Source organism: Panthera pardus, unplaced genomic scaffold (assembly GCF_024362965.1).
Source record: "Panthera pardus isolate Hobbes unplaced genomic scaffold, ASM2436296v1 HiC_scaffold_10, whole genome shotgun sequence".
Classification (NCBI taxonomy): domain Eukaryota; kingdom Metazoa; phylum Chordata; class Mammalia; order Carnivora; family Felidae; genus Panthera; species Panthera pardus.
The window spans coordinates 71352432-71589261 of record NW_026526655.1 but is presented as its reverse complement, the minus strand read 5'-3'; the positions used below and the strand labels follow the sequence as shown (position 1 = coordinate 71589261).

Genomic DNA, 236830 nt, shown 5'->3' with positions numbered 1-236830 from the left:
CCAGTGCTGACTATCTTCTATTTCCTGGGTGGACCTACTCCACTGTGTGCAGAGCGTAGTGCTCTGCTCACAGTAAACCATAGACAGAAAGGCCTCTAGAAATACAAAATGGTATTTCGTAATATTATCGCAAAGAATACCACTAAAGTTGACGTTCATCTGAAGGCAATAAATGTGCTTCGAGTAGGTTAGAGAACCAAATGTCCAAGTATTCCCCTCCTTATGTGTAATTCACTGTAATACGCTGACAAGTTTTCTCTGAAAACTGCTGTCTACCATTAAACTGTGCCCTCTATTGCTTGTTTGGCTTGTACCCATTCTGTTGGTGAAAATGTATACTTTGGCTTTCCTGCCATGGGCATTCATCTCCTGCTACTCCCCCGCTCTGCTCAGCATTCTTGAGGATCAAGTGACATGGGCTGGGCTGTGTGTGGGGAGCAACATTGGAAAATTCCTTTGATGTTGTGCCTTGTGATACTCAATGGCTAAATCCAAGCTTTTGCTATTTGACCAAATGCCAACTGGACTAGTTCCTGAATGAATATCTATGATCTTACAGATAGCTGGGTGGAAAAATAAGAAGAAACCACTGGAAAAAAATATTTCAAGACTATTTTACAGGGCTAATTAAGGCAAAGCTTTGATTAATTGGAAAGTGAGTTGAGCAGAGCGTTAATTAATGAAGAGCTAAGGTGTAACATTAAAAAAATTCATTTAATATATCCTGAGTGTCATCTATGCATAAGGAATGCAAAGAGGGTCAAGAGGTCATATAATCCCTCTGTCTAAAGCACCTTCTGGCTTTCTTCAACCCATTACTGTTGAAAATTTTGTTCTTTTTCCTTCTGGTCCTTTTTAATGCTTATGTTTTTTGTTACAATGATGTGATCATACAGAATATATACTTTGAATCCATTTTTATTCACTTAACATTGTAAGAATTTAATCTAAGCATCATCTAAACTGTAATGGTGTGCTTAAACATTCCTTTATTTGGTTAAAATTTAAGTTGTTTCCACTTGTTTTCCATGATAGGAAATGCTATAAAAAAATCTTTACACAAAGAGAATGCCCCTCATTATTATTGTTAATTTTGTGTTTCTTATGACAAACTCTCATGTGGAATTATTGGATCAAAGAAGACAGTTTTAAGTACTCATTTAAATATTTCATTTAAATACTCAATGCAGAGGCACCTGGGTGGCTCAGTTGGCTAAGCCTTGGACGCTTGATTTCAGCTCAGGTCATGATCTCGCAGTTTGTGGGTTTGAGCCCTGCATCGGGCTCTGCACCGATGGTGTGGAGCCTGGTTGGGATTTTCTCTCTCTCCCTCTCTCTCTGCCGCCCGGCCCCCCACATTCTCTCTCACTCTCTCCTTTTCTCCCTTCCACTCAAAATAAATGAATAAACTTTAAAAATAAATAAATACTCAATGCAATATGCATTGCAGTTGCTTCCAACATATACTTGCACAACCATTGTTTGACTATAAATTTCTCCCTACTATCTCTATCATTATTGGGTTCTTGATTATTTACGTTTGCCTAAAACAGGCAAAATACTTTTGAATCAAAAAAACAAATTTAATGCGCATTATCTATGCAATTCACACAATAACCTTGCAAAGGTTTACAGATGAATAGCTACGGGGAAAGATTAAGTGACTCTCTCAAGACCGTACAACTATTATCTGAGCTGGCACTTGATCTTGTTCCTTGAGCCCAGGCCCGCGTGCTGCCCTCTTCCACAGCTGCCCCTAAAACCAGGAAGCTTTAGGCAAATGAGCCTCCAAGATAAGCCTGGAGAGGCTCCATGATTGGTATGTATCAAGATGGAAATGAGCAGGACTGTCCAAATGGCTTTGTTCCTTTAAAAACCAAACACTTCCTCAAACTGAGGGAATTTTTGGTTAATTTACACATGCTGTTTCACCTTCCCACATGCACATTAAAAAGATTTTTTTTTTAAAGGAATGTTATTTAATAGTGCCTGAGTGTTGGAGTGTTTTAACTAAACTCAGATATACATGAGTAACTTCAGTGGAAGTTGTTCATGCATATCTGAAGCAGAATGTGGACTTTTGACTTTAGCCTATTAAACACAAGGAAATGCATCGTTAAAATTCCACTCTTGGCTCTCCAGCCAAGATGAGAATTGCCCCGGCCACAAAACATGACAGACAGGTCTGCCACGAGGCCCAAAAATTTGTTGGCATTACAGAATAGGGTAGGCAAACTCCAGTAAATCAAGGCCTCACCTTCATTTCTCAAAAAGCCAAATGAATGAAAGTGTGTGTTTCATTCCTTACAGTGATAAGTTGGGTTTTGCTGGCATGTAAATGTGGAGTAAAGGGGCAGAGTGCAAATGTGGAGGAAATGACAGATGCCCCCCAGTCAGTAGGTGTTTGGATGCCTCAGGTACCCATTTGGAAGGTCATAATGGAGAAATGATTTGGAACCATGTGGCCTTCCTGTTCTTTGCAGGGGTGAAGAGAAGGCAAACCCAGTTTGCAGGTCACAGTCCTGTACGATAGCAATGTCTGTCAGTCCTGGCTCCGCTGAGTGTGGCTTGGGCAGAGCAGTTTGTGCATCTTTCCAGCTGGAGGTTCTTGAGATTTAGAAGGTCCCCTGTAAACTGAGCAGGAGGTTAAATAACGGGGTTTAACAAAACTCAGAGACAGGCTCATCTTACCTAGATTACAAATCCTGTTCATCTCTAATCAGACTACTATTTAATGGACATTAAGAACAAAACAACAAATCACCAATATTTGTTTCACAAAGATATGACCCTGACCGTGGATAGCAGAAAGGATGCCTTGTTAACATCACCCAACAACTCCATTTAGATAATTGCAAAGAGGTCTGGATTTTCCAAGCGTTCGGACAATTTCCTTTAGAAGCTTCTATAGGGAGCTGAAAGTGCTTTGGTGCATCCTTCTGTCTGAGAAGGTGATTTGGATTCACTGTGCTTTAAGGGGAGAAGATGGAAGCAGCAGGATGGATTTGTAGAGATGTGGACAAGTGAACGTCTCTCCAGGTCACTCGTCTTGTAACCAGATTATAGTTTTAACCAGTGAGGAATCCTGAAAAACAATAACAGAAAACAGCTTGGAAGCAGCTTTGATTTCAAAATTTCTCAGTGATGTCTCCACTCCACCAACGTATTTTCATAGCCTTTTGCCTGAAAGGCCAGGCAATAAATATGCATAACATTCAGAGCTCTGCCTGGAGCTGGGTTCTTGTTTTGCTGGAAGGCATAGAGAGAAGACATGCTGAGCAGATTACCAGGGGCATTTTCCCCTTTCTAGTGAAATGGCTATTCTCTCTGATGCTACTAGAGTGTTTTCTGTCACCTCCAAACACTACACACTGTGACAACACTGATCTATCTCCAAGGCCCGTACCGTCTGTGACACTCTGTGTAAGATGCAGGCAGAGTTGGACAAGACGCTGAACCCCTCCCGCCCAGCCCTGGCCAGGAGGTGGAGCTGGGGAGGGGCTGGCCCTCAGTTTGCCTGTTGTTTTTGGAAGCTCTCATTTAGGTTTTTACTACTGGGTGGTCCCCTGGGCCTCCCACTACATTCCGACTATTTCCAAAACTTTCTGAGAGGTGGTGGTTCAACCGAATGAGCATACTGTCCTCACTCACGTGGAAAGCTGTAGGCGCTGGCTTCCTTCTGTCACACATTCTTTCATGTTTTCCCTCTTTATTTTCTTTAAAGTCAGTTTGAACAAAACAGAATTGTGACTCTGAAGTTCTAAGATTCTGGGTACAGTGGTATATACGCTGTTGTTGTTGCTGTTGTTGTGTTGTTGCTTTTCCAGCCCCTTATGTTTCAATGCTCAGTGATCTCCACGCTTTTTGGATGGCTCGCCAGAATAAGTAAAAGATTTTAAGGAGATACTCCCAATACTTGTTATTTGTTCATATATACATGTACTATTGAACTAATATATTCTGTTCATTAAAATCATACAAAGACAAACATTTAAAAAAAAAAGGCGGTGGGGGGCGGCGCCTGGGTGGCTCAGTCGGTTGGGCATCTGGCTTAAACTCAGGTCATGATCTCACACTTCGTGAGTTTGAGCCCCGCATGGGGCTCTGTGCTGACAGCTGAGAGCCTGGAGCCTGCTTCGGATTCTGTGTCTCCCTTTCTCTCTGCCCCTCCCCTACTCATGCTCTGTCTCTCTGTGTCTCAAAAATAAATAAAAACATTTATTTATTTTTAAAAAAAATTTTTTTTAACGTTTATTTATTTTTGAGACAGAGAGAGACAGAGCATGAACAGGGGAGGAGCAGAGAGAGAGGGAGACACAGAATCCGAAACAGGCTCCAGGCTCTGAGCTGTCAGCACAGAGCCCGACGCAGGGCTCGAACTCACGGACCGTGAGATCGTGACCTGAGCCGAAGTCAGACGCTTAACCGACCAAGCCACCCAGGCGCCCCAATAAAAACATTTAAAAAAAATTAAAAAAATAAAAGCACACAAAGACAACATTTTAAAAGGTAAAACAATATTAAGTTCTTTTATTTTCTCCCTGGCACACACACACAAGAAACTTTTTACTTTTACTATGCTATTAATGTCATATGCTCATTTTATATTTACATGTGCCTGAACTGAGTATGCTTCGCTTGAAAAGCTTGCTTTACCACTTTGTGATAGGATTCAGAAGTTTAATTCTGAGGGCAGTTTATGTTAATATTTGGTCTTAGTGATTATTGTGGCTAAAAACAATTCTACAAAGATAATGGGAGAAGTGCACTGTTGTCTGTAATTACTCTATCCTGACTCATGTTTCAGCCACATCTACCAGCTAATGCAAAGGCTCTGTTGAAAGTTCACTAATAAGTTTCCATCTTCCTTGGCATCAGTCATTTGCTCTTGTAATCCAATCAAAAGTGCTTCCCATTGGCCAAACCCCAGAGCAAGTCAGAAGGCAAGGGAGACTAGTTAATGCACATTTTCATAGATGGATACATGATAGATAGATAGATAGATAGATATACTCAAAGCTCTCTGAAATTATTCATTTGAAAGATTTTTAAATAATTTAGAAAAATCCCACTTCCCAGTTTTAAAAATGTGTACATATCAGATTTTTTTTTTTAACAGAGAAAGCATTGTTTTCAGAAGCAAACATATACAATGATGGAAGCTATTCTAAATGTCCATTTGCAAAGTGTTCTCTCCAAGGCATGAATTTTTCAAGGCAGTCACTTTCTCACTCACCAGTACAATGTCAACATTACCTTGGTTGCACAGATTTGGTGTCTTTATTTTTTGCAAGGCTCACTGCTGGGTTGCATATTCCAACAGCTTCTTGTCACCATAGGACATTTCAGAAAATGCTGTTTGTTTTTCTTTTTTTTTTTTAACGTTTATTTTTGAGACAGAGACAGAGCATGAACGGGAGAGGGTCAGAGAGAGAGGGAGACAGAGAATCTGAAACAGGCTCCAGGCTCTGAGCTGTCAGCACAGAGCCCGACGCCGGGCTCAAACTCACGGACTGCGAGATGGTGACCTGAGCCGAAGTCAGACGCTTAACCGACTGAGCCACCCAGGCTCCCCTGTTTGTTTTTCTTTAAGTACAGTGGCAGAGGGTTCATCTCACCAAGTGACCCTGTTAACAGTTGTGGTTTGTTTCCACCAGGTAGGATTAGATTTTAGGAACAATTTGGGTGAATGGTGAGGGCAACAAGTGGATGGGTTGAAGTTCTTGCTAGGAACTCCTGGTGTGCGAATCGGGTATTCGAAGTGAGTTTAGTGAAGGTGAGTAGCAAAGTGAAGCAGCCATGATGCAACAGCAGGACCAAGGAGCCTTTACTTCCTTCCCCGAAGCCTGGGGTCTGGGGACAGAACAATAACCCATGCCCAGGGAGAAAATTGTTTCTAGGAATGGAGCATGGTCTGTATCTGTGATTTTGGTAGAGGGACTGTATGAGTTTGTTCAGAATGCCCTAACAAAGTACTGTGACTAGGTGTCTTAAACAACATAAATTAATTTTCTTGCAATTCTAGAGGCTAAAAGTCCAAGGTCAAGGGGCTGGTAAGGTTGGTTTCTTCTGAAGCCACTCTTCTTGGCTTGTAAATGACTCTCTTCCCCTGGGGTCTTTGCATAGCCCTCCTTTTATGCATGTGTCCATGTTCAAATTTCCTCTTCTTATGATGACACCAGTCATATTGGATTAGGGCCTACCCAATGACCTCATTTTAACTTAATCACCTCTTTAAAAGCCCTGCCTCCAAATACAGTCAGTCACATGCTGATGTACTGGGGACATATAATTCAACATATGAATTATGGGATGGGGACACAATTCAATCCATGATAGGGACATGCCAATCCGTGGCCCACAGGGAGGAAGCCTGGGCAATAAGCCTCATTGGATCTTCCCTCCAGCCCACCAGTTCTCTGCATGTACTTTGCACTGGCCAAATTCAGGTGGAAGCCAGAGGACAGGGAGCCTGCTTGATGCTATACCCAAAGGTCAGTGTCCTAGGACATGCAGAGTTAAAAAGAGTAAAAAACAGAATATCCAGCTCACAAAATCACAGTGCTGAGCTTAGAAAACAGAAATGCCATTGGCCTATAGGGTTATCGATAATTTAACATAGAAGGAAAGAAGTAATGGTCAGAGAAGCCAGGGTACTCAGCTTTGGGGATTGCACTGAGATGCTAGCTTCAGAGAACTGCTGTTACTAGGTAGCTTGGCTTTGTGGAAACAGTTTGAATGTCTTGCATAGCACTTGCCCTTGTGAGAATCAGAAAAAGACATCAGTTGTGGGCAAATTAGAGAAAAGTGGTTTCCGTGGACTGAGCAGTCCTTTCAATGCACAGCTTTTGGGATCCTCATTTGTCCTCCTCAGCCAAACACACCCTGCATGACTCTGTGCAGTGACCGTTGTCACAGGCTCAGTGTCATGGTCAACATGTCCTCAGTCCCCTTCTTCCAGACCCTTACCACGGACACCTGGAAGGATACATGTTGATTTGTGGCTGCTTCAAACTGGCAGCCGCTCTAGTTCCACGTGGAAAAAAATCATTAAACTATGGCAAAATTCACATCGATCACTGGCTGTTTTATGAAATCCATCAAGCCCTTTTTGCTGGCAGTTTCTGGCTGATCTGAACTGATCTTTTGGTGGTTCTCCCACCTAAAGGGAGTACTTAGTGTTCTTTTAGACAATTGTTCCTTGTGAGCACCTCTTGGTAACCCCATTTTAAGAGTTTGGGATGACAAACACGAGGTCTGAGTATAAGCACTGGAGTTTTATCTATCCATCAGACAGGCTGCAGCTCACGGTAAGAACAACTCTGGGGGGAGCACATTCACATAGTCACTGCAGATTTGTATGGTCGTTCTGACAATTTTCTGGCAGGTGGCAGCATAGAGTTCTAAAAATGGTACACACAGAGTTCTAAGAGAGGGTACTTCCTCTGTCCCCAGTTGCTATAAACTTGCTGTCTGGGTAAGTGACCGGTTGGGTGCCCTGTGTGCGAGGGACTCTGTTAGGCATGGGAGTGGGTCTGGGGAAAGGGAAGGACCCAAGAAAGACTAAGACACGGTCCCAACTGCTCCATAGAGTGAAGAGGAGGACAGAAGGGTATCCTGTCAAGAGCTTCAGCTTCAGAATAATGTCCAGATGTACCGCCTTCTCTGTCCCACCCTCTCAAGTTCTGACAGTACATGAGGAGTGGAAGGTCCAGAGGGAGAACTTCCACATCCCTCCCAGGTGGTGGCGATATTAGGCTATTGCCTGGGTTCTTTGGGCTCAAAGGGTTGAGCCTGTGACAGACCCCTGACAGCCATGGCCAGACTGGGAGTGGAGAACTACTGGAGCTGAAGGGTGAGAGCTGGTAGGACTGGGTGGATGTTGGTTGCGGGAGGCTGGGTGCGGGGCAGGCCAGGAGCAGCCTGGTTGGTCCCGCAGCAGCTGTGGGCATCTGTGGAAACCACCCGAACAAAACCCAGGCACCAGAGCACCCTAACAATAAACTGCAGCTTGCTTGGCAAAGCCCAAGCAAAGCCCTTCTTTTTAGGAGAAAGGAGGGGAACTCTTTTTCAGTGTTCTCAGTGGGAAGCCATTTATACTAGTCATGCACTTGCCCCAGCACTACCCCCTTCCCATGGAGACTGGGCCCCCTTGGCTGTGGTTACTCACCCCGACTGATCTTTGCCAACACTCAACCTCTTACCTCTGGGCTCTTACGACTGCTTCCCCGCCCCCACCCCCCCCCCCACTTAAATCTTAAGTAGAGGTATTCTTTGTGAGAAAGACAGTTATTTCACATAATCTTAGGGTCTGTGATTACCACTTTGAAAATACTTGGGCATTATCTTATAAAGCCAAAGCTAGGCATACCTCATGGTACAGCAGTCCCCTTCCTGATATACCCTGCAGAAATACGTGTGCACATGTATGAAGTGACACGTACAAGCCTTTTTGATCATTCTTGTCCACACTAGCCAAAAATTGGAGAGAGCTCCCATGTTTATCAGAAATGGAATGGACACATTTCGATATGTTTATACAATTTTTACCACCATACAGTGGTACAAATAAACGCATTACCGCTATGCGAAAACACACGATTAAATCTTACAGATATAATATTGAGTGAAAGAAGCAAGACACAACAAAATATTTACATTTTTTAAATGATTACTTATTTATGAGAGAGAGACAGAGAGCAAGCAGGGGAGGGGCAGAGATAGTGGAAACAGAGAATCCGAAGCAGGCTCCAGGCTGTCAGCACAGAACCCGATGTGGGGCTCGAACTCAAGAGGCATGAGATCATGAACTGAGCTGAAGCGGGATGCTCAGCCCACTGAGCCACATGGGCGCCCTGATGCAACAAAACATTTAGTGCACAATTCCATTTATATGAAGTTCAAATGTAGGCAAAACTTAACTGTGGGCTTTCGGGACACATATTTGGGTGGTAAAATCATAAAGAAAAGCAAGGAATGGTATCTTCTACTGTCCATGTAGTGTGACCTGCTGAGTGGAAGGAGGGGTTCATTGTGAAGACGCATCATTGGGGATGTCTAGGCAGGCGGCCATGTTCTACTTCTCAAGGGCCGAAGTCATAGGGAGCCCATTCTGCAATGAAAATTCGAGCTGTATATTTGTGTTTTATGCACTTTTCTAAGCTTATCGCACAATTAAAAAAAAAAAGTGAAAAAGAAAGTAACTCTTTATTGCCTAGTTATTCTCAGGAAGATTAAGTACCGGGTTGAATCTTGAGGGATAAATAAGAATTATCCACATGGAGAAGACTCAGACAAGAAGGGGCAAAGGTGCAAAGTATAGAACTTTTCTGAGATTTTGAAGTTCAAGTGGAGGTGTGGTTGGAGGTGGAAACGAGGTCTTGGGGTGCCAGGTGTTTAGACGTGGTGGGCTGGTAGAGGGATTTGAAGCAAGGGAATGGAATTTCAAGTAGAGGAGGGCTAGTAACAGGGACAAATGCAACAAAGAGGTCATTCAGATAAAGACTGAGGGGTGTCTGACTTGGGAAAGGAGGTCCCTGGCCTCCGGGTGGGAATTGTGCAGTGGGGCCTGGCAGTGGACAACAGACTGGAGTGGGAGGAGGGTGGGAGGGGAGGTGGGGGAGTGGAGACAGATGTGTTTGGCAGCCCTGACCAATGCTGCAGGGAAGGCCAACAGATGAGGAGGTTTAGATCGGGGAACTCACTATTTCTCCATGGCCATAAAAGGATGTAGCTCTTTCGTTCCCCAAGTCTTGAAGGCATTTATTTCGGACTTCAGAATTCACTCATGGGAAATGAGATGGTCGAACTGGTGAGGAAGCATCGCCCTGCTCTGTGAGGTTGGACTACATTCACTTAGGAGGCGCTGGAAAAATCCCTGGGAGTCTCAGGAGACTGTTGCGCCTGAGTTTCTGCAGGATGTTGGATTTGTGGCCTCAGAGATGGCAACTCAGAGATGGAAACGTCTCTGTTCCCTTAATTTAATGCACACCGGAGTTGGTGGCTGAGAGCTTGCAAGAGACCAGTCTGTCTGCCAGGCCCTCGAGGGACAGCTTCAGGCAAATGGTGTCAGTCAACAGTTTCTCTTCTTTTCTCTGCTGCACTCAAACCATCTTATATGCGTTTTCCTTCTTGTCTCCCTTTCTAAGCCTCTCTTTCCTGCTTCTGTTCCTTCTCTTCTTTCAGACATCCTCTCCTTCTATCTCCTTTCTGGATTTTCCACTTCCACACCATTCCTGCACTTCAAGTCTCTGCTTCGAACCTTTTACCACATTCCGTCTGACAATGAGAGATAAGCAGACTACATGGGGCCAATTTATGGCATCACAGAAGGCCCCCTTCTTTTGGGGGAGCACCTGCCCCGTTATGGCAGAGAGACTCCTGCCCCTTGACATACAGTTCCTGTCTCCTCCTGGGCAGAGTTGGAGGATGACCAACTTCCTCACCACCCCCAGAGTCCCACACAAAGCCTGAGCAGGGGAGCAAGGCTGAGGCATTGGCACAGCCAAGATGGTGATATCGGAGCTGGGAGGCTGGTTGTACACAGGGGAACTGACCAAATGAGTAAATATACCAAATAAATATATCGGGATCCAGGTTACTTGCTGTCAGAGAAGAGAATTACAAACATGGGAAGGGAAAATAAACCCGGAGGTGTTGGACTGGAACTGGAGGCATAAACGTGTGAACACGTTTTTCAAAATATATGGATAATGTAGAAAACACGGATGTGAATGTGGGCATGTGGACACCTCCCCCCACATATACATTCCCTAACCCCATTCACTGACAGGGCTTGGGAACAGTGACATATCAGTAACAGAGTGCCCCATGTCCTCAAATCTTACCTTCCAACGACCATTCTCAACTAAAAGGAACCAAGACTCTTTGGAGAAATGGCCGAAGCCAGAAGGAAAGCACAAGAGGAGCTTGGGACATCTACTGGTACTGGGGAGCAAGGAAACGCTTAAAAAATAATGGGAACATGTTTTAAAAAAACACAGAAGCTGACATGCACAGGGTCCCACTGACCAAATTAGGGACAATTTGAGCATTAAAACAAATAATGATTGTAACAGATTAGAACCCAGTGGATACAATAGGAAACCCTGAGCCCATCCTCATGTAAATAAGTAAATGAATAAATTCAGTTTGAGGAAGTCCAGGATATTTACATGGTTGCAAAGCTTCTCCCCACGAAATACTTATTAACGGCCAAGTGAGAAGGAATAACTTTACAGTGGAGATGCCAGGCAGAAACCACCTTAATTAAGTGATCAAAGGGAACATTGTTGGTAAAGAGAAAAATGGAAATCCTGCACCCCCCAAAGGGATTCGGTGGGGAGAACACAGCCTCACTTTGGTGATACTCCTGCCAAAGGTGCAGGACCACGTGGAAACTTCAACCAACCTGAGGACAATCTACAGAATAACCGGCACATAATCTTCAATTGTGTCAAAGTTGTGGAAGTCAAATAAAGACCGAGGAGCTATTTCAGACGGAAGGAGACTAAAAACACAGCAAGTAAATGCAACGTATGATTTTGAACCGGACCTTTTTACTATGAAGAACAATGGTGCTCTCACTGGCATTCCTTTCCTTATTTTGGTGGTTGTATTGTCACGTAGGAGAATGTCCTCGTTTGTAGAGGATAACAGAGCACTGGGCTGGTAATTTGCTCTCAGACAAACCAGGCTAAAAAAACTCCTTTGTAGTGTACTTGCCACTTTTGTTTCAAAATTAAAAAATAAAATGGCACAACCATGTTGGTGGAAAAAGAAAGATATGTTATAGGGTGAACACAAAAATCCCATTAGTTGAGGAAGAAAACATGAAAATTTTTGTGTTTATCAGGGGTCGTGCAGGGCTGTGCCTCAACATCCTTGGAGTCCCCTATGCTCTCTCCTCAGCTCTCAGGGGTCGTTTGACAGAAAAAGCGAGATGTATTATTGTTGTTGACAGTCGTTGGAGAGCTGAAGTATTAGGTAATGGCAAGTGTCATGATTCTCCTTCCCAAGTCACAGGCCTTGCCAGAGGACTTGAGCCCAGAGGCTTGAGCTGTAGCTGCTGCTTCACGGGAAGTGGAAGAGAACGGACCATGTGTTGGCTATCACTAGAAGTGCTCAGTTAGTGGTAGGACAACTTGTGGCTTACATCTCTTTTTCCATCTGAGGGGCTGAACTTGGACGGGAAAGGAGCATCTGGAATGTTTGTGCTGTTGCAAGACATTTTGTCCTTCAGGATCAGGGCAGAAGGAGGGATGAAGTATGTAAGAACATTTGAGAAGAGACTTAACTGAGAACATTTATTACAAGTTTACAGTCTTCCAGAGTCACTTTCATGGAGTGGGGCTTTGAAGTGCTGTCCTTGGCTTCCATTAAGGGGCCCTACCTGAAACAGCCTTGGGAAAGTGTCCTAGTATTGGCAGATACTTCCCAGTGTCTCCTGCAGAGGTCTCTATACAAAGGTAATAAATACTATCTTTTCCCAGAGGATTTGGTAGGCTTTGCTACCTTTGACAAGAGTAGATGTACTTTCTCCCTTTTCACCTTGGCTGCTAGGAAACTCAAAATTATTGCGGTTCAACTATAGGGACAGTGGAGGCCTTTTGGCTTGCAGAGTTACATTCTGTGCTCTCCTTCTCTCTTCACTGTTAATCTCCCAAGCCCTGATTTTTAAATGTGTTTTATTGTATTTCCTATAAGCTGCTTTAAACTATTGTAAATTAAAGGTTTGTAAACCAAATAAAGGGACAGAAGGATCACTGGAAGAGTAAAAGTTGAAGGAAACAGAAAATTTCCTCTGTAAGACAGAACTAAACATTAGGAAGAAAATTACACAGCAAGAATGCAAGAAGTTCCTTTGGTATTTCTTAAGAAAATAAGAGGTAAGAGGGCCAGGAACAATATTCACGGTCTCCAGCATGTGTCAAAGCACAGTGTTTGACAAGCGGGTACAATGGGATGCCTGCCTAGACTTCTGAGAAGAAAGTAATAAATATGAGTTCTCAAGATATTGTGGTGGGGTAGGGAGGCGGGTCAGAAAACCACGCAGGTGTTTGCAAATCCACAATCTGGCCCGTGCAGAACATCTGACAGAGGGCGAACAAAGTCAAAGTGATGCTATTTAAAAAGTATCCTACACCCTGCTTGATTAAAACAAACCAAACCAACACTTTCTTTTCCTACATTCCAGTATTTTCAGAGCAGGAGTGACAAAGAACATCAACTCTTTGGACATCTGCTCCAAGTCTCATTCTGGCACTAGCAGACCTATTGAAGACTTCATTTGTCTGCCTGACAATTTCATCTCTCAGAAGGCGCAGGGGCCGATGACGGAAACGGCTGCTTTGGCGTGAATTCCGATCAGTAAAAACGGAAACGGTTGGTAATGTGGAAATGACAAGAGTATCAGGAGAGAGTGTTTATGTCGTCTTGGCCCCTCCCGGAACTCCCAAAGCTCTTGATTTAGGTCATGCTTTTGTTACTTCTCCTTGCTAGATTGTCATTCATATGCTTGTGTCTCCTTGCAAGACTGTCCCTGGAGGACCGGGACCACATCATGTCATCTTTGTGCTTTCTGATGTCTGCTGCAGTATCTTTTTTTTTTTTAATATATGAAATTTATTGTCAAATTGGTTTCCATGCAACACCACCCTCCAAGAACTCCCTTGTGCTGTCCCTTTATAATCACATCTTCCTCTCCCTCTTTAATTCCTGGCAATCACTCTCATGTCTGTCAATACACTTTTGTCTTTTCAAGAGTGGAAATGACTGACTTACTCTGCAGCATCTCAGTTGGCAGGACTAAGAGTGATAGGTAGAAATTACAAAGATGCAATTTGACTTCGTTATAAGCTAGTTTGGGATCTGTTCCAAAAACATACGTGATGCCAGGTAAGGTGGGAAGTGCCCTGTCACTGGAGGTATTCAAGCAGAGAAATTGGATTTAGGGACACTAGATGGTGGAAGATATCTGCAGCCTCATTTATGATCCGAATCTTGTGTAAAAGAGCATTGGAATAACCTAGATCAAATCTCAGCCTCTCAGAATCACATTTAAAATGAAATGAATAATAGCATTAAAGTTTTTATTTAATCCAAAGCCACCTGTTTTCAATTCTGAGCAGCCCAGAGACCTGCCAGTGCTTTCTCGTGCCTCCAAGTCATGAGGTCTGGCAAGGCTTTTGGCTTTCTCCCCTGCCCCCAGCTTCCTTGAGCCTTAAAGTCACATTTGTTACTCCCCGGGTCTGAGCAACAATGCTCTTGGTGAGGAGAGGGCTCTGCCAGCAGCAGGCAACAGTGGTTATCTGTGTGTCTGTTCTTAAAATTACTCTCCGATTCAGAGCCCGGTTACTCCCAGCGGCCTGTGCCTGGAGCTTCAGAATACCCTACCCACCCCCCGCCCCGCAGTTGCCCTCTAAGGCGCTACACTGTGTCTGTGCATGCAGGTCTCCCAAAGGAGAGCTCACAGCTGAAGGTGAAGAACAACATAACCCTCCCTCTAGTGGCTCAAACTAAAACACTCTGGCCCTACAAAGGTCCAGAGCGAGACGCTCTGGAGCCACCTCGCAGGGCTGAAATTCCACTGCTTCTCAGAGTTTATCCTGAACAAAGGGATAGGCACAGAGCAGAGCCTCTCAGCTATGCCAAGAGCTGCCTGCTGGGACCCGTGGGCACCCATCTCCCAGACCCACTCCCCACTGCCATCTGGCACGGGCCCCGGGTGGGAGCCGTGTTCCGTGATGGAGGGGTGGTTGTCTCATCACGTTGCTATCTGAGGGAAGAAACTGCCCAGCTTTTCTTAACCCCTGAGCTCCGAGTTTCCTCCCTCCTCACCTATGTGATATCTTCTGAAGCTTTGTGTGTAGGGAAGGGACCTTTACTCAAGGTAGCTAGAGCTTTTCCTTTTTGGCTACTCGAGTGGAATGAAGACATGAGTCAGATCTGAACTTTGTTTGAGTCCCACTCAGGCTGGGAAGCACTCACTGCATTTCTACTGGTGAATTTTTAATCAGTGTTTGTGAAATGCAAGAGGTGGAATTCAGGCTCCTGTGAATTTACCTAGTGTCACTGGCCAACTTCACCCCAGCCAGTATAGAGAGGGATATATATGCATCCCAGGGAGCAACTGTCAGCTCGTCTGCCCTCCCTTCCAACCCAAAAGTTCCATCTCAGAGGATGGGCCCAGCCCACCTCAGACAAAGGTGAAATCCTGGCTCCCGAAGATGATCAGAGCAGCCACGACCTTTTAGCTGGGCACCACAGTTCCCCTATATATGAGGGATGGCTCTTTTGAAAGCACCATCACTCCGGTGATAGAAAGGGTGCTCTTGAAAAAGTGTTTACCAGTTTCCTTAAAAAAAAAAAATTGTTTTTAATGCTTATTTATTTTTGAGAGAGAGAGAGAGCGAGTGCGAGAGCACGCACGAGTGGGGGAGGGGCAGAGAGAGAGAGGGAGACACAGAATCTGAAGCAGAGCTCTGAGCCATCAGCACAGAGCCCAACACGGGGCTCCAACCCACAAACTGTGAGATCATGACCTGAGCTAAAGTTGGATGCTTAACCCACTGAGCTACCCAGGCACCCTCAGTTTCCTTTTAAAGGCAGCCACTGGATGTCTCAGGACTCCAGTGACATAAAGCCTTCCTAAAAGAACAAACAAAAATAAAGTTAACAAAACCTAAGATGCTTAGCAGCCCAAATAGCAGATCTTTCCTGCCTTTGGTCACTGGTCACATGAGAAAGCACTGCGACAGTGTGAGGCCACACTTCCTCCTGCCCTGACATCCTTCTCGCTCAAGCACTCATTATCATCAAAGGGCCATATTTCCTTTCCTGAAAGAGCCATTCTGTACCAGGGTTTCTCGGCCCTGGCAAGTTACGTGGTCTAAACTCCACTTATGTACTTCACACCCCACATGGCCCCACGGCAGGGAGGTGTACAGAGATGGGGGGTGTGGGTTCTTATTGCCTATTTCTCTCATCACCGAGCCATTGGGTAGCAGAAAAAGAATACTGTAGGACTACACTAGAACATTTAATCTGCCTTGGGTAAAGGACTCAATTTCCTGTTCCGAGTATTTCCCATAAAGCACCTTACTTAGTGTGGCAAAGAGAAGAGTTCTTCCTCCCCCATGAATGCTGAACAAGAGCTTCTTAGCCAAATGAGGTCACTGAAGGAGGCCCATGGTCATCAAGGCACGGATAAGATCACCCTGAAATCCTTACCCATGTGCTTGCTTAACACGACAGGGCAGTTTTTATTCTGTTCTGGGCAATGACAAATAGCACCACAGTCAAAGGGTAGCGGTAGGAAAGAGGGAGATGGGTCTGGCTTTCTGGTCTTTTAAACAGACCAAAGGTGGACTTTGGCTGAGAAGGACTGTGGTCAGCTGATGGCTCATGTCTCCAGCTCCTATCAAAAAAGGAGGAGGTGGCAAGGTTTTCCCACTTCTTTCCAAGGACATGTATTTTGAGTACATACCGAATCTGAAGTAATTTTCAACTCACTTTCAGACCAACTTACTGCGCTGAAGAAAGAGATCAGAAGTGAAATGCATGAAATTCTAATCGACAATGAACCAATTAAAAAAAAAAAATTGACAGGAAAAATAAAATTTCAGATGTTTTTTATTCAAAGGTTTTCAAAAGAAATAAAACAGAAAAAGCTAACAATCTGATCAAATGTACAGTTCAAAAATGTCTTTTGGCGTTTAACAACAAGTCCTAGGAAAGAAAACTACAGAGTTATCTTGAACCGGACAAATAAGTTACCACTGGCAAGTTTGTGGCACTAGTAAAACAAAAATAAAAAATTAACTCTCTTGATCATATAGATATCTCTATGAAAATCTTTTTTTTTTCAATCTGTACAAAAGGTCTTTCTTCATAAATTAATTTTTTTTATAATTTAATGGCTGTCTACTATGTGATGTTTAACTGATTTTTTTTTTTATTTTTATTTTTTTATGTACAGAGGTTATGTTTCCCAAATCTTACCCAGACGAGTATGGCACTTAGTTCAGACATATCTAGCAGCAGATTTCCCCTCCCCTCTAACCGAGCTATCAAATTTCTGTCTTAACTAATGCAAAAATATCAAGTAGTGAGAGACCCAGGTTTATAAATGTATTAGGTACAAGGAGGGCGCTGCGTTCAGTCTGGACTTTCACAAAGCAGTAATATTCCAGGGAGCATAGAACCAATTAATACCACAACTTTAAAAAAGGAAACAAAAACAAAAACAAAACACATTTCTCTTAGGACTATGTAATTTTCACTAGAATCTACACTTCTCAGAGCAGCAAGGACTTTTGAAACTATGAAATGTCACTGACATCTATAATCAAATACAAGCATAAAATTTAAGAACTAAAAAATACTCGAAAGAAATAACTGCTCAGCCCTAGCTCCTGAGCTAGGAGGATTTGGTCTGTGGAAACAGGGAGGGCCAGCAACCTGTCCCAGCACAAAAGAAAATAGACTCTGAGGTAGATAACTGATCACACACCGTTGACCAGACAAGTACACAGTTTTGGAAGACAACTTAATTTACCGTTGCTTTTCAAACGTATGCAATCGTCTCACTAAAAGAGCTTGAAGAACAGTGAATCACCTTAGATGTACTAAAGTAGAAATAACCGTGTATTTACGAATCAGGAATTTCATAGTTTCAAAATTGGTTTCTCTTTACACTGAATACTTGTAGTGATGATGTAAAGTGTGGCACTGCTTGGATCCAAATCTTCCTTCATGCTTTTTTTTTTTGTTTGGGTGTGTCCATACATCAGTTAAAATTATAAAACCTAAATGCAAAGGTACAAAAAAGGCACATTCTCCTAACCGCAAACTGGTCCGGCAAAAATAAAGAGCACAGAAGATATGACGCTGAGACAAGGTGGAGCAACTGGTTACTGGCTCTTCGGTCTTTGGTGAAGTTACCTTTAAAAGTGCCAAGTAATTTTTATTTCTCAAATTTATGTACTAGAGAGAGCGAGTAGCCAATCGTTTTGCTTCTATTCATATCTCAGCTTAGGTTTGAAGATAAAATCCTTACTTTTAGCTTTTGCCATTTAGTTGCAATAGCAACGTTTTTCGCTTTGCCAGATCTCAGGCAGAATTCTCATTCTAAAGCACTATCATTAGTATAAAGGAAGGACAAAACATTCGGTGACTCCCCGCCCCCGCCCCCCCACCCCCAGCCCCAACGCTACCTACACTAAATCTAGAACATCGAGTTAGTTTTTTTTTTTTCCTGAAAAAAGGCAAAAAAGACTTTACATTGCATCATACAGCAGATATCCTAAATCAGTCAAACTATCAGAGGAAACTGTTGGCATACAGCCTTACAAACAATTTACCCTATTAAAAGTTCCCCAGTCAGAAAATGTGTTTCACACAAAACATTTTTTCCCTTCTTGCATTTCACTACCTTACACATCATGTGAAAAATCATTAAAAACACCTACTACATATTTAAAAAAGCCAAAATTTCAGCAACTTTTATTGACTACCTTTTAAAAGCCCTATGCTGCTGTTTTACAAGGCATAATAGACCAGCTCATTTGGTCAAAGCGTTCTACATCATTAGTTTGAACTAACTTTTACTGAAACAGCTACAGCATCAAAGGAGTTAAGGCAAATTGGAATTCATAGAAAAGGAGAAGACACTTCACACTACGTTGAAAGTAAAACGGAAAAGCTAAGAAGAGAGACGCGGAGGGCAACACTGAATACAGGGACACTCACACGGCAAGCACAGAACGCCATGGGGGAGGTCGGACTACTTAAACTTCAGAGCCCATTTCATACAGCTGAAGAAAACGCAAATTCAACACAAAAATGGACAAAACCACAAAAATCTGGTCATGCACTTGGATAAGTCTTCATGGTCTTTGTGCATACCCAGAAAATTGAAGTTTTCTTTTTCTTTTCTTTTTTTCTTACTTTTTTTTCTTTTTTCCTTTTTTTTTTCTTTTTTGCATCATAACATTTGATAAAAATCTTTCGTTTTGTTTTTTTTTTTTGTTTTTTTGTTTTTTTTTGTTTTTTTTTTACTAAAATAAACCTGTTCGGGGGAACAGCTACTAGATGAATTTAAGGGTTTTATGCACCTTATAGAACTTATAGCAAAAATAGTTTTAGTTGATTTCATTATAAATAACGTTTTCAAGAACCTGTGCAAAACTGTCAATAATTTCCTAAAGCACAATTGATCAGAAAAATCCATGATTGTTCAGCCTTCACACCCTTCTTCATGTAAGAACACCCTTCTGTACATCTGGAAGAGAAAAATAAAAGATAAGTGCTTTTGTACATTTGGTATAATACGGCACCTCCTTCTTGTTTTAATGGTGTAGGTGTTTGAGGAAGGCAAGGTGGTGGACGCCTCTGGTGGTAGGCCAATAAATGCTGGAACCGAGGGTCGTTCCGATGCCTTGACTCCACCTGTCAAACCTGGGACCTGCACCAGTTCTGGTGCACTTGCACCAGAACAAACAGAGACCCAAGTGTCTTAAGTTCCACACAGCTATTTTATTACGATCTACATGACCAAGTAAAAAGTTTTGAGACTTGTGGTCCAGGTGAGAGCTGGGAATGCAATCCTCCCATCTAAAGATACTAACATTAAATTCACAGTCAAGATATTGCTAATCTTATAATGCCAGATGAAGCAAAATCTCGTATTTCCTTCAGTTTGTGAGGAGTAAAGCAATATAAATTTGGGTCCGTGTACCATAGGTCAAATTTGATACCTGGTGTTCTGACAGGTTACAGACTTTTATGGTGGGGAGGGGTAAGGAGGGTGAGAGAGTAACTATACACTTGACTTCAATACAAGGCACTATTCTTTTTGGACAGAACCTGGAAGTTGCACAAAATCACTGATTTAACATTTCAGTAACACTGGATTCCTTGGCCATGATTAAGGCAGTGTGACCAAATCTGAGCTATGCTAAGTATCACTATGATAAAAGAATCATAGACTTTTTCCTTGACGTGAGCCCTACAGTTACAAAGATGTTGCCTTCATACCTCACAGTTACTTATTAGGTTGAAAGGTGTATGGTGAATGGTCATTAGACGTCTCGACGGCCACCTGCTGCTGACCAGTTGCTTCCTACGAGAAAGCAGAGCAGGTGACACATGAGCAATGGCATCCAAGCTCTGCTACTCACATCTGAGCTCCACATCTTAAAAAGCAAGCACTCATTAAAAGTGGTTTTCTTCATATTACGTAGGGTTTTCAAGGTTAATTATTTTCCTAAGGAGTTAACATGTCTGACAGACCCAAAGAACCTCCCACCCCAACGTTTATGAGTTGTCTTTTCATATCAAGCTACAACTTACCAAACAAATATCCCTTGAGGCCAGATATGACTTGGAATTCAGTATTTTCAGATTTTAGAATCTGAAAAACGGTAGGCACATGCTGTATATCACAGAACATATCCAGTGGGGTCTAGGGCTGCACCTCATAACCAAACACATGAACAGGTCTACACTGAAGGATATAAATATGCCCAGTAAGTGCGCTAGGATTCTTGCTTTCCATAAATTCGGGTTCAGTCTTGCCACAGGTCAGGTTTTTGCTGAAGCGGTTACAAAGAGAATGTTTACTTTCAGATTTTATTGTGTTTCAGAATTGCAGATAAGGGACTGTGGGTTCTGTAACTGTGGCTGTCAATATGTACACAAATTTAAATCAATCAGAGGAGAACAAAACAAAGCAAGAATGCCCCAAATGATCCAAACACAGGCCTAGGGGTGTTTCTGCAACTGGAACTTGTAGGATCTGCCTAGTGGGTAGGGCTGATTGGGTTGACGAATTTCCTTGGAATTTTAAGGGTACTGTGCAGAAAAATGCTATGTTTTGTTCAATCGTAATTCAAGTGTCAGTCTTCTTCCATGATCATTATCATATCGGTATCTTCTAGAATAAAAACTAAGAGTTATTTAGCTATACTAACAGCCTCTGTTAAAAAAAAGGGATGGTTTGTTCCTCATCCCTATTATGATTCTAAAACATCTGAAATATCTTACTTGCAATTGACTACTTCTTGTAGTTATTATTATTGACAATCTTTGGTACTAGGATTGTAATCTTTAGCTTTATCTTTTTTTTTTTTTTAACGTTTTAAATTTATTTTTGAGAATCAGAGAGAGGCAGTGCACAAGCAGGGGAGGGGCAGACAGAGAAGGAGACACAGAATACAAAGCAGGCTCCAGACTCTGAGCTGTCAGCACAGAGCCTGATGTGGGGCTCGAACTCACGAACTGTAAGATCATGACCCGAGCCGAAGTCAGATGCTTAACCGACTGAGCCACCCAGGCACCCCTTCAGCTTTATCTTAATTTGCCTGTAAGTATCACTTTACAGGACACAAGATAGATTCCTGAAGGGTATGAAATGTGCTACAACCTTGGGAAAATATTTCTGGGAGTTTTGGGGTGTGTGTGGCCTGGATGTTGCTACACTAATCGGTATGCATAGAATTATCTTTCACAGTTGAAAATAATCCTAGCTATACACGCCCTCTAAACTCAATTCTTTATGCAAATGTTTGACTTCTGATGGATCTTTGAGTCCTATCTAATTTACCCGTTTCTTTTTTTTTTTTAACTGTTTTGAATGTTTATTTTTGAGATAGACAGAGAGTCAGTGGGCAGAGAGAGAGGGAGACACAGAATCTGAAGCAGACTCCAGGCTGAGCTGTCAGCACAGAGCCCGACGCAGGGCTTGAACCCACGAACCACGAGATAGTGACCTGAGCCGAAGTTGGACGCTCAACCGATTGAACCCCCCATGCGCCCCTAATTTACCTGTTTCTAAAGCTACTCATTGCCAGAATGGCCACTGGAGGGTCTGTACCAACCTCAACGGGAACCGCCGTTGTCTGCACATGTGTATACTGTGGCAAATAAGCTCCTTGCATAGCTGACGTCGCAGGCATGTACTGAAAAGGAGAATACGGTCAGGATGGGAAATGAGAAGCCATGCAAAATTCTGAGTGCTTGGGAAATTTTGAGATGGGATGTCAAGTATTTGAAACTCTCAAAGAAGAAATTTAAACAAGCCACCGCAAAGTTTAATTAGTAAGTATGTCGTATGGAAGGCAAAATGAATGTTTTCTACTTCCTGAATTTGCCAAACTAAAATTCCCACCTGTCTTTGGATTTCCTAACAAAGAAATACATACATGAAGATCACTAGGGCTTCTCATTCTCAATAATTCAATATCACTAATGTGCAATTTTAGAAGATCTCATCTCAAACGACTTCATTACTTTCCAGCAGCCCCCTGAACTAGTATCTATAGAGTTATTTCCATAGGTGGAGACCTAAGGAGTAAATGATGTGTTCACTGCAGAACAGGAAATGGACCCTTGGTTTCCTGATGCTGACAATCATCCTTTTCCAAAGGCCGCAAAGCTTTCTTGTTGATCTCAATGTGTACGAACCTGGCTGAGCCTTCACAAGAAGCTGCTGCTGGTTTTGAATGTAAGCAAGGAAAACATACCTCCCTTTGTTCTTTTCTGCCACCATCGATATGGTCTGAATTAAAAGCCTTTGTCCATCTTACCGTCTAAATGCTATGTTGATACATATCAACCCCGAAAGTTCATCTGGTACCAGCTCAACCTCAGTACCCAACTAAGTCCCCTGGGCTTCGGAGAAGTAAGTCAATACTAAGACTCTAATACAGTGCCTCCAAATTTCATAAAAGAAGAAGTGAGGAACAATCTCCTGCCTTTATCACCAAGTACCACCTTCATCTTTTGCTTCATGAGACCAGGTCTGCAGTATGAATGAATGACACCAGTGATTAGGGCTATATGTGGTCAAGTGTGGTTGCCAGATTCTGGTAAAGGAGAGCTACCCAAAGGACAGACATTTAGTTCATCAATTAATCATGTGGAAGGCAATGTTGGGGGGCGGTGAGAAGGGCTCGGACATAACCTTTGATGTCACAGAGCCTGTAATTGATAGATAAGACACAGGCTGCATTAATTTACCCCCCTCCCTTTGCTGAGACATAGGATATTAATTTGCCACCTACTGTTCCGGTGCTGCCTAGTGACAGATGACTCATCTGCTGGGCCAGAGGGCTGATCATAGATGCAGGCTGTAGTGACATGGTGTGCTCCATTGAGGGAGTTAACACGGCCCCCTAGGGAGTCGGGAGACAAGAACAGTGTAAGATAAACTCAAGGAAGGAATGAAGATTCTGTCATTCCTTTTGCAAAGGAAATGCCCTAGTCTGTTGAGATGTGAAGCAAAAATAACCTCTCACACTTGCAAACGGTTTCCTTAACAATTGCCTAAAAATCTTCTAGCTAATGCTTCCTAAAACTTTCTTAAGAGCATTCATTTCACTGAAATCACTGCATTGAACATCTTCCCCTTTCCTTTTGCTCAGCTGTAAAGCAGGCCAGTCCAGCAGGAGGAGCTGTAGTAGGAAATGCAAACTATTTTTGGCTGGATAAGGCTACAAAAATGCTTCCTTAATTTTTTAAAAACTAAATGACAGCTGATGTTCTATGCAGCCACAAAACAGCACACATATCATACGGTGTCTTTGTGTGAAAATGTTCTGGACAGTCACTTGACTCAACATCAGGCTGTTAGGATCAAGATCACATTCTTCATTCACTCTGTTTCTCAGAACTTTGAGCTACAATTTGGCACCAAGGGAGGGAAGCAGATCCAGATATGATTAATACTCCAATTTCAGGTTCTTTGCTTTCATTTGAAAAAATTCTGGGCATTAAACATAAAATTAAATACGATTAAATGGGGTGGGGTGGTGAACAAAAAAAGTATTGCCCATAACCCAGCCTCTCCCTAATACACAATAAACAATTTCATATCCTAGGTTTTTGCTTTGAATGTAACATTCTATTATAAATATTTACCTAACTTAGTGCATAGCCATCATTATCATCATTTTTAAATTTTTTTTTTTATGTTTATTTATTCTTGAGACAGAGAGAGACAGAGCATGAGCAGAGGAGAGTAGAGAGAGAGAGAGGGAGACACAGAACCCGAAGCAGGCTCCAGGCTCTGAGCTGTCAGCACAGAGCCTGACACGGGGCCTGAACTCACAAGCTGTGAGATCATGCCCTGAGCCGAAGTCGGACACCCAACCGACTGAGCCACCCAGGTGCCCCATCATCATTTTTAATGATTGCATAATGATACACTGATTGTCTAAACCAAAATGCAGTTAAATCCATTTCTGCATTTTCTCTAATTTATCCTATGTGATATTCTTATGGATTACATCATTCCTCTCACTTCTGCAATCACCCAATTACCTGAGAATGCAGTTATTCTGACACATCCTACCAACATTAATGTCACATTTTTGGTATCATTGCAACTGATCTACCCCTTCAATAAATACGCTGTTATTTATTGATAATTAGAGCACAAATAAGGCAGAGACTGGTATGTGGGCACTTTAATTCTGGTTGCAGGCAGTCTAAACTGGGTAGGGAAAGGCAGATAGGAACCTTCTGCACACACTACCACTGTCTCCTCTAAGATGTTAAACTAAGATATGTGTAGGCTTTGTCTCCAAAAGTTGCCCAAAAAAGATATAGATGTGTGTCAGAAACTGTTTGTTGTTACTGCATGTCATAGAAAATTTCTTTTTAAATTTTTGGTGTGCATCACCAAAAAGTATGTGGGAACATGGAAATGATTCAGAAGCCCAGAATATGCTGAAGGAATTTCCTGCCCCCTTTTCTCATTCATCGGTAGGAGCTACTGTCCAGGACTGTGCACACAGAGACAAATATGTGTGCGTGTTTATATAGACACACACACGTGTCATTGGAGAGCTCATCTCCTGTGTTATCAGCGAAACTTGTTTTCTCTACTTCTTCAAAGTCATCTCAGCAACTTCCGATTTAGAACATGTCCTTGGATTACTGTTTCATACACATGGTCTCATATTGCATGCTATCCTTCAGGAGCTGTCCTGAGAGAAATTCCTACCTCCTCTTATGGCCAACAATGGTTTGCTTTTCCTAAACAACGGATCTGTTATTATCTTACAAGTACCATGAATTGTTCTGCTTATCAGAATTCCCATTTTGCCTTAGTGACTAAAAGCAGAGGGCCAAATTTGTAGCCTTCTTATGACAAGCATATAGGCCACTGTGTTGGGTGCTGTTAGCTTTTTTTGGTGATTCTGTTCTCCGCTTTTATTTTTCAACTGTTATTTACTTATTTTTTTAATTTTTATTTATTTATTTTGGGGGACGAGGGAGAGGGAGAGAGAGAGAGAGAGAGGGAGGGAGGGAGGGAGAGACGATCCCAATTAGGCTCCATGAAACATCTGTCAGGGCAGAGCCCAATGCGGTGCTCGATCTCCCAAACTGTGAGATCATGACCTGAGGTGAAATCAGCAGTCGGACACTTAACCCAGTGAGCTACCCAGGTGTCCCCATTTTTCAACTTTTAAAAGGCATGTTTTAATTCAACAAACTGGATTTTATGTATCTTTGAAAAACACATAAATACACTTAGTGTAACTCAATTAAAAAATGTAATATGCACATAAATATAACAAATGCTCACGCCACTAAGAAATCACATTTATCAAAGAAAGTGTTACTGTTTCCGTATTTATAATTTCTACAGAGAGGCTAAAGTAACACTGATAAAAATCTCTAGCTTAATTTGTAACGCTTTATACCTGCATTAAACAGAATGCAATTAAAAAAAAAAAGTGAACTGTTTCATCCCAACTACTGTTAAAAACAGTAATTTTAAAACTTCAAAATTTTAAAATTCAATTGGGTGGTCCTCTATAGAACTGGTATAAAGAAGAAAATGGTACCCTGCTTCAAATATGATACATTTTAAGTTCTTACCATTGCAAATTTAATTTGATGTCAAGTACCAATTTGTTTTAAGTCAAGGGCGAGTGGACGCTTTATACTGAACTTGTACATTCGCATATGCCATGCTTAACATATCCCAAATCCCATACCATCTTTGGCAAAAGGTTTTAACCCAGAGAATGGGTTTCTAAATGTTGCAAACCACAAGGCCATGAAGGTGAAAAACTTACAGGGTGCTGTAGGATATATGGTTGAGGTTGCATCCAAGAAGGACTTTGCACCTGGAAAAGGGAGGATTTTGAAAGAAACATTGATTTTCATTGGAATGCTAGCGACTTCTCTAGAGATCTTTTAATCATGTTAAAATCTACAGGAGGAAAATAAGGAAGCAATACTATCAATGATTAAAAAGATCAAGGCAGTTAGAGTTCTTGGCAAACTGGTCACTCTGAATAGGATGAAATGATTATTTAAAACCAAGTTCCACGTGCCCATTCAAGAAGTATTAACTGAGTACCAGGCATCAAAGAGAAAAAGGCAAAGAACATATGGGCCCCACCCTTAAGCAATTTATTGTCTAAGCAAGGAGATAAACAAGTAAACAACTCAAATCGTGAAAGTGTTAAGACCTAGGCACTTTTGGAATGCAGATGAATGAGAATTAATTCCAGCACATCTCATTACAAACTAATCCTTAAAGTATGTGCTTATTTAAAAAGAATAACGGAATTCAATCCCTCTTTGATACCAGGACATTAGGTTTCAGGAATCTTGTCTGGTGGTCAACAATTTCTAGTTAGTGTGGAAAATAAAAATCTGAAAGTCAGATTTAGGAAATTAAACTCCAGTAACTACATCTTGACATGTACAGTCAAAAGGGCACCTGCACAGTAGACCCTCTGGGTTGAGGAATAAGCCATGAGAGTCAGGTTCCATGGCAGGAAAGAAAGCCTGTGCAGTCTGCCACTCCAGAGAAAAAAATATCAGTCCATTTCTTGATGCCCAGAGCGTTACTGAGGCTACACAACTGTTAAAAAATTAAGTTTCAGTCTCTAATTCTTAGCAACAAAACCCTCCTGTATCTTATCCCCTACTGTTAACTTCAAAGGTTCTATAGAGAGGATATGGGGGAAAGTCATGGGGGGAAGAATGTATTGTGATTTACCTTGATAGCAGAGCCCCGATACTTGTTTTCTCTGGTTTCCTTTGCCACCTAAGGCAGACCAAAGTTAAGTGCTTCTGCCTTGTTAACATTTCAGTTATCTGGACTGCAGTCTTTCCCCACTGGGGTACTACTGGTGGTTTCCTGCAGATGCCAATTTCTCAAATCCAATTGTATAAGCATATGGTGGTTTAGTGGAGAAAGGCCCACTCCAACACGAGTGCGAGGCCTTCACTGAATAAATTGTGGGGAGGAGAGCAGCTCCCTGTAGCCCCCAATTGGGGCAAGATGCTCTCATTTTTGTATGCTTTCAGTGGTCCTAATAATCTAACAGCTTACAGCATTATGGGGTTAGGGAGCTATAACACCTAATCCAATTTTCTTTCTGAAGCAGCAAACGAGCTCCTGTCAATTTCTTTTCCTCAATTTTCCCTAACTATAAAATGGGAATAATAATCTATGTTCTTTGAATTCTTCACCATTGGTTCTCCCCTCCTTTGGGTCATGGCTCCCTCTGAAAACCTGATGAAAGAAATAGAACTCTGTCTCCCGCCCACCGCCCGCCCCCCCCAACCCCGCCAACTAACTGCATACACACAAGCAACATTTTGCAAACGATTTAAGGGAATCTCAGACTACTTGAAGCTCATCTGCTGACCCCACTGTGTCCCTGAATTTATGGGGTTAAGAACCTCAGTTTTACAGGTTACAGCACTAAGTGGCAAATGGAATGCAATTCCACATGCATCTTAGGGAAACACAGAATGCCCAGGAGAAGAAATCAGGCCTTTGAAATGGAATGCTGTTTCCACAGTTAGGTCTCCTAATTTCTTTTTTCTATTCTATGAAACAATTCTGTGGCCGTAATGCTCACTGCTTACAGTAAAGAGGGAAAAAGGTGGTAGGGACATGCATTAGTAGCTGAAATAGTTATAGCAGCACAATTCAAATCAATATGCACAATCATTTACCCGAGAATAAGCTTACTTGTCCCTAGTTTTAATGATCTATATAAATGGCAGAGGTTTCCAAGTTCGGATTTTTAAACAGAACTACCTTTCATTAGGGAATTGTTAATTAGGGAAAACACATTACAGCAGATGTCACTGAGGCTTCTAGAGTAAGGGAAAATAGAAAAATTTTATGTCCAAAATAATGAAAGAGGCATGAAATCAGCAAATACCATGCCCAGCAGATTGAAGGACCAGCCCAAGTAACATTGAAAACCCAGACAGATAAAAGAAAAAATGAGTGAGAACTCAGGAAAAGGCAGAAAGAAGACCTAAAAGCTGAGGGAAGCTACGAATGCTCCATTAAAACTTCAGTTTCAGTGCACTTAACCACTTCTCTTTATTATTCGAAGCTACTTTTATGTTTTCAGACAGAACCACCTTAATGATATTGCTTATGTTGACCAATCCATTATTTTAAAAAGTATAATGAATATACTCTCATCAGCCCGCTAATCCTGTGTATGTATTAACGATGATGATGATAATCACGGCTAACATGTAGTGACTGCTCAGGATACACCAGGTACTGTACTGAGCTCTTTACATTATTTAGTCCTCATACCAAGCCTATGAGAAAGAAACTATTATTATCCCCATTTTAAAGATGAGGAAACTGAGGCTTACAGAAATAAAATAACACAGTTATTAGATATTGTAGTTCCCTAACCCCAGAAATCAGGGCTACAACATCTAATTCAATTGTTTAAAAAACAAACAAACAAACAAGAATACACAAAAGTTTAGTCACACAGGATCTCAACAGTCAACAAAAGAGAGAACTATATTCCCACGTGTCTGTATTGAACTGTTGTTATGTTTCTGTCTGGACCAAGGCGGTAACCCTGTTAGAGGTACTCTGCTATAGGAGGAGAAATGAACACCACCGGGTTCATGGCGAATAGGAGGTAACCCTGCAATAAAACCAAATCACAGAACAAGGTACTTCATGAGATCTCGGTGCTAAGTTGGGAATTTAAGATAAAGCCTCCTCAAAATAACCTGTTTAAACAGGGAGTCACCTCCTTTTTTTTTTTTTTTTTTTTTTTTTTGCTGCGAATCTCATTGCATTGCTCATTTAATGTTACCTGATGGAGACACATCTTTACTCATTAGCATGTTCACTTGCTCTTTTCTTAGTTCCTGCTGAGGAATAAACAAAGGCAACGGTGCACACCTATTCTGTATTTTACGTAACGTCAACGTTTTTTAAGTTTCAACTTCTGGGACACGTGGTGTCCAACAGCAAAGCCCGCTGTGGAGGAAGTATGTGGGTTCGTCCCAATTCTAAAATGCTATGATTTCAAGGACTGACAGCTGATAACCATTTTCTCTTGTTTTATATTCTCTTACATAAAAGTAAGTCTCTCTGTCAAATAAAAAGCAGCTTATTCTAAATTGGCTATCCAAGCTGCATAACATTGGACTTAAATTTCATTATAAGTGTTTAAAATTTTAAGACACATAAAAACGCAGCAGTGATTCACAGCCGGCAAGTTGTCATACTCTTGATGAATCCTAAAGGTACAAACCTGGTAGGCAGATACAGGAGATGCAATATAGGGTGTGAGAGAAGTTTGAGTGATCATTCGGTTTGTAGCAATACTGTATGGTGAAGGATAAAATCTAGAACAAACACAAAAGCCTTTATTAAGTAATCCTTTAAAAAGAATAATTCCCGGAACAAATGTCTGATATCTTCCACCTTCACATTTTCCCTCAAGCCATTATGCATTGATCTTAATGACATACCCGTTTTGTATAGCAGCTGTGGTTGGGTCATACGTAAGTGTCATTCCAGCCTATGGGAAAGAAAAAAAAAAAAAAAGAATCACTCACCGCAAGGGCAAGGTTTACAAATTCCATTTCTTAGGTCATGGCAACATAAAATAGAGATAGTTTACTAGCATTTGATAAAAGTGAGAGTTTCCTTTAGGCAAACATAAACTCAATATGAGCATTCAGCTCTACACCTGCACAGTCTCGTTTGGTAGTTATTAGTTGCACGCAGTTATTGAAACATGGCGTCTCTCCAGCACAGTGGCTATATCTCAAGTGCTCAAATAGCCACATGTGGCTCGTGGTTATCACTGGACAGTGAAGACTCTAAACATTTCTCTGAGTCTGAGTCTCTGAAGACTCTAACATTTCTACTGGATGGCACCTCCTTAGACATTCTTGAACTAGTAGGTTACTCAAAAAAAATTCATTGAAAATAAATATGGAGAAATGGACATCCAATATTTTTATTGTCTTTTTTTTTTTTTTTTTAAAGAACATTACTCAAAAGAATTAGGCAAAAAACTCAACGACAAATACACTGTTTTAATAATGTTACTTGGGATAATTTCTGAATAATTATAAATGTAAACCTTGAAGAGACCATGACGTTAAAAAAATACCAAACAGTTGTTCCATTTCTTCGGAGCAATTTAAAATTTTCTTTTACTTGATATGCAGCTAACTGGGAACCATTAACTGTACCCACCATCTCTCTGTCCATCTGGAGAGTCATCACTCTCTTAGCACCATTTTCACTGGGAAGAGTTTTAATGGGACATCATCTGCATCATAAAGCCTGAATGCTGGCACCTATTTCAGAAGTACAGCGGCCAAGTCAAGATGCTGCATGTGTACCCAGTCAAGTAGGCTCTCATGATTACACACCCACACTGAAGTCTCAAGAAGGGACTTACAAGTCTCACCTCTCCTTCTCTATGCCATGGTCTTCCATTAGGGATGTATTTGTTTGGGTTCTGCCTCTTCTTCTGTCCTCCATCCGCAAACTTACACAATAAAGGTTCTGTAGGAGCTGAATGAATGGGGACAAAAAACAGAAAACAAAATTGTATGTGTGTGCGTGACAAAATGTAATTCAACTTTTTTTCTTTAAATTTTTTTTGAATGTTTATTTATTTTTGAGAGAGTGAGAGAGACAGCATGAGCAGGGGAGGGGCAGAGAGAGAGAGGGAGACACAGAATCTGAAGCAGGCTCCAGGCTCTGAGCTGTCAGCACAGAGCCCGATGTGGGGCTTGAACCCACAAACCATGAGATCATGACCTGAGCCAAAGTCGACGCTTAACCGACTGAGCCACTCAGGCACCCCCATTTTTATCCCTTCAATAGAAGCTGTGGCAGGTGCCATAAGGGAATTGATAGAACACTTTAAGCCAAAGGTTTACGCAGACCCTTATATGATTATCCGCTGGTGAAAAAGATAGTAAAGAAAATATATTAGTTATTATTTTCAAACCACAGAGTGATGAACACATTTATTCTAAGGAACCAAAGCAATCTTTTCATTCACTTTTATACTTGTTTACGTGCAGACCCACTTGTTTTCAATTCTGTTGATGAATCTCCAAATGCAAATAACATTGTATCACCTCCCCCCACCCCCAAATTAAAAATGCTCCCTTAGCAACTCATCATTCATTCTTCAGAGAGGCCTTCAATTCCCCCAGGAGAAAACAAGTTCCCCTTTATACTACAGCTCATATTATATTTTTAAAAAAATTTTAAATTTTTATTTGTATTTTTATACCTAGCATTTATAACAACTTGGAAGTGTGGTGATTTGTTTGGGGTCTGTTTCCCCCTCTGGAATGTAAGCCCCCTGGGGAGCGGTGACACTTATTTCTTCATCACTGTATCCCCAGTGCCCAAGTATCTGTCATGTTGTAGGCATGCATGGCACCTTGGTTGAACCAATGGATGAATAAAAACAGGTCTCATATATTTATTTGTGAAGTACAGCCTTGAAGACAGCTGTTGTAAGAAACGCAAAAACACCTACCCAAGCTATTTAAAGTTTTTTTTCTGTTCCTTTAATCATCCCTCTTGGGGTTGCTTTACTGTATATCCACATCATAGAATGATCCAAAGAACAACTCAAGAAATGAACGTAGAAAAGCAAAAGATTCAGAAACTATCACACAGGGATAAGTATTCATTAGCTTAAAAGAAAAAAAAAGGTGGGGGGGAGGTGACGGCATAGTAGTCTACCCATGACTTTTCATTTTCTTTGCTTTTCCACAATGAAAATAGTAGTATATTCCTGAAAGTTGTGCATATATCGATATGTTTCTGGTTAATGTAATAAAGGCAATCATACCTTCCTGTCTGGTTCTCACATTCTGTCCTTTGTCTACTACAGAACTCTGATTACTACTTTCAAGTTCTGTTTCAAAGTTAAATAACCAGGAAGAGAAAAATATTACTTATGGAAAATTTACTCCTTTCTCCTTTGCCTCTTATTATCCTAATTCATCTCTTATTTTATATCACTGTTACCCACCCACTAATGACAGGGTGGAAGCAAGAGTGCCTCTCAACACTTCTCTGCCAAAAAAACAAAACACAACAAAAAACCCAACTGTAATTCCTTCTCAGTGAGGGATCTAGGCTGTCATCTGGTATGGCTTCCTCCTCTCCCCGGTGTGAACCAGTCCAGAGGGACAGGCTGGAATGTGGGCTCACTTCTGAAAGGCAGCTGTACTACGGGAACCAGAAGTTGAGAACAACACTGTGAGGTGTTTGGGGAGAATACCAGGGAATCTTGGCCCTACCACTGTTTACCTTCTGACTCCACCCCCAGGCCTCAGGCTTTCCTGAACAGGGAACTTCCATTTAAGACAAATGGGTGTGAAGGAAGACCCGACTGGGGCCAAATCCTAGACTGCAGATGAATTACTCTGTCTTTTCAAAAAAAATGTACTGACTTTTGGAAATTTCTATACCCACCAACAATCTCAGAAGGTAAAGTAAGTGGATACAAAGGAGCAAGAGGGCTTTCTCATAGGTGATGATGTTTTTAATTCTATAACCACGCGTTTGGCAACAGGTGGAAACAAGGGCCAGGAGAACACTGCTTTCGAGTAGAAGGAAGGGATAAAGGGCAAACCTGCCTGAAAGTTAGGATTTTCCTTCTGCCACACGTGGGGATGTCTCACCTTGAAGTCTAAGGGCAAACAGACAGCTCAGAAGCACAATCTCATTCTTCACAGATCTAAAAGTCCTTCTGGCATCGAATGTTTCCTCCAATGATGTTTTAGAATTTTTACTCCCCATAATCTTGTAGGGCAAGTGAGTAGAATAAACTCTGCAGTGCTAGCCCTTTGTGGGACTTCACTTTGAGGACACCCTTTTATCTAGAGGCATTATAAAGACCAGCTAGCTCCTAGACAGAGATTTAAGAGTTTTCCAAAAAAGATTTTAACCTGGCACACTGAATAATGCAAATGGACCATTTTCCTTCATGAGCATCATTTCTTCCAGAGAAAGAAGGCAACCAAGTTGGACACATTCTAGAAATTCACTCTGGGCTTCCTAAGTAGTCAGGTGTGAACAAAAGTATTTAGGCAGCAATCCCTGGGAGCACCAAAGCTCTACATTTGCTCAAAGGCCAAGTGTCCCTATCTGTGGTAAGATGCTGTCAATACATTTTCATTCTTCTAGACTATGCTCTGCCAAAAGAAAAAAAAAAAAAAAAAGCAATCTCATGCAACAATAAAGCCTGCTAAAAACATCTAATGATGCGGTAAAAGTCGATGAGGTAAACATCAGGTAAGCAATGACACGTTTGCAAATATATCATTCAAAATGAAACGGAATAGGATGTAGTTGAATCTTTCAACAATGAATTATGTTTACTATATGATGTGGTAATGTCATTAGGATATTTTTCTCCCTCCAAAAGCAAAAAGGTAAGTAGTTTAAACAGTTTGATACTGGCAAGTATCCCATATTGTTGGAAAGCAAATTTCTTATTTTAAAGAATTACAACCAGCAGAAATGACAGATTTTTTTTTTTTTTTTTTAAACATAGTTGTTGGCTCCCTGTTTTAGGGAAATGGGAGTGTCCCAGGATTCCATGTGAGGCAAAATAAAATTCTAACAGCTTCTTTCCTCTGTTAAAAATTCTCTTTGGTCTGTTTAGCAGTTGGAACTTATTGAGTGCCTACTATGTGTAAGGTATAGTGTTAAGAACAAGGAATACAATTGTGGCTAAAATAGGGTCTTATCTCACACAGCTCTGGCAATCTAATGGGAACGAGAGTGCACAGAGTCTTATGAAAACCCATTTAGCCATTAATATTGTTTTGAGAGATGTCCGTTTTTTAATAAAAATGCCACCCAGAAGCGAGATACTTCTGATACTGAAATGGCTGTTATTTCTTTTACAGTGGCTGCTTCATGTGCCTGGGTGACATTATGAAAAGCAGGTTATCCCTCTGCGTTCTTGAGATCTTATTTATTACATGAATTGTACCGTGTGCTCCAGGAAAGCAACTATGTGAAGATTTCTTTAAGATATTTATGTTAGCATGAAGCTGAGCAAGGGTTAGAAGATTTCAGTTAGATTTCTGAATTGAAAGCAAACAAATACACCCAGATCTGTGTCATGGCTCACTTATTTTTAAGTGTGTGGGAGACTGTTGCAAAATGAGAGACCCTTATTTGATTAGCATATCCTGTGTCTTACTTCAAGCCAGAACAGAAGTCTCTAGCATTTGTGTTTTGAAGCCTAATACACAGTTTCCAGGTTGAATACTGAGAGATGCCAGGGGATGTCAGATTGTTCTACACATCAGATCCTTCCGGTGGCCTGCTTGGCTGTTCTTTTCAGAAGGGAGATATTGAGGAGGACTGACGTGCAGAAAAGGAAGTGCCATGAATACTAGCAATATGACCATGATTAACAGGTAGATTTGGGCATATCACCTCAAAAATATTCATATGTAACAGTCACCCCATATCTTTTACATGGTCAATTTTCTAAATTAGCAATATTTTATCCTATTATGCAAAACAGTAATTGGTAAGAGTCCTAACAAATGATTTGTGACCTAAGATATATTCCTGTATTAAAGTGATATAAAAATTCTATCAAATTAGCCATACTCGATTGATTTTGCCAAATATGCAGAGAATTCTTAGCCGAATTTAATTAATCACCATATTTTGGGTTTGTAAAGGGTGTGCCTCAAAGGGTGTAAGAGAAGGTCAAATTCTCTTACTATCCAAGACAGAAAAGTTACTTATTTATCAGAACCAACAGGAACATGTAATTCCAAAAGCTTGACCATTGTAGTATATAACCTTCCAGAGATGATGCCACAAACGCAAACACTTACCTGATATTTTCTGGCACCTCTTCAGAGCCATCTAAAGTGACTGCATTGTAGGATTCTCCAATGCGCCCTCCACAGGGCCTTGTGAGCTGGGATGACCTTTTATGAATGCCTGATTTTGTGGCACGAACAATCTGGTCCCATCGTAAGGGACAATGAGCTCTATGGGCGATGCCCTTGCTGATTCACTGCCCATCTCTACCAAACAGTTTGCTTACCTATCTTCTGAAGCTCAAACTCTGTAACTATTTAGGCTAAAATGTCTTCCCTTGACATCCACACTAAAAATCACTTCTGGTATGCCTGCTTTGACTAAGCACTGTGGCTCATAATTTGACCTCCTAGAAGTCTTCCTCACCTACCCAATCCAGTGGCTCAGAGAATTAGAGTTGTCTGTCATTTGTAACAGAGTGGACCTTTTCCTCACTGTGTTCTAACAGCTGGAGAAACTGCTACTTCCAAACTCCCATTTTTCTAGTTAAGCAGTATTTATCCTAATCAACATTCTGTAAAACGTGAACTGCCCTCGATAGAAGCTTTTCCATCGGTTGTGGAAAACCAGCCCACTCAGCAACTGTAATTAGCTTTCTTTCTGATAACACTGCCTACTTTCAAAATTCCTCAACTAGCAACACGCAAGGAACTATCTGGGGCTCTTCCTTTAAAAATTTCGACGTAGGGATCTAATACATATTATCCATTTTTTGTGTGCACGTCATCACTTCCTGCCTAGCTTCCTCTTTGTTTCTAACCAAACCCTGCTGTCCTGTCTAAGCACCACACAGAGCGACAGCCTCTCTCCGTAGATGCATGTCCTCCTATGCCTATTTTGTTAGGTTCTCTCCCACATTCCTGACCCTTGTAGAGTGGTTCCATCTCCCACTCAGCTTTACCTATCAGTAAAATAATGATTTAACAACATTAAAGTCAGGTTAAATAAAAAATAAAAATGTAATCCTTCCACATCACTCCAAGTTAAATATTTTACTATTCTATATTTACTGCTTTTCTCAGTCTAAACTTTTCATATTTGCAACGGTAAGTCTTTTTCTCCTACCGTTTTCATTGTGGACCTTTCCCTTATTATGGAATCTTTTTTTTTTTTTTTTTTAAGTGGCTACATAAGGTTCATTTTGAAATGGGTTTATGTACAGTTTCTTTGTTGTTGTAACTAACACTATATGAACATCTGTGTGTGTATCTTATTTCTCTCTTTAACCGCATTAGTGCCGACTGCTAAAATGGTGGTCAGGCTGTATGGTAACACTGGCTCCAGACTAGTCTCCCTGGTTTGAATTTTGGCTTTGCCATTTGTCACTTAGTGACTCCAGGCAAGTTATTCAATGTCTGAGGTTTCATACTCTGTGGAATGGGGATAGTAATTGTAGTTATTTCAGAGGATTGTTACAATTAACATACAAAATGCTCAGAACAGCTCAATGCACAGTAGCTATTGTTATCATACTATGATGACAGGAGGAAGTCAAATGTTTGAATTACGACTCTTCCTCTCGCCTTTGAATTCTTAAAACAAGTTCTCAGGAGAGGGACTTCTGGTTTATTAATGTTAGAAACATTTTTAGAGACTGGCCTGTTTTCCGTGGACTTTGATTTTTGTGAGATTTTAACAAGCTGGCCAGGGGTTGCCGCCTTGGCTTCACATACAATGAAGAAATGTTCAAGTTGGAGTTAAGGATGAAGTTACTGGCAAATGCCTTTCAGAAAACTGTTTCACAGTAACACTTACACTTCCCACCCAAGGTCCTTATGCTTTAATAAAATTTTACTCTGCTATTTATTGTTCCTCCCTGGCAGAACCTGATAGCGAAAAGGTATATAAAACTGATCTGAGGGATCTGCTGTAGGCTGGGTATGATCGATGGAGCCCCATCACCGGCCTGGCATGGCACGCCAAGCATCTGAGGCTGAAACAGTGGCACATTTCCAGTTGAGATCCCTTGTTACTTTTTAAAAGCTAGACTTCCCCTCCACAGTAGAGAATGAGTTTGCGTTTGGAGCTGTAAGACAGCCCTCTCCCCACGGGCCACCCAGGAGTATTCCAGCAGTTTCACGGCAGTGATTGTTCTTCCTAAGAGCACAGCCCTTGGAACGGCCGTCTTGACAATACACATATTCAGACTCTGCTCTATGTACACACTGGGTAAGGGAGACAGGAACACATCGCAATCCCAGGGGTGTGATCACATTGTCCTAAAGCTACTACCAGGAGCATCACACATGTCTTCAAGGGTTTCTTTTGTCCAGAGCTGTCAACATTTTCTGTTTTTACAGAGTAACAATAGCTTAAGACAAACATTCAAGGAACAAAATAGGCAATAAAAACCCGTGACAGATTTCTAGCCTTTTCGTTAGAGTCGTAATTTTTCCTCTAAACATTACCTTTCTGCCTCCTGGCATAGGACAATGCCCAAATAATATCACCTATAGACAGAGACTTATGAAATGTGGGTAAGAGCAATGCCTAAATAATATCACCTATAGACAGAGACTTATGAAATGTGGGTAAGAGCAAGCCCTGCTGGGCATATACCCAGTCTGAAAAGTCAGAATAACACAGAAACAGATGTAAAACAAGCTGAGGTCTTTGGACAGAGCTGGCCAGCAGTTATGTACTTCACTGGAGCCCTTCCATGACAGACGAAGCTTCGGGCTGTGGCAGAACGATGCCAACACAATACCGAGAATATAATGACTCACATATCCAGGGCTAGACACATTTTTCTCTTTTAAAATTCTTCGCCCTTAGCGCACAGGAACGTATTCAGACTCCGATAACATCATGGAGAGGTCCAGAAAGAAAGATGAGTAATCACACTGCATCCTGCAGCACTGAACATATATGTGGACTTTGTCCGTGTGTGTGTGTGTGTGTGTGTGTGTGTGTGTGTGTGTGTGTGTGTGTGTGTGTGTGTGTGTATGCGTAGGCAAAAACAGAAGGCACGGAGCAAGCACTCTAGGATAGTTTCAGCTAACATGCCAACGTGCATTCATTAGTCTTCTCAGAGACTGTACTCTCTTCCAGGCAGGTACAGGAAGAGCATTTTTTAGACAAAACCCTGAATCATGACCATGAGTGACAGTGTTGTTGCCTGGGGCATGTCTCCTAATCTGAACATCTGGTCTAACTAACGAAAACTCCCCATCCCTTGTTTCTAACATTCACTGTGTGGGAAACCACCACCATATGATTTCCCCGTAACAGAATTTTTATCAAGTAAGTATTAAGTTATTTCAAACCTCTGTGAAATTCACCTGGATTGTCTGACAAAGCAGTCATTGGTTCTTTAACCCCGGTTCGGAACCTTCCACGCAAATCTGATGTACTGCAAACCAGCTAGCACTCAAAACCAAGATAGAAATCAAGACAAATCCAAATAAAAGGACAATGCTTCAACATTTTCAGGGGAAAACAAGAGACTGGATGGGGAAGGATAGAGGGGATGGCCTTATCAGTAATTTTTTTCCAACACAAACTATTATGTGTATTTAAGAAAGTTTGCTGGAAGATAAAGCCTCTTTGGAAATATGGTAACATCAGGGCCACCTGGGTGGCTCAGTCAGTTAAGCAACTGACTCTAGGTTTTCAGTCAGGTCACCATCTCATGGTTCTCTGAGTTTGAGCCCCGCATCAGGCTCTGCACTGACAGTGTGGAGTCTGCTTGGGATTCTCTCTCTCTCAAAATAAATAAATAAACTTAAAAAACAAAATATATGGTAACATCAGGCACCAAAGCACAAGATTTTTAAGAAGCAATTTCAGAAAATAGGTTGCATTGAAAATCCTGATGTGGATTTTCACAGAGCTATGAACACGTACTACATTATGCACATGCCCCCAGGACAGGGTGGAATATGTCTGGCGCGGGGAATTCAGCCACATCACTCTGGTATGAAAAGAGCTGGCAGAAGAGTGGGTGGCACGTGATAAGTGACAATTTATGTGCAGATCTGACCTCCTGCTTAGCCACCTAGAGACTTTCTTAAGACCACTACAGTTAAGATGAGTTCACTGTTCAGTTTGTTAATTTTCATAGTGTCTTTTGGGGAATGCATCTAACGTGGGTTTCTTTTCTGTACTTGCTTGGCTCCAATGTCACAGGCAAATTGCCAGTTGTGCAAGAATCTGAGTACTCTGACAGAAACCATCCTGGGTAATTCTGCTTATGCCGGCTCAACAACTTGCATCACTGATTAAACCATCCTCTGACTGTATTTATGAGACGTTATGTCTGCCTAGCAATGAGCCTACATTATTTAGACATTAAAGTGGAGGCTCATTCAATTTACCCTTGCCTGACAATATTTTTGTTTTTCATCTGGCTCTACTGAAAATAATATATGCATTCCTTGGAGAAACCCATGGTATGCAGTAGCCATTTAGGCAATTTGAGAGAGCAGTATCTAATAAACAGACTGGTAGTCAAAGAAAATTTTCGTATTATGTGTACGAAAAAAGGGGAAAAATCCAGAGAAGTTCAAAACTGCTTCAAATTCTGCTGTGGCTCTCAAATCCACTTGGGACTTGTTTTGGGGAAAAGTTGAGTTGACTGGAACTATCCTTCCAAGGCCCACATTATACATTTCAAACTCCTGCCTAAAGGCAGTTCAAACTCGTTTACATGCAAAGAAGTATTCAGAGAAACCCTCAAAATAGCCATGATTACTGTGATGAGCGAGCCCTACGTGAAAAAATGCTCTTGGAAACCACTTGGTAACCTCTGCTGTTATAGGGCGATGCACAGGCTTTCTGTGCCTAGCACAAAATTAAAAATAAAACAGCCCCTGCTGCCAAAGAACTTGCAGTCTAGTTGGGAACTAATACATAGAAAAAAATCAGGAAACGTTAGAAAATGGCACAAAATCAAGTTCTGATTCAGAACAGAGAGAGTGACTTGACTGCACCCCCCCAGCAATGATTCTCTGGAAGCAGAAGGAATCTGTTTCTTACCCCCCAGGTGACACCTGGCACAACTTAGAAGAAACTATTCTCTACTAGTTGCAAAGGTACAGAGACTCCTACAATCATTTACATGTGGTTTGGAAATCAAGGTCTTTTTTTCCTTGAATAGGTATGACCAATAGTCTTTAAACCCACTTCAAAGAAAACAGTTTAAATCATACAACCATGAAGTCCAATCTCGATCTGTGACACCCTGAGATCTACTTCATTCAGGAAACTGGTAGATCTTATCTCATCTCAGACTCACACAATAGCAAAACAATTGTGTGCAGGGGTATTCTTCCTTCTCGAACTTTCTTTGTTGTACGTAAAAATGAACTGAGAAAGTAAAGTGGTCACTGGTGGGTGGATGAGCAGCCCTTCAGAGGGACTAAGAGCATGGGGTCCTGACACTGATGACATGGGGAAGTGAGGAAAACACCAGGAGTCGGCTGTGCACACGTGGTAACCTCAGAAGGCCCTGCGGGGTAGGCTTTACAGAAAGCTCCCACATATTAAATTTCTCTCTTGTCTTTACTTGGTTGGAGGGTAAAAACATCGCTTTTTATTTTCTTTCAACTCAAGTGCTGTTGATGGAAAACAAAACGAACTTAAAAAACAAAAAGGAAGCTCCTTCACAAGGTTGAGTTCCCTGGAATAGTGTATTCCAGGTCTTTTTATTGCACGCTCCAAACTTGTGCCCTCAGGCACTTCAAGTCCACAGGCAACCCTGCAAACTGTGTGCTGTTGGGTTTTAGCATGCCAAGATGAAGTGCGGTCTGTGGTATCACATGTACTTACAAATAGGTTCTTCCACGAAGTGAGACTTAACTAGATACAGAGAATTAAAGTAAATCTCTAATCACCACTACCAGCCACCCAGTGAAGCATGGAATACTGGGGCTACAGCAGAATAAATACTCAACACCAGTTACACATGCACAGCCTAGTGTATGGGGTAAAATGGAAACGTCTTCCAGTTGGTGGTCGGCCGTTAGCACACGAGCGTGTGAACATGTAGTATTGTCTTGGTGAACAGTACAGTGAAATTGATACAAAACCAACAAACATATGGCTGATGTACTGTGCCGGGATGAAAACAGGAAGATGAGAAAAGTTTCTGCCTTCAAGGAGCTTCTGGTTTAGTCAACTGACACATTTAAACATATTAAGGGGACACAGAGGACAACCCAACTGAACAGGGGAGGCTCTCACATGAGGAGGCAAGATTTGAACACAGGCCTGAAGGGTGAGGGTTGGAGAGCCAGGTTAAAGGGAACTGGAGGGAACTAACTTGGAGACCATATGAGAGAAAGCAGAGAGGAAGAGGGCAGCATGGCATGTTTGGAATACATCTGTAGTTTGGCCCGGGAGGACGGTACATGGTAAGGCAGAGAACAGAGAGAGGGCTCAAGAAGTAGGCAAGAGCCCTTTCACCTCTGGCCTTCAGTGACATTCTAAGAGCCTGGAAGGGAGAAGGGGGCTTTTTGCCATAAAATGACACAGAGGCCTTTATTTCATCAAACTCGGTGGCCGCAGGCAGGGAGGGTATCTGGGAAAGGAAAGGCTAGCTATCAGGCAGGCAATTAGAAGCCTGCTGTAATGGCCTTGGTGACAGAGAAGGGGTTAAACTAGGTTGAGGTGGGAGGGATGGAGGGGAGAGGGTAGGTTCTAGAAGTTATCAAGAGAAAAAAAAGTAAGGACTTGAATGGCTTTGTACGTGAGAGATGACGGATGGTGCGGAAGGCAGAGCCCAAGGTGACTCGACCCTGAGTTTCTGGCTTGAGTGCCTGGCTGGGTACCAGTTCCACTCACTGAGAAATGGCTAAATGAAGAAGAGCAGGATTAGACGGGAAAGGGGGCTCGTTCCTCTTTGGAGACAGTGAACGTGTGGTGACTGAGACCAGGCAGCCTGAAGCTCAGGGGAAAAGCCAGGGTGGGAGATGAGTGCTTCTGAATGTACATACCAGCTGAAACCTTGAGAATGCATGACGTCTATTAGAACTGTGGAATTTGGGGAAATAGCAACAATTAGGGTTTAGATAGAAGAAACAAGCCCACAAAAAAGAGAAGGAAGTAACACAAGATGGGAGGAAAACAGAGAGATGGGTGAAAGAGACGTCAAAGGAGGACACGTCAAAGGATGAGTAATGGACCAGCAGCATCAAGTATAGCAGACAGACAGCATCACAAAGATAGAGAAGCCTCCAAATTGGATAGTCAGGAGCTAAGTGTTAAGGGCTGAATTGTGTTCTCATGGCTCCCGCCCCCCAAAAAGGCTGGCATCCTAACCCTTGGTAACTCATAATGACAGAACTCTTATTTACAAATAGAGTCTTTATGGTTAAAAAGAGTGGGTCCTGATTGAATGACTGGTATCCTTGTAAAAAAGGGGAAACTTGGACATGGAGACAGACATGCACAGGGGGAAGAAGGCATGAAGAAACACAGGGAGAAGATGCTCATCTACCAGCCAAGGATGGAGGGAGACCCCTCCCTCCCTGCCAACACCTTGACCTTGCACTTTCAGCATCCAGAACTGAGACAACACATTCCTCCTGTCTAAGCCACCCAGCTTGTGGTACTTTGTCACAGCAGCCAGCAGACTAATATGGACAGTTTACCACGCAAGACACAAGGAGAAGAAGTCAGGTTGGGGAGGGCTGAGGTATGAATGTAAGGCAGAAATGGGGACTACACTCTTAAAAGGTTTATGTGAGAAAAAAGCTAGAGAGGAACACAGTGCTTAGCTTAATTTAGTTTCAAGATCAAAGACACGTGAATGATCTCAAACACAAATGGATAAATGGATAGATTTTTCCGGGAAACTATTTCAAATTTAAAACGTATTGGCATAGTTCATAGTTTTGTTCTCTGTATTCTGTGATTTAAAAAAAGGCCTGTTGTAGTAATGGTCACAATTTTTGTTCCTAGTATTATTTGTGCATTTTCTCAACTTCTCTACCAATTAGTCATGCCAGAGATGTTACAAATTGAAAATAAAGGTTTTTGTGTTTTTTTGGAAAAAAAAATAAAGGCAAAAGACTTTGAAATTATAAGAGAGGGAGGGGATAACTGGCAGAGCAAGGTCCTGATGGGACGCGATCAAGGCCACAGCTTGGGACCCCCTGTTTTTTGAGACTTCAGGGAAGGAAGGAGTTAAGAATGGGGATGGAGGTGGTCCTTGTTGGGAAGAGGCAGGAAGTTGATGATGTTTCCACCTGTGATCTCAATTTTACTCATCAAGTAAGAAGCAAAGTCATCTGCTCAGAGTTGACAGGGGGTTAAGGAAGAACCGAGCAGGCGGGTGGAGACTGCAGCCAGGGAAGGATGAGAAAACTGAATGAGGACCAATGATGCTGGGGGTCTGGTCATGCTGAAGACAACATTTACCCGCCTGGATTTAGTAGAGGCAGAGGAGGCGGCCTATTGTAGAATTAATCCAGGTTTAGCATTCTGCAAAGCAGGTGTGACCAAGGTACGGGTACAAGAGAAGTCACAATACTGTTAAAGAAATGGTTTTAGCACTCAAGAACGGAGATGAGGTTTGGCAGGGATGGAAAAGTGGTAAAGAAAGATCCCTCTGTATTTTGGATCAGGTTTAGTGGGAGCTAGAATGAGAGCGATCTTGGAGTGAAAAGCTCGTGAGGTGTGGTATTCTTGGTCATGACAACACAAGGCAGAGAGCTGGGAGGAGGTGGTTAGAATGGACTGGACAGAAGGGCTGTAGGGACTGAGGTCCGGGCTCCATAAGGGGTGCACGGTGACACATGCTGAAACCTTCCACAAGAAAGGCAGGAAGATGGAAAGTACCTCGGCCCTCAACGGACAGGACTGCAGGACACAAGATTTACTGAGGATGATAGTGGTAAGATGGGGAGTTACAGGATGGCCTGTCTACCAGAGAAGGAGGGGCTTCTACAAGTCAGACCCTCTGTCCTACTGGGATGGCTTCCATTCATACTGAAACACCCAATGTCTGGAAGAGACACATTTTTAAGTCTTATTTGTAGGATCAAAGAAATAAGTTTTAAGAGCTAAGTGAGAGTATGTGGTTCTTGATACATCATGTGCTAAAATTATAGAGACATTACATAAAAAACTACTGATAAAATTTTAGATAAACAACATACCAGAAACTCCAGGTGGTGTCTTAATGAATTTTCCATTAAAATGACCAATAACGGCTTCGCACTTTTCTGTTGATTCCATCCTATTCATCCATAAAAATAAAACACACGTTTAGAGATCTCTTAGTTGTCATTTGGTTTTGTGCATGTGAGCACTCTTACAGGTTTACTAGATACAAATGAAACCTAGCAAAAATGTGAAGAAGAAAAAGTGGGTTTATTCTTTTATCTAATTGTTATATGTGTACTTCTGTCATAAAATAGAAACTGGTCTCCACAGAGTACTTTCTGAATCATAAAAGAAATACATTATACCCAGAGAGTTTAATATCAAGCACATCAAATGTGTCAGTTTTTTTACTTGTTGGAAAACTGGCAATCGATACACAATAGTCTTTCTTGGTCATGATATTGAATTAAAACAGAAATGCCAGCTCAAAATACGATTGTATTTATTATTGCTGCCAGAATATTAGTCATTTGATGACCTTTCCTTTTATATAGTCACAAAAGGACAGACTCAAAAGTCATGATAAGAATGAGTGAAAATCACAGGACACTCCTTGTATGGTTTTACGTTAGCTTTAGGTTTAAAATTAAGTCAGCAAAGTCAGTTATGTACCTTCTTTGTCACCCTGGCTTCAGAGAATGAGCAGAGGATGGAGCCTAACTTCACAATTTATTCTACATCTGCAGGTGGCTAAAAACGTTTGAGAAACATTTCAGGGAAATTACATTATTATTATTATTATTTTTTTTTTAAATGGAAGAAACACTGAATAATCTGTTCAAAATGCACTACACTCCTGATTACCCAGAGAGTTACATCTTGGTTTTAATGGGTAGTAACAGTTTTAAAAAGCAATAGAATTTAATTGGGTTCCATCTTTGGATACAAAACTGAAACGGCTTGATCTGCTTTCCGAACACCCACAGAGGTAAGGGTTTTTAGATGGTGCTGAGCTTTTCACTGTTTCCCTTGGACCTTTGAAGCAATGAAGGGTACACTGGAAATGCAAGTTTTGGTGAGTTTCCACCTGTAGAAATTTTAGTTTTGTTTTACAATTATCTGGCTGAACAGAAAGAGCTGTTAGCTAAAAACCAGAAGAACCGAGTCCCAGACCAGTGCTTGGAAGTCTGGTGAAAATGCAAACATTTCTTCTTTGACTCCATTTTCTTACATGGAAAATAGTAAACAATGCTGTTTGTGTTGATTTCACAGGTCTACGGGAGACATGATGGTCACCAAATAGGATACTGCATATGAAAGTAAAATGCCAGCAGTTTTTCTTCTAAAATAAAAGTCAACACATTGAAAGATATAGATGTTATGTGTTCCTGCACAGTATGAATAGGTTCCTAAATAATGTAAAATCAGTTTTCGTGCATGGGCTTTCAAATTAGAACTATGTCAAAAATCAAAGCTCCTTCTGTTTAAGATTTTTCTGTTGGAAACCAAATTAACCAATACACTGAAGTATCCTTTCTGGGGAGGAAGGTATGAAAATAAGCTGTAAGGGGCCCCTGGGTGGCTCAGTCGGTTAAGCGTCCGACTCAGGATTTCAGCTCAGGTCACGATCTCAGGTTTGTGAGATTGAGCCCTGCTTCAGACTTCTGCGCTGATAGCGTGGGAGCCTGCTTGGGATTCTCTCTCTCCCCCTCTCTCCTCTGCCTTCCCTATTCTGCTCCTACTCTCTCTTTCAAAATAAATAAATAAACTTTAAAAAAAGCTAGAAGTGAAAGCACTTTTAGATATATCTGTAACATATTTCTTAAAAAAAAAAAAAAAAACTAATCTGAAGCAAAACTGTAAAATGTTACAACTGCTGTAGCAATTTGTGGTTAGACAGGTGTCCAATCATTGTCTTACTTTCTGAATGTTTGAAATAATCTAATCCATTGACTTTATGATGAATCAAATTTCCATCTAATAAGAAAAAGCCATACCAATTTATTTATGAAATCTAGGAGCCTATGATTGTTACTTTTAAGAAGTTATAGGCATCCTGGTCTAATTAATCAAAACATTAAGGACACATATTTTCAAAACTATTGCTCATGTGGTATTTCCTTGCCCTGAGTCACCGAATATTTAGTGTCCTCCAGTTCAAGAATCCTAATGAACTCCCAAAAGATCTGGAAAAACTACTAACCAAAACTTACACATTTACATTCATAGTAGAGCTGGCTCCCATAACCCTGCCTCTTCTCTTTTGGCTCGACTTTTATTTTGCAGGAAACTTAGCAGAGCTATTGTCACTGGCATGATAAAGACACAGCAGCGTGCTTACCTAGCAAAGCCAACACCACGACTCGTACCACTGGAATCACGTAGTATCCTTGTAGAAATAACTTGTCCAAATGGCTTGAGCATAGTTTCAAGTTCTTGCTCATCCATGGACAGTGGCAAATTAGAAATATATAGGTTAGTAGGATCTTGTTCCTGTTGCTAAAACAGAACAGAGAATTGTCCGTTAATGTCGAACTGAAGTTGAAGTATTTACGTTAACACACTTACTTTTCTTGAGCCACTCTCTCTGCTCAGGTCCTTTTAGAGTGCTACCTAGAGAGAGCATGGGAGCTACAGAACACCCAGGTCACCTTGGACACTTGAAAACAGTGTCTGAAGCTTGGACAATCTGTGCAGGTCGGACATGATTCCACTGCGTCGTTCTTAGCGGATTTGGGGGTGGAATTGCTGGCATGCACTGCGGAGCTGGAGAGGAAGCCCTCATTGAACCACACTCTCAGCTGTTTGCAGCGCTCCCAAAAATAACCAACCTCTCCTCCACTACTATTTTTAGGAGCCCATTTCAGGCACACTATTGCACACAAGGGTAATACTGTGAATAATTCAATCCAGAAACAGATAACGGATTCTGAACCAAGGCATCTAAAGTCCACTGGGGCTTTATCTCAATCCCCTTCCTCTGCTCCATGGCAGGGTCCTTACTACTTACTTTTGAGTTGTGATCACCAACGGGGAAAGGAGAGCCCGTAAATTCACAAAGACAAGTAAACTCAAAGACATATAAAATGATAAACTCTAGGCAGAGCAAACTTTAGAATCTGCATAAAGGTGAACTCAAGAGTAAATGGGGGAAGGGAGGGTGCAGAATCTCAGGCACCCTCCCAGGCCCACAGAATCAGAAGCTGCATTTTAACAGGATTTCCAGGTAATTCATATGCATATGATGTTTAAGGAGCAATAATCAGATCATTTCCCACTCACCTTTCCTTTGCTCAGACAGAATCAGCTGAAACCAAAGATAGGCAACTGAATTTTCTGAGAACCAGTAACTACTAGGTATATTTACTAAGAGCCCAGTGTTAAATCATCAGAGAAAAAGCTTATATGACAACTGGAATATTTTCTGACCACGTTAGAATCACTTCTAATCACTTCTGCAGGATCACTTCTGCAACTGTAAGATTGGAATTTTAATTTAATTTTAAATCAGGCTTTCCTTTGATCTTACTAACCAAGTGTATCTTTACACACTGAACTATGCAGGCTTATGATTTTTCTTTAATGAGCACTTTTAGTAGTCATTCATTGATATTTTAGCATTAGGCAACAGAATGGCAAACTCATATTTTAGGTGTCCAAAATGCACAGTGCTTTGAAGCATACACATATTTGAATTGTACAAAAGTCTCTACTTTTAAATTTATCCTATCATTAATTAAACCTGAAATGAAACCCGTCCTTTTATGTCATCTGGAGTAAAAGTGAACTTTGACCTTTTGTGATATACTTACCTGGTAAGATTTAAAATAACAACCTGGCATCCTAGGACCTGGCAAATGCTCTGGTATTCCCAAGCATTCAAGTTATCAAATCTGGAGAAACTATGAGCAAAAAGTATTGTCCCTATGACCTCCTGGTTCTGACAGCGGGCAGCAACATGGAACCAGGCCAGCCCCAAACGTGTGCAGCAGAGGCTCCAGGCCTGGGAGTCCCTGGGGTGTGTCAGTGTGGGTGGATCCAAAAAAAAAGTGAAATTTTTCAAATGCTCACTAGCAAGCCAAATACTTAACCTCATTAACCCTTCACAGACTGAACAAAATGCTAACTATCTTTGCTTTTAGCTGAAATTAGGATCAGCTCAATGTGGAACGACTGATTATTTTATGCTGAACAAAACTTATCTTTATATCTTTAAGGTATAAAAATTGGAAAGTGATTTAATAAATGCAAAACACTAACAGATAAAGTGTTTGGAAATATAAAGAAAAGCAAAACAGTCTTAGGTATGAAAGTTTTCAAATGCTTCTGCAGTAGGGTGAGACGGAAAATGTTCTCTCCTTATTTTCATTTCACTCACTACATTTGCCCCATTAATTGCACAGCTCCTGGGTTAGTCATCTCACGTGGGCGCTACCCTCCCAAGTCCCTGAAGATTTCCTGTGGTGCAGAAGGCTCTATTTGTTCCTATGGAAGTCTGGTCCTTAACTGGCCACTACAGATGGAGTCCTTTCTCTGAGGGTGGGTCCTGATGAGCCCCGTAGCCTCCTACAGCCAAATGATGTGTACAGCATATTTCATGCATCCCAGACTCGCATAAAATAGCCTTGACTCCAGTCCCGTCTTCCAGCTGCTTATAGTTAAGTAGGAGAGATAGAAACACAAGTAATAAGTGCTATGACAGAGATGGGTACAAATCACAATGGGAGGACGGATGGGGGGGAACGTGTCTTGGGAAGACAGTGAAGACTTTCCGGAGGGCATGACACTGAGTTGAGACTTGGGAAACAAACAAGTCGTTGAGGCTGAAATCAGATTGTGAAAGGCTTTCTAAAGAATTTGATTCTACTTGGTCAGTCACTGCTGTTGAAACTTTCCCATTTCAGTGCTGCAAACAGCAAGAAGGACTATGTATCCTGAGGAGTCAGCAGGCAGAGGCCAAAGTAACCTTGCCAGAGTGCAAAATTTTTTTGAAGCCTTGTGTTGTATCTTAGAAAAAAAAAAAAAAAAAAAGTCATGTAAATGTTGCAATCTATTCCCTAACTATTTAGGTTTGTTTTAGTATAGAAACAGTATTTCTGACCTCATACTTTCAAGTACTACTGATACTCTGGGGAGATAAGCCATGTTTATCCTGTGATTTCATGTACTGGGGTGGGGGAGGGGAAGCAGGAGGAAGGAGGGACTGCCGTCCATGAACTGCAGTTAGAAAGCCACAGTCTGACAAACGGGGAGGTTCCAGAAGCATGGAAAGAAGGAAATGATATGATCAAACCTATCTTATGAGAAAAATCTCTGAATCATGCTTAGTCAGATTCAGAATAAAGCTGGGAACCCCCTAATTAAAAAGAATGAAAACCCTCCCTGGGCAAAGATAGGGCCTAAAAAATGTTACGTAAGAAACATATACCACAAATATTGTGGAGACTTCTCTATAAGTTACAATTATAACAATTAAATGACTAACATTTAAGAATGTTCAGAGGATATTTGTCACATGTGAAGTATTTTTAAAAGGGTTAACAATGTAGGTACAAAATACTTCCTAAATCCATGTTTTAAAATACGATTAAAATATGTGTAAAATACTACATTCTTTAAAGTCTTGATTCAACCTGAAAATTTACCAGTGAAGAAAAAAATAAGCACTAAAATCAGAATCCAGAAAGAAACTGAGCTCTTAACCCATTCATTGGTAAATAGTGAGCTAAAAGTAGCCTAAACACAAGTGAATATTTCCTATGATTTTAATACATTTGTTTTCAACAGCAACAACTCAATTAGTTTTTTTCATTTGGGATGATCTTTAAAGCTAATGCTATTTATTTTTCTTTTCAAATGGTCAACTTATCTTGCAAACATTAGCTACAAAGTTGCAGTAATAAAAAAAAAAAAAAAAAAGAAAGAAAGAAAAGAGAAGAAACTCCAGGCTGGCAGGACTGGCCACAAAAATATCTAATCCCCAAAGTGTCCATGGATCCTAATTACCACACGTTCATAGTGAATGGAATATATAATACTTGTAGTGAGTGGGGAGTGGTTCTTGAATGAGGGTAATTTAGTTTCTTTAAAATCAGTGACAACCATAACTCTGTTTTATTGCATACAATGTTATGTCCCAAAAAACAATTATTCTGTAAATTATGGGTGGCCAAACATAAAGTGGGGCCAACAGGCCTCTTTATATCCATCCTTAGGCATGGAAAAGGTTCAATGGCTTCTCTAACAAGTAGAAAACTAGCTCCCACATTGGCCATGAGAGGGATAAATGGCCACTAATGTTCACTTGAGTAGAAAAGCAGGGCTCAGAGGTCCCGTGTGGTGTAAAGCACTCAGTCATCATCTGAAAGAAATTAACAAAAACCTCCCTGTGCATGTGGAATGGTTCCTAACATGCAAGAAAGGGACTTGGCAGGAAGACCAGACATCTGTTTTCCCTTGTACTGAATAGGTTCACCAACCAGCCGAGAGCTGCTTACAGGCATGTGAATGCAAACTGCCTGAAGCATGGCGGACTCTGTGTGGAAGGGGGATTAAATTCCTGCTCCTTTGCCTATTTACTGGGGGAAAAAAAATGTGCTCGCTCACCACCAGGCAAAGAACATATGATGGCCTGCTGACTCCCAGCAGGCCTTAAGAGGTAGTGCTGAAAGGCCTGGAGAAGTCATTCTATTAACAGATATTACCAATGTTGATTTGGTTGTTAAGTCTTTTTAGCTTGGTATCTGAAATGTTCTCTTCTCTTTACTGATTCTGAGTCTTCTATTCTAAAAACAAACACATCTGAAACAAAGCTAAGATTAACAGAAATGGGAATGGCCTTGAGCCTTTGGCAAAAGCTTTTGATAAGTTTCATCAGGGTACTCTATAGACAGAGCTCAATAAATCTAATTTTTAAATGTCCCATTCTTGTCACTATCTGCTCAAGCTAGGAAGAAAGTTTTTCTCTCACTTAGTTGGCTTCTCTGGTCATCAACAAAATAAACATTTAGTATCTACCCTATGCCAGGTACCAAGAAAGGTACTGAAAGTTAAAACATGAATAAGAAACCATTTCTGCTGCTGAATGCTCTCCACTCTCAATTCTGCACTTCAGTTCTGAGTATCTGGGGAGTCCTTTTTTCAACCCAGGTACCCAAAGTGTCAAACAATGTTATATGCTTCCTCACCCTGAACCCCACCCCCCACCCCCTGACTTCCCTGGAATGCACTTTAATTTTTTCTAATTACATAAGAAATCAAGACTTTAATATGTAACAACATGAATTTTCAAAACCTTATGTAGTATCCTGATTAATTCACTAGCAAAAAGTGGATGGCAATGGGTCCCTTATGACTCAACATGGGAGCCAGACCTTAACTTCTTTTAAAAAACTGTCTCCACAAAAGGTGCATGCCAGGTGCTCCTTTATCCAGACAGCATAAAGGGATGAAGTCAATTCCAGATCTTCAAATCCATGGTGCCATGCTACAGAACAATGGACCCTCTAGCATTTAAAATATCTTTTGTAACTTTAATGATATGATAAAAAATAAATCAGGTCCAGGAAACTCAATCTTTCCACAGAGACCTAAAGAAATTCAGAAATTCATGAAGTGCAGGATGTTGGCACACTGCCAGCATCTCTGAACCTACGTACTGTTCCTTCCCGACAGATGATGTAGAGCGGGATCACTCTTCCCAGCCAATTTACACTACCCAAGTCTCCTAAGGAGGCCTTTGAACAGTGCTCATTATCAATCCACAGGAAAGTGGCGTTCAGGTGCACTGTTGACATGTGCCAATCTAGACCCAGTCCAGTTTTGACTAAATGCAGCGTAAAGAGTCCTTCAAAACAGTGGTTATTTCATAGACCACGCTGCTTAATATCACTGGCACTGAAAAGATGCCTAGGTAAGTGCTCTTAGGGTTGCTTTAAAGAAGGCCTTTGCATTTGTAACAGGTTGTTCAATAGCCCTCTTTCTAACTTGGTTTCAGCAGAAGCCACAAAACAACGGTTGGCACTCTGACATTCTGGAGTGAGAAACCAGACCACCTAAAGAGAGCTGCTGAGAACTGGTTTGGGGTGCTTAGCTGACCACCCACCTCCGTCTGGCTACGAGAGATTGGAGAGGCTGAGGATGAACACGTATGTGGAGAGAAATGCTGATGTGTTCTGAGTCTCACCATGTGGGCTGCTTCCCTATCACTGTGAGTCAAGCAAGAGGGGCTTGAACAGACCACTCAGGAGGCTTGATCTGTGTGCCGTGGAGCTTGGTGGATACAATGGATCAATGTCCGACTTAAACCTGAGGAATCTAAAAGGCAAAAGGCTGGTTGAAAGGGCATATAAGTGTGGTTAGTAAGTTACCTACTCTCCCACAGACAGTTGCCAAACGCAGATCAGATGAGGGCCACGCAGGGTAGAACTGGCCCAGCATTGTGTTAAATCCTTCCAAGAAGGCAGCCTTGAAGGGCAAGGAGGTCTCAGCAGAAAGGAGCTGAAGTTAGACTCTTAGATTATCAAGAGCTGAGGCATATATTTACCAGTTTCAAGGAACCATGGGAGAAAGATCAATTAGGGGTGGTGGTGGTGGTGTAAGAGATCTCTGAAAACCTCCCAAAGCATTCCATGAAGGAAAACATTAGCTCTCTGTCTGGCCAGAGAAATTAATACCAGATTAGACCACTGTCAGGTCAAGAAACTTTCCCATCCTGTACCACTGTTCCAAGGTGGTGGGGCGGGGGCATAGGGGGCAAGAAATCACAGTTAGTTAGCTGATGGAAGCACAGGAAAAACAAGCTTGGGAAACAGGAGAGAAACTAATCATGCTCCTATCCTGCTGTAGGCTTACAAATTAGGGCAGACCTGAGCTGGAAAAAGGGAGAAGCTTCAATGGGATACTCAAAGTTTCATGAAAAAAAAAAAAAAAAAAAAAGTCCAAACAAGCCAACAAAACCCACCAGGACCGGACATTTAAATTACAGGCATCACACATACAACATCAGTAATGTGTTCTTAAAAATCAGATGTTCAGCATCAAAATGTTAATTAGGATCCCATTCCACATTATTTCAAATAATAAAAAATCATAATGTATTACACATTAATCACCATCCTCAATTTCCTAAAATGTCATTACTTATTTTCCTATTTTTCTACAATTTCCTAAAATGTGAATTAAATACAAATGTGGGTATGTATATACCCACGTAACAGATGGTTGTATTGGGATATAAACCTTTAAAACATTGCTTCCTGATCACCAAGTAATCAATACAGTTGTTAGCAGACAATTGCAGTTTAAGCTGTGATTTCTTTTAGCACCAGTGACAGCCGAGACACCTATCTCTTTTGCTCACTCTCAGCAGTTTTCAAAACCTCTCCATGTGATTCTGACATTTTACAAACTGTACTTAGAACGTAACTTGAGACTCCCTATACAACATCTTGTTTAAAATATCGTATTATTTGGTGTAAGTACATTTAGAAATGGCTGAAAATGTGTCGAAAGGTAATTCTATTCCGTGATGTTTGAATATAAAAAATCAAGAGGCATTCTACCGAAAAAAAATTGATCAGAAAGACCTGGAATGAAAGAAGCAATGGAAGGGACATTTTAAGATAATGAGAGTGGCGGGAAAAGTCATGGGACCTGCCTTGGATATTATCCATGAGAGGATGAAGCAGGAACTTTATAGAACAGAGGAAATGGACAGAGTAGAGGGAAAAATAGAGTTGTTTTTTTGACTGTGTCTTGAAAGTCCTGCTTATAAAATGTACGGTTATCCATTGTTTACAGAGGCAGATTAAACATTCTGTAAATCATTATACAACACAGGTACTGCACAATCATAATGAAATATATTTAAAATCCTCATAATCATGATCTTTCAATAATGCCACAGGGAATTAATTACTCTATAGTATAGACAATCTGAAAATCATGATACTTTATAGATTTGTTTGTTTTTTTTTTTTTAATGTTTTTTTTGTTTTTGAGAGGGGGAAAGCACAAGCTGGGGAGGGGTAGAGAGGGGGAGACACAGAATCTGAATCAGGCTCCAGGCTCTGAGCTGTCAGCACAGAGCCCGAAGCAGGGCTCGAACTCACGGATCACGAGTTCCTGACCTGAGCCCAAGTCAGATACTTAATCAATCCAGCTACCCAGGTGCCCCTCAGTTTATTTTAACTTCTTACTCTGGAGTTTGAGAAAATTTGAAATATGTCCAACTTATGTCCAAATATTGGGGCGCTTGGGTGGCTCAGTCAGTTAAGTGTCCGACTCTTGATTTTGCGGTTCGTGAGTTTGAGCCCTGTGTCAGGCTCTGTGCTGACAGTGTGGAGCTTGCTTGGGATTCCCTCTCTCCCTCTCTCTCTCAAAATAAAGATAAACAAACATAAAAAAATATATCCAACTCCATTCAAAGCTTTAAAAATATTAAAAGTCAAGGGCTACTTTAGATAAAGGCGATTCCTTTCAGTAATTCCTGACATCTTTCATGATGTTGAATCTTTGAGTCAAGGTAAATGTCTATCTTGGTAGGGGCACCTGTGTCCTTCAGGAGCCTCAAGGTCTTAGCAGGTAACTTATCTCTTTCCTAGAACCCTTTAACTTCTATAAATCTTTCCTTCTGGAAATGGGAATGTCCCTGAGGGAATGATCACATGCTATTAGCCAGAAGTAGCAGAGGACAGCACAAAATTACTTTCCTTTGTACTTCAAGAAGCCAGAGAATATAAAATTATCGATCTTTTGAAAAGGATATACAAAATATCAAATTGGTGAGTTTCAGGCTTGAAAATATTTCCCACAGCAATTCAAGGACCACAAATGGAAAAAAAAAAATGCATATAATTATATGAATTTCTGAATAAGTGCCCCCTACAGGTACTCAGTATGACATAACCTGAGTTTACATTTGGGCAATAAAAAGACTGGGGCATAAACCTCACTTTAACAATATTCTTCATCTAGAATGCTAAAAGTTCATCAGAAACAACCCTTGAGTAAAGCCACTGTAGAACTACTAAAGAGGAGATTTCTAACCTATAAATAACCAGTGTCTAAAAATGTAGGACTTGTGTACAGATTCGAAATAGCATTTGTGGCTTCCACCTCACTTAAAGTACTACTGAGGATGTGGGGGCACAGGACAGGTGTTCAGAAGTGACCCAGGCTGTCTGGGATGGAGAGAGGATGTTCGCAGTGACAGGCAAAGCACCAATGCCAGGCTTCGGAACCAAAGCCAGGGACCAGAGCAGCGACGACTGGCTCTCGACTCACCTTTGCCATTTGAGCTTGAACCCCACTAGCCTTCAGGGCAGACACAGCTTTTTGAGCTGCTGCAGGACTGTCGAAGTCGACAAAACCATAACCTGAAATGCAAAACACACTTCGTTATTAAGCCATTATTTTGTGATAATGTAAAGAGCAAAAAAAAAATGACTCTAGTTGGTTTCCGATGTGGGCAGCAGAAACGAAACCCTGACGTCCTGACAGATGTCTGGCACTGACAGCTGCAAATGCAGCGTCCTTCTCAGGCTGTCTTTCCCTGTCGTCTCTCATGAGCTAGACCAATGTCCCTTCAAAGTAAAAAACAAAACAAAACAGTTTTCCCTTTTCTCAGGTGTCCTACACTTACTGGAAAAAAAAAAGACATCTAAGTTAACCAACCAAAGTTAAGAAAAGAAAGGGGAGGGAATCAACTTCAGAGAAATAGCGTTTCTAACGATTTGGCAAGAAGGATAGAACAATACTTTGGAACTTAAGACATGACAGGAACAAAAATGCTTATTCCATAGACTAAACTATATTTTTCAAAGAAATTAAGAATACCCATTAAATACCCCAAATATAAAATAATCTAAATTTTAGTACTTGATTAAAAATATGATTACTTGTTTACTTGATTTATACCTCGTGATCCCCCTTCACTTAAAGAAGGGGGTAAAAAAATGCCTCCAGATATCCAAAAGAGCTGTTTCAGCAGTTCATGCTCTAAAACCTAAAACTAAACCTCCCCAAAGAGGCTCTGATTTAAAGCTTATTTACCCATAGCTTTAGAAACATTTTTAACAAGCTGGTCAGCTACTCCTTGGCCACAATGTATCAAAAGCAGAAAAAGGGAAGGGGGTGTCAGGCTAAGGGTAGGGCTGCTACAAAAGAAGCATATGGATGGTACTTACCAGTGAAAACTGGCAACAAGCGATAAAAGAGGAAAACTACACAAAGAACAGGACTTACTCAGTGTAGAGCAATAGCTCCATGCATTTCGCACAATCCAGTGAATATCACTGTACTAAAATAGGCAATCTTTGATTTTTCCCTGTGATCATTCTTAAGTTATTGGCAAAAAGCTAAATTGTATTTAACACACTGCTTAAAAGATCAGGGAAACCAGGCAAAAATACCAACAGAGATTTTATTGGAACTCAAACCTATTACAAAATAAATTTTAAATGAGTAAGAGTATTTTGAAAAACAAAAACACTGTTAGGACGCTGCACAGAGGAAGGGCCAGTCCTATCATTGACGTGTAGATACTGTAAAGATAGTTTAGACCGTGAAGTCCTAGTGCCAAAACAGACCAACATACAGATCAACAAGGCCAAATGCAAAGCTTGGAAAAGGTTCAAAGGTCAGTGTGCACTCTTAGTACCAAAAATACTTTCTGGTAACAAAACAAGTTGTAATGAAACAGAGTAAGCCATCAATTATAGAAATAGATGTTTCAGTAGAGATTAGATTAGTTAAAGCTGAAATAAGAAGCAGCTTCCTTCTATTACTTGGAATTGGACTGAAATAAAGCCTAGTTTGATTTAGACAGTGGAGAAATAGCCAGGTTGGAAAGAAAAAGAAGAGTTAGCTCAGGTAAAAGCAGAGAATGCTACTCAACTACCACATCAGAAATTAGGTTAAACATTCCGAGTGTTATGTAGAAACCTGTAGTTAATGCTAATACATATCCCTCCGTGGGCACACACAGGCATACACTCTCTCACTCTTGTACGTATTTTATTACCAAACACAACTTGAGCAGGCCATAAATGAATACCCAACTACAATGAAATGATGTAACTCCTACTCATGGATATTTAAGCGTGTCCTCCGCACAATTCTGCTGTTGCCAATAAATCACAAGAGACAGAGGATCTCAATTTTGATGTAACTGTGGTTGAATTTATTACCAGTCAAGTACTATTAGTATTATTTTATCTGTTATTTTCTTATTAGGAAAAAAAATCCATAATGGTTGCATGCTAGTTGTTTACATCCTTTTCTAACCACAGAGCTGTTTCATAAATATTTGCTTTAAAACAAATGTAACGGACAGGCATGCAACCATGTGCCCTTTTCCATTTTCTCTATTGTATCACTTTCTAGTAAAATATGAGAGTATGCAAATTTGAACTACAGGTTCTATGGGTTTCATTATAAATATATGTATAAAGATGTTTCTGAAGGTGGGATTCACTAAGTAACACAACACCCTCACACTGGGTCCCCAGGAGGGTTCTCAGCTCTCAGGACCAGGCATGTCCTGCTTCCTGGATTTTCCTTCACACTGTAGTGACTGATCCATGAGAATAGCTATGTTTTCTGTTTTTGCTTTGGCTATTAGGAAACATAGGCAGGCCATTTCTTTTTTTTTTTTTTTTTTTAATTTTTTTTTTTCAACGTTTTTTATTTATTTTTGGGACAGAGAGAGACAGAGCATGAACGGGGGAGGGGCAGAGAGAGAGGGAGACACAGAATCAGAAACAGGCTCCAGGCTCTGAGCCATCAGCCCAGAGCCTGACGCGGGGCTCGAACTCACAGACCGCGAGATCGTGACCTGGCTGAAGTCGGACGCTTAACCGACTGCGCCACCCAGGCGCCCCAGGCAGGCCATTTCTGTAGGAATCTGAGGTTTCCTGCTCTTACCCTTAGTTTCTCACTGGTCACCCATTTTTATTTTGCGTGCATGTGTTCTAGTCCTGTATGTAATTCTGTAAGCATTAATAATTAATCAGTGTCATCATCAATACTTTGTAAGTTGTTTCTTTTTCTTTTTTCTTTTGGTCCTGAATTGCCATATATACCAGTGTTGGCAAGTTTTTAAATACCTTTAGTTGGCTAAAAACGGACAAAAACTGAAATGCAGGAGAGCAACTGATTCGTGAATTTTCGCATTTAATAACTAAGGTACATGTTATTCAGAGCAATGTTTCTCTCTTCAGTGTAATTTTCTTTCTTGGATAGTGTCTATAAAATCTGCTTTGTGACCAAAAAAAATGTTCTGTGACCTCTAAGGTCTCTTAATTTCTAGGTGTAAAATTCTCTGATATAGTCAACCTCAAAAAATTGGTATATAACACAGGAACTTTCCATTTATGTGAATATAATCTCTTATGCATTACCTATTTATCCATCTATCCATCCATTCACCTACCTACCTTCTCAAGTTATCAGTGGCTAACATGTTATTTGTCTTTATCATGAGGTATGTTGTGTTATTTCTTCTCATCTGTCCTAAAATTACTTTTTTTTTCAGGAGCTCTCTCATTCTCACTTCCAGGATTTTATAAACCCATTTTGCTTCCTTGGTCCCCTCACTCCCTATCCACCCCTCACATATGCTGACATCTATCTATTCCTGAGAGTCTGTGTGAAACAAAGAGCCCTAAAAGATTCCTGTCATTGCCCTCGCACAAAGCAGTATCTCCTTTGATTCACTTCAAGAGAAGGTCTCTAAGAGATGTGGCGTATAGAAAATCAGTTCCGAATTATTCCTTCTCTTATTCTAAAAGCACCACAACTCTCTCCACTTACCTTTGAACACTTTCCAACTGTTAAGGCTTTGTATTATGAAAATAGTTTACATTTAGCAGGAGTATTTTTTATTTATACCTTTTCTATACCATGTTGAGCATTTTATGGATTTTGGGTTCTAGGGAATAAGTTCTCATTGGAGAAGAGTGCATAATACGTAGGAATTTTCAGTGCAGGGGCGTAGTGAGGAATTCACCCTTACTTAACTGGGGCAGCTTTGCTAATTTTAAACACACTGATCTGCCATGGAAGATTCTTTTTGGGGGGGTGGGGATGGGAGGAAAGATAGGGTAAAGCCATAAAAGCACTGGTCTACTGCGATTTCTCTCAGTTTGAAACAAATGTTTGAGATTAGCTTCCTGTTTTATGCCTGCAAAAACCCATTTTGCTTTATACAACTAAAAGATTTTTTTTTCTGTGTCCTGCGTTCCCAAATCATTTATAAATATGTGAAGTGACGCTAACCTTGGCAACTAAATGTAAACAGTTCAGTCTACAATTTGACTCCCTCTAGTTTAATTCATTTAAAATATTTATTGAGTACCTCTCTACATAAAGCAATGCTTTATTCCCTGTCCCCAGGCAAAACTGTCTTAATGTGCTATGTTGCTTCAACAGGACCTTAGATATTGGCCACAATGGCTTCTTTAAATTTAGGAGCTTTGAAGAAGAGTCAAATACAATGAACCACTTCACGTCTAGATTAAAGGAAATGGCTGGCTTCTAAGGCAAGGCCTTACCATAGGGTTCATTTACATTCTTTGCCTTTCTCAGACGGTGCTAAACCACAGCCATCACCACTACTTGAAAAACTAGGGTCTAATTAATGAGGAGATTTGCCTTCTCTGCCTATTCCTGTCAACCTTATTTCAATTCATGGGGTCAGTAGTTCGACTCAAAGTCAGCTGACTCCATTCTTCCCCTTTCCTAGAAATCACATGCCCATTGTTAAGATGCTGGATCATTAAAAGTCAGAACCGGGGAGCATCAGCACTGCCTACTGTAGACGCCTCCTCTTCCAGCTCATGGAGCTGGATGAGCTCATCCTAATTACATGGAAAACTGAAGGTCAGTGCATCAAATTAATGCAGCAGCATATTTCAAAGGGGGATATGACCTCCCCTCCCTATTACAATTTGGTCAGTGAAAATGGTTCTCTCCTCCCCGCTGCCAATATTGTCAACAGGCATTCAGCACAGAACAATTGGGAGTATTGAAACATGTAATTAAGTACTGCTTAAAACTACTCTATTCTAATTAATAGAGCCAATTTGCACAATATGTAATCTTTTCAGTTCTTTAGTGCAGTCCAATGGTCTTCAGTAAGCAGCTCTAATCTCCTTGGGCTAAGGAAAGAAAAGCTATTTTCTAACTTTACTTCCCTTTTAAAAGTAGCGGCTAAATGCCAACCACTATCCTGCACATTAGCTCCACTGGTGTCCGATCTGCGATTCTGGCAAAGTGCTAACTGCTTAGGGTTTCCAGCCAAAACTCGACCAGGGACAAATGTAAAGGCATATGCTGACATTGTGCAAGACGGGAACTGGGTGACACATAAGACTTGCTTTTTAATAGAATGGAGGTAGTTTTGAAACCAAAGATCAGGTTTAAAATTCCATCATTTTCCTAAAGCTAGGATTTAGTAGATTATCATCCAAGGGAAGATACCTTTGCATTTGTTCGTTGTCTTATCCAAAATTGCCTTCGTGGAGACTATTTTCCCATATCTAAAAGATAAACAGGAAAAAAAAAAAAAAGGAGAAGTTAAAATCAAGGAACACTTGTTAACATCTAAGTCCAGAGAACACACATACTTTTCAAACATCTGCAAACTTTAAGATACAAAATGTTCTATACTTAGAGGACAGAAAATGAGACTTCTAAACTCTAAACTAAAAAGGGGAATGGCTAGGTCTGCTATTTGAATCTCTGGATTACAGTTGGATGTTGAACTTTGAGGAATCAGAGGTACTTACCTGACAACCTTGGGACAAAAAAAAAAAAAAAAGAAAGAAAAGAAAAAGGAACATGAGCTCTGTAAAAAGTTTCTTCTAGTAACACTATGTGAAAACAAAGCCAAATGTAAGGCTACAAAATTACTGAAGTACTATGATCCACAAAGACTTTATAAACTGACATGAGGGGAAAGCTGCCTGCATTATATCTATTCATTTTGGTTTTGCAGACAGCACTGCATGGCTCCACATCGTCACATGCACGCACGTCCTTGTTTAACATGCCTGATGGTGTATTTAGTGCAGGTCTTTTTTTACCTAAGACTTTGATAGCTATTTATATCTATATAAACAAATATATAAAAATATATAACTAACACATTCATTAATATCTCTTTTAACTGAGCAGTAACAGCTATATAGTATACACGCTAATGTGTGTGTACATGCATGTGTGTATAAGAAATGAACACTAATGAGGGTTTGTATAAATGTGTTCAAATTCCTTAATGTACAGTAGACACTGGGGGAAGAAGGGAAAAAGTCCAGAATGCACTGCTACTGAAGATGAAATGGCAGCATGGCTTAAATATATGTACTGATCCTATATCCTTTATAGTGACTAGACCATAATGTAAGGTGCTGCCATCTATGTCTGTCTTCAAAACCCTAAGGGGGAAAAAAAAAAACAACAAAAAACAAAAAAAAAAAACGCTTTGAAAAATAATTCTTAACAATGATTGGGACTCAGATATGCACATAACTTACTTCATGATCTGAAACCTGTGTCCTCATTTATACATGGTCAATTTTCAGATTTTACTTTCCTATGTTTTACTTTTAAAATTTCACGTTTTCTCATGATCTTGAGGACTAAAAAGTCTTAAAAGCTTAGGAAATGAAGCATCTGTGCAGCACTTTAAACCATTCTGAATACTGTAGGTTTCTAGTTTATGCACTGAACAAGCTGAAATGTTTTTATCAAGAAGAAACAAATGGCTTGAGCCACCTCTTTCCCTCAGTTAATTTTCACTCTGTGTAATCATGTAATCAAATGATTACTAACTAGGCATGAAAGTAAAGATAATTTAAGGTTCAAATGACAATTACATCCAAGAGGCATAATGCTGCACAAACACCTTCAATTCCCTGTAGAGACTCTGAGTATTTATAACAACATTAACACAGGTCACTATGCTTACCAGGAAAAAAAAAAAAAAAAAAAAGTAATAATTAAAAAGAATCTGTTAATCAGAAAAAATAGGTGATTTTAGCAACCATTTCTCTACGTAGGTTATTTACATGCTTGATATTTACCAGTGCTCTCTCCTTTTGCTCAAGTTTTGGATGAAAAGATTTTTAGACTGCATTCCTGTCTCATACCATTCCAAAAGTACGGAAGAAGAAAGTTAGTACAGCTCCAATTTGGGATAAGGGGATTGAGAGTCACAGAGATTAAGAGACTTTGCTTGAGGTCACAGAGTTCAGGGTCTTTTGTAAACCACACAGAAGAAAGGAAATTTAGGGAAGGTCAGGGGCTGGCCTTCTACCCTTCTGGTCCTGCCCTCCACACTAATGATGGGAAGGAAAGAGGAGTGGGAAGTAGGAAAAAAGAAAAGGCTCCCGGTAGCCCTGGAACTCAATCCATGCCACACTCTCTTTGGGTTTCTGTTCTCTCTGGTCTCTTTGCTACTTTGAGGTCACTCCTCACTTCCATATCTATGAAACCCACACCTCTTCTGCTCTGAATTGACTCCCCAGATCTTGTTCTACTTCTCTGGGCACTCTTTCCATTCTTCTTTGCCCATTCAGCCTCTTCTCCCTCCTTAACCAAGTACTCTCATCTCAACCCTTCCTTTGCCTAGGAAATCCATCCAGTGCTATGGGGTTGTTTAACGCATCTTCTCTGATGGTGCCTGTCTCCTTTTGGAGTTGTTTGTTGTTGTTGGGGGTCCCCCCCCCCCCAACTTTAGTTTTTGTCTCCTCCGCTTTCAACTTAAATATCTTAGTACGTTATTAATTAAGATACTTTAATATCTCATTCAATGTCACCTAATGCCCGATATTTTCTAAATCCCATCCCCAAAGAACCACAAACACATCTTCCCTGTCTTTTTCATTCAATAGCACTATCTCACTCCCAATCTCCCCTCAAGCTCGAGATTTTACAGACACCATCAACTCAGGCATTCCTGAGTCCAGGCAGTCAGTAACTCTTCTGAGTTGTCTCTGATGTGTTTCTAATATTCATCCTTTCCCTTCACTGTGTCTAGACCCAAGCAAAAAACACATAATAGCTCTTGCCTTGCCTCCAGCATCTGGTGCTTCCAACCCTGTCTGCTTTTATTTACCTTAAACATCACTTTAAACATGTCTCTCCCATCCCACCATTATCCCATTCTACCCATGCTTCAACTTGAAGAACCTGTTCAAACATTTTCTCTTCCATGAACCCATCCCTAATCTCCTCATCCAAATCCGTTGTGATTTTGTAAGAAACCAGAAAAGGGATTACATGTACTCAATTCCTACTTATGTTCTAGGCACTGTGCCAGGGACTTTGTATGCATGATCTTATTTAATTAACTTTGCAACAATCTTAGGAGGTAGGTGCTATTATTCCCATTTTTGCAAATGGGAAAACGAAAGCTCCTATAAATTTTAAGCCTAAGATCTCACCTAAAACCCCAAAGCTTAAATGAATTGTGTTTCATTTTTCACTGCAACTTACTCATGAAATAATTTTGAGAAACAAGTTTCCTTTATACACTGAGGGTATGAAAGGAGAGGAACCAAGCAGAAGCCCTCTTTGTATTTTATTTTACCTGCAAAGACCTCTTCTTATCAAGTGGGAGTAGACTTACTTTTCAAGCCAAAGCAGAGCTTCTGTTTGTGTTAAACACAAGAAATAAACATGTGGTTCATGGCTGAAAGAGGGATGGGGGGGGGGGGAGGCGGTGTGGGAGAAGAGATATTTCTAAAATGTATCAGTTTTGCTTTCTACTGCGGTTTTTACCATGATTTGTGGGTTAAGCCTGAAAGACTGTGACTCTCAGGCAGAAAACAGTTTCCACTCAGTCTGTGCTGCTAGTATTCCATGTCGTCTCCCCGCACTGCAGTGGATCAGTGGACTGCCCGTATGGAGTTACCTGAGGGGTGCAGCAGGGTTTACGTCTCATAAGCTGTCTTCTTTTGGGGGCTATCCACTCACCTACACTTCCCACAGTGTCAGAGGTACCTCATTAAAATCACCAGGCTGGAAGATGTCACACTTGCCATCACTAAGGCCCTGGTTAAGGTAGCTTCTCAGTGGGTGATGAAGTCAGCATGTTGTGGGGAGGGAGTACGGGACAAGTAGTTCTGATGACAGGTGAAAGGATCTAGAACATGGGGATGAACCGTCTATCAAATGGCACCTCAAGAAACAGGGAAAAGTACAGCAGGGCTTCAGAGCAGTCACCATTTCCCACTACTGGTTCTATCTGCGGTAAGATTTACTAACGTGGGGCCAGGGATGGGGGTGCTATAGATGATTAACATTTCGTCTCATTCTATTGTTGATCATCAGGGCCTAGGTGTAAAAATTCATAAAGCAACTATTCACCTACCCTTGTTCCAACATGCATTTTGTTTTAAAAAAATCATGAATTGGGGCGCCTGGGTGGCTCAGTTGTTTGTGTGCGACTGGTGATTTTGGCTCGGGTCATGATCTCACGGTTTGTGAGTTTGAGCCCCACTTTAGCCTCTGCGCTGACGGCACGGAGCCTGCTTGGGATTCGTTCTTTCCCTCTTTCTGCCCCTTCCCCCCGCAAGCCTGCATGCACTTGCTCCCTCCCAGTAAATAAACTTAAAAAAAAAAAAAAAACCTCATTAATTAACAGGGACATGTTGGGAAAAACAGGCCTCTTGACTGGCAGAATTCATATTCTAACAACACCAAGGAGAAGAGAGCAAAGCATAGACTTTTATGGGGAAAATGTGAATATGAAGATTCTTTGGGTTTTCACCCGATTCAAAGTAACAAGGCTCAGACCACAGCTCTGGTACCCAAAATATAATATTCTTTGCTAAGAGTAGATAATCCACTCCAGAGGAAGCAAAAGGATAAAGAGTAATTAGGAGATGTGACTACAGAATCATTAGAATTTCAAAGGGAGAGGATAACAAGTAAAGACTCACATTTAAACCTATTGGCCCAAGTGAACTTGGCTGATAAAACCTGCTGATAATCTACCAACATTTCTTGTGCTTCTATCACAGCTTTAGACATTTCTCCCCCATTTCCTTTCAAATTTCTTTCATCTCAGTAAGTTTCAGTCTGTACTTAGTACATAAAACTTCATTTTCTCCTCGGCCCCCATCAGTCACTCCTAAGCTCTAACTTTTTATTAATTTACCTTAATTACAAAAGAAATGCATACTTGTAATTAGAAGACACAGAAAAGTAGGTTGAAATGTTTGTATCACCGGAAGTCCTGGGTAGGAATGTTAAAGCACATTAGTGCCTATCTTTAGACTTTGTCCAACGTGCGTGCACATATGGAAGACACACGTGTGCAACCTGTGTACACACACACACACACACACACACACACACACACACACACACGTGTGTGCACAAACTCCTGTACTAGGGAACTCATGGCTTTTATCACATTCCAAGTTACAAGCCCAGGCTCTGGAAAGTGGAGTCCAACCCACCCACCACCAACAGATGGCGACAGTGGTTGATAAGTTATTTTAACATTGGTCATTCCAGTTGTAAATTTATTTAAGATACCACAGGGTTATGTGCAGTGTCTGTGTTTTGAAATATTTTAGGATCATTATTAAACCTGAAAAGGCAATGAGTATGTGGAAAACAGTAAGAAAAAGTATACACTTATAATGTGAACAAAAAATATATTTTAAGTTTGACGAAGGTGGGATATTGCTCATGTATAGAAGATGATTGGTTTTTGTTTATTTTTTAAATTTTTAAAAGTTTTAAGATAGAGACAGAAAGAGAGAGCATGCGAGTGAGCAGGGAGAGGGGCAAAGGGAGAGAGAGGATACCAAGCAGGCTCCGCACTACCAGTGCAGAGCCTGACATGGGGCTCGATCTCTTGACCTCAGGATCATAACTTGAGCTGAAATCAAGAGTCGGATGCTGACCCAACTGAGCCACCCAGGCTCCCCATGGTTTTTGTTTGTTTTAATAGCTGAACTGCCAGTGAAGGACAGATTGAGTATGCATCCTGTGAGATTCTGTGCCTGTGCAAAGGACAATAATCAGCAAGAAGGAGGGACAGGGAACTGAAATGACGTATGAGTATACGGCTATCAGTTCAACATCAATACTGGACAATATGATCTAATGAGTTAATTCAGGAGACTAAAAAAAGCAACAGCTTACATTTATCCAGCTTTTATTTTAGGCCGGGCACTACTCTAAGTGTTTTAAGTCATTTTAATCGTAACAACCACCTTTGGAGTAGGTGAGGGCTTTTTCCCACTCTGTAGATGTGAAACTAGAGAGCAGAGCACGGGGCCTAGTAAAGGCAGCACAGCCAAGAAGTGGCAAAGATGGAAGACAGGAAGTTTGCTCCGGACAGCCATGCTGACAGATGCAGAAACTGGTTACCAACCACGGGCTGTTCCATAGGTTCAAAGCAATTCCCGTCTTGAGTCTGCATGGCTCTAAATGAGTGAGAGGATGAGGGCAGACTCTAACTGCAAAGGTTTCCAGGACAGATGCTGATAACATTCAGAAGGGAGTTACTGCACTTTCTGAGATAAAATAACACTGTTCTGCTTGGAATAAAATGCCCAATAGAGCATATGTATTAGTGGAAAGGAGGGATGACTGGCTTTAAAGCTTAAAAGGAATAATTCATGTATTTACTGGGTAATAATGGATTTGGGACTATAAGCCATAACTCTTGTCATTTTGGACTTTTGGGGGAGAAGAAAAACAATGCACATGCAAACACACCCACACAGAGATCATACTGCATATGCTGTTTTCTACCTTGCTCTTTTCGCTGCTTTACTTTTTCAGTGGCCTCCCAGGAAAAGAGAATTTCCTAAAATTTGTTTTAGCTCTTCTAACAATGGGTTGAAAAGAGGAAGGAAAAAAAGTATTAGATAACACTCATTTTGCTAATAGAAAAGTTTGTTGGAGAATGAAATAAAAAAGTAGGAGTTTTTCAGTGAGGATTCAGAATAACATGGATAACAAAGCCATGGATATATGTTTTATATATATATATATACACACACACACACACACATATATATGTATATGTATATATATATATGTATATGTATATATATGTATATGTATATGTATGTAACATGGATAACATATATATATATATATATATATATATTTTCATGGATATGTTATCCATGTTATTCTGAATCCTCACTACCTTGAATAACTCAACTGGTTATGTTTTCTTTATTTACTTGGTATAGGAAGTGGTAAGCATTTGAAGATGTGACATTTTACATTTTAAAATTAGGCAACCAATATCAAGCAAATTTTATAAGACTTTACCTTTTTAGCACTGAAGATTTTATTTTAAAGTTTATTTATTTATTTTTGAGAGAGAGTGCAAGCGGTGGGGAGTGGGGGGAGCAAACAGAGAGAGAGGGAGAATCCCAAGCAGGCTCTGCACTGTCAGTGAGGAGCCCAAAGCAAGGCTTGAACTCACAAACTGTGAGATCATGACCTGAACTGAAATCAAGAGTCAGATGCTCAACCGACTGAGCCACCCACATGCCCCAGCACTGAAGATTTTAAATGTTTCTGCAAGACTCTTCTAAGATCTAAAAATACAAAAGGTATAGAAAGTTATTCTACTTTTCATTTCAGTTGTTTTGCCTTAACGGTCCCTGTTACTTGGGTGTAACAAAGGCTGGGTGTGCCTTTGTGGATAAATGATTTCTGGCACATGGGACAGAACAGAAATCTCCCCATCTTATGCAGCTGAAATTGGAGCCAGAGTTTGAAGGAGGTAAAATGCTTGGCAAGGGGAAGCTGCTACAGCCCTAAAGGTCAGGAACAAACCTGGTGCTGAAGGTGAACGGAACACAGGAAAGACAAGAACAGTCAAGAAAGGGATCAGACCAAGAAACCAACCCACACAGCATGTCTTTGGCATGCCCTTCACCATATAAGGCCTATGAAAAATATACACAATGCCATTCTTGTCATCAAAGGGGGGACACTCTGTTGGGGGAATGTTAGGGAATCTTTAATATTAAAAAAGAACTAAGAGAACTTGAGGTGTTGTCTGATGAATGCTAAATCAAGGAGGCATAAAACATAGGATAAAGGTCAAGTTCATGAAGAAAGACTTTGGGGAAAGCAGAAATTCAATAAACAGAAGAACCTGTCTAATGCAACCCGTGTTGGAGGAGTAAGGGACACTAACTGTGCAAAGGTCCTAGAGGGCCTGGAGTTCCAGGAAAAGGAGTCAAGGAACAGGACAAGGCTGGAGGTGTTGCAACTGCACAGTGATATGACGAAAGCAAGAGTTTAGTAAGATTAATGAAAATCTTATGGCTAGGATCAGCAGACAGATGCCACATTTTATTATTTTTGTTTTTGTTCTTGGTACTCAAGCAATAACACTCACGTTCAAGAAATTAAAATGGAGGGATCAGAGCAGCTAGGAGATGACTGGAAAGGTTCCAAAGGACAGAAAAGTTTTAAGACAGAGGACTTCTGTGAACTAGCCTTAAATGCTTAACTTGACAGCTGAGAAAAATAATCCATGGTGTCTGTGCTATGGAAAGCCGGTGGCTTGTTTCTATGAATGCAGAGAAGAGGGATAAAAGGAGCCACTGCAGCTCACTTTTCCACACTGTCCTGGAAAGGACAAGGGGTTCCAGACCCTGTCCCAGACCTAGAGCTTGAGGAGACATGATCTGGCAGGAGCTCTGACCGTCCTTGGGCAGTCTCTGCCTCCGCTACACTGGTTCTGTCATGGCACAGGCTCTGGTGGAGAATAAATTACAGAAGCTCTGGAACAAAGCATCACATTTTTCAAGAGAAAATATATACACCTGCGGATCTGATTTTTCGTAACACTAACATGTTAAGATAAACATGCCCTTCAGGAATACAAATAAAATTGGCAATTTGTACCCAGTTTTTGAGGTTTGTAACCTCTTCTGACTAAATTTAGAGCCATGCCTGCTCATCTGCCTTTTCAACATTCCTGGGTGGCACAGCTAATCTATTATAATTGCTACACAAAAGTAACCAGTTCAGTCTGTTTATTGCATATATGGCTTGAACTAAATAATTCATAGAGAATGGACATTAGAACTACCTAATTAGAAATGGCTAAGATGCATTTTTGCCATATTCTATGAAAAAATTACACTTCTAAATAAAAAGCATACTATAAAACATTTGATTTATTACACGGATTTGCTATTATAGTTTAATATCAGATCTGTTATGATCTGCAATCAAGGTAAAGTAGCTTTAGACTATTTTATGGTCTTTTAAGAGCACACAGCATGCAAAGTGTCATTTACATTATCTTATGACAGAATTTTTGCCACAAGTCACTGTACTACAGCACTTAGGGATGCAGTCACAGACCTACATTAGCTCTCCCAATACTAATATGTCAGAGGAAAATAATACTCCCTGAAAACGGAAACCAGGGGCGCCTGGGTGGCTCAGTCGGTTAAGCGGCCGACTTCCGCTCGGGTCATGATCTCACGGTTCGTGAGTTCGAGCCCCACATCGGGCTCTGTGCTGACAGCTCAGAGCCTAGAGCCTGTTTCAGATTCCGTGTCTCCCTCTCTCTCTCTCTGACCCTCCCCCATTCATGCTCTGTCTCTCTCTGTCTCAAAAGTAAATAAACGTAAAAAAAAAACAAAAAATTAAAAAAAAAAAACACCCGGAAACCAGAATTTTACATGTAAAATAGAGATTATCTATCAGTCTCAAACACTGATTAGCGTCTAACTTTTAAAACAAAGACAGCTTGGTTGTAGAAAGTGGTCTTTTATTTCTGAACTGAATTTATGCACTGACAATGACAGAGCATTTTAAAAACTCTCTTCCTCTCCCATCAAAACCCGGAATGTATTTTCTTTGCTTTGACAATGTCACCTTCATGTTGACTTCACGTTACTGTATCGTAACGAAGACAGTATTATACTAGAAAGTAGACAGATTTGCAGCCAGAGAGGTCTATGCTCAAGGGATCCTTTGGTCAATGACCAGCTCGGGGACTCTGGTGGAGCAGTTGTCTGGCCTCAGTAATCCTACCCATAAAGCAGAATGGTAACATCTAACCTCACAGGACCACTGCTAAGGGGCTGGCACAGTGCTTGACACCGAATACATACTCAATAACTAATAAATGCTATCCTCTTCTCCCAACACACTCCAAATAATGGCACTTCTAATTCTTACCACTTGATAGCACTAAGCTAGACTACCTCCTTACCTTAATTTCGACATGATTCTGGGTTGCAAATGTTGAGAAAATGTAGACCTACCACTTTTATCGTGACTTTTCAGTACGGTCATTTGCATAATGTAGCCACTCAATATATACTGGCTGAATATGTGAAACATAAACATGTAATATGAATTTTTTTCCCCTGAAAGTGTTTGGTGTGGGGAACTGAAGGAGGTTGGCAGTAGTAGGGAGAAGGGAAATATTACATTTTGCCTTGGAAAATGAACACTGCCTTGTATTTTATTCCAATTTAGCTTATAAGAACACCAAGGAGGGAAGCGAGGTAATTTAACAGTTTAACACGAAGTAAAAATTAGTACCAAGAAGAGAACTGTAAAATGTTAGCAGGGGGAAAGACCCAAAAAACTAACAGAATTTTTGTTCCTAGATTGTTTTTCATGTATCTCTAAATTTGTTGCTCTTATAAAGAGAAATCAAAACTAGAAATCTTTCGGACACACACACACACACACACACACACACAGGGTACCAAAGAACTATGTCAGAATCTGCAGAAACTGAATGCATTAAACTCCAACACTGAAAAACATATTAATGTTTTCATTAATTCAAACTGCTTCATTCAAAACAAGAAAAGCGTGACAGAGACTAAAAGTAAACAATGCTCTCTGAAGCAAAACAGAGAGTTATCTGAAACTATTAAAACAGAGTGTGCAAATTACCTAGAAATTTCTTTTGATTCTGATACAAGCAAAAGAGGCAAGAGCCAAATTGGACATTTCCTAGACCAAACACTAGTGTTGGCTTTGATCCAAAACACAGCACCAGTGTATTGATTTTCAAATGCAGTAGGTCCATCCTTTTCTAAAGTAAGATGTCTTGACTGCCCCAGGACCTTGAAAAGCCAGTCTGGAGAACAGACTGAAAAGGGAAATGATATCTCTTCTACTCATTTTTAGCTCTAAGAAATCTGGGGACACAGTATAAATGCATTACTGGTATATACACTTGGACAGTATAAGCAAGAGAATGCTAATGTAATCTGCCAGCACAGTTGATGTTCCTAAACTCAGATATTTCATTCAAGGGGCACTTGTGACCATGGTCACGGCTCTGAGTGGATCTGATGGAAAAGGAATGTTGGTTTCTCCCACGTGGGTTTCCTACTGGTTTGCCTCTGAGCAAACCGTCCTTAGACACTGTAGCTGAAGATAAGCAGTCATTCCAGAGCCAGAGCAGTGTGGTTCTGAAAGTTTACAGTCTTAACATTTAAGAAAATCAGAGGGGAATAATCTGTATGTAAAAGAATGGAACTAAGGAGAACCAAATGCTGTAAATTACTTCAGAATCAGTTTCACGAAATTACCATATCCCAAATGAAAGGGCTATACCTCACTCTCAAGATGGCTGGAATTCACTGCATTTTCCAGAAGATGTTCTCATTCTCCTTTGCGAGTAAGGGGGCTGTGAATGAAGGCTAGGACTGTTTACATGACTTTGTAATAATTTTCCCATCTTGGTTGTTTTGAGAAATCTTGCACAATAAGAGAGGTACTAATGGAAAGTGAAAATGCCATTCAGATTCTCTAAAATAACAAAAAACTAGATTCAAGAAATGAAGGCTAAAACTGATCTGAAGCAAAATTCCAGAGTGGATTGGTAAACAGAAGGTTAGAGAGACTTGTGAAAAGAACAAATATGAGTGAAGTCCTGAAGAGCAAACCATACACATTCAAGTTTTGTTCTTTCTGGGTTTTTTTTTTTGGGGGGGGGGGGGAGGGGTGCTAAGGAAGAAAGAGCTGCTTGGGAATGCCACACAGCGTATTTTTATTTGAGCTAAATAAAAATCATTATTTGCTCATGGAACTAGATGAGGACACCTGGGAAGAGAAGTTTGGTTTGGATGAGTGGGTACGTAAAGGGTTAAACAGGTGTCTGGGCTGAACTCTGTTGGTCAGTGATCGCAGCATGGAGGGAAGGCTCTAGTGCTGTGCCACACGGCTCTGTTCCTGGCAGCACTTTCTCAACACGTAAGCAACTACATAAATCAGGTAACTAATAGCATGCTAATTACATATATACATGTTCCAAAGCTGGCAGGGGAGGATGGTGGATGTAAGCTGTCAAAATTAATACTTTGAAACTGTTTCAACAGGCTAGAATAAATCCTTGGCCAAAGCCAACACTATAATATTTAACAGAGAAAAGTAAGTCATTTGTATATGACTTATTCTGGGGGCGGGGGTGGGGGGAATCAACTGTATAAATTTAGGTAATGCTTCAACATATTCATGTGAAAATACATGATTTTTTGATTAGGAACAAACAGGTTCAAGTTCTCTGAATAAAACAGACTTAGGTTGCACTAGAAAAATACATGATCCTGATCATAATGATAAATTATGCTTTTGGGTCTCTTTGCTCACCAATCCCCAAAACCCACCATTATGGGTTAAATTGTGTGCCCCATAAGATGTCTTAGGCTCCAGTACCTATGAATGTGATCTTACTTGGAAATAGGGCCTCTGCAGATATAATCAAGTTAAGAGGAGATCATTATTAGGGCAGGCCCTCACCCAATGTGACAGGTGTCCTTATAAGAGGGAAATTTGGATACAGAGACACAGAGATGCTGTATGATGACAGGTGGGGAACTGAGCTACAAGCCAGGAATACTAAGGATTGGTGGCAAGCCACTGGAAGCTAGGAAGAGGCAAGGAGGGGTTCTCCCCTATAGGATTCGGAGGCAACACAGCTCTGCTGACACCTTAATTTTGGACTTCTGGCCTCTAGAACTGTGAAACAATAGTTTTGTTCTTATAAAGCCACCCAGTTAGTGGTACTTTGTAAGAGCAGCCCAAGCAAACTCCTAAAACTCAAGCTTGCCTATCGCTATACACGTTGCTGTGCCTGCCCTGCTCGGTCTTAATTTCCTGACCTTTAAGCCATTACTTCGCTTGGGGAACTTTAGTGTCATTCTGCAAGACTCAGTTTCATGGTGTTCTCGGGCAGCAAGGCTTTCTGACCGCCCCTCCCCGCACCCCCCCTCCCCCGCTCCCCATGAAGTGGAGTGCTGTGTCTGCACTACGTCCACGGCAGCGTGTCCTCAGTGCATCTTGTGCGGCAGTCAGCAAGCTGCCTCACGGCCGGCGTGTCCGTGTCCGCGTCCTCGTTAGATGGGTACCTTTGAACTGCTTTCCTTTGTGTATCAGGCTCCAGAATAGTCAGCAGTCAAAATTCAGAAGAAAGGAGTGGAGGAATAAATAAATGAGGAACAACAGCCTGCTTTCTACATCGAACGTATTTGTTCTAAACCTCTCCTCTTCCCCAGTCTGGGCGCTTTTCGGAAGAGAATGAGCACAATAGACAAGTCCAGAAATCACAGCCTCTGAGGCAGGCACAGCTGAGGGCCTTACAGATGCTTGCCTGGAAAGGGAGACTATATATATATATATATATATATATATATATATATATATATATATATATACATATATATATATAAAGGCCTTTCTAAACACGACGTAGAGAGTTGCCACCACTAGCAGTGGTGAAGCAGAGAAGGATCTCACAAAAACTGACCTAGGAAGAGAGGATCACCGGCACTCAACAGAAAAATAAGTGCAGTGAATTCTTCCAAAAGTTAAATTTATTCTAAGATTAGTTTTAAAATGGCCTTTCTTTTTAGGAAGTGGTGGTGAAGAGTGGTGGTTATTTCAGTTTGTGTCCTTTTTGACAAAATATAATCTTAACTCTGTACCGGCTCTCTAACCTTAATTACTTTTGTTTAGTATACTGGCCCTTAAAATCCAAAACCTGGGGCACCTGGGTAGCTCAGTCAGTTAAGCATCCGATTCTTGATTTTTGGCTCAGGTCATAAGCTCAAGATCCGTAGACTGAGCCCTGCATTGGGCTCTGTGCTGACAGCGTAGAGCTTACTTGGAATTCTCTCTCTCCCTGTCTCTCTGCCCCTCCTCCCCTGCTCTCTCTCTGTCTCCATATAAAAACATAAACATTTTTTTTTTAAATTCAAAAACCTGGGGAACCACTAAAACATGCTGGGTTGGTGAGCAGGAGGTTGGTATCTCTGCTTTGAAAAAGGGACCCATCTGGAGGACTAAGAAAATTAATGTCAATAAGAATAATGGTTATGTGGACAGAATCACTGGGTAAAAGAATAATGGCAAAAACATCTTTTAAAAAACCCACAGTTCACAGCATTCCACTCATTTTAATTTTAAGTTATAAACTGGGACAAAAACAGCCCAATAAAACTCTGTAAAATTATACAGGAATTTACCATGCCCCCAATAAAGATATATCTGAGGGAAAAAAATGAGACAATGGGGAGAAGGCCTATGGTTAGCTTCCCTCTCTCCAGTTTTCTCCAGAATTCAGCTGAAGTGGGTACTATTACCAGCAATGATGCCTCCTTATACTTCCTGAATTATCCTGCTGAATTAGCAGAGCACAACCCTCACTCCCGACTTCCTGCTTTGTTCAGGGCTTACTTAACCTTGAATGCTTCAACTGTCAAGGTAAAACAGGTTCCGAATGTAAATGTTGTATTATGTCCTTTATCTTTAGAAAGGCCCTGTAGAATCTGCTAGGAGAGGATCTTCGTAAGAGAGCCCAAATCCTAGTGATACTAGAAAGTTACTGAAGACAGGGAATCAAAGGAAGTCACCAGAAAGTCTCACTACATAACACAGTCTTACATATATAAACACGTACATATATGCACGCACGCACACAGTTCTTTTCAGGTGAATGTAAAGTTCACTTACCCCAGATGCCATCCCAGGCCCTAGTGGGTGGAGATAGGGGTGGGGGGAGGAGAGGTGGCCTTTCTTTGAGCTTGAGTTGAAAGCAAAACGTAGGGATACGACATGATTATCTCCTGTGCTTACTGGAAAAATACACATAACATTCAATCTATAGGATGATCCTAATAATGACAATTCCCACTCTCTTCTAAGAAACATGGGACTGTTTTAGAATGCAGATAAAATAAAATACAAAGTGTTAAGTAAAAGTGAAGTACCCTTTCTCAGTACTTAACTATTCAGAGCTCAGCTTAACAAAGTATTTGTTTTTCTTTTACCTGGGTCGGTCCCCACTAGGCCGGTATCTGTCCCAAACTGTATCTGACGAAGGTGATAACTGTCCCCTTAACACCCGGGCCTACACTGGGCACACAATTAATTGCTCCATGACCTTGAACGCTTCTACTACAACACTCTCCCAAAGAAATCAGGGAATGTCTTTAAGCTGCAGCTTGCTTTCTAGATCTGTCTCTAAGCCCTGACACTTCAAAGGGTTTCCAAACCATACACTTCATTTTCAGAAGCAATGCGACAGGAATGAAGGGCAAGTGAAGAAGAGGATGGGGGGGGGGGGGGGGGGAAGGAAATAAGCACCTTTCGGTCCAGTAAATGAAAAATTACATTTCCTTCTGGTGGCTGAGCGTACAACACAAAGAGATACCCAATTATAGAAATCAGAGAAAAGTTGCAATGGAAATTCAGAAGATAATAGCCAACCAGCATTTTTTAAAACCAACAAACACTTCAGAGACATGTGAAACCATGAAACTCCTGCACATGAACCTTGAATGGTGCGCCTTAAGGAAAACAGAGACAGAGTGCATTGGTTTTAAATAGATGAAAACTTGAGGGGTCGGGACCTGCTCTAGTCCCATGTGTAATGAGCTGCCCACGTTTGTGTTCGGCAAGGATGATAATTTTTAACACTCAGTTCTATAAATATTTTCATCCTTTTCAATGAGAACAACTACTTTGAATTACTACTCAGAGAGGATTTATCTGCAGTACCTGAAGATTTCCATTTCTCTGACATCATTTTACCTAAGGAGATTTTGCAGAGAAGGAGAATAAGATGTTACTCAAATAACAAGTTACTCTTGAGTAAGCAAATGAGCTAATAAATGGGGAATCGGTACGAATCGGTACGTCTACCAAGTGTGCAACGGACAAGTGGGCAGTTAAGAACCAGGAGAGAAGCGATAGCAAGTGTTTGATTTCTATGATAAACTTTGTAAAGAACTGTCACATTCGATATGTTGTAAGGACTTTCACACACATATCTTGCCCAAGCCTCATGACAACCTGGCAAAGGAGATTAGTCCTGAATGGGACACAGGAAAGGAACGAAGACCGAGGAAGAAAGGGGGTCATCTTTGCACTGCACTGCAGCAGAGATGAACTGGAAAAGGAAGTCAGGTTATTTGGTAGGTGCTCAGTAAAAAGGAGTCTGAATCAGGTTCTTCCTGGAACTCATCGAATAGCCACTTCCAGTGACAATGTGCTTTAAGGAAACTTGGCTAAATGGGAAGAGCTTGTCACTACAGCCAAGACTGGACCAGTGCCATGAAGATGGTGTTGGGCCAAGGAAATAACGCAACACAACCCTCTTCTTTAGGAAAATGAAACCAAAACATTTAAGGCCAAAATCCATCTCTTTAAAAGTCACCATTTTAGGCTACGTTGAAAGCACAAGTTTTAAGTTTACTTTTATTAGTAGAGACTGGAGATAATTTGGGGGAGACAAAAAAAATTCTAATGTATACCTAAGACTTTATCCTGAAATGGGGGGGGATAAAGTAAAAAAAAAAAAAAAATAATAAAAAAATAAAAGGTCAAAGCTCTTTAGCTAATCACATAACAAAAAGCAAAATGATGAAGATTAAAATCTATCATAACCCACGGTGCAGAAGATAGAAAGAAAAAGGCATTTGGAATCTAAAGAGTATGTTTTAGACACAGGTGTTTATTCTCAACAAAGAGAAATGACACGGGACCTAGCTGTCACCTGAAAAAGGGATGAAAGAGTGCGCAGGACATTATTTTGGGGGAAAATATTTTTTAAATCGTGTTTTTTAAATTATCAAACCAATCCCTAAGTGGAAACATGCAAAGGTATAAGGATCTGCAGTACCACTGGGCTCTGGTCAGAATGTGGAGGAGTAGGGAGACTAAAGGTGTCACAAATACCCAGGAGTGTCCAGTCCCTCAACTGGTGGAGCCTCTTACTGTTACATCCGCACAGCAAACCTGACACATGACAGGTGCAGGACAGCAGCCTCCTAGGGAACTGTTCACACTGTTGTGTGGGAAAAACGTTAATGTGCTCGAGACAACAGTGACAATCAAGGTCTTGACATAAACCAGCTCCTACCCTTGCTAAAAGAAGAGAAGGAAAGCAACGGGGTGTTCAGCGTTTCTTGTCATTTGCTCTCCTCAACTGCAGAAGGCTCAGAAGGGATTTTCATAAACTCTGAGCTAATTGGCCTTGCAATCCTGATGTAACCGTATCCCATGTAGTTGTGCCAATTAAAAACTTCCCACTCGAGGAGGACTCTTCTCCCCAGGATCTTCATTATGTACTTCTAAAACTACACGTAATGTTAACTGTTCTTGGCTTCTTTTCATTCCTAGGGCACATGTATGGATCAGTTCCCACAAGATTCATCCCACAGGTATTCCATGCATTTTTAAATTATTTATGTCTTAGTGGCTTCATTGCTGGCAAAGAGAACCAGACATTCATTAAAACTATAATTTGAGATGGTCACTGAGTCTGATGTACTTCTGCACAGACTACAAATTAATTCAAGCCTCCATCCCAACTGGGTTTGGATAAGCTGTCCGTCATTCTTTCCTCTTATTTGACACTGGGCAGCTCATGTCAGAGTATAAAATTTGGTTGTTTTTCCTTTTCTAATAGAGATAAAACACACTCTCTCTCAAATCAGCAACGATGATAACAACAACAAAGTAAAGACCCCCAGGTTGCAGACAAAATGGCCAGAAAGGCACACACCTCTGGCTAAAAGCAAACTGGCCATGCTCACAGGGCAGTGGACACTCTGGAGCCAAAGCTTAAAACCATTTCTCTTATGGAAAAGATTGAGAGTAGGTACAAAGATTCTGTGGCAAAGATTACATAGAAATATTATAAGTAATCTAAATATTAATTAAACTGCAGAACAGCCTGGGATGGAAAAGCTATGTAGTCAATGATATTGTATATCCTTGTTACAATACCCTTGTTACTTTGCCCCAAGCAAAGAGGGAACAAGATACGGTATTTCCTGAGCTATAGACTGTCAAGAAATCATATACAAACATCCCTCCCTTGTTTTCTCTTGAAATACCTCAACCAACTCTATCCAATAGGAACAGAATTCAAACCACAAATGTGACCCACATATGTAACTTTAAATTTTGTAGTCACCACACTAAAAAGAGAAATATGAAATTATTTTCAACGTTTTACTTAACCAAACATATCGAAGATATTATTTCAACACGTAATCCGTGTCAAACATCAGAATGAGATGTCTAACATTTTTCCGAAGTCTGAAATCCAGGGTGCGTTTGACACCTCAGGCACGTCTCCATTTGGACTGGCCACATTTCGAGCACTCTGGAGACTCCGGTGGCTGGTGGATATCCTGCTGTTTGCACAGATCTGGATGTTTATGTATTGCTGTCTCTTCTGCAGTTCAGCATTTCCCTCGCCATGGGAAATAGTAGCCTGACACCATTTAAATCACGGCTACAGCAACTGGCAGCTACTACTTTAGATTTCTTATGGTAGCTGCCTACAGTGGGCACAAATTAGGGCAATAATCTAACTTTTGTACTTTCAAGTGATTTTTCTAAACTTGGCTGTAAGGGAAATACCAATCATTCACTTTGGGGGGGGGGAGGGCTAATCTTTGCAAATGTCTGAACAACAAGATATACTTGAAACATCCTGAAAGATTTTTCTTTTGACTTACTTGGTAAGATCTTACGTTTACTCTCACAGTATAAATTATGTCTCATGGCACATTCATGGCAGAACATTCTATAATTCTTCCTTTACCATCCCCAACTCTTGGGGCTTTGGATGAGCTTAAATCATATACTTTAAATGAAATGAATGACACATATGAAACAGGACTGCACATCAGAATGCCATCTCAAACATTTGCTTGGGAAGCCTCATTTCAAGAATAAAAATCTGGGGGCACCCACATGTCTAATCACTGTCTAAAAACAAGGAACTGACTAAATCTGAAGCCAATTGGCCTGCATATCTGAGATCTGCACTTGTCTCAAGTATCATATTTTAACTTTATTCTACACCACATGATGTTAGGGAAAAACCAGGGCAGATACTAGCCTCTAGAGCACCTTTCATGCAATTCAAAAAAAAAAAAAAAAAAAAAAAAGATATTCTCTATTGGAGGAGGAAATCACTTACGCACAGGACTTTGTGACTTGAGTGTGAGACAGAGTTTAGCCCCACATACCCCCAGGCCAGGCATGTTTTGTACAGGTGGCAATGTCCCCAATTGCACATAAAGTCCTGGGAACAATGCATACAATAGCAAATCTGGGTAGCAAGCTCTGGACACAGCAATGAACTCAATATGTAGGCTGCATATTTCCTATAGGTGCATAAATACTAAGAATGCCATCCTTATTGAATACTGTAAAATGGGGATAACCCCTCCTGATGGACAGGTGAAGCAGGAGACAAGGAGCAGAAATCCAGATTTTCAAAAGGTAAAAATGCTGTTAAAGATATACACTGGAAATTAAAGTTTCTGAAGTTAAGTGAGTTCTTAGTATGAATAAACACACGATGAACTTCATAAAAAGGTTTTCTACAAATGTTCATAAGGTACATAATAAATGATTCTGAAAAAGTCCATCTAATGGTATAAATGGGAAAACCGGAACTTGTTGATCACACACTTTTTCATTCTTCTTTTGCTACAATAATTTGATTATAACAGAATATTTAATTTTGCCTGTGTGCTATAAAAAACATTACTGTACATTCTACTGTCCATCTCAATAGGGTTTAAATGAAAATCTACAATCACTTCAAGCCAAATTCACTGTCTCCTAACCAAACCCAATAGTCCTCCTACATTGGAAAAGCAGGCAGAGCATCCTGCTGTCTATCAGTCCACCTATCTAGTGATCTATCTTTTTTCTCTCATATGTATTATAATCTTGTTAAAGACAGGAAGCATGTCTTATTCATTTATATGTCCTGTATCTACCACAATGCCTGTCGCATAACAGGTGCTCAATAAATGGTGGTTGAACTAATGTAAAAAACATTAAACTGTGAAAAGGTAAGGTAGTGGCCATAAGGCACAGACTACAGGATGAACACAGAGAAATAGCCAATAACCACTCACCAGTTAGAAGAGAACAGGAGAGGGAAAGGAAAGAAAGGAGCTGCACTTGTTCCATCATGACCTATCTGTGTGAAGCACTGGTGGAAGAACTTTACACATATCACTCACTGAGTCCACCCCTGCCCCCCGCCCCTTTATGACTGAGAACACGGAGGCCAGAAAGGAAAAGCAACCTGTCCAGGGTCATCCACCTATTACACACGGAGCCAGGACTGAACTTGGCTTGTCTGTGCCGAATTGCATCCCTTTCCCTGTGCTCTCGGCTCCAGGGGAGGAGCCATTAGAGAAAAAGCCAAGACCCAGCTGTACAGACTCTGGAGAAAAGTTCTGTGCTCCACTGTCTAAGTAGCTATCTTTCTTCTCTCTCCTTTGCCTGTCACACATCTCATTCTGTTCTACGAAAACAAGTTTATTTTCATTATGAGCAACGTTACAATCTGAGCATAAACTCTAAATTAATGATCAAGTTACTCTAATAATATTCAACATAAAATTCCAGGAAAACAAATTATTTCGAGCCTTTGAAGTTTATGGTAACAATGGTTTTGTTACCTGTTGTTTTCCCTGTTTTTGATGTAGCTGGAAACAAAGCTATGCTGATGCTCTAAAATTATTTGTGACAATCGAAAATGGAACAACATTCGTAAATTCATTTTTGCCACAGTGCTGGGAACTGAAACACAAGGATTTATTTATTATTATACACCGTGAACTAGCTTAAAACAAGGTTTTCAGTAAAGTGTCCAAAATAGTAAAATAAGTATATGTATATGCTCAAGTGTATGTACACATCTTTACACATGTGTATACATGTATATATACATATATATATTAAATAGCCTTGTGACTAAAGTAAAATGTAATAAGGTATAACATTTGTAAAAGACTAGTTTTCAGTTTATGGGTTTTCTTATTACACAGAAATATATACATATACATATATATATATATATATATATACACACACACACACACACATACACACACATACATGTATATATATTTTCTTACACAGAAATATATTTTACTTATTCTTAAAACTTCTTTTAAAACTTTTATTAATTTTTGAGAGACAGAGTGTGAGTGGGGGAAGGGTAGAGACAGAGGGAGACAGAATCTGAAGCAGGCTCCAGGCTCTGAGCTGTCAGCACAAAGCCCGATGTGGGGCTAGAACCCATGGACTGCAAGATCGTGACCTGAACCAAAGTCAGACGCTCAACCAACTGAGCCACTCAGCTGCTCCGACATAAATATATTTTAAAGGCACAAATTCTGTCCTTGAATTGGTCCTGTATGGACAATGATTAATGCTCATCAAATGCTCATAATATTCGAAGCACTATGTAAATCCTTGTCCCTGCCCTTTAGAGGCCTGTACTGTTTGGGTTCCCATCTCTCAATCATATTCCTTCCCCTTCTCCCCTCCTTCCCCAGGTAAATTTGGTGCTCTGTTGTGTAGACCTTAATGAATCAGTTTAGGTTAACTAAATACATGTATTTTAACTTTTTTTTTTCAAGGTTTTTTAACGTTTATTTATTTTTGAGACAGAGAAAGCATGAGTGGGAGAGGGGCAGAGATGGGGAGACAGAATCCAAAGCAGGCTCCAGGCTCCAAGCTGTCAGCACAGAGCCCAACGTGGGGCTGGAACTCAAGAGCCGTGAGATCATGACTTGAGCCGAAGTCGGACACTCAACCAACTGAGCCACCCAGGTGCCCCCTAAATATACTGATTAAATACTAATCAGTAAACTATGAGGAGAGGTTCTTTAGCAATGAGATTACTTTGGATTCTTAGTTTCTTCCAACTTTTGTATGTTTTTCATTTTTTTAATAAGCAGATCTTATTTTTGAGAGAAAATATTAAACCATACCGTTTTTAAAAAACCTCTGCTATAATTTATTAATGGATCAATATTAAAGAACATTAGCCAAAATATTAAAATAGTTGTGAGATTATCATCTGAAGACATATTTAATTCTGCTGAATTCTGCTGGAATTCATATTGAATTGCACTGAAGGATTCAAAAAGGGACATCTTTGGGTTATGTCCTTATGGTGAATGTGAGACTGTGGAACACAGTGGAAGTAAGAATGTCTGAAAACATACTCCCAAGAGGCCTGACACTGGCTTTTGGGTCACCAAGGAGTAATCTAGTAACAGCAGAAACACAGCTGACCTCCAGGTACTTAGGGGAAAAGGAAGAAAGAAAGGGAATCTCAAAGGAAACAATGAAAAATTATAGGAGGCTGGAGAGTGTGAAAAATCAACAACTCCTGGAAAACATGTGAAGCAGATGCAAACGCAATAATGAAGAAATGTAGATAACCAGAATTTTCTGAATTACAAATTACAAAAGACGGGCAAAACTGTTGGCCACCATCCAGAAAAAAAAAAAACAAAAACCCAAAACCTTAAGGTCAGAGCTGCAAAAACCAGGAGTATGTGTCCATCCCTTGATAAACAGGTAAAAAAAACCTTCCAATTTAATCCTTTAGAAAACTGGGATAACTCACAGGTGTTGTCAGTGAATATACAGAATATATAGATGTTTTTAAAAAACTGCTATCCTAAAACACATGGAAGTCTGAGAGGGAAGATCAATGTCTTCAAGCTGACTTAAGCACCCAACTATTACAGAGGATGACCCTTAATCCAATGATTAAGAACATAAGGACATTTTCATAGCTTACTCTCATTTTTTCTATTTCTCTGTGAAATGTTCATTTTTTAAAAAGATTATAAACCTGGCAGATGCTCTTATAAAGTGGGAAACATTGATTTTCTTAGACTTAAAAAAAGTACACATTTGAGTAGACAAGTAAAAATTGTTAACAAAATCAGGGTCATGTCGAACATACAAGTATTCAATCTTTTTCACGTAATACACTGTGAGAATTTTTTGCATGTCATTAAGTATTTTTCAGAAAAAAGATGTGTAATGATTCTAACATGTTTTAATGGGCACACTATGAATTCATTATTTCTGAACATTTAATTTGTTCCCAATTTTTTAATACTATAAATAGTACTGTGATAAACATCCTTTTACTGATTTCTTCAGCCCCGTGATTACCTTCCTTCCACTCGGCACTGAGCCCTGAGAACTAGCACTGACACTGAAGCTCATAGCCTGGTACCACTGTCAAGAATAGAAAGTCTCCCTTCTGACAGCCGACAAGGGGCAGGGGAATCTCATGGTCACCATGAGGTGGGGAGGGTTAAGAGTCCAGAGAGAAATCAGAACTGGAAAAACAAACCATAAATCTACTTACATTGCCACAAAAACAGACACATTAATTAGATAACATCTGAGAATATTCTCCCTGTTCTTGGGGAGACCTAGAGATGGATATCCCTAAATGAAGAGGGGATAAGACAGCTGAGCTAGAGTACCAACTGTTTTCTGTTTTGTTTTTATTTTTAAAACATTTTTTTAATGTTGATTTATTTTTGAGGGAGACAGAGAGAGAGACAGCCAGCATGAGTGGGGAGGGGCAGAGAGAGGGAAACACAGAATCTGAAGCAGGCTCCAGGCTTCGAGCTGTCACAGCACAGAGACCAACGCAGGGTTTGAACCATGAACCATGAGATCTTGACCTGAGCGGGAAGTCCGATGCTTAACGGACTGAGCCTCCAAGGCGTCCCTGTTTTCTGTTTTAAACTGAACCAGCAGAGTACATTAAAATGACCAAATAATTTTATCTCAGACCTCAATTTCCCTTCCATTCCAAATTTCACAATAAATACTTGAGTGGATAAATGAAATGTGAGCAAGATCTAAAGCTGGAATTTCACCTCCAATGTATGTCTTTTCAAACATTTACAACTAAACTGAAATATATAATGTGGTCCACTAGTAAGATTGAGAAAACGCAATAAAAAATTTACTCTCCAAAAGAAAAGTTCAGTAAACCTGGCAAGAACTTCCTTAAATCCTTGTTCAATCTAGCAATGATACATGAGTTTCATTTCGCAGCCTTATGTTTGATCTCAAAACCTAGTAGAACTGCCTGTGAAATCTAGTGACAGTAACATGTTATTCAAAGGGCTAATTAAAGATGCCCTGGTTCTGAGCAGCTGCCTTATTACTGTCATTTACAGAAATTTGTCTTAAATATCTGACCCCTTCTCCTTGAAGAAAATGACGTCTACTCATGGTTGGCATAGTATCATGCCTTGCTTTTCTTTGGGAGGCAAATTCTCTTCTGAGAGATTGAAAGGTACAAACTTCCAGTTTTAAGATAAAATATATTTGAAAGTTGCTAAGAAAGTAGATCCTAAAAATTCTCATCATAAGAAAAAAATGAACTACGGGTGGTGATATTAATTAGACTTCTGGTGGTGATCATTTCACAATATATACATATATCAAATCTTTATGTTGTACACCTAAAACTAATAGTCAATTATATCTCAATAAAAAATCACCTGAGACATAGGTTTCTATATACGTTTAAACATCTAAATAGACACCACTAGTGCCCCTTGCAGCTACTAAAAGATGCAAAATGTGTAAGTAAGATTCGAAATGTGTAAATGCAAAGTAAGAAAACCCAACCTGGCATTATTTTACACTCATTTCACTCATTATACTCATTTCTTAATAGTGCCAGATGCCTATTTATTTAAATGGTCACACAGAAATAGAAGGTTTTTTAGAGGTCAGACACTCCTTCCACTCTGAAGCATCCACACCATTTGTTCATATTAGAGTCCTTAAGAGGCATGTATCAAGTTAGCAGTAAAGAAGGGAATTTTTTTTAGGAAAAATTTTACAGTGTCATCAATCTACTACAACCCAAACAAGGGATCGTCAAGTGATATACGAAAAAATGATTATCTCCTAAGAACTGGAGTAAGGGACCTAAGAAGCCATCATGGCATGGAACACACCTCACAGAAACTGACTGATGAAACCAAATTATGATCAGGAAGTAGGTTACTACTTGGGTCAAAAATGCTCACTGCAGTCAAATGCTGTATCCTAGGAAGGACAGTGCACAGTTCTCACAGGGTAAGGAATTCCCCTTTCTGTGGAACCTCAGGCAAGACAGAACCTTATTTCCAGTGAATACTCAAAGTAAAATCAAAAGTGTCCTTTACTCCTACCTTCAAAAGTTGGCTGTTTAGCATTTCAGAAATTCTCTTTGAATCTCGTAAATTTAAGAAAAACAAAAACATCAAAATCCACATTAAAATGACAAACCCACTTTTGTTAGCATTGCAGCATTGACCCCATTGTCTTACTATAGCCAAATCATAGCAGGGGTTCTGTTCTAGGTTTGCATATGGAAATGGAACAAGTTTATTTGGGTCCCCTGTTTCATTACTAAACCTATCGGATTACTGGTTCTAATTAAGGACTGTGTTACTGGCTATCACAGTTATTAATGTGTATTATTACCATTATAGGACATTCTGACTTCTGCTATGAGTCACCTGGAGTAAAATAACCAACCAGAGAAAACAGGAGTAAGGATGACACAAGATGCCTTCTTGTGAAGCATTTGTGATGGTAAAATACTATTTTATAATTTTTGCTTGGACAGTAGGAGAATAATGACAACTGGAACCTAAAAATAATTCATCCTGAAGATGAGACCACAGTGTATCTATTCTAATTTTCATGTGTGTTATTAATTCAATAAATTCTTTACATAGTATTTTTTTTTTCAAAGTTCAAGAACATAAGCTTCTAGAAACTGGATTTACTGACTGAAATTAGACTGATGTTAAAAACAATATTGTAGGACTTGCCAACGTATGTTTTATTTCCTACCGTATCTTTTGTTGGCCAAAACAAACAGCCTGGAATTAAGAAAACAGGTACCATTTGAATGGACATTTTTGTTTTTTTAACCTGAATGTTATATTTTCAAAAGGTCAACATGAGGGGCGCCTGGGTGGCTCAGTCCATTGAGCAATTGAGCGTCAGACTTGATTTGAGCCCAAGTCATGATCTCAGGGTTGGTTCCTGAGATGGAGCCCCACCCAGAGTCAGGTTCTACAATGACAGGGCAGAACCTGATTGGGATCCTCTCTCTCCCTCTCCCTTTCCCCTCCCCCAAAATAAATAAACTTAAGAAAAAAAAGTCAACATGAAATCAATAAAATTGACCTATTTCTGGTATCTTAATAACTAATTACTGACATGGTCCTCACAAAAGCTAGTAAAATAGGTAAAAAAAGGTAATTGGTAAGCATTAATACAGGTGGGGCAGCATGTATTACTAAAAAGGCAACAGTTCATTCTCTACAAATTTTAACCTACAAACATTTACCTTTCTGAAATAAGTTCAAAGCCTTACTCAAAGACAGAAGACGGGCAGGTGCATTTTTATATTCCTTCCACATCTAATGATGCTTGCCTGCCTTGAGAAGCATTTTAATGTAGGACTCTAACAATATATGGAAACATTAATGTGTTCTATGAAGATGCAAACATAAGCTATTCAAAAGGAAGAGGTCAGAATTTAATGTTCAAGAGGCATTTATAAGGGGATGGCAAAAACTTCACAACTATGACATTTCATGGTTATGTACTGAGTGTTTACCATATGCTAGCACTCAGTCTAAATGCTGGACTAGATGTTGGACTAGAGAGGACAGAGAGGAAAACCCAGTGTTTAATACAGGTAGGTGTTAGGTACAGGGGCTACAGGGTGTCCGTCTGTTCCACTTAGCATCATCTTAGTAGCCCATCTATTTAGCACAGTGCCTGACATACGAGTAGATATTCAAATAAAAGTTTATTAAACTGAACCTGGTATACAATGATTCCCCCAACTGGATAGGCGATGCATCATTAATTCTTAACTTAAAACATGATGACGATAGTTATAGTAATAGAAACTTCCTTCTGTGAGTGTCTATGGATTAGTTAGTTTATATGACAGCTAGGCTATGTCTCTGTCTCTCCTAAAAATAATCTTGGAATGTTTGGTACTACCCCTATTTTACAAAAAAAGGAGACGAAGCTTCAGAGAAATTTACCCAAGATTATACAGTAATTTTAGTAGAATGACATAGAAAGTAGAGTCCTTCTTCTTCCCATTGAAAAACCCACATGTTAAGGTGAGTAACCTGTAGGACATTCAGGTCCTATAGACTAGTAGACAAAAACATCAGACAGTAAGTTGCTCAGGATAGCAGGAGAGTGCTATACCAGACATTGTCACACCAGAAATAATCAGTTTATAAACGGCAGCTGAAAATACAGGAGAAGGAAGGAAGACCGAGTTATCAACATTTCCACGCAGGAAGAATAGCCTGTATGGAGAGGCTAACAGAAAGGGGACAGGGGGAAGTTCTCAAGGGAGACCTGAAACTACCCATTCCTGAGAAAGCCTGTAATAAGGGTCAGAATGTCACAGTCTGTGTAACATAATTTCCATACTAAAGATGAAGAAACTGAAACTTAAATGTTTAGTGAATTCTTAGGATGATTCTGTAACCAACCTTTGTTAGTAACTGGTGGATGCAGGGCTTGAAAACAGGTCTTGTGCTTCTTAAACCAACTCCAAATCATATGCTTTGTTTCTCATTTATTCTTTGAGAAGACAGCCCAGGTAAACTGTATCCCTTTAAATCCTAATAAAAAAGTAGGGAAATGCCCAATGGATGGGCAGAATGGGAACGAATCAGGTTGCCAGAGCTTCCGACTGGTTAGAGTCTCTTTTAACTGTTAAATATTTTGACTGTCACTCGAAAAGGGGATGGTAAGTAGCAGGAATAATCTTTCCCTTATAATGCCGTGTGTAAAGGTTTCAGAAGGGTAGATATCAATCCCTTTAACCGTCCAGGCTATGTCAAGCATGGTGGCATAAATAGTATCCTAAGCAGAAAGTGATTGTTCAGAGTAAAGGACTGTGGTATTACCTTCACTTTAGACTTCACAGAACCTAGCACAGAAAATGCTCTTGATACATATTTGGCGAATTACTTGATAAACACATTTCCCCCCAATTTCGGAAGACTTCTTAGTCTACAAGGTCTCCTCAACCACGAAACATCTCCCATGCCTGCCCATTTAAAAACAACAACAATTCCATTCTTGACCTCTTTTGGCATGGGTCTTTACAATTCTTATCAGAGATGGGCTATAATATTAGTCACCATCAGAATGTACTTTTTAATTCAGATATGACAACCCACATGTGATGTTAAAAATACTTAACACCCAATAAGACATAGGCACCAACCAATCAAAATGTGCAGCAGCCAGTGGGCCCTCCCAGGGCTGAATGTGGGACCTGTGCCAGCCTGATCACTCCTTCAGAATAGCAGCCCACTTTCTTGTTTTCCTAAATGGAGATTTTGTTCCTTTTGTTCAATTTTTTTCATTAAAATTACATCAAGAATCATATCATATCCTTAAAATACAGACAAATCATAGAAAATATCCAACTCTCCTTCCTATCTACTTCTAAATTTAACCTAGATTGACCTGAATTGCCATGTTATAAACTAGCTTGAGCTTCCATTCTGTCCCTTACTTCTAATTAAAGATAAATAAATCAACACAGAAATGGGGTTAGAGTGAAAACAGACAGCAAGCAAGAGATGCTACATATGAACTCTCTCGATGATTAATGCTATGACTGAGTCTTTCATTTGTTTTGTTTGTTTTAATGTGTATGTATTTATGTTGAGAGACAGAGAGAGAGAGAGAGAGAGAGAGAGAGAGAGGCAGAGAGAGGGAGACAGAGAATCCCAAGCAAGCTCCTCACTGCCAGCTCAGAGCCCGATGCAAGGCTCGAACTCATGAACCATGAGATGATGGCCTGAGCCAAAACCAAGAGTCGGAAGCTTAACTGACTAAGACATCCAGGCGCCCCAAGTCTTTCATTTGTTTTAAGTCATTCTTAAAAGTTAAGACTTCAAAGGCAATACAATGCAATGGACGAACCAAAAACAGAGGTTAGTGGTCTTGTGTCCAATTACAAAACCTTCTAAACACTGCAGAATTCTGAACAAAATTTCTTAAAGCTTCCAAAAACACCATAGAGAACTTTTATTTTTCAATTGGGTTCCTCAATCTATTTAAACTAAATGTAATTATTATGCAAAAGTTCCTTTTTAAGAAAAGCTAACTATGCAAAAGAATGGCAACAAAAGAAAACTCATTGTTTGCTTTTCCAGAAGTACTATGAAAAAGAGATCCTCTCTTATTACCAGTGGGAAAAAAAAAATAAGTGCAAAACTATTGGTCAGAGAATGGGTCTTTGCAGTTTAACTTAAATCACGTAAGAAATGATTATCAGAGAAAGAATGAATGACTTCTAACTAAAAGCATAAATCACTTTTAGTGTTAACACAGAGGTGGAGCCATGGATGATTTCTTCCTTTCTAAGGGCCAGCGATTGCTCAAAATACTAAACAATATTCTAGCCTTGGTAGCTGTATTAATTCAAATGGTTTAGTTTCAGTGAAAAAACCCAGCATATTGCTCAAAAGGCATTTCAAACCACATAACTACCAAAGTAAATACAAACCTGCAAAAACATAACATTCTTGAACAATAATTTTTCTAACACCATGCTAGGCTTATTTAAACACAATTTTTACCTTATTTTTAACCCCATGTGTAACAATCATATAGTATCCAATATCTTGATGTAAGAGGACAGTCACAAGAATGGATTTCACTGATGCAAAAGACCAAGTAAGGCTGTAGAACTGGACAATTATTTGTTGTAGAATGGTGGACTAATCTGTTTCCTCACTGGAGGTCATCAAGTATTGGTATAAATAACCAACCCTGAATCAAAGGTTGGTCTGGCCACCACTTTCATCCATGGAATGTGCGATTCTGAGAGTTACATTTTTACTGATCTCTAACACCATATAATATTATCACAGGAATCATAACATTTCTAAACTAAAGAACTCTGCTGCATTTCACGAGTCATATCTGAAATCTAGCCTAACAGCACACCAACAGAGGGGCTCTGATATCCCTGATTTTCTGTTTGAATAGACTGTTTATACTTACAAAGTGCTTTCTCATGATCTCCATCTTAATTTAGAGTTCATGCTTGAGAAAGGAGGCTAAAATAAAGGGTAACAAATTAGACATTGTCCATTGCATGGAGAAGAGTCAAGGGCAATATTTCTGAACTTTGACCATTCTAAAATAGAACAATGGCCTGCATGGTCATTATCTCAAATTTTACTACCTGAAACAAGTATTTCTAATTGTGATCCAATTAAAGAATGTTAGTATCTACTGCACTTAAAACATCATATGAAAGGACATTATTAAATAAATCTACCCAAAACCAATATTGGATATGTTTTTTTTAATTTTAATTTTTAAATGTTTACTTATATATTGGGGGGTGGGGGAGGGGGGGAGAGGGAGAGAGGGAGGCAGCGGGAGAGAGAGAGAGAGACAATCCCAAGTAGGGTCTGTGCTGTCAGCACAGAGCCCGACGTGGGGCTTGATCTCACAAACCATGAGATCATGACCTGAGCTAAAATCAAGAGTTGGACACTTAACCAACTGAGCCGCCCAGGTGCCAAGTACTTTTTTTTTTTAAAGGGGTGTATGCATTTGACACTCTAAATAGTCCCTACAGACATTTTTGAAAGGTATCTCACTCAAAACATCCTCTTCACCAGAGGAATGAACAGATTTCTAGTTGATGTTTTTCATTATTTTACTTAGAAAAGTAAATACCACATTTATCCATCCATCTATACATCCAGACATAGAAGCAGCTGTGTGCATGTATGTGTGCATACATGTGCATAGGTACAAACTGACCTGCTGTAGAAAGGGCTCAAGGGAGCTTATAAACAGGCATACCCTACCAGATAGAATAAAGGTACAAATCAATGGCAAGGAAGACAGGAGGCAAGGGAAAATGAGGCAGGAAGGAAAGGGCTTACTAACAAAGGTCAATTGTTTCAAGTGCCACACTTCTCATGGGTGGTGGTTAAGTCCGAAGAGCTTGTCTAATGACTGTCACCAGGCAAACATAGTGAATGACCTGGAGAGGAAGTATCTGATTGACAAGAAATCTATCCTAAACAGCTCTTCAGCACAAGCATAGTTCACTGATAATTGGCCCTAATGATAACTCTGAAATTCAAGTGTTAAGTGTAACCTGAATCATGATAGAGAAATGTATTCCCTTATATCCTTTTGCTATAAGAATTGACAATTCATATAAAACACATAAAGTAAAAATCTATAGTCAGAAAATTGGATTAATTACTATAACCGATTTCTTGACTAAACTGAAGATAGCTCAGTTATTGATTATTATTTTTTTTTTTAAATTTTTTTTTCAACGTTTTTTATTTATTTTTGGGACAGAGAGAGACAGAGCATGAACGGGGGAGGGGCAGAGAGAGAGGGAGACACAGAATCGGAAACAGGCTCCAGGCTCCGAGCCATCAGCCCAGAGCCTGACGCGGGGCTCGAACTCACGGACCGCGAGATCGTGACCTGGCTGAAGTCGGACGCTTAACCCACTGCGCCACCCAGGCGCCCCGAGTTATTGATTATTTGGAGATACGAATCCCTGGTTTATTAACGCATTTTGTGCATAGATATTAAATATCAAAAAACAGAAGCAAGCAATGTTCTAGGTTCCCAGAAAGACAAAAAGTAACCCTTTAATTCTCCCTATCACAGGGCTGAAAGGAATCTGCCAAGGGTTTTAGACAGGTTTCATCTCACATCCCAACTCTGATGTTTGTATTGTGTAGGGAAGGGTTCTGAGGGCCAGCCAGGCCTCGCAGGAAAGGGCATTCTCATCAATTTATCGGCGATTCTGACAGGGAAGAGGAATTGAGGTGGCAAGTTGCCACTTACCTGTTTATTCCTTATCTCAGTTCAATTTGCTTGATGTTACCAATGAGGCTTAAAGCGGTTGGTTATTTATTTACCATTTCTTTTTAGATTTATTAATTTGTAGCCTGCCTTATTACCAAAACTATTTGTGTGTTACAGAAATACACATAATAATAGTAAGCAGATGAGAAAAACAGGGTAAGAGAGAAAAAAAATACATATCCTGGGGGAGAATAAAGTTTGTCCCTGAGGCAAATTCTAAAGCCTACATTTTCACTATGGCCTTTTTCAGCACTGAGTAATCCATATTCAGTGATGTATTAGAGAGGGAGAGGCAGAGGCAGAGGCAGAGGCAGAGGGAGAGAGAGAGAGTGAGTGTGTGTGTGTGTGAAATATGCACCTCAGAAATGGGACAGGTCCTGGGGCACCTGGGTGGCTCAGCATCCGACTTCAACTCAGGTCATGATCTTGTGGTTTGTGAGTTCAAGCCCTGCACCAGGCTCTGTGCTGGCAGCTTAGATGAGTCAGGAGGATTGGGGAGGAGCAATGCGGGTAGGAGAGGAAAAATCAACGCAGGGCTGGAAGGCAACGCAGATCTGGTGGGCTGCAGACATACCCAAGGGTCCACCACAGCTGGAGTGAAGAGGTGGTGAGGTCAGAAAAATAGGGGCCGGCGGGCGGGGGGGCAGTAGATAACACAGGGTCTCATAGCCATCGTAAGACTTGTGAATGACATGTAAAGTGAAAAAGCCACTTGGAGTCAATAAGCCAGGACAAGTAAGTTTACCTGTCTTTGGAGACAGGGCCAACCTGTACATTTTGTGCAGATGTGGGCAGCAGAGGAGTACACAGATTTTAGGCACACACCCAAAGATGTTTATCTTTATGGTTCATATTGGTCCATAACATGAAAAGACAGGCTCAGATTGTGACACATCCTGGCAACTGCGTCCGTGTGACAGCAGCACTCCTTGGATGGTGCGGCTGGGGAGATACATAGGTACAAGAGGGGAACGAGGGTTGCCTAATTTGCTGCTGTCTGAGATCATGTATGAAGTGCTACCTCCTCATTTCTCTTCAATGTGGTATTAAAATTCTTCCTCCTGGACATGTGTAAGTGTTGGACCCAAGGTGGAAACCTTGGTCTAGCTGTATCAGGGGTCAGAAAACCATTAATCTATAGAATAAGATCAGGGTATTCATGGATCCAATAAAAAAAATAAAACCAGTCCCAAAAAACTCATAACCAATATATCATTGCTGTCTGTGGAAGCTGAGTAAAGACTGGTGCTATTAGAACAGACAGCCAGAGAGGAAAGCAGAGGACAGAAGGAGAGGAAACTCACAGAAACTCTAGCATGATGACCTACTTCCAGAAGAATGTTCCTTCAAGATCAAATCTGGGAACTTGTCAGGAAGTCATAGTAGAGAATAAAACAGACGCACAGCCTACACGAGGTTTAGAATCTAGAACCAAATATTTTAAATTGTGACTTATAAAGCCACCAAAACACAAGTGAAGTAAACTCCTATGGCTAAAACACATCTTCAGGCAAGTTACTGAATGTTTCTGGTCTTCAAACATTAAAAAGAAGGACAACTGATTCAAGGCCAAAGTGAATTTCAAGTGAGAATGGGTAGAAGAAAAGCACATTAAAACAAAACAAAACAAAACCCTTCCTTTTTCAAAAGATGTCCATCAAGCTGAGTTGCTGAAAATCATGATTTTGCGTATTTGCCGATTTTAGTGTTTAATGACAGCTGAGGAACTACTGTCTTTATAGGGACGCAAAGAGAAGGGACTAGATTTTCCTTTACAATGGAAATGCCACTAGATATTTTAAAATATCATCAACCTCAAATGAGCCACTCTGACAAGAATGATTGCTGTACAAACTGACAACAGAAGACCGAGCGACATTCCACATACTGTTATTTTAAAAGGGGTAGTCAAAGAGACAGCATGAGAAGCATTTATTTCTGCCTCTTTCCAAAAGAAGTTTGAGACTGCTGGCAAAAATATAAGCAACACTACAAGACAGAAATGGATATGGAGAGCTCAAGGTGAAGGGGAAAAAAAAGCCAGGAGTAGAGTGTTACACAGGCGAGTCCCCTGCCAACTGCCAACAGGGGATGTAAATTTGGCTCAGGACTACTACTAGGAACAGTAGTCAAAATTAAGAAGGAAATACAATAATTATGAAACTGAATGCTCACTAGAATAAAAGCAAGCCCAGGACTTAGAAGAAGTTCCCTTTGTCCCAGCCTGAGGGCCAGAAGGAACTTCCTCCTGGGATCTTCTTAAGGGCTACTACCCCCTAGCAATGCTTGGTCAGAAGAGCACCTGGAGTTTGAGATTCCCCAGTGCCTGCGTGCAATTCTACAAGGGCAAATAGCTATGTGGTTCATGTACTGCTTACTCTCCCTGATGACTCTGTTGTATCTAGGGATAAAATTCACACTCCCTGGAACAGTGACTATCAAGTTAGGCTCTTGAAGAGATGCTTTAGGAGTTCCACCAATTTTCCATTTGAATCTTATTATCTTAGCGCTGAAAAAAACCAAACAGGAAATGCAAGCAGATGTGCGGCACAACAACTTTAAAACACAGATAACAGCCTTCACGTTAAGTCACTCCAAATGGAGATGCTGGGTCAATGTGTCTCCTGCCATCTCTTTGTGTACATTTGAGCTTCTTCAAAATGAATCACTGATTAGGAAAGCTGTAACTCTGCATTGGCATTCTGGAAACTCAAGTCTGCGCATGCCCATTCATATAAAATTATACAAGCAACCTACACACACATCACGCTCAAACAAATGACAGACCAAGAGCAGGTACAACTAGTTGGCATACACCCTCACCATGACCTAACAGCCAATTGTATAATAAAGCTGCCTACCATGTTGACTCAGGATGAAGTGACGTCACTACGACTGGTACTGACTCTAAGTTTTAGGTGCTCCTGGTTGGACTTTTCGGTCTATCATGACGCATTTGAATGGCTGTATTATTAGGGATTCAACATAGAAACAAAACATTTCTAGTTCTCTCTAGCTTCTGGATCAAATTAATTCAAGAGGGTACTGAGATAAAATGCACTGTTAAGAAACAGTCACCTGTGCAACTGCTTATGGGTATAAATAAGCATTTTCCTGAAAGCTATACAACTAAAATGGAACACAGAAATAAATGAAGTATGTTAGGTTAACAGAATGCTGTTCTGCAACTGTCAACCGGAAGTCTCAATCTCAAATTTCTGAGTTCATCAAAACTGCCTCATTGTTTTCCCTGGTCAATTTTATAAACGTTACAATTCTGTGTTTACAAAATATATACCTAAAAACCATTAGTTTGAAACATTTTTACTGTTAATGATTTCATTTGACTAAGGGGCTTTCCTACTAAAGGAAAATGTCTAAACTTCCCTTGCTGGAGCAGTTCTATTACAGATGTGGAGATAGTGACCCATCAGTCCCTGGAGACTGGGTGAGGCCTATCATTCCAGAGGGCAGACGAGCAGCCTCACCAATTGATGATATATTAATCTAATCTGACCTAATCCTAATAGAATTGAATACAAACATTACTCTTTTCTGTGTGTGCCATGACGAGGTTGGGAAGCTCGGTGATGCAAAAAAGAACTACAAATCCTTTAGGCAATCCTTCATAAATCTAATTTCTTCCAATAGCTTTTGACAAGAGCTGGCAGTGGAGAGGTTAAAGTTAACTTCTTTGGCAAGACAGTGAAGTACAGATATTTCCTACTCATGAGTAAGGACAGAGTTGAAGGTAGAGTTTACATTCGCTCATGAAAAGAGGCAATCAGGATGGGTGGGTGTTTCAGGAGCCAATGGGATTTATCCTAGGACTGCCACCACCTAATTTTGACTCAAAGAAAGTCACTTAATCTTCTCTGAGCCTCAGTTTTCTCAATTTTAACATGAAGAGACTAAAACAGAAGCTCTTAACTGGGACTGAATATCAGAAATTTCTAGGAGATGGCAGTAACATTAATACATGCCAGGGTATGTTCTGAGCAGTCCACATGCACTAACCCATTTAGTCCCCACACGAACCTGGTCTTAGTCTCCTGATTTTGTACGTGAGGAAACTGGGGCACACAGAGGTTGAGAAATTTGCCTAACGAAGTTGCAGAGCCAGGCGGAAGGCTCCAGAACCTGTGCTCTTCAGTATAATTGTATGTTACACTGCCTCTCTCTATTTCTCCGAATCTATTTCTCCGAATCTTCTGACTCAGAATCTCCTGAAGAGCCTGGGCATGCAATTTTTAATTCTGGTGAGCACTCCTTGTTAACAGCCTTGACTAGAGGAGATGTAAAGTTCTGTGATTCAGACTGGAGATTAAATAAATAAATAAATAAATAAATAAATAAATAAATAAATAAATAAATTTTTTAATTAAATAAACGCTCAAATTTTTTTGTCTCAATCTGACTCAAAATTAAATGGCCTTTAACAGCTAACTGCATTGTATCAAACAAAAAAAGATAATGAATAAAGGGATAGTAGGAAAAACTGAAGAAACAAAATGTTAGCTAGCCAGCTAAGCAGGAATGACTTACACAGGGCCATTTAAGTAGATGAACTATTGGAGCAAAAGCTATGCCTATAAAGGGGCCATAACAATAATATTTTCATAATTTATGGCTTAGATATGGGGGTGACGATGAAACATTTTGGAAAAACCCCTGGAAAGGATCTGTGCTCCTATCCAAATGGGCTGGCAGCATAATTTGTTTCCAGGATCACAAATGACTGCCTCTTCACTTCATCTTTAAAGAAAGTCCTTATGTTATCAGAGACTGGCCTTTTTGCAAAGTTGGAAGTCTGAAACTATGCATGTAAATGGGGATACTCAAATGGTTTCTCATAAAGGTTCTCTCACATTTGACACTTAATAGAGGCAGGAAGAAGCTATGGCACAAAGAGAAAATAAAGCAGACAAGTGATGCTGGTCTCATAGGCAATTTAGAGAAGCTTAAACCTGGGCTAGCCAGGTCAGTGAGTACAAAGACAGCCAGGAGAAAGAGCCCATGTCCATTGGCAGAGCCATGAACTTGGTCAGGTTTGTTTGTGTTATGAGTGTACTTCCTCACTAATTCTAGATGCCCCATTTAAGGAAACTCAGCCTCTTCTCCTCCTACTCAGTCCACATCTCTCTTAAAAAATCTCATCTTTAAAGTCTCCAACATGAAACCACATGATCCTATCAAGGGCATGGCAAAGCACGTTATCAAACAAAAAGCAACCTTTTAAAAAGTTTAAGCCCCTAATACTCAACTAGAAAAATTTAAGAAAACAGTTACATGTTGCAGGAATATATAGACCTTATTGTTGACCATGAGGGCTGTATCAATTGAAAGTTTCTATTATACTCGATTCCACTGATGAATAAACATGTTTAATCACTAGTATCTCTTCTGCACTGAAGATTCACTAGTTTGGAACTGATGCACTATTTATTTCCATTTAATAACCGCACCAAAAGCACACAAACTCATAAAGCAAATGGGCACTCAATCTGAAAAGCTTCCTGTGAGTGGATGAGAATTTCCAGGCAAGAATAAAAATAAGCTCTTTCTCCTGATCCCCTTATCTGCAATGGTACCAAACTCCCAGTTTCCTACACTCAAAATCTTACACTCAGCTTTGAATCATCTTCCTCCTTGGAGCCACTCCCAGTTTTACATTCCATCAAGGGCAAATCCTAAGGCAACATGTATCCCCTAGCTTCCCAGTGAGGTACAAGCCTTCCTCTGGCATTAAAATCCCCCACCGTACGGTCCTAGTGAAAAAAAGGCAGGCAGCCAGGCTAGTTCTGGCTTTAAACCTGAGTTTGAGCTGCTCATTCCCACCCTGATCAAGTGCCAAGCTTTTCCTGATGCCCCAAACCACATGCAGTCACTCCCTATTTTATAATTTCTGTAGCACTTTCTTCTCTCTCTCATGATACATCACATTCTGGCCCATATGATGTGTGAAGTTTATTTTCTATGTGAGACAAGAACCTCCTTGAGGGCCAGAAATATGCCTGGGGCACCATCTAGCAAAACCAAAAGCATGATGCTTAATAAATAATGGAATTTCCCACTCACTTCCAATTGTTTAATTTCTCCTCACAAGTGGCTTGGTCTTATGTTTGAAAGAGGTTTACACTTGTAGCAAAACTATAACACTATGTTGTGTCCATTATTATCTAAAACAATGTTGTTTGGATTTGTCAGACAGTGGTCCCTAAAAGAATGTTTCTTTCTGTACATGCGCTAACCCCAGGCATCAAGCAGATGACAAATTACATACCTCCTCTGTGCTGTGTGATCTTGGGGGAGCTGCACACTCTTCAGCTAACCAGGAGCTGAATTTTGTACAGCTAGCTACATTAAAACAGATTACTTGGTTAGATGTCAAGAAAAACGAATTTCTCCTCTAAAAACGAATTCCTCCACTATTCCTCCTCTGCCTTTACTTTGAACTTTGACCCTCTTGGCTATTCATGTGGACTTAAGGAAAGCTGATTTTTTTTTTTGAACAAAATCTTACTACAACTATCATAGCTGTGTATCTCTTTTAGGGTTCTGGAGAAGGGAGCCCTTTTTGTAGCCTCTGGTAAACAGAGGAACATGGATGCTAAGGAAGGGAGGACGGAGATGATGAACTGGCCTTTAGAGCATATCTGGGGAGGGAGGACATACAGCGGTTCAGAGGATGGGCTCTGGAGTGAGACTGTCTCAGCGCAAGCCATGGCTCCACCAAAATCCACTGTACTCCTGAGTCATAAGAGAAAGAACCCTCTTTCAACTTCATCTTTAAAACAAGAATACTACTACTGCTCAGAGAGTTGTTCTTACAATTAAATAATCAAACTACTTGGCACAGTTACTGGCACACAGTAAGCACGCATCTGATTAGCTGCTGGCATCATTCAGGTGTTTACACACTGTACAGGGTTTTTTTCATGGACATTTGTGGAATGAAGATGAGGAAAAGTGAAGAAAGAGGTTATAAATTTCTAAGATCCGTGGTAACCCAATAAAGAAATTCTAAGTCAAACTAAGCACAAATGCCAAATCAAGATTTTAGAGGCTTTTATTCCCAATGATACTATCGTCACCTTCATATAATGTTTAAACACTCCAGCCTACTGCTACAGAACTCTAAGGTTCCTATAAAGGAACATGGAATGAACATAAAGCAAATTCCATCTGCTCACAGAGAGAAGGAGTGGTTGTTCTTTTAAAAATTATTGTGGTTATGGCCATTATCTTCAGTGCTGGCTTCCCAATTAGATGCTGCTAAAACTAATATTAAAATAGGTGTGCCGACAGCTTGTGCAGTATTTGGGCAATGCAGGGGAGAACGGCTTTTAATCATGTGTAGGAATAACAAAAAGAAATCCTAAAGAAAAATGTCAATTGACAATAAGGAGGATTGGTTAAATCTTTAAAGATTCATGCTTACCAAGCCAATGTTACACTGGAGATAAATTTGAAAACAGACATCACTGAGATTTTCTGCCAAAATATCAAACATATGCATACAGTAGGTACTTGGCAATAATTAGCATCTGCAGTTTCATGTACTCATGACAATGAAACTGGAAGTCTCTTACCTATAGTTAGTTTTAATTTTGCTGCAGTGTGTATTTGAATCATGGAGGGGTTAGGCAGAGGGAAGTGAGTCATGTAGTCTATCACCCACAGTCCATATTTCAAGATTTTTGTTCTAATTGTGTAGCAGTAACTCTCAAGAAGGGATTAAATACTGTGTTAATTTCTGAAAATTTTCCACCACCCAATAAAAACCAACTGATAGTTCTAATGATAGAAGTGAAGGAAGAGCTAAGAGAGGTCTAAGAAAGACATGGATCTCTCCTAGAAAGTAGGTACCTGTGTGGAATTTTTTTTTATGCTGAAATTATTTTTGTGAAATTCTGGGATTTCCAAGTCTTCAGACTATGTCTTGGTATGTCAAAGATCTATTGTGCATGCCAGAATTCTTTCATACCATGAAAGGAAATCAAACAGTTAACATGCTGAACAAGAAAACCAAGAGATGAATGAAGACGGAGATGATTCAGTTAAATACACTGTTGGTCTGAAACTCTCAAATCTGTTTTGACTGCTGTTTTTAGAAAAAAAGATCACAAATATGAAATTTGGCTCAGTCTCCAATACATCGTGTTTTGCTCTTTGAGTACACAGAACCTTACGGGAATTTTGACCATAAAGAGAGACTTAGATTACAATTAGTAATGCAACATTTTGACTAAGTAATTTGGGATGCCTTTAAAAGGACGAGACAAAGTCTGAAAACTTCACATCTTAGATCACACTTTTCATCAAAATGCCCAAGTTCCTCAGCGTAAGTCCTCATTGAGTTATTCATTATGTGACATCCTACTACGCTAGCAATAATAGAAAAATGCCAAGTCCCTGAAACTATTGCTATTGGTATTTTATGTTTTAAGAATATTTTAGGGGCGCCTGGGTGGCTCAGTCGGTTAAGCGGCCGACTTTGGCTCAGGTCATGATCTCGCGGTCCGTGAGTTCGAGCCCCGCGTCAGGCTCTGTGCTGACAGCTCAGAGCCTGGAGCCTGTTTCAGATTCTGTGTCTCCCTCTCTCTGACCCTCCCCCGTTCAGGCTCTGTCTCTCTCTGTCTCAAAAATAAATAAACGTTAAAAAAAAAAAAAGTTAAAAAAAAAGAATCTTCTAGACCAAGAAAGAACTCTTGAGAGGATAAAAATTAGCTGTTTTATAGCACAAAAACATTTAAAACTTAAAAGAAATTCTGTTATTCATAATACAAATAAAATCTGTATATGGTCAAGAAGCTATACAATAGTAATAAAAACAAAAGTGGCATGCATTTTCTATGATTAACTTCAGAAAACTCGTCATAACTCAATTTCACTTTTTGGGAAGATTTTACTTAAAAAAGTGTGCCAGTGAATAAAGAAAGGTTTTTTTTTTGTCTGTTTTTAAAGAGACGCACCAAATGAGAGAACAAGTATTTTTCTACTGCTTTGTTTCTGTTGACTTTTCTTTTTCGTTCCTCATCTTTCAAAGGAATGAGAAATAAAAATTTGCTAGATAACAGTTTTCAGTACTCTTGTAAAATGCAATTAAAAAAAATACTAAAAATTCAGATGGCTTTGGAATACAATACAGCTCAACGAATACAATATAGTTCAACAGGTTCAAATCTCAATTGTCTGAGATAGACAATACCAAACAAGAAATGATCTGTTGGTCTTTCATTCTCAGTGTGTGTGAGTTACATAAAACACCACCACAATCACTAAGACACTACTTCAACTTGCTTGGAAGACAACACTTAAAGAGTAAATTATACATTAAAGAGAGATCATCTCCTTGTATCAGCTTCTAATTTAGCCCTACATCAAGAGCTTTGCGTTTGGGAGACTCACACGCCTGACTTTAGAATGATGCTTAATGTAGGCAATAAAACCTTTGGTCTGGGTCTTTCATGTCTGTATAGCTATCGGAATATTCCAGTATAGAATCCATATGTGGAGACAGAGGCAGAGAGAGGGATAGAGAGGAAGAGAGAGGGAGAGACAGAGAGAGAGAGAGAGAGAGAGAGAGAGAGTGCACCGCGTGAGCGTTTCTTCTCTTAAAAAATGCAGTAACTCGGTATGTTCAGGCTTCTTGGACTGAGTCATTTGGGAATACCTGAATGACCTTGGATCACCTGGCTCAACAGTCTCTCCTCAATGTGGAAGTGAGAACCAGCTCTCTTTTGGATGGAATGATTTTTCCTACTTCATCACAGGATCATTGTTTTGAATTTAGGGTCCTTCTCATTTCATGTCATTTCTGTAAATTTCAGAAGATTTCATATTTACCTGGGATTTCAGGGTATTAGATCTAGCAGGCCCGTTGTTACTTTCAGAGTACAGACCAAAGGTAACATTATTGGGTAAAAGTTGATTAATATTCATCACAGAATGAGTCGCTTTTAGTTTTTACCCTAAAAGTAACCTAATCATTTTGGATTAAAGGGATGATTACTCCATTTGTAGAGGAAAAACACCTTTAGCAGATAGATTTCTAAAAAAAAAAATTTAGAGTTACAGAGATAAAGATGTATAGGGAAATAATATAAAAGTTTCAAGTTGCCCATTTTCCTGATAGTTGCCCTAGTTTTTTTTTCCTGTGCTTTTTCTCTCACTTAATACAACTCAAGTTTTCCCTTTATTCAGAGCTAAAACCTTACAGTCATTTTTAATCATGCTCAAGTCCCGATATTCCTATCTCCTATGCAGTTCCAGTACCTTCTCCTCTTCTCATTTCCTACCACTGCCCTAAGTCAGGGCTGCATCATCTCTCACCTATAAGAGTCTCCTCCTCCAAGCCAACCTTCCTACTTCTGGTAGAATTATAATTCTGAGAGAGAGAAAAAACAAAACAACTCACTGGATTATGCTTCTCTTCTATTACATGCACTTTGTAATTGAAGAATAAACACCAAATTTTTTAGCCTATTATTCAAGGTCTAACAATATGCCCCCAACCTGTACTTCCAGCCCCATTTTCGTCTTTACCCACACTCTCCACTCTGGTCACCAGAAGCCTTGCCAACTAGTAATTGTTGAATGACAGCTACACATTGTGCTCTTTTTTAAAAATTTTTTTAATGTTTTATTTTTTATTTTTGAGAGAGAGACAGAGCATGAGCAGGGGAGGGTTAGAGAGAGAGGGAGACAGAATCCGAAGCAGGCTCCAGGCTCTGAGCTGTCAGCACAGAGCCTGACGCGCGGCTCGAACTCACAGACGGTGAGATCATGACCTGAGCCGAAGTCGGAAGCTCAACCGACTGAGCCACCCAGGCGCCCCAGTGCTCTCTTAAACACCCAAGTGCTGTCCCACCTCTTGGGCTCTTTCTGAGGCCTGGAGGACCTATTATTCCACGCTGCATGAAATTTTCCCTGTCCTTTAAAGTCGAGACGCCTTCTACCTGAAAGCAATCCCAATCCCCTGGCAGTAAGGTGAACAAAGCCTTCCTCTGACTTCTCACAGAACATCGCACTCATTACAACATTAACTTTGTTCTGTTTTCATTAGGGTTGGTTGTTTATGTCTACCTTTGTGGACCATCTTGCTTCTCTGTTTTGCCTTTGTAAAAGTTATATTTGAAAAAAAATACGGCAAACTTGCAGAAAACAGAAAACAAAGGGACGGGAAATAAAAAGTATTGGGTATTACAACCAGGGACATGGATGACATTAAAAAAAAACATTTCCTTTTAATTAGTAACAGGCTATAATATTGTAAGTTAGACTTAATTTCACATTTACACTGAAATCATGTTTTATTGCACTTTGACATGCATTAGATATCTATTGAAAGAAAGGACAAAAATAATGGCTGACCAAGATTGGTTTGGGAATGAAAGAAAGGATACATAAGAGGAGTGGAAATATCTTTTGGTTTTTTGTTCATTTGTTTGTTTTGTTTTTTTTAATAGTATATTTGCCTTTATTTGCAAGGCTGCTTTATCATTTTTTTAATGTTTGTTTATTTTTGAGACAAAGACAGAGCATGAGCAAGGGAGGGGCAGAGAGAGAAGGAGACACAGAATCTGAAGCAAACTCCAGGCACCGAGCTGTCAGCACAGAACCCAAAGTGGGGTTTGAACCCACGAACCATGGGACCATGACCTAAGCCGAAATCTGATGCTTACCTGACTGAGCCATCCAGGCACCCCAATACCTCCTCTTTTGTTTTAGTATCAATAGACTCTTTCTCCTTCAAAATAAGTTGTGGATACACTGAGTTTTCCAGACCTTTTCATGAGATGTCAATACCACAGTAACCTCTAAGCTACCTAACCACAGCCAACAGAGACTCACACATCTACTCCTGCTGCAAACCAGGAAGAACTATACCAAAGCTTACATACAAATACTGTTTCTAAATCTTAAAAAAAGATAGTTTGGACACAATGGAAAATTTTACATGCTATAGTCATTATTAAGACAAGAAATAAATCATGAAACCGAAACCAGTCTTTTTTAAGTGCCAAAAAAAAAAGAGCCTCAAGAAGGAGGCGGGCAGTTATGTTAACTATGTTAACATAACCCACTTCCCTGGCTTTTGCAGAATTCAGGATCAGAAAAGCTGTTTGTCGTTTTTTTTCCACCCTTAGTTTTAAATGTAGGATTACATATAATTTAAGTTTATTCTACTAGTTAGGGTTGTGAGGAATAAAGGCATGGGCATGAGGGAGACTAATATTTGCTCAATGACGACTGTGTTCTAGGCAGCAGACCAGCTCCATTCCTCAAATTACTTGATTTAATCCTAATCACAACTTCGTGATATAAGCCATATTTGACCCATTTTACTGGCTCCTAACTGAGAATTAGGTACTTGCCTACCACTGTGGTTGGGAACTCTAGGGTACCAAACACTTGCCATACTGACCTCCATGATTTTATAACACAGGTGAGAAATCTATGAAGATGACACACTGGGGTTACATGGCTGGCTCAGTTGGTAGAGCATGTGACTGTTGATCTCAGGGTCGTAAGTTCAAGTCCCATGTTGGGTAGAGAGTTTACTTACAAAAATAAATGAATAAAATCTTTAAAAAAAAAAAGATACACTGTCAGCATCATATCTATCATAGATACACTGCTGAACAGTGGAACAGGCTCTTGGAGAACAGAACAGTATAAAGATGGCTGACTGTGAGGAAGTGACACATAAAAGTTTAGTATGGTCCAAGCATGAAGGAGGCAGGATGGGCTTGACTTAGCCTTGAAGAATCAAAAAAGGGAAACGGGGAGGCCCCTGAGGTGAGGCAGCAGCAGGAGCAAATCATTCTCACTTGTCACAATGTGGGGGTGGGGGGGAGGGAAGAAAACATTTAATTCTTCTGGCAGTGAGAAGGAAGAAAGGTCATAGAATCTGCAGGACTTGGTGACTGAAAGGGTAATGGGAAATAGTCACCACTGCTCCAAAGCTTCAAGTTGAGAAGAGTAAATTTAGAAATGTGATAGCTTGGAGAGGAAGGAGATAGTGTTGAATCTGAGGTGATAATATGAGAGTGGAAAATGTGTAGAAAATAGTGGCCTTACAAGAAGATGAGGCTATAGAAGAATGAGCCAAAAAGTAAAATCAAAAGAGCAAAAAGTTGAGTAGAAGTGGACAAGGGTAGAAAAGAGCCAGGGAAAATAAGATAGATAGAAGATGCTGGTGTAGTTTCCTTTAAGAACGTGAAGGCAAAATGCAAAGGGTTAAGGTAGCAAGAAAGTGGAAGCGACAAGAGCCCTCAGCCCATCTGTCTCGAAAAATCACCTGAGAAGTCTGAATGAGAGAAATAAAATGGTAACAAAGTCAGGCAAAGTATTTGTTTGGCTGGATGTTAGAGAAGGGAGGGAATTAAGACCGTCTGAAGGTCACGGGGTAATAGATTAATCCCTTCTGTTACTCAGATCATTCCATTTCCTAAGCTTGCTTGTTAACTGTGCTGATGTACTTTCCGAGCAGATAACCTTTCAGAAACAGAAGCAAAGTTGCAGCAGCCTGCAATAGTCACGAGGCTCCAACAAGATTTCCTACACACCTGCCACAACTTAGAAGTTACCTGGTCTGCTTTTCTCATTTAATACTCCTGGAAAATGTATCTACTTTCAACCCCTATCACCTTACCACTATGGCCAGGCACATCTCCGCCTGGTTCTTGATGCAGGTCTCCATCCGTAACCAGTTCCCTCCAGTCTGAGCCCTGTCCCGTGACCATGTTGATCTATACTTTCCAGGGTCAGGAGTCTCTCTCTGACTGGGGTGAGGCTGCTTTCTTACTCTCGTTTCTTCTAACATAGGATGTATATATTCGACTCCAAACATAGCTTTTTAAAAATATTTTTTGCTTTTCTCTCCTGTTCTCACAGCCCTTATATCATTCTTGTCTTAGACTTGTGCATTGTTTGTATGGAACTAGGTCACTACTACAAACATTCTTAGATATCTTTTCCCGTCTTTCTGTTGGATAATACTCTAAAATAAGCCCCCCAAGTTACTTGTTTCAATTGTTGCCCCTCCTGCAGTTCATCCCTTAGGGTCAATTTATAAATATAGTGCTAAATTTTTAATTCTAAAACATTTTTTCATTTTTAGACTTATGAATTTACACCCATCTTTTCTGAGAAGTTTTGATACCTACTTTCTAAAAAATCTCTAATTATGTCCACTGGGTTTTTTAGGCTGTGGATGAGTCACTTTTCCCATAGGATGAGTCACTTCCATGTCACCAACTAGTATTCTTTATTGGAAACAATTAAATCCAGAACAGGAATGCCCTTTTTTCTCTCTCTCTATATTCTAAGACACAAAATCGTCAGCAAGTCAAACTGGTACTTTTCAGAGGCTCTGTGGTAAATGGAATGAAGCTCTCAGCAGATACTGGTGTATGTATGTCTTGCCTCTGTATAAAACATATCAGGAGCACTATCATCAGAGTTAAGTATCAAACCAGGGGTTTTGCCGATAACAGGAAGGAGTGACAGTGGCAAATGTTTATTGCTGTTATTGATAATAGCGAAGAGAGTGAACCACATTAAGATAATTCACACACATTAAAGAGACCAAGAACAAAAAAAAGGAGTGAATTGTCTAGGAAAAGTGAGAAAATGATCTTCTACTGCACTTGGAATATGATTTGACTCAATTAAAAAAAATTACTGGCCTAATTTTTCAAGTACATACTTACTATGCATAAAACATGGCATTCCTCTATTATTTTATGGTTATTTAACCTCTGTCCCCTTGATATTAAAACTCACCTTACATGATTCAGAACTAGCTGAGGAACTATTTGTCTTTTGAAGTCCTCTCTCCTCTTATACCTCAAGAACTGGAGGGCTAGCTTCATTCTTTTGTTTCCTCCAGTTATATTTTTAGCTCCTTAGACTTTATGGCGCTCTATTTACCTGTAATTATGCTGCAAAAGCATAAGAAGATGCCAGTAAAGACGAGCAGCAGACAAGATAGCAAAAGGCCTATTTGTGGTCTCGAACAGCTGCAATGGGGCAGGGCACGCCTGGCCAAGTTCCCTCTGACTCTGGCCAGGAATGACAAACCCCACGGGCTGGACTGGCCTTCGGAGGAGTCCCTAGCACAGGACATTATTTCATTATTTCACTGCCCCTAAAGCAAAGGGCTTCAGTCAAAGTCCAAGAAGGCTGATCAAAAGGGTGACCCAGGAAAGGCACAGGGAGGGTGCTGGGAGTGGTGGCCTTAGAGAAACCCTCCAGACCCTGAAGAACTACCACCCACCACCCCACCCTCCTCTCTAAAAACAAAACAAAGCAAAACCACCACCACCTCCTTATGGAAGGCCAGATGTTACTTTTAGTTCCAGTTTGGAAATACTGCTCAAGTTCTGAAACATTTTTTTTTTTCTTAAAATGATAAGTAATATATCTGTATTTTACCCAAGACAACAGAAATGAGATGCCATTAATCAGATGTTTAGAAATGGGAATGTTTTTCAGGGAACAGAAACCATTCTCAAGTGGACATTTTCTTCCGCAGTTATGTAAAACTCCTTTTTTGTAAGGGGACATTACTGTCTTTGGGTAAATAAAAGATGTTGTTTGTGTAGGCTTTTATAGCTCAAAGTGATTAGTCTTTACACAATGATCCCTGCACTCTGTATACTGCTTCTGGCTCCTTGATTTAAATTAGCGCTTTCTTACTTAGTGAGTTAACGTAATTTGCAGCAAAGCAACATATTTATATTCTGTTCATCGACCACATTAGCATATAATGCATATTTACTTCAGAACTTCATGCACACGAACACATTTCTTCACAAGACTCAGAAAGGGTGGCAGCGAGAAGAGAAATCGGAATTCTGGAAGCAAGAATTCCCAAAGAGATAAGGGTGAACAACCCAGACCACAAAGCTGCAGGTGCTAGTGAGAACACACTATTATTTCCTGGCCAAAATTAACTCTTACACACGCTTAAAATACAGTTAGATGGTAACTACCTTTCCGACAAACAGTAACAGCTGAAGTTTCTCTTGTTATGGGATAGACCGGCCTCCACAGATGCTTCCTCAAAAAATGAGCAGTCCTAAAAAGGATCCAGCCATACGTTTTGAAAAAAATTCTCATTTTACTTCTCATATGCCAATGAAGTCCAATTCTACTGCGAAGGTGTTCCAGTTTATTTTGTTACACAGGCATTTTGCTGATGTTAATGCTGTGTCCAAAGACTTAGAACTTGGAAACTGTCATTTTGCCGATAATGAGGATTTACACTTGTACTAAACCTCTCCTTTAACACAACCGATGTCACTTTAGAATACGATAAAGGATAAAAGAAATATCTATCAGCTAAAAACAACCAAGAGTAACCGGTACTTACGGCTGGCACAGCTTCACCAGGTCCTGGTCCGTGGTGTTGGGAGGCAGTCCCCGGATATAGAGGTTCGTTTTGCTTAGCTGGTCCCATCCTGAGTTGCTGCTACTGCTGCTGTTGTTATTACTGCTGGTGGTGCTGGGGCTGGGAGGGGCCATGGGGTGGGCTGGGACCAGAGACTGCTGAGAAACAAAGATGAGGAGTGTCAGAACACTAGCTGCAAGGTATTTAGCACCATTCAGAGGCTATAAGAGCTCTGCAACAGAATACACATACAGATCATCTTAAGCGACTTTAATATATATATTTTAATTTACACCTTAAAAAAGGTCTCTCCATTCTACAGAAAAAGCCCTCTCCTTCAACATGCAATGAATTGTAGAATTTTATTCAGTAGAATGTTCTCCATGTGTCCCTTGAATAGGACTAAATTTATGTAAGATTAACGTATTCACACATTTTAAGGAACACATCTACTGAGACTCTAAATTAACTTGCATGAAGTTGTATGATAATAATCATTTTACTGTACCGTAATTTTCTAGTAATTCAGAAATCACTAGACTTTTGAAAAGGTTTTCAAATTCTGAATAACATTTGATTGAAAGTTGCCGATAATTTTATTAAGACTCTTGGGGGAAAAAGATGACTCTTCGAGTGTAAGAAAGTTTGAGTTCAATCACAATGCTGAAATAAGGAAGCCTGCACCTCGTTCTAAGTCTGGCACACAGCTCCACTGAGACATTTGGATTAAGATTCACAGGCATGCTGCCTTTTGCTCTGTAAGATTCACAGGCATGCTGCCTTTCGCTCTGGCTAAGCCTGTGAAATTTAACCCCTGTGAGAACGGTGTGGTAGCTGGAAACCTTCCCAAGTCGTGCAGCAAGGAACAGAACTTGGGTAAAGCCTGAACCTAGGGCTCAGTGTGGTTTCACAGTCAGTAGGCACCTAGGAAGACTGTCTGAAACCACTTGCACCAGATAATTCTCTGTCAACCAATCGAAAGACACCACACTTCTCTGCCCCTGTGCCACACACATGACTTTTGAGGAAGTTAAATGGTTCAGTCTGAGACGGCAGTGAGCACACCCCGAAGTGTCCTCAAAGCAAATGCTCAGCAGTTTCAGACCCGGACAGGAATTTTGTCACCTCACATCTAAATGATAAATAGACTAACCTAAGGGCTTTACTTATACTGAGTAACAGTTTGAAAATATAAAATTAGTCCCTAGATATTAAAAATATTTTCAAATCTTACAGCTTGATTTTTACAACCACAAACAAAAATTTTAGGCACACCTCTAAGACACGATTAAATCCCACTTTGGAAAGTTCGAAAGCAGAAGACTCCTTGCGATAAATGTCACCTTGCTACCTTGTCGGCAATCTCACCTGTTCACTACAGGTATCTGGCTCTGCACCCAGTTTCTGCCATGACTGTCCTGACTCCACAGTATCCCATACACCGGGGTCTTCATTAATCTACACATGTAACCGTTTCTTCATTCCCATACTATGTATTTTTTTTTTTCTTCTCACTGCCCAGGGGCTTGCCAAGATTTTTATGAAGTCCAAACACCGCTTGATCTCAAGCGATTCTCTTTTAGAAGGACAATAGCAAGAAGGGTTAACAATAGTCAGTGTACAAATGAAGGCTGAACTTGAACTGGGAATATCCAAGCTGCTTAACCCAAGAAAAAACATACCCGGGATCATATCCTATCAAATGTATTTGAGTTATGCCCGTAAGAAGCAGTTGAACTCCCATCCTTTTCTCTCATCTCTGGTTTTTCTCTAGGGGATAAAGACTCTGCTTTCTAGAAGTAAAACAAAGAGTAAGCCTGTCCCTTGCTCTGCCTCAGGTGGCACCTCACATCTCCCAGGCGTGCCACACAAAGGCCTGTGTTCCTTCTCCAAAATCACTCGATACAACTTGTGCGAGCTGCTACTTGCAATTAGCCAGGCACCCCCTATTTCTCACTTCAGTCAAGTACAGAGGTGCGGGGAAGTGAGACACACATTTGCCTCCCTGTCCCGAGCCTTTGATTTGTACAAAGAACTTTTAGCTAGGCAAGGCTGAATTTTTTCTTCAATCGTCTTTGATCAATGTCGGAGAACCTGTCCTTGCCACAAAACACACGGTCACTCACAGTAGGACCCAGTATGTTCAGTGCAGCTGGTGGGGGATGAAACATGGTCACCTGGGATCAGCCTTGGACAAGTCTGCAAGAAGCCGTGGATCCGCTCCACCCCCACCCCTCTGGGGCATCACACCAACATGAAGCAAATGAACCATCAGATGGTTTAAGGACTGCATGCCAAGTCTGCATCGGCTCTAACCTCTTCTCTAGGGGGGAAAGTGGAGTGCCAGGTGTGGACCTGCAGAAGTAAAAGACACATTTGGGGGTATGATTTAGTGAGAGATTATTTGGACATGAAAGGAGTAGGTTTTTATTTACGTATTTATTTTTGGCAGAAGCAAAACCATAATTTACATCTTGGAATTTACATAGCTGATTTAATATGTCTTTGACGGGCCTCCCTATTTATTACAGTAATATTTTCTCACTCTGGGAAGTCGGTGTGGAGCCTATACAGCCTGTCCCTCCCTGCTTCCCCTCTAGTCTGTCCAGTGGTGGAAGAAAGTCTCTAACATTCTGATCCCAGGTGGGAGAAGGGGGTTTCTGAATGCGCCCTGAGGGGGAATGCCCTCTGGTGAATCTTATACAGAACAAGTTCAAATTCAAACGTTATCCTGATATCAATTATTTCTCAGAACTAGCTGAAGACAGACCAAGATACCCGGAAGAGGGAAGCATTCAATTGTTCTAGGTTGCCAATGTTCTATTTTCTGGTGTAGAAAATTTTAGATCAAAGATTAGGTTTATAAAACGCATAGAAATTAACAACTTAAATCCTAATGACAACTGGACACATGTATAAAGAAGAAAATTCAAACATAAAAAAGCTGGGTTTATTTGCAGAATAGGAAACTTGAGTCTCAACAGGGGTTGGAGGTCAGGGCTAGAATGTGAACCCAGGTCTAATGGACAACAAACAAAGCCAGAGCCCTCAAACAGTACTCTACATGGTACACCAGAACCGTCTGTATCCTAAATGTGCTATTTGTATTATTTCATTTTTCTGTGCCCATTCTTCCTGCAATGTAAAATATTAAATTCAAGTTTCTAATACCACTGGTGGCCATATATATATATATTTCTTTTTTTTGAGAAAGACAAAGGTGCCCTTAAGTTAATTTAATGAGTACACAGGTAGCTTGTGTGTGCGTGTGTTTAACAAAGTCAGCTTCTAAAAGGTTAGTTTTTAAAATTCTACTTTATATTTTCATTAACAAAAGAATTCTGCAAAAAAATTTTTGAAAGCTACAGCACATTACAGCTGAATACCAGAGTCAGCATTTTAGAACAGCTAGACTTAACCAGGGAAGACTTACATTCCGACTCCCAGATTAAAACGCAATTGAAATGTAAACACTGACAAGTCTTTAAGCACAACTTCAGAGCTCTGATCAATTGAAAACAGTGACACTGTAGCTATGTGCTCAATCACACAGAGTAAACTTAAAAAAATATATTAAAAAAAATGCTTACCAACAGATGGTATTTTACCAAACTCCGTTTTCATTACTGGTTGTCTTTTTATATTTTGCCTCTCAAAACCCCCACTCCCTGGAATTTGACAAGGACTCTGTCCCCATCCCCTGTCCCCTTGGATGTCGCTAATTTATACAAATTGGACCTAATTAAGGAACTGGGTGGGTGGCTGGCTGACCACAGGTAAGCGCTGACCCATCCCACAAGAGCCTTGCCGTCTAGCTCAGCCTCCTCTGGCCTAATTTCACTGCTTCACATCAGGTCAACAAGCTACCCATCAAGTTCTCTATCCAAGAGCAGGGAAAACAAACTAATTTAGTTTTCACAGCAACATTACCTGGGCTTAATTTGCATGCCAAAATTGAGAGAGAAACAAAGTTGGTGAACAAGCGGAATGGCTGTGCATGCAGACCCTCACTGCACTCCCTGCAGGAGCGAGCATGGGCACCAGCGGGAAGAGTGCTTGTCAGCAATCAGGGAGGACTTCCTGAGTGGATGGCTCTGAGGCCGCCATCCCACCAGGAAGGCCCATTGGTCTCCCACCCTCACACAGGATGATCAACAACAGGCACATGGCAACTACACACACAGCAAATGAATCTATTTCCCTTCCCATCACATCACCCCCACTCCAACGCCACACTAAGTACACTCTTCTGTATATAAAAAAGTCTAAAGGGTGTTTACAAAAAAAAAGGCAAAACTCACCATGTGTGACCTAAAATATTTAATAATCATGCATTGTTGTAGATTTCTGCTCAGCAAAGATAATGAATAAAAATGAAAATCTGACATTATAATTCTATTGCCTCGTTTCCTCCCTAATACTAATAGGCTACAAGAATTGTGCTCCCACCAACCTCATAATTGCAGTCATCTTCCCTTCCCCCTTATTTTCTAACTTCCCTGGGGACTCCAGTACATTCTGAAGGGAAACCTAGAATCTACCTCTTAATTGCCTTCAAGGCTTCTTTAAGGCTATCATCCTTATAGCTTACAGAGGCTATGATCCAAAATCCATAAGCCCCATCTCCATCCTGCCACCCCCTGCGCACACAGGCTCACGAATGCACACAACACCACCACCATCACCACCCCAAACAACACATCAACTACAATCCAGAAGCAGCATAACCATTACAGTTGCTCCTGAGAGCCGACAGAAGTTATGGAACAGTCTCATTTTCCACCAGGAAACAGCACGTTATCAAACCTGACGTGAACTGAGTACCATGTAAAGACACTACATACCACACTAACTCCACACACTGGTTCTGCTCCTCTGCTCCATAAGCTTTCAAGGTATAAAAGAAACTTAACAATTTAAGGGAACTATCGAAGGGGGAGGAGGAGCATCCAAATGGGCCAGTTTCACCAGTTAGGGTATTTTCTCCGTTTCCTTTTAGACATCTGACTGGCTCAAAGAGGGCCAGGAATAGTGGCTGTCAGAGATAAAGTTCCTGGCACAGGGAGCTGGGAAAGTACACACAGCTGAGAAGTGGGAGGTGAATTAGTGAGAGATGAGAAACTGGCCAGGAAGCAGATGCTCTTCCGGGTAGGCCAGGATGTGAAAGATCACCTATATTAATGAACAGCGATAGGGCCCCTCCACACACGCAGGCTCTTACTTCTCCATAATGTGGGAGAGACAGCCAAAGGGCAAATATCAATTAGTCCCATTTGATGCCAGGATATCAGGGCTTGAAATCACATGGCTAATTAGTTAATGAAACTGGTTTTCCTAGAGCCAGTGTCCCTTCTTTGAAAACAAGCTTTGTAGCCTCTAAGACTATGAATCTGAGCAACAGATTTATTCACTAGTTCTTTCTTGGATTATGCTTAAAAAGGAGAGGGCCATGTTTTTGTGTTAGCTATTAAAAGAAAATCTAAAAATAAAAATCTCCAATATACTTCACAATTAGTATTCTCCAAGACACTAATCAAACTGATCCTTGCATGTAAAGCCCCGTTCTTTGCATAGAAATCTCCTTACCTAAGTCCATGAATAAAGCATCATTTCCTTAGGCTTCGGGTAAAAGAAACAAATTTAAAACTTGCATTGAATAAGATAAATATCTGTTGTATACAACATGACTGAATGAATGGACAGAGACCATGTTGCAGAAGTGAAAATAAACCAAGAGAAAAGTACTTATAAATAAAAACAACAACAACAACAACAGCATAGAAAGGCTTTTAGGGGTGGAGGTGGTGTTTGTGAAGGAGGTTAAGAAGAACGAACAGGCAGGTGTTGAAAATCCACGGTAGAAAACATACCCTAGATATGGTGTGTGAATTCTGAGGTCAAATTTTCTTTCAAGATCTCATTAAAAACAAAACAAAACAAAACAAAACAAAACAAAAACTAGCTTCCTTATCCAAATATCTCTTAAAGATCTGGTTTGTGCTCCAGCATGCAAATCAGCTCAGTGTTTGGTTCTCTCCAAGGTTCTGCCAAGAACACCACAGATGCCCAAGTTGCCTACTGAGAACTCTGGGCCAAGGAACACACCAGAGTTCTTGTGCTATTTGTTCCTTCCAGGGTTTGTAACAGTGTTTATAAAGGGGGAGAAAGCTAAAAACCAGCATGAAACCCCCGTAAATACAGTCAACAAATCTTTGACAAAAGAGCAAAGGCAGTATGATGGAGCAAAAGATAGTCTCTTCAACAAATGGTGCTGGAGCAATGGGATGTCTGCATGCAAATTAGGGATGCCTGGGTGGCTCAGTTCGCTAAGGCTAACTCTTGATTTTGGCTCAGCTCATGATCTCATGGTTCATGAGACGGAGCCCTGCATCCATCTCTGCACTGACAGAGTGCAGCCTTCTTGGGAGCCTGTCTGCACCTCCCTCGCTCTCTCTCCCTCAAAGTAAACAAACATTAAAAAAAACAAAAACAAAAACATGAATCTAGATACAGACCTTACACCCTTCCAAAATTTAAAATGCAAATCTGTAAAGCTCCTAGAAAATAACAGGAGAAACCCTAGATGACCTCAGGTATAGTGATAACTTTTTAGGTATTATATGAAGACAGACTCCATGAAATAAGTTAACTGATAGGGTAGATTTCATTAAAATTAAAAACATCCGTGCTGCAAAGAAAAATCAAAGAATGAGAAGACAAGCCACAGAATGAGAGAAAATATTTGCACAAGACAGATCTGATAAAGGACTGTTATCCAAAATATATAAAGAGCTCTTAAAATTCAACAATAAGAAAACAAACAACCTAGTACATGGGGTGAAGGTCTTAACAGAAACCTTACCAAGGAAGACATACGAATGGAAAATATGCATATGAAAAGATGCTCCACATCTTATGTTAACAGGGAACTGCAAATTAAAACAATATAAAGATACCAGCGTATAGCTATTAGAATGGCAAAAATCTGGAACACTGACAACACCAGATGCTGGGGAGCACATGGAGAGACAGGAATTCTTGCACAGGCTGGCAAGAATGCAAAATGGTATAGCCACTCTGCAGACAGTTTGACAGTTTCTTACAAGACTGAACACACTCTCATTATACCATCTGGCAATTGTGCTTCCTGGTATTTACCTAAAGGAGTTGAAAACTTATGCCCACATGAAAACCTGCACCAGACAAATATAGCAGCTTTATTCACAATTGTCAAAACGTGGAAGCAATAAAGATCCCCTTCAGTAAGTGGAAGGATGTACCTGTGGTACGTCCAGGCAATGGAACATTATTCAGTGCTAAAAAGACATGAGTTATCAATCCATGAAAGACATGCAGGAACCTTAAATGCATATTACTAAGGGAAAGAAGCCAATTTGAAAGGCCACATTTTATATGGTTCCCCCTATGTAACATTCTGGAAAAGGCAAAACAATGGAGACAAGAAAAAAGATCTGTGGTTGCCTGGGGTTGGTAGGACAGAGGGATATACAGGCACAGAGGATTTTTTTAGTTAATGAAACTCTTTTACATGATAGTAAATGGTAGAAACATATAATTATACATTTGTTCAAACCCATGGAATGTACAACACCAGCAGTGAACCCTAAGGTAAACTCTGAACGCTTTGAGTGACTCTGATGTGTTTATGCAGATTCACCCTTGGGGAAAAAAACAGTACCATTCTGGTGAATGATGCTGATAATGGAGGAGGCTATACATTTGTGGGGGCAGGAGTATACAGGGAATCTGGGTACTTCCCTTGCAATTTTGTGGAAACCTAAAACTGCTCTTAAAAAAAACAGTCTTTTAGACAGACTGGAGGCATTGGATGTAACTTATTCACCAGAAAACTGTAGGGACAAGAAAGTAAGTGAGGAGCTTAGGCAATCAGCTCAAAACTTCCCTACCAGAAAATACATTCATCAGGAAGGGAAAACTTTTTTTATAATATGTTTTTTTTTTTTAATTTTTATTATTGAGGTATAGTTGACATTCAACACTATATTAGTTTCAGGTATGCAACATAGTGATTTGACACTATACAATGCTCACCAGGATAAGTGTGGTTACCATATGTCACCACACAATGTTATTAAAAGATTGCTGGTTATATTCCCTATGGTGTATCTGTCATCACGATGTATTTACTTTATAATGGGAAGTATGTACCTCTTAAATCGCCTTCACCTGTTTCACCCATCCCCCACCTGCCTCTGATCTGGTAACTAACATTTTGTTCTTCACATTTATGAGTTTTCTTCTGTTTTTCGGTCTGTCTGTTCATACGTTTTGTTTTTTAGATTTCATATACAAGTGAAATCATGGTGTTTGTCTTTCTGACTTATTTCCCTCAGCATAATACCCTCTAAGTTCATCTATATTGTCACAAATGCCAAATTTTCATTCTTTTTTAAGGCTGAATAATATATTCTTGTGTGTGTGTGTGCACATGCGTATCACATTTTCTTCCATTCATCTACTGATGGCCACTCAGCTTGGTTCCATACCTTGGCTATTGTAAATAATGCTACAATAAACACAGGCGTGCACGATATACCTTTGCAAGTTAGCATTTTTGTTTTCCTCAGGTAAATATCCAGAAGAAAAATTACCGGATCAAATGGTACTTCTATTTTTAGTATTTTGAGAAACTTCCAAATGGCTTTCCATAGTGGCTGCACCAATTTACATTTCCACTAATACTGCATGAGGATTCCCTTTTCCCTACATCCTCACCAACGCTGGTTATTTCTTGTCTTTTTGAAACCAGCCATTCTCACTGATGCAAGACACTATTTTGTGGTTCCGATTTGTATTTTCTGATGATTAGTGATGTTGAGCAGCTTTTCTTGTGTCTAGGAAGGAAACACTTTAAACAGCGGGCTCCCAGCTGTATAACCTGCCTCACATGTAATGGTCTGGTATGGAACAATTTCTAAAAGACAAAAGCAAGAGTTCAACAAATGGAAGATTGAGGATGAAAGTGTCTAGGACAGAAAGGTTGAGGAGGGCTTCAAGAGGGGTAGATATGGTTGAGTGAGCTGAATACTGGTGGCAAATGGCAGTCTAGAAAGAAGGGGGTATGTGGGGAGAGGAGAAGAACCAACAAAAACAAAGACAGGGAAGATCACTGTTCGTGAAAGTGAAAAGACCAACCTTGGTTGGCTGAGAGGGCATGCTAGGACAAGCTGATGTTTGGGGAGGGGAAGGGACAGGAAGATGGTACTAGAAAGGCAGGAGAATAATCTAGTAATTGAGAGAGAATATGGACACGATATCACAGATTACTATTCAGAGTGTCCCAGGTAGAAAAGAAAATTTAAAGATGGTCAATGAAGAGGGTAACTCACGGGGAAAGTAAAATGAGGAAGTTCTTGCCCATCCTCTCTATGAAAAGGTATATAGTAAAGGGAAAAAAAAAAAATGAGTGGATGAAATAGTCTGAATATCTGGATTCGAATCATGCCTTGGCCAGTAACTAGAACATCATCTGGGAGCAACTCTGTTCCTCATCTGGGAAATGACAGGTGAGACTACAGGATTCCCATCTTCCCTTCCAGCCTGAGAATTTGAAGGCTGGGTAATGTTTCTCCAGCTAAGACATATCAAAACAGAACCCAGCCAGGCCCTTGGATACTCTGCTCCATCTGCCCAACAGCCAGAGAAATGGAGCAGGAAGCTAAACGGGCAGACCCCGGAAGGAAGACTTGTACTCTGCATCATGCAGCTGGAAGACACAGCAAGCACCCACCTGGCTGCCATTTTTCCTACCCTGCTCAGGCCAAGCACTGATTCCCTGTTTAGTCACACATGATTCTGAGAAAATATTATAAATATGTAAAGCTATACTAAAATTAAACCAAAGCTTAAAGGAACAGTTGTTTTTGTTTTTTTTTAATGCCATAATATTCAGAGTTCCCCAAACCAGGGTGTTCTTAAGGTGAAAATATTACAGCTGAAATCGCTTTAATAACACCTCTGTCAAGACTTTATGCTGGTTAATGGGCTGGCATCTTTTTGTCTCAACATGTCATTGGTACAAAAAGTTGCATTTCAATTCTGTTTAATCTCTTCTACAGAAAAGGGTCATGCAATAGCTCCAAGACCATCTTAAAAGAAAATTCAAAACAATAAACAAATTACACCCCAAGAAACCAGCTATTAGAACTCGGTAAACCTAAAATCCTGCCCAACTTCAGGTGTGGAATTAATTACCCTTCTAGATTCTGAATGCAGGTATGGAGAGTGGGTTTTTTTCCCTCCTTCTGAGCCCCAAATGAGGAATTTTCAGATCTGTACCAGTTTTCTTCCTCAACACAGAGCCTTGTGAAAAAGACAAGAACAAACTCTTCTTTTCCTTTTTACTCAAAATAACTTGAAAAACAGAAAACTTCCTAAGGGAAGTGCAGCATTGCCTTTATCATGACAGTTCAGAACACCTCTGCAATGTTCTGATTTCCTGCCTCACCCCAATGGAGTTAGGATTCCAGCATCGACAACTTCCTTCCAGCTGTTTTTAAAAATCTATGTACAGTACAGTTTGTATTTCTTGTAAGTAGAGACGTACTGCTGAGATTGCAAAGTTCTCAGGGTGGGAGACATTTTAAAATATTCCTTTTTCACATTAAACAATACTTATTGAAAGTATTGTAAAGTTGTTAACTGAACATTAACGTTAGAAAAATTATACAAGTCAGCTTACCCAAGGAAATCCCAATGAATTTATTCACTTTTTTTTTTTTTTAAGATGTGAATTGCCACGTGAATGAGCATGCAGCATCATGGGTTTCATAAACTCAGCCCTAGAGAAAAAAAGCATTATCTGTACTTTCAGGAAACTACACAAGTAGTATTTGAAATCTCATAACAATTTTAAAAATGAAATCTCACACTGTTGTCATCTATATATCGCCAAAGTAAAACATCATCACAGGAAAATTTAATACAACTTTTTTTGAGTTGTATTAACTCAAAAAATTAATGACTATTCATTTCTTTCTCATGATAAAATCCTGCAGCTTACATCTGATACACAGTAGGTAATTAGTGTAGAACAGCTCTTTATTATGTTTCTCTGTGTATCTCTATGTAAATGTCTGTGTATATATGTGACTGTGTGGGGGTAAACAGAAGGAAGGAGCCGGTTGTCTCTAAGATACATTGTCTCTGATGTATCTGAGATATACTGTCTTGCTGTCTCTGAGATACCTAGTCTCTAATACAAAGCACAGTGGCTTTAAAAAAAAAAGAAACTTTTTTTGTCTGAATTCCACCTCAAAAATGAAATTTTTGCCTGAGGCGAAACCATATAAAAATGAAAGAAAAATTTTGTGAAAGTTATCTTCCTTTACCATTGTCAATGCACCTTCATGTTCTCTTTTCTCGTCTATTTCCCTAAAAAACAAATGCTGGTAGTGACCTACTAAATTAATTTGAGACCCCACTAATATAGCCCCTAGCAGGTTAAAAACCAAGGCTGTGTTGCATTTCTGAAACCTTGATGTATTTTCGAACCACTGCTCAGTCATTTCGGGTGAGGTCAGGATTGTGCATTTCTACCAGGCTTCTAGGCAATGTCCGTGCACAAGGCAGGACTCAAGACCGTGCTCTTGGTGTGTGAGGATGGATTTTAGAAAGGTCTCCTTCTGGCTTTAAGAAGGAACAAGCTACATCTCTTCACTAAAAGAGATAAAAACTTTTGATTTCCAATTCAGTATCTGCTCAGGATCACAAAATGTTACAGTTGAGAGAAGACATCAGAGATAATGCAATCTAGTAATTCTCAATTGGAAGCATAACAGAATCTTGAGAAATGGTTGTGGGGGTTTACAGTATTTTAATTTTTATCAAAGGGAGCTGGGCTTTAATAACATTGAGGAACAATGATCTAATCTAACCCCTCAACCCAAAGAAGTCAAAGCATATATCTAAGGTCATACAGCTAATTCAAGGCAGAACTAGGTCTCCATTCCCACCACTACTGTCAAAAGGCACCAGCCCTTCTTTGTTCCAAGGATTGTACAAAAAATGATGGCACATGTCAAGTTTTCTTAATGAGTTTTAAAAAGGGAAATTGATATGGTAGTCTTATTAAGGCATCACAGAACAAGTATATATTTTGTATGGCCTCTTTTATCCCTCATATTTCATCTGTCAACTTCTAGATGACTTACTTGGATGCCCATGTCTGTGTTACGACATTTAGATTCCCGCTTAAAAAAAAAAGAAAAGAGAAGGAAAGGAAATTCACAGCATCTATTACATTTATAATCCAAAACTCCTAAAAAATTGTTATGAATGGCACCATTTCTATCTGTACATATTAAAACTTTGTGAATAGCATGCATCACCATTATCTGACCATCTATCTACAAGAAGATACAAAAATCAAACAGATTAATTACAGCAGCTTGTTGCCTTTCTGTCAGAGAAGTGTATTTAGGGTCAACTGGCAATTTAATAGGCTTAGATTAGAAACCTTTGAAGAATCATCAGAATTGTCCCCTCACTGTCTGATTTCCTTATATATTCACAGAATTCATATGCTTAAAACAAGTAACTTCAGCCTCTCAGTTTCCTTATAAAGAAAAAAGAGAGATCTGTACAACTTTTGTGTATTCCGACATTGGCTTCCATCCTGAAGTTTGCCATGATTATGTTCATATTAATTCTCTAAGGTGAGCTGATTTTCCTCAACAGTCCAAAAAGGTATGCAAACCTTGCTCCCAGCAGCTCATTGGTATACTCTGGAAAGCTGTTACTTACTGTCTTGATCTGACTAAGCATTTCCCCATTTTTGCAGGTACAAGCTTTCAGACATGTCCTATCTCTCTTTATCGATACTGCATATTCAGACTGAGTACCCACAGCTACTTAGAGCTTGAGACCGGCCCTTTTTTTTACGGAGCCAGCCCATGCACTACTGTCTAATCATTTCAGGAGTGATGCTATCAACCTTGAAGTACCAAGACACGTTGGAATCTAACCAACTCCTGGCAAGGTTCACCCCTCTCTTCATCTTTCCTCAAGGAGATAAACTGAAGAAGAAGTGCATTCTGCGGTAAGTAGAATCTGGGAAACGGTTTCAGTATTTACAAAAACCAGATGCAATTTTGTTTTTCTTTCAGTCTTAAATTGTTTCACAACACTCTTTGTTTAGAGTAGGGAGTTATTACTCAAGATGAAAAAGAGTGAGGCTATTAATCTTCCTGAACACCTTTTTTTCTGTTGCTAAAGTTAATCACAATGCACCAGCTCCATCACTGCTACCAAAATGAGCTAAATGTACATATTGCTAGTTATTACATTTCCAGAGGAAGTTTCTTTTCCAAGGAACTTGGGCAATCAAGTTACAGCTCTCTGGCATGGAGACCCAGAACTTCCACGTGTGTGGCGGGGTCAGATGTGGGGATCACATGCCCCACAGCAGCATAGCACGTAGACGTTACACTTGGGTTCTACAATCCCTTTTTCTTCTCATTATATTTGGTTTCATTATAATAGCATATAAAATATCTTTTACCTTTGAGGCACATAATCAAACATGCAATCTTTCACTCCAGTCACAATTCCAGATTAACCTAATTAGTGACAGGTATCCATATTGGGTCTCACAAGTCTCTGGCCTTCCAAATGCACAAAACAAGAAAACAACACCATCCATTCCCACCAACCACAAAGAAACATTTACGAAGAAAATCGTGTCTAAATGGAAACTGACTTAAGAGACTCACACTCAATGACCAGTGACAGGAGACCAGCTCTCCTCACCTCCCCACCTAATCCAAAGCAGCCAGCGAGCATTTCCAGCACAGGAAAGGGAAAAACAGGCCAGAGCCCAAACACCGCTGTGGCCCCCTGCCCAGACAGAGCAGAGAGGAACAAAGGCCCAGGTGTGGCCTGCAGCTACACCAGATCACTGAATTCAGTGAACACTCAGCAGTGGAATCAAAACTTCAGAGCACTCCTACATTATCAAATCACTTTCCTAAAAAAGAAATAAATGCCAGAGGGGAACACAATTTTTAATTTTCTCTTGCTCCACAGAGACGTCACAAGCCCTAAAATTCACGTTCTTTGGATGTTTTCTTTACATTTTGGATCCAGATCTAATCTCAGAATGGTACTCTCTTCCCAATTTAAAAATCAGAGCATAGAGCAAAAGAATGAACTAAGAAGAACGGTGGATTTTATTTTAAGGATCAGCATCAGGCAATGTACCTTCTCACATGGAAGAAAAATCAGGAACGAACAGGCAGCCTTCCTTGCCTGCACCGTGGCCAGGAAGCTGATGCAGCAGGCCCACACCTCAGGGCAGTGGAGGACTACAGCAGCTACCCTGTGCTCCTCTCTTGCAACCCAGCAGTTGGTTCTAGTACAGAAGAACTGCTCAAAGTAAAACGTCACCCTACTTTCAGAAGAACTTCCATCACCACGGAAACTGAGAAGATACAAATCTAAAGGAGAGTTTAGTCTGGCTGGATATGTTTTTTAAAAGGCAATTCTGTAAATTATAAATATCGGGGTCAGAATTTATCCATCAAACCTTGGACAGGTCACCTCACTCTGAGGTCCCTGGAAATACATGTGGGAATCCTGCCTGAATTACACACTAGCTACATCTCCATTCTTCCTTACTGCAAAACCCAATTCTTACCTTGCAGTGACAACTGATGTGCAAATCCCTGCTAGCGGGCTTTCCAGAAATAGATAGAAAGCCAAGACCAATGTTTTCCCCTTAACTGAAGGGGGTAGGTTGTAGCCATTTGCTTACTCATTTTAGTTGGAGCTATAATATTTTATCTTTTTCTTACTCTCAAAGTAATCTAGGTAATCTTTAAACATAGCTAGATAAGCAAAAACCAAAGGGGGGAAAACCATTTTAAGCCAAGACAACTTAACTGAAAACATTTTTTCCCCTAGAGAAATGTGTGTTATTCATAGTACTAATCATTAACATTGTTGACCATTTATCACGTTTCTGGTACCAAGCTAAGTGCTTTGTATATATTGTTTCATTTAACCAAAACAGGGTAGGCATGATTATCACCATTATACAGTTAAGAAAACAGAAGGTAAAGGACTTTCCCAAGGTCACTGAGGAGGTAGCAGTCTGGTAGTGAGATAAGGTCTGTCTGACTACATGTTTAGGAGCTAAGCAGAAGGGAAAATGGTAATAAGGGACGTATGCCATTAAGTTTCACTGTTTCGGTGGCCTGGTTGATACACAATTGCTCTAATTAAGGCTTTTGGTCATGGTTACTGCCACAGTTACTAAAAATCTTTCTAACACCCATCAGTAAAACAAAACCAAAAGGTTTGGCTCAAGAAAGTGGTTGCCAAACAGCGAAACTCAGTGACACGTCCTTCTTTACTCCAAAACCAACAGTACAACATTGCTGTGAAGGAATATTGCTGGAAAATACTCAGGCAACTTGCTTTCCTTTAGATCTTCTCAATATAGGATATGTAATCTCAACACATGTTTAACACTTTCTAATATGATATTTCTACGTTTGAATTAAAGAACAAATCTCCCCCATTAACCTGTAAGCCTTTTGAGTACACATGGTCACGCCCTGTCTGATAATCCCACTCTGCACCTCGGACCCAGGGCTTTGTGCATTTGATGAGGAAATAAATAATAGACTGGCATATGTCAGAAAGCATGTAACTGTGGCAGGGATTAAAACACTGTATGCTGAACAGCTCTCTGGTACAAGGAGGTAAGAGGAGTCATCAAGAGTAAGATGGGGGAGGAGCCTAAGTATTTTGGAAAGGAGTCTGACATCTAGGCAGAAATACATCAATCATATCATTTTTTTTTAACTGAAACAAGACCTCTACTTACACTGGAATTCTGTTCTATTTCCTCTCTAGACTGAAGCATCTCGGGAACAATGTCCCAACTCTATGACTTTTAAAATTCCTAGTTTAGACTTCAAGACACCAGGGACAGTAGACAAATTATGATTGATAGTGAGAATTATAATTCAGAGAAAAATAGGAGTCCTAATAATCTTAATCGTATTGCCTCTGGATACATGAGATCTGTGGGAATCTGTCTTTTCAAAACAGATTAATCAGAATTACTATAAACCTTCAAGAAGATGTAATCACTTTGGGATCCTACTGCCTTTGGTAATGGCCACATCTGGTCAGGCAGTTGTTATTCATTCTTGCCAGGATTCGCTTTATTAGACTCTCAATTGAAAAATGACACCTTCGCTCCAATCCTTTTAATTGATTTTTAACCTTAGAGAAGTGTAAGCGAGAGAGTTATTTAGAAGACTAACTTCTTAATGGAGTCATCTAAGTGGTCTGGTAAAATTCTTTCGGATGAATGATACCCCCGCCCCTTCCAGCAGGGCTCTAAAAAAAAAAAGAAAGAAAGAAAAAGAAAAACACTACTCCTTGAGATGCACTGCACCTCTTTATATAAAGTTAATTCAATATAAGTGTAGCCATGCTAATACAATTTAATGTAATTAGTTTCCATGAGGAAATTTAAAACTCAGTTTGTACACTAACTACAACATTATATACCTGCATTAAGCTATTCAAAAGTTAAAAGATAAAATAGAAGTGGAGAGAAAGTGGGAAATGGCTGTATTAGTTTCCTAGGGCTAGCGTGGCTTACAACAACAGATATTTACTCTCTCACAGTTATGGAAGCCAGAAGTCTGACATCAGGGTGTCAATGCTCTCTTGGAAAGCTCTAGGGGCAAATCCTTCTTTGCTCCTCTGGTTTCTGGCAGCTCCTACTGTTCTTTGCCTCTTGGTGGCATAATCCCAATGCAGCCTCTACGTCACATGGCCATCTCTTTGTGTCTCTCTGTGTCTTACCCTCTTTTTATAAAGAGACTGGCCACTGGATTTAAAGCCTACCTTAAATCCACTTTGATTTCATAGCAAGATACTTCAACTAATGACATCTGCAAAGATCTTATTTCCAAATGAAATCACATTCTGAAGCTCTTGTTAGATATGAATTTGGGGACACAGTATTCAATCTACTACAGCAGCTTTCTCTAAAGGTCGATTTTGACTCTCTTAACCTTACTTTTAAAAACTTGGGATACATAATCAATACACGTAAGAGTGCTGCACCTGGCTGGCTCAGTTGGGAGAGCATGCAACTCATGATCTCAGGGCCATGAGTCTGAGCCCCGTGTTGGGTATAGAGATTACTTAAATAAAACTTAAAAACAAACAAACAAACAACAACAAAAAACGTGTAGGGGTGCCTGGGTGTCTCAGTCGGTTAAGCGTCCGACTTTGCCTCAGGTCATGATCTCACAGTCTGTCAGTTCCAGCCCTGTGTCGGGCTCTGAGCTGTCAGCTCAGAGCCCAGAGCTTGCATCAGATTCTGCATCTCCCTCTCTCTCTGCCCCTCCCCGGCTCACACTCTGTCTCTCTCAAAAAATAAATAAGCATTAAAAAAAAAAAAGTGTAGAGGATTATTTTACATAAGCACCCACCAAGTTATATTACCAATAATTCTTTAACCATAATTAGATCCAGAAAGAAACTTATGGGTCATCTTGCCCAGCCTCATATCCAAACTAAGATGTTTTCCTATGGTGTAGAAATTGGGGGTGAAGGCAGGGCATCATTACAGACCAGCAGATGCCCCAATTTGACATTTCTAATTGCTACAACATATAAGTTGTCATAATTTAAATCTTTAATGATAGCTATTATCCCTCCAGTGATATTCCTTTAAGGCTACAGACAAATGACAATAACCAACAACTCTGGTCAAAACAACTTCTAAGGAGGCAATATAGCAATTAGAGTTGAAAGGATGGATTCGGAAATCAGACTGCCTCAGTTCAGATCCCACCACTGCCATTCACTATGACCCTGGGCAAATGATTTCACATCCACACATTTCATCTCTTCATCTGTTAAGTGAGGACGATAGCATCTATTCTAGCTTGCAGAATGGTTACAAAGATTGCACAAGTTCATCAGGGTAAAATGCCCAACCCACAAGGAGTGCTCAGTAACTGCCAGCTGCACTTGGGTTCATCTTTCTCAATATCCAGATGGCCGTGAGGGCTCAGCCCAGTGCAGGCACCCCTAGACTGAATCTTAAAACTGACTAATAAGTAGTTTTCTCAGTCCTTCTCCTGCTACTCTGAGGCTCTTTTGCCCATAAAAATGAGGAAAAAAATAGAGAAAACTAAAAACAAAAATGAGTTCAAAGTGGAAGTTGCTGCAAAAGGCAGGTAAAATGGGGGGTAGGGAAGTTGGGGAGGATTTCCCAGGAAAGGCTCTCTGGAAAAGCTGGCCTGATCAAATCTGATCAGTCCTCATATTCCCTGGACTTTTTTACTTAGGTTAGGTTTACCACTTGAAATTCTAACTAGGGACGCATTAAGTTACGGCCCCTCTTTGAAATACCAGAACTTCCAAGCTACAATGTGGGGAGAGAGTCATCACTTAGGACAGCTGAGAAAAGCATCGGCAAGACAATTTAAAGGCGGGCCTGTGTTCCGTTTGAGTCAACTTGAATAACTTCTGTTATTCTCAATCTTCGGAGAGAGAAGAGGAAGAGTACAAAAGGCCATCTGATTTACATTTTTCATTATGATTATTAGAAGTGAGAAAGCGATTTTTTTCCCTCTACTTAATGTACCACATGACAATGCTTTGCTCACAGAGATGCATAACTGGAGCTGTCACTACCAGTTCTGAAATTCCATTAGAACACTACGGGCTTTGAAGGTAACCTGGGGTTCTAACTACTATTAATAATACTTCAACAGGAAAACCTGAGAACTAAACTACCAAATCCAACACTTCTGTGAAAACCAAAAAAAAAAAAAACCAGTGTCCTAATTAAAAAAAAAACTCACCGTAGAGATGAACTTTTGGATTAGAACTTTTAATGTCTATGCAGTAGGATGATCTCATTTTTTTATCTAAATACGTAATTTTATTAAATGTAGGCAAAGCTATATTAATGGTCTAAGCAGCGAAGTCAGTTTGTTGGCTAATACTCATTTATGGCCAAACCAACCACACATGCCTTTTTACACACTTAGTTATACTCCATTTCCCTCAGTATTTTTCACTGAACTGTTAAGACTTCGATTATTTATTCCTTTTAACCCTCCTTTTGTTAAACTGTGCCTATTTTCCAGTGTGCTGGTATCTTCATGCTAATTGTTATTCTACACAGATCACCATGCCTCCTCCTGGACATCATCTGAAGAACCGAGAAGCATGTTTCCTACATGGCATACAAGTTGCTGTTTTCAACAAATTTTATCACAGGATATTCACTGTCTGGCTTTTCAAATCCTAAGACTGCCCTCATCTCTTGACTTTCCTGGTTGCTTTTCCTTTTCTAGCTACTCAATAAACCTATATACAGTTGTCAATACAGAAGTTCAAATTATCACAATCCTGTCACTCGCTACAGTAAGCAGGGCTGGGGAGGTGGTTAACAGTGGAGAAAAGGCTGAGGCAAGTAAAACTGCACTACAGTAACCATTCTTTTTATCACACTGATTCTCTTTGTATTCTTTCCCTTAGGAGGGAGGAGGAAGAATTGGGAAAATCTCAAATTTTAGCAGGAGCTTTTTATTAGTAAATGTTATTTCCTAATATTAACAGTAACTGCTAAGTTTTGTGGACTGTGGCTGAGCAAGCAGAGGAAGTGTATTTGAAAATACAAGGAGCAGGTGCCACTGTCTGATGGGACAGTCCTTCACCTGGCGATGATTATACATCCATCCAACTGGGGCAGGAGATGGGGGTGGCGGTGGGGGTCTCTGCAGTGGTGTCAGCCCCGTCTGTGATGTCAATGGCAGTCTTGCCCACTTGGGGTGTACAGCAGAGAGGGTAAGGAAAAGGGTCAAAGAAAGACAGAAAATGGAAACTGACTCTCATCACGCACTATATTTCAGGCTCTGAAATGTTCAAAATTTCTCCTCCCCCCCAACAAGGCAACACACAGACAGAAATGGTATCTACATCCCCCAAGCCCCCAACACACAAACACACCACAGGGAGTTACTTTAAAGAGGAGAGGAGAGGAGAGGAGAGGAGAGGAGAGGAGAGGAGAGGAGAGGAGAGGAGAGGAGAGGAGAGGAGAGGAAAGAAAGGAAGGAAAGGAAAGGAAAGGAAAGGAAAGGAAAGGAAAGGAAAGGAAAGGAAAGGAAAGGAAAAGGAAAGGAATCCATGGCAAAAATTTGACAGGAAAAAAAGAAAAAGCTTGTCTGTATCCTGAATTTCAAAGATTTTCATCTGGTCCTTACGGCTTCTGCTTGACCCTGGAATCCTAGTTGGCTCAACACAGTAACAGACGCCTGCGAAACCACTTCCAGTTTCTTATAGAAATTCAGAACGGCTCAAATGCATCAGCCCAGCTAAGTCCAGTACTCTGGCCAACCAAGTTTCCAAGGGACACGCGTGGTTAGTTTTTCTGACGTCAGTCTTAAGAGATGTATCCCAATTTTTCTTTGGACCCAATTTTGACTTGGTTACTCATAAATTTGTCATTCTCTACTTGGCACCCATTTACATTTCCTGCCTGCATCATCTGTGGACTTAAAAGATCACTGCTTTATAAGACAGCTCATTCTTCATCACTGAAAGATTCAAACAAGCAGAGCTTCTCTGAGGATTATTTTACCCCAGTGGTCCTTAGATTTCAGTGAGCTTCTAAATCACTTGGAGACCTTAAAATAGCCCCATAGTGTCTGAGGATGCCTGACGCAGTGGGACCCCAAAATGTACATTTTTAATGAGAACCCCAGGAGATTCTGATGCAGGTAGCCCTGGGACCACACTTTAGGAAATGCCTCTAAAAAGGGTAGAACCAAGATAGTGTGTCTTTGAAATTTAAGAGTCCTGGTGTTCCTCCTACTGGGGGGTGGGGGGAGAAGTCTATTCTATGGTCTCTACAGCTGATCTGAATCTTCCGGGCACTGGGTCTCTCCTACTCCCTTATGCCCCAGCACCCTGACTTTGTGACTATGCAGACTATGCCACTCCCAAAGTGGCCACCATCTTGTCCCCTGCTCTCCACAGTGTCTATCTTTCAACTCATCCAAATGACACTTGATCCTTTCACTAGCCAACAGGAAAAGGCGTCTCCTGGTTCTAAAACTGCACACTCTCTGGCCACACCCTCCAGATCCTCTTTTGCATCAGCTGATCTGAGCAATTTCCGGTTCCTTGATCTGACAGTTCTGACCAACCCTCCCTCAGATGTGAGAGGGTTTCCTGGCTCTTCACTAATTGACATGCAGAGTTCACTGTCCAGTTCTAGGTTAACAACTCTACGTACGTACTTCACTGGGTACAAACAAATACAAACCCTCACCTTGGATGATGCCCCTGGAAGAGGTCTTCCACAGTGCCCCTCCTACACAACAAGACCTTTCTGTTCCTATTCAGTCATGCAGTGAATTCCACACGTGTTCATTTTACAAACCGTCTCAATCCTTACTTTAGTTTTTGTGACTGTTTGTGGCCAAAAACCTCAGAAGGTGGTTGCTTTTGTAAACCCAACAACCTCATTTTGGGCAGAAATGTACATTCCCTGACACACAGCGCTGCAGTCACTGATAAATTCTTGCTGAAATAATGACTAATAAATAAGTATGCTCAACTTCACACACTGGATGTGTTTCTGAAAAATTCTACATGACCAAATCCAAGCTTTAAATGCAGCAAGGAAACAGGACTTTGAAAGAAAACTTGAGAAGAAAACCAGCAAATGTTGTGCCCCGAATATATATTTAAAATGCTACGCTACATAGACTGAATGTTACAAAGAAATAGAGGTTCCAGTGCTCAAAAATATGAAGTAAACTAGTTGGTAATGAGAAACACACTCAAACAGAAGAACAACTCATCAATTAAGCAAAATTCATATATAATTTACAAAAGGAAGAGAAATAACTGATTTACTGTTTTTGTAAAGAGAAAAAACTAATTTATATTGTTTTTTAAAAAAATTGCTGGCATTCAAGATGTGTCCTAGGTTTCAAAGGGAAAAGAAAAGAAAAGCAAAAAGAAAAAAAAAAAGAAAAGAAAGAAGAAAAGGGGCATCTGGGTGGCTCAGTCTGTTAAGCATCCGACTTGGGCTCGGGTCATGATCTCATGGTTCGGGAGTTTAAGCCCTGAGTCAGGGTCTCTGCTGTCAGTACAGAGCCCATTTGGGATTCTCTGTCTCCCTCTCTCTCTGCCCCTCCCTGGCTCTCGCGAATACTCTATCTCCCTCTCAAGCAATAAATAAACATTAAAAAAAAAAAAAAAAAAAAGAAAAGAAGGGAGAAAAGAGAAGGTTGAGAATAACCAAAGTGAGATACCTCTAATGGAGCCTATGAACATCTTTAAATTTTTGTATAAGACTCAAGAGGCTTTATTATCACTTCATATTTCCACAGAACTACAGCTCTATAATAGCTTTCAAAACAATACTTGCAAATGACAAGAACCTTGCTGTTATGAAGGACTTACCTCATAACTACAGTAACTCATTCCCATTCCAAGTCCCTAGAGGTAACCGGATGCCTTAATGGGTAGTGGTGCAAATCATCCTCTCCTCAATAGAAAGGGCATTACTGCTTCTCCACTCCGCCTACACACAAACCCCAACTGAGATGTAGCTGATAGAAAACCATCGCATCAGAATTCTGTCTTAATGTAATAGCAGGAACTGAAAAAAAAGGAGACTAAGCACAGTGATCATCTTCCTGGAAAAGGCAGACCTTAAATTTCAATTTAAAGAAGAGAGGAATGTGAACTTGAAGAGGAGAGAACAGAGTTCTCTGGCCATTTTGATAGCTTAACAGAAGCTTGGAGGAGAGGAAGGAAAAACAGACTGCAAGAAGCAAGGAAAAGACTTTTGGCTGGAATGCCAGGTACAGACTTGGGCAAAGCCAATCAGAGGAAGGAGCATGTTAGTTACTCAAGGTCCTTGAAGACTATGGTTCATAATGGACATTTCCATAGCTATTTTACATGGTTAATTCTGTAAAGAAATTTCTTTTATCCTGTAGGTTGAAAACAACAACAAAAAGTTTCCTTATATGTTGTGCACAACAGGGCCACCAGTATAATACTTCTTTTTGAAAGTTAATATGATCATGAGTCATGAAGCATTTTGGCTTTATCTTGGGCCCACTATGGTGCCCAATTGATGAGTTTTGACTAAGATGAATGAATGTCTGGTACCAGGTCGTTATGAGATGAATTGCCACCCCCCCAAAAGATAACACTGGAGTTCTAACCCACAGTATCTTAGAACATGATCTTATTTGGAGATAGGGTCTTTACAGAGATAATCAAGTTAGGATGAGGTTACTAAGATGGGCCCTAATCCAATGACTAGATCCTTACAAAAAGGGAAAATCTGGGCATAGGCAGGAGCATGTCATGTAAAGATTGGGGTTAGGAGAGAGGCCTGGAACAGATTCTTCCCTCGCACCTCCAGAGGGAGCATGGCTCTGCCAACACCTTGATCTTGGACTTCTCTTTCAGGCCTGTGAGAAATAAATTTCTCTTGTTTAAGAACTCAGTTTATAACATTTTGTTACAGCAGCCCTAGCAAACTAATTACACAAGTGCAACAGTAGTTTTGCTTGGACCAGGTTGTTCTGATAATAATTAGTAAAATACAAACTTAGCCAAAAATTATTTTTAAAGAAAAAAATTAACATGTTACTCCCTGGATGCTATTTCTATTTTACCATGGCTCTTGTCTACTCACTTCAGAATTACAGCCAAGCCTTAGCGATTCAAAATACAAAAAATGACTAAGGAAGTATTGATGACACAGATACATGAAGGATGCCTACCCAAACAGAATCAAATAAAATACTTAGTCAAGACTGAGCCTTTAATCTAAAACCTTCTGGTCAAAGCTATGAATCAGACCTACATTCACTTGGTTTCCTTCTTTGTCTAACCTGTTTTGATGGTGCAAATAAGTATCATTATTATCTGGTTTGAGTTTCATTTTCTTCCAATTCCTTCTGTGTACCTTTTGGTAAAAGAGCCAACAAAGGATTCTATAGATGAGGGGTCTGCAAACTACTGTCCACAGGCCAAATCCCATCTGCCACTTGCTGGAACACAGCCATGTCCATTTGTATATGCATTATCTATGGCTGCTTTTGAGCTACAAAGGCAGTGCTGAGTACCTGTAAGAGAGACCTTATGGACTGCAAAGACTAAAATATTTACTATCAGGCTCTTCACAGAAAAACATCTGCTGAGCCTAGCTACCCACAGTGCTATGAAATGTATGAGCAACTCCTATGTAAACCTTTCCTGACTGTTTACCTTGATTGTCAACAATCCCAATTCCACTAATATTTTCCATTCCTAATCCACACATTGAACTAGAGAACGATGAAAAGAAGATCCCCTTTGAACTTGAAATAGCATCTTTTTTGCTTGAATTTGTCTTAATGCTCTCTAGTTTTCCACATCCCTTTTAAAGAATTAAAACCAAATTTGGCAAGGAATTGATGCCAGGAAAGTGGAAGATATACTTTCTTTTCTTCTCTACTCTGCCTTAGTACCCCAGTAAGCAGCTCAATATGGTCAGATAAAGGGTAGAAGAAATCTAAGGTGACAATCAACACAATGACAAAATTGATCAGACAACTCAGAATCTTATTTCTACCATGGAATCAAATCAAACGTACCCAGAAATCAAGCAGTCTAAATTCAGGTCATCTGGAACATGACAGCTGTAGGTTAAACATGTTGTTACTATGAACTTCTTAAATACCTGCCCTTCATATGGCATTAATTCCCACCTTATATACTTATTTATATACCTGCCCCAGAGCCCCTATTGGACTGTAAAGTTGAGAATAGGACCGTTTATGTATTATTTTCAAGGCCTAACATAGCGGTTGGTCCATAATGGACTCTAAAAAATTAAATGAATGAATAATGATCCAAGCTGGATTTGTTTGAAAAGATCCCAAACTGCACTGTCAGGATATATGGGTTCTAGTCCTGGTTTTGTTATAAATAAGCGGTGTGATATTGAAACATTCTGACCTCTAAAATAAGGACTTGGAAAAGCTGGTATCTTAAGATTCTTTTAGCACTAATAGTCTATGTTTGTTTTTGTTTTTTTGTGGTACACATGATATAACAGACATTATTTCATATCACTTCATCCAAAACACTAGTATCATCACATCACTGGATTCATTGAGGGTTAATTTTCATGCTGTAGACACAGAAAGAATTGATGATGGTCTCCGACAGACACTTGCCCACAAGGCAACTGAGAACCTTAAAATACATAAAAAGAGAAATGTTCCACGTGAACTACTGTGACTGAAATATCTTAATTATAAAAAAGGGGAATAAATTGGTCGTTCACATTTTTCAAGAACACAGAGAAGCATGTCCTGGAGGGGCCTTCCGCACAGCGGGGTTGTAAAGTCTTCACTGTGGTTTCTTCTATACAGGAACTTAACCTAGAAACCACAGAGCAAATTCTGCATGCTGTAATAAGTCAGGCAGGAAGGGGCTAAAAATATGTAAATTTGTCTACCCACAGCCAATTATACCAAAAAAAAAAAAAAAAAAAAAAAAAAGAAAGAAAGAAAGAAACGATAAAACAAATTTAGAGGGCAAGGGAGGGCATTAATAATTAGAATGTGTGGGTTTTCTAGATCACTGATATTTTAAACTAGATTGATTTCCCAAGTCAGTAATCATGATTTCATAAATGCTTCAAGAAGCAATAAAATAGGTGGAAAAATGAACCCTAAGAGACAAGAAATTAAAAACAAAAGAGATGATAGCTGGTAGATTCCAGTTTATTTTGTCCGAATGTAATGTGAAGCATACCATCCCTAAAAGCCCACTTATTCAGAAAATGATTTTTAAAAACCTCATATGAAAACACAGTTACAAGGATGTGCCACACTTGGAACAGCCAAGACTTTTAAGGTAAGGTGGTGGAGAACTAAGAATCAGAAGACTGAGACTTTTCAAGCTGTGAGACATTGGACAAATCACTCACTGTCTCTGGATTTTAATTTTCTTGTGGGTCAGTTAAAGAGGTTGCACTAGATAGCATCTAAGATCCTTCCAACTCCAAATGCAAAAGGCTCCTTAAATAAATGTCTCCTAAACATTCCCACAGAATATAGGTAGTAACTATTCTAGGACAAGTAGTTCCAAGATCAAGTAATCCTAGGAAATGATGAAATGCACAAAGCTGGACAAATGTCTTTATTGCAGGACTTCTCAGAGACTTTTTTATGCTAATTTATACCGTTACTCTCCCAGACAATACCATATAGTATGTAGTGTTTCCCAAGTTTCTTTGAACACTGAATATTTTAGTTCTTGGAACACTTTCAACATTTAATAGAATCCGAGTATCTTAGTGAACACAATTTGGGGAAAGCAGCTTTAAACAATACACTTCATGAATTTAAAATCAGACGCTGAAAAGCAAAATGGTCACATAATAGTTTAGGGCATCCATTTCAGAAACCGTAATATCACTACAGTGTCGACATGTCACAAAGCACTTTATCTTACATTAACTCATTGACCCTTCACTCTAGAAGTCAGGGATGGAGAGAAGAATCATTTCCATTTTACCAATGAGCACTCAGTTTCACTTCTAGATCTTTCTCATCACAAAGTATTTTCTGCTAATGAACAGAATGATCCATCTTCCACCACTATTATCATTCCAGGCTTTCCTTGACCCATCTTCCAACGTGCTCTTGTGTAAACTGACTTGTTAGGTGACACTCTAAGGAAAGAGAGAAGCAGACAGAGCCCCTGTGCCAAGTACTGTGCTAAGAACTGTCACATACATGATTCACCTAATCATCTCAATAACATTAACTATTACATCTAGTTTTGCCTCTGAGGAAAGTAAGACCAAGAAAGTTTAAGCAATGTGTTCACAGGGAGCCTGGGTGGCTCAGTCAGTTGAGCATCCAACTTTGGCTCAGGTCATGATCTTGCGGTCTGTGAGTTCGAGCCCTGTGTCGGGCTCTGTACTGACAGCTCAGAGCCTGCAGCCTGCTTCAGATTCTGTGTCTCCTTCTCTTTCTCTGCCCCTCTCCTGCTCATGCTCTCTCTGTCTCTCAAAAATAAATAAAAATGTTAAAAAAAATTAAAAAGAATTAAAAGAAAAAGAAATGTGTTCTCTATAACTGTGAACTAATAAATGATAAAGATCCACACCCATATCCACTTTTTTTTCTGTAAAAGCAATACATGAGATCCTTCCCGCTGATGGAATGGAGAGAGAAGCCCTGGAAGCTGGGTAAGGATCCAGGTTATATATCCATTCTCTCAGGGATTTGGAGTGAACAACTGAAACTATCCAGGTTCTGTGAAATGAGGACAAGAGGAAATACCTCACAGAGGTGTTGTAGAATAGAGACGATGAAATGTAAAAGTACTCAGCCATAGGTCCAGTGCACAGAGAGGACCCAATAAATTTAGCCCCTTCCCTTCAGAACTCACATGCTTTGTGAGGAGAAATAATTAGATAGTTCAGATGCTAAGACACTAAATAGAACGAAAGGCAGAGAAAGACATATGGGTGTATCTGGAATGGTGTGTAAAGGCTCCTGGAGGAGAGGTCTTAACAAAGCGGTGATGGTGAGAAAGATAGCACTGACAGAGCCAGAAATCCACCTGACTTTCTACTCTGAAGTGAAAAAGAATCTAAGCTTGGACCCAAGAAGGAAGGAAGGAAGGAAGGAAGGAAGGAAGGAAGGAAGGAAGGAAGGAAGGAAGGAAGGAAAAGGAAAGGAAGGAGGGAAGCTGGCCGGCGAGTTGGTCCAACAAGTGATGGAGTTGGGATCCACACCCATTTCCACCTTTTTTTCTTCAAAAGCAACTCAGATATTCTGAAACAGTTTGACAGTGTATTTTAAAACTTAAGCTGGACTTGTGGTTCAGTTAAAAAAAAAATCAGTATTTTATTTTGGTTTGTGGTTCATGGTTCGTTGAAGTCTGTTTGAAATATGATTTGATTTACACAAATATTATAACAGTGAAGATAGGGAGGTATAAACTATACAAGAGCCACATCTGTATAATTATAACCACCTGAGCATTTACTGCCTGCCAGACACATTATCTCATTTAATCCTCCCAGCAGCCCTACAAGGTAACATCCTGAAACTGCTCCACCTTCAAGATCTTGACCCCAGAACGTCCTCTCAAATTTCTCCTTCCTTCACTCCAAAGGACTTGTCTTTTTATCTTATTACAACCTGCATGCCCTTCCCTGTTCCCAAAGCTTATTATGTCTTTTCATTTCACCTGTCTCTTTAACCTCCATAACAGTGCTCTCAATTTTTGTACAGATTCACCTTAGCAATGCCAAACCCTCTTTACCCAGATTCTTTTCCCCCATTTATTGCTGGAAAAGGGTCAAAATATCTTGCCAACTCAGACTATTGAACTCCCAAAGGCCCTCACTACAGCTCAGTCATCTTTTTACTTGATTTGAATACTCACCAAATTCCCAAAAGTAATTATTCCAAATCTTCTGTCATACTCTTTAAGCCTAGAATTACAATCCCTCCCCCACCATCTCTTTTTCAATCTTAACAGATGACCTAGCCTCTTTACTGAAATGTAAGCTTTTTAAAGGACTGAGTTTCACTGTTCTTCCTACTTCTCCTTGACATCCCTAGCATTCCCAACCTCCTCCTTCCAGTTATCATTGACCTGAAACTCACTCAGACCCCTTTCCTTTAAGACTAACCTTGCGTCAATCTTTCTTAAAGATCTATTTCCACCTATTCCCTCTGTTTTCTATTATCTTGCTCTACCCTACATCCATAGTCAAATACTAAGATAACCCTCCCTCAAGGCTGTCTGAAGGGACTTTTTCCTTTGGACACCTAATTTCTCTAAAGACACACCCTCCTCCCTTATTCACTCCTTAAACCCTCTGGAATGTGCTTTCTACAACCCTCACACCTGCCTTCCCTTCCCTGCCCCACCACACACAAACTACTCTATTGAAACTTCTGTTTCAAAGGCTTTCAAAGACCTCCCAATAGATTATTTCCAATAGCCTTTTACTCAGCCTCTGTCTTCCCTGACCTCCAAGAAACCTGTTAACAGAGCTGACCATCTTTTCTTGAAGCTTTGTTCTTCTTGGGCTTTTGTGACACTCTGGATTCCCCCAACATTTCCCGCTACAGAATCTTTGTTTCCCCAGGTCTATCCAGACTCCTCTGGACACACTGTTTCCCCGGAGTGCTTTCACCTATACGCAGTGCTCCACCTCTTAAGTTTCAGGAGGTTCTGAGTATTGTGTCCACAGCTCCAATTCTACCTGGGGAGGGTAATGTGTGACAGGGTGCTGGGCAAACCGAGCTCACTGGCTTTCCTCAGAAATTTTTAGTGTGGTAGGATGAACATCCTAACCCCTGAAGCACCCTGTCCGCCCATCTTCCGTACTTCTGTTGAAGTGAAGTGGGAGATCTTTTAACAAAATGAATGTACCTGCCACGCTATAGATGGTATTGATGACTACACAGCATAGATGACATGTACCATCAAGGAAAAGATTTGCTGTATAAATGCTGCACTCCAGAGAATGTGGGGGTCTAGTCAAACATGAAAATCCATGCGCCCATGTGACACAGCCTCTATACCGACTTTAGGGCAATCCCAGGAGGAGAGTAGTAAAAAAAAAAAAAAAAAAAAAAAGTTTACAACCATCTCCTTGCTGCAAAGTGTGTTCATACAGTGGTTCACACTGTGGGCGCTACTAGCCCTTGAGGCTGGACGATTCTTCCTTAATGAGACTGACTTGCACACGCAAGGGCCTTTTGCATCCCTGGTGTCTGAGCATTGGAATTTAGCACACCCTTCCCCCTACTTATTTTAACACATAAAAAAATGTAGAAAATCTCTGTATCAGAATGGTGGGGTTCTTCCTTACCACTGAGACCAGAGCAAGCAAGGCTGCAGTGACTTTTCATTTTCCTAATCATCTAAAACTAGAAACCTAGGATCTTTTACTAAGCAACCTCCCATCCAGTCAACAGCCATTGTCGTCAATTTTTGTGTGTGCAGAATCTTAAATCCATCCCATCTAATATATCCACACTGCCACTACTCCCTTTTACAACTTTATTTCAACCAGGGCCCCACCTGCTAAACTCAGGCTCTCCCATCCAGCCATTCTAGCAAACTAGACCCTATCCCCCTCTGCCCTCCAAACTTTACCCTGCAGTCTGGCCATCCTGAATTGCTCACTCTTCCCCTAATAAAGCCCATGCTTTCTATCTTCCATCTTTGTTATAATGTTCCTTCCACCTGAAATGTCACCGTCCGTGATGTAACCAACGATCCCATCTCCTGAGTTAGAAATTTGGCATCATCTTTAAGTTCTTCTTCTCCTTCCACATGTGGTCATAAAATCTTTTGGAGGACACAGATCCCTTTGGCAAGCTGATGAAAGCTGGGAACCTCTCCCCAGGTTTTACATTTTACATACAATTTTAGGGGCTTTATGTATTCAAATGTCTATAAAATTTGGTTGTTCCTCTTGTCTACAATTTAACTGCCTTCTTCTGGGTCCTCACTATCTCCCATCTATTTTAACAGCTAGCTGACTGGTTTCCCTGCACAGCCTCTCCCCTGATGCAGTGTATCCCCTGTATGCCACCAGCTTACTTCCTACAGAATGATGTCTGTTCCCAAAACCACTTAAGTTAGGTTACATACTCAATAATTATTTAACTCTATGTTTTGGAGTCTGTTAAACTTCCAGTTAAACTAAAGAACACATCCACTCCCTTGGAATTGGTCTGACGCATCTGACCTATAAAGCTGAGAACACACAGAGAGAAAGTAAAGACAATGTCATTTCTAGAATCTTTCACTAGGTAGGATTGGTTTGATCACGAATGGTCTTCCAAAATGGCCATTTGGGGCAGTTGTCTGAAGGGGGAGAGACAGCTTGTCTTCGAACACAGCTGAAGGAAATTCTACGTGATGAGAATGACATGAAGAAAACAACATGATGTAATAATCTGAGATAATACAAAACACAAAGCTACATATTTGCGTTCAGCCTGCGTACACAGCACCGAAACAATGAGACTTGAGCAGATGTTGTAAAGTGACCTACCAACTAGCACGGTAAGAACCAGACAAGGCAATACTGCTTTCCTTCTCTCTCTCAGCCCCCACCTCTTCCTTCCTCCCTCAGGCTCCCTCCTCCTCTCACTCTGGAGCCTCGCAGCCTCTACACGGTGCACATCTAAAACTCCCCTGATATACTGAAAATCCCCCTGGGTTACACAGTAACAACAGCTTCTAAAGTGCTGACATTATCTGAACAGTGTATTTCTTACTGAAACCTCATGTTCCATTATAAATTAAAGACGACTGTAAAGAAGCCACACCTCCCACTCCACTGCCCTTTCAAAAAGCTAAAACTAAAAAGGAAGTATGTGATGAAGATAGTCATGAGCATTCATAATAAAATAAATCCAAAGGATTCTGACATAACTAGTAGAACAGTCTCGTTTTTCACATTTTACATAGAAGTTAAATGTGGGGGAATCTGCCCCCAAAGCAGCTATGTTTAAGTGCAACTGTAAGTCAAATGAAAACAGAGACGATAATGGTCAATTCCTCAATATTTAGGATAGCTACTTTCTGGAAAAATAATCTAGGATAAGAAATTTCATATATATAGCTACATTTTCCCCTTACTGACTCATGTAGATAAACTGGTGTAGATAAATGTTTTTAAAACATCAGAACATACAAAGCGTATTTTAAGTGTGTTTAAAATAGGAAAATATTGGGGTGCCTGAGTGGCTCAGTCAGTTAAGCATCTAACCCTTGACTTCAGCTCAGGTCATGATCTCATGGTTTGTGGGTTTTGAGTCCCACATCGGGCTCTGCACTGATAGTGAAGAGCCTTCTTGGGATTCTCTATCTCCTCTCTGCCTCTCTCTTTCAAAATAAATAAACTTAAAAACAAAAAGAAAGGAGTCAGTTAAAAAAATAAAATAGTTGGGCCCCTGGCTGGCTCAGTCGGTTAAGCATCCGACTTTGGCTCAGGTCATGATCTTGCACCTCGTGAGTTCAAGTCCCGCGTCGGGGTCTGTGCTGACAGCTCAGAGCCTGGCGCCTGCTTCAGATTCTGTGTGTGTGTCTCTCTTTGCCCCTTCCCTGCTCTCTCTCTCCAAAATAAACATTTAAAAAATTACAAATAAAAAAAATAAAAATAAATGAAACAGGAAAATACTAAGTTCATAAATATAAAAAAACTATGCATCAGTAAAAGTGATTTCCAAAAAGATGCTATTAATAATTTTCAGTAAAAATAAGAATAGAAATTCATAAAACATAGGAAAGGACCACATCTCAAGGCTCAGGCACAGAAACAAATAATGCCTATATGCTACTTGCTGAAATTCTCAATGACATCAATTTCTTGGATGTTCACAAGTTTTAGACATTAAAAATAATACAATTTTCTAAGTTTTTTCATTTTTCATTTATTTTTTTCTTGACAACCAAAGAATTATATATTTATTGTGGGAAGCAAGGACTGGAAGGTTGAAAAAAATGTAAACAATCTCTCAAAATAAGTCACTAGTGATTCTGCCTACCAACAGGAAAATATCTGTTAATATTTTGGCAATTTCCCTCCAGTCCTTTTTTTAAAATTCATTTTTGAGACTGTAGCGTATGTACAATTAACAAATATGAATATAATCTTCTACTATAGTGTTTATACTACAGTGTTTTGAAATTCTATATGTTTAAATAAATAAGGTGGAATCAAAACATCATTCTATTTATTAGGGTACTACTCTGTATCACATCAAGTTTTTCTGTCCCTGATGCCATTTAATAAGCGTTAAATAACAATAGCTATATTGATGCTAAGTGAAATAAGTCAGCAAGAGAAAGACAAATATGATATGATTTCATTCATGTGGAATTTAAGATACAAAACAGATGAACATAAGGGAAAGGAAGCAAAAATAATATAAAAACAGAGAGGGAGACAAAACATAAGACTCTTAAATACAGAGAACTAAAGGTTGCGAGAGGGAAGTGGGGGATGGGCTAAATGGGTGATGGGCATTAAGGAAGACACTTGGGATGTGTTATATGTAAGTGATGAATAACTGAATTCTACTTCTGAAATTATTATTTCACTATATGTTAACTAACTTGGGTTTAAATGTAAAAAATAAGCAAGCTTAAAACAAAAACAATAGCTATATTGGTTCATTACCTGAATACAGAATTTAGTTTGCTCCATTTAATTTTTCACCTTGTCTTTACTCCAGAAAAAAGCTTGCTTTCTTGCTCATGGTAAGTCTATCCTATTTCAAAATTTACTAAGCTTTTAGGATGTGTTAAGCAAAGCATTCTCTACAGATGTGAGTTTAAAAACAAACACCCACCAAACACCTACAGACGTCCGAGGACAAAAAAAAAAAAAATGTTTATTTTTCTGAGTAATGCAGAGATGGCGTCTTTGAAAACCAAATATACAAACAAGACAAAGGAAAGAATTCAGGAAATCATCATGCATATACTAATAATCAAATCTGTTCTCAAATTAAAAGGTAGCAATTCTCACTGATAAAAGTGATCAATGCTTTTTTTTCCTTCTCCAAACATATATTTGCATAAATAAAGACATGAAGATTGAAGGCTTTCTTTCCCCAAAGAGAAGGCAAACTCTGCTACTAAGAGCACAATACAGAAATAGTTGTTTTAAAATATGGTGGAATGCACTTTTCTACTTTTGTGGTTCCTTCCTTCCTTCTTTCCTTCCTCTCTTTCTTTTTCTTTCCTTCCAGTGGTTAAAGAATCTCATCTTCAAGCTCCAGGTCCTTACCATTTTGGAGGCTGTCCCCACTTTCTAAACATAGTCCATTCTTAGAGGCTGTGTCAAGGTCTCCTAGATCACACAGAGCCTCTCAGGACCACCCGCTGTTGCTTGCTCTGTGGGGACATTAATAATAATAGCACCTCCCAGAAGGATTGACAGCAACAACCCTGTGGAATGGGCACTACTCTCTCCTTAACAGAAACAGAGACGTAGACAGGTTAAGGGGAAAGCATTCAAGTGGGAGAGCCAGCACATAAGCCAGGGTCTTTCAATTAGGCTGAGCAACAGTTAAAGAAGTTACAAGGGGAAATCTGCCTTATCATCAGGGTTCAAAGTATAGGCTACGGGGCAAAATTTTAGTGGAAAAAGTAGGAATAATAGGGCTTATCATTATGATTTTTTATATTTATACGATTTATATGATATTTTATGAATTTTAGTTGTAAGAAGTCCAGGAGACAGGGTTGCTGGACTGAGCGAATAAAAATACACAATACTACACAATATTTGGGACATACGTATACTAAGAAATTATTCATGGTTTACCTGAAATTCAAATTTAACTTGGCATCCTATATGTTATCTGACAACCCGAGAGTAAAGGCCTTTACGAAACAAACAAAAAAACACGAATAAATTACAGAGCTACACTTCCCAAAGCTGAAATCTGGGACGCTCTGTGTGCCACATGTCTTTGGGAGGCCAAGTAAAGGGAAGTGTAGTGGGGCTACAGCTGGGCTTCCCTCTCCTTCTCCTGGTGGCAGACACAGCCTTGATGGCAGAGACCTAGCTTTCACCAGCTAGGCCACTGAAATTCACTGCCTCCAAATTCCTGACCCTTCTCTACTTTCTATGGATGTTGTGAAGATTAAATATAGTTGAGGTTGGGAGGGAATATCATCTATATATCTTTAAATACTTATTTTTGGTGGAGTGCTTTGGAAACATATTCTCAGAAACGTGGGAAAGACAGACTCCCCCCCCCCCATCCCCCCATGCACACACACCACCAAGAAAGGGCTTGAAAAGTAATGCCAATAGATGGGAAGCCCAGTTGACATCAGTCTCTAAAGGGAAGAATGAACGAAAACAAGAGATGTGTTCAAAACCCGAAGTGAACTACAGAAAATGTAGTGAGCTGCCAGAAGGGATGCCCAGCAGAAAAAGTGGGTGATCACAGATGGAGAATTCTGTACTTTTCAAATGGCTATGGATACATGTTTAAAACACAGTTCCTTGATTCATAAATTCTACTGAATCACCAAGACGCTGAGATAGCTTAAAAAAAAAAAAGTGTAGGACCTTACTTACGCACGCCAATTTAATTTTCTGCTACCTTCCCCTAAACTGCCAATCTCTGTGGCCTGAGTATGTTTACCTTCTTCTCAAAGCAACAAACCGGGAGTAGCTGAGTGTTCATTTAAATATTTCTTTTTTTTTTTAAGTATTTCTATGCACAACTTTAATCTTCAAACTTAACAAAACCCAATCTACTACACATCGATTGCTGTGAACAGAAAGTGCTTGAAGAGGATTAATCAACAGCTTTGTATGTCATCCTCCAACAAGGCCAAACACTGAATCACTGTTGGATTCTTCACGTGCAGCTACACCCAGTTAATCTTCAAGAAAGCAGCAAACTATGTAAATCTACTTAAACTGGGGAGATAAGTACTTCACTCATCAAAAGTTAGCAACACTTAACAAGTACAGCTATTTGCTGGCAATATCATTTGTAAAGAAAAAGACACACACACAAATTCTTGTGTTCACCCTTCTACCTCAAAGGCCCCAATGCAAATCACTAGGGCATACAGCAAGAAAGGAATTGCTACCTGCCAGTTTGTAAAAGCCAAATTACAGGACATAACTGAGTCAACTACCCCGAGAAGGCAGTTCTAAAGTGGAAGTCACAAAACATGGAGAGAGAAGTGGCTAATAAAAGAATTCAAAGAAAAATCGAAATATTCATTTTCTCTATTTCAAGGCTGTAGCATAAAGCATTTTCTTTTTTTGAAACCAATAAAATAGGTTCACAGCTACAGAGGTCCTGATAAATGTTTTTTGTTTAGACTGTGGGGGCACTTTCATACAGACTGGATATGCTTAAGAAATACTGTGTATCTGAAAGTCATAGGCAACAATAACAGGATGTACACACTTCTCCACCAAGACTTGAATAAACCATCTTTGTTCACATACTGCCTACTGGGTTATCACTTCACTCAAAGCCTCTCACTTTGACCTGAGCCAAGCAGGTGTACTTCTAATGTGCTCCTAGGCCTGCGATGCAGGAAAATCCTGTTTATCCGAGATGATGACAGACATCAGTGCTTTTTGATGCCCTCGATATACTACATGGGGCAGGAGGGAGATGAGCACTGAACTAAAACTGCCTGACTCCTATACATGTGAAATACAAACTTTTTAAAGACATTGTACAGTCTCCACTGAAACAATACTTTGACACAAATGCTGCTTTCAAACATCACGAACCCATCATCCATATCATCCATTCACCTCATTCTTTGCTTCCAACCTCACAACCTCTACCCTTTCCCTTCAAAAAAAAAAAAAAAAAAGAGGCAGGAGGAATCCCTAAACTGAACTTTGGAGATGAGAAAGGAAATAGGCAGTGATGCAGATGAGCTCCGTGTGAGTTTCTATTGACATGTGCACATAAGCAGGCAGTTGCAGTGTGGTGGTTTTAAGAGATTGACTGCCAGGGTCTATCTAAATCCTGCCTTTGGGTTGTACAGACTGGACAAGTTACTTAAGCTATGCCTCAGTTTTCTTAACTGCAAAGGAGATATTATTACCCGCTTCATTGGACTGTCAAGATGACTAAAATTAGTTAATCCACCTAAAGCACTTAACACATTGACCAGCAGGCAGTGAGGTGCTCAGTGATGGTTAGCTACTACTAACATCTATGGAAAAAAATGATTTTCATATCATTTTCCAAAGGTGACTTTTAGGTATTCCTCATATTCAACTTTTTCTTTAGGCAAATTATTTGAAATCAGCTATATTTCTAGATTAAAATCAAACCACATTAGACACCTAAAGTTTACCTATTCTTTCATCAGAATGAACAAATTAATATGAACTGAAAGGTGCAAGCTTAACATCGCAAAATCTTACAAAAAGCATTAATTGCACTTCTCGTTTAGACGAAGCCAGGATGAGATCACAAAGTCACTCATGGTAACCAGGTCCCCACGCTGGAAGTGTGCTTTCCCAGTGAATGGCTAAATACTAACAAAAGAAACCTTTGACTCAAATACCACTGGTACCCGGGGTCTTGTGTCTGTATAATGCCTACACATTCATTTCTTTCTTTGCCTATAGAAAAAAGAAAGTCTGTTTGTTTTTCTGATTCAGTCAGCCCTTTTAGTCTCTGAATCTAAGGAGAGCCCAGTGAAAAGAAGAGCATCTTATCAGCGTGCTCCAGACCAGCAGGCTGTCCCCCTCTACACACAAAACCTCCAGCCCCTCACAGCAAAAGGGCCTCGCCCTCAGAGCCTTTTCCCCATTTCAGAGCTAACACCCCGCCGGGTTTTGACAATAAATAAATGAATACACAAGGCCTTTACATAATTAGCCATCTTTTCAGGTAGAGAGGGGTGGGGGGGGGAGGGTTCAGGAGAAGAATATTTATTGTGAATTGGCATCATGGGTGAAGCTGATGTAAGTGTGCTAGATCCCAGTACATTTATTTTAAATGAGGCCACACGAAATGACTTTAGAGATGCCTGGTTTTGAATCTAGACAATTTTAGCATTATACTTCAGACAAGTCAGAAATGCACTTTTTTTTCATGAAAAAAAAAAAAAAAAAAAAGAGAGAGCGCTTTTCTTAAACCAGGTAAAAGTTACATTGACTTGGGCAACCAGGGCATTCAGACAAGGGTGTGTTTACTGCCTTTTCAAGGGAAAGCTAACAAGTAAAAGAACCAAAGACTGGAAAACAATACTTTGTGACACCATAACTGTTTGATCAAATTAGCCCTACTTTGACATGTACTTATGCTAAGACATACCCCCCACCAAATGACTTTGAGAACAAAAAGGACTAAATATAATCAATAATCCTGTGAATGTCTTTAGGAAAGCCACCAGGCATCACCAGGCATCTGTCATGATCTTAACAGAGCCACGGTCTGGATGGAAGGATAGAGTTCACTTGTATCATTATTGGGATAATAACTTAATTGATTTGTCTCCGTAGCTAAGGATGTAGACAAGAGATTATGGAAGAAAAATATCTGCAATCGTGTTTTTGTTTTCTCAACAAGCCTCTTGCCACTGACCTCTAAATCAGTTTAACCTTTTCTAAACAGACCTGCACATTTTTTACATAATTTAAAGCTAGGTTTTGTTATTGCTGCTGCTGAAAGGCTCTGTGAGATTTATCACAACATGGCTTCAGTAACCTTCTTTTAAAAACAAAGATGAAAAACAAAACAAAAGGCCAAAACTATAAGCTCCCAGCTCCACTCCTATTTCCCGGCAGGGGATTTCGATCTGACCACTAAAGTGCCTTTGGAGTTCAATCTGTTAAAAAATGTATGAAACGGTATTAAAATAGGAAAAGGCATGTGTATGACTCAGGCTTATCCAAGTATCTCTGCAACTAGGATGTCACAGGATTTCCCTGTGCTTCTGAAAACTAAAAACCTTGAGAAAGTGACAGAAGTTCCTGTTTCGTCTTTTTTTTTTTTTTTTAAATATATATGGGGGGGGGACGCGCGCGCGCGCGCGCGCACACACACACACACACACACACACACACACACACACACACACACTGGTCTTCCGGGTTTGCTATGAATCAGGCAGGTTCTTTCAGGTTCCGAGTGAAGACTGTTGCAAACCAATGTTACCACTTATTATCGTACTCTTCTACACACAAAGGTTTCAGGGGGAAAAAAAAAAAAACCCAAACTTGTTGCAGAGCTGGGAGAAGCCCCTGGCCCCGCGCTCTCCGCTCCGGCTGCCTCACCGCCCCTTCCCCTTCCTCCTCGTCCCACCCGGCCCGGCGGAGACGAGGGCATCTCCCCTGCTAAGGTCACCGGCCCGAGCCATCCCCGCGGGCCGCCTCCTTCGGAAACAAGGTCACCGCCCAGTCCGGTCCCTCCGAGGAGGAGAGCGGTGTCCGGCCGAGCGCTGGCGCCCTTTGTAAAGCCGGGCGGCCGGCCTCGGCGCGGCATCCCGGCCGCCGCCTCACCTGCTTGCGATAGGGCGTCCTGCAGTTGCTGCTGCCCCCGGGGTTGCCGCTGCTGCTGGGGAAGATCATCGCGGCGGGCGCGGGCGGCGGGCGCGGGCGCGGGGCAGCCTCGCCGCGAGGGGGAGGGCGCAGGAGGGGCCGGCCGGGGCCGCGGCCGCTCTGGGAACTCCCTCTCGCCGCGCGGCGGCGGCCGGCGGGGGCTGCAGCTCGGGGCTGACTTCTCCTCCGCCCTCAACCTCCGGACTCGCCTAAAAGTGCGGCGCGACGGCGGCGGCGGCGAGCGAGACTCGGGCAGCTCCGGCGGCCGCCGCCCTGCGTGCCATGGACGGGAGTTCGCGCGCGGAGCTGGCGGCGCCGCGGACTCTCCCGGCGGCAGCGGAGGAGCAGCGCCGCCGCGTCCCCACCTACCGCGGCCTCAACCACCGCCCCGAGAGCGCGCCGGCCGGGGGCGGGGAGGCGGCCGCGCACCGCCTCGCGCCGCGCCCAGGCCCACCCGCGCCTCCCCGCCCGCCCTCTGGGCGCGGCGCCCGCAGCCCCGCCGGCCGATCGGCCCCCGCAAGCTCCCTCCCGCGCTTGGGGCCGGAGCCGGGGCCGCACGGCCAGGGGAGCCGCCGGCGCCCCCGCTCCGGTGCAATGGTTGGGTCTGGCTCCCCGCGTGCCGCACATTCCTTGGAGTAGCCACCCCCCTCCTCTTTTCTTTTTTTCCCCTCGGCTCTTTGCCTAAGCACCAGAGGCAGCTTTGCACCCCTGCTCGAAGCCCCTTTTAAGGGTATGGCTTCGGAGAGCACAATGACACCTGGGTAGGAACTGAACCAGTCCCGGGTCTCTCTTTCATCCTTCCAAACTACCACCCACCCCCGCCCCCGCCATCTCTCCAAAGGGTGCGGGCAGTCCCTCGTACTTCAACAAACCAGCCTTCCACCAAACCTCTGCAAATCCGCGCTTCCCCAATTCACAACGCTAAAATTTTAGCACGGGAAAACAGGTCTACACTCCCAACCCTCTTAACGCAAATACGCACGGTAAAGTTCTGCCAGAGTTTATAAGCTTACCTTCAAGATGACAATGTCAAATAGCAAAAATCACTTAAGGCCAATGGTTTGGTAAGCCTTCCTTTAAACTGGAATAGTGTAATCCTTCTATACGTTAATTACTAGATGCCACACAAACGTGCTCTGAGAGGGCACAGAAACTGTAAAAGAGGGACGGGGGTGGGGGGGAGTTTCCTTTGTTTCCCAGTTGAAATTATCTAACTCGTCTCAAGATGCCCCTTTTCTTGATCACTTTCACTTTGGTGTATCAAGCCTAGAACCTGTGCATTGCAGAAGGCTTCTACAGCAAGTCCTACAGGCAGAGCCCGCAGGCTCTGGACAGGCCACTGAAGTAGGCTTGCCATCTGTCACGATGGCCAGTTCAGCTGTATTACAGGGTAGTATCAGGGTGGTATTACAAAGTTCTTCCTGGCCGCTGATCTAACGCCTTGGAAGGGGCCATCTGCCATGAAAATGAAAAATCCTAACTCCTCTAAGAAGTAAAGGCACTCAACTTCTGGCTGCCATAAGGAAAACAAAGTGAGTCTACTAGCAAAGCTGTGGCTACTGAGCCCCACATTGTGTGTAGAGATACTACATTAAATAAATAAACTTAAAAAATTAAAAAAAACTGAGGCCAAAGGTTTTTTCAGCAGCAAAGAACTGAAAATATCTATCTTCAATAACCTGCTGGTGACTTAGCTACCTCTGTACTCCAAGATGCTCCCAATGCTCTCCAGCAGAAGTGATAACTCGCAAGTTTAACCCAATTTAAAACAACCATATACACAAAATACACATACACGTAGTCCCTAATTCTTTTCACTAAAAACAAAAAGCAGCAGCAGCAAAGGACCTTATTCTAGACACAGTACTAGGTACACCATAGACAAGTAAGAACTTGCTAGATAAAATTCACAGAAACATATCTGTCCTTTTAAAGTGCTTTAAAAAAACACAGCACAACTAACATTCAATTGCGTGTTAATATATATGCTAGAACTATTTCCTCCTACTCCATAGATTTATAATTGTCTCAGCCGCTGCTTTGCCGTCACCTGTAACTAGGACACTTTACTGCAAGTTATTAACCACAGGTATAAAATATAAGGTTTTAGGTAGAACTGTTCAGGTTATAGGTACCTTTTCCTGAGAACTTAATGCCCAGGACCCCAGCAGTTGAGGCAGGTCATCTATGGAAAAAATTCCATGTACAACCTCAGTTGTCATGATTGGTCTCTTAGGAAACCACAATCTAAACCACAAAGAACAGCATAGATTAATTTTTCTATGGCTCTGCTCTAAGGTATTTTTGATGTTGTGCTATTCTAGAATGCTAAGATTTGATTTGAAACCCTGCAGTAGTTTTACAGGGATAAGGCAAACTTTCAAGTGATAACAAACTTTAAATTAGAATACTAAAATATACTTAGAATATTTTATACTAAGTAATTAAAGAATACATTAGTATTCTTATTAAATATAAATAACATTAAAAGAACTCTATTTCTAAGAATAAAAAGGATATCTAAATATCAAAAATATATAGCATCTTATAATGATGAATGGCATACAAGGAGAGGCCATTTTTTAAAACGGTGTCTACCAGCCAGGGTTCAAAAGTTTCAGACTTAGGTAGGTACTCTTAACTAAGTAAGGCATTATAAAGAAAGGAGAAGATAGCCCCAAAGACTATAAAATGTAATGAAGTGATGCTTAAAGCCCAAATGATTCCAATGTAAAAGAAATAACAGATATATGAAACCATGTGTATATACATAATCAGTTATAGATATTTACAAGTGCTTAGTTGTAAATGATTACAGGGATAGATCCTAGTGAGATTCATCTGGAAAAGTTTATTGACCTTTGAAACAAATATGTTTTAAGACAGACAAATGAAGGAAACATTCCAGAGAAACTGCAAGTTATCATGGGAAGAACATTGGAATCTGTCCTGTAAATGCTCATTCTCCTGAAAGGGAAACTGAGACTTTGCTACAACACCCTCCACCTCCAGCTCAGCTGATGGGTAAAGTTATGAGAATCTGACCCAGGAGCAGCCAATCCACAGACAGGCCAGTGACCTATGACACGGCTTGGATTGAGAAAAAGGAGCAGAGCCAATCAGATTCTCACCCTTGGGAATTTGATTCAGAAAGCTCCAAGGGCTGAACTAGTGAGGAAAGGGGCAGAAACTGCAACAGCGCCAGGGGGTAGAATTGAGGCGACAAAAAGCCAAAGCCATATGTAAGCCAAGGTTATGAAGCAGCAGAAACTATGAGTAAACAGGAAGCTGACTGGCAGCAAGCAGAGTAAAGCAGATGCCAGGAGCGGGTGAGCACTTGGCTGTGAGATGATGAAGGGAGCAGCAGTCCCTGGAGCTGCTGTGGCTTCCAATAGCCAGCCCCTCCGTGTGTATACTTTAACCCCACCCCCCTTCTTCAGATGGCTTAAGTGAATCTGTATTTCACAATCCAAGGAAGAAAATTTAAACAGCCAGACAGATCTGGCTTCCCATTTCAGCTTCCCACTTCCGAGCCACATGGCTTGGGACACGTTAGTTAACCTCTCTGAGTCCCAGACTCCGAACAGATTGTCTTAAGTATATATACATTATACCAACAAAAGGGCCAAACTCAATAAATGCCTGTTGTTCTTATTGTTTTTCTAGGTTTTATAGTGGTGGTTTGTAGATTTAAGTGGGTGTACTGTATAAATAACTGATGCTTAGCAAGTCTGGCTGACCATCAAAGAGCCAGAGCAAGGGTATATAGCTGGAAAGGACAACAAGTAAAAAGAGCTTTCTTATGACTGTGTATACCACAGACTTCACTTTTAGAGGTTAAAAAAAAAGTGTGGCAAAGGTCTGTTTCAATAGCCGAGGTGCCCTGAAGTTTTTCTCCTACATTTGTTTTTGTCCCATTTCCTTTAAAGAAGTTATGTATTGGACCAGAACGATTTCTGTATGAATGGGGAGACTGTGAGCCAGCATCAGAGATCACACTCTGTAAGGCAGGAGGAGTCTGCAAATGAGGACAATAAGGATGGAGTCATCCATCAGCAGAGGCAGAAGCCTGCAATCTCATGGAAGACATAGGACCTGTGACTTCCAAGCATTTATATAACTAGAATTTGAGAATCTGAATTTAGGAGACATTTGTCCTAAGAAACAATCTGAAAATGTGACTTTCATTTATAAAGCTCTGACAACAACCCTATTAAGTGGGAAGGGTGATTAGGCTCCATTTACAGATGACAGGGGAAAAAGAGTAGGACTGACTGTCCTACCCATAGCTAGTAAGCAGCAAGCAAGTGTTAAAATCTAGATCTGGCTAGGGTTAAAAGACTTCATCCTGTGCTCCTTTAACTCTATAATGCTGTATCTCCACAAAGCCTTATAAGTAATGTTCCAGTTCCCAGGTGAGTACTTGTAACCCCTACAGCACCCGAATTGCTCTACACTAATAATGCAAGGCATTAAGTGGTAAGCATCAGCCAAGTGGTCTAGACAAGTATGTGCTATGGGAGTCCGCCAGAGAGAAAGATCAATACAGGATACATAACATGGGTGTGGGAAGCTCAGATGTATAAATGTTTTGTTTGAGGGACATTTAGAAAGAAGCACTATGCAGATGGTCTGAAAAACAGAACTTGAGATAGACAGCTTGTATGAGAGAAGATGCAGATTTGGGGCAATCGCTGCTGAAATCATTGCTAATCGATGAACTCCCTGAAGGGAGCAGATGACAAACGATCAAAAGGCTAGGGAACCCCCTCATTCCAACACGCACATTACTGACCCCCACAGCAGAGAGGAGCCTTTGAATGAAATTACTACAAAGAAAGTATAGTGAAGAAGCTAAGCTTTGCAAGAAATAAAAAAATGGGGACAGAGAAGATGTCCAATGAGGTAAGAAAGAACACCTCTATCAACAAAAGAATAGATTTATAATAGATTCTATCCCTATATCACTGCTTAAAGCACTTCAGGCACCTTTTTTTATTTGGATCACATTAAAAACAGAAAGGAATTGAGGGAAAATTCACCCAACATTATTTCAAATTACAATCTTTAATGAATAAAATATAACCACATGGTATTGGTTAGCATAAGCAGTTCACACTAAAAAATTATTTACATTTGAGAGTCTCTAGGTTTAAAAGCTCAAAAGCCTCTGGCTCCCAGCAGAAGAGAAAAAAAAAAAAAAAGAAAGAAAAAATATGAGGTCAGCAGATTCTTTAAATTTCTTTTCTTTCCTGGTACAAAATGGAGTTGATAAAGTACCCAATTTCTAAAGTAGCTGCAATATTTTCTATAATTTACTATTTTGCTTTTTAAAAACCTATGATTCTTATTCTAGATTTAAAGCCTCCCTAGACATACATAAAATCATATGTATATAAAAATGAAACCACTCTAATAAAATAAAACTATAGCTCTACAGCTATAATCCTAGAAGGTATACAGAACAACATAAACATAGCCTGATGAGTCTGACCACAAGCAATAACCTGACGATCCTTAAATCTGTTCTGGGGAACAAAACAGAGCAGTCCTTGCCCTACTACTGCTTCTCTGCATGGACTAATAAATAATACCTGTCATTTATTGAGTGACTACTATATTCCTGGCACTCTCTCAGCATGTCCTCTGCCCCATCTCTCTGTAACACACACGCAAACACACACACACACACACACACACACACACACACACACACACACAGAATCATGAAGAAAGAATGATTACCCCACTTTACTGAAGAAAAAAATGGAAGTACTGAAGCTTAGAGGTTTAAGTAACTTTCCCAAGGCCACAGATCAAATACGTAATGGAACTGAGGTTTGAACTCAGGTTTCTTTGACTCCAAAGTCCTCTGCCTCCAACAATACTAATGATGGTTATTAGCTAAGGATCAAGTGCAAACCCCATACGGGAAAACTTAAGAGCCCACACCTCAGCGTATATTGAGGCTTCTGCAATTACCATCTATGTGACCTTGTGCAAGTCACTTAAAAAAAGCTATGGAAAAGCATAAGAGACTCTTAAAAACTGAGAACAAACTGAGGGTTGAGGGGGGGTGGGAGGAGGAGGGTGGGTGATGGGTATTGAGGAGGGCAGCTTTTGGGATGAGCCCAACACCTTTTGGGTGTTGTATGGAAACCAACTGGACAATAAATTTCACATATTGAAAATAAATAAAAAAATAAATAAAAAAAATAAAAAAATAAAAAAGGCTATGGAGGGGCGCCTGGGTGGGCTCAGTCAGTTAAGTGTGTCTGACTCCTTATTTCGGCTCAGGTCCTGATATCTGGGTTTGTGACTTCAAGCCCCGAGACCCGTGTTGGGCTCTGTGCTGACAGTGCAGAGCCCACGAGGAATTCTCTCTCTCTTCTTCTCTCTCTGCCCTCCCCTGCACGTGCACGCTTTCTCTCTCTCTAAATGAATAAATAAACTTTAAAAAGAGGCTATGGAATAATGTTGAGTTTTCATTCAGTTAAATATGTAGGCAAGCTTTTCAGTATTAGAATATACAGTAAATGGTACAGACACATACTCTGACATAAACTAGCTCCTAAATCTCTTTTAACTGATGATTACTGGGGCACCTGGGTGGCTCAGTCGGTTAAGTGGCCGACTTCAGCTCAGGTCATGATCTCGTGGTCTGTGGGTTCGAGCCCCACATAGGGCTCTGTGCTGACAGCTCAGAGCCTGGAGCCTGCTTCAGATTCTGTGTCTCCCTCTCTCTCTGCCCCTCACCCCCAGTCTCTCTCTCAAAAACAAACATGAAAAAAATCAAACTGATGGTTACTAAGATGTAACTCCTCTCTTGAACCAGTTTTATTTTCTGGGATAGTTGGTAGGAAGGAGTTGGAAGAGATACAGGAAGAACTATCTTCCAGAAGCTAGGATGGTATTTAGGTGGAAGGCACTTCCGGAAACCTGCACTGGAACTGAAAACAAACTTTCCCTTGAAAAGTAGTGGGAGACAATATTAGTGATTAGTTTCATTGTGGGATTCATAGATGCTTCTAGGTCAGCTAAAATCCTCATCACCATTTAGGACCTTCCTCTCTATGGAGAAACATCCTGCAAATCTGAAGCAAATCGTACATTAAAAAACTTTTGGATATAATCTGTTCATAAATTAGTTACTGCCTTGCTCTTATAGAATAGTTTAAAAATTCAAAGCTTACTCATATTTCAGGAATAATGGTTCTCTGTGAGTTAGATTTCTTTCCAAAGTTTTTCTATAAAAATAGGTATATGTGTGGGGGTGGGGGGGGTGGCGCGCCTAGGTGGCTCAGTGGGTTAAGCATCTGACTTTGCCTCAGGTCATGATCTCAGGGTTTGTGAGCTGGGAGTCCTGCATTGGGCTGTCCCTCTCTCTCTGCCCCTCCCCCATGTGTGCACGTGCTCTCTCTCTCTCTCTCTCTCTCTCTTTCAAAAATAAACATTTAAAAGTTTCTTTAAAAAAACAGGTATATGGGTTCTTATTCTTTTCAAAAAAAATACAATCTGGGACCCCTGTCCCAGGGGGTTATACAAATTAAAGGTTATACAAATTAAAAATTTGTATAGGTTTGAAGGTTATACAAATTAAAAACTAAGGATTTTTGTTTTATTTTGTACTACATTGAATTTGCATCAAATTCTATAACAAAATAAAGGAGAGTCAACTATTTGGAAAACCAGGACAAAGAGCTCTGTTCATTTACTGTGGATTACTGTTTTCCTAAATTACCTGGATGGATGCCTCAATCCTCTATATTCTTGCACTGTGGAAATGTAGAATTGGGGCTATTATTCTCCATTCTATAGCAAGCCTATAAGAAAACAAGTGTTTGTTTTCAGAATACTTCAATTCAATGAACTGTCCATGAATTATAGTAAAACATACAAATTATGAAGGATATTAGGTGATCTCTGAAGTTACAGTTTTCCTAAAGAGATGTAAGTTAACATAGTCATTTATTGTATGCCAGCAAACTATGGCCAAGGCAAAGCGCTGAGGCGAGGAAGGGAGAGGCTTCTGTGCTGTGGAAACAGCAATCACATCCACCTCTTGCTACTTGAGAAGAGACAGAAAGGACTTAGGGTATCAACAGAATTTGTAGAAGTAGGGCCAAAAAAAAATCTCTAAATAATGAAAAACAAAGTTTGAACCTGGAATGACCATATCCTTTCCATAAGTAAAAATCAACTGTTGAAATGACAACTTGGAGTACAGAGTGAACAACTGTACATGGGACAAACAAAATCCTTATGTAAGCTCAGATTCACAAAAGGTTATCCTAAGACTTCCCCAAATGTCTGGGGGACATAACCAATGTTCATCCAAAACCTGGGATCCATAGCGCAAATGAGGTTTTCAAGCCTTTAAAACACAGAAGAAAAAAAACCCAATGAAACAATTTCCTTTCTCCTCTGTTGCTAAGATTACCATTAAACTATGTCTAAAGGATGAGAGGACAATTAATTATGTCCAAATGGAGATGCTGAAAAGCTTTTCATTCTCCACTGAATTATAAATGTAAAGGTTCAAATAAGAAAATAAAGAATTAGAAATGAATTTCTATTCAGTTGAATGTGTATGATGGCAAACTTTTCAACATTAGAGTATTTCGTTAAAAGTTCTGGAAGGGCTACATACAGAGCTTATAAAAATTCCCCACCCTAAGTGTCCTTAAGAATGACTAGTTCTGGGTTATCTAATACATGGGGCAAACTGATGACAAACCTGTCACAAATTGATACTCCCCAAGCGAAGAGAAGGCGAATGAGGAAATTCTGATGTTGTCAGGACAATATGACTGATCATGACATCAGCAATTCCTAATTCCAAGCTATAAAGAACACTCCCAGAATGCTGACAACATATTAAGTGGATCCTCCCAGAACCACCCTCCTTTCAGCTTCCCACCTAATACTTGATCTCATGGCAAATATGATAATGTTTCAACTAAAGGATTATTAATTTTTAAAATCATGTTAGATTCTTCTAAGCTGGAGGAAGCAGATAACTTCTGAAGACATTTTGCAAATTCGTTTTATATATATATATATATATATATATATATATATATACACACACATACACACACACACACATACACACACAATTTATATAATATTTTATATATGTACAAATATATTTAACACTTATAGAAAAAATGAATATATAAAAATGTTACAATTTACAAAATGCTTTATTGTATGTAACCATATTAAAATCTCAGGGAAGGAGGCAGGGCAGGCATTCTCTACTTTTTTTGAACAGGTGAGACAGCCTCAACTAGGTTAAACAACATGCCCTAGCTCATGAAGCCTGGAAATGTAGAATCTCAAGGTAGGAAAGGATTATTAAGGGTCAGTCCCTGTGCCTGGCATATAACAATCATTCAATAAATATTGCAATAATGGAAGGAATTCTACGGTCTCTTCTTGGACATCCTGACCAATAATAAACTCATTCCATCTACCCATATTTAGCCATATCTATTACAAAGTTCTATGTTTCATGGCCTCCAAATCTGAACCTATCCCAGGACAATGTCTTCTAAAGATGGTATAGTGTTTTTTCTCTGTGTTCCACACTTCCCTACCCATAAAAGTGAGGGCAGGGTCATCTTACTTTGAGCTTTAAAAGTCTTATAAGATGACTTAAAGAGTCTGTAAATTTCTGATGAGTTTCTTAACCCACTGTCCTGTATATAGTAGGTTTTGTTGGAGTCACGAATGGATGAGGCAAGTCAGCCTTCTTATACACACACATACACAAGTAGCACAAATAATGATTTTCAACCATTTTTCAAAACCATGATTATCTGAAGTTAGAAAGAGCTGAATGTGAAAAAGGGAGTGATCAAATCTTTAAAAAAATTTTTTTAATGTTTACTTATTTGGAGGGGGTGGGGCAGAGACGGAGACACAGAATCTGAAGCAGGCTCCAGGCTCTGAGCTGTCAGCACAGAGACCGACACAGCACTGCAACTCATGAACCATGAAATCATGACCTGAGCCGAAGTCAGATTCTTAACCAACTAGCTAGCTACCCAGGTGCCCCTGGAGTGATCAAATCTTAAAGAATAAGTTTTATATGGGCACCTGGGTGGTGCAGTCAGTTAAGCATCCAATTCTTGATTTCGGCTCAGGTCATGATCTTACGGTTCATGGGATTGAGCCCCGTGTTGGGCTCTATGCTGATTGTGCTATGCCTGCTTGGGATTCTCTTTCTCCTCTCTCTCTCCCCATCACCCACTCTCTCTCTTTCTCTCTAAATAAACATTTTAAAAAAAGAATAAGCTTTACAAATTATGATTAAACACGATGAATTTTCATCCTAATTTTTAGATCACTTGGGATTATAAAAGGGGTTGTAATAAATGGTGCATTTTGCATTTGTGTGTGACTTATTAAGGAAATAGAACTCCATAACCAAATGGTTTCTTTTGACCTAAACTGTTACTGTCAGAATAAATCTTCTTGCTTTACTTCTTGGGGAAGACAAAGGTCCTACTCATCTCTCTCAGATCAGTGTCCTCGAAATATTTGGATATAAACAGTATAGCGTGCAATCTAAGATGCAACTGATTGTAAGATGCTTGATAATTACATGTCAACATTTGAAAAAAAATGGACAACAGTAATTATAAGACATCATAAATTATAAGATGGATCCTGACTTCAGAGACGTTGAAATGTGAAAAAGGCGAGTCTTAGACTCTGTAGAGATGGCATACAGGTACATGAACACAATGCATGCGCATGTTCTTTTTATTCATAGCCTAGACTGGAGAAATCTATTTTTTCAAACACTCATTTTTAACCTTCATAAGAACACAGAGCTACTAAGAGGTTACAAGTTAATGACGAACAGACTCCGTTCTTCCAAGGCGATCTGACAGTATGTCTTACAAGCGGTGAGCACAGTCTCCCAGTGTCAGAATGAGAAACTTTACCCTTATCTCACAAAGGCATCCATTACAAAAGAACAAACTCAACTGTCTGCTCCTCTCCTCAGCCATCTCCCTACAATCATTTCAAATTACGCCCACAGTGTTTTATACCATGCATTTATGTAATAAGAAAGGGTAAATGGAGATGAACCTCAATCTGTAGATATTTACCAGATTTCTCCATTCCACACTTCTTGCTATTGGTGGTGCTTTAGAGTTGTCAGTTGCAAACAGGACTTCAGACCATTCATCCTGGACTGTTACGTCTTTATCAGGTTTTACTCACACAGATGTATACAGAGACATACACACACATTCCCAAGATTAGGCATCAGTACAGTTTTGGCACACGGCATCAATTCGAACCTATGTGTCTTACAAATGGATTTCCATCTTTTTGCAGGACCTGGAGTGCCAGTTCTCAGTCTTCTTCGGGTTTCAGATCGGAAAAGTAATTTTTATGTGAATCAGGTAAGTCAATAACCTATAGTCTGGACCAACCTACAGTCTCCATAAGCTTGGGAACCACCTATGAATTTCACTTATCTGTAACGTTTCCCTTGTAGTAAGAGAAAACTGTAATTGATTTCACAATGAAAATCATCTTATAGGAATTATTAACACATCAAACTGCTAGTATATCCTAAGCCCCTAATTCGGGGCCTAGAACATATCAGGCATTCAAATATTGGTTCAATGAGTGTATGAATGAATCAATGAATGAATGAATAATGTCTTCAAATGCAGGTAAGTCCTATTCGAACAGACACTATAATTTCATAAAAGTCCAACCACCTTATATTTTTGAGACATGTTAATTCAATGACAAATTATAAATTCTAATTTATCAGCCAAACTTCTTAAGTGTTAGAGAATATCATTCCAGAATCTGTAATTCATGATCTCTTGAGTGATTTGAAAATATATGCTATTTTAGGGCCTCTTTAAAGAAGTCTTAGAATTAACTTAAGCAATACTGAGAAGTATATCAGGTTACAAAATATTGCAACTCACTGAAGAAACTGATTTCCCCTGTTTCTACATCTCTCTGTCCCCTTTATTTAAAAACTCATAATTTAAGTTTTTGGTGATTACCAAATTTTTTAAAAAATTTTATTTTAATGTCTATTTTTTAGAGAGAGAGAGAGAGAGAGAGACAGAGAGAGACAAAGCACAAGTGGGGGAGGAGCAGAGAAAGAGGGAGACACAGAATCTGAAACAAGCTCCAGCTCTGAGCTGTCAGCACAGAGACTGACGTGGGGCTCGAACTGACAAACTATAAGATCATGACCTGAGCCAAAGTCGGACGCTTAACCGACTGAGCCACCCAGGCACCCCTGATTACCAGATTTTTTTTTAAAAGTAGGTGTACAGGCTCTTGTAATGGAATATCATGTGATTCTTTTCATTGTGTCACACGACAGTTTTAATAGTTCTATCAGTACCTAAGAATGGACAAATTGTTGATAATTGTTGAAGCTAATGTTTCTACTTTAAAGTAGGTTTGGGGGCGCCTGGGTGGCTCAGTCGGTTAAGCGGCCGACTTCGGCTCAGGTCATGATCTCGCAGTCCGTGAGTTTGAGCCCCACGTCGGGCTCTGTGCGGACAGCTCAGAGCCTGGAGCCTGTTTCATATTCTGTGTCTCCCTCTCTCTGACCCTCCCCCGTTCATGCTCTGTCTCTCTCTGTCTCAAAAATAAATAAACGTTAAAGTAGGTTTGAAAATTCCCATAACCAGAGTATTTTTGGGTGATATCAGTGTATTAAAAGCCTGTGAGGTTGATTTTCAGAGGATCCAGAAACCAAAGCAAATGGATTTTGGGAGCTCCAACACCCTACAAAGGACTTTTAAATAACTATTTTATCCACCCATTTTTACCCTTTCCTCCATGAATCTCTCCTAAAAAAGAAAAAACATTCAAAAGTTGAGATATGAGACTAAATCTAGATGGTACAAAGGTAATAGTGAATCTGTTAGAAAAATACTACAAATCCAAGTGATTAAACAGGTAAGATTCAGCCAGTTTCTACACTTGACAGTGAGAACCCATGATTTCTAAATTAGCAGCATTTCTTCGGTTCTTACTGACTCTTCTTTTTTTGTATCTTTTATTTATTAGTTTCCTCAAGCTAGAAATGCTGGGATGTCTTCTGTTTCTCCCCCTGACTGGTCCCTATTAATTCCAAATTGTTACATATATTACTTCCAAATATCTTCTTTATGACCCCTCTGGTCCTCTCTTTCTACTTCCTAAAATCTCCACATCCAATGCAAATTTCTGAACATCACTTATAAAGCACTCTACTTCCAACTCCTCTCCGCCTTTACCTCTCTTCCAATGACTGTTTGTGTTTTGGCTGCCCACGAACTCACTCTGTTCTGGTTCTGAGTTTTGCCAGGAAATAGCCTCTGTTTTTCCATCAGCCAAACCACATTCATCCCTCCCTGTTTACTCTGTTGAAATCACAGCTCATGGTTCCCCCTCTGAGTTTTTCCTACTCTCATTTATTTTCCAAGATCTCTCACTATATTTTCTAATGACCGTAGTAAAGCCTGAATTAGGTCAACTTAGTGTCTTTACATTATAAACTCCTCAGCTGATGAAACTATGGCCAAGATGTGCCATGTCCTCTCCACTATTTACTATACTGAAAGGCATTTTCGGAGAGCTCAGCAAGTCCTTACTGACCTGGCTTCACCATAAGTCAGCTGTTCTCAGCGTCTTTTCTAGTCCAGCACACCTGAAGAATGCTATATATACTCCCATCAGTCACTGTGTCTTACTCTGCACAATTCAGAGTCAGAAATGATGAGGACACACACTCCCATCCTTATCTGAACAGCGTTGTTATAAAGAATGAAACAGAGAGTGGTTACAGGAACCCAGAAAAGATAACCATTTAACTTCAGCACTCGTGTGCTCATGTGCGTGCATTCGCTTACTCTCTCTCTTTATTCCCCTCCCTCCCTCTCTGCCTCTCTACCTCCCCCGTTTTGTGTCTGTCTGTCTCTGTTTCTCTCTACATACACATGATATATAACAGATGTATCTATATACAAATATAACAATACATATAACAATTTATATAGATATATAAATATCAATATAATAGATACACCTATAACATACTATACATATAAAGTTTTGCTATGAAAAGAAAGAAGCCTTCCTATAAAGTGTATGAAAATTACAGCCTCTTGACCTAAGAAGGCTTAGAGATGACTGTTTTCTCAAGTGAGCTTATATTTATTAAAACCCAAAATGGTACCAAAATATGTTTTAGAATGATTAGAGCAGCTGGGAAGGACTTTCCCCTGATGACACAATTTTCCTTGAAACTCCAGTGGCTGATTCCTCTGACTTCCCACACGAAGAGGCACCTGCCTCTTCCTTGCTCCTCTTCAATGCAGAACAGCACAGTGCTCAAAATGCACTCCATCTCCATCTATCACCTATAGGTTGCCATTGCCACTTATAATATGGAGTAGTGGACAGGCATTCACTTTCAATAAAAATTACCACGTTCAAAAGATCATTCTACCACTTGCTAGTTTAGCAATCTTCATCTCAATCTAACTGTAAAAAGGGAGAAAGTAACAGTATCTCCTTTACAGTTTTGGGAAGAAGCAAGTAAGACACATCAGTTTGTTAAATTACAAAGACTAGTTATCATTTACTTACCTTCAGAGAATTTAGCACATAACTAAGGGCTTTTTGTAGGTGATACCACATCCTCTAAAACCCCAACCTCACAGATCCTTGAACTCCACTCCAGCCACACCTGCCTATCCACTTTGCCTCAAGGACTAATGTCATTGCATGGCATCAAGGTCTGAAATTACCATTCTTCCATCTATCCTGTACTCTTAATAGAAAAATAATAGTATTAGACAACACTGTTTGAGTGCACAATGTGCCAAACATTGTTATTAGTATTTTACAGGCATTGTTTCTTTACTGTCCATAACACCTGTATTTTTTAAATCCCAGATGTAGAAACTTCAGCTTCCTCTTCATTCTGTTTATGCTCCCATTCCTCTGCTTTATCATGTCACTCCTGTCACCAACAGCACCCCTTCCCCACACTTCACGTACTTCCAACCAATCTAGATCCCCAAATCAGGTATCCCAAGTTTGTTATTTCTAGTACCCAGTATCCAGTATCCACAGCCCTTTTAATCTTTCAGATGAACACTTTAACCATCAGATTTTTCTATTCCTTCTCCTGAGTTGCTAACAACTACAAATCATAACTACGCCTATAGGCTTCATTAATAATTCACTAGCATTCATTTTACTCATTTCCAAGGGGCTCCCTACCCCTTCTCACAGAGAATTAATCCCAAACCTTTTCATTCTTTCCCTCAAACTCTCAATCTCACTCTTCATTGCCAAATGATAAGGTAGAGATCATTTAACATTATTTGCGTAAACTTCCCTCGTTCCTTCTCCAGTGTGCGTGCGTGTGTGTGTGTGTGTGTGTGTGTGTGTCCTTGATTTCAAATGAATTTCCTTATTACCTGCTCTCCCCATCACCCTCACCTGTCTCTCCAACTCAATTTCTGTAATGGTTTGCCCTTTCTTTCTTTCTTTCTCTCTTTAATTTTTGGTGGGCTACTTAATGTTTATTTCACTATAAAAGTAATACATTAATATATTTTTCTTTTAGAAAGAAGAACAGTGCATGCAATAGCTTCTTTTCCCTGTAAAGTAACTTGCTTGTGCCTTCTTTACCTTAAAAAAAGAGAAATGCTTCCTTGGTTAAGCTGTTTTATTCCTTCTCTCCTTCATTGCCAGAGTTCTCTGAAGACTGTTCATCAGTGGATGTTTGTTTGTTTTCACTTCCCATTCTAGTTACGGACTACGGTAATTTGGCTCATGCCCCCCACTACTCACCCACCATCACCTCTTCATCCTCTTATCCAACATGATTTAGTTCTGTCACCCATCTTCAAGGAATTCCAAGATGTCACCCCTTTTGGTCATCCTCCTTGGTCCTATCTGTTACCTTGCTCTAGATTTTTTTCCATATACAAGTTTACTCACAACTAGCGCTCCAGTAATCACCCTGGACAAAGGAGTCCACATCTAGAAATCCAATCTTAGCTTTTCTCTAGGGATCCAGACCCATGGTTCAGACTTCCTTGAGCCTCTATTTCCCCTAGTCAGCATTCACTGCTTTAATCTGGTGTCACTACTGAAATCAATATGCTCCCTCCTATGGCCACTTGTGCTGTACTTTGATTATATCTGTGTGTTTCGCTGGAAAGCAAGCTTGTCAAGAGCTAGGGGTCTATCTTAATGCCTTGCACACAGCTGCAACTCTATAAACAAAACTTATTTTAAATGTATTGACTTATGAATCTAGGAAAAAGTACCGTTTTCATAAAATTAAAGAGAACATTTTCTTCATATGTATGTAGCACTTTTTATTATTTATTTTGTTTTTGTTTTGTTTTCACACAGAAAACTTTCAGAATCTGAAAAGCACCTTTACCCTAAGGAGGGAAAATACTGAAATGCATTTGAGAATGCTGATTGTTTCCAAAATGCAGTGGGGATGGAAGCCCCATTAACTGACAACTTTGGATATTCATGCTCTAGGAAAAGATAGCTGAGCAACTAAATTTTAAAATGCTTTAACCCAACATTTAGTTGAAAACCTTTAAATAAAAAGAAAAATTACACATTTGGGTCTAATTATATTTGCTGTCCACTTATAAACTATCATTTAAATGGCAGAAACTAGCAACGATTTCATTTACGGAAGGAACTTCAAAACCATTCTTTCCTATTTAAAAAGAAAAAAAAAGCAAGCAAAGGAGGGAAGAATTGAGAACTCCTTCCTGGTGTTTACTGTGGTACCCTGAGCAACCAAAAGTTAAAAGATGAGTAGCTATAGGTAGGCACGGGATTTTAAAAACTGTCATAAAAGGGATGGTTGTGTTAAGGCAATAGGGAATTGAAAATCTATCTATTCACAGACAATTAAGATTAAGATCTGAAGCTCCCAATTATCTCCATTTCAAACAGTTAGGCGTTTAGCTACCTAAATGGGGCAACACAGAAGTAAGGGAATTTAAAGTATCTTTTATAAATAAACAAACATTGAAAAAACACCGGCGGGGCGTGGGGGGGGTGCTGGGTGGCTCAGTTGGTTAAGCATCCAACTTTGGCCCAGGTCATGATCTCACCCACATTGGGCTCTATGCTGACAGCTCAGAGCCTGGAGCCTGCTTTGGATTGTGTCTCCCTCTCTCTACCCCTCCCCTACTTGAGCTCACGCTCTCTCTCTCTCTCTCTCTCTGTCTGTCTCTCTGTCTCAAAAATAAATAAATAAATATTTTAAAAATAAAGTATCTTTTAATGTGATAGTCTGGACTCTCAAGTTTAAACATATAAAATCCTTCAGTGCCTCTGTAAACAAGTAATTTTTTACTATTATTACAGTGAATATTTTTTGAGCCAAAGGTCTCTTAAAATTTTCAAAATATCTTAGGGCACCTGGGTGGCTCAGTCAGTTAAGCATCCAACTTCGGCTCAAGTCATAATCTCGCGGTTTGGTTCATGAGTTAGAGTCCTGTGTTGGGCTCTATGCTGACAGCCTGGAGCCTGGAGCCTGATTCGGATTCTATGTCTCCCTCTCACTGCCCCTCCCCTGTTCGTGTTCTATCTCTGTTTCTTAAAAATAAATAAACATTAAAAAAAATTTTTTTTTTCAAAAAATCTTTCCCCTTCCAGCTGCCTTTTAGTTATTTGGTATATTGTTAGCTCATTACGATGAGTTACTCTTTAAATCTAATGATGTTCTTCGTCTGTTCATTCAGAGAGAATATATACAGGGAGCCAACCATAGTCCAACTGCGGGGTGCTGGGCCTACGGAGGAAGGCCATGAAGTCGCTGGGGGCCGTGACTAAGCTGAAGTTGGCAGGATGCAGAAACAATGAGACAGAAGAATAGTGACTCACAGGGCAGGGGTTTTCAGCAACACTGAGACTCACAGGAGTGGAGGAATGAGATGCCGGCAAGAAGCAAAATAGCCAGACACAGAAACCAGCTGACAGAAATGGTGGAATTTGAAGAGGAAAACTTTAAACCTGCTGTTCTTGAATTTGTGCCTTGAACTGAGAGCGGTCATCCAGTTGGTCTCCATGAGGCCATAGCTACTATGGTTCCTGCCCTTCCTGAGGCCTAGGAAGGCAGATTTCCAGGGTTCACGTGAGGTCTGGTCTCAGAGCTGAGATTCTGATGCCCTTACGTATTCTCAGAACCATCACAACCCTATTACTTAACACAAACAATAGTGGGTCTCTATTACTTGCAATCAAAAGCATCTTAGTAAACGAACACAAACAACATAGTTGTATAAGAAATTGCTTCTTGGAAGTTACCACTTAGCAATATCAAGTCATTTCAAGATGGAAATAATATGATGTCAGGCAGTACCAGCTGCTTATTAAATTACTAAATTATTTCCACTTTCTTTCAAATCATTTATTACTAATGAAATTGCCCTAATTTTACCTGTATGATCAGCACGTATCACATTCATCTTTCTTATCATCCCAATTAAAGTGTTGCCTGGTGTCCAAAACAAAACAAAACAAAACAAAAAAACAAAACAAAACAAAACCAAAAAACCAAAAAAACCCCAGAAAATCTGAGTTATCTCAAATTCTGTAAAAGAATTTTACACCCCTCCAGCCCCCCCAAAACCCACATACAAATTAGACTAACCTTCATCAAACTTAAAATATGTCTTCAATGTTTATATATTTCAGTGTCTCAAGAGATAATGTTATTTGCTACAAATTCTTCTAAAAAGTGTATGTACTATGTATTGTTTAAGTAAGTCCGTCTTGGAGATTCTATTTTGGTTTTAAATCTATGTTTTAAATCAAAGGAGACATCTTTTTGCTATTAAAAGCCAACAGATTTTTGATAAGATGGTCTTAAGGGTTGTGTTATATTTTGGGAATGAGCACTTCCTTTCCAGATTTCTGCTGCCGCCTCATTCCCTGGTGACTTCTAAACAACCTAGGGTCACAGTGGCCTCTCTTTAATTAGTATCTCACTAGAGGGAGGGGAGCATGTCCAGAGGAAGAGAATGCACAAAAACATTATAAACAAAGGTCTTCAAGGCAACTTAGTGATTTTGTCAGGGAATGAAAACAGCCTAGTTCCTTCTCTGTTACCAAAGTAAAGTGGGAAATGGTTTTGATTCCTACAAATTGAGAAGTCTAGAATTTTTATATATGCTTATTTGTTAATTCTAGCTTAATGTGTTAGACTTTATCTCTACTTTGACGGTCTTGATTGAAACCTATACATTCGTGGTTTAGACAGCAAAAGAGTGATCTGTGACATAAACAACTGACTCAAGTAAAAACTTTCCATTTAAGGCATGATTCTATTTGGGTTTAGCAATATCCAAGTTATATCCACACAACATTATCTTTTTAAAAAAAATAGAAAAAATTAAAAAAATTAAAAAGTACATTATTTAAGAGAATAAAAGTCAGTAATATCTATCCAAAAGATACTTTTAAATGGATATTAAATATCTAAAGCTGTATCTCTCCTATTTATGTGTGATCAATTAATCTTATAAGTCAGGAACAAAGATTCTATTTAAATTAGGCTTCATGAAACAAATGAATGAATGAAACTGAATCAAAAATAAATTTGGCCTGAAACTCATGAAAAACACAATTTAAAAATTCTGAAAAGCCTAAATACGTACGTATGTACGTATATGTACGTATATCGACATCTCTATCTATCTATATATATGAGTGTGTGTAGACACATAGGTAAAGATTCCATATAACATAATCCTACAAGGAAATTATATTTTCAAAATACTAAAGGGTAAAGTTTTTGAAAATTAATATGGTTATGTGTATGAAGAGGCAATGCTTTTAAATTATTAAATTTCCAGTTAAAAACACGGACTCTGATTAATGGTTTCTATTGGGTACCGTTTACAAGAAATCACCTCAGCGGGGTGCCCGTGTCCAGTTTCATAATCACATAGTACACTCGCCCTACAGGATTATGTTCCAGGCAAGTTCGCATGTTAAGTTGAATTTCATTCTCTTCAGGAAGTGACTTTTACTCAAGATTGAATACAGCTGTTAGCACAGACCACTGTTCCAAAAACACTTCTATGAGAACTGGAAGAAAACACTACTTTAAGAATTGCAAATTCACTTTCATTATTCCAAATCTGTGCAACTAAATGGGAGGAGAATCTTTGGTCTCTGTTAGTTAAATTAGGTTTTCATAAATATTCAAAAGAAAACATGCAGGGTGGTTGGAAGATGGCTATAAGACTTACCATGTACTTTGTAGCCTATGTATTTTAATAACCAGACCACCACTTTGTTTATAACAGATTTAGTGCTTCATTTTTTGTTTCAAAAATCAATGTTATACTAACACTTAATTTTTTCTCAAGTTTCACTCTCTAATACGAGTTGGTTTTCTCTCTTTATATTCACAGAAATGAAGTCTGGCAAATAAAGTGGGGCCTCAACAGAGGAAACGCTGCCAGCTAAAAACACCGGATGTAATCGAGACCACAAGAGACACATACTGGGTTATAAATGTCGAACTAAAAAGAGGTATTGGAAAGAAACAAAGTCGAACTTTTTATTGGATAGTTTAATTGTTTTTATGAAATCTTACTAGTTCATAGTTTACTCCCAAACTAAACAAAATCTCTGGGAATTATGATAATCCTGGGTTCCACTTTCTGAAGTTTTAAAAGGAAAAAACAAATCTATGGATTCTTTTTTTCTTTTTTAAGATTTTATTTTTAAGTAATCTCTGCACCCAACGTGGGGCTGGAACCCCCAACCCTGAGGTCATATATATGATCTACCAGCTGAGCCGGCCAGGCACCCTGAAATCTCTGGATTCTTACCTCCCATCCCTGGCCTGGAAGAAGAGAGGGATGAGGGTCTCAGCCTGCCAGACAAGACAATGCAGTAAAGTAATCTGGATCAGCTTCAGCAAATAGTGGAGAAAACAGCATTTTGTAAGAATGTCTTTGCTGACAGCATTACAGAAAATGTCCTTTAAAAAGAAATTGGAATTAATCTGCCTGTGAATGGATAGATAACAGAGTAAGTTAATGAGCATCATTAACTCTCTCTGGTGAGGGGTGGGGATAGGAAAACTTCATGTACAAAGTCCATAGTAGCTGTTTTTCTATTCCCACCCTTTGACATGCTTCCTTTAGGTAGAGTGATGGTGATAGCTACGTTGAATATTGTTTCCCAACTGGCTATGAAAATCTAAATGTGAACTTTATTTAAGAGGGAACCATAAGGTTTTGACACCTCTATTTTTTTTTTTTTTTAATTTGGCTATCAGTGCTTTCCAAGCTCCATATTTTAATAGCTATCTATTGCTCTCTTTCTAAAAATGTTTGCAATTAAATACATATATCTGTTCAAAAAATATTCTTCAGACAAAAATTAAAAATTCAATTTACTTTCTAATCAGGGATCTGGATATTTTAGTTGTCAAACTATAATAATTTTTACTTCAGACTTTAGTTTTTATACTTCAAAAGTTAAGAGGAAATTTCCTTTCCATTTTTTTCATAAAATATGATTGAAGTTTCTTAGGAAGGTTAAAGTTTCTCATAAGAGATGAAAAAATCCTATCATAATTTACCCAGGAGAAAGCATACATCTCAGTAAGAATCAGTCATTCTTGAAACTGTGTTCTGTTATATATGTCAGCCATCTTATTATTTCAAGCAAGCTCTTTGGGAAAGAAATGAAATCTTTTGCCACTAGAGGGAGATCAAAATTCCCTTTGTATCAATAAACGTCTAGAATGAATTTAACTTCTGAAACAATAAAATGTAATTGTAGTGCATTTCTTCTTTATTAAACAATAAGACTAAATCAGGAATTACATTTTTAGGGGATATATTTTCCCCTTCAATTAGAATAATTACTGTGGATTTATTTGATGGTTATTATGCATGGCACATTTATATTAAAAAACGATGTTGAAACGTTAATCTCCAGGAGTGTACAGCCCAAGAGTTTGGTTCTAATTTCTTACCCATCGAGTACGGAATCTTTTCATCTATCAAGCTTCAGTCAATAATGGTTGTGACAGTGGCACAAAAACAGACACTCAGATCAACCGAACAGAATGGACCCACAAACGTATAGCCAACTAATCTTTGATAAAGCAGGAAAGACTATCCAATGGAATAAACACAGTCACTTCAAGTGGTGCTGGGAAAACTGGACAGCGACATGCAGAAAAATGAACCTGGACCACTTTCTTACACCACACACAAAAATCAACTCAAAATGGATGAAAGACCTAAATGTAACACAGGAAGCCATCAAAATCCTTGAGGAGAAAGCAGGCAAAACCTCTTTGACCTTGGCCACAGCAACTTCTTACTCAACACATCTCCAGAGGCAAGGGAAACGAAAGCAAAAATAAACTATTGGGACCTCATCAAAATAAAAAGCTTCTCAACAGCGAAGGAAACAATCAGCAAAACTAAAAGGCAACCAACAGAATAGAAGATATTTGCAAATGACATATCAGATAAAGGGTTAGTATCCAAAATCTATAAAGAACTGATCAAACTCAACACCCCAAAAATAATCCAGTGAAGAAATGGGCAAAAGACATGAATAGACACTTCTCCAAAGAAGACATCCAGATGCCCGACAGACACATGAAGAAATGCTCAACATCACTCATCATCAAGGGAAATACAAATCAAAACCACAATGAGATACCACCTCACACCTGTCAGGATGGCTAACATTAACAACTCAGGCAACAACAGATGTTGGCGAGGATGCAAAGAAAGATAATTTCTTTTGCACTGCTGGTGGGAATGCAAACTGGTGCAGCCACTCTGGAAAACAGTATGGAGGTTCATCAAAACATTAAAAATAGAACTACCCTACGTCCCAGCAATTGCACTACTAGGTATTTTTCCAAGGGATACAGGTATGCTGTTTCGAAGGGGCACATGTACCCCAATGTTTATAGCAGCACTATCAACAATAGCCAAAGTATGGAAAGAGACCAAGTGTCCATCGATGGATGAATGGATAAAGAAGATGTGGTATACATACAATGCAGTATTACTCGGCAATCAAAAAGAATGAAATCTTGCCATTTGCTGAGGATTTCGGCTGAGGTCATGATCTCATGGTTCATGAGATCGAGCCCCGCGTTATGCTCTGTGCTGACAGCGTGGAGCCTATTTGGGATTCTCTCTCGCTCCCTCTCTCTCTCTCTGCTCCTCCCCTGCTTACAACTACGTGAATGAAGCTAGAGGGTATTATGCTAAGCGAAATTAGTCAGTCAGAGAAAGACAAATATCATATGACTTCACTCATGTGAGGACTTTAAGATACAAAACAGATGAACATAAGGGAAGAGAAGCAAAAATAATAAAAAACAGGGAGGGGGAGAAAAACATAAGAGATACTCAAATATGGAGAACAAACAGAGGGTTACTGGGGGGGGGGGTGTGGGAGGGGGGATGGGCTAAATGAGTAAGGGGCACTAAGGAATCTACTCCTGAAATCACTGTTGCACTATACGCTAACTAACTTGGATGTAAATTAAAAGAATAAATTAAATAAAAATTAAAAAAAATAATGATAATGGTTGTGATAGAATGTTCCAAAGATGGCTGCCACAATCCCTTCATTCTGCATATGCTTTCCCAATATGAATTTGCCCTCTTGAGTCAAGACTTGGAACCTATTTTTAACCCCGTGAAAGTGGGATGGTCCTGTGACTAAAACGGAAGAGTGCAAAAGTATTGCTGAGTGACTTGCAGGTCTAGGCCTTAAGAGCCCTGAGCCAATTGCCACGTAAGGAGGTCAAGGCTAGTCTGCCATCCAAGAAAAGAGCCTACGTGGAAAGAGAAGCCCTGCAGAATGAGAAGCCTGGCAGAGGAGAATGGAGGCACTCCAGCCAAGAGCCAGATAACTATAAGGTATGTGACTATGGCCATCTTGGACATTCCATCTGCAGCCAAGCTCCCAATTACATGCGGCTGTGTGAGTGACTCAAAGTCATATGGAGCAGAAGAGCCACACAGCTGATCCCAGTCAACCCAGGGAACTACACAAAATAACAGATCATGTTTTAAATCTGAGATGGTTTGTTCCTTAGTAACAGACGACTGAAACAATAACACTAGTAAATACATTCCTATGGTGCTCTATAGTTTTTCAAAAGCCCTTTCACATCCACGGTCTTCTATGAGCCTGACCAGAGGCTCTGTTTCCCAGCATGAGACTGGGTCAGAGATTAAATACCCTGTCCAAGAGCTGCGAGTGCGAGAAATTAAATCGAGTTTACATTTAAAAAAGATGTTCTCCTCAACACATGTGACATTGTGTGTCAACTACACGTCAATAAAAACAGAATTTAAAAAAAATTGAACTGGATGTATTTAAATATGAGAAATCATGAGGTACACCTAAGTGAAGGAGATAATAAAAAGATCTTTCTCATAAGAAAATACAACACCTTGGGGAGTCTGGTAGCTCAGTCGGTCAAGCGTCTGACTCTGGATTTCGGCTGAGGTCATGATCTCATGGTTCATGAGATGGAGCCCCGTGTTGTGCTCTGTACTGACAGCGTGGAGCCTGTTTGGGAGTCTCTCTCGCTCCCTCTCTCTCTCTGCTCCTCCCCTGCTTACACTCTCTCTTTCTCTTAAAATGAATAAACTTAAAAAAAAAAAAAAAGAAACTACCACAAACACACCTCTAATTTTCTATTTTCCATCTAGTATACTAGTAATTATCAAATAACCAAGCACTGACTTAAAACTATTCTTTCGAGTGTTTCTTTTTAGTAAGAACTGATCAATACAAACAATTTATGTATTTTTACTTGCCCAAAGGATTCAAAAAGCAGAAATAACCTTTCTGAACCTGTGCCTCTTTATACACACTTCCCTTTTTGTTTCCATGTTCAAGAAATGTTAATCATTTAAAAGTGCTATGCACAAAGCACTGGCATCTTCAAGCACTATTTATTAGAAACTGGATTTTTAAATCTGAAATAACTCTTTAAAAATCCTTGCCTTTTTCTTCTCATTACATTCAGCTGTCTGCTTGGGTTCCAGTTCAACAAAATAATCACTGGATATCAAGCCCAGCTCCTTTGCATTTTGGTCCCTCCACCTCTTCCTTTGTCTCCTCCAGACTTACCGCAGAGACTGCTCATGCAAGTGATATGGACACACAGCTCCAGCAAGAGAAAAATACTGGCATTTATCCTTTGATGGTTAAGTGTTGGTGGGCAGGGGGTTGTTTGTGGCAGGAGGAATGGTTTCAGAATTCAAGAAAGGCCTAGTTCACTTAGGCAAAAGTCTAAGAGTAAACTGAGAGGAAGATGATTGCTAGAAATCAGTTTTTCAGAATAAACTGAGTGGTCCATATCCAAGGTAGAATAAAACTCAAATTCTGAAAACCCTGGATCCAGACTGATAGTCCTTCAACCTACTAGTCAGTTTCTTTTCCAAAGAGGCATCTTGTTATCCTTCGGTAGAGAGGTTCCAACTGCCCGTATAACTTATGCCTTTTCCTCTTTTCCCCCAACAGTCAGTGCAGATGAGATTGAGTGCAAATGTAACTTACAGAAGCTGGAAGCTGGAGGCTGTTAGGATTTAACTGAATACATGTAGATTAAGCATCTTCCACTTTATACCTTTTCTTGATCTTACACTAAAGACTCAAATCCTTCACATGGCCCACAAATCCCTGGGAGCTTTGATGCCTATCCACTCCTCCTCCTGCACCATTCCCTTCCTCACCCACTTAGTTCCAGGTATTCTGGTCTTTCAGCTCTTCTATCTGTAAGGCAATCTATCCAGCAACATGTTCCACACATGCTGTTCCCTCTGCATAGAGTCCTCCTCCTCTACTGCCTGGTTCATCCTTCCTATCTCAACTTACAGCGCTCCTACCAGAAAATCCCCCCCACCCCCGCCCGCAGAAGAGGCTAGACCCTCCTGTTGCATAATCGCACATAGAGTACAGGGTACAGCTCCTTTTCCGGACTCATCAAGTTGTAATTTAAATTATTATTTAAATATCCATCCTCCGTTGAAACCTCCTTGAGAGAAGGGATCATATCTCTTTTGTTCGTTGCTTTTTTTTCACCAGTGTCATGTATAATGTAGACACTCAATACTATTTATTGAATATGAATCTATAATATTTAAGAAACTAATATATATATATATGTATGTATAAACATATATTGTTATAGGTGCTTCTAAAGGTACAAAAAAGAATCTGACAGTTTCAATAAGAAAGAGACATGCACAGATGGCCAAGTGGCAAAGCAGAACCTGACCAGTAATAGATGGAGATCTAGATAACATACAGTGGGAGAACAGGGAAAAGGAGATTGACTCCAAATGGTGACTATAAAGAGCTCTGTGGGACAGGTTCTCAAAGGGCCTGTGAGAATAGGTAAGATTTACACACATTTTTCTGGCCCACTAGAAACAGTAAAATTCACAAGCGTTTGTCATTCTCACAAACACTTTTCTATTCTCTGCTTTTTCTTAGCAGCTGGTGTCTCAAATGCCTTCTAAACTCTAGGAAATATAGAAAATGGTAGTTTCATAGAACATTGGCCATGATTAACTCAAAGAAATGTCATTTTAATGCCACACTATTCGACAGAGGTGTAAAGACTGATTTAACCCCTTGCAACAATGACAGTGTGGCATCTGTGGGGGAATTCAGATTAGGAGCTGCAAATCAATCCTGACCAAGAAAAGTTCTTAGCTAGATCCAGATATAGGGATATAAAATGTTTGTGAGAGACAGCATAGCACGTAGGACATGCAGGTAGCCTAATGGCAGTGTGTCCAAGAAAGAGCCAGAGTTTTGAGGAAAGTTAGGCTTGCTGCAACACTGCAGGGAAATCTCTGTGACTCCTTGATGAGTCATGAGAGTGATTGGGAAACAGGACTAGCATTTCATTTAATGGTTTGGAATGCTGGACAGATATGCTAAGTAGCCTGCCCAACTACCTAGAACAAAGCAGATTTAGACCTGGGACATCACCCTCATTGCTCAATACTCAAGCAACTCACATCATGAAGGAAATCTAATGAGATAAGCTATGAGCTATTCTTCCCTTCTGAGGTTCGAGGTTCCTGGCTAACTGGCTGGATCTCCTGGGTGAGTATCTACTCTCACGGTTTTGATACAAAGATAGGAAAATATGCTTAGGACAATTCTGTTGACAGAATTCAAGTTTTCAGCAACCAAACTTCATTTTTAGCTTTTTTTTTTTTATTTTTTTTAACTTTATTTATTTATTTTTTTTTGAGACAGAGAGAGACAAAGCATGAATGGGGGAGGGTCAGAGAGAGGGAGACACAGAATCCAAAACAGGCTCCAGGCTCTGAGCTGTCAGCACAGAGCCCAACGCGGGGCTTGAACTCACGGACCGCGAGATCATGACCCGAGCTGAAGTCGGCCGCTTAACCGACTGAGCCACCCAGGCGCCCCTCATTTTTAGCTTTACAACTAGAATTGCTAAAATCTGGTCCATGTAGCAAATATTAAGTGATATTAAGGTATACTTTGTTTCCAGGTTTTACATAAATTATGTCAACATTAGATAGAAAGCAGGCTTCCTTTACAGAAGATCCATTTGGCAAATAACACGACTTAGACCAATTTTTCTGGTTCTGAATCCTAAGAAATGTGGCTTGGCTTTGAAGACTGTTCTTTTTTACACCACAGCTCCACAGTGCTATCTTAAAGCCTTTTTAGCAACTATTCATCATAACTGAATTTTAATTCCCAGTATATTTCAATATCAATCTCTCAACATGAGGCACTATAAATTTAAAAGCAGTCTGGAATATCCAGGAGCATGCCTGTGCAACTGAATCGTGTTTCTTACGTACAGAATTGTGCAATCCTCGTTTACTTTGGGTTTTATGATAAGGACTCAGCTCCTAATCATTTTAATCTCACGTTTTTTATGACCCCTTTGTTTAAAGTCAATATTTTAATTGGTATATATCAAGATCTGAACATACCCTGAATTAGAAATTTTTGTTTAAACTGAGAAAAGGGCACGTATTACTTCAAATGTCTTAGATATGAGCAAAGTGACCTAGTTTTCACCTAGTAAAGGAGTTTGTAGTCAAGCGAAATTTTTAGAAGTAATGAAACAATACTCATAAGAAAAGTGCAGTCACTAGCTCATGAGAAGTGTTTAGCTAACACATGATTTTAGTCCACTTAACACCACCTATAGCCACCTCTGTGATCACTGCTGCAGGCAATAGATATAAATTAAATTCAAAGGTACTTCAAAAACCTTACTCTAGTCAATAGTTCCAGTCCACCCAGTTATCAACTATTTCATCAACGCTACTAAAAACCAGACATATTGGACACGAGCTTGATCTTTTTCCCTGTTGCTCACCCCAAACAAACAAGCACAAAAGAAAGAGCCTTTGAAGGAGACAGCAAGAGAAGAAAAACAGCAACATAAGTTAGGAAAGTCTACAATAGTGTTTTCCATTAAAATTTTCTATGATAAACATGTTCTACCTGTTCACTGTCCAATACGGTGGCCACTAGACACAGGTGGCTACAGAGGACTAGCAATATGGCTAATGTTAACTGAGAAACTGAATTTTGTATTTTAATTAACTTTAAAATGTCACACATAGCTAGGGGCTTCCATATTAGACAGCAAGGGCCTATAATTTACTAAATCCCTGAAAAATGAAGAAGCAAACTATTATATACCATCAGATAAATGTGGCAATTACTTTATGGCCAGCAGCAGTCTAGAATTATTTTTATCTGATGATTAATTAATGATCCCTTCAAATCTTTATTACTTTAGTCATGAAAAGGATCTTTGACAAAAAAATAAGGAAAACTATTGTCAAGGAAGGCCAGAAGTGATGGAAACAGGGCAGAAAGGACAAACTCAATCCTGAGTCCTGTGGTTACTGTTCTGCCATATTACCCAGCTTTTAGAGAAAAGATATTTAGATATTAGATATTTACATATTAGATATTTAAAGGGAACTGATAGGGGTGCCTGGGTGGCTCCGTCGGTTAAGCATCCAACTTCGGCTCAGGTCATGATCTCACAGTCCATGAGTTTGAGCCCCACACCAGGCCCTGTGCTGACAGCTCGGAGCCTGGAGCCTGCTTCAGATTCTGTGTCTCCCTCTCTCTGACCCTCCCCTGTTCATGCTGTCTCTGTCTCAAAAATAAATAAACATTAAAAAAAAATTTAAAGGGAACTGATATTTTGGCCAGGACAGTTCAGCCTGACCCAAACTTTCTACATAACCAGCAGAACCAAACAGAACTGAAAAGAAAAGTTCTGTTCTTTCTGGAAATAATTAGGATTATTTTAAACTATCCCTATGCCTTAACTAGATATCCTACCGGAAATACTCTAAGGAGATGCAAGTCTTGTGGGGCAGGGATATGTATATGTAGGTATACATATATAAATATATATACATTTGAGTTCTTTCTCACTTTTTTTGGTATCTCAACACTTCTTTTATTATCATACCCTAAGTATGGCCCTGAATGCTTTTCCTCATTTAAATTTCATAAACATTCTCTGAGGTAGGTAGGTGGAGTAGAAAGTATTCTCAGAATAGCCATCACAAATCCCTTCCCTTCCCGTAGTCACCTGCCATTCCACCCATCAAGGGGTGGACTTCATCTCATTTCAACTTGAACGTGGGCTGGCATGTAACTGGCTTTGACCAACAAAATATGGTGGAAGTGACGCTGTGCCTGGCAGCTTCCACTTTTCCTCTTGGGAGTTAGCGACTATTAAGAAGTCCAGCGGTTCTGAGACGACCATCCTGTGAGAAAAGGCCAAGCTATCAAGACAGAGAAAGGATAAGAGCAAAGCAAGAGACACTAGCTATTCAAAGTGAAATGTTCACAACTTCCTAGCTCATCCGAGCCACCAGTTAAATGCAGCTGAGTGAGTGAACCCAGTTGAATACACAGCCCAGTGCCCCACCCAGCTGATAACATGTAGAAGGGCCAACCCTGACCCTGTCCCAATTCCTGCACCACCAAATCATGAGAAAGAATAAATTATTGTTGTTCTGGGTTGATCTGTTATCCACTCCATACTTTAGTACCAAACTTATACTTCTACTTTTTATTCTGAATAAAAGAAATATCTTGAAAATTTTGGTTGTCCACTTTCACCCATGTTTAAATAAGGCATATCTATGAGGGTGTTACTGCCATCACTAAGTTAAGAAAAAAAAGTAAAATTAAAAAGGAGCTAACAGAGTAATGGGTTCCTGGACAACTTAGCATACATGTTTATACTATTCAGAATGAATGTATTTAGCAAAAGGATCTTCAGCTAAGACCTTTAAACTGAAATTTGAAGGACGATGAAGAAAAAACGGCCAGGTTAACTGAGGTCAAGCAGCCAGGCTGTCCATCTCTGGAGTACATCCTAGAATCTCACCCTGCCCTCACTCTATTTCTTATCTTTTCCTTTTTACCATGAATATGTACTTCGATGATGGGATTAGAACTTTATGTCATTAAGAGATGTAACTAGGTAAGTGCTAAGTTTAAACATTAATCTTGTTTCCACTTTGTTTCCCTTTCCCTACAATGAAATGATGTTGGGAAAATGTTTTTAATAGACAAAATCAGTATGGTATGAAACAAAATAGGTGGAGAAGTCTAAAATGCAAAAGGAATGCTGGCCAAGGCAAAACCTGCTTGAGAGTTCCCAGTTCACTTAGACTGAATCCTGAAACAGTGATGTTAAAGGGGGAAAAAACTTACATAAAAATAGAATAGCAAATTGGCAGCTACTATCCTAAAGGCCATCATCCCAGACTTTTAGGGTTATTCTTAGTGACACTGATTTAACTTTACCACAACGACCCGCTTAGTTCTTTGTATAGTTTGTGGCTCCCACCTGAGCCCTTCTAAAGGCATTCTGGGAAGGGAGAGGTACAGAGCACAGCCTGATCTCATTTCTCTTACAGTCTCTCTGAGTTTAGCACAATTAGCAAGAATGGTATATAATCCATAATAAAGTGATATATAATCCATAAAGCGAAGTCTAACCTAATGCCTCACTCAATTTGAAAAATTGCCAGATCTGTCAGAAATGCCAACACTCCAATCCAGTATTCACTGCACAGAATCTTCATCTTTCCATCAGTATGTGCCAGAGTAACAGATGTTGAAATATGACCAATTCTGTGGCTGACAAATGAATCTTGAAATGTCTATATCCACATGAACAAAGGCATCTCATGAATACACTTCCTCTAGGTCAAACTCCCAAGGGTTTTTGGACAGTGTCTCACAACATTTTTGTACCTTATAATATATAACAGGAAAGATTCAAATTTTGAGGGCTCCAGGTACAAAGGAGCAGTCCATACCACCTGCAGTACACACTGCTGTCATTCAGGAAAAAAATGACAGGCATTGATTATTAAGGGATGCAAGTGATACTTTATAGTTTTTCTAAAAACAAGTTCCAGACCAAGCCCTGTGAGATACTTCTCCATTTAAGGGATTAAGGACACATAAGTAAATTTCTCTGACAGAGTTTTCAAGAGCTGACTCCAAAAAATGCAAGAGAACCACCACTTTCACTCCTGTGATCAGCTGAGATTTTTGACGGGACCTGGACAAGAAATAAGAAACGCCTTAGGGTCCTGCTGTTCCTACCATTACAGAAAAGGATAAGCTACTTTGAAGTCAATGCCCTCTCTGACTTCCTGTCAAGTCCTTTTTGCTTCTCAGCAGCATTGAAAGCATTCAGCACTCAAGAATACTCTTTGCGATCACTGTAAGGGACTCTGTAGGGGAATCGAGTTATATAAAGCCCATTGTTTATGCAGATGGAAGGCAATCTTTGGAGAATCAATGCTTTCCGGTAAACTGGCAACATAAAGGAATTTTCCTTCTTCATCAGGAAGGCTGAGCACATGGATCCAGCCTCATGTCTGAGGAGGAACCCAACATTTCTGGCCTGAAGAAACTGGGTCCAAGAGGGGGTGCCTGGGTGGCTCAGTCGGTTAAGCGTCCGACTTCTGCTCAGGTCATGATCTCAACGTTCATGAGTTTGAGCCCCACGTTGGGCTCTGTGCTGACAGCTCAGAGCCTGGAGTCTGCTTCGGATTCTTTGTCTCCAGTCTCTCTCTGCCCCTCCCCCGCTCATACTCTGTCTCTCTCTCAGAAATAAACATTAAAAATTTAAAAAAAAAAGCAAAAAAACAAAACTGGGTCCAAGGTATAATTCTGATACCAAAACCAATCCAGCATCCCTAACTTCCGGATGCTTCTACCTCAGTTCCACCTTCCACATACACTGACTAATTGATCTTTCAGTCAATCGGCTCTTAAGCCAAGGAACACCAGAGGTATCTTCAGAAGGATCCCCATTTACCATAGTCTTCTCTGGTGAAACACAATAGTCGCCATCTTTACTCCTGGCAAAGCCCACCCCTGCTCCCCACTTAATCCCCACCAAAATCTGTTTGCTTTAAAACAGCCTGTTCTGTGATATCCCTAGATCTGCTGGTATAACAGCACTGCTTTCCATTTGCATTTCCTTAGTAGGTTGTTCACTCCAGGTCCTCCTCTCTTATATTCTTTTGAGGGGTTCTCAAAGCATAGACACATATGTGCACATTGAAGGCAGCCAATTTCTTTTTCCAAGAAATCTCACATATAACATTTTCTCACATTCTTTAAGCTCCCATCTTAGGCTATTCATCAGTCTGCAATCATTTTGGAAGATGACAGTTTCTTCTTATCTTTTTAATTGAGATATAATTAACATAGAATAAAATACACAGATCTTGAATGTTTAGTTCATGAGTGTTGACAACTGCATGCAGCTGTGTAACCAAAACTCAAAACAAGACATAGATCATGTCTGTCCCTAAGAGAGTTACGTCATACCCCTTTCCTGTCAATCTCCTTCTCCAACCACTATCTGACATCACCATAGATTAGTTTTGCCTATATTCGGATTTCATGAAATAACACAATAAGGCCTTTTTCTTGTGACAGGCTTTTCCACGCAGCACATTTCTGAGATTCATCACTGTTGCTTGAATTAGTAGTTTATTCTTTTTTACTGGTGAGTAGTATTCCATTATAAAGAAATTTGATTATTCATTCTCCTTTTAATGGACATTTGGACTGTTGCCAATTTTTGGCTTTATGAATAAGACTGCTATAAAAACTGCCTATGTTTTTATTTCTCATTGGTAAATACCTAAGAGTCAAACTGCTGGGTCATATGGTAGATGTATGTTTATCTTTATAAGAAATTGCAGAACAGTTCTCCAATGTGGTTAGACCATCTTCTACTCCCACCAATGACTGAGAATTCCAGGTGCACCACATCCTCCCCAGTGTTCAGCGTTCCCAACCAGTCTTTTTTTCTTTTAGCTATTCTAGTGGATGTGAAATGGCATCCAATCGTGGCTATAATTTGCATTTTCCTGATGTCTAATGATGTTGAGCACCTTTTATGAGCTTATTGGCCCATGCCCGTATCTTCTTTTGTGCAGTAACTGCTTAAGTCTTTAATTGAGTTGTCTTTGTCTCATACATTTGTAAAAATTCTTTATGTATTTTGGATTTAAGTCTTTTGTCATACGAATACATGCTGTGAGTATTGCCCCAGTGGGTACTTGTCCATTCGTTTTCTTTTTAATTTTTTTAATGTTTATTTATCATTGAGACACAAGAGAGAGACAGAGCATGAGCAGGGGAGGGACTGAGAGAGAGGGAGACACAGAATCTGAAGCAGTTTCCAGGCTCTGAGCTGTCAGCACAGAGCCCGACACGGGGCTCGAACTCACAAACCGCGAGATCATGACCTGAGCCGAAGTCAGACGCTTAATCGACTGAGCCACCCAGGCGCCCTCCATTCATTTTCTTAAAGGCGTATTTTGGTGAGCAGAAATGTTTAATATAGATGATGCCCAATTTATCATTTTTTTAAGTTTGTGATTTGTGATTTTTGTGTGGTGCCCAAGAAATCTTTGCCTAATATGAGGTCACAATCACATCCTCTTTTGTCTTCTAGAAGATTTATGGTTCTAGGTTTACATTTGGGTCTATGATTCCATTGCAACTAATAATTTAAAGTATGGAGATAGCTGTCAATGTTCATTTTCTTTCCAGAATAAGAATTTTATTTATTTACTTATTCATTCATTCATTCATTCATTCATGCTATTCAATACTATCTCGTGATACTATATTTACCATTTACCCATAATTTGATAAATAGGTGCATCCCGGTACATTTAAATATAATTTTTACACACCTTAGTTTACATGCAAGTTGTACATGCCCACACCATGCTAATTTTATTTTCTACTGCATTCAATATTCTAGTTGAACTGGCCATCCCAACTCTGAAAAGTATTACAGGGATAGATCACTTAAATTACACATCCTACAGCAGCTAGACACTGCACTACATAAATATTTCATTTTTTTTAAAGGCAGGAGCTCAGATATAAAGACTCTTACGTTTCTAATCAGAGTGAAAGTCTTATAGTCTCACTCATAAGTACAACTATTTAAAATGAAATGTTTATAAGTGTAAAATATCTATAATTTGTTCATGTACTCAAAATGGGATAGGAGGTAAGCAATGGGCCCAACTCATGTAACATGAATTCAGAAGGCAGGAAAAGACTGTCTGCTATGAAGAGGGCTAAGAGAATTCATGGGCATTTTTTTGCTTGCTTTTTTTCTCTTCCTGCCTCCCACCCCACCCTTTTTAAATCCTATCTACCAAACAGAAACAACCTTGATTGATGTTTATAGAAAATATAGCTCTTCCTTTAGACTTAGAAAGAGCCACAAAGGATTGGAGACTATCTGATAATATGTGCTACAAATCTTGAAAAAATAATTATTTGAGAATCAGTTAAGTGTACTTTCTCTACCCTTTTAATTCAATTCAAATTCCAGTCAGTGTTCAATTTAACACAGGAAACAGAATATTGGTCAATGAATAAGAGAACTGCACCTTACCATAGAGCTACTGGTAAGTTGTCCACTGTTTTCTACCTAACTTTCCCAGACACTAACTAATTGAGGATATCTTTGACCCCAAATTCCCTGTAAGGAGAACTGAAAGACTACTGAATTTCTTATTATGGATGAAGTACCTTGATTTCCAGCAATAAGTTATACAACCATGTGTTTTATTTTTAATTGTACAAGAAGGAAAGTTCTTTGTGTGTGTGTGTGTGTGTGTGTGTGTGTGTGTGTGTGTGTGTGTATGCACGTGCAAGGGCTAAGTAGAAAAATGAGAAATGTAGAGAATTCCTTTTTCTGTTGCTAGGAAAGTTACTCTACCCTTGCTTTTTCAGGTAGAATGTACACAATGTCATCCTGAAATCGTTAAGTGATAAACTGAGAAGGTCCTAAATCTTTTTGGAGAGCGGACATTCTGTAGTGCTGGAGGATGGAGAGGAGGAGGGAGACCAGATCAACACTGATGGGAAACACTTCTTTATAAGAATTTTATAAAATAAAACATATTCTGTTCTCCACAGCGGGAAAATTTTTAAAGCATGCTGTGAATTCCCAATGCCAGTAATCATTGGATATGTAAACATGAAGTACTTGACTACCACATATATAGAATCACAAAAGTCTTAGCTAAAGGTACAAATATCTTATTAGATATTTAGTAATAACTAACATTTATTAACCACTTACTAGATGTCATACACGAAGTACTTTGCATATCTTAATTCCTCTATTCAACATGATAAAGCCATAAAATAGTTACCATCTTTATTCTAAGTTTACACACCAAACTAAGAAACAGAGAGGGTAAGTAATTTGCCTTAGGTCACATTCCAACTCAAGCAGTCTGACTCCCATGGCGACTGTGCTGTGGACTGTATTGTATCTCCCATGCAAAATTCATTATGTTGAAGCCCCAAATTCCAGTGTAATCCTAGTTGGAGATAGGGGCTTTCAGGACGAAAGTAAAGTTAAATGAGGTTATAAGGATGGGGTCCTACTCCAGTAGGACTGGTAACTTCTCTCCAAGCGCATGCACCAAGGACAGACCATGTGAGCATACAGCGAGCAGACAGTCATCTGCAAGCCAGGAGAAAAACTCTCATTAGAACCTAACCATGCTGGCACCCTGACTTCATACTAGCAGCCTCCAAAAATGTGAGAAAATAAATTACTGGTTTTTAAGCCACTCAGTTTATGGCATTTTGTTATGGCAACCAAAGCAGACTAAGAGACTATGGACATCACTCTTCCCAGACACTTCCAAATAAGGAGAGAATCAAAGAGAAGAAAAAATCTAATTTTTGCCTCACCTATAATTTCTTTGCAAACTAGTAAACTTACCCTTCTTTCATAGGGTACCAAAAGCATCTAAGACACTGAAATCTTATTGGATTTTATTACTATAAATATTCATAGAGTTTTAAAATATATGCATCAATACATGCAGGTGAAGACACGTTTACTATATTGATCTTTGCACAAGAAACATCAAAGCTTCTGATCGATATAAATGTAAAACTTTTTGGTCAGATTTTTAGCATAACTAGATTTTCAGGCGATGACTCTGGAATAAAATGGAATAAGAATGAAGACCTTAAATGGCTGCTGTTACAGTGTTCCTGATTTATTAAAAATAATCACAGAGCACTACTGGTAATGCTAAATCTCCAGCATTCCAATCTAGTGCAAGGAATTATCAGTGTCTAAAAGGTCTTTGTCAACTTCAACATCTATACACATTTAAGTGGTATTGAGCAGATTCCATAATCTGATCTGCTTTTAACTGTGGAAATCAATGCAATTATTAAGAAGCTATTTAAATAATTCATGTTGTAAGAGAAAGCCTTCAGAGGGCCATAATGTGTTTGCATCTTAACGGTATTTTAAATAAAGTTGTGTCTTGCTCTAGTGCACACTGGTAAGCAAGACCAATCAATCCCCATCCTTCAGTTCAGAGGCAGCAATGAGAAAAATTCTGACAGTTTAGAGGAACAGCTGGGCTATCTGGCTTTGACAAGTAAGGGAGTTAAGGGAAAGTTTCTTCCCCCAACATCTCAGAGGAAGATGGTATCTGCCTTTTCATTCACCCTACTGTCTTCTTGTTGGTGTTTGAAACTCTGCACTGCGTTGGAGATACTATTCAGTGATATCATTGCAAGGTCATTTAGCCATATTAACCAGACTAAATGCCTGTTCATCAGCCCCAACAAAAAGTACGTATCAAGTGCCAAGTTGTTATCTCTGGGTGAAGATATCTTTGTGCAAGTATAGTTTTCTCTCTGGAAGTTTTTTAATGTTATACACTTCCTTGGTGTTGAAATCAGGGTGAATGTAAGTAGTTAGCCCTCATAAGATTTTAAATTTCAGATAAATATCAAAGAATATGAGAATATTATTAGCAAAGACATCCAAAGTTTTCTAATCCCCGTTTCATCCAATACCTGAACCATCTGTATCACAGCATCTCCCAAGTTGTGACACCAGTCTATTTCAACCCTTCTTGTTCATCAAACTCATTGCCATCTTCTCTAGGACTGAACAACTGCTGTTCAGGCAATTATGACAGAAAGTTCTTCCTTATGCTGAACCCAAATCTCCCTACCTTTCTACCTATTATCTGAACTAGCCGTTTGGTACCACTCAGTCAAGAATATGCCTCTTCCACCTGCTATCCACACTTGAAGATAATGATTATTGCCTTTACAGGTTCCCTCTTCTTCAAGTGACACATTCCCAACTCCTTCACTTTTCTCATGTTCCGTCCATGTCCATGTTGGCATCAGTAGAGGGGTCTACAATCCCAAACTTCTGAAGATCATGTATGCAGGAAAACCCACTAACACGATGTCCATTACTAAAAATTACCTCAACTATGAGAAACTGTTTCTATTATTAAACAATTTAGCACATCTGGGTTAGCTCTTCTTTATTGTTTGAATATCACCGTTACACCCTTCATCTCTTACACTGCTTGTCCTTCAAGTCTAGGTGGTTTTCCACCTAGGTTGGCCACCTAGGTGGTTTTCCACCTAGGTTCCTCTTAGGTTGGCCCACAAAGCTTTCTGTCATCTGTCCTTGATGTCCATTCCCATCCTTTACTCTCCAGTCCCATCCTTAAATATTGCTCTCCACTCCCACTACACCTGGCCACACCAAACTTCTGTTTCCTGAAAGCTCCAAGCTTTTTCCTTCCCCTATGTTGTAATCCACCTATAACACTCCTCCTTCTCTTCTTTTTCTTTTTTATATTTATTTTTGAGAGACAGAGAGAGAGACAGAGCCTAAGCGGGGGAGGGGCAGAGAGAGAGGGAGACACAGAATCCAAAGCAGGTTCCCGGCTCTGAGCTGTCAGCACAGCCTGATGCGGGGCTCGAACCCATGAACCGTGAGATCATGACCTGAGCTGAAGTCAGACACTTAACCGACTAAGCCACCTAGGCGCCCCCCTCCTTCTCTTCTTCATATAACTAATGCTTACTAGGGGCAGATATCCTTAGAGTGGAGAGAGAGTACATTAAACGGTACAATTAACTACTATAAAAAATAACCTCAAATCTAAGAACGTAACACAATAAAAGTTTATTTTTCATTTATATTACAATTCAATATTGTTTGGAGGGGCAGTGTTTATAGGTGGGTGAGTGAACTGCACAGTCTTTCAAGGTGCCAGACTCCTTCCTTCTATCTGATAATGCTGCCATCTTCTAAATCCAGCCTCCAAGATCATCTTAGAAAGGGAAGAAAGCAAGTGAAGGATTTCACTTGTCGTACACAGAAGTGTACATCACTCCTGCCCACATTCCACTCACCACAACTCAGTCACAGGGCTCCACCCTAACTGCAAAAGAAGCTGAGAAATGCAGCTGCCTGAGGAAACTGAAACAGGATTGCTAAATCCATAGGCCTGTTTCTAGATGATTCTACTTTGTTGTCCATGAAAGTCTATGGTTACTGATCTCATTGCACTTACTGCTATGGCTGGGGAAATTACGCAAGTTAATTTGGTTTTTTTCCCCAACTAAACTATAAGCTCCTTGAAGACATCAATGTGGCTTTTACCTTTATATTGTTAGTATGTGGCACAAGACATTTCTGCCACAAATGTCATTTACACTTATGAGTGAATGGATTAATGAAGGAGGCTTGCCTACTCTTCCTGACATTCCTAACTAACTTCTGATATTTTGAAGACCCAAAGATCAACACACACTGCAGCATAGCTCCTTTGACCATGGGGAGGGGTGAGTGTCAACAGAGGCTAGAGTGGTCTCACAGTGGATTGGATGATGTCTTTGGCAATTTCAGAGAAGATTAAACTATGTCCTTTTCCCTTAGACTATGGGCTCTCCAAAAGCACAAACTAGGTCTTACTCATCTAGGAGTCCTTAGCACTCAGCACTCTTAGAAAGTGTTGAATGAATAAATGCAAAATATTGTTATAAATAGGGTAGTCAGATCATAGGCTGTATTAACTTTAATTTCATGCCTGATAACAAAATTATCAGGACCAACCATGAAATGCCAAAAGAGTTAGTTTTAATAAGGTTTATAGAAATTATCTTTATATCCTTTTATAATACTTTCTACTCTGATATTCTTTTTGTAATACCAATTTTAAGGCTAAGAAATTTTTGAGAAAGTTGCATTAATTTTTAAATAAAGTGAAATGGTGAAAATCACTTAACTACTTGAACTTAGCAACCCTGACCCCCGGCTTTTAGGAGTGGTGGTTTCTTCTGAAGATGTATAAAGACTGCCTTCTTCCTTTGGATTTATTCATTACAAGCTGAGATATCATCATTAGGAAACTGCAAAAGCAGGAAAGGCTGTCTTCCTCTTCCATTCTATAAATAAACAGGAAGACAAAGATAAAGACTAAAGTAGCTCCCAAGCCAGTATTTTGAAACTCATGTTGACCTGCCTTAAATGCCTTTACTGTGAACAATTTTCAAGGGAAAAACAAAAACAAAAATTAAAAACCAAAAACACTCAACTAATGTCTAAACTAGAAAAAATGAATTCTTTCCTTGACATATATTAACTCTTAAACAGTGAGGATCCTTAAGTTTATTTATGTCAAAACTCATTTAAATGTTTGCTCTTTGGATGTTTGTTATTGTGCTCAAAATATCAGAGATTAATGAGTGTCCACCTTCCAGTGCTTTCATAGTTTTTATCTCTCAATAAATAGAATAAATAAGCAACAGGTCCAAAAATATACAGTGGTCTCCCCTTATCCACAGGAGATATGTTCCAAGATGCCCAGTGGAAGCCTGAAACTATGGATAGTACCAAATTCTTTTTCACAACACACACACACACACACACACACACACACACACACACACGCACACACACAAAAACACACGCTCACTTATGATGAAGTTTAACTTATAAATCAGGCACAGTAAAAGATTAACAATGATAATTAATAATAAAATAGATCAATGAAAACAACATACTATAATAAAAGTGATGGGACTATAGACTCTCAAGATCTTACCGTACTGTAAGTACAGTACATGGTGAGAAGAGGTGTGGTGAATGTCATAAGCATTGTGATGTAGCATTAGACTACTACTGACATTCTGACAATAGGTCAGAAGGAGGATCATCTGCTTCCAGACCAGGGTTGACCGTGGGTAACTGATGGTGCAGAAAGTGAAACTGTGGATAAGGAGGGACTCCCATATTTACTTTAGAATGTATATAGTGCAACCCACATCTAAACTGAAATGCAAAAATTAAGAATTTATCTTTTTTTTTTTGTATTAAAGAAATCCGTTTCTTTATTGGTAATTTGCAAGTCTACTTAAATCCGATCCATCAGACAAAATATGAAAATGAAAATTTTAATGCAGCATTACCTTGAAAAATCATCTTTCTACGATCTCCATCTATTTTTTTTCAAATTGTAAAACCTTAAAAATTCAAGGAAAATCAGATGGATAAAACCTGGATAAAACCAAACTTGAGGGACACCTGGGTGGCTCAATTGGTTAAACTTCCCACTTCTGCTCAGGTAATGATCTCTCAGTTCATGAGTTCAAGCCCCACGTTGGGCTCTGCATTGGCAGTGCAGAGCCTGCTTGGAATTCTCTATCTCTTCCTCTCTCTCTCTGACCCTCCCCCATTTGTGTTGCCTCTCTCTCTCAAAATAAATTAACTTAAAAAAAAAATAAAAGCAAACTTGAAGCTTTAAAATAAGCTGCTCAGAGAATTTGAACATCAACCTTGGCAGGCCTAGAGTCCCTGTTGTCTAGACTTGCATGAGGATATGACTAAAAAATCGTATCAATTATAAGATGGCAGCATGGAATAAAGGGAACTGAGAGGATTTGGAAAAGAAGATACACAGTTTGATCTAGAGGCATCTAAGCCCCAGGAAATCCCAAAGCCCTCAAATCTCAAGGCCCCAGGACTATCATGGAGCCCAGCTAACAAGGATCCTCTTCCAGTTTGGGTGATTTTACCAGGTCGGTACATTATGGGCTTAAACGAAACTTACCACAAGAGCAGCAGTCTTCAGTGTCAAGTGGTTGGTTAATGAACACCATACTGTGCGCCATTTGATCACAAAGCTAAGCACTGGACGATACAAGTAGGAATAAGACAAACACAGAACATGCCCTCATGGGGCTTAGAGCCGAACAGGAAAGATACACATTTATCAAATAAGTTCTAATGTGATAAAAGTCTTCCAGGAGAACTTAACGGCTATGAGATCCCATTACAGGGGTTCCTAACTTGGTCAGGGATGTGAGCTGTTGGGGAAGGCTTCCCTGAAGGCGTGATAAGTAGTGACATTTATACCTGCTCAAGTCACTTAATTTGGTAGTGTTCTAGTATCTTCATCTATAGAAGGACATCATCGTACCCACCATACAGAACTCTTGTAAGGACTCAATTGCATAACAAATGAAAGCACTGACCATAGTGCCTAGCATGTGGCAAGTTATCAACATATGTTTCTGCAACTGTTGTTATTATTACGATGCTTATTATTAATACTATTATTAGCTCGAAGGTGTAAAACTTAGCCAGGTAAAAGGAGGAGAGGAGGAACAGCAAGAGGAACACTCCAGACAGTGGAAAAAATAAAAGCAAAAACCCTGAGACCAAGAAGGTTGTGGACCTTCTAGATGGATAAAATTAGGAAGGACATGCAAACAAACAAACAAAGGGATCTCCATAAGGGAAGATCCTTCTGGATCTTCTCCAAAAGTTCCCCCTCTCACCCTGACCATCCTAAGAGCATCCTCCCTTGACTCTGCTTTCTCTTCCAGGTACCATATTGTAATCTTTATTTTCTTTTTTATAATGTGCTGCATTTTTCAAGTTCCCTCTTTCCAAATCTAAATTCCAAATTCCCTCTTTCCAAATTCCCAAATTTAGTACATATTAATGTCATAATTTTTTAAAAAAGAAAGAAAGATTTTAAAAGAGATCCCATCATTATTTCTCTTTCCATAGCCACCTAACTTCTGCAAAGTTTGGCTATTATTCACTGCCCTCTTCTGTCCCTTCTCACTCCCTCGGCAACTCATTGCTACCACTCAATTGACACAGCTCTCTTGGGAAAGTCTTCAGATAGAACTTCAGCATTTTGTTTCTAAAACACAGATCTGTGCTCTCACTCATATGTTTCAAGTATTTCATGGCCTCTATCTCCTATAAAATAGCATCCAAACCTCTAAGCAAAATCACTCAAATGATCCACAATCTAAGCCCAATCAGTCCTTCCATGATCATTTCCTGCCATTCTCCTCCATTACCAGCCTGTTTTCCACCCTCTCCCAGCCACACAGAACTTCCTTCAGCATGTACTCTGAAGCGTCTCTGCCTTAGCCCAGCTCAGTCTTTCTGGCAAGAACAGTCTTCCGACCTTCCTCTAGCAAAATTCTACTCCTTCTAAACTCAACGAGCTTCAATGTCACCTCTTTTATGAGTTTCTCCAACCCTATCCACCTCTCCCCAAAACACAAGCAGGCTGCCCTCCAAAGAGTGAAATGTTTACCTCTCCGCTTATATTATGAGTTCCATTAAGGAAGAAGCTATATTTAATTTATCTTTGCACGTAGAAGCACCCAGCTCATAACTCAAAAAATGTCATTGCTATTCAAACTAAAGTAATATTATAATGGTTTTTGTTGAGGAAATCACATGAGAGGTGGGATATTTACAGTGAACTAGAGAGAAAAGAAGCAAAGACACATGCAAACCATTTCAATTATTTCTTGCAACCTTATGTGAGTATTTACCAATTTGGCAGAGTTATTGAGGGCTTGCTATTTGTCAGGCACTGTGCCAGGCACTGCGTATACAGCTGTGAATAAAGCAAAACCCCTGTCTTCCCCTTCACAGGGCTAAGGATCTACTTGTGAGATGGATCCTGAAGAAACACACACATAAATACACAGTTACAGACTGTGGTAAACGTCATACGGTTAAAGAAGAGAACACGATGGGGGTGCCTGGGTGGCGCAGTCGGTTGAGCGTCGGACTTCAGCCAGGTCACGATCTCGTGGTCCGTGAGTTCGAGCCCCGCGTCAGGCTCTGGGCTGATGGCTCGGAGCCTGGAGCCTGTTTCCGATTCTGTGTCTCCCTCTCTTTCTGCCCCCCCCCCCCCCCCGTTCATGCTCTGTCTCTCTCTGTCCCAAAAATAAATAAAAAAAATAAAAAAAAAAAAAAAAGAAGAGAAGACGATGAAAAATGGCAACTTTGAGGCTCCAAATTAAATCAGGGAATGAGGAACATCTAGCAGAAAGTAACTGTGACAATGAGAAGCACAGGCCGAGGAGGAAGTAACCGTGCAAAGAACGGGAGAAAAGGCATTCTGAAAGAGGGGAAATGTCCTGGAAGGTCCTGAGGCGGGGGGATGGGGAGCATGAGGAAATGAAGGACGGCCAGTATGCTGGGAAGCTGGTGAAGAAGAAACATGATGGGTCAGTTCCTCTAAGGCATCCTGGTTCTATGAAAGAGACTGTGCTTTCTTCTCAGGGCACCTATAAGCCACCGAAGATTTTAGGCATACAGTATTGTCTGTTTGGGGCTGGGGGTATAATGGCATCAGATTTACATTTTTAAAATATCACTCTGAAGTGAGGAATTAAAATTCCTTTTAGGTAGAATTACTAGTGAGATGGAAAAGTTGCCCATTTATTTGATTTTTCAGTACATTTGAGATAATAGTTATGTGAACATCCATCAGTCAAATATTTGTCTCTAATCATTCTCAAAAGTTAAACCCAATCCACCCCTATAGCTCTGACTTCCCTGAGAATTCTTTACCTTCCCTGAGAATTGTATACCTAAAGAAAAGTATTCTTTAGGTGTACAAAGTTATAGTACAGAGAGATCCTGGTTCCTAGAATGCCACATGGTACATGCCAACAAATGTTTAATCAGAGCTGTCATTCCAAAGTGTGTAAATCCTCTGGTTGAGATAAAGACTGGTATATGACATGGACTAAACCTCAAATTTTTCATTTTAACTTCAGTTGAAGACTTGGCCTTTTCTACCTGAGCTGACACTTCTAAGAAACAGTGAAAGCCGGTATTTTTGTTTGTGTAGAAATGTCACAATCCTTCCCTCTGTTGAGAACAAATTCACTTAAGTTACAATTATGTCACAAAAAGGACATAAAGCACAGTAGCATTAAAAAAAAAACTTTTTTTTAATGTTTATTTATTTTTGAGAGAGAGGGACAGAGACAGAGCACGAGCAGGGGAGGGGCAGAGAGAGAGGGAGACACAGAACCTGAAACAGGCTCCAGGCTCTGAGCTGTCAGCACAGAGCTGGAAGGCGGGGCTCAAACCCACGGACCTCAAGATCATGACCTGAGCTGAAGTCAGCCGCTCCACTGACTGGGTCACCCAGGTGCCCTGAAGCACAGTATCGTTTCAAGAATGTTTTTGTGACAATTTGTTAAACCAAAAGAAATACTACAACCAGAAAGAGGGAGAGGAGGGAAGAAGAGAAATATAGTTGCAGATTGAACAAAAACGAACGGAACATACTTGCACACTTCAGCATATGGACTTAGGCTGGCAAGCAGCAGTGGTGACTGGGCACTACTTACAGCTTGGGAAGGAAAACTGTGAACACACATGGTGAAGATATATCCAACATTCAGCCAAGACAAGAAAAGAAAGAGAGCACACGCAATGTAGTATAAATTCCTTTCCCAAGCTTTTAATGTGCAGCAAGTTACCCAATATAAAAATGATGTTTGGGAAATGGATGAAAGAAAAGGAAATCTAGACCAAACAAAGCAGGAGACAGTGAAGACCTCCAGGTAATATAAAAGGAGTGGAATTTAATGATTTCAGAAAAATACTCTGGAGAAGGTAAAACAGTAGCTGTAACATTCATAGTAAGAACACCTGTAATGAAAGCTAACCTTTATTTATCAGGTTACTAGCTCTGTAGTGGGTAGTAATTTTATTTCCATTTGAAAGATAAGGAACCTGGTGCTAACTCAAATATCACTAAGCTGAAATGTGAATGGGAAGTCAGCTCTGTCTGACTGGAGCTTGTGCAAATGAATTCCAGGTAGCTCTGTTGTTGCTTTTAATCTAGATCATTAAAGCTTTAATGAAATACAATACAGATTTCCACCTTGTCTTTTTAAAAAATTTTTTAAGTTTATTTATTTTGAGAGAGAGACAGTGAGAGGAAGAGAGGCAGACAGAGAGGGAGAGAGGGAGAATCCCAAGCAGGTTTCACACCATCAGTGCAGAGCCCGACATGGGGCTTGAACTCACGAACCATGAGATCATGAGCTGAAACCAAGAGTCAGACGCTTAACTGACTGAGCCACCCAGGCGCCCCCACCTTAATTCTTTTAATGACAAGCTTTCTAAATCATATTTTAGATTTTCCTTCTCTCTTAAACCCAATATCCTAAGCATGATTTAAGGTTCTCTTAATGATACATAATATACTGAGCATAATTTAAACATTAGCTATCATGTTCTGCCTAAGAGCAACCTCAAGAGATACTAAGATATGCAGGACTATTTTGTTCCTACACCAAATGGTACCCAAAGCTCTTTGAGTTGTTCCTGTTCATCACATTCTGACTAGTCTAGTCCTTCACTGCCAGGTTATCAGCTCTAACTGCTAGCTGCCATCGGGCACCGAGTTCTAGTAGCAATCTGTCCGCACACCCTTCCCCACAGTTCAGCTGCTTCTTGCTTCTCCAAACTCCTCTTGCACCATCCACTGTCTTCTGAATTCCAACCAGTTCAATTTGACACATTTTCCTAAAGTCTATTCTGCCCTGTATTTGTTCTCTGTGGGCTATTTCATCAACAATAATAGCGGAGACGCTGTGCCAAACCAAGAAAACTTGTACTTCCTTTCCACAAACTTCAGCTATCCAGTTCCCAGGGGCTTTGTGTGGCTTAATAGAGGTTGAGAAGACTAACAATCCTGTGAATCAGTAGCAGTGTCCTCATTTTCCAAAATGGTAAACTGAGGCTCAGAAAGGTTAAGCAACTCTGTTAGGCTTTCACAGCTAATAAGTAGCAGAGCTCACATTTGCACATGGTCTTTCTGATTCCTAAGCTTCACTGCCACAAATGGGGGGAGAAAGACACAACAATTTTTTGCCATATGAATGGCCTGAAGAAATCGCCACAATTTGCATTTTATCTTTAATATAAATTAAGTATTGAATAATATCACAAATCCACACTGAAATTATAAAACACAAACCAGATTCAAAGCACAAACCAGACATTTACTAAATAGGCGGCATATAATATTTGAGTTGTGCGTGAATCAGTGCTAGCCTGAATATCACACTTTCACATATCATGTGACTTCCTAAGTGATTTCCTGGCACTCTTGGGTGCAACCCACAACTTTCGAGGCAGATTATTGCATAAGAGTAAAACAACTATGCAAAGATATAAAGATTTCTCTAGTATATACTCATTATCTTTTAGAATAAAAATATTGCTAGCATCAATTTTTGCATATCATCACACTCCAGCTTTATTGATCACTTTATTCAGAAGCCCATTTACCTCTCCTATTTAGACCTAATTCTATTACAGCCTGGTGGTCCAAATTCAGTTATTTATTTAACCAATATTTATTAAGTAGATACTTTGCCACAAATACTCTGTGCTGCATATTATGTAAAACAGCAGACAGAGGTAACTCTTTTTATGGTGTATAACCCTGGATGTTTACTTAGGTACAGAGATTGTAACTGAATTAACATGCACCTTCATTTATTCCCAGTAATCCTTAAAATCGTCAATTATTACAAAGTTCAAGAAACTTCCGTAGGAGTTGTTTCATACATGAAATTACATTGTAACAATTTACTAATTGTTACTAATATTTCCTAATATTGGAAGCTCAATTTACTAACTTGAGCTCAATTTACTAATTGACTAATTACTAATTTACTCAATTTACTAATATTGGAAGCTACTAAAGTCTTTACATGGAGTGGAAAGGTCTTTATACAGCAACCGCACCAAAAGAACATCCTTAGACCTGTTGTAAGCACTGTTGGTTATGTCTTGGGGTCCTGGGTCTCAGAAAGAAATCTCCAGAGAAACTTTTAAACACAAAAGCCACATACACACGATATGTACATGGGGTTGTGGAAAAATGGCTTCTTGGATGGGGCAGGTCCTTGTGTTTCATTACTTTCGACTCACACAGCCTTTATTTGCTGCTTTGACTCTTCTAAGCCACAAATCAGAGGCACCCTAGAAAAAGTGCATCAATTTCAACAGCTCCTTAGAAGTTCAGGCAGCACCTTTCATAGACAAGACCTAATACCCACCATGTGGTCTAACTGTTTTTGTGATGCAATTATATTTTGAAATTGTTTGGCTTTCAGTTGATCAGCATTTTTATTCCAAACAATCCTACTAATAGACTATCTATGGCACTTTAGAGACTTTTCATTCATGTAGCTTTGAGCTTTGTCTCTTTTCTAACATTGGCATATGTATTCCTATTTTCCATAAGTATCTACTCTTTCTTAGGGTTACTAAATTGTTGCCTCCCTTCCAAAAAATTCTAGTAGACTTCCCAAGTACATGACATTTAGTTTCATCTTAGAAAAATAAACAGGACACCGGTACTGCCATTCTTCCTGCTTATAAGATTTGAGTTTAATGGGGAAGAAGTGAGAGCTTTCCCCCTAAGGTCAGGAACCTGACAGGGATATCCACTCTCACCACTGTTGTTCAACACAGTACTAGAAGTCCTAGCCTCAGCAATCAGACAACAAAAAGAAATAAAAGGCATCTAAATTGGCAAACAAGAAGTTAAGCTTTCACTCTTTGCAGATGACATAATACTCTACATGGAAAACCCAAAAGACTCCACCAAAAAACTGCTAGAACTGATATACATGAATTCAGCAAAGCTGCAGGATATAAAATCAATGTACAGAAATCGGTTGCATTTCATACCAATAATGAAGCAACAGAAAGAGCAATCAAAGTATCAATCTTATTTACAATTGCACCAAAAAACGTTAAGATACCTAGGAATAAACCTAACCAAAGAGGTAAAAGATCTGTACGCTAAAAACTATAGAAAGTTTATGAAAGAAATAGGAGAAGACACAAAGAAATGGAAAAATATTCCATGCTCACAGATTAGAAGAATAAATATTGTTAAAATGTTTATACTACCCAAAGCAATCTACACATTCAATACATTCCCTATCAAAAAAATGCCAGCATTCTTCAAGAGCTACAACGAATAATCCTAAAATTTGTATGGAATCAGAAAAGACCCCGAATAGCCAAAATAATGTTGAAAAAGAAAGCCAAAGCCAGAGGCATCACAATTCCAGTCTTCAAGCTGTATGCCAAAGCTGTAATCATCCAGACAGTGTGGTACTGGCACAAGAACAGACACCCAGATCAATAGAACAGAATAGAGAACTCAGAAATGGACCCACAAATGTATGGCCAAGTATTCTTCGACAAAGCAGGAAAGAGTATCCAATGGAAAAAAGACATTCTCTTTAGCAAATGGTGCTGGGAAAACTGGGCAGTGACATGCAGAAGAATGAAACTGGACCACTTTCTTACACCATACACAAAAATAAATTCAAAATGGATTAAAGACCTAAATGTAAAACAGGAAACCATCAAAATCCTAGAGGAGAAAACAAGCAGCAACCTCTCTGACCTCAGCTGTAGCAACTTCTTACTACACACGTCTCTGGAGGCAAGGGAAACAAAAGTAAAAATGAACTATTGAGGCCTCATCAAGATAAAAAGCTTCTGTACAGTGAAGGAAACAATCAACAAAACTAAGAGACAACCAACAGAAGATATTTACAAATGACATATCAGATAAAGGGTTACTATCCAAAATCTATAAAGAACTTCTCAAACTCAACACCCAAAAAACAAATAATCCAGTGAAGAAATGGACAGAAGACATAAATAGGCACTTTTCCAAAGAAGACATCTAGAGGGCTAGCAGACACATAAAAAGATGCTCAACTTCACTCATCATCAGGGAAATGCAAATCAAAACCATAACGAGATACCATGTAACCCATCAGAGTAGCTAAAACGAACAACTCACAAAACAACAGATACTGGCGAGGATGCAGAGAAAGGGAACACTTTTGCACTGTTGGTGGGAATGCAAACTGGTGCAGCCACTCTGGAGAACAGTATGGAAGTTCCTCAAAACATTAAAAATAGAACTACCCTACAACCAATAATTGGACTACTAGGTATTTATCCAAGGATACAAAAATGTTGATTTAAAGGGGTACATGCACCCCAATGTTTACAGCAGTGCTATCAACAACAGCCAAATTATGGAAAGAGCCCCAATGTCCATCGATTGATGAATGGATTATGTGTATGTGTGTGTGCTTGTGCATGTACATGTACATCTATCTATCTATCTATATACACACACATACACATACAATGGAATACACATACAATGTGTATGTACATACATACAATGGAATATTCGGTGACCAAAAAGAATCAAATATTGCCATTTACAACACTGTGGATGGAACTAGGGTGTATTATGCTAAGCGAAATAAGTCAGAGAAACACAAAAATCATATGATTTCACTCATGTGGAATTTAAGAAACAAAACAGATGAACACAGGGGAAGGGAAGGAAAAATACGATAACAGAGAGGGAGGCAAACCATTAAGAGACTTAAATACAGTGAACAAGCTGAGGGTTGCTGGAGGGGGTGTGGTGGGGGGATGGGCTAAATGGGTGATGGGCATTGAGGAGGGCACTTGTTGGGATGAGCACTGGGTGTTATATGCAAGTGATGAATCACTGGGTTCTACTCTGAAACCAATGCTACACTATCTGTTAACTAACTTGAATTGAAATAAATAAATTTAAAAATTAAAAAATAAAAGATTTACATTTAAAATGCTTTTACTTGATCCTCCATGATCTTTTTATTTATTTTTTTTAATTTTTTTTTTTTAACGTTTATTTATTTTTGAGACAGAGAGAGACAGAGCATGAACAGGGGAGGGGCAGAGAGAGAGGGAGACACAGAATCTGAAACAGGCTCCAGGCTCTGAGCTGTCAGCACAGAGCCCGACGCGGGGCTCGAACTCACGGACCGCAAGATCATGACCTGAGCCAAAGTCAGACCTTAACCGACCACGCCACCCAGGCGCCCCCTCCATGATCTTTTTAATTGCGCAAATGCTTAAATGATTAAATGCACTTTGGAGAAACTTTAAATCCATAATTCTTAATGGCATATTTCAAAAACTGCAAATGATACATATGCTTATCTTTAAAAATTTCAACAGAAATACAAACTAATATAAGCATTACATTTCTGCCCTATTTTCACATGTTTTCCTTTCTTCAACTCATGAATCACTATTAACATTGACCAAACTGTATATTATTTCATATGATATATGGTTAATTTTATTGCCTCAGTTGATCAGCGAGCATTTTGTGACCAAAGTTATCAGTAAATAATTTATTCCACTTTTCCATTACTTGAAAAGTAAAGTTTCATAACAGTGCCTGACACTAATACTTGAAGCATAGCCCCTGACTTACTGGATAGATGAGATAAGATTTAATGCATTTATCTTCCTTCTAAAAGATCAGCTCGTCAATATTGATTGAACCCAGTGTGCACAAAAGTATATATCAGGAGAGCAGAACTTCCTCTGAACACTATTTTATTTCAAGTTTAAGCTTACCAAGACATGGGAGAATTTATGGCTTTTCCTACACCAGCATCATTAATTGGGAAGAATCCTTAATTACAATCTAACACATAATTAAATCCATTAACCTTGTGGGTAAGTTAAAACAAGAAGGCCCACAGAAAGTGGAGTCTCCCTAAAACAGGTGATGACCTGAAATAGGTGATCACCCCGCCCCCAACTACTCCATCTTAACCCGAAGCAAGGCAATCAAGGTGAATGTCCTGCATCTGGTCATAAATTTGGGGACGCATCTGCTTTCTGTGGAGAAGAGGAAATCGAGGCCACTTAATGACTCTGGAAGGCACCAAGTGCGAGGAGCAGAAAGGAAAGGAGGCGGTGACCACATCTGGGTACGTTCATCACTCAGCATGTTGCCACAAGGTAAGGAAATCAACAAAATGGTGGCATTACCAACATCAGAGATAGGCAGGGTGGCTGTGGCTTTGTCTGCAGTTCTAGAACTTTATTCGATCCAATTCAAGTAAGTGGAGGGGCAGGGTGCGACTTCCCATCCCTTTCCTTTTACTTTTTTAAAGTCAGCGCTATGGTCACCGACCAGCCCGAGCCTGCACCCTCATCACCTCTGGAAGGGGAGCCCCCTGTGGCTGGTCTGGCTCTGTGAGAGTTCTGGGGCTGCTGTGAACACACAATATGACCAAGACTGTGGAAGACACCCTCCCTAGCTCACATCCATCACTGCCACTCACTGCCTTTCTCCCTGAGTTATAACCTCCCTTCTCACTGCTCTATATAGTCGATTAGGCCCACGCAAGTATTTGCCTACAGCAAATGACTCAGAAATTCTTCACAAATTTCCAGTAGAATATAATAGAAAAGGGGTCAGAGAAAGGAGAGAGTTTAATTTCCCTTGGACTGCTGTTTCTTTTCTTCTAGGCATTAGCCGTGTGGCCTTCTGCTTAGCTATAAAAAATTCCTCGGGCTAATAGGCAGCTGAATGGAATCACCACTGTCACCTTCTTGATTTAATAATTTTTCTATATTCGGTTTTCTATGACAATGGAAGGCAAGTGGCAGAGCTGATGATCTAGAACAACAGATAACACATGTCATTATTATTGTTTTAGCTATTATTGTTTTACATGCTCTACCCCCACCGATTTCCTTCCCAAGCTCTCCTCCACTTAGCCCAAAGGGCGCCAAACTTGAACTGGCATCAAATACATCTGGGAGAGGGTATTCAAGTGGCCTCAATGCACATTGTGTCGTGAGGAAAACCAATCTGTTCTGTGCTGTTTACCACAGATAACTAGCAAATGGACACTGAAGAGTTTCTGCTTAATGTTTACTGAGTTCACAACTGTGCTAAGTACTATAATGAAATAGGAGGGTGATCTCTGCCCTATATATGCTCTTTGCTCTTTGCTCCTATATATGCTCTTTGCCCAGGGGTTTCAAGGTAGCAGCCCTGAGAAAACCTCTTGACCTGTAATTTACATATCACACTGGTCAGATCAGGGCAGGAAAGGGTGGGCTGACAAAGAGGAAGACTGGATTTCTGAGGACAACAGCAGTGAGTAGACCCAGGAGGAACTTGACAACCACGTGATTTTTGAGATTCTAGTACTGAGTACGGAGAAATGACACTCTCAACAATAAAAATATTTGGCAAGAAAAATAGAGAATTTGAACAAAAGATACACAACATCATATTAGCCGTGGTCATTTGCTAGATTTAGATAGACATTTCAGTGGAAGAATGAGACTCTGAGCAGAATGGCAGAGATTGGAGGTTAAAAGGCAATCTAACACTTGCTATTTATACATTAAAGGAAAAGCATGGCAAGGAAATGGGCTTTTCCTGCAGAACTGAGAAGAAAACAGAGCGCACTGTCAGGAGAAGAGAGGTAAAGAAAACAAACAAACATGATCCATAAAATTAGGCAGAATGCTTTTTTTTTTTAATGTTTATTTATTTGAGAGACAGAGCACAAGTGGGGGAGGGGCAGAGGGAGAGGAAGACACAGAATCCAAAGCAGGCTCCAGGCTCCGAGCTGCCAGCACAGAGCCTGACGCAGGGCTCGAACTCACAAACCGTGAGATCATGACCTGAGCCAAAGTCTGTCGCTCAACCAACTGAGCCACCCAGTCGCCCTTTTTTTAAAAAATTCTGATAGAACTAGGGTTTCATTTCTGCGAACAATAGCTTCCCATAAGAAAGATGTTATCTTTTCTACAAAAAAGAGGTTCACAAAGATGTTCAGAATGGTCAGGATGGTGAATCCAATGCCTATGAAAGCTGATTCTCACTCACTTGAGCTATTTAATCCAGAATCTTTCATTAGATATCTACTTTCATTTCATAATACGCCTCTCAAAAAGCATCAGTTTGGCTGCCACAAGACTACGTATTTAGGGCTGAAAAATGATTCCTGCCAGCTGGGAATGTCACCCGGAGGTTTAGCCAGGACCCTTTCTGAATGAGACGGATGCACTTTCAGTGTGGTTCCAAGCAACCCAGAGGGAGGGTCACAAGAGGGTTTTTAATCCAATATCTTCTATTTCACTCCACAGTTACCCCTTTTTCTCATTCACAAGTGTTTTGTCTATTATGTTGTCTTCCTTTCTCCTCTATGGTTATGAAAAAGAATTTAAATTTTGTGAAACTGACTTAGCAGTTAAACCATCTACCATGAACTTTAAAAAAAAAACCCCACTTTGCCTATTTTACAAAATACTAAAGCCCCTTTGAAAGAATATGGAGGAGAGGTCCTCTCCTGCATGCTGGTGGACGGATAAATGAAGACATCCCTTTCAGAGAGCGACTTTCCACTCCTCCTCTTCCAGAATTCTCCTCAGAGAAGCTTCTGCACATGTGCACAAAGAGATCCAGATAGGGACATTCACGGGGATATTTCCATAACAGTGAAAAAATGTGCATCAATCTAATTATGCATCAAAAATTGAATAGATAAATTATGACATAAGACAGAAAATTACTAAGGAATAAAATGAATAAAATATATAATATGCAATCAACATGACATTTTTCAAAAACCTAAGTCTGAATGAACCAAACTACAGAATGATACTCTATCACACAGTATGCTATCATAAACGTAAATTTATTTTTTTAATGTTTATGTATTTTTGACAGAGAGAGAGAGAGAGAGAGAGAGAGAGAGAGAGAGGGAGAATGAGTGGGGGAGGAGCAGAGAGACAGGGAGACACAGAATCTGAAGCAGGCTCCAGGCTCTGAGCTGTCAGCCAGAGCCCAATGCAGGGCTCAAACTCACGGACCATGAGATCATGATCTGAGCCAAAGTCAGACACTTAACTGACTGAGCCACCCAGGCACCCCATAAACATAAATCTAAAAACACAAAATAATCTAATACCACATATTGTTTTATTAACACACATAAATGTAGGAAAAGTAAGGACATGAATGTGAACACTAGTCTCAAAATTCACGATGAGAGGTACCCCTGACAAAGTAGGGAAGGCAATATTTTATGTCTTTCATTAAAAAGAAAAAAGGAAATTAAGCATATGAGGCAAATGTTAATAGCTATTAATACTTTAAGGAAGATACATGAGTTCTTATGTTATTTCCTTGCAGCTTTCTAGATGTTGATTTTTAAAAATAGTTCACCTCTGATTACCTTTTATTTTAAAAGTCATACATTTTCTTAAATTCATTCAATTGCCTATTTGCTCAATGTATTCAACAAACATTTGTTGAACATGTCATTAATCCTGGGATATGAGGAATACGAAAAGATCGTGCCCTTGTAAGGCCCACATGAATGGACTAATTCTTATTTAGGAATCTTGTCACATTCTGCAATGTAGTTTTCTGTATACAGTAAGGAAGGATTCCCGCTAGGTTTGCAATTGCCCAAGAGTAACTGCAAGGTGCTTATTTGCAGGATAGCATACGACTATAGTGCCAAAACTATAATTATCAATATTTACCTTTAACTATCTTCTTGCCATGAGTTTTTAAAAGGGCATTAAAGCAAATGAGTTTTGAAGATGTTCCAAAGTAAGTTATTATCAGACAGACAATTATAATGACAAAAAAGTCAAATAAATTCATCTTTCTTTGAAGGTTTTCCAAGGAGACAGATTAATTGGCTAACCTGTCACTACTAATGACAGCAGAATGTGATAGGGTGAAACTTGAATTTGTCATAGTTGCTACAACACTACAATAGCACTTCCAACATCTTACGGCTCAATTCTGTAGACATTCAAGACTAAAAGTATTGCCTATTTCGTTTTTCTCTAAGGTAGCTGTATACAGTCTTTGCGCAACAAATATACATTGCCATCTATACTGAAAAAATCAGTCCTCAATTTGTTGGCTAACTCAACGGTAACTCAGTTATTGCAACTGACCAACTCAATTCTACATTTTTTATTCAACTTTTTTGTTTGATAAAGATGAGAAAGGCACGACTCTCAGTCATCACCTGTCATTCCCCAGGTCTACAGTAAGGCTACCCTATTATTTACTTTCAAAGAAAGACCAGGTCTAAGGGTATGAAAAAAGTCAAATACTAACCAGATCACAGCCAGTATCAGGAGTAAGGAATCATCAAACATGATGGATCATCATGGAATCATCAACATGATTGATCAACACGGAATCATCAAAACAGGCTTAATCAGAACCCAAGTGAGGACTGTGGGACTGGATTCTGTCTTCTCTCTAATGTCTTCTGATAGTATCGTCAATCATCAAAGTTCACAGTATAGCCATAAGATTAGGAGGCTGGTACAGATTACCCCAATTTATTTATGCCTGGGTCTGATCAACCAGTATGGATCAAGATGCCAGGTAAATAAGTTAGGACTTCGTAGGGCTACAGTATCTCTCTCTCTCTCTCTCTCTCTCTCTCTCTCTCTCTCTCTCTCTCTCTCTCTCACACACACACACACACACACACACACATTCTTACACTTCTGAATTTGAATTTTTACCTAGTAATTATGTTACCTAGTTTCCATAAAACCTCCCTCTTTGAGTAATTCTAACACTTATCAGAAAAGGGTTTTTTAGGTGCCTGGGTGGCTCAGTCAGTTAAGCATCCAACTCTTGATTTTGGTTCAGGCCATGATCACATGGTCGTGAGATCAGGCCCCACATCAGGCTCTGCAGTGACAGAAGCCTGCTTAAGATTCTCTCTCTCCCTCTCCCTCTCTCTCTCTCTCCCTCTCTCAAAAAAAAAAAAAAAAAAAAAGGAAATGACTTTTTTGCTTAAAGTGTATTCATGTGTTATCATCATATGGTATGTATACACTCAAAGTGTTTTATCATTTTATTTCACTTATTGTCATTCCAGGTGAGTAAGATGATGTCTGTCAATCATACCTAAAAAAAACAAAAGTTTCTAAAATCATTTCCTTTTATGACATTAAATTTACTCAGTAAATTGTATCATTAAGTTCCAGAGATTCTCAGAGTATAGCTAACTGTAAATATAAAATATTGTTTGCTTTCCACTGATGCTTTATCAAATCCTAAAGAGGAAAAAACTCTAAATCAGTCATCCATGCAAAAATGAGACACCAAAGCGGCTATCAGGCTAATTTTAAGATTTTTAAATTTGAGAACTGGATCAGCAAGGCCTCAGCTTTTGTTTCTAACTGAAGTAAAAGTACTCATTCCTCACATGTTAACACAGTAACCAAAACCAGTAAGTATACAACATCCACAAACCCCCCACCCCACACACGCCTCAAAATGAAGGCCCAAATTTTACTTGGCTATACCTATGATGTGGTCAGACGCAGTATCTGTTTTAGCTGAGTTCTGTGTGTTCAATCTTTACTATAAACAAATCACTTAAGCGAACCTAAGAGAAAGAAGCTAAAACAAACAAGCAAAAACCAGGTGAAGCTCTGACTTCAAGGGAAGCAATGAGATAAAGTGAAGTGGTCTGGCTTTGCAGTCTGACGCAGGTTTCAAATTCTGGTTCTGCTCCTTCCCTGCCTTATGGCCTTGGGCAGGTGCTTGACCTCCATGAACCTCGGTCTCCTCTTAGGTAAAATAGGATAAAAATTACCTGTCACAGATTGCTGTGAGGATCAAATAAAATGATTTCATAAAGTACCTGACAATAGTAGGCAATAAATAAATGTTAATACTTCTCCTCCGGTCTCTTTTCCCAAAGAAGAAGAGAATCACCTAGGGACAGACGCATTAAAGGCATGCTGGCAACACTCATGAAGGAGAGAAACAGAGAGTCTGTTAACAAGTGGAGATTATAATTCAGGAGGGCATTCTAGTACACACGTGTGAGGGCAAAAAAATGGACGAGGACTAATTGCTATGAGAAATGCCAAGGGATGCAGCTGACCAGTAAGCGTGTAATGTAGAAGTGTGGCCATTAAGGAAAGGACAGGGTATTTAGTGAGAGCTAATGAGAAGAATCAGGACTTTTGATTAAACACCACTTGGATTCCTGATTGTATTACTTGAGTGCCATCTCCGAGTGAACCTTAGGCATAGCAAGGAACCATGATAAAGCAACTACAGTGGGACCTTGTTTTCCAAACCCCAGATAGGCTTAGCAGAATTAACAGTGCTAAGGCACCGGTTGTCATCCAGACTGACACACCTTCAGGTCTACATGGGCATCCATCCTAACCATCTTCTACACGAAATTAGCTTTCTGGCCCCCTGCGTACTGGCAGGCCGATACGCAGAACCTCCGGGCTTTCAAATGCCACGGGATCAGGTGGATAACTGCAACCTGAGCAAGTACTGTGTTTCATCAAATCTAAGATGCCCCCTCATCTTAGAGGATGATCCCTCAACAGCAGGATACGCCATTATTTTATGCGCCACTTAGAAATAAAAGATGCTCCAGGAATCTGATAGAAGAGCACTACAGACAACTGGGACACCCAAGAGTCACATCCTCCGGGGAAGGGCAAACAAGAAATAAACCTACCATGCTGAAAGAGAACCATACATGCAAGGAACGGTGCATGTCTCAAGCTTGTGACTAGGTGAAGAGAAGAAATCTCCGCTGAGAATTTGAACTACCAACTGGTCCTACACCCACACAACCAGTATGGCACAAGAAAACCTCAAACAGAGAATTTAATTTCAAGTGGTTTCAAATTGAGAGTGTCCCCAGGTGGTTGTCCCAAGTACACAAAAATCCACAAATCCCCTCTGGAAGGACTGGACTTTAATCCAGGCTGACAAGCACTCAAACATGCCACCAACTACACAATGCACTCCAATTTCAGGGAAGTTAAAGTGTTGGGGGATGAGGGGAAAGAAATGTGTGCATTTGGAATTTTTAAAACACAGTACCTGTTTTCTTAAAAAGAATAAGACAATGTTATTTCTGGATCTGGGTCACTCTTCGAGTATTTATTAGTATATATCCACTATGTGCATAATAGAGGTTTCAAAGCAATTGAAGGCATGACCCTTGCTCCCAGGCGGCTTACTAACGATCTCTCTGGAAACAGAGATTCATGTCTCTATCTGATTTACTTTTGGATTATTATGGTTGCAGTGCTGTCACAAAATGGTTAGAGGGGTAAATGCACACGCCCCTCATCCTGGGTCTGCTTTTTATCATGGTCTAGCATTGAAATGGTGTCTTTACAAAATCAGAAGTAAACCCGTTTTCATTCCTCCAATTTCAGCAAAATTGATTAAACAAGATACTTTACGATTACTTTGATTAGCTTTCACTTGAAAAAAACAGTATTAGGTGCAGCATGTGGGATATGCGATTTTGATCATTTAGTTAAAATTTATAGCATAAGTAAATATGATTAACTTCTACATTGGATAGGAAAGCTTGAAGGAACCTTACCTTTAAGGCTTTTTTTAAAAAACCTGTAAATGTCAGAAATCATTACAGCAACTTTTATTCATTAATTCAGCTTTGAAAAGTGAACATCTAATTTACTGGGCAAGAGAGATCTGAACTCTTGCATAAAAAGAGGTAGCAGGGCTAGCTTAGTAACAACCCACTGAAAAATTGTTAGCATTAGTTCTGTCCTTACCCATGACAGAGTTAGTATTTACCTGTGCTGCAATTACTACGTGCACATATGCCAAAACCCAGCCCCGGGGAACCTTACACAAAAGTCTCTGTCGGATGCCACTTCTTGGGAAATGTTCTGTTATCACCACCCGAAGGAATATAGTCTCCTCCAAAGACAGTCACTTGGTTTCATGCCTTGGTACTTTTCTAACAATACCCTCAACCCCCACTCTGAGTCCTCAGCAAGACATGTTCAGAAAGTCATTTAAAACAGACAATATGCCTGACTTGGTAACTGTTCACAAGCAAACATGAAGACTCTCAGAGAATAAACTATATACAAATTATACACATCATAAATGTTTTTAATGCCTATTTATTTGGGGGGAGGGGGCAGAGGGGCAGAGAGAGAGACACACACAGAATCCCAAGCAGGCTCCGGGCTCTGAACTGTCAGCCCAGAGCCTGATGCGGAGCTCGAACTCACCAACCGTGAGATCAAGACCTGAGCCGAATTTGGATGACTGCGCCATCCAGGCACCCCCAAATTATACACATTATAGATACATACTCTCACACTGCACATGAGCTGGCTCACACTAGATCATTCTTTCATGGCTCTTCTCCAGGTAACCTTAACCTTAACTCGAACCAGAGACCTCTGTCTGTCTCCTCCGACACGAAGGACCCAAAAGTTCTTGCCTGGGTCTGGTCCTCATCCCCTGAGTCCTTGCTGCCACCACGGCCTTGACTCCCAAGTTTCCTTGGACTCTGCCCATACAAGTTATGTGGTCCCTGATAGCAACTCGGGGCTGCAGGGCTTTGAAGGCTTCAAGCATTTTCTACACTCATCATTTTGCCAGTAGATGCTAGCTTCCTCACAGTGGGACAACCCTCTGCCAGAATCACTACCCATACCCAAAGGTTTCTAGTTGCCCACTTTGGTATGCGTCCCCTCAAGACCAGCTTTCTTCAGGGAGTTGGTAATTTCAACATTTAAATCGTGACCTTCTGTTTTCTCTCAGGATCTTACTGGTCTCCCTATAACTCTCTCTCAAGCCACAGACTTATGCAAACAACTTGAAAATTATTCTGGGGAGGCACTGAGAGAATTGTCACAAGACAACGTATATAATTACATTCTAGAATGTAACTCCATAAGTGAGTGAAAGAAAGATTTCAAAAAAATACAGTTACGGAAATGAAAAGCTGACCTCACAGTGAATAGATAAAGCCATGAAAAGTAGGGAGGAGGGATGGGTTATAAATTTCTGAAAGGAGGAATGAAAAAGAAGATTCTTAATTAAAGATGCTCCACCTGCATTGGCAGCATCTGAAGCCTAATGCAGAGAACTATGATTTTCGTTGAGTGCGGTACTATTGGACCAAGACGGTAAAATCGCACAGATACATTTTAAATCCATGAGGTGCAGGTGTAGACGTAAAAGAAAAACAAATCCAAGCCGGTATTCTGCTTGGAACAGCTCCCCCTCACAATCCCCAAATACTATTCTGTACACCCACTTTCCTTTTACTTTCTAGCATGTATTAACTACATTATAGATTTTTTTCAACGGTCAATATAAAACGGTGTCATTATTCATTTCCTATGGTGCCCCGTACATAGGTATTTTCTTGATTATATGAAAAGGGACAATATTTATAGATTAAATATGTTCTGTTTATCAACCACATCAATTATTGTTCTCTTCCCTTTTTTTATTGTTTACTCTAAGATACATTTATACTTAATTGCTATATATTATATTTTAACAATAGTGATTTGCATACATATACATATAAACTCCTTGGAACACTGCCTGGAACACGGCAAATATTCAATAAATGTTAGCTGTAATCATTGTCATTATTATTTTTGTTATTGTTGTTAAAAACAATTTACCTTAGTATAGTGAATTCTAATTATATCACAGCTTATACCCGCCAGGACATTCCTACACTGTGCAGAATGGATTTACACAGTACTCGAGACAAAAAGTGGATTCCAAATTCATATAATGCAAGAACGTAGAATCACTTTGGCTAGGTATCTTTTGTACACATCGCAGGCACATTTGATTTTATACTTAAATATTTTTGTGATCAGTAGTGAAAAGAGCTGTTTAACACTAATTTTAGTTGAAGTATATAGAAGGCAACTCAGCTAGGGGTTTTCAAGAAACCTTTGACAAGATTCCCAGAAAATCAACTTTAAGATAATAAAGAGCCTTATTACGCTTGGAGTTACCCTCACCTTCAACCCATCCTTCATGCACCTGCTAAATTAATCTCCCTAAAATGTTGTCATTCTTCAGCTAAAAAGTTTTAATGGCTCCCATTGCTGCAAGGACAAACGAGAACTTTTTGCTTGCCTCACCCTCCTACACGGTTTGCCAGACAGAATCCACACTACTCCTCCTATTAGCTTCAAATATAACAAGGCTTTTCTGCCACCAACATCACTCGTCCTCATCATTATTTCTTTCAAGGCTGAACACAAATGTTGACCCGTCCACAGAATCTTTCTGATCTCCCCTGAAGAGAAGTAAGGTCTGTTTCTCCAGTTTTCCACACACCATTCCCCTCATACCATCCACGGCCCTCATCTTAGGTTGTTAACGGTTACTGATCATGCAGCAATTCCTCCAGCTGCACTATACTCTCTCCAAGAGTGGGGATATGTCCGACCTTTGAATCCTCCATATGTGTCGTCAAGAATACTTGTGCAAAGAACATTATTATGGAAGGATACGTAACCAGAAAATAACATAAGAATCATAACATAATTCCTTTAAGTTCCAAGAATGGTCTCTCTCGGACTAACGTTGGGCTTAACATTTTTATATAGCATTTAAAAGAAGCATTACACATCGAAACAGCCACATCTAAATATAACTCTCTACCCTTTCGTCACACTGACATACTGAGCTGATGAGGACAAGCTGTGGCAAACTGGATAAAAGAGGTAACTGATGATCTCCAGTATCTATAAAAATCAGACTACAGTAGACATCCCACTAAACTATCAGTTACAATTGGAACAATATTTGGAATTCATTTTGGACTACGTGAAAAGTACCTACATGAACCATAACCCAAAAGAGCAATTAACACTGGGCATGGGAAATTATTTATTGGAAATAAAATTAAAAACCTAATGTCAATATGTACAAAATTCAAGTGCATCCAGGATGCTACAGGAAGTTGTAACTACTGCCCTTCCAATAAAATGAAAAACAACTAAAACGACTCAAAGAATAGAGATATTTCCATGCAAGTATAATTTTAAAATTAGGATTCTTCAGTGTGGAAAAATATTAATTTGAAGGAAATATTTTTAAAGTTTATAAAATCATAACCAAACTCATTCCTCAAATCATGGAAAATTAGGAACAGAGGAAAGATTTGAAATGTGTATTTCCTTGGGGGAAAAAAAAAAGCCAAAAGTACTTCACAAATGTGTGTGGATTACATAGCTCTCAGTGTCCTAAACACATAAACAGGCCCAAGAATTGTCTAGTCATACTCACAGATGTTAGATCCATTGGTTATTTAAGAGATATTTGGGGTATCTGGTTGACCTCATCCAACTGTCATCTAATGCTCCAAAAAGTTCCTCCCTTATTTCTCAAAGTAGGGTCAGAATCATGTTTGGAAAAATCCTTGGTCTAACTCAACATAACCTTTCATATATTCTAATTGTAAATGGAAGCTTACCAAGTATTTTGAGAAGTAGGCAGATGGGTTTATCCTGTAAGAGAAAGTAAAGGGCTATAAAGAAAATTGTTTATACTAAGGGCTCTAAACCCAGTTTCGCTTCAGGCCAGGGTTAGGGGGAGGCAAACATTTAATTTTTTATTGAAAAATAATACTTTGGATAACCTTTTAATTTTTTGAGGTGCTCTAACACTCAGCCATTCAAATATCATGATGCAAACCTTTCATATTTCCAATTTTTCCAATTTCCAATTTTTCAGGTTGACAGTCCTCTTCTGAAAAAAAACTTTTTGGCCATATAACAGGTTAACTTTCTGTCAAGTGGTTCAAACCTCTCTAGGAATATGCTTGACAAATTCTCAAATTTTAGACAACAGACTAGAAAAAGGAGGCAAAAACAGTTGGAACCACTGGTCTAAACTGAACTCAAACCTTCCTCTCTGTATTGAGTTTTGTGATATAGCTATGCTTTATTTTTGTGTCAATATAAACGAATTTTCATTATTATAAAGCCAAACATCCCTGGGAAACTTATAGGAAAAATATTACAGAGAAAGCCCAGTATGTATTTTACATATTTTACATATATACATATATTATTAAAGCACAGAACTATAAACCAATCTTTTAAATATTTCCCCTTTCCAAAAGAGAGAGAGGAGAGAGAGAGGGGGAGAGAGAGAGAGAGAGAGAGAGAGAGAGAGAGTTATCGCTCCAGTTGTGTATCTTGTTACCATCTTGTTACCCCTTGTTATCATCAATGCTGAAAGATCAACATTTCAGGTATTAGCTATAACTATTAAATTAGCCTAATCTAACTTTAATAAACAAGATGTGGACTTAACAGTCTATGTTTGGTTTCATTTAAATCTATGATATTCTGTTGCCTCTTTGCATTTGATATTTTTAGTAAATGCCTGAAAGAAGGAACCAGTAAATATATTTTGTACTAATTTCTAGTGTAAAGTTATTTTCAAACAAATAAAACTTCGTAATAAACTTAAACACAATCTCCTTTGTTTATGTCAGCTTACATAAAAGTCCAAAGAGCTGAATGCATAGGCTCAGTTGCAAACAAAATAAAAATATTAAATTCTCTGACAGTCAAAGAAATAATTCTCATTCAGTGATCCCTTTATTATTGCTATCTTTGGTTTCCATGGGGGTTCATGTGAATAAAATAAAGTAAAATCCCACATGCACTTAGACAGAATTACAAATGAATGTTCTCTATTCCTGTTTAGGTTAAGAGTTCCAAGAATGACTATCATGTGAGTATAATGGCGGTCTTTTAGCAGTACCGACATAAAAGGGCCGTTCAACTGTGTTGTTTAATTGTATATATTCCAATGCTAGGCAACTCTCCAAGCCTTATTGTAAACATTGTATAAGGCCTGTAAGTTCAGCAAAATAATGGAGTTCAGGCTTTTCACAGTGAACTCCAAGTGACAGTTGACTTCTCTTCAGGATTTTATATATTGTTTGCCATGATTAGTGCAGATTGCTTTGTCACATAAAACAAGCTGTCATGCGGATCTCAGACCAATGTTATGTTCTAAGAGTGTCATTTTTTTACCCCGTGAACACTGACTCGGTGCAGTGTTTTGTCTCCATGTCTATAGAAAAAGGTAATCTATTACAAACTGATGTTACAGTTGGGTTAAGGTTAGTAATACAAAAGAATGTAATAGAAATAGGTAATCAATAGCTATACTGAACAGGTATTAAGTATACTGATTACTGTGTTACAGCAACAGAGAAATTTTAATTTGATGAATATTATACTTTAAAAGCACTTTTAGGCAAAAATTCATGTTTTTGTACACTCTCGAAGTAGTCACCAGTTTCTAGCCGGTAGTGCCATGATTAAGGAGGAAAAAAAGGCAGAGAACCATAGGATAAAAGGTACTACAATACTACCCTTTCGTTTTGTAAGAATGAGGCTCATTTACTGTTCAAAGGACATTGTTTATACATTCCAGACTTCCATCTTATAATTGCTCTAGGATTTGTAAAAAGGAAATCTCAGCAGGGCAGCAAAATTTATTCAAAGCAATAGCTGCACATAATTGGTATAAAATACCAGAACAGTCTGCTCTGAAAACTCTTCTCAGCAATGCAGATTTCCACTCCTTCAACTCTCTTTCTATATTCAAATAAAGTTTGCCTCCTTCTCTTCCACTACTTGAACCTTTCATTCTCCTTTCCAGCTCACATATTTTTTAAAAGGTCCTACAAAGAATTTTCAACACAAATGACATGAGCAACTTTGATGCCCATGTAGTTTTATTTGTTTACCTGGTTACTATGACAACAGGGAAGTAGGATGAACCCCTGTTGTGGAAGAAAAGTTGGTTTTATCTTTCGTACTTACACAGAACTTCATGAGTTAGTTATGTGTTTTATCACTCGAGAGAGAGGGGGAGAGAGAGAGAGAGGAGAGAGCGAGAGGGAGAGGGAGAGCTAAAACTTCATTGTTGTGTGAGGATCATCTCAAGAACTGAATTAAATGAACAAAAGAAAGGAAGCTTAAGTTTGAATACTATTATACAAATTGAGAATAAAGGAAGGAGAGTCCAAAGTGTGATACACGCCATACATAATTAATTACAATCACACCCTTTCTCTAGCACACTGTGTCGCTGTTCCAGAGTGTGAGCTGGGGTTCTGACAAAATTCCTCCAAAAATGAAATGGAAAGAATAACGGCATCTTCCTATTCAAAGTGCCATTTTCATTTTAAAAGTTATTTCAACAAGTTCTTACAAAGCTTACAATAGCTTTGCTAATTTACCACCACTTTAAAATGCCATTAGATAGGATTTTAGCAGATGTTTCTTTACTGACATGAAGGAGAATTTGTGGGTGATTTTGTTGTTCTTTTTGGAAAAAAAATCTCCATGGAACTGGAAACTTCACCTCTCAATACTAAAGATTAAAAAATGTTCTTGAGTGGTGATGTTTGCACACAAGGTCAATGTACTTAATGCCATGGAATTGTACACTTAAAAAATGGTTAAAATAACAAACGTTACGTCATGTGTATGTTACCACAATAAACAAAACAAACATTCTTGAGTATGTAGAGCAAAAGCCATTTTCAAATTTTGTCATACTGAATTTAAAACTTGTTCCTTTTAAAAGTCACAGTCTTACATATAATCCTCATGTCCTTTTAAAGACAGATGAAATAAAGTATAATGTGGAAAAAGGTAGCCAAAAGGTAGAGTTGAGTAAAATAAGAATAATCAGAAAACAAGTATCTATGAACTTAACACTATGAAAAGTATTTTCAGCTGTATTACAGGTAACATATGATATTATGATGTGATAATCTGCTTTTCCTTATGGAATATTTATGAGTATCAAGTGACTATTTTTTCAGATAAACTCCAAGAGAACTCTCAGATCAGATGTAAAGACATCTTATCATAAAGCTGAATACACACATACATACATACACACACACAATACATACAAATACACATACATATATCCAATAAACTCAATGAAATAAGCAAAAAAATTAAGCCACCACATATCAAAACCTTGAAGATATATATGCCTTCAGTATATATTCAGTCATATATTCTTCTAGCTGTGTACATATTAATTTCCTGTCTTCATTCTTTGAATATTTCTTTGTAACCAATTCCCTTCACATGGAAGCAACTAGTATGGCAATTAAGGATCAAATATCCAGAATAACTACATCATAGAAATATATTGTTTTTTAATTGAAGTAGACATCTTAATGGTAAGAAAGCTGGACACAGGTGTCATTTAAAATACAACTCACTCTAAATAAATATAACCTACATTTGTAAAGCATATGCTATATAACATAAAGGGTTCTGGTATATTTTGCTTTGCTTTTATTATCCAAAGCCTTAGGACCTGCTCCATCTTGGTTACTTCTAACTTCTCTCTTTACAGTCCAGTGACCAGTATGTGCAATGCTCCTATATATGGAGGCTAGTAATCTGAAAATCTGAAAATGCTATATACCCAACTTTTTACTTCAAAATGGATTTCATACAAGAATTAAATCAGGTGGTGCACATTTATTTAACAATTTGTTATGCACAGCGTCCGATATGAGAGTCACTATCCAAATGTGGCCAAAAATGTTAAATTCAGTTCCTCCATGGCACTTGCCAACTTTCAAGTGCCTAATTGCCCCTATGGGGCCAGTGGCCACCATATCAGAGTGAAAATACAGAACATTTCTATCATCACTGAAAGCTGTACTGGACAGGGCTGCAGTACAGGGTTGTTCCAAACAGCAAGCTCCCCAAATTTACTTGAAATGAGGTGTTTTGTATTACTTTATAATGTCACTTCAAACTATTTAATATCAACACTTGCTTCACTGCTTTCGGCATCTATCCGTTATGTAAAGCAAGGTACAACTCTACTAGCAGCTAATGTCTTAGAAAGTTATCCACTATAGGGTGGCTTAGTCAGTTAAATGTCCGACTTCAGCTCAGGTCATGATCTCACAGTTCGTGGGCTCAAGCTCCCATCAGACTCTGTGCTGACAGCTCAGAGCCTGGAGGCTTCTTTTTAAAAAAATTTTTTTTAACGTTTTATTTATTTTTGAGACAGGGAGAGACAGAGCATGAACAGGGGAGGGTCAGAGAGAGGGAGACACAGAATCTGAAACAGGCTCCAGGCTCTGAACTGTCAGCACAGAGCCCGACGCGGGGCTCGAACTCACGGACCGCGAGATCATGACCTGAGCCGAAGTCGGCCGCTTAACCAACTGAGCCACCCAGGCGCCCCGAGCCTGGAGCCTTCTTCAGATTCTGTGTCTGCCTCTCTCTCTGCCCCTCCCCCACTCTCTCTCTCTCAAAAATAAATAAACATTATAAAAATTAAAAAAAAATAAAGTTATCCACTACTGATAGCAACAGGTCTGGTAAAATGCTTTGCATATGGCCACTCTACTAAATAATGTTTATCTTATTTGACTAATAATGCAGATTTTTAAGAAGGCAATAAGTAGCACTGCTAAGTAAAAGTAACAAAACTATCCATTAAGATAAGTAATAAGCGGTCATTCATTTATTCAACAAATATTTAAGGAACTCCAAACCTCCTCTGGCCTTTCCACCCTCTTCTATGCCCTGGGAGGCTGACTTATAATGCCTTCCCCCTGTTCCTCCTCCCTCCAGGTTCCTACTAGTTCCAAAAGAAGGCACAGGCAGGAGATCCCAACATAGGAAGGGAGTGAGGGATGTCTGCCCGACATGGGTTGGCCTTGGTCCTCCAGTGAAGGTCACTGCTCCTCTCTGAAAGCCCTCTTCACAGGGCTATCCCTCTAAGTTCCAGTAACAGCTTCCAACCTAGCTCTTCAGACCCAGCTTAGTAAAGGTGCCCATCTTTTGCTGGCCTCAGAATATGTCATTATCTCTTTTTCGTTTCCCTAATTTCTGCCAACACATTTACAAACATTCTTGTTTATTAAACATCCTTTAAATACCAAGTTTAAGTATATGTTAAGTATATACTGTTATGCTTCCTGCCAGAGAACCTTGACAAATATAACACTCATCCTTCCACCCACAGTTCTAGGCCCTGGGAGACCTCCAGCTAATCCTAAGAAACTACACTTCTTAGAAATGTAGCCCTTTTAAAAAAATTTAAGTGCTTTTCAATAATAATGCCCCATCCTTTTATTATTTATAAAACTACACTGATAGGGGCACCTGGATGGCTCAGCTGTTTGAGCATCCAACACTTGATTTCGGCTCAGGTCATGATCCCAGGGTCATGAGATCAAGACCCGTGTTTGCTCTGCACTTAGGGTGGAGCCTGCTTAGGATTCTCTCTCTCACTCCCTCTGCCCCTCTCCTTCACTCTCTCTCCCTCTCCCTCTACCCCTCTCCCCCACTCGTGCTCTCTCTCTCTTTTCTCTCTCTAAAGAAATAAAATAAATACATAATTATACTGACAAGAGCAGACATTTTAATGTGCCTTCCATTTCTAAACGCATGATATTCACTATATGTAACTTAAGGCAGTCATTGAGTATTTCATTTTTGTACTTCATGAAGTGCTTATATGACAATGACAAACTAGCTTAATAGCAGTGATGGAGTCTGGGCGTGAACAAGGAGTCCAATAGTAAAGCTAAAGATTGAGAAAATTCTTTAGGTGATTTAGACTAACAGCCCATTTTTATCCTAATCATATGTGTACTTTAAGCAGAAGCATTCCATCCCTAAAGCATTCTGTCTATGCTTCATATTTCTCTTTGTCATGTTAGACACAAGATATGGATTCAATTTTATCAACATTTATTAAGTACCTACTATACGCAAAGCATTTAATAGGCACAAATATGAATAAGATATATTTTCTGTCTTAGAATCTTACATTCTTATAAAGGAAACCATAGATATACAAATTACTGTTAACAAAACGTTATGTTAAACTATTACTACTTCTTTAATTTCATGCTACACTTTTTCTTTCCTGATATCTTCCAACATTTTCCATTTTTTTCCATTATAACAGGTAAGTGATATTACATTCTAATGCAAATTTATTATACAGTATAGTCTAAATGAAATCCCACTTAGTGGGATTTACAATATAATAAGAAAAGGAAAAATCGAATTAGTAAACTCTCATGTCTCATTTTAAACATCGTAAAAAAGACATTTTATAAGCTGCCTAACAGTGAGTACATAACCAATATAGAATTTGATATGTCTGCCTCAATTTCTGTATATTCTGCCTTTATATTCTCTGCCTGTATATTCTTAACAATCTGGGTGAAAAAACTGTGCTTGAAATCTTCATCATATGTTCCGGAAGTTAGATGAAAGCTACTAAAACCAGAAACTTTTGGTTTAGGAAGTAAACGTGGACCAGAAAAGAAACTCCCTGTCTATGGAGGGATAAGAATTACTCATATGGTTACTGGAATCCTAACTTTCCTTTTATATTCTAAGTTACTCTCATTGAACACATATGGTTTTTGTTGTTGTTGTTGTTGTTGTTTTAATTTTTATTTATTTTTTTTGAGAGAGAAAGAGAGCGCAAGCCAGGGAGGGGCAGAGAAAGAGGGAAACACAGAATCAGAAGCAGGCTTCAGGCTCCAAGCTGTCAGCACAGAGCAGGACGCAGGGCTCAAACTCACGAGATCAAGACCTTAGCCGAAGTCGGACACTTAACTGACTGAGCCACCCAGGCGCCCCGAACATGTATGTTTTAACTTAGGCAGATAATGCACAGGATTTCTAAAATGTCAAGCATGCCCACCCATCTTCCACTGCTGAATATTAAGTAAAGGAAATCCAAACACAGGCTACTGCTGTGTTTGGGGAGTTCAGAGCAATTTATGCACAAACATTATTCACAGTAAAACGTGCTGGATCAACATGTTTTAAGGTGATTGGCTCAATCCACCTCAGAGAACTTTGTAGCCCGAGGAGTCAACTGCTCTGTAAACAAAAACAACAGTAAAAACAAAACACCTAAAATGTCTAAAAACATATGTGTCTCCCCAACCTTTAAACATACCACCAGTCTGGAAACCTCCCTAACTGTGACAGTCGTCAACTAACAATGGTCCACAAATAACCAAGTTTTCCTACAGATCATACAAAGGCACTAACAGGATCTTAAATTGCCCACAGCCCTTTCTGCCATTTCCTTTTGTGCATCCCACGGCTTCCAGGGTTTACCAGTTATGGTTCCACATACTCACAGGAAGAAACACAAAAAGGTTTGAACCAATCAGTGCAGAGAATTCTTGAAACAGTGAGAAAAAACAATACTAGCTATGGTTGTACCTTGCTTTACTCAACCATGCATTCCTAAGATGTTGGGTGTAAACCAAATATAACAAAATAAACTCATCCTTTCCAACTGACTTAAATTATTCCACAAATTGGTTTTCTTGGTATCTAATACATCTTTAATAGGGCATGGTTCCTGATGGCTTTAACTTTAAATATACCTTCTGTCAAAGACTTAGGTACCTGTAACAACCTCTGAAATATGTAAATGAACCAAGAATCATTTTACCAGTGAGTCTTTTTGTAAACTGTGGAAAAATCATTCTCTCTTATTTGTTTAATATATCCCAATTTCTCCTGTATTTGATTTCTCTAATGCATGGCATAAAGCCAGGCATGATATTTTCAGCTAGTGTACTTGAGGAGTATATGATAAAACAGGATGAGGGAAAAGCTGTGTCCAAGCGGTATAACGGGCTTGTCGATGCCACCTACTGTGCATTTTGTGTTTCCAAGGTTCCCCACATAATTGACGAAAAACAGAGCTGCTGAAGCCTGATCATATGATGAGTACTGAAGGCTTCCAACTATGTTCAAATATCTCGTGAAAAAACAAGACACGCTGGAGACTAGTGGGGTGTGCTTGACATTAGGAAGAAGGCAGTTCCCATCAGAGTGGTTGACCTTCAACAAAAAAGGAGATGTTTAATCAGAGTCTCTCTGGTTTGTTTGTTTGTTTGTTTGTTTGTTTCCGGTGGTGACCAAACATGTCACAGCAGGTAGTGATGGCAGGACAGAGAAAGGTTAGCAAGAATGAAGTAGTTCAGCGTCTATTTTGCTAACATGGGAAGGCTCCAGGCATGCTGAAAAAGTGAGAGGGTCATGGCTCCAGACTCAGGGCTATAAAAACAAAGACCCTCAGGAACATGAAGGAATCCAGAAGCAGAACAAAGCCACGAAAAGGCCAAACACCATGGAGGATGAGCAGAGCCCGGCTATGGGCTTCCTAGCCAATCTGCAAGGTTAGAAACTTGAGAACAAAGCAGAATCAGCTCTGGATACTGTTCTGGCAAACGAGAAGCAGCAGCCACGCCAGTGGAAGTAAGTGCAGAAGTCTCGCTGGCCCTCCCTGCTGGGGTGACCTCGGACACGGTGACCACTACTGGTTTCTGATCAGGCACCAGCTGGCGACACTGGCCCATTCACACTCATCGACTTCTGTGATTAACTTCCTGGAATGACTGCTAGAACTGTGTGTGGCCTCCCTTTTCTTTTCTTCCTCTCTGGCCGCGGCACTGACCAATCATGTGAGATCAGGCCTCACCACCCCCCCTACCCCGACTCGGACCCTCTGAGCTCAGGTTCTGTCTCTCTACTTTGGGTAGCTTTCCTCATCAGCACAATGAGTAGCCGGGACCAGATTACCTTAAAAGTTGATTCCAGTTCTAACATTCTGCGATTCCTGGATGTTACAAATTCCCAGAATCTCGTCTATTCAACCTCCTGCTCAACCTAAGCTAACCTAGCCAGAACTAATAAGCTTTGAAAGTTCTATGGAGTTGTTCTTGGCTGGCTGAATACAGCAATAATCAAAGCTTAAAAAACTTAAATAATAAAGCATGAAAAAATATGTATATGATTTTTAAAACATCTAAGAAAAAGTTTGAAGGTGCCAACGTTCATGGGGCAGTATGTCCTGTTGCTTAGAAGTTCATACCTAAGTAGCACTTCCCAATCTCTGTTTTCACAGTCTCCAGAGCCGCTTACAAAATCACAAGTGGTGACAGAAAATTCTCCAAACAAAACCAATTTTCAATATATTATTATGCATATAAATATATAAGACGAGATGATGGCACGTCATGTCAAATAAAAGTCTCAAAAGGAGAATAAGAAGTATTAAGGAGAAACGCAGTTATACTTTGAAATGCATTCAAGAAAAATCAAAAAAAGAACCTCATCTGTTCTTAAATTGTGTTTTAGTAAGCTACTTTTCAAAATTAATTTTGATCTCTAATAAATATTCTCTCTCTTTTTAAAAAATTCTTTTAAGTTTTATTTATTTTGAGAGAGAGAGAGAGAGAGAGAGAGAGAGAGAGAGAGAGCATCAGCAGGTAAGCAGCAGAGAGAGGGAGAGAGAGAATTCCAAGCAGGCTATGTGCTGTCAGTGTGGAGCCCGATGCAGGGCTTGAAGCCACGAACCATGAGATAATGACCTGAAATGACCAACATCAAGAGTCAGAGGCTTAACCAACCGAGCCACCCAGGTGTCCATAAATATTCTCTCCCTTTTCTTTTTTTTTTTTTTTTAATTTTTTTTTTAACGTTTTATTTATTTTTGAGACAGAGAGAGACAGAGCATGAACGGGGGAGGGGCAGAGAGAGAGGGAGACACAGAATCGGAAGCAGGCTCCAGGCTCTGAGCCATCAGCCCAGAGCCCGATGCGGGGCTCGAACTCACGGACCGCGAGATCGTGACCTGAGCTGAAGTCGGACGCTTAACCGACTGAGCCACCCAGGCGCCCCAATTCTTTCCCTTTTCAAAAAAAATTTTCTTAACAGAGTTTAAGGCAACTATCATACTATAGATCTTGAAAAAATTATTGGAACGAGCATTTAAAAAATATTTTCCATTGTATTTTACTGTCAATTACTTCAAAGTGGTAAGTTCATCAATAAATAAGAATAGATATATTTACAGTTTGGAAGATATCAATTCTCCAAAAACTGACATATAGATTTAATGCCATTCCAATAAAAATCTTATATTTATTTTTATGGAAATTGAAAAGCTGATTCTAAAATTTATAAAGAAATTCAAAAGATCTAGGATAGTTAAGACCACTTTGAAGTATATACACTTAATTTATTGCTATAGTAATTAAGACCCTGTAGTACTGACACAAGGATGCATAGGGAATCACAGAGAAAGTCCAGAAAAAGAAACACATAAATGTGGTCACCTGATTTACAGCAAAGGCCACACTGAAATTCAAAGGGGAACATGAAAATGTCTTCTCCACAAATGGTGCTGGATCAGCTAGATATTCATTTGGGATGGGAGCAAAAAAGGAATCCTGATGCTGTCCACACTAAATGCAAAAATTAATTAGAAATGGATAGCAGACCTAAATGTGAAAGGTAAAATACACCTTCTAGAAGAAAATATAGGAATATAATCTTCATGACCTTAAAATAAGCAAAGATTTCTTAAACAGACACAAAAAGTAATATTCATAAAAGGTGGGCAAATTGGACTTCATTAAAATTAACAACTTTCATTTATTAGAAAATACTAAGCAGACACTTAAAGGGAAAACTGGAAATTGGGATAAGATATTCTCATACATATACTGGTAAAAGATTTGCATCCTGGCTATATTTAAAAACCTACAAACTGGGGCATCTGGGTGGTCAGGTGAGCATCCGACTTTGGCTCAGGTCATGATCTCATGGTTTGCGAGTTCAAGCCCCTCGTGGGGCTCGCTGCTATCAGTGCAGAGCCCACTTCAGATGCTCTGTCCCCCTCTCTCCCTGCCCCTCCCTGGCTCTCTCTCTCTCTTTCACTCTCTCCTTCTCAGAAAAAAAAAAAAAATTAAAACCTACAAACCAATAAAAAGGACAACTCAATATAAAAAGTGAGCAAGAGGTTGAGTTGTATATTATGTAAGTTATATTCAATAAACCTAGTATTTTTTAAAAATGAGCAGAAAACTTAAAAGACATTTAAAAGACAAAAGATAACCAATTAGCCAACAGATACATGAAAAAGTTCTCAATATCATGAATCATCAGGGAAATGCAAATTAAAACCATAATGAGATACCAGCTACCGGAGGGGCTACAATTAAAGGCTGAGAATTCCAAGTATTAGTGACATATACAGCAAATACATTTCTCATGCTTTGCCAGTGGGAGTAGAAAACTGGTAATATCTACCAAAGCCAAACATACAAATACCCTATGACATACCAGTTTCTCTCTTACAAGTGCGTGCATATATTGACCAAATGATATGAACAAAAATAATTATAGCAATTTTATTCATACTAGCCCCAAATTGAAATAATCAAAACACTCAGATAAATCAATTGTGGTATACCCCATGAAGGAATTACTATTAAAAAAAGAATTGGGGCTCCTGGGTGGCTCAAGTCAGTTGAGTGTCCAACTCTTGATTTCAGCTGAGTTTATGATTCCAGGGTCGTGGAATCCAGCCCCACATTGGACTCAGCACTGAGCATGGAGCCTGCTTAAGATTCTCTCTCTCTCCCTCTGCCCCTCTCCCCTACTCGCACTTGCTCTCTCCCTCTCAAATTAAAAAAAAATTTTTCTAAACAAAGAAAAGAACAAACAACTGCTACACATAACAACATGACTGAATCAATCAAAGCAAAATGATAATGAACTAAAGAAGTTAGACAAAAAAGGATACATACTATAGGATTTCATTTTTATGAAGTACAAGAATAGGTAAAACCAATATATAAAGATAAATGTAAGACTAGTGGTTACCTTTGGGGAGTACAAACTGGGGAAGGAAATGAGGGTGCCTTTTGGGTGCCAGAAATATTATATAGTGATCTGGGTGGCCACCCAGATTAAGGAATACCTTAATCTATATATTTAAAATGCATGTCCTATATGGGGCACCTGGGTGGCTCAGTCGGTTAAGCATCCGACTTCGGCTCATGATCTCATGGTTTGTGGGTTCAAGCCCCATGTCAGGCTCTGTGCTGACAGCCCAGAGCCTGCTTCAGATTCTGTGTGTGTGTGTGTCTCTCTCTCTGCCCCTCCCCCCACTCATGCTCTCTCTCTCTCTCTCTCTCTCAAAAATAAACATTAAAAAATTTTTAAATGTGTGCACTGTATGTTCTACCTCAATAAAAATTTTAAATAAACACACAAGTAAACAAAATTATCCCATTGTGCTCCATGATGGCACAAATCATGTCTTATTTACATATTTGCACCTCCCAGAGCCTAATACGATGCCTGCTCAGTGTTTGCTGAAGTTGATTAAATTTGCCAGGTAGTTCCAACTACATGATCTTAACTACATCATTTTAAGTACAGTAAGTCTGAGTTGTCAATGGTAGAACTATAGCTTAGTGCTTTCTGCAGATTCCTTTTAAATTCCCAATTCATTCATATTTAAAATATCTGGCTTTCCCACCACCCCCCCCCACAAAAAAGGGAGACAGGAACATTTGCATATTGAAAACCAGCCCCATTTTCAAGGTTTAACAAGATTCAAATCAAAAAGGCAAAGGACGAAAAACAAAGAAAGGTGCTGTCGTGGCGCCCTAGAAAGCAGATGTTCATTAGGGCCCAGACACACAGATTACTATCAAAATGTACTTATCTGCACACGCTATCGTCAGACCACACAGTCAAATCAAATTTTGAAGGCTCAAAGGATGTGCACTGAAGAACATCCTGTACTGCTGAAACATGAATTTGAATTTTGTGACAGAGATAGAGGGGTAAAAGAGAACTCCACAGATCACCCACTGTCATTTAAAATCCTATTTATATGTTAAGAAATCATCTATTCCTTAAAAAAGCAATCAAAATCAGCATTTAAGATTTCTGCTACTAAAATGAAAATCTGAGGAACTACTACCAAATAAGAAACATACCTTGTTTTCAGTCTTTAGCAAAGTAAAAAACACACAATACTCTTGCAATTATTTCTAGATAAAGAATCAGTTTGTGAAATATCCAAGAAATAGAAAAAAAACGATTCTCTGTGACTTTAAATATCAGTATGGGTGAAGAAAAATGTAAACAGTTTACCATTTCACTATCTCATAATTAAATTCTAATCTCATTAAGAGTAGCATTGGTCATCAAAATACTTTCTATTATGCTAATTATGTTCTCTTTTGTTCAAAGTATTACATCATGTCTGCACTTCTGTAACAACATTTATACACTGCCAAATAAAATTTTATTTTAAATTTCCACATAAAATTGGATAAAGATTCAGAAGGAAAATCTGATTCAAAGAGGCAATTGTAGTTAGCAAATTCTTAATCATAATCTGCAGCATTAAGAATCAGTAAAGATTTTTTTTTTTTTCAGTCAGGTTAAGTTAGACACACTTGGTCCCTGATTTGGGAAGAGCTTGTAACGCAACAATCACCCCGGTAGACCAGTAGCGTGGCACACACACCAGTAGCTAGTCAGAAGTAAGTCCAGACCGACACTACTCTTAATGTGCAGTAAGAAAAACTGGGGGCAGGAGCAGGGGAGAAGGGAAAAGAAGAAGGGAGTAGGGGAAAAGGAGAAAAGAAAGAGGAAACACCCTGAGAACGCCCAAACCCATGGGCTTTTCCCTCACACATTCCCACTTTGCAGGCTCTTCACTCCAGAAACAAAATACCAGGGGATCCATGGTCCGAATCATCCTCTTAAGCACAGATTGGTTCCGTTCTGACTTCCTCTCAGGGTAGGATTCTTAACCTGTGCTCCACAGGCTGTCCTGGTAAAGATTTGAGGTTAATGGGAAAGTGCCATCATCAGATTCTCAAGGTTTAGAGTTCCCCTATGAGTTATGAACCATTGTTGGACCGGAACTAAATGAAAATAAGAGAAATGATGGAACTGGACAGTTTGTTCTTTGTCATTTTGTTTCCTTCTTGTTTCCAGCCTCACAAGGTGTTTGCTTGATCTGATGCTGGAGGAGAGCGAGCAAAGCAGTGAGGTTGTAATCATCTAGTCAATGAGGGGCAAGGGATGAAACGCAGAAAGCCTTGGACTGCATTTTTTAAAGTGAGTTTTGGGGCTGGAGGTGGAGGGGGGAGGGTGTTATTGCTGAGGCCAGCATAAGAAAATAGGTGAGTAGGAAGCTAGTGTCCCAGGGAATAAGGAATAAATCAGGCTCCCAGGGCCTCGCACACAGTGAGAAGCTCCAGAGTCCACACCTCAAAGGACTTCACAAGCCACACCTCCCATCTCTTCTTGGAACCCAGTCCCCAAGTCCTAGAAGCTCAAAGCCCTACTGAAGGACTGCAGGGATCTCTTGTCTTCCCACAGCCTGTCAGGGGAGTTAGGAAAACCTACTCGCCCCCCTAAAGGATGCAAAGATGGGTTCCTGGAACCTGGAATTTCAACTGTGAATACTCATGCACCGCGTCCCTCCCACAAACATTGCCCAAAAGGGTGCTTTGGTTCTATGATGAGATTAGCACTGGAACAAGTACCTGTGAATTATAACGTGGATTACTTTCACAGGCTCTTAAAGGTTGGCTGTGGGCCCTACCACTAAGGATAACAATTTATGTATGAAATATGTTAGATGAGTTTCAAGTTCTACGTAACTGATAAGTGAACTTTTCAGAACAAACTTGAAAACAATTCACTTGTAGGTTAAGTCATACCCAATCACTGAACAAATCACATAGATCTCTAGAAAAATATCATCTTTCAGCTATAGAATTTTTGCTATAGAAAGTGTTCTGGTAGCCAATTCCTTTTGTGTTGTTGTTGTTGTTGTTGTTGTTGTTGTTGTTTAAATAAAAGTGCAAACAATCACGTGGAATGAAACCTAGAAGAGGCTGAGATTAGGAACCTCTTTTCGTTAAGGCTTCCATTTTTAAAACAATGAAATTAATCAAAGTTGTGCTTTGCAGGAGGCAAAGAAAGTTTTTTGAATATATCAGTTAATGACCTGAAAATAAAAACTGCCAAATTTGTCTTTTTATTAATGTCTGTATTTGTCAAAAGCCTATTCACTGATGAATCCAAATGCTGTTGAGAAGACAAAGGTAAAGGTGATGGTATTACAAATTTTTAATAAAATGTCACTCTTGCTTACAACCAAATATTTTATTTGAGACTTTACAAGCAGCTAGTATTATTCTATAGGTAAGGAAGGATTTAGAAGTTCTCCAGTACAAATATACTACCAATGGTAACTCTCAAAATCACCATGTTTAAAAATTGTTAAATAAGGGAAATGGCATAGTGTCATTTGAAGAGCTTAAGCATAATAAAAATGGAAGTTTAAAATCTAAAATTCACTTTTGGCAACTTTGATTTCTCCCCTCCCCCAAGAAACTCAGGTTAAGAGAGCACAGTATTCCATGATGATGTATCCATCCAATTCTTCCCATTCTAATTAGTAAAATTTTCAATTGATTAAAAAAAAAACAAAACTGGTATCATCTAAAACAGATCCACACACTTTACTTTTCCTACAAGATCGGTAAAAATTATTTGTGATATCTGTGAAAATATTTCGTTTTTTTGCACAAAACCTTTCCCTGGAATCACTCTTCATCTGGGAGGAAGCCCAGTAGCACCTGTTGTTCAGTGGGCAGCCAGAGAGGGGAGGGTTCTATGTTCCCCAGTGAGGCCAGTGAGGCCAGAGGACAACGTGACTCTCGAAGCACATCGTTTCATTTGCAGAGACAAAGAAAGCTTATTTTAGAAGAATTAAAGCTAGAGAAAAAAATAGTTATACCTATGAAAGATCATGAATAATAAAAAATCTGTTATTTTCTAAAGAAATAACAGCTCACATAGATACGTTATCAACTTGTAGATTGTAGGCACACAATGATGTAATTAGCAGCATAACAAAACATTTTCTCCCTTTGCCGTGAGCACACCTAATGAATTAGAAGAAATAAACATCATTTCAAATGGTTTAAAACAATAAGAGTAACAAATCTGTGTAACCATTATGTCATCACTTAAGCATGATATTCTCAGCCTGTCACAACCCAAATAGGTTGGCTTCGTAGCACACTTATAAGCCTAAAACTTGAAAAATAACAATGTAAAATACGGTAACTGCATATGAAACTTTGTGGGGAAGGAGTTAACATAAAGTACCAAAAAAAGTGTTATTCTTTAACATTCTAAGCACTCATAAAAGGATTATAAAGCACAAGAAATACAAAACAATGCTGATTATCAATTCAAGACATTTTCACTCATTAATCTAAAGCCCCAATTTCTTTCTAAAATTCCCAGGTTTATTGTGGCCTTTATATGTCCTTTACTTTTTCTCACAAAACACAATGGCAGTGTTTTTAATCTCACAGATGTATATCTCAGGGCTTTCTCTGTCGCTCAGACTTCTGGTTGATACGTTACCTTCCTGGGTGTACTATTTTGTAAATATTTTTCTTCACTTATTTCTTGTATTGTGTCAATTCTGTCTTTCCTGGTAGCTGATGAGATGCTAGAGAGCAAGGACCAGCTATTATAGTCCCTAACCTTTCCCAATTTCAAGTGCAGAGAATGGTGCTCTGGGATCACTCAGAAAATACAACCGATTAGTTGGTATGTCAGTCCTTCATGAACCTCAGCAATTTTTCAACAAGCTACCAGCTGAAAACTTTAACCTAATTCCAGAATACAGATGTTCCAGCCAATGTTAGAAATCATCCACCAGGCATTGTGTTTAAAATGCCAGAGTGTGAAAAGCAAATTAACTGTTTATATTAGCATCTAATCTCTTTTAGGATTTAGGTTTTCATATTTATCATCTAGAAAACTGTTCTCCATCCTCTAAAATGACAAATGCATCCATTTAAGAATTAGCTAAAAGACAATGTATAGAGAAGGACAGCGTTCAGTTCTGTATGTTTTCTCCCCCAGGAGGACTAGGTGTTGATTTTTGCCCCCCCCCCCCCCCCGCCTTTTTGTCTCTCTCCCTGTCTCTCTCTCTTTCTCTCTCTCTCACCAGCTTTGACACACTTCTTTTCCAGTGCTTATTTGAAAAATTAAGATATTCATATAATTATGTTAAGGAGACAAAATACATTAAGAAAAAGTAAGGAATTCAACTATGGGAGATATGTGTTGAGTTTGTTATTAGCTTAACCATCACCATCCCCTTTACACTTCCCCTTCCTAGGAAGAAATGTTTAGTTTCTGTTACCAAATTAGTGTGTGTGCTCAAGTTTGCATGTATGTTTCACACACACGGTTCTAAGAAGACATTTTGCTGTGTATCACCCGGCCAAGCTCCCACTGGTAAAAGTCTGTATCATCCAAGTGCTGCCTTCATGAGGCACAACCAACTTCCATCAGGTTTGACTATCCACCCATTAAAACAACAGAGAAAAAAAAGCCAGAACATTTAAATTCATTCCACATAAAATCTCCAAGTCCAATGTTCAATTTTGAACATATGGTTTGATCCGACACCAAATACTATGGCATTACATTTAAATCACTCACATACCATTACTACATTTTATTTAATAAAGCTACGTTACATTAAATATAGTACTTCTACTTCAGAGCAACTTGATACCTTCCTGCTCATTCCTCTAACCCCAATGAATGGGATAACAAGCGAGGTAGCTGAATGTCATGTTTAGGGTTATGCAACAGTCAGTAATTGAGAGAGGACTAACTCTGAACACCTCAATGCTAGTTTATATTTTAGTTGTTATCCATTAAATGCATACATGTTTTTACCGAGTCTGAAATACATTTCTTTAAGAAGCTGATTTTCTTGAAAACTGAGCAGGAAGAAGTTTCAATTATGTTGGTGGGGGCCACTGATAGGAAACAAAGACAGGCTCTGAGTCACCAATTCATCACATGTAACATTTCCCACCTCAATATAATACTATGAGATATTTTTCTCTGGCACCATAGGCTTTAATGAAGAATGTACAAAACGGCACTTTTGATTCCATAAATGAAGCACTGACCAACTGATATGTGATTCCTCCCAGGGATCTTACTCAATCCATAAAACAATTTAAAGTTGTCAAAATGGTAACAAAATAAATCAAAATGCAAATCAAACAATAATGAGATTGCTATAGAAAATCAGACTGGATTATTATACTTGTACATTTTGGTCTACATTTTTTTCCTGGTCTAAAAAAATTCACATGTACTTACTCTGAATATTAATAGTCACTAACAAGCATTTATTTAGCACCTACTGTTTTGTGAATCAAGCAAGAAACTAAGGAGGTGTTGATATCCTTTGCAGAGAGACTTACAGTGGGCTAGAAGACCGTGCTTGGGGAGAGTAAACATTAGTGAGACTAAGCATCCAATAAAAAACAAACTGGACAAAAAAATTCCTCATCCTTAAAAACAATGAACAATATTTAAGTGTCTGTATCATTTTTACTAAACACTTATCCTTCCATTGTACGTATTTCTCTCACATGATTTTTACTGGTTAAGTAGACATGGGGAGAAATATTTTATTTTCTGGAAATGCTCAATTTAATAAAAGAAAGAAAGACCCTTTTGTCTTTAGGTAAAAGACCCATAACTTAAAATTTTAGTACTCATTAAGTAAGCTGGGGTAATTTTAAAGTTCCAATAAACCATTAAACCAAATACAAAGTCTGAGCAATATATCAGTAAAGTTTTAAAATGTTTTTTCTTGAAACTGCATTACATGGAAATTGCCCATATTTGAACTTAAACTCAAAACCAAGATTGCCAACCATGTAAGGTATATCTAGTTATACTAATACTAAATGACTGAAAACTTTCCTACTTCACTTCTCTTTTCCTTTTCCTTTCCAGTAGCTTGAGATTTAGCTCCCAGCATATAAAAATATAATAGATGCTATGGAAAATCCAAAAGAAACAGCTATCTCGGGGGAAGAATGCTACAGTACTGCATTACAATGCATGTTCATTTTAACCATCCCATGACCTTGAGCGTTCCAATACCACTTCTAGATAGCCACACTATCTCATTCACCAAAGGAACGAAGGTATGTATTCAGGGTATAAAATATTACTTGGCTGTATTGATCTATTTAAGCAAACTTTATTCGCTGTATAAACGCAGTTACTTGTTAGGACACAAAGCACCCTAAGTTCTAATATCATGCCTCTGTATCTCCAAACCACCCTACTATACTCAGTCGTTCCATGTATCAAATCATAAACCCTAAGCCCTAGAGAAACAGATTGACACAATAGTCATATGGGTACCAAGTAAAAGTTAAGGAATTCAACAAAATGTTAATGCACACAAAAATTCAATACAGAAAAACTACTTTGTTCTGGTAGCCTTTATTAACACAATCCCAAATTATATCACTCATTATTTTTCATATTTTGAAGTTAGGTGATATGTTCTTTAGCATACACTTATATAAAGATAACTTTAAAAGAAGCTTTTGTTTTAGAAAGACTTCTTTAGTGTATAGACAACAATACTGTTTATACATAAAAACTTAAAAACCAAGCTTTCAAAATGGTATGTTTTATAGAAATATCTTTCAATAACTATGAACATATATCACAAATGTGTAAACTGCATTTAGTTGGTACAAAATATTAGCTAAGCATGTAAAGAACATTTTGTACTTTCCTTTCTTCAAAAGAAATAAGAAGTATTTCAATTCCCATATATATCTGCATACATGCATCAGCAGTAATGTAGGTTGTAGGATCTCTGAAATAAACAGACCGCGAGGAGTGACTTTATACTAAGTGAAATTAATACAGCCAATGTTTGAAAATGTGCACATACAAATCTTTAGGCTAAAATATGTTAAATTATCAGATTTTTTTTCCTGTGTAGCTGAAAAGTGGATACCAAATTTAATTTTTCATAATATACCATGGGTCATTTATAATTCAGAAAATCCTTCAGAACGGTATGTGCTTACATTTACGAAGCTACATCAAACTACCTCGTAGAATGAACGTGTCAGGTGATAAAGAAAGCCTGCTGGGATAAGACCACCCTGACAGAGAAACACAAAAAAACCCAACAAGCATGTAAAATCAGGTTACTTCTAATCTATGTTACTCCACACTAAGATATTAAGAAAATTTCACAATCTCCTCATTTCCGCCCATGTCCGCCCTTCCACACCATCCTCCGATTTACTTTATGTGTAATGCAGCTGTACTACTTTTCTAATGATTTCTGTCAAATGATTTCTCTTTCTGTCAAAGTACAAAGCATGCTGATATGGTCACACTGTAATAGAACTGCATAGATTTTTGTTGTTGTTGTTGTTGTTGTTGTTGTTTATAACTGGAGAAGTGACCAAGATGTCTTTATGAGGAAAAAATACTAAATAAAATTTACAACAGTCTCTAATTGGATGAGTAACTCAAGAATTATTTGACGTATGTTAATTTCTTAACATAGGAAAACAAAACTCATTCTCAAGTGTCATTTTAACTGGTATGTATTCCTCCTGCTGAAAAGAAATCCCATCCATGTATTCTTTCTTGATTCAAAACCATCACATCCGTCTCCTGATTGCAAGTTTAAGTCAAATATCACTTTGTAAACAACCATGCCATTACTTAGTTTTTGATATAGTTTCCAAACGGAAGTTTCAAAACAACCCTGACCAGCAAACACATCACTGTACTTTAAACAGACTGATGTTTTCTATCGCATGTTTCAGGAAGGTTAAAAGACACACATAGGCAAGGATCATCACCGTAGACAACAGATTCTAAGTGAGAATATTAATTCTTTAGGTAGACTAGGCAACACTTGTTTTTAAACTAACTACCAATCAAACGAAGTCACTTTTTTTTTTTTTAATGACTCACACTACCGTGTTACCAGCAAATACGTCAAGGAGAAAAAACAGAGCTATGCGTTTCAAACTGTGCTTACCTAAAATCTGCATCTGGTCACTTTACATTTTAGGAGATACCCCTTTCTGGGATAATCAAGATACGTACAGTAGGGAATTTAGGTTTAATTATCGAACTTTAATACCACGTTATATAGGTCAAGTCGGTATGTGTGTCTTTCTCCTGAAACAAAGAAATTCCGAGTAATAGGATTTCAAATTTCATAGTAGAAACAGCAAGATATGTTTTGAGAATGTCACTTACAGTAACACAAATCAATATTAAATGCTTTATGCAGGAAGCACACTTTCAGAAAATGGGCCCTAAAGCTTTCTGGGATCCGACCCTAATTACTGGAGCAGGCTCTTGCCGTTTGTCTCTCTCTTCAATTATTTACGGGGCAAAAAGAGCCAAATGGCAATGCATTAGCTATATTAAATGCTATGTACTTGGTTTCTAACTTACTAATGGTACATAAAAATTACTAAGGTGAATGTGCCTGTAGAAACATGGCCCTTTTTCTTCTTCACCTGAGTGTATCTATTTATTATTCATATAGTTAAGTGTTGAATAGGCTGTCCTTTAGGCACCCGATGCTGCATAATTTAAACAAGTGCATTAAACATATATGATATCTAAAAGGTAGTGCATTGATTATACCTCAAAATTTCTTTGAACAACCTGTATTTACAATGTATCTCACAAAAAATGAGCACCTCCCTTGGGTCTCTGAAAACCAATATGTGGGGACCACACAGAAATGAATGAGTATTCTTGCTTCTACCATCTTGCTGCTTTCTGGCCACCCAAAGTAAGATGAGAATTGAGGGGAACAAAAAGGAGGTCCTTGATTACTCGAAAATTTCTGGTCTCAGTGCTGACAAGTGTCCTTTTTTACATGAGAAAATACAGAGCTATGTTGTAGGTACATAACGCGGACCACACACACTGTAAGAAAGAAAAGCTTATCAAGATTGAATCAGAGATTCTTTGCATCAGGCCAGGAATGTCCTCTGCCAGCAAGGAGGACATGATTACAACCTACCAAAGAAAGTTCAGACACTGCATCCATACTTGATTCTTTTGTGATCTAGAAAGGCACCTGGGGTAGTGATAGGAGATGCTAATCGCTGAAGAAGGCTGCTGCATCCAACTTCAACCCTCCCAAATTATGGAAGAAGCTTCCAAAGCAGTGAAACCCTCCCTCTTCATGGGCCCACCATATATATATATACATATATTTATTTTAATGAGTTCGGAATGCCTCAAATCTCACTGAAAAAATAAGACAGGCCCACTAACAAGGTACCCGGGGTCCCCAGAAAGTCAGTCGCAATTTGTATGGCTACATGTCATCAGCTGTGTTACCTAAGAGTATGTCAAGGCCACTTTTGAGAAAGCACCACTGGAAATCGAACTGTGGTCAACATATAAGGTAGCATTTTTCTAAACTAAATAAAGTCACTTCTTTGCACTGAAATCTGCCCATTGTCCTTCCTTTGCAAAACCTACAGGATAGATTAAAAGGAACATCAGTGAACGGGGAGTGAACTTTGGCCACTTTTTCACCCAAAACACCAGCGTAAAAGTAGAAATCAGTAACCAGGTGAAGTGCCACACCGCACAAAGATCAAGGCGAGAGGCGGGCGCGCAAGGCCGTAGGCGGGGAAGAAAATGTCCCGTCCCCCCACTTCAAGCCCCAGTCATCGCGCGCGCGGGAGGTTGAGGGGCGTCCCTGGGGGCCCCGGGGCGGCGCACCACTCCGAGGGAAGGCAAGAGTTACTGCTCGCAGGGCGAGGCCCAAGGAGAAGCGGTCTGTCGAAAAGCCGCGCCGCCCGCGGGTCCTGCCGCGGAGCCCCAGGCGTCGGCGGCTGAGCAGCCACCGCTCGGTGAGGGGCGCCGCTCGGCCCCGCGACCCTCCCCGCCTCCCGGGCCAGGAAGGGGCTGGCGGCTCTTTCCTGTCTAGTCTCTCCCCCCACGGCTTTCTGTAACCCGATCCCCGCACTCAGCTCCCCGGGCAGCCGCAGCCCCGCGCGCCGCCCCGCGCCGCCCAGGCCAGCGCTATAGTTAGCAACCCTCCATCAACTCCGCCGGGGGTGGCGGGGGCTCGCCGCGCGCGCCCCTGCACGGGCCCCGACCGGCGCGCGCGCCCCCGGAGCCCCCCGCCCCCGGCGCCCCTTTACCTTCGCTTGAAGATACTGGGGGTAGTAGTAGGTGGCGTACTGAGGGTACATCTGCTGTTTCCACACTTTGCCCATGAAGCTGGAAGGGAGCCTGCCGTGAGCCTGCCGTGCAGGGTCGCGGGCACTTTGGGGTTTCCAAGTCTCGATCTCTCCTGCCTCTCCCTTTCCGGCGGCGGCGGCGGCGGCGGCGGCTGCCGCTGCTCCACCTCCCAGCCCGGACCAGACGTCGTCGTCGTCGTCCTCCTCCTCCTTCTTCTCCTCCTCCCAGGCAGAGAGAAAGACACTGCAGAGCGCAGAGGGCACCCTGGACAGGGCGCTCCCAAGGAGTTGCCTCCCGGAGCCCGACTGCTCCGAGGTTGCCAAGGGCTGGAGCGCGGGCCGCTCTCCGCTCCGGCGAGCAGGCAGAGCGGGGCTGGGAGGTGATCAGTACAAGTGGAAAGTGCTGCTGCGGCGGCGACGACGGCTTCGCTCAGTGCCAGGCGGCATCTGGGGTGGGTGCGCCGGATTGGGAGAGGGGAGAGGGGCTGGCGCGCCGAGGCGGTGGGGGGAAGGGCGGGCGGGGCGGGGCTTGGGCGCCGCGGAGCTCGGGAACCGCTGGAGGTGAGGGCTGAGTTTTAACCACTCCTCACTTCCAGGGCTCGCTGTTGGACGAGCGGAAACCTTGGGAACCCGGGTCGCTTTGTGTGGGCGATGGGAGGTGGGGGGTGACTTGGGGGACCCAGTTTAAGAACTGCAAAGTGGACACCTCGTTTCCTTTCTTGAGTTTTTATCGCCGTAAGGGGGAGGGGAAGTAAGGAGAAAGCGGAGGAAATCTGATCAATTTCTCACTCCCTCCCCCCCCACCCGCCCAATGATTTTTTTTTTTCGCAAGAAATCGAAAATGATTTAGTGTCCAACCACAAAGCTGGAGTCGGGACACCTGGGTTCTGTTCTCCCAACCCCCAGGCCACAACACTTAATTTTCTAGGTGACCTTGGGAGGGTTAGTATCCTTTGGTTTGGTTTTCCCAGATGTGAGGGGTGAAACCGTGCCCTCTGCACAAGGGGAGGCAAAGCTCTCTCAAACACGCACACACACCTCACAACAAATAGATGGATCGTTCTAAGGGGGAGATGCCGCAAAGAGGCAGAATGTTATTATTAGAGGACACAATATAGACATCAGCTCTTCTCTGCCTCTTTCTAATGCTGCCAGACAGTCTGTCAACTCCCACTCAGGAGCAAGGAAACTCCTGAGTTTGGAATATTTTAAGGCCATTTTGAAAGTCACACTGGCATATTGTTGCAGCGTGCTTCAGTGACATATAAAATCAATCTCTCTCTTTCTGCCTGTCTCCGTCTCCTAATTGTCACAGTTCTAGACAGCCCCAGACAGCAGTGGTTCAGTTCACTATGTAACTGGTTATAATTTAATGGAGTTAATTGGTCCCTGAAGCAGCCTGTAGAAGACTTTTATATTCTAGCTCAAAAAGAGATAATACCAAAATGTACAAATAGAGTAAGGAAGCACCTCCAAATTGGAGTCCTTGCACATCTAATAAAATGTAACAAAAAATTCATTTGTTATTAAATAGACCTTGATTACTTTGTTTTGTCACTTTTGTTTTCTGAGAGTCTGTTTTCCTAACAGCACAAAAGGTAAACCAAACTGAAATGGAATGCATGATTTCGTTCAAGTTACATTTTTATACCATTACATTTCAAAGCAGGTTTAGTTAGATACTTTAAAACAAAGAAACAGTGTCATGAAACCCTTACAATCTTTACGTGATTTGGACAAATTTTAAGGTTATGCATTCTGACAAAACAAAATAAGTGTAAGCTGATATGAGAACATTTTGGATATGCTAGGAGGCAAATCATGTATTCTTTAAAAAATTAACAGTTAACCTATGTAAAAATCCTATACAGAACTAGTATTTATTGGGTTTCTGATATATGGTGGGCACTGTTGAGGTTATTGTAAATCTGAAGGTCAGAATGGTTCACTATCTGGCTAGGCAACGTTAAAAAGTTCCTTACATGTTTCATTGTGGGACTCTTTAATGTTTTAGGGAAGAAAACTGACATGAACTAACTTGTGCTTTAGGAACTTGTGTTTGAAAGGCTTGAGGTGATAAGGGAAATTACCAAACTTAGACTGTTCTACTTTTTTCTGGATGATGACAATTCAGCCTGTGTTCAAGAACACAGAAGCACACACACAATTACGTGGACACTTGATTTATGACTGAATTGGTATTGCAGAGCAGTGGAGAAAGAATGAGCTTCTCAATAAATGATTCTAGGTCGATTGGCTATCC

The 236830-nt window shown here is 39.8% G+C and overlaps 1 protein-coding gene across 8 annotated transcripts; it reads right to left on the bottom strand.

The window, feature by feature from the left end:
* Positions 1–16614: 16614 nt before the first annotated feature.
* Positions 16615–235055, bottom strand: RBMS1 (RNA binding motif single stranded interacting protein 1). Of its 8 annotated transcripts, none has more exons than XM_019457525.2 (15): positions 234529–235055; positions 108867–109039; positions 60686–60744; positions 55490–55581; positions 46545–46702; positions 44257–44336; positions 30726–30841; positions 29782–29831; positions 29562–29655; positions 27023–27070; positions 26088–26138; positions 23064–23174; positions 21879–21959; positions 20038–20122; positions 16615–19282 (listed from the first exon to the last, which is right to left on the bottom strand). In XM_019457525.2, exons 1-14 carry the CDS (start codon positions 234601–234603, stop codon positions 20045–20047), a joined length of 1266 nt encoding a protein of 421 aa, XP_019313070.1. In that variant the 5' UTR covers positions 234604–235055; the 3' UTR covers positions 16615–19282; positions 20038–20044. The 8 variants fall into 8 exon arrangements, with proteins under 8 accessions (XP_019313070.1, XP_019313068.1, XP_019313075.1 ...); XM_019457523.2 differs by having other exon boundaries at positions 108867–109042; positions 234529–235053; XM_019457530.2 differs by having other exon boundaries at positions 30735–30841; positions 108867–109042; positions 234529–235049.
* Between the last annotated feature and the right edge of the window lie 1775 nt (positions 235056–236830).

Coding starts and splice junctions, on each gene's coding strand:
- RBMS1 (XM_019457523.2), bottom strand. CDS start 234,603: ATGGGCAAAGTGTGGAAACAGCAGATGTACCCTCAGTACGCCACCTAC. Junction 109,043..234,528: donor CCCAGTATCTTCAAGCGAAG/GTAAAGGGGCGC, acceptor TTTGTTTCTCAG/CAGTCTCTGGTCCCAGCCCA. Junction 29,832..30,725: donor GAGAAGGAGAGGTGAGACTT/GTAAGTCCCTTC, acceptor TCTTTCCCATAG/GCTGGAATGACACTTACGTA.